Raw genomic sequence first — 288,358 nt, 5'->3', positions numbered from 1 at the left:
GATTCCAACATTATGAATTTCAGAAAGGACAAAATTATGATGAAGTTATGATCAGTAGTTGCCAGGAGCTTGTGGGAAGTAGAAAGGAATAAGTAGGTGACACATCGGGGATTCTTGGCTATTCTGTATGATACTATAAATGGTGGTTTTATGACATTGTACATTTGTCAAAACCAAAGAGAGTGTTGGGAATACATACGTGTGTGTGTGTGTGTGTGTGTGTGTGTGTGTGTGTGTTTATTTGGTCTTTGTCCCCAATTTCTAGCACAGACCTTCAAAAACTATTGCAGTTTCCTGAGTGATAAGAATGCTAGGGCTGGGGATGTGGCTCAAGCGGTAGCGCACTCACCTGTCATGCGTGCGGCCCGGGTTCGATCCTCAGCACCACATACAAAAGATGTTGTGTCTGCTGAAAACTAAAAAATAAATATTAAAAATTCTCTCTCTCTCTCTAAAAAAAAAAAAATGCTATATGAATGAGCTTATTCATGGCAGGCAATTAAGGTAGAGGAGCTCTAGAAAGCATCAAGGTGGAAGCCAGTCTCCAGTATGTGATTAGGGCTAAAACTCTTAGCACCATCACTGATTTCTGGTAGGGGAGATCTCTGAGTTTATATACTTTGAGTTTTATATATCTCTGAGTTTTTTATCTTTGAGTTTATATACTTGGAAAATGATTCAATCAATCATGCCCCTCTAAGGAAACCTCACCAAAAAAAAAAAAAAAAAAAATCTGGATGCCAAAGCTCGAGGAACTTTCTGGTTGGTGGATGTAACAGTATATTATAAAGAGAGTGATAGAACTTTTCAAACCATTGCCTAGGTACCTTTTCTTCTATTTGTTTCCTTTACAATAAAACTGTAATCATATGTATATGCTTTCAGTAGAATCAGTGAGTCATTAAGCTAACTGTTGAACTTGAAAATGGGGGTTGTGGGAACCTTCAAATTTGTAGCCAAATTGGACTGCAGTGTGGGCAGCATGAGGACCGCCCCCTTGTAGCTGGAAGAGAGGGCAGTTTTGTGGGAGACCGTCTTCTATCTTGTGGGATCTGATGTGAACTCTTGTTAGTGTCAGGATTAAACTGAATTCTAGGACACTCAGTTGGTGTGTCAGAGAGTTGTTCACAGAACAGAACACACTGTACAAAACACAGACTGAATTATGATGTAAACTACGAGCTTTATTAAGTATTATATAAATATTGGTTCATCAATTATAACAAATGTACCTCATTAATATATACTTATAATAGGAGAAATCGTGTTGAGTACAGGGAGTGTATGGAAATTCATCGTACTATATGGTCAACTTTTCTGTAAATCTAAATCTAAGTCCCTAATAAAATTGTCCTCACTTCCAGCTGCAAGTGGCATCCTCATGCTGTCCACACCGTGGTTCTACTTGACTATAAATTTGAAGGTTCTCAAAACCCTCCTTCAAGTTCAACCTAAAGCTATTTTTAAAAATAAAGATAATAAACATTTAAAAGAAGTAATTAGGGCTCGGGTTGTGGCTCAGTGGCAGAGTGCTTGTCTGGCATGTGTGAGGCACTGGGTTCAATTCTCAGCACTGCAAATAAATAAATAAAATAAAGACCCATTGACAACTAAAAAAAGAAGAAGAAATAATTAAGTGGGCCTCGTAGAAAATGCCTGTAATCCCTGTGGCTCCAGAGGCTGAGGCAAGCAGATCCCAAGTTCCAGAATAGCCTCAGCAATTTAGCAAGACTGAAGGCAACTTACTGAGACCCTGTCTCAAAATAAAAAATGAAAAGAGTTGGGGATGTAGCTCAGTGGCAAAGCACCCCTGGGTCCAGTTCCCAGTACTATAAGAAAAAATAAATAAAAAGCGCACGGGGGGTGGGGGGTGGGGGGGGGTGAGGGGAGAAATGACTAAAAGAAGATGAGGCAATTAAACAAAGTAGTGGATATTTGAATTAAAGGTTAAAGTCCAAAGCAGAAGGCTGCACCTGCTAAGCCTCTGGGGAGACTTCCTTTGCCTGGGCTATAAGAATGGTGTAAAAATAGAAAAGGAACCACGATTGAAGTGGGGAGATCACAGGTGAGACATAAAGCCAGACAGGGAATGAAAGGCTTGCTCTTTTATATCACCTTGCTCTTGCGAGAACTCATGAATTCTATAAAACCAATATGAGTATCTTCTGATGGAAGTGCCATCAATGACCTAACCACCTTCACCCAGCCGCCTCCTTTTAAAGGTTCTACCACCTCTTAATATCAACACACTTAGGGATGAAGGCATCCAAACCATGACATAGACTTGTCTTCATATCCAATCCATCCTCTAGGTAGTAACCAGAGTAATAACTCTAAATGCAAATCTAATCATGTTACTCTTTTCTTTAGTAGCTTCAAGACAGTCCCCTCCCCCTACTTTCCCAGCTTCAATTTAAGCCACTCCTTCTCCTCCCAGGTCTTCTAGCCACAGTGGCCTTTCAGCTCCTGGAATGCACCAAGGGTCAATTCAACTCCAGTGCTTTTACTTTTGCTGTTCTCTTTGCCTGGGGCATTTTTCCTCCATCCATCCCTTGGCTAATTCTACTCTTCAGCTTAAAAGCTACATTAGGGAACTATGAAAAGACATTATAATGGAATCAAAATTATTCTAGCAGATCAAAGAATGCTTCCCGGAAGATGTAGCTTTTAAGCTGAAGAGTAGAATTAGCCAAGTGTTGGTGGAAAAGTGCTCCAGACAAAGAAAACAGCAAAGGCCTAAGCAAGGGTGTTGAATTGACCCTTGGTTCATTCCAAGAGCTGAAAGGCCATTGTGGCTGGAAGACCTGGGAGGAGAAGTTGTGGCTTAAATTGAAGCTGGGGGAGTGGGAGTGTTATTGTGATGGCAAAACCAGACTGGTTGTGAAATAAAATTATTAAAATGTTATGGTGAAAAACCAATGTCTGGGGAAAGTGTCAGTCGTCCTGAAGTGGGCACCCCCTTTCTCCACAGAAAAGCCCTCTTCACCATGGCTGATTTGGGGGCTATCAGCAAAGGAGTCTCTGCAAAAGAGACCAATGTAGATAAACTTCCTATTTTCGTGTCACCCTGTTTACTTGGCCACTGGCCGAAAAAATACCAGCATTCCAGTTGCTGGACACCCCCTTACTAGTTTTCACAAACATATCAAGTATAGTACTTTGAAAAAATGTGCAAACAAGGCCTCTGGCCTTGAGCTGAGCTTCACAGAGATGTCTACATTTTTAAGATAAGTTACAATTGGGTTCCATGGTAACAGTTGGCAGGGGGAGGAAAGAAAGGGGAGAAGAAGCTCTCCCCTTCTCAGGTGTTGTCCTTGAAGAGTTAACTTGCCCAGAACAGAGAAAGAAAAAGCTGCTTTTATGTGAACTTCTGCAGACTGTGAACTTCTGAGCCCCTCCCCTTACATGCTGGATATAAAACTCTGAAACTCTCTGAACTTGGGGCTCAGGGGATTAATTAATTACAGCAAAGGCTGTACCCTCTGGACTTGGCTGCAGCCAAATAAAACTGTTTCCTGCTATCTTCAATGCCTTGCCTCGTTTGTCCCTACAACAGTCCATTTTCCGCCCCCGCCTCAGCCTTTCTCCAGGAAGCCTAATTAACCATGGTTCTCTACCTTTTGGATTATAAATAACTGCCCTAGGAGTCTGATCACTCCCTCTTATCTGTTTCTGGAAGCATGCTTTATGTTAGATATGCTGCCTACACAAGGTCTTCAGCCACACAGATTGGAAAAAAAAAATTTTTTTTTAAAGAGGAAAAAAGCCCCAATGATAGGATGGGTCTAAGATGACGCCAAATAATCTGTAAATGTTGTGAGAAACTGTGGATCAGGGCTCAGAATTTCGAGTTTGGTTTTCCTCTGAGCCTACCAATGATAAATAAAGTTTGGAGTTCTCGTCCTCTCTAAGCACTGCTTGCTACTTCTCCACCTTTCTGTTTCCCGCAAAACTTACCATCTACAGGTGCTGGTTCATTGTTTCCATTTGGCAAAGAATTGAAGAACAGGACACAGAGATAGCAAGCAAGTAGCAGGTTTATTGCAAAAGCGATAGAGAGATTTCTCAGAAGAGAAAGGTCTGCAGAGCTGGGAATCTGGTGGAGGAGTTTGGGCTTTTTCTTTTTCTGGCCTCTGGAATTTCCTCCTTATCTCCTTCCCTGTTCACACTTTCCTCACTATTATTGATTGGTGCCCCCTCTGTCCTGTGATTTTTGCTTTTTCTATTGGATTCCCCATTTTAGGAGCACAAGTGCTGAGTGTCTGTCTGATTGGGTCTCCCGCTTATGTCCAACTCTAACCAGAAGTTGACCTCTTTAGAAGACCCTCTCCATGCTCCTTTGTTCTGGACCTGCCCCCCACCTCCTCATACTTGCCATCTTGCCCTGGCTGCCTAGGCCATTCTACATCTCCCTCAGGGAGGCTGTACGGAAGCCACTGAAAAAGAGTAACATGATGAGATTTGCATTTAGAATTATTACTGCCTAGAGAAAAGAAGTCTGCATCATGGTTTAGATTTGTTGGTATTAAGAGGTGGTAGTAAAGCTGGAAGACCTAGTGTGTTGTATTAAGAGGTGGTAGTAAAGCTGGGGGACAAAAAGGCAGTCAATATAAATAATTTTAAAAAATGGGTTGTGTTGGGAAGGTGGGGGCTAGTTGGAAAGAAAATCAAATGCTGTCCTTTTCTTGTCGTCCTTCCCAAGCCCTTTCCCCAATTCCTGCTCTAACCTGCTGCTAACTTAAGCTGCCCCAGGAATTATTCCTCTCTGCAAGGAGTTGTAAAAGTTGTTAATTAATGCCTCCCTCAGTGTCCTATCTTTGGCCTAGTCACCTGTGCAGGATGGGGAGAGATAAGGTGGGGAAAGGGCAGAACAAGGAAAACCTAAAATAAAAGGGCCTGGACACTCCCACTTCTTGGAATACCAGGATGTCAGCTATGGCCCCTTCTCCCTCCCAGGAGAAGTCTGTGTTACTTTTTTTTTTTTTTTTTAAATAAAACTTGTTTCTACGCTTGCCTAGCCACTTCTCCAGCGTTTAATCTTCACATCTGGGAAGCAGATGTGAAGGTAACTGGTGATGTCAGTAGAATCTTTAAAAGGTGGCAGCTAGGAGAAGGTGTTAAGGTCATTAGTGGCACTGCCATCAGAAGATATTAATGTTGGTCTTGTAAAGTTCATGAGTTCTTGCAAGAGCAAGGTGATAGAGAAGAGCAAGCCTCTCGTTCCCTTCTGGCTTTCTGTCTCACCTGTGATCTCCCCACTTCCATAGTAGTTCCCTTTCCATTTTTATGCCATTCTTATAGCCTACGCAAAGGAAGTCTCACCAGAGGCTTAGCAGGTGAGGACTTTCTGCTGTTGGACTTTCAGCCTCCAAAACTGTGAGCTAAATTAAGCTCTTTATGTTATAAAGTATCCATCCTCAGATACTTTGTAATAGAAACAGAAAAATGGACTAATATAGTCTGGAATGTGATGATACATAAACTAGGAAACTACTGCATAATCATGATGTGTCCATTATAGTGAAGATGAAGAGAATTTAAAGATTTAAAAATATTAGAATAACAAATCAGGAAGACTTTGTGGCTGTTCAGATATGGACTAATTATAGGAAGTTATCTAAAATGAGCATCAGGTTTCTGACATGAACAAGGAGGTAGAGGGCTATGGGTGTGGTGGCTCCGTGGTAGACTGTTTGCCTGGAATGCCTGAGGACTGACCTGCTGGGGACTGACCAAAAATACCAAAAAAAAAAAAAAAAAACAAGGAACATGTATATGTCCTGAGGTGGTACGCTAAAATATAGAAGATTAGAAGACTGTTTTGGGATTTATTACATTTGAAGTTGCATGTAACAGAATAGTAGTGGTAGGCTCAAAGACAGAAATATTAAAGATAGAAGTCAAAAGAAACAGAAAAAAGTGGGATAAAGATAAAAAATTATTAAAAATCCATCATTAATCTTTTCTAACAAGATATTGAATTCATAAAAGAGGATCAGAAAGATATTTTGAAAGTACGGCCAAAATGCTATGAAATTAAGAAGTACTATTATACTTATAAAATTATAAAATGTAAAAAATTTATAGACCATTTGAAAGATAAAGTCAATGAAATCTTTCACAAATGAGAACTAAAATTTAAAACATGGAATGTAGTAGAGAAAAAAATAAGATCATGAATGGATCCAGGAAGTACATCATCCAAATACTAACATTTGAATTAGAAATAAAGAGGAGGAAATTATCAAACTATCGCAAGAACAGTATCAAAGCTGGAGAATAGGTATCTCCATCTTGACAGAATGCATTGATTGCCCAGAATAATTAAAGAAAGACTGTACTATATATAATACATTATTGCAACATTTTAGGTCATTATAGGGAAAAAAAAAAGTAGAAAGTTCACAGACAGAGAGGTCACATGAGTGGAAATCAAAATGACATTGGACTTCTTTTTTAAAAAAATATATTTTTAAAGATAGAGAGAGGAGAGAGAATTTTAATATTTATTTTTTAGTTTTCAGCGGACACATCATCTTTGTTTGTATGTGGTGCTGAGGATCAAACCCAGGCCGCACGCATGCCAGGTGAGCGCGCTACTGCTTGAGCCACATCCCCAACCCCACATTGGACTTCTTAACAGAAAAGTTATAATAGAGTTAAATAGAGGACAATGGTGTGACACATTCAAAATTATAGGGGAATGTGATTTCTAATCTACAAGTCTATACTGAGCCAATCCATATGATTCAAGAACAATAGAATGAAAATACCTAATCCAGGTAAGGAATTAAAAAGTTTCAGTCTCATACTCCCTTTGTCAGGAAGTTAATGAAGCGTTTGCTCTACAAAAATGAAACTACAACAAGAAAAAGGAAAAGAGGGTGCAAAAGTTCTTACAACACAGGGGCTCCATGGACAGGCATAGGGTTTTGTTGAAGGGAGAGAGCACGGGTGACAATTGTACTGGAGGCATCAAAATAAAAAATCCTAGTTGGAATTGAATGGTAGATGGCTCTAGGCAGAATGTCTTCAAGAAAAGCAATATGTTTGAACAAACTGGGGGATTCTTTTTTTCTAGTACAAAGTAGGAAGATAAATTAATTCTGAGAGAACTTAGAATTCAAAACAGCAAAAAAATTAGCTATGCAAATAAATCAATAAAAGTAATCATATCACTCTATATAACTTATCTTCAAATAATATTTGTGTAAGTATAAAGAAATCAGCATGTTATCAGTGTGGGCCCAAACCATGATTGTAAGTTAACTACAGATACTAATTTAAGCTATAATCCAGAACATGTTTCTTTCTCAGGATTTTCAGGAGTGTAATACAAAAATAAATATACAAACATGAATATACTCTAACAATTATCACGGTAGAGTAGGACTATTGAATGATATTATTGCATATAAAATCTCTTTAATTTCCATACCATGCTTAAAGTATAGAACTCTAAATTCAAAAGGATGGCACTAGTCTCTTCCTGCTTCATAATGGTGCTCATGGATAGGAGTAAAGATGAAAATAATTATCATAAATTTTTATTTAATTTTCAGAACTGGGAATATGATCTTCTTAAGATCCCTGAAATATGGGCTGGGGTTATAGCTGAGTAGCAGAGCACTTGCCTAGCATGTGTGAGGCCCTGCATTCAATCCCCAGCATCATGTAAAACTAAATAAACATCTACAACTAAGAATATTAAAAAGGTAAAAAAAAGACCCCTGAAATATTAGTATAATACTATGGAAATCAAAATTGTTGCTCTTTCTAAAGCTTTTATTTCTCCATAAACCTCAAGAGAGTCAATCATGTAAGGTCACTTGGTGAATTACACAACTTCCTCTTCATTTGAAAAATCTCAGCCACATGACCAACCAGCCAGCCCCAAACTCCTTGTGTAAGCCTTTGTTCCAGAACACATTTCCCCCTTAGAGTTTACGTAATATCAGCAAGACTACAAACAATGTTTTGTTTAACAGTGAAACCACCACTTTAAACACTCCTCAGCTGATGCTCTTGGAACAAATTTATTTATGTATATCCTAGAGAATCCCACTTGAAAAAGAATATGTTCCTGAAAAGATGTTAAGTCATACTGTCTATTCAATCACCTTCTAAATGCTCCCTATTTTAAAAGAACATTGAAACAAATTATCGTATAAAACCCAGACATTGTGAAAGATGAATAATTATTCCTTAAATTAATGTGATTTTTTAATTCATTTTGGACTTGGGGATTGAACCCAGGGACACTGAACCCCCAAACCACATTCCTAGCCCTTTTCATTTTCTATTTTGAGACAGGGTGTCACTAAGTTATATAGGACTTCACTGGCTTTGAACTTGCAATCCTCCTGCCTCAGCCTCTCAAACACTGGGATTACAGGTATGTACCACCACACCCAGCTCAGTTAATATGATTTTTAAATTTGGGTTTAGTAGAGAACATTCCTGTGTGAATTATAATAATCTCTTTGGTAAAATGAACACTTTTCTAAGTAGTGTTGTTTTGAGGTCATTTCAAAAATTCTTCCCTCCGATTATTATGCCATAGTGAAAATCTTCTAGATTTTCAGACTTCATACTCCAAGACAGTCCTGATTTATACTTTTTTTGTGTGGGGCGGTGGGAGGGCAGTGCCAGGGATTGAACTCTGGGGCACTTGACCATTGAGCCACATCCCCGGTCCTATCTTGTATTTTATTTAGAGACAGGGTCCCACTGAGTTGCTTAGCACCTTGCTTTTTCTGAGGCTGGCTTTGAATTCATGATCTCCTTGTCTCAGCCTCCCAAGCTACTTGGATTACAGGTGTGCACCACTGCACCCAGCTATGACCTATAGTTTTTATCTGCCGTAAAAATATTTTTGGTTGACATGATAATAGATTAAACATAATTTATAAATATAGGTTAAATCAACTTATACAACAGCTGAATCCTCAGACATTTTACAGGTGGTAAAAATACTATTACTTAATATGAGAATAGGTCCATAATTTATAAATGTAAGTTGAATCATTTTATACAACATTTGGATCTCCAGACTTTTTTACCGGTGATAAAAACATTGTTAGTGGACATATCAGTAAGTTAAACACAACTTATAAATATAAGAACTTTTAGGCCAGGTACAGTGGCATTTGCCTGTAATCCCAGCACTTCAAGAGGCTGAGGCAGGAGAATCATGAGTTCAAAGCCAGCCTCAGCAAAAGCGAGGCACCTAAGCAACTCAGAGAGACCCTGACTCTAAATAAAATACAAAATAAGGCTGGGGATGTAGTTCAGTGGTCGAGTGCCCCTGAGTTCAATCCCCGGTACGCCCACCCCCCCAAAAAAAAAGAACTTTCAGGACATTCGGATCCCCTTTCAAAGACATATGTTGAATTATGTTTCCTAAAGACTTAAAATAAATTTAACTGTATTTAGGAATCCATCCCCTTTGCAAATAGATATATTTAAGTCTTTTCACATTTTAAAACAGTTAGTGACTTGTAACTTCTTTTTTTTCTCCCCAAAGGTGTTTCACTTGCTTTGGTTATTTGTTTTGTTTCAAGGTCCTATTTTTTACTTTCTCAAACCAGCTGCAATGAATAATATTTTCATGAAGAGAAATTCAAAACTCCATTAACCCAATTGATACCAGATTCCTATAATGAATATATAAAGAGGTGATCAGTGATGTGCAAGAATATGCTACGGTAGGTTTGAAATAGCCATATGTTGGTAAAAGGATGAAGCTCTTTCTACATTAGTGTTCAAGATGATTTTTATAGGGTCACCAACTTACAATATTTTGTGGCCATTCACATGCAGTTTAGACTTTTAAATATCTGGAATATTTAAGGACCTCTGAATTCAGTTAAGGGGGTAAAATCATTAATGTCTCTGAGTGCATGCACACTCTGCAGCTGATGTACCACCTTGACATTTGAATTGCCCTGGGTGCCATTACATATTGGCTGGTTTTTTACTACCACACTGAGCAGCGTTCAATGTGTAAAAACTTGTTTTTGCCATTAACTGTGGAATTTGCTATGGGATTCCTCCCTCAGTTGTGAATACACACACCCTTAAAAGGGATGCTAAATTCTTAGTTCCAAGTTACATGTAGCCAAAAGTGTTCCAGATGTTCAGCATCAACCACACTAGGAGAATAAATGATTTGTGAACTGTATTCATATGGAAAATCACTAGAGTTTCTTTCATTCATTTTGTTTCCTGTATATGGATAATCAATCAATTGGGTTAATTCGACTTTTGGATCTCACCCTTATGCCTCAACTCTTGTTATAATCCCTACTGTATAATTTTACATGTGATCAGAAGTGGTCTTACTTGACTTTTCTTTCCCTTTGTTTCTCGAGTATTAATCATTCCTTCATCTGATGGGAATTTCCTGAGGGCTGGGGCTGGCTAGACTTTAAGTGGTCCTTGATCCTGGCACAATGCCTGAGGAACGAAAAGCGAATTGGTTCTGGAATTACCGTATTTTCTCATTTCTAAGAGCCACATTATTTCTTCACATTTTAACAACTCATAATTTAAGGTTTCTTTCCATGTGTCAGCCTGAAAAGTAAGTTGAAACTGTTTTCTTTCCTTGACTTTTATCCATGCTCCAACGTATCTCTTCAACTGACTCTCACCTCATTTTTATTATTCATATTCATAGCACAGGTAAATTTTAAACTCAAAGTGGGTGTTATGGTTTGGATATGAGGTATCCACCAAAAGATTCTGTGTTGATGCAGGAATGTTCTGAGGTGAGATGATTGGATTGTGAGAGATGTGACATAATGAGACCATCCTAGTTTGAATGGACTGTGACTTGGTGGTAACCCCTATATAGGTGGGCATGACTGGAGGAGGTGGGTCCACTGGGGCAGTGCCCTGGAAGGGTTCATCTGCCCTACATCCTGTCCCCTTCCTGGCTGCCATAAATGAAACAGCTTTCCCCTGCCATGCCCTTCTACCACTATGTGCTACATCATGCTGCAATGGAGTCTGCTGACCACGGACTAAAATTCTGGAATCATGAACCAAAATAAATGTTTCCTCCTCTTAAGTTGTTCTTGTCAAGTATTTTAGTCACAGCAGTGAAAAGCTGACTAACACAGTGGGGTCCCTCATTGCCACCAAAAATGTCTTCTAAAAGATCACACAATGAAGTAACACAAGATTACTAGCTAAAAGGATTACCCCTGCAATTATAGGCATGAAACTAAAGCCAGGAGGAGATGGAATTTCACTATGTCATCCTGTACACATTTAAGGAGTTAAAGTCTGGGGGTTAAAGTCTTCTCCAACAATTGATCCTATGAAGCCCCAACCTTGACATTGGAATGTACAAAGTACATCCCAATAAACCCAACGTCTGCATAAGAGGCATAGAAAATGAGCAGGTGAATCTTTCAGGGGGCGGATCTGGCTGAACATAATGAACTCAGGGGAAGAATGTTCCATCATTATTTAAAGCCACAGTTCTGCATAAAGATACTTAAGAGTAGCAATTGGACAATCATAGAGTTGGTCTTGTGTTTTATGCCTATGAAGAAAGCACAGAGATGGGGTCCTGACTATGGTTCGGGAGATAGATCAACCCTTCAAGCTAGGCCACTGGCACAGAAGTGGGATAGTACTCCATTTACTTAGCATAGTAAATATCCTATTAAAAATATAAAGCTGTTACTTGGTCTATCTAGACTTAACAAGATGATATTTATTATTTAAAACCTGAAAGCCAATTGAGGACCATTCTATGCAGTGGGGGATACAAGAACTGTCATATGTCTTTTTCACAAGTTAGAGTTGGATCTTCATAGTCTCAGGTAGTTTTTCTCAGTGTCCCCAGGAGATCTGTAAAACACCTTACACCTTACTTTTCCATATGTTCAAACCTATCAGATAGAATAGTCTTCTATTTTCTATGGTTTTGCTTCCTGTGTTAGCTGTGGTCAATTGCAGTCCAAAAATATTAATGGATAATTCCAGAAATAAACTAGTCACATTTTAAATTTCTGTTCTGAGCATGAGGTAAAATCTCACACCATTTGTGCCATCCCATTCTATCCCGCTGAAGACATGAATCATCCCTTTGTCCAGAGTATCCATGCTCTATATGCTATTTACCTTCTAGTCACTTAGTAGCCATTTCAGTTATCAGATTGACTGTCTAGGTATTGTAGTGTTTGTTTTCAAGTAACCCTTTCATAGCAACCTAATGCTACATCACAATGCCTACATCATTCATTTCATTGCATGTCATCACGCAAGCATTGTATCATCGCATGTCATCTCAAGAAGAAGAGTGAGTACAGCACAACAAGATATTTTGAGACAGGTAGAAGAGAGAAAAACTATATTCCCATAACTTTTATTAGAGTATATTTTTATGGTTGTTCTACTTAATTATTAGTTATTGCTGTTAATTTCTTTCTTTCTTTCTTTCTTTCTCTCTCTCTCTCTCTTTCTTTCTTTCTTTCTTTCTTTCTTTCTTTCTTTCTTTCTTTCTTTCTTTCTTTCTTTCTTTCTTTCTTTCTTTCTTTCTTGTACTGGAGATTAAACCCAGCAGTGCTTTACCATTGAGTCACATCCCCAGCCCTTTTGATGTTTTTATTTTGAGAAAGATCTCCCTCAGTTGCCTAGGGCCTTGCTAAATTGCCGAAGCTGGTCTTGAACTTATGATCCTCCGGCTTCAGCCTCCTAAGTCTCTGGGATTACAAACATGCACTACCATGCTCAGCTGCTGTTAATTCTCACTTTGCCTAATTTATAAATTAAACTTTATTATAAGTATGTGTGTATATGTTATATATAAACATATATATGAAAAAAATAGTATACATAAGGGTCCATACTATCCATGGTTTCAGATATCAGTCTTAGAATATATCCTATGGATAAGCGGGAGTTTGGTTCTAGTTCCCCTGGAAATTCCCTTTTCCAACAGGGCCTAGTCTGAGAAGTTTGCTTTGTAGATAGTCACACATAATCCTTTACCTATTCACATACACCAGAATCTCTTTTGCCATGTAAATTAACATATTCAAAAATTTGGGGGGATTATTGTATGGAGATCTTTGGAATACCACTATTTTGTCTACTACACCATCCTACCACCTATTGTCCACTATGAAAATGGTAGACTGCTGAGCTTCTCTGCTTTGGATATAATCTACCCAAACTACACCCTACTCCACTGGTAGCCCCATTGCTTCTGTGAGCACACTGAGGTAGGGACCTGTTAAACAGACTCCCCTGAGAACCTCAGAAGCACTCAGGTGATGGGAAGAGTGCTAAAATGGCTTCTCTCCCTCCCAGAAAAATAATGCTGTGGGAAATTTTCCCCCTAAACCTGCAGAGAAGCTCTAACTTGATGAGATATATTTTACAGCAATTCTAAGCTCAAATAAGTCAATAAAAGATAGTCATCAGAGTATTCCAATAGTCATTCATGAGGAACTAGATGCAGAGTAGGTACCCTTACTCACCCTTCCCTCTTCCTCCCTCCCATGTAAACAAAGGGCAATAGAAACCACTGCACAGATAAAACACCCAGTGTGGAAACTGGAGCCAGAGAAGCCAGACTTTCCATCACGTGACTGATTTCTGAAAAAATTGAAGAGCACTAAAAAACAAGCCACTTAAAGGTTTAACCACATATTCTTTTTTTTTTTTTACATTCTTTTATGAAATAATTACTTGAGGATACATGCTAGCAAATTAAACAATAGCTCTAAGAAAGGGGTGTGTATGTGGGATACAACACATAGTTGTGAGTAATAATGAGAAAAATAATATAGTTAAGTCTAATTGTTGGTATATGGTATGAAAAGACACAAAGCTTTAAAATAATAATCTAGAATTTAAATTGCAAAATTTCTCTCCATAGGTTCTGGGAATGAAGAATAAGAAAAATCAAATTCTGCTCATTTTTTCTCATGTGAGAGAAGACAAAGGGACACTGAATATTTCTTGTTGCTGTTGGAAGAATATAGTTAAATGAATGTTAAAAATATGAGTGTAATCTCTAAAAAAATTAAACTAAGATGTATAACTCCTATATCATAAGAAAGAAAGAATGAAAATGAAATATGAGGATGGAGAATTCTCCATTCAACAAAAGCTGGAATAAGAATGAATGATTATTGGTAAATAAAAATTAGATGGACAGATTCCAACTTTTTGCTACTTAAAAATGACAGACTTTAAAAGTTAAAAAAAAAGAGAATATAAAAGATATTTAGGGCAAACACTAATAAAAACATGTAAGTGTGACAGTACAAAAATAAAGCTAATTCAGCTCTATGGCAAGAAGCATTATTATTGATAAAGAGGATAATTCCCTAAGAACCTATATGCACCTATCTATACAACTTCAAATACAAAGAGAGCAAAAACTGGCTACATGACTAGGAGAAATTGACAAATCCTCAACAATAATAGAAAAGTTTATTATAACTCAGAAATCAAAATATCAAACCAATACTATTAAAGATATCAAAAGCTTAAATGTAAGTAATAACTGATATAACAAAATAAAGTAGAATTTTATACAGGTAGAAATGTAGACTTCTACATGGAACATTTTGAAATCTACATGGAACATTCACCAAACATGATGGTGTATTAGGTCATATTGAAGAATTATTTTTCAAAAAAGCACAATCACATGAGGCCTCATTCTCTGGTCACAATATTGTAACTGTGGAAATTCATAATAAAATAATTAAAAATCAAAACAAAACAAGAACATGCTACTTGGAAGTTTATAATTACTTTTTAAAATAGCATCTGGTTAAAGATAAAATAGAAACAAAGTTCTAAATTCTTAGAGTGAAATTTTTCCTATATTACATTTAAAAACAGAATATATACCAAATATCCTGTGTTTATAATGATTTCTAATATAATCGATGGGCTTGAATTTTTTCCCCACTAGTGGGGATTGACCCAGGGTGCTCTACCACTGAGCTATATCATTTCATGTGTGCCTGCACATGAGACTTCAAATAATGTCATGATGACTGCTGTGTGGACAGAGGGAACAAGTATCCCAGAAAACGTCCAACAATATTCAAATATATATATTTTTACCAGCAGGGCATAGATTTCATTAAGCATTACCAATAGCATTCCAAGTGATGGACTTCTTATGATTCTGAGAGAAACCCCCAAAACCTTCTAGCCAATCAGCAAATATTGTCAGCTCAGTACAGACAACCAGTGGAAAATGAAACAACTTCAGAAAAATTGAAAAGTACTAGTCCTGAATTACGCTGTACTATCTATCTATCTATATGTCACCCAGGAGGCAAAATAATAAAAGCAGTTCAGTTAAGAAGAGATCAAAATATGCTTCAATTCTGAATGTTACAGAGGAGTCCTAGGCAGTTTCCACACCTGCACAAGAATCAATTCTGTTTTTCTTCCAACCAGCTATTCAATGTTTACCTTTTCCTGGAGATTCATTTTCTATCTTTCTATGCTGACAATTCTTTTTTTTTAAATTTTTTTTAGTTGTCGATGGACATTTATTTTATTTATTTATGTGTGGTGCTGAGAATCGAACCTAGTGCCTCGTACATGCTAAACAAGCACTCTACCACTAAGCCACAACTCCAGCCCCTTTTTAAAAAAAATATATATTTATTTTTTAGTTGTAGTTGGACACCATACTTTTATTTTATTTATTTATATGTGGTGCTGAGGATCGAACCCAGGGCCTCACACGTGCCAGGCGAACTCACTGCCACTGAGTCACAATCCCAGCCCCTGCTGGTAATTCTTTAGGGGATTTTATCAGCTTGCTTTGGAAACTCTAGAATGGTGCCATGACAGCTCCTGAAAAAATATCTGTTTTTGTCTAAGCCTAGGGACAGTGAAAGCATACCACTACTGTGGGGAAAATACTGTGCAGTTCTTACATCGGTTCAAAGAACAATGAATATTACTTTAATGAAATCAATTATTGTCATTATCAATACGGCTAAGAAGCCCACATAGGCTAAAAGATAATAGAGAACCTCAAAAGGAGAATATGATGTTTGATTCAAACCTTATAAGAGCCAGATATAACATACTTGAGTCCACAGAATTAAAACTTAGATATCCTTATCAGTGTAAAGCAAAAAAAAAAATTATCTAACACTATATAAAAAGCCTATAAAATATAAAGAGGGAATACAGGTAGTCACTAAACAAACTGAACAACAGAATAGACATGGTGCATAAATTAGTAACTAATTCAGAACCTGCAATGGTGCTATCTAGGCAGCTAGGTGAAGCCACTCCTTGTATGACTGCTTTGTCTTTTAAGTCATTCTTGTATTTACTTATTTTTTGGTACGGGCGATTGAACTCAGGGGCACTCAACCACTGAGTCACATCCCCAGCCCTATTTTGTATTTTATTTAGAGACAGGGTCTCACTGAGTTGCTTAGTGCCTCACAGTTGCTGAGGCTGGCTTTGAACTCCTGATCCTCCTGCCTCAGCCTCCCAAACCACTGGGATTACAGGTGTGCACCACTGAGCCTGGCTCATTATTGTATTTTTTTGTTTGTTTCAGCAGAGGCAGGCAACAGTTATCTGCTGTCATTTTGTTTTGAATAAAGCCCATATGCAAGGTTTTATCATGCTCTAACCAACAGAAATGCTGGAGGGTAGAATGTGGTCCAGAGAAACACGCAAAATTAGAATAAGTATAAAAATTGTGTCTTGAAAGCTAAGGTTTCTTATTTAGCATGTCAGAAAAAGGAAAACTAATCTTTCACTTAGAAGAGCACAGATCCTCAAAATTTGAGGCCATCCCATTCCCAAGATGAAATTTATATAAATTATCAGAAGGGAGGAAAGGAAATATGAGATGTGATAAATTATTATAGCTTGCTCTAATTGTGAGAATTTATGCACACTAATTGACTTGGACCATATCTTTTAGAAAATCAATGAAACCTTTCAGTGCTCCTCATGAAAAAAATGAAGTTATATGACAAGCATATGGCTGTCATCTCTGGATGCAGTGAGCAGGCTTTGTCCACAGGACTCATCTGTGTCAAACCTCTCTTTTTACTGATTCCCTCCCAAGACATAAAAAGGGGAGTTTCTTTACGGTCCAGAGCTCTGTGAGTATGTAGCAAAGCTTAAGTGGAAAATGGTTGAAAGATCAGAGCAGGGAATACCCAATTACTTACGTGATCTTAAAGTAGAAATACAGGACTAGTTTCAAAGTTTCACTTGAGGCATGTTTTGGTGTTCTGACTCTTACTGCCTTATGATTTGTTAAGAAAATAACAAATCTGGGTACTGTGAAAGAAAACAGTGTCCCTTCAATATTTGGTCAAAAATGAATTTAAATTAGGATTAAAATTGTATTCAAGTGTGCCAGGCGCAGTGATACACGTCAGTGATCCCAGCAGCTCAGGAGGCTGAGACAGGAGGATCATGAGTTCAAAACCAGCCTCAACAAAAAGCAAGGCACTGAGCAATTCATTGAGACCCTGTCTCTAAATGAAATACAAAATAGAGCTAGGGATGTGGCTCAGTGGTTGAGTGTCCTTGAGTTCAAACCCCAGTACACCCCACCCCCCAAAAAACTCCCAGAAAGATTAGGTACAAATAAGGCATAGAATTAAGGAACATATGCAAAAGAAACCTAGAGAAAATCCGAGAAATGATCCTATCAAATAAATCCAAAGTCTTGATTAATGGAAAACTCTCTAAAATAGATACTCTGACCAAGAAGAAAGAGAAGCATCAAATAAACACCAGGAAGAAGCAAGAAAAGGATTTAACCATAGGTAGAGAGATTTTTAATCTTAAAAACTCTGTAAACCTCTATCCACACACTGGGAAATGTGAATAAAATGATTACCCAGCAAAATGTATCGAATCTGTTTACTGAATAAGTTCTGCTCATTCAGGGTGATATGTAAAGTAGCTCATTTTTCTTTTTCTGAATAGCCGCTGTTGCAGGCAGATCTTGTTGCCAAAAGCTCGGTGCTTGTCCCTGATGCCAATAACAAGGACACAGTTTTGAGGAAAAGGAAAAAGAAGGTTTGCTTTGCTATTGCTTTGCTAGCAAAAGAGAAACACAGGGGACGAATCCTATCCCAAAGGCTGTGATTCTGCCCATCAGTAGGAACAGGGGGCATTTAAAGAGGTGATTCAAAGGCTACATCCCATGTGTTCTCTGTCTGGAGTTGTAATTCGCTTGTTAATTTGGGAGATAGTCAATTCTGAGATCTTCTGGTATCATCCCCAAAGTCTGGATTACTTCATTCCTATAGAGGGTGTGTACTCAGGGATAGATAAATCTGCCTAGGATGGGGAAGAAAGGTAATTCTGTTTCCCCTGATATTAGAATGGGGTAGAGGTTAGGGAGGAACAGGAGAGAGGAAGAGAAAGAAACATGTCCATTTTAAAAATAAGTTGCAGTGGCAGAGCAGCTAGCGCTATATTCAAAGCATAAAGTAGACCAAGGTTACAATCTCATACATTTTTTTCATCTTAGCCCTAATCTGATCTCTTCTTTTTATTTAAAAATATTTAATTGTCAAATAAAGATTAAATTTTGTAAGGTCCTGGCTAAGTATCTGGGCAGCCATCTTAAGTGACAACCTCCATTTTCCCACCCAGGACCTTTCTGGGAAAGGCTCACCCTCCTTCATACCAACCCCACCCTTGAACCCCCTGCATTAGGACCCACCTAGCCCTGATCCATGAGTTTGGCCCATAAAAACCCCCAAACCTAAGCCTGTCTTGCCTCTCTCTGTCTGTTGAGATATGTGCCTTTGTCAGCTCTGACAAATAAACTCTCATGCATATCTCTGCCTGGTCTCCCACCTTTCATTTCTCGCTCTCCCGTCTCCTGGTTCCTTGCTTTCCTTTCAAATATACCCAACATATCTAACATATTTTTTTAATATTTATTTATTTTTATATTTTATCGGCGGACACAACATCTTTGTTTGTATGTGGTGCTGAGGATCGAACCCAGGCCGCACACACGCCAGGTGAGCGCGCTACTGCTTGAACCACATCCCCAGCCCCCATATCTAACATATTGATTTCATATACATAAACGTTATGTAATGGTGACCACAATATTCAAATCTTTCAAGCTGACTCAACACCAAAGATTTTCTCCTAGGATTAGTTCTCTGACCTAATCCAGAGGCAATGGCTGTGTTGTATGAAGTCTTTCTCTCTTTTGTTACCCTTGTGACAACAGTAGGCCTCTTAGCTGTGCCATCCAAATGCCAAGAGGTCATATAACAAACTCCTAGAATTATTTGAAAACTCTTCATTTGGTCTGAAATGAGGGGAGAAAGCTTGTTGCCCTGTTACTGCTGACTGTCATGAGGAACTGCTAACCTCTTAGGAAGAATTTCCTCCATTCTGCTTACAAACCCACAGTCCTCTATGAGCTGAGATTTCACAGTCTCTTGGAATGTCTTTCATAGAAGGTCTGGTGCCTGTATTTTTTGGACTTAAAGTTCTCTGCAGGAAATCTGAGACAACAGGAATAATTTCACTTAGCATTTTCTTACATTCAAATTATTAGGTAGAACTTGACCTAGGCCATGCCATTTTGAAACATGTCCTCCATCTTAGAACCAGAGTTGCCTCGATGTCACTGACTCAGCCTGACCTAAATCCCAGGAAGTACTCCATCATCATGCAAAGAAACCCCCAAACACTCCGTCATCATACGAAAGGAAATTGTTACCTGAGACTGAAATCCTGAAAACATCAAGTTCCTCATGAAGGTGACCCCATAAGGACCTTTCTCGGACTACCCCCTAGCAATAGTCTAATAACTCTCTTCCTCATTTCTCCTACATCTATCCCCAGGCAGTAAGGGGAAGATAGTCTCAGTCTCCACTGGATCCCCTTCTCAGTGTGTCTGGAATAAACCTGTGTTACTGTTTATAAGGTCCTTGCTTAGCATCTGGACATCCATCTTAAGTGACAGCCAACATTTTAAGGAAAAAGTTTCGATTTCCTGCCCAAGGGCGTTTCTGAGAAAGACTCACCACTTCCTCATACCAACCCAAACCCTAACCACTTCATTAGGACCTGTCTGGCTCTGATTCCTGAGCCTTATGAAAGTCCCAGAACCCAAGCCTACTTTGCCTCTGTCCACTCTAGAGAGATGGCCTTTGTCAGCTCTGACCATAAACTCTTGTATGTATCTCTGCCTGGTCTCTGTCTCTCATTCCTTGCTTTCCTTTTACTGTTGGGCTGCCTTTAGTCTCTTTTTATTTCCTACATTCACTTTTTTCTTTATACAAATAAACCAAAATTGATTCAAAACTTGAAAACCAAAAAGACTAAGTTGAAAAGATAAAGATTTATTCCTAAAAAAGAAAAAAAACAGAGAGTTTTTGTGTAAGATTTATAAATATTTAAGAGATAATTCTATATTATAATTTCCAAGGGCTGGGGTTGTGACTCAGTGGTAGAGGGCTTGCTTAGCATGTGTGAGGCACCAGGTTCAATTCTCAGCACTGCATATGAACAAATGAATAAAATAAAGGTTTATCAACATCTAAAACAAAATTTTTAAAAAACTTTATTATAAAATAAAACAAAATAAAAAACTAACAAATCAGTGGCTCAGGAGGCTGAGACGGGAGAATCACAAGTTCAATGTCAGCCTCAGCAAAAAGCAAGGTGCTAAGCAACTCAGTGAGACCCTGTCTCTAAATAAAATACAAAATAGGCTGGGGATGTGGCTCAATGGCTGCAGCCCCTGAGTTCAATCCCTTGTTATCGCTGCTCCCCCGTCCTCCAATTTTTTTTTTTCCTACACAAAGAGAAAGCACAAGTCAAAAATTAGGTCATATGCAATTCACAGGACACTCACTATGTCACAGTGGTCCATTTTATGCTTTGAATATAGCCCCTGCTGCTCTGCCACTGCAACTTATTTTTTAAATGGACACGTTTCTTTCTCTTCCTCTCTCCCTGCTTCTCCCTAATCTCTCCCCCTCTCTAATATCAGGGAAAACAGGATAACCTTTGTTCCCCATTCTAGGCAGATTTATCTGTCCCTGAGTACACACCCACCAGAGGAATGAAGTAATCCAGACTTTGGGGCGGGTACCAGAAGATCTTAGAATTGACTATCTCCCAAATTAACAAGTGAATTACAACTCCAATAGAGATTTTGTGGAACATAGCCTTTGAATCACCTCTTTAAATGCCCCCTGTTGCTGCTGATGGGTAAAATCACAGCCTTTGGGGCAGGAGTCCCCTGTATTTCTCCTTTGCTAGCAAAGCAATAAAACTTTTTTCTCAAAATTGTGTCTTGGTTATTGGAGTGGCTTTAGGGACACTGACCTAGTTTTCGGCAACAAATCTGGTGATTCAGATGGGACCCAAGAGTGGGATCCCACTTCAGCTTGGGTAGACCTGGAACTCCAAACGACCCCCACTTCCATGCTGAGGATAGAAGGTGGTTGGTGAGTTTGTTGAGAACCAACTGAAGGAGAGTTAGGAGACAGGTGAGTTTGCCTCAGGTCGAACCAGAGGAGCTATTTCTGTGAGTAAAGGGAGGGACTAAGAGACCATCCCAGCAGCTGCTGAAGATCCTTTTGCTTTGGGGGAACTCCCACCTTCTCTCCCTGAATAGTACAGATTGCTTCATCATGGTCCACTTTGAGGAAAAAAAGAACTCACAAAAGCCACAACATCCCTGGCCATTAGTTAAGTCCCCTGGTGTGCATGCCAAGACCTTTGATTCAATACGCCTGGTTCCTCTTTGCAGGAACTGGTGTAGGAATCATGATTAAGCAGAACAAGAGAACCTGGGGATTTGTACCTCTCTTCTGATCTCTTCTTGGTTCTCATCTTCTCATCTGTTTGTTGCCCTTGGGCTTGGGAATTCTCTCTGGTTGTCTGTCCTATTTTATTTGTAATTGCCACCACCCCTTTTAAGACATGGCATTGATTGACTGCATTGATTCTATAGGTAGTCTCTTGAGAAAGACCTTGGCTGGTCAATTTAAAGGTTTCCATCTGTCAGCCATGGTTATGGGGCTCCTCTCTGGTTGTCTCTCTTTGTGTTTCTTTTTTGTACAATCTTACAACTGGAGTTGGTCTGTCAGAGGTAATGTGAGTGGAAGGAAGGGCCACTTATCAGTCTGTCTAAGATAATGTTTTACTTTAGTGATCTGGCTTTTGAAAAGCTTTCCAGATCATTGTACAATCTTGCCATTGGAACTGGTCTGTTAAGGGCAAAGTAAGTGGAAGAAATTTGCATGTGCAGGTCTGTTTTAAAGGTTCTCATTTGTCAGTCCTGGTTTTGGTTCTCTAAATAAAATACAAAATGGGGCTGGGGATGTGGCTCAGTGGATGTCTGAATATTTAGGTTATAACAATATAATTGGGAAAAAAACCAAAATAATTGATACCCAAAATAGGCTAGACTTCAGCTCATCTAAAGTTGTGTGTAAAAGACTGATTTTTGTTGTGAAGATTACTGTGATTTCAAACAGGGGTATAATGTATAACTAAGTAAAATTTCAAGATTATAAAAGTCATTTTTCTTTGTTCATAGCTATTATACAAACAATATTGCCAAGGCCAATGTCTCGGCTTGGCACCAGAATCACGAGCCACCACACACCTTCGTAGGTTCAAACAGCAATTCTTTATTCCCGCTCTCACACCGCCTCCACACAGGTCCAGGGACAATCCCGTTCTGCCGTCTCCCGCACAATTCACCTACTCCACGAGGCTATCTCCAAATCCCATTTTAATCTCACGAGAACTCAACGGGAACAAGCAGCAGGAACACCCTAATCCCAGCAATAATCTTCAATCTCTAACTTCCCTAAAACCCATTATCTTAAACTGGCAACGCCTTAAACTCAAGGAGCTGGTTACTTCCTCAAACCTGATCAGCTCTAATCCCGGATCCGCCTTGGTCCTTGAGCAAGGTCACCTTATTAAAGCATGCATGCAATGTCCCATCAAATGTCCTCTAAGCAGCATGGGGTACGCTTGGCAAGGAAATTTCGATGCGTCATTCCTACTTGGTAATGGCCCTCAGCACAATATGGTTTTTTTTCTCTGTTAATTTCATTTTTTATTTTCCTTGTAAACTTTATAACTGTTGCCTGTGTTTGTATAGGTACTGCTTCTTAAAAACAAAAAACAAACCTGGGTTAATTTGAAATAATAAGCCATCACCTAGTATATAATGCCGACTTCCAGTACTAACACTAACCCCAATTAAATGAAAGAGGTATCTGTAAAATTATAGATGTTAAAGTCATAACCTGTTATTCCCTCTTTAAGATTGATGAAACTGGATTGCTGGGTGCTTAAAACCAAAAATATGGAGACCAAAGTCAAGGAAGTAAAGGAGCCAAAGAAAAAGCAACTATCATTTTGACCCTTGCCCTCTAAGGTCAGCCAGGATGCAGAGAATGATGGAACCCCTCTCTGGGGTTTTGCAACTCTGGTGAGTCACCTGATCTGCTGATCATGAAGATCAAGAGGACCCTAAAGAACGGGAAGCTAACCAGTGTACATTTTGCAAAGAGGAGATAGAAACGTCCTGATGCTTCCAGGAAAAGCCACATATGGCCACCCAGACACGGACCCATCCTGGCAAGTGGCACCACTGGTAGAGGAAAGCTAAAGGAGCCAGGTAGCTTTACACATGTCCCCAAGAATGATCTCTGAGGAATCTCAGCTGACTCTTAAGAGTACATAGAAAACAAGGTCAGTTTTGACCAACTTGATCTTAAACACCTTGCAGGAGATTATAGCTTAAGAAACCACAGTTTTACATAGACATTTTTTTTAATGTAACTTAAGATGTACAGTTGTGTCAGCCCATGGAAAGTAAATAAAGTTGGAGGCTATAAAGGAAGAGTTCTTGTGTGCATAATAATAATGATTACAAGAGTCGAAAATTTGTCTTCAGTTAATTTGAGTCTGATTTCACAGACCTACAAATCTTCCTAACCTTCTACATCAAAGAACTTATTCTGTTTTTCACTGATAAGATTATTAGCTACTGTCCTCATAGTTTTCAGAGATTGGCTGAAATACTAATTGTTTTATGCTAGTTATTTACAAGAATAGTAATTCTTTGCTGTCTTGCTTATTGTTATCTTAGCATGATCCCTGCCCTATGTATGCCTTGTCACCTGCCATCTGCCCCTGTAGACCTCTGGACTGCTCTGATGCTGGATGTCCTTAACTGCCCACACCCCACCTGATAGAGAACAAGGACTTTGGGTTATTTTCCCCAACTTCACCCCCTTTCAGCAGGAAGAAGTTTGGAGAAGTCATTGCCCATTTTCCCTTAAAAATGAAATTGCCAAGTGGGGAAATGTCCCAGTGGTCCACTTTATGCTTTGAATGTAGCCCTTGCTGCTCTGCCACTGCCACTTATTTTTAAAATGGACATGTTTCTTTCTCTTCCTCTCTCCCTGTTCGGCCCTAATCTTTCTCCCTCTCTAATATCAGGGGAAACTGGATTACCTTTCTTCCCCATCGTAGGCAGAGTTATCTATCCCTGACTACACACCCACCAGAGGAACAAGAAATTCTTTCTTTGGGGATGATACTAGAAGATCTCAAAACTGACTATCTTCCAAATTAACAACTGAATTACAACTCCAACAGAGAACATGGGGAATGTGGCCTTTTGAGTCATCTCTTTAAAAGTCTTCTGTTCCTGCTGATAGGTGAAATCACAGCCTTTGGGACAGGAGTCCCCTGTGTTTCTCCTTTGCTAGCAAAGCAACAGAGTGGCTTGGGGAACAAGGACCCAGATTTTGGCAACAACATACACACATCCCTCACACACATATATACTCATTACGCTGCACAACCACACCAACCTTTGAACATTATTGAAACTTTTTTGTGTCTCATTATATAGTCATTGTTTGGAAAGTTCTTTGCACATGGGTCCCTGTGTCGTCACTACAGATTAGGTTTCTCTGGTGTGTGGGGTGGCCACTGGGGATCTTGGGCCCTGGAGGAGGGGCTTGCATTCTCCTAAGGCTTGCCTCCATCGGCCATGCTGAGTCTCCTCCACCACAACTGCTTCTGGTCATAATATACCTAGGAATCAGGGCCCAGTTCTCATGCTGCCCCTCATCCCAGGACAGACCTGAGTGCTCACAGGATAGCAGTCACACCACATAACTCAGCGACCCCTGACCCTAGAGCGATGGGCTCCCACACCACCCTCACCCACATGCCTTTCCATCTGCTGGCCCGGATGCCAGGGTCTTCCCACCTGAGTAATCTGCCCCTTGTCCTTCACATTTCTCCAGTGAGCTGGACTCCAGCTGCTGCTTCCCAGAATGCAGAAATGGGGAAGGGAGATTAACCATGGAGTGGGCCTCTCTGGACTCTTCCTCCAGCCCTGACTGTGCCCCAGGGATCTGTCCTGAAGCCCAGGAGAAGCTTGAGGTGGTTTGGGCAGGTGAGAGTTCCATTCCCTTAGGACTTGCTGTGAGGGCCTGGCATAGGGGGAAAAAGGAAGAATGGTGGTAAGTCCAGGAGGGGACTGAGGAGACCTGGAAGCTGGGACTACCCAGGCCCAGGATGCTCATGGCCACCAATTGTGCGGGGACATGGATAGCACCTCAGTGAGGGGTCCAGGATCAGCAGGTTGGGGACCCTTGGGAGTCCCAGCAGGGGAGCAGGCATGGGGTATAAATTTTGTATTTCTGAGGCCCCAGGATCTGGAGTCCCTGATGACTGAATTGGGGCCTTCACTAGCATCAGAAATAAAGAGAAGACAATTTAAAAAGGCAATATGTATTTAACTGCGACTTGGCCAAAGCAAGGAAGAAGCTGATCTGTCCCTACTATCCCACAGAAGCACTGTGAATGACGCCAGAAGTCAGAGATGTGTAGACCTAGTGGGCCCTGCTAGGGACCATGGTAAGTTCCTTCCACCCTGCATTCCTTCCTGGGCCAGGGCTTTGGCCTAGGCATGGGACCTTGGCAGGAAATGGCAGGGACTGAGGAAAAAGCTATTTTTAGCTTCTTTGAAATTTTCTGCTTTTAATCAGGCCCTGTCATAGTCCCCCTGTCTTGTCCATCCTGCAGTCTTGAAGGATGTGGGGCTCCATGTGGTCTGACCCTTTATTACCGGGTTGAAGCAGGAATCCCCTCAAGGGCAGCCAGAGCTTTTGAGGGTAAGGAGCCGACATGCAAAGATGCCCACCGGCTCCACCTAGTGGACGACCTGGGAACCCAGCTCCAAAGCCTCTGCAGAGCCTGGTTTGTCTAGGGTCCTGGACACATGACCAGCTTCATTCTGACAATTCCCCCATTTCTGAATGACTTTTTTTGAAGATATTACTAATTGTCCACCAAGTGGTCTGGGCCCATGTCACCAGGATGGACTTGTTCTGTCCTTTGATCTGATCTGGTCTTTCATCAGAGGAGAAGAGTCAGTTTAAAAGATCATTTTTAACCAAATTTGAGCAAGAACACTGGCTTAGAAAGAGTGGTTCATAGGCTAAGTTTTTACCTGGAGTCCTGAAGCATGTGCCTGGGGTCTGCTGGGTGCAGCAGCGGGTGAGCTTGCTGTGGAGGAGTGGCCCTGGTCAGCACCTGCCTTCTTGCCCAGCTCCTACGCTCATACTCTAGGTCTCCTGGATGCAGTCACTGCCCTGTCCAAGTTCCCAGGACCTCCTTTTCACCTCTTGGGGCTGCACTTCTCTCCAGGGCTCTGTGGGTGTCCACCCTGAAGGGAACTGGGGACATCTTTGACGATGTGGGGCTCACAGCAGGTCCTCAGACCTACCTCCCATCTCACTCCCCATCTTCCCAACCTCAGGTGTGAGAACTTAGCTATCTGAGCCACCATCTTCTCATCAAACCTGGGGGTACACGTACCTGGGTACAGACCCAAAACCCAGACCTTTTCATCACTAATGATAGAGCTAAGAGCTTTGGCATCTCCTCTTCCTCATCCTCCCCCTTCAAAAGTGTGGATCCTGCAGTTCTAGCTGGGAGTCCGTCCATGATGGGGCAGGCTCCTGGAGGGCCCAACTCTAGGGTCGGTGAAGCATCAGCACAGTGTCCAGGTGACCCTGGCAAAGTCTTTGAAAAAACATTCTACCTTCAATTAATTAATTTATTTTTATTATGTTACAAAAACATACATTGCTGTGGAAGACTTGGGGAAGACGGAGAAAATCAGAGCAGGAGGAACCAATGGCCTGCATGGAGGAGCACCTGAGACCTTTGTCCCCAAGCCACATGGGCTTCTCTGAGGTCTGAGCAGGGAGACAGAGGCCAGCAAAGCCTTGTATATGCCACTGCCCAAGCTGACCAGGAATACACTTGGCAGATGCAGCCACTCCACCTCTGACCAGGGCTGGATTGGCCCAAGGCTCCTCTCCACTCTGTAGGACTGAAGAGGCCATCATCGTGGAGGGTAGGGGACATCTGTGGCCTGGATGCCTTTGAAACGCTTCCTGTGCATCTGGAGGATGGCACATTTTTATTAACCTTTCACTGCCACCACTTCTTCCCTGCAGGGGCAGAAGCACCTCAAGTCAGTGTCATTCCTCAAACCACAGGGCTCAGATCCTCTTTTCTATCTGTCCCTTTCATCTTATCAACTGGACCCGTCCTCTCAGCCCTGGTAAGGACCACAATGTAAAGCCACATTCCTAGCCAAAGACAAAAACTACCCTAGCCATCACTGTCCTCTAAAGACTCAGGAGACTCCCAGAACTCAGAATTCATCCCACAGTGGGCACACGTCTTTCACTGAGTGTGGTCACTGGGTTAAAACATCCAAAGAGCCTAGAGCAGTGGCCATGCCCGTCTGCCAGCTCCTGGGAGGCTGAGGCAGGAGGTTCACATGTTTGAGGCCAGCCTAGTGACTTTGTGAGACCCTGTGTTGAAATTAAAAAAAAAAAAGGTTGTGGCTCAGCCGCAGAGAGATTGCTTTGCACCTAGGAGGCTCTGGGTTTGATCCTCAGCACCACATAAAAATAAATAAAATAGAAGTATTGTGTCCAACTACAACTGAAAAATATTAAAAAGAAAAAAAAATCTGGCAGAGTGCCCCTGGGTTCCATACCTGATACCACAAATCAATAAATTCATGTATGTTTTTTAAACATCCATAGATGATATGCCAAGAGCCAGCATTAGGGCTGAGGATGATCCCAGACCTGCCTGTGGAGGAAGCAAGTCCTCAGTGCCATGCTTGTCCTGCTTCAGCATGTCTGGTCCTGCTGCCTGTCTTGAGACAGGTGTTCCATGACATCAGATGTGAGGAGCATCCTGCAGGACTCAGGGCAGAAAAGGAGCTCTCAACAAATGAAAGCCTGCCCTCCCTCGCCTGACGAGCAGGGTGGAGCAGGGAGCTTCTCCTGTCTTAGTGCCCTCAAATCAGTGCCCACACTGGGTGTTGTCCATCCTAGTGCCCAGCTCCAGCCCCCATACCCCTCACTTGCTCTTTGTTCACATTCTCCCCCTCTCCCCCTCCAACTTCCACTGCTGGCTCCCTCTGTAGTTTCTAGAACACCCAAAGGAGACTCATTCCCACTCCTAGGCTGGTCCTGGGGCTGAGTCCAGTCCCATAGCTGTGGAGGACCCAGCCTGGCCAGCTCTGTGGCCATGCCCTGCTTGAGGTTGACAGGTAGGCCTGGCCAGGGCACTGCTGAGGGATGGAACCTTGCAGAAGAATGTTACAGGGCTGCTGGGAGGACTGGCAGGTAGCAGTGCAGGCCTCTCAAGGCACAAGGCAAGTGGCCAGAGCAGAGTCCCGTGTGGGTGAGACTGGTGTCTAGCATCTAGCAAACAGATGTTCCCCCAAAACCCGGCTAATGAATGTACACAGTCTCCCATCAACACTTACCTCTGAACAAATGCACATAACCCCATGGTCAAAACTGCAGAACCTGAAATTCACAGAGCCAGGTGTGCCTCAGCCTGAGTCCATCTCACAGATGGTCTGCCCTGTGGCGTAATGTCCCGTCCGGCAGGACACATCAACGTGGGCAGCGAACCTAGATGGGGAGGAATGAAGGGACAAGAGACACGAAAGGTGACAGCAAGACAAAAGTTCTGATCAAGCTGCAAACTTTTATTGTTCACACAGGGGTATTTATATGCTGGGGAATGGGGAAGCTCTCTATAATCAACAATTGCTGGATGTGGGTGGTAAAACTGCCAGCTGCAAGATGTCTGATGATCCTGATAACTGCAGGATGTTCCAGGGAGATAGGTAGCTGCAGGATGCCTTCCAGGCAGGATGTCTCCCAGGGGGCTGTCAGGCTAATCTTTGAAGGAGGATGTCCTTCTAGTCCCCGACATTTCCCCCTTTCTTATATAAAATATTTGACCATACCTTACCGGCCATGTTTTTAGGGGGGATAGAGGCTCTGTTCCTCTAGAAGGCCTTAGAATATCTCCTGATCCAAGATATTCTAAGGCGTGGTGGCCTTGGCATGTTTTTGGAGGAGACAGCTTTGAGGGGGGAGCATGCCAACTGCCATCACCAGAGCGTGTCACTCAGAGGTCTTGGGTTTTGGGATCCGTGGATTCATCCTCCTGCAGTCCTTCCTGCACCCTACATTATTATGGCCTAACGTCTTCACTCCATGGGTGCGTCCTCCCCCAAGCGGAGGGGCCCATGGAGGAGCGAACCCTTATGGCAAGGGCAGAAGATGGTTGGTCAGAGCTGTTACTTATACTTTTATATAAGAAAGAGAGATCTGTGGGGATGTAAACTTAAGAAATAAGCCTGAGAGAAGGGTAGAACATCCTTTTAAATGTTGGCAGCATGGTCTTCCATCTCCAGATGATGATAGTGGACCTGTATGGGCGACAGTGCCTTGGCATCCAGCTGACTATAACTTGGTGTATATGCCTTCTCCTCGAAGACATGGGGGACATGAGTTCCCTTTTAGAAGTCAGTTCCATTTGAAGTCTGGCTGGAGAAAAACAGGTTGTCATCTGGGGATGGGTGCTTTCATGAGGGAAACAAAAACCATGAGTACTGAATAAGTGTTGTAGCAGCTGGAACATGTCACTGTACATAAGTTCCCTCACCAGGCTTTAACATTTCCAGTTACCAGGACTGTACACATGACATTTAACTTTTAGGGTTACAGATGTCCTTTCCCTTAAGACACAGTTTAATAATTTAATGTCATCTGATTTTGCAAAATCCTTTTATTAGTATGACCTCTGTGTCTAATAGAGAAATCTTTAACTCTATTACTTAGGGCTAGATAACCATACTAGCAAACATTAAGCCTACCTGTGTAGGTTAGAAATAAAGGCCTTAAACTAAAAACTACTCTGGCAGTCCCTTTTGATAGTTATCATGCATTCCTGTCTGAGAATCTCTTTTGTAGCCTCCAGTTTACTTATTCTTGGAAGTTACATTTAACTATTATTATTATTTTAAATGCCCAGGAATAGCTGTGTTTTGGCTTTGACTGTCTTTGCTAATATTGTTAACAGTCAGCTGAGTTACTCTGGGAGTCCTCGGGAACTTCACAGCAGCTTCTCAGTTCTGCTAGTGCCATTTGCGCTGGGATGGGTCCAGGCCTTGCTTGACCATACGGCTTCCCTCAGAAGCATCAGGGATGTCTCCCCCCCTTTTTTTTTTTAAAGAGAGAGTGAGAGAGGAGAGAGAGGGGAGAGAGAGAGAGAGAGAGAGAGAGAGAGAGAGAGAGAGAGAGAGAGAGAATTTTTAATATTTATTTTTTAGTTCTCGGCGGACACAACATCTTTGTTGGTATGTGGTGCTGAGGATCGAACCTGGGTGGCACGCATGCCAGGCGAGGGGGCTACTGCTTGAGCCACATCCCCAGCCCTAGAGATGTCTCCCTTTTTGATGACCCTCCTCTTCACAGCAAATGCACTGATTGGCTTTCTGTCCTCCACTGGTCTCATTAATCTCCCTGATCAGGAGGTTATGTGGCCTAGAGTTGCAAAGCTCTTTGGAGAAGACCCTATTCCCTGATTCAGACTGACTCAGAGGGCAAGAGCCAAATATTGGTTTTCTTGGCCCTTTTATTTAACTTTAATTTTAAAACTTAATCTTAAACATCCAGCAAATAAGTTTCAACAGCCTTATACTAAGAGTACTGGGCTTTAATGTCTATCTCTCTATCCTGTAGGTGATAACTCATTATCTTAAATTAACCCAGGTTGTGAGTTCTTAAATCAGTACCTCTGCAAAACATTAACAGGTAATCTTTAAGCCATTTATAAGAAAACTACAAAATAAAATTATCAAGAGTAAAAACATTCAGTTCATATAATAGCTACCTTGAATTTTGGTGGAGTATATCCCCTGTTTGAGATCCTGGCAATCATGACAAAAACCATCTTTTGGACACAACTTTAAATGTACTGAAATTTGGTGTACTTCTTTCATATTCATTCTCACATGAGATGGGACATAGAGCCTTATCTCAAGTAAGTTGGGGTTCTTCATAAATCTTAAATACTATAGTTCTGAAGCTGATCTTTGCTTTTTAGACATCATTTTACAAAGCCTACATAAATTGTTGCTCAAGCTTACATGAATATTAGCTAACACAATATAATATCACATCTAAAATATGAATTTAAGAAAGGCTGAAAGCTTTTAACCTTTTGTAGAAAAGTAGCAAAGTACTTTTGTGTTTTGCAATAAAACCTTTACATAGATTAGGCTCTCATTAACTAAAAATACATTTAAATTGTATCTCAGTGTAAAAAGTAACATGGAACTTTACATAACTTATTGATAACAAGTCCAGTTATAGAACACAAATGATATAAATAAATCTCCAACATGTTTTTCTTTTAAGCCTAAAATTACCATACAATCTTAGAACACCAGCTTGATATAAGGCTCTTTTGAAGCTTCTACCTTACAGACTTGTATACCTGGAAGATATGAACACATTAATAGCACCATAATTACATTGATGTTTTTATATTAACCAAGTTTAGCTTTTAAACAAATAATATTACAACATTGAAAAATAACAGTTGTTGTTTAACCATAGTTGTATAATTTTTAATTTCTTTAAGATTACTTGCTCAAAAACTTACATATATAACCAATTTACACAGACCTTTTTTATCACTTAGTTAAACCCTTTTATTAACTTAATCACATAGACTTTCTTATCAAGAAACACATTTTCCCTCTATTAAATCCATATGTAGAACCTTTTAGTTTTTCTTTTACATCTGTTAACCTTCTTTTTTGTTCACATTTTGAAACAATACTTGTAAATTTCTGAATTTAAGCAATTATTTCATAGACATCAACATTTTATTAGGTTTTTTTTGAACAACTAGAAAAACTTATAAGCTTAATTTTAAAGATATCTTTACTTTTATCTGTTTACCCAATTTAAATTGAACCATTTGAATCACATGAATCAAAGATATTTGGATCCATTTTTTAAATTTTTTATGAGCGCTCCTCATATATCTGCCAATTGTCATATAACTGCATGATATATAGACATACACACATACAGACATACCGACATACAACACATAACACAAGTGTGCACACATATACAAGGCCTTGTAGCTGTTTTTTCAGGTGAAATCTCCATTGCAATGTTTAAAAACTCCACAGTTGATCAAAAGTAGAACTGATTAGAAAACAGTAACTTGTCTGTAGGATGAAAATCATGAGCTCAAAAAACAATACAGAATCTAAGAAAAAGCAAGAGTCCTAAAAAAGATGACCGGCCAGTAATTAGTAAATACCATACAATTTACTTTTTGGTTTGGTCTAGTTTGAGTTCAGGTAAAAAGACACTTTTACTCTATCTCCTACTGAGTGGACTCCAGGCTTCTTCTATTTGCATATCAACTTAAGTCCTGGCTGAGGTCTGGAAGGAACTGGGAAAACTGACTAAGCAGGGTCATTCTTCCCCTTCATTTTTTTTTGGTCCCAGGGATTGAACTCAGGGACACTTGACCACTGAGCCACATTCCCAGACCCATTTTGTGTTTTATTTAGAGACAGAGTCTCACTGAGTTGCTTAGCACCTCACTTTTGCTGAGGCTGGCTTTGAACTCACGATTCTCCTGCCTCAGCCTCTGGAGCCTCTGGGATTACAGGCCATGTGCCACCACACCCAGCCCCTTCATTCATGTCACACATATCATGGGCACATCCTGCCTTACTGGATAAACACCCTTCCCTTTCAAGTGTTTTTCAATTTCTAGAAGTGGTCAAGCAGCTTCTTCCGATTGCTCTGTATTAGTCAGCCCAAGTCATGTGAGCTTGAGGCTGGGTCGTGTGTTTGTCCTGTTTTCCAAGTTCTTCCTACTGGGTTATTTGGCTTGTGGTATATTTGGCCTTGTCCATGTCAACTCATTTTCACTGGCACTTGCTATTTTCATTTTATGAAAGGTTTTGGCCACTCAGGAGGATGAGATCTGATCTCCCAGCTTGGCTTGTATTTATATTTCTGTGGGCCCTGTCCTAAGGCCTCACAAGGGTGGATGCATTTGCCCAACTTCTTAGCTTTTGGTGGGTTATTTTTCTCCTGAAAGTCCCTATGAGTTGCTCTGAATGAAGGTGAGTATGATTTCCTTAGGCTCTGACTTCAGGTTCAGAGGAGTCATGTAGAGCCAAGCCCAGTTCTGTCCACAGGTTTGGATTTAGGAGGAAGGCAAGAGACCAACCAAGGAGAAGAGCAATGGGAAGGGGATGGACAGTGGGAGGAGCCTGGGGAGGAGAGAAACCCTGGATGCTGGAGGGGAGCAAGGGAGGCAGTGGGATGGAGGAGCCCCAACAGTTGTGCTATGGAACAGAGCCGTCACTGTGCCTCAAACCCTGCCACTCTGCTGTACCCTCCCTCGGCACCATGTGCACGTGTCTGTGTGCACAGGAACATGTGTAGAAGCCAGGCGTCACCATAGGCAGGGCTTGCCTCTTGGACCTGTCAGCCCACCCTGAGCCACCAGGAGCCAGGGACTGACCTGTGGCCTGAGGATCTCTCTGCCAAGTTTTGCTATCATCCTTTCGGGATTATCCTGAGTCACAATCTGATGCAAACATGGCTGTTCTATTCTAGGTCCCTTCCTGACCATGCACAGCATGAGTCCCATGAGGCATCTACAACACACAGCTGGTTTGTTGTTTTGTGCATTATCTCCATTTAATGGATCCATGGGGAAAAGGTTAATAATGCAGGAATGTTTATGTGTAAACATTGTGAATAGCTACAGAAAGGTGTGGATCTACACTTTCAATACTGGAAACTAGCATCCATTCCACCAAGGACACCCGCTTGTCCTGAACTATAGAGGGCCACCTCTGAGCTATTTGCATAGCCTCTACTTGGCCTTGAAGCCAAGGAGATGTTGGTCTGGCATTGCAAGTCATTTTGTGTCTTATTATGCAAAGCATGTGACATCAGTCTGTGTTGAACTAGGAGGCTGCTCTGTAGCTCAGGGAGTTGGGTGTTATCCACTGGGCTTGGACAGCCCACCCCCTGCTTTATTTGGCCACGGGCAGGGGGTGGGCTTGTTTGGTGAAGAATATTCTATGGAAAAGCCTTTGTGTATCCCCCATATAAAAATAAACAACATGGGGGGCTAGAGATGTGGCTCAAGTGGTAGCGCACTTGCCTAGCATGCGCGAGGCACTGGGTTCGATTCTCAGCACCACATAAAAACAAAATGAAGATATTGTGTCCACCAAAAAAAAAAAAAAAAAAACTAAAAAATAAATATTAAAAAAAAATAAACAACATGGGCTAACTTTCTCTCTCCTTCCATTGTGGAAGCAGGACCTTAAGGTCGCAGCTATCCCGCCCTCGCTTTTCAAAATTATTTCTGTGTCGTGTGATTTTTTTCACTATATTTCGCAGCCAGCTCACTACACGTAGGAGAACTCAGCATATCTTGCCTACAAGGGCCACAAAGGAGCTGAATGCTCACAATTGTTCTCCCTGCTTTGTTTTTGTCTTATTTATAAAATAATATTATCAACAAACATTCTTGTCAGAACCATACTCAACTATGAGCCAGTGAATGCTGTGAGTGAACTCTGCGTTGAGGCAGAGAGCTACCAGACTGACTGATCTTGTCACTGGTGGTTCCATGGCAACCATCAGCTAGTACAGACCAGAGTGAGTCCAGAAAACATGGAAGCATTCAGTGAGCAGCACTTGATCTGTGGAATCCACAATGGAGAGAAGTGTATTTTAAGATGATTTGTGAAGCATGTGTCACACATCCTCTGCACCAGTGAAATTAATAAGTTCATAAGTGATCTTTGGAGAGCTTGCTGATTGACATCTGCTGGCACCCCAGGTAGGGTGCAGGGCAAGAATCACCCTGAAGTGGTGCATGGTGCATCACTAGGGGAGGCCAAAGACCAAGGCAGGATCTTGGAACATCCTACACATATTCTTTATCCATATACAGTGGACCTAAAGATGGGAAAGAAGAACCCTCACAGGATGTAGTGTCCTTGGAACCATTTAGAGTATATTCTTCAGCTCGCATTCTCGGTAGCCACAGGGATGGTGAAACCATGTTGCTTTTGCACAGGTCTGAAGAAGTACTGAGAGGAGGGGAATGATAACCCAGAGAACACAGAGGAAACTGAGGATCCTAGTTAGAAGTACACAGCAGAGTACATCAGGAGACTGAGCACTGTTAGGTGAGGGGTGCTCATCTCTGTTCGCAGAGCGGACCCAGGACTGCTTGGCAAAGGGCATGCACTCAGGGGACACAGAGAAGCCTGAGCACTGCTGTGCAAGGGGCACTCACCAGAGAACAAGAATAGCCTCACACTGCTGGGCCAGAGGCAAAACCCCAGAGGACACAGAGGTCCCAGGGGAGACTGAGCACTGCTGGGCAAGTGGCAGTGCTCTGCAGGACCCAGGGACAGAGCACCAGAAGGCAAGGGGCTCTCACCCTCGTGTTTCAGTGGCGATGGAGAAGTGGTGGGAAATGGGTGATCACCCAGAGGACCCAGAGGAGACTGAGCACGGCTGGGTGAGGGACGCTCACTCACAGGACTCAGAGGACCCTGAGCAATGGTGGGAGAGGGGAGATAAGGAGAGAACATAGACAGAACACTGAGCACTGACTGGCGAGGGGGGCTCAGGCACAGGACCCAGAGGAGACTGAGCAATGGGTGGTGGGAGGAGATCTAGAAGAGGACAAGGAGAACACTGAGCACTGGTTGTTGATGGGACACTCATCTGTATACCCAGAGGAGACCGAGCTCTGCTGGGAGAGGGGCGCTCACCCACAGGCCTCAAACCCTTGGAACCTTTTGGAGACTATCACTCATCACAAGTTTTCAGTTACCGAGGTGATGTTGGGATAGTGGTGAGTGTTCCCAGGTTGGAGGAAGTCCTCATTAATGATTGGAAATTGTCCTTGGCCTGATTCACAGGTCCTGGAAGGATGCTTGTCCAGTGAAATGAGAGTTCCAAGTGGCATGTCCAGGAAGATCCTGAGCATCATTGGATATTTGTTGTTCATCCAGTGTTCCCAGAGACCTCAGAAATCATGGGGATATTAAATTATCCATAAAAACACAGCCACTTGAGCAAAGGGTGGTAATGTTGGACAATGCATGATCGATCCAGGTCCTCATGCTGTTGGAATAGAGATCCACTAACAATTACCTTATGTTTTCAGGCCCTGGATATGGGGACAAGTGCATGGAGTACTGCACACATGACATACGTTTAAGGGTGTGTGAGTGGCAAACCGCAAACCCTGTAGGCACAGCCCGGGTGTGAGGCCACATGTTGCAGTCCCTGTTCTTGCTCCATGGCCCACTACTCGATTGGTCGCTGCAAAGACAGCAGAAATTGCAGTGGTAGCTGCCTGTAATCAGCTTAGCTACTGCCTGGGTGTATATACACGGTAACTTCACAGTAAAATCAGATCTGCTTCCTGCTTGGTCTCCAGAAGTCTTGGTTGGCAACTCCGCAGCCACACTCACCTCTACCCTGTTCTGTGGACTTCCTTGCTGGTCAAGAGAGAGCCCACGCACCCAGAGAGAAGCCTGTGTGCATGGCAGCACCAAAGTCCCAGTGAGGAAGTTGGAACGTGGAATTGTCAATATTTCACCAAGATTCCACAATCGTGGATTCTAGGACACTCAGATATGGCCACAGTTGGTGTATTAATGGGAGCAGGAGTGAGGCTCACCTCCAGACTCTACCAAATGAGCCAGATGGCCTAGGGCTCAGAGGACACTGAGCAGTGTTGGCCTAAGGGAACCCTGTCCCAGTACTCAGAGAGGAAAGCTGATGGTTGGGTAATGGGCACACACCACAGAACTAAGAGGATCCTGAGCAATGGTAGCTGATGAGAGATTAAGGACAGGATCCAGAGAAAACTGAGCAGTGCTCGGTGAGGCATGCTCATTCAGAGGAGCCAGAAAAGGCTGGACACTTCTGGGTGATGGGCGCTCACCCAGAGGAGAAAGAGGACACTGAGATTTTTTGGCTAGGGCTACATAGCACATAACCCAGAGTAGACTGTAGAATATCAGCTGGATGGCACTACCCCCCATAGGACTGTGAAGAGACAGAGACCTGATGTGCAAGAGACACTTATCTGTAAGACCCAGAGAAATAGCACTAGAGGGCCAGGGGCACTCACCACCAAGATTCAGGAGAGAGTGAGCACAGGAGAACAAGAGGTGCTCAACAAGAGGAGCCAGATGAGATTGAGCAATGGTGAGAGAGGAGCGCTCACCTACAGACTCAGAACCCAGGGAAACTGTCAGAGAGCATCCCTAATGTCAAGTTTTCAGTTATCTCAGAGATGGTACACAGTGTTGCTTTTTCACAGGTCAGAAAAAGTCCTCCTCAATGAGGAGAAATTGTCCTTGGTCACACATCACATGGTCCTCTCCAGGAGAATTTCTTTTGATCCACAGTCCTAGATGGCTGCTTCTCAGGTGAAAAAAGTGTGCCCAGAGGCATGTCAGGGAAGATCCAGACCATACTTGGAAATTTAGTTTTCATGCACTGGTCCCCACAAGGACATTAGGAATACTGGCCAAGTTAAATCATTCATAAGAGTCAGCCACTTGAGCACAGTGTGGTGATGGTGGACCATGAGTACTTGAAGGAGGTCCTCAGCCCTATTGCAATTGAGAAGCACTTACAATCTTGTGGTTTCAGGCATTAGTGAGAAGCTCCTCTGTATTGTAGCACCAAAGGCCAAGCTAGGTTGTGGGAAAGAGACAGTATAAATACTTCTCAAGATTACAAGGTCGCGTTCATTGTGAAACTCAGGTGAGGCCACAGTTGGTGTATGAATCTTAGCAGGGAAGGTAGAAGGTATTCATCCACAAAGGTCAATAAAAAACCAGGTGGCCTAAGGCTCAGAGGAGACTGACCCCTGGAGGGTGAAAAGCACCCAACCCAAATAACCAGAGTATATTGAGAACTTCTGGGCAAGGGGAGCTCACCCACAAGCCTAAGGTACACTGAGCAATGGTGAATTCATTGAGCTTAAAGAGAGGACCCACAAAATAAGGGTCACCTTAGGCTAAGGGCACTCACCCACAGACCTGAGGCCATGAATAATGGTAGACAAAGAGAACATCGAACAGGACCCAGAGAACACTGGGGACTGTTAGGTGAGGGGCCCTCATTAACAAGACCCAGAGGAGACTGAGCACTGCTGGGTGAGGGGCGCTCACCCCCAGGACACAGAGAACCCTGAGCAATGGTGGGAGAGGAGAGATCAGAGGTTAGCACAGAGAGAGGAGCCTGAGCACTAACTGGCGAGGGGCGCTCAGCCTCAGGACCCAGAGGAGACTGAGCAATGGATGGTGGGAGGAGATCTTGAAGAGGACTCAGAGAACACTGAGTGTTGTTGATGGGACACTCATCCACATATTCAGAGGGGATTGAGCTCTGCTGGGAGAGGGGCGGCTCACCCACAGGACTCAAACCCTTGGAACCTTTTGGAGACTATCGCTCATCATTAGGGTAGTTTTCAGATACCCTAGTGATGGTGGGACAGTGGTGTGTGTTCCCAGGTTGGAAGAAGTCCTCAGAAATGATGGGAAATTGTCCTGGGCTTGATCCACAGGTCTTGGAAGGTTGCTTGTCCAGTGAACAAGACTGTCCAGTGGCGTATCCTGGAAGATCCTGGGCATATTTGGATATTTGGTGTTCATCTAGTGTTCCCAGAGACCTCAGCAATCATGGGCATGTCAAATTATCCATGAGAACACAGCCACTGGAGCAAAAGTGTGGTAATGGTGGACAAAGGGTGATCAAACCAGTCCTCAGTGCTGTTGGAATGGAGATCCACTAACAATTATCTTTTGGTTTCCGGCACTGGAGAGAAGCCTGTAAGTACATCACCATCAAAGACCCAGCCAGGTGGTTTGGAAAGTGTCAACATTTCGCCAAGATTCCACAACAGTGTATTCTTGGATACTCTGATACAGCAACAGTTGGTGTACTAACAGTAGCGGTAGAGAGGCTTACCCTCAGATTTCACCAAATGAGCCAGATGGCCTAGGGCTCAGAGGACACTGAGCAGTGTTGGGCTAAGGGCACCTAGCTGCAGTACTCAGAGGAGAAGCTGATGGCTCGGCAGAGGGTGCACACCACAGAAGTAGGAGAACCCTGAGCAATGGTGGGTGTTGGGAGATGGACTGGATCCAGAGACTGAGCAGTGCTCAGCAAGGTATGCTCATCCAGAGGACCCAGAGGAGGCTGGGAACTGCTGAGTTACAGGCTCTCACCCAGAGGACAAAGAGGATACTGAGGCATACTGATAGTTGGGGCTACATACCACAGATCCCAGAGTATTTTGTGTACTGTCAGCTGGATGGTGCTCCTCCATAGCACCCAGAGGATATAGAGACCTAATGTGCAAGGTACACTTACCTGCAAGACCTAGAAAACTTGCACTGGAGGGCCAGTGGCACTACCACTAAGATTTAGGAGAGAGTGATCACAAGAGAACAAGGGGTGATCAAGAAGAGGACCCAGATGAGATTGAGCAATTCTGGGGAAGGGGGCCTCACTCACAGGACCCAGAAGACCCTGAGCAATGGGGGGTGTGCAAACATGAAGTACAGGACTCAGAGAATACTGAGTGTTGTGAGGTGAGGAGCCCTCTCCTGGAGGACACAGAAGAAACAGAGGAATGTTTTGAGAGGAGAACATAGCACAGGTCCCAGAGAAGACTGAGGAGTGTTAGGCAATAGCGCTCAACCAGAAGACCCAGAGGAGACTGAGCACGCCTAGGTGAGGTACGTTCATGCACAGGACCTAGAGGAGACCAAGCAATGGTCTTTGAGGGGAGATTCAGAGTGAACTCAGAGGACCCTGAGCCCTGTGTGGTGATGTGGCAGTCCTTCACAGAACTCAGAGCAGATGAGCCCTGGTGGGAGAGGACCACTCACCCACACACTCAGAGCCCTGGGAAACTGTCTGAGAATAACCCTCACCTCAGTTTCTCATGTGCCTCAGGGATGCTGGATAGTGTTGCTTTGTCATTGATCAGAAGATGTCCTCCTGGAGAAATTGTCTTTGGCCACACATCAGATGGTCCTCTCCAGGAGAATTTCTTTTGGTCCACAGTCCTAGACAGCTGCTTTCAGGTTAGAAGAGTGTGCCTAGTGACATCAGGGAAGATCCAGACAATACTTGAAAATTTGGTTTTCATGCACTGGTCCCCAGAAGGACCTTAGGAATACTGGCCAGCTTAAATCATTCATAAGAGCTCAGCCACTTGAGCACAGGTGTGGTGATGGTGGACCACGAGTGATTGAAGGAGATCCTCAGTGCTGTTGCAATTGAGATGCACTTACATTTATCTTGTGGTTTCAGGCGATGGAGAAGAGGCATTGGTGAGAATCCCCCTGAATGTTAGCACCAAAGGCCAAGTGAGGTTGTGGGAAAGACTCAGTATGGACACTTCTTCAAGATTCCTCCATGATGTTCACTGTGAAACTCAGGTCAGGCCACACTTGGTGTATGAATCATAGCAGGAAAGGGATTCACCCACAAATGTCACTAAATGAACCACAAGGCCAAGAGCTCAGAGGAGCCTGAGGTCTGGTGGTTAAAGAGCACTCACCCCAAATATCCAGAAGAAATTGAGAACTTTTGGTTTTGGGCAAGGAGTACTCACCCACAAGGCTTAGGATACCCTGAGCAAGGGTGAATTCAGTGTGCTTAAAGAGAGGACCCACAAAATAAAGATCACTCTTAGGCAAAGGACACTCACCCACAAGTCCCGAGGCCACTGAGTAATGGTAGGCAAAGAGAACATCACACAGGACCCAGAGAACACTGGGGACTGTTAGGTGAGGGGCCCTCACCCCACAAGACCCAAAGGACACTGAGCACTGCTGGGGAAGGGGTGCTCACCAACAGGACTCAGAGGACACTGAGCAATGGTGGGTAAGGGTAGATTAAAAACAGGATTAGGAGAGAACTGAGTACTTTTAGTCCAGGGGTGCTCAGCCAAAGATTCTAAGGGGAGTGAGGAAGGATTGGCTAGGGGAACACAGCACAGGACACAGAGAAGACTGAGGACTGTTAGGACACCGAGGATCCTTGGCTACAGGAACACAGCAGAGGACAAGAGGAGACTGAGTACTGTTAGGTGAGGGGCGCTCACCCACATTTCGCAGAGCAGACCCAGAACTGCTTGGCAAAGGGCCTGCACCCAGGGGACACAGAGAAGCCTGAGCACTGCTGTGCAAGGGCACTCACCAGAGAACAAGAATAGCCTCACACTGCTGGGCCAGAGGCAAAACCCCAGAGGACACAGAGGTCCCAGGGGAGACTGAGCACTCCTGGGGAAGTAGCAGTGCCCTGCAGGACCCAGGGTCAGAGCACCAGATGGCGAGGGGCTCTCACCCCCATGTTTCAGTGGCGACGGAGAAGTGGTGGGAAATGGGTGATCACCCAGAGGACCCAGAGGAGACTGAGCATGGCTGGGTGAGGGGTGCTCACCCACAGGACTCAGAGGACCCTGAGCAAAGGTGGGAGCAGGGAGGTAAGATGATAGAACAGAGAGAGAAGCCTGAGCACTGACTGGCGAAGGGCACTCAGGCTCAGGACCCAGAGGAGACTCATCAAAGGATGGTGGGAGGAGATCTGGAAGAGAACACAGAGAACACTGAGCACTGGTTGTTGATGGGACACTCATCCATATACCCAGACGGGACTGAGCTCTGCTGAGAGAGGGGTGGTCACCCACTGGCCTCAAACCCATGGATCCTTTTGGAGACTATAACTCACCACAAGTTTTCAGTTACACAAGTGATTTTAGGACAGTGGTGTGTGTTCTCAGGTTGGGGGAAGTCCTTGGTAATGATGAGAAATTGTCCTGGGCCTTGATCCACTGTTCCTGGAAGGATGCTTGTTCAGTGAAACAAGAGTGCCCAGTGGCATGTCCAGGAAGATCCAGTATTCCCAGAGACTTCAGAAATTATGGGCATGTTAAATTAAGAATAAGAACACAGCCACTTGAGCAAAGGTGTGCTAATGGTGGACTATGTGTGATGGAACCAGGTCCTCAGTGGTGTTGGAATGGAGATCCACTAACAATTATCTTGTGGTTTCAGGCCCTGGAGAGAAGCCTGTGTGCATGGCAGCACCAAAGTCCCAGCGAGGTGGTTGGAAAGAAGAAGTGTCAACATTTTGCCAAGGTTCCACAGTAGTGTATTCTTGGAGACTCAGATACAGCCACAGTTGGTGTACTAATGGCAGTGGGAAAGAGGTCACCCACAGACTTCAGCAAATGAGTCAGAAGGCCCAGGGCTCAGAGGAAACTGAGCAGTATTGGCTGAGGTCTCCCAGTTCCAGTACTAAGTGAAGAGTAGTAATTGCTGGGCAGTGGGCACACACCACAAAACTCAGAGGACCCTGGGCAATAGTAGGTGACAGGAGATTCAGGACAGGACCTAGGAAGGAAGAGCAGTGCTAGGCAAGGTATACTTATCATCCAGAGGACCCAAGGGAGTTGGGCACTGCTTGGGGGATGGGTGCTCACCCAGAGGACAAAAAGGACACTGAGGCACTTTAGGCTAGGGCTATATAGCACAGAACACAGAGTAGACTGTGGATGGTCAGGAGGATGGCACTACCCCAAAAGACCCTGAGGAGACAGAGACCTGATAAGCAAAGGACTCTCACCTTGAAGACTGGAATGTTGACAGTCATAGCGGAAGTGGCCCCAGCAAACTTCTAGCTGATTGGCTCACAGCGGCCCAGCAAACTTCCAGCTGCCAGCTGATTGGCTCCTCTGCGGTGATGCTCATTGGGCTGTTTCCCTGCTCTTTCAGAGCACAGAGCTGCTCACTGGGGGATTCTTTTGGCTCCACCCACACGACCCAGCCAATCGGCATCAAGAGTGGGAGGAGTGGGGGTTGAGAGGCTCACCAGAAGCTAGTGGTGGCAGTTGGGCTCTGAGGGAATTCCTGAAGAGCTCATATGGTGCCACGTGTTTGTTCTAAAACTAAAGTTCGTTTCTGCTTTACAAGTGGCTCTCGTGTGCCCAGCCAGACTGCTGTCACCTGAAGAAATAGCTCTGGAGGACCAGTGGCACTCACCACCAAGATTGAGGAGACAGAGAGTACAGTAGAACAAGGGGTGCTCAACAAGAGGACCCAGATGAGATTGGGCTATGTTGATCAAGGGAGGCTCACTCACAAGACCCAGAAGACCCTGAGCAATGGTGGGTGTGCAAACATATAGGACAGGACCCAGAGCATACTGAGTTTTATGAGGCAGTAGCCCTCTCCTGGAGGACACAGAAGAGAATGAGGAATGTTTTGCAAGGAAAAGATAGCACAGGTCCCAGAGAAGACTGAGGAGTGTTTGGCAAGTAGCGCACGCAGAATACCCAGAGTAGACTGAGCAAGGCTGAGTGAGGTGCGTTTATGCACAGGACATAGAGGAGACCGAACAATTATTGTTGAGGGGACATTCAGACTGAACTCAGACAAGACTGAGCCCTATTTGTTGGTGCGAAGTCCTCCTCGATGAGGAGAAATTGTCCTTGGTCACATGGTCCTCTCAAGCAGAATTGCTTTTGATCCAAAGTCTTATATTGCTGCTTCTCTGGTGAAAAGAGTGTGCCCAGTGGCATGTCGGGGAGGATCCAGACTGTATTTGGAAATTTGGTTTTCAAGCACTGATCCTCACAGGGACCTTAGGAATATTGGCCAGATTAAATCATTCATAAGAGCTCAGCCATTTGAGCACAGGTGTGGTAATGGTGGACCACGAGTGATTGAAGTAGGTCCTCTGCACTATTGGAATTGAGATGCACTAACAGATATCTTGCGTTTTCAGGCATTGATGAGAAACCCCTAGTTACAGTAGCACCAAAGACCAAGCAAGGTTTGTGGGAAAGAAACAATAGGACACTTCTCCAAGATTCTATGGTCATGTTCGCCATAAAACTCAGGTAAGGCTACAGTTGGTGTATAAATCTTAGCAGGGAAGGGATTCACCCACAAAGGTCACTAAATGAACCAAGAGGCCAAGAGCTCAGAGGAGACTGAGCCCTGGTGGTAAAATGCGCCTACCCCAAATATCCAGAAGACATTGAGAATTTGTGCAAGGGTGCTCCCCTACAAGGCTCAGAGGATGTTAAACAGAGGACCCACAGAAGAATAAGCACTCTTAGGTGAAGGGCCCTTACCCACAAGACCCAGAGGAGACTGAGCACTATTGGGTGAAGGGCACTCACTCACAGGACTCAGAGGGCCCTGAGCAATGGTGGATGAGGGGAGATTAAGGCAGGATTCAGAGAGGTCTGAGTACTTTCAGGCGAGAGGTGCTCAAACAAAAATTCCAAGGAAGGATTGGCTCGAGGAACACAGCACAGGACACAGAGAAGACTGAGGACTGTTAGGCAAGGAATGCTCAACCACAACAGCCAGAGGATACTGAGCATTTATGGGCTGGGAACGCTAACCCAGAGAATCCAGAGGGGCCTAGGGATCCTTGGCTAGGGGAACATAACAAGGACAGGGGGAGACTGAGTTCTGTTAGTTGAGGAATGCTCACCCACAGGACTCAGAGGACCCTGAACAATGGTGGGAGAGGGGAGATAAGAGGATAGAACAGAGAGAGAAGCCTGAGCACTGATTGGTGAGGGGCGCTCACACACAGGACCCAGAGGAGACTGAGCAATGGATGGTGGGAGGAGATCTGGAGAGGACACAGAGAACACTGAGCGCTGGTTGTTGATGGGACATTCATCCATATACCCAAGGGAGACTGAGCTCTGCTGGGAGAAGGGCACTCACCCACAGGACTCAAACCCGTGGAACCTTTTGGGGACTACCACTCACCCCAAGTTTTCAGTTACCCACGTGATGGTGGGACAGTGATGTGTGTTCCCAGGTTGGAGGAAGTCCTCGGTAATGATGGGAAACTGTCCTGGGCCTGATCCCCAAGGTCTTGAAGGTTGCTTGTCCATTGAAACCAGAGTTCTATGTGGCTTCTCCAGGAAGATGAGCATAGTTGGATATTTGGTTTTCATCCAGAGTGCCCTGAGACCTCAGAAATCATGGGCATGTTAAATTATCCATAAGAACACAGCCACTTGAGCAAAGGTGTGCTAATGGTGGACCATGTGTGATAAGAACCAGTTCCTCAGTGCTGTTGGCATGGAGATCCACTAACAATTATCTTGTGGTTTTAGGCCCTGGAGAGAATCCTGTGTGCATGGCAGCACCAAAGTCCCAGCGAGGTGGTTGGAATGAAGTGTCAATATTTCACCAAGATTGCATAACAGTGTATTCTTGGACACTCAGATATGGCCACAGTTGTTGTGTTAATGGTAGCGGTAGAGAGGCTCATCCTCAGACTTCACCAAATGTGCCAGATGACCTAGGGCTCAGAGGACACTGAGAAGTGTTGGCCTAAGGGTAACCAGCCCTAGTATTTAGATGAGACAGCTTATGACAGGGCAGTAGGCACATACCACAGAACTCAGAGTAGCCTGAGCAATGGAGATTAGGGACAGAACTCAGAGAAGACTGAGCAGTGCTAGGTGAGTGTGCTCATCAAGAGGACCCTGAGGAGACAGAGACCTGATGTGCAAAGGGCACTCACCTGCAAGACCTGGAGAAATAGCACTGGAGGACCAGCAGCACTTTACCTCAAGATTCTAGGGAGAATGAGCACTGGAGAACAAGGGGTGCTCACCAAGAGGACCCAGATGAGATTGAGCAATAGTGGGAAAGGGACGTCACCCACAGGACCTAGAAGTGCCTGAGCAATGGGGGGTGTGCAAACATTAAGAACAGGACCCAGAAGGAACATGGTGGCGGGAAGGGAGTGAGCCACTCCGTGCCCCACAATGCCGTGCCCGCAGCAAGTGTTGCCGCATCTTAAAAGAAAAAGTAAAGATCATTAAAGGAGATCTGTCAATAAAGACTAAGCACCATATCAAGAAAGGGGCCTAGGTGGAGTGAGTCCGTCACGACTCCAACGCGAGCAGTAAGGCTGCAGTCTCTCAGCTGCCCGGCTCTCTCGGCCCCTTTTCCCTCTCCTCTCCGCCTTTCCGCCTTGCTTTTCTCCCGCCGTCTCTCCTCTAACGCTCACTCCCTGAATCTGGATCTCAATTTGTTTCCCCCACCCTGCCCGCTCTCTCGCGTGCCGCTGCCGCCACTTCCTGCAGAGCACGTTAGAGCAGACTCTTCACCAGGCAAGTGAGCCACCGACCCGCCGAGCAAAATGGAACAGCTGATAAGATGAGAGACAATTTAAAATCTAAGTGATCCAACATGCCGGCAGATGCAGAGAGATCAAGTCTCTAACCCCTTCAGCTGCGCAGGCATAGGGAGAAGTAAACTGTAAAAATGCTGTTTGCTCAGGACCACTAGGCAATGTTGAGCTGACATGGATCCGGGGCGAACTGTCTGGGCTTCTCAGAACACACCGAGCCCAGATCGGCTGCATTCAAGCTCTGGTTCACCTGCTTCTCGTGACTCAGCACTAACGATCCCGCTGAAATAACTAGTCGGCCCGCCTGAACTTACAGAGGTAAAAGCCAACCGAGCACAATAGCCAGACCGAGGGAATCAGAAGTGACGCGGGACTAGTGGCGCAGAACTTCCGACTACTGCTCCCACCAGTGCTGACAACTGAGGTCCCTTGCACCAGCTACCAGGGGAGTTGCTACCGGAGGGCAAACAAACTCGCTGGGGGTTCTCAGCCCCAAGCTCTACAAACGTAGGGTCTGAGGGAGGCAAACAGGGAGAGTGTGCCCAGGCATTCATGAAAACAGGGCTCCCAGGAGCAGCAGATCTGGCGTGTAGCCAGTATTGTGGAGAGCATCACAGGTGAGCGGGCCCTGGCTTGAGGAAACACAAGAGAAGGCCCTAGGCACTCAGGATTTGAGACCCGCACAGTCTGGGAGGAAGAGCTGCTGCACAGTGATTGGATCCCACCTATCGAGAAGAGAAGCGTGGCCCAGTGGGCACAGCTCCACCTACTGGAAGAGAAGTTATTCGAGCTCTATGACTGCATTTATTATTATTATTTTTTTATTATTATTTTTTTCTTTTATTTTATTTTCATATTTTTGTTGTTGTTCTTTAACTTTTTTATTCATGTTTTCAATTTTTAAAATTCTTTTTATTTTATTATTATTACTATTATTTTTTAAACTTTAATTTCCATTTTTTATTATCATTATACTTTTTTTGTTTTGTTTTAAATTTTTGTTTTTTCTCTCTTTCTTTCTTTTTTTATTTTCAATTTTTTTCTTTTGTCTTTTCATTTCTTTTCAATTTTCTTATTCCCCCTTCCTTGAATTCTACCTGCCTACACTCATTCTCTTTAGTGACTTCTTCCCTTCCCTTCCAATATCTTTCCTCCCAAGCATCAAATAAATTTATAAGAGTAAACAGTAACTCAGCAGTCAAGCAGAACAAGAACTAACATGGGCAGCATAAAAAAGCAAGGAAGAAAAGGAGTACAAACAATGAAGGACAGCCTAAATATTCAGGAGGACCTAGAGTCATCAGAAAAATGGCCATATAAAGAACTCAAGGAATACCTTAGACAGATGGAAAGGAACCTTAAAGAGGATACGAGACAGCAAATCCAAACAGCAAAAGATCACATTGAAAATGAATTACATAAACAGATAAAAGAAGAAGTTTTGCATCTTTATCAGGAGATAGAGATTATTAAAAAAATCAAACAATAATTATAGAAATGAAGGAAATGATAAACCAAATTAAAAACTCAATCGAGAGTATCACTAACAGAGTGGAGCAAGTAGAAGCCAGAACGTCAGATAATGAAGACAAAATATATCATCTTGAAAAGAGTCTAGCCAACTCAGATAGGCTGGTAAAAAAATCATGAGAAAAACATCCAAGAGATTTGGGATAACATAAAGAAACCAAACTTACGAGTCATAGGGATAGAAGAAGGTATAGAGATTCATACCAAGGGAATGTGTAACCTGCTGAATGAAATAATTACAGAAAACTTTCCAGAAATAAAAAAGGAAACAGATATACAAATTGTAGATGCATACAGGACATCGAGCACACAAAATCACAGTAGACCAATGCCAAGACACATTGTTATAAAGATATCCAATATACAGAACAAAGAGAAAATATTAAAAGCTACAACAGAAAGGAGGCAGATTACATTTAGGGGTAAACCAATAAGGTTAACAACGGATTTTTCATCACAGACGCTGAAAGCGAGAAGATCCTGGAACAACATATTTCAAACACTGAAAGACAATGGATGCCAACCAAGAATTCTGTATCCAGCAAAATTAAGCTTCAGGTATGACAATGAAATAAATATCTTTCATGATAAACAAAAGCTAAACGAATCTGTAGCCAGAAAACCAGCATTGCAAAGCGTCTTGAGCAAAACACTACACGAGGAAGAAATGAAAAACAATAACCAAAACCATCAGTGGGAAGTGCCTTGGTAAAGACAGAGGATGGGGGGAAAGCTAATCATGGAGAAACAAACTAAATTAGAAAAAAAAGATAAATAATCAAACATGGCAGGAAGTACAAACCATATATCAATAGTAACTCTAAACGTTAATGGCTTAAACTCTCCAATAAAGCGACATAGGCTGGTAACATGGATTAAAAAAACAAATCCAACAATATGCTGCCTCCAGGAGACACATCTGATTGGAAAAGACATACACAGGCTCAAGATGAAAGGTTGGGAAAAAATATACCACGAACATGGTCCTCGTAAGCAAGCAGGGGTGGCCATCCTCATATCAAATAAAATCGACTTCAAGACTAAGTTAATCAAAAGGGATAAGGAAAGACATTATATACTGTTAAAATGAACCATTCACCAAGAAGACATAACAATTATCAATATTTATGCACCAAATAATGTTGCTGCGACGTTCATAAAATGAACTCTCCTCAAGTTCAAGAATCAAATAGACCACAACACAATAATTATGGGTGACTTCAACACACCTCTTTCACCATTGGACAGATCCTCCAAACAAAAGTTGAATAAAGAAACTATTGACATCAATATCACAATCAATAACCTAGACTTAACTGACATATATAGAATATATCAACCATCATCAAGTGGATATACTTTTTTCTCAGCAGCACATGAATCCTTCTCAAAAATAGACCATATATTATGCCATAGGGCAACCCTCAGTAAATATAAAGGGGTGGAGATAATACCATGCATTTTATCTGATCATAATGGAATGAAACTGGAAATCAATGATAAAAGAAGGAAGGAAAAATCCTACATCACATGGAAAATGAACAATATGTTACTGAATGATCAATGGGCTACAGAAGACATAAAGGAGGAAATCAAAAAATTCTTAGAGATAAATGAAAATACAGACACAACATATTGGAATCTATGGGACACAATGAAAGCAGTTTTAAGAGAGAAATTCATCGCCTGGAGATCATTCCTCAAAAAAAGGAAAAACCAACAAATAAATGAGCTCACACTTCATCTCAAAGCCCTAGAAAAGGAAGAGCAAAACAACAGCAAATGTAGCAGAAGGCAAGAAATAATTAAAATCAGAGCAGAAATCAACAAAATTGAAACAAAAGAAACTATTGAAAAAATTAACAAAACTAAAAGTTGGTTCTTTGAAAAAAATAAATAAGATCGACAGACACTTAGCCTTGCTAACAAAGAGAAGAAGAGAGAGAACTCAAATTACTAACATACGGGATGAAAAAGGCAATATCACAACAGATGCTACAGAAATAAAGACAATTAGAAATTATTTTGAAAACCTATATTCCAATAAAATAGAAGATAGTGAAGACATTGATAAATTTCTTAGGTCATATGATTTGCCCAGACTGAGTCAGGAGGATACACACAATTTAAACAGACCAATATCAATGGATGAAATAAAAGAAGCAATCAAAAGACTACCAACCAAGAAAAGCCCAGGACCGGATGGGTACACAGCGGAGTTTTACAAAACCTTTAAAGAAGAATTAATACCAATACTTTTCAAGTTATTTCAGGAAATAGAAAAAGAGGGAGCTCTGCCAAATTCATTCTATGAGGCCAACATCACCCTGATTCTGAAACCAGACAAAGACACCTCAAAGAAAGAAAACTACAGACCGATATCTCTGATGAACCTAGATGCAAAAATCCTCAATAAAATTCTGGTGAATCGGATACAAAGGCACATCAAAAAACTTGTGCACCATGATCAAGTAGGATTCATCCCTGGGATGCAAGGATGGTTCAATATTTGAAAATCAATAAATGTTATTCACCACATCAATAGACTTAAAGATAAGAACCATATGATCATCTCAATAGACGCAGAAAAAGCATTCGACAAAGTACAGCATCTCTTTATGTTCAAAACATTAGAAAAACTAGGGATAACAGGAACTTACCTTGACATTGTAAAAGCTATCTATGCTAAGCCTCAGGCTAGCATCATTCTGAATGGAGAAAAATTGAAGGCATTCCCTCTAAAATCTGGAACAAGACAGGGATGCCCCCTATCACCACTTCTATTCAATATAGTTCTCGAAACACTGGCCAGAGCAATTAGATGAAAGAAATTAAAGGCATAAAAATAGGAAAAGAAGAACTTAAATTATCACTATTTGCGGATGATATGATCCTATACCTAGAAGACCCAAAAGGGTCTACAAAAAAACTACTAGAACTAATAAATGAATTCAGCAAAGTGGCAGGATATAAAATCAACACACATAAATCAAAGGCATTTCTGTATATCAGCAACAAAACTTCTGAAACGGAAATGAGGAAACACTCCATTCACAATATTCTCAAAAAAAGAAAATACTTGGGAATCAACCTAACAAAAGAGGTGAAAGACTTATACAATGAAAACTACAAAACCCTAAAGAGAGAAATAGAAGAAGATCTTAGAAGATGGAAAAATATACCCTGTTCATGGATAGGCAGAACTAACATTATCAAAATGGCGATATTACCAAAAGTTCTCTATAGGTTTAATGCAATGCCAATCAAAATCCCAATGGCATTTCTGTAGAAATAGAGAAAGCAATCATGAAATTCATATGGAAAAATAAAAGACCCAGAATAGCAAAAACAATTCTAAGCAGGAAGTGTGAATCAGGTGGTATAGCAATACCAGATTTCAAACTATATTACAGAGCAATAGTAACAAAAACAGCATGGTACTGGTACCAAAACAGGTGGGTGGACCAATGGTACAGAATAGAGGACACAGAGACTAATCCACAAAGCTACAACTATCTTATATTTGATAAAGGAGCTAAAAGCATGCAATGGAGGAAGGATAGCATCTTCAATAAATGGTGTTGGGAAAACTGGAAATCCATATGCAACAAAATAAAACTGAATCCCCTCCTCTCGCCATGCACAAAAGTTAACTCAAAGTGGATCAAGGAGCTAGATATCAAATCAGAGACTGCGTCTGATGAAGAAAAAGTTGGTTCCAATCTACATATTGTGGGGTCGGGCTCCAAATTCCTTAATAGGACACCCATAGCACAAGAGTTAAAAACAAGAATCAACAGATGGGACTTTCTTAAACTGAAAAGTTTTTTGTCAGCAAGAGAAACAATAAGAGAGGTAAATAGGGAGCCTACATCATGAGAACAAATTTTTACTCCTCACACTTCAGATAGAGCCCTAATATCCAGAATATACAAAGAACTCAAAAAATTAGACAATAAGAAAACAAATAACTCAATCAACAAATGGGCCAAGGACATGAACAAGCACTTCACAGAGGAGGACATACAATCAATCAATAAGTACATGAAAAAATGCTCACCATCTCTAGCAGTCAGAGAAATGCAAATCAAAACCACCCTAAGATACCATCTCACCCCAGTAAGATTGGCAGCCATTAGGAAGAAAAACAACAACAAGTGCTGGCAAGGATGTGGGGAAAAGGGTACTCTTGTACATTGCTGGTGGGACTGCAAACGGGTGCGGCCAATTTGGAAAGCAGTGTGGAGATTCCTGGGAAAGCTGGGAATGGAACCACCATTTGACCCAGCTATTGCCCTTCTCAGACTATTCCCTGAAAACCTTAAAAGAGCGCACTACAGGGATACTGCCACATCGATGTTCATAGCAGCACAATTCACAATTGCTAGACTGTGGAATCAACCCAGATGCCCTTCAATAGATGAATGGATAAAAAAAAATGTGGCATTTATACACCATGGAGTATTATGCAGCACTAAAAAATGACAAAATCATGGAATTTGCAGGGAAATGGATGGCACTAGAGCAGATTATGCTTAGTGAAGCTAGCCAATCCCTAAAAAACAAATACCAAATGTCTTCTTTGATATAACGAGAGCAACTAAGAACAGAGCAGGGAGGAAGAGCAGGAAGAAAAGATTAACATTAAACAGAGACATGAGGTGGTAGGGAAAGGGAGAAAAAAGGGAAATTGCATGGAAATGGAGGGAGACCCTCATTGTTACACAAAATTACATATAAGAGGTTGTGAGGGGAATGGGATAATAAACAAGGAGGGAAATGAATTACAGTAGATGGGGTAGAGAGAGAAGATGGGAGGGAAGGGGAGGGGGTATAGTAGAGGATAGGAAAGGTAGCAGAATACAATAGTCACTAATATGATATTATGTAAAAATGTGGATGTGTAACCGATGCGATTCTGCAATCTGTATTTGGGGTAAAAATGGGAGTTCATAACCCACTTGATTCTAATGTATGAAATATGATATGTCAAGAGCTTTGTAATGTTGTGAACAACCAATAAAAAAAAATGAACAGGACCCAGAGCATACTGTGTTTTGTGAGGTGAGGAGTGAGCAATGGGGGGTGTGCAAACATTAAGAACAGGACCCAGAAGGAAGATGGCGGCAGGAAGGGAGTGAGCCACTCCGTGCCCCGCAGTGCCGTGCCCGCAGCGAGTGTTGCCGCGTCTTAAAAGAAAAAGTAAAGATCACAGAGGACCCACAAAATAAGGATCACTCTTACGTGAAGGGCAGTCTCCCACAGGCCCGATGTCCCTGAGTAATGGTAGGCAAAAAGAACATCACATAGGACAGTTATGTGATGGACCCTCACCCACAAGACACAGAGGAGACTGAGCACTGCTGGGTGAGCGGCAGAGCACTGCTCTTCCTTCTTACGTCCTGTCCTGAATCTCCTCCCAGAGGACACAAAAGACACTGAGAAATGTTTGGTGAGGAAAACTTGTGCTCACCCAGAAGAACTAGAGGAGACTGAGCACACCTGAGGAGGTAAGGCCACATTGGTTTATGAATCTTAGCAGGGAAGAGAGTCACTCACTAAGGTCACTAAATGAACCAGGTGGCTCGGGGCTCAGAGAAGACTGAGCCCTGGTGGGTAAGGGCGCCTACCCCAAATATCCAGAGAACATTGAGATCTTCTGTGTAAGGGGCGCTCACCTAGAAGGCCCAGGGGACCCTGAGCAATGGCGAGTGCCACGAACTTAAAGAGAGGACCCTCAGAAGAATGAGCACTCTCCCAGGTGAAGGGCACTCACCCACAAGGTCCCAAGGCCACTGAGAAATGGTTGGCTAAGAGAACATTGCACAGGACCCAGAGAACACTGGGGACTTTTAGGCAAGGGGCCCTCACCCACAAGACCCAGAGGAGACTGAACACTGCTGGGTGAGGGTACACACCCACAGGACTCAGAGGAACCTGAGCAATGGTGGGAGAGGGAAGACAAGAGGTTAGAACAGAGAGAGAAGCCTGAGCACTGACTGGCGAGGGATGCTCAGGCTCAGGACCCAGAGGATACTCAGCAAAGGATGGTGGGAGGAGATCTGGAAGAGGACACAGAGAACTCTGAGCACTGGTTGTTGATGGGACACTCACCCATATACCCAGAGGAGACTGAGCTCTGCTGAGAGAGGGGTGGTCACCCACAGGCCTCAAACCCTCAGATCCTTTTGGAGACTATCACTCACCATGAGTTTTCAGTGTCTCACCAAGTGATGGTGGGACAGTGGTGTGTGTTCCCAGGTTGGAGGAAGTCCTCAGAAATGATGGGAAATTGTTCTGAGCCTGATCTGCAGGTCCTGGAAGGATGCTTGTTCGGTGAAACGAGATTGCCCAGTGGCATGTCCAGGAAGATCCTGAGCATGGTTGGATATTTGTTGTTCATCATCCAGTGTTCCCAGAGACCTCAGAAATCATGGACATGTTAAATTATCCATAAGAACACAGCCATTTGAGCACAGGTGTGGTAATGATGGAGAATGCACGATAAAACCAGGTCCTCAGTGTTATTGGAATGGAGATCCACTAATAATTATCTTGTGGTTTCAGGCTCTGGAGAGAAGCCTGTGTACATGGCAGCACCAAAGGCCCAGTGAGGTGGTTGGAAAGACAAAGTGTCAACATTTTGCCAAGATTCCACAGTAGTGTGGTTTTGGACACTCAGATACAGCCATAGTGGGTGTACAAATATTAGCAGGAGAGAGGCTCACCCAGACTTCACCAAATGATCCAGATGGCCTAGGGTTCAGAGGACACTGAGCAGTGTTGGCCTAAATGCACCCAGCCCCAGTACTCAGAGGAGAAGCTGTTGGCTGGGCAGTAGGTGCTCACCAGAACTCATAGAAGCCTGAGCAATGATGGAAGATGGGAGTTTAAGGACCAGAAAGATGTTCATCATCCAGAAAGACTGTGCAGTGCTAGGCCAGATGTGCTCATCCAGAGGACCCAGAAGAGGCTGGGCACTGCTTGGTTGACTGGTGCTCACCCAGAGGACAAAAAGGATACTGAGGCAATTTGGGGCTAGGGCTACATAGCAGAGATCCCAGAGTAGACTGTGTACTATCAGCTGGATGGCTCTACCTCAGAGGACCCTGAAGAGACAGAGACCTATGTGCAAGGGACACTCACTTGCAAGACCTGGAATAACACTGGAGGGCCAATGGCACTCACCATCAAGATTCAGGAGTAAGTCAGCACAGGAGAAAAAGAGGTGCTCATCAAGAGGACCCAAATGAGATTGAGCAATGGTGGGTGAGGGGGGCTCACACACAGGACCAAGAAGACTCTGAGCAATGGTGAATGTGCAAACATGAAGGTCAGGACCCAGAGTATACTGAGTGTTGTGAGGTTAGGAGCCCTCTCCTGGAGGACACAGAAGAGACTGAGGAATTTTTAAGAGGAAAACACAGCCCAGGACAAAACAGATCTCTTAAGCGAGTGGTGCTTACCTAGAAGAGCCAGAGGAGACTGAACATGGCTAGGTCAGGTGCCTTCATGCACAGGACCTAGAGGAGACTGAACAATGGTGGTTCAGGGGAGATTCAGAGTGAACTCAGACAAGACTGAGACCTGTGTGGTGATGCGGCAATCCTTCACAGAACTCAGAGCAGATGAGCCAGCACTGGTGGAAAAGGAGTGCTCACCCACAGACTCAGAGCCCTGGGAAATTGTTACAGAATATCCCTCACCTCAAGTTCTCAGGTACCTTAGGGATAGTGCAAAGTGTTGCTTTCTCACAGTTCATAGGAAGTCTTCCTATATCAGGAGAAATTGTCTTTGGCCACACTTAACAAGGTCCTCTCCATGTGAATTGCTTTTGATCCGCAGTCCTAGACAGCTGCCTCTCTGGTGAAGAGTGTGCCCAGGGGCATGTCAGGAAAGATCCGAAGCATAGTTTCAAATTTGATTTTCATGCACTAGTCCCCATAGGGACTTTAGGAATCATTCATAAGAGCTCAGCCACTTGAGCATAGGTGTGGTAATGGTGGACCCCATATATTTGAAGTAAGTTCTCAGGTGTTACAATTGAGATGCACTAACAGGTATCTTGTAGTTTTAGGCATTAATGTGAAGCCCCTCTGAATGGGAGCACCAAAGGCCAAGCGAAGTTGTGGGAAAGAGACAGTATGGACACTTCTCCAAAATTTCACCTTCATGTTTGCAGTGCAACTCAGGTAAGGCCACAGTTGGTGTATAAATCGTAGCAGGAAAGGGATTTCCCCCACAAATGCACTAAATGAACAAGAAGACTTGTTGGGTGAAGTGTTCCCACCTCAAATACCCAGAGAACATTGAGATCTTCTGTGTAAGGGGTGTTCACTCAGAAGGCTCAGGGGACCCTGAGCAATGGTGAATGTGGCCAGTTTAAGGAGAAGATCCACATAAGAATGGGCACTCTTAGGTGAAGGGCAATCACCCACAAGGCCTCAAGGCCACTAAGAAATATTTGGCTATGAGAACATCACACAGGACCCAGAGAACACTGGGAGTGTTAGGCAAGGGGCCCTCACCCAGAAGATCCAGAGGGGACTGAGCACTGCTGGGTGAGGACTCAGAGGGTCCTGAGCAATGGTGGGAGAGAGGAGAGAATAATAAGAACAGAAAGAGAAGCCTGAGCACTGACTGGCGAGGAGCACTCAGGAACAGGACCCAGAGGAGACTGAGCAATGGATGGTGGCAGGAGGCCTGGAAGAGGACACCGAGAACATTGAGCACTGGTTGTTGATGGGACACTCATGTGTATACCCAGAGAAGACTGAGCTCTGCTGGGAGAGGGGCGCTCACCCAGAGGACTCAAACCCATAGAACCTTTTGGAGACTATCATTCACCACGTGTTTTCAGTTACCCTAGTGATGGTGGGACAGTGGTGTGTGTTTCCAGGTTGGAGGAAGTCCTCAGTAATGATCAGAAATTGTCCTGGGCCTTGATCCATGGGTCCTGGAACGATGCTTGTTCAGTGAAATGTCCAGGAAGATCCTGAGGATAATTGAATATTTGGTGTTCATCCAGCGTTCCCAGAGCCCTCAGAAATCATGGGGATGTTAAATTATCCATAAGAACACAGCCACTGGAGCACAGGTGTGGTAATGATGGACAATGTGTGATTGAACCAGGTCCTCAATACTGTTGGAATGGAGATCCACTAACAATTATCTTATGTTTTCAGGTCCTGGATGTGGAAACAAGTGCATGGAGTACTGCACACATGACATACGTTAAGAGTGTGTGAGTGGCAAACCGCAAACCCCATAGGCACAGCCCGGGTGTGAGGCCACATGTTGCAGTCCCTGTGCTTGCTCCATGGCCCACTTCTCGATTGGTCGCTGCAAAGACAGCAGAAATTGCAGTGGTGGCTGCCTGTAATCAGCTTAACTACTGCCTGAGTGTGTGTGTGTGTGTGTGTACAGTAACTGTACAGTAAAATCAGACCTGCTTTGTTGAGAGCCACAGCCAAAGGGGCCCCAGGAAACTTCCAGCTGCCAGCAACCAGCTGCCAGCTGATGATTGGCTCACAGCGGCCCCAGCAAACTTCTAGCTGCCAACTGATTGGCTCCTCTGCGGTGATGCTCATTGGGTTGTTTCCCTGCCCTTTCAGACCATGGAGCTGCTCATTGGGGGACTTTTTTTGGCTCTGCCCATGTGACCCAGCCAATCAGCCTCAAGAGCAGGAGGAGTCGGGAGGTTGAGAGGCTTGTGGGAAGCCGGTGGTGGCAGTTGGGCTCTGAAGGTTTTTCCTGAGAAGCTGTTTTTTTTGGCATGTGTGGTTCTAAAAATAAAGTTCGTTTCTTTTGACAAGTGGCTCCTGAATTGTGCCCAGCCAGACTGCGGCATTTGGTGGGCCACACGGGGAACAGGGAATGACTGAGGGTAAGTGATAAGGTAAACTGCTCGCCCCTGAGGGCAGGGCGAGAGGATGAGTAGCCATTTTAAGATTATTCTTTTGTTTTGTTTCACTTTTTTTTTTAATTTTTTTTAAATTGAGAGTGAGAGAAGAGAGAGAGAGAGAGAGAGAGAGAGAGAGAGAATATTTTTTTTGATATTTTATTTTTTAGTTCTCGGTGGACACAACATCTTTGTTGGTATGTGGTGCTGAGGATCGAACCCAGGCTGCACGCATGCCAGGTGAGCACGCTACCGATTGAGCCACATCCCCAGCCCTCACTTTTGTTTTAAGTTGCCTGTCCCTGGAGATGTGTAAGATGGAAGAAAAACCGCTCACATCTGAGGAACAGATAGGGAGAAAGGACGGATGGACATTTCAGGAGGCTATTATAATGATTTTGTGTTGTTCAAATTTTGTTTCACTCTGTTTCGGTTTTGTTAGGCGTTATCTTGTTAGGTTGTATTATAGTAGAAATATGGGATCAGAAATTAGTAAAAAACAAACCGAAAGAGTGTTAAGTAAATTGTTAGAGGAAGGAGGCATCCCAGTAAAATCAAGAGCAGTCAAGGCATATGTTGATACAATACAAAAATGTAGCCCATGGCTTTTTAAGGAGGAGTTGTTAAATATATCACAATGGAACCATCATGGTGAAGATTTAAAAAGAATAGAAAAGAAAAGCCCAGGAACTCTGCCAGTTGGCACATTGACATTGTGGGCGTTGGTATCTTGTTTGCTTAGTCCAAAGCCTTCAGTTCAAACAAAGGTAGAGGAAGGAGAAGACATATTGATTCAAGTAAAAGAGAAGGTCTCTCAAGTTAGTCAGAAAGAGGAAAAGATTCAAGTAAAAGAGAAGGTCTTTCGAGCTAGTCAGAGGAAGAAAGCTTAGAGCAGAAAAAGCCATCAGGGGAAAAGTTACAACAGGAGACTGCTAATAACACCTTTCTAACACCAGAGGGCGTAAGTGTCCAACCAACAGCTCCACCTCTACAGGAGACTGCTACTAACACCTTTCTACCACCAGAGGGCGTAAGTGTCCAACCAACAGCGCCACCTCCATATGCTGGGAGGCCCCCAACCCCTGCAGTTGATAGTTGGGATCCTGAGACAGGATCTCAAGTATTAACATGCCCTGTATTTGAGGCAGGAGGGCAGCGAATTCACCATGCTTTAAATTTCAAAACAGTGAAGCAGCTAAAAGAGGCTGTAACAACCTATGGTCCTCAAGCACCCTTCACTGTAAGCATGGTCGAATCCATTAACAACTTGAACATGACGCCAGCAGATTGGGCTAATATGTGTAAAGCTGTGCTAAATGGAGGTCAATACCTGTTATGGAAGGTTGCCAATGAGGAATTTTGCAAGGAGACGGCTAGACGAAATGCAGCAGCTGGTTATCCTCAGAGAAATCTAGATATGTTGTTAGGAAAGGGACCTTACGAGGATCGGCAGCAACAAATTGCATATGATCCTGGTGTATATGCACAAATTGCTGTAGATGCAGTTAAGGCATGGAAGACTTTACAAGGACATGGAGGTTTACAAGGTCAATTATCTAAGGTAATACAAGGAGATAATGAACCTTTCACTGAATTTGTAGACAAGCTTATTCAAACAGCTACCAGAGTTTTGGGGAATACAGAACAAGCAATGCCATTACTAAAACAACTGGCTTATGAGCAAGCGAATCGTTGGTGCAGAGAAGTCATTAGACCATGGAAAGATGAAGATTTAAACACATATATTAAATTATGTAGAGACATTAATGAACAAGAGCAAGTCATGGCAGCTGCAGTAAAAAAGGCTTTAGATGCCAGGGCAAGAACATGCTACAGTTGTGAACAAATAGGACATTTTAAAAAGAATTGCCCCATAGGAGGAGGGTTTAACAAAACTAGGTATCAAAGGAGTAGAATACCGGGTATTTGCCCACAATGCTGTAGAGGGAGACATTGGGCTAGTGAATGCCGTTCTCAAACCACCATAGAGGGTACTCCATTATCAAAAAACGAACAAGGACCAGGTGTTTATCCACGATATCATGGAGAAAGGCATCGGGCTCCATTGCCAAAAAATGGACAGGGGGGCCCAATGCTCCAGGGCCCAAATCCACAAATATACGAAGTACTGGAGGAACCCAGCAACCCCATCAGGGTAGTGCCCAGGACACATTGTCCATCAGATCCCTCACCAGACAAACCAGAGGGAGTGCAGGATTGGACATCTGTGCCTCCGCCAGATCAATAATAACTCCAGAGATGGGAGTTCAAATCATTCCCACAGGGGTAAAAAGGACCTCTTCCCAAAGGAACAGTAGGCTTATTATTGGGATGCAGCTCTTCTACTCTAAAAGGACTGATGGTAAGTCCTGGGGTAATTGATCCCGATGATGAAGGTGAAATAAAAATTATAGCCAGTTCTCCAAAGGGTATATCAGTAATTTCACTAGGAGATAGAATAGCACAGTTACTAATAATACCCAGCCTACATGATAAATTTTCCAGTCATACTGTAGAAAAAGGTTCCAAGGGATTAGGCTCCACAGGTGTAGATTGGGTTATGCTTTCTTTAAATTTAGATTCTTACCCCATGCTAAAACTAAATATTCAAGGACATGAATTTAATGGGATACTGGATACAGGTGCAGACCCTAGCATCATCTCTCATCAAGAATGGCCAAAACATTGGGCATTACAAAAAGCCACTCAAACGCTTCAAGGCCTAGGAGCGGTAACTAATCCCCATAGAAGTGCAATGGTATTAGATTGGAAGGATCCTGAAGAATGTGAAGGAACTACACAGCCATATGTATTGGATCATCTTCACGTAAATTTATGGGGACAAGATGTCCTAGATTAATTAGGTTTGACATTAACAAATAACATCAACCAAAATGCACCCACTATTATGACTAGACAAGGTTTTAGGAAAGGAAAAAGATTAGAAAAACAAGAACAAGGTATAGCAGCACCAATACAAATAGATCAAGGAACGGAGAGACATGGGTTGGATTTTCAGAAAGGGCCACTGAGACAATAAAAATTACTTGGACATCAGAAAGACCAGTATGGGTTCCTCAGTGGCCCCTGACTAAAGAAAAGATACAAGCAACCCATGACGTGGTCAAACAACAATTAGCTGAAGGACATATACAACCTTCTGTATCTCCCCATAATACTCCCATTTTTGTCATCAAAAAGAAACCTGGTAAATGGAGATTATTGCAAGATTTAAGAGCCATTAATAATGAGATGGTTATTATGGGACCTGCTCAATCAGGGATTCCTCAAGTGTCTGCTTTGCCAAAAACTTGGTATATCTTAGTTATAGATATTAAAGATTGTTTTTTTTCAATTCCAATTCATCCTGAGGATAGTCCACATTTTGCATTTACTATCCCTGCACTGAATCATGAAGGTCCTGATCAGAGATATGAATGGAAAGTACTCCCTCAAGGGATGGCTAACAGCCCAACTATGTGTCAAATTTATGTTAACAAAGTAATCCAGCCACATAGAAATCAAAATCCTAAACTACAAATATTTCACTATATGGATGATGTATTATTAGCACACAAAGATAAAAATACATTGCTAGAATGTTATGCCACACTTACAAACTTATTAAAAAATTATAATCTAGAGATAGCAATAGATAAAGTACAACTAAATTTTCCAATTAATTATTTAGGCGTTCTATTATCCTCAACCATGGTCCGTCCACGAAAAATTCAAATATGAGTAGATCAACTCAAATCACTTAACGACTTTCAAAAGTTATTAGGAGACATAAATTGGATAAGGCCTTATCTAGGTATTCCAACAGGAGAATTGAGACCTTTATTTGATATCCTAAAAGGTCCATCAGATCCAAATTCACCCCGAATGTTAACACCTAAAGCAAGAAAGGCATTAAAAATCATTGAAACATATATGGAAAATATGCTTTTGGATAGAATTGATATAAGTTTGCCTTTATTATTTATTGTACTACCAACAAAAAATATTCCTACAGAAGTATTTTGGCAATAAAGTCCATTATTATGGATACATTTATCTTATTCTCCTAACACTATTCTTACTAGGTATCCTGAGGCTGTAGGACAATTAATACTCAAAGGAATAAAAGCAACAAAGGGAGTGTTTGGAATTTCTCCCAATAAAATTATTACTCCATATACTATGAATCAAATTGATGAGTTAGCTAATGAGTTAAATACTTGGGCAATAATCATGTGCAAATCTAATGTTTCATTACCATCTAATCCTTTATTGTCTTTTTGGTCATCGCATCCTGTAATTTTTCCAAAAATGGCAAGAAAAACACCTATCATGAATACTCCAAATATATTCACTGATGGGTCAAATAATGGTACAGCAGCAATAGTTATACCTGATCAAACTTTTACATTTTTAGTACCCAAACAATCAGCTCAAAAGGTAGAGCTTAATGCAGTATTACAAGCTTTTGTGATGTTTAAAGATTCTGTATTTAATTTATTTTCTGATAGTCAGTATATAGTTAATGCTATAGTATCCCTTGAAGATGCTGGTAGGATTTCCCCTTCTTCTACTGTTTTCTCTTTGCTTTCCACTATACAAAGTCTAATCTGGGACAGAAAAGATCCGTTCTTTATAGGACATATCAGGGCACATACAGGACTGCCTGGAGCCCTTAGTTTGGGCAATGATTTAGCAGATAAAACTACACATGACATACATATTTTCTCTACATAGATAGAAGAAGCTATAAATTTTCATAAAAAGTTCCATGTCAATGCTAATACTTTACAAAAGCATTTTAAAATAACTAAGGAACAAGCTAGACAAATAATAAAACAATGTCAAAATTGTATGACCTTTTTACTACAAGTTAATCTTGGAGTCAATCCTAGAGGACTGATACCTAACCATATTTGGCAGATGGACTTCACACACTTGCCAGAATTTGGAAAATTAAAATATTGCATGTTACAGTTGATACTTCTTCTGGATTTTTGATGGGCTCCCTTCATGCCGGAGAAAAGACTAAAGATATTATAGCTCATTGCTTAGAAAATTTTGCCACTGTGGGCGTTCCAAAACAGTTAAAAACAGATAATTCCCCTGGTTATACTTCTACCTCTTTTAAACAATTTTGCTCATCATTTGGCATTACTCATATAACAGGAATCCCATACTATCCACAGGGAGAAGGCATAGTTGAAAGAGCTCATCAAACTATTAAAATGTACTTATTAAAGCAAAAAGACGGAATTGAGAAGGGGTATATATTCCCCAAAGATAAACTTAAAATAACACTTTTTATTCTAAACTTTTTAAATTTGGATTCAAGAGGACTTAGTGCTGCAGAAAGGCATATGTGTCCAAAAAAATGTACATAAGCCCAAGGTACTTTGGAAGGATATTCTAACAGGACAATGGAAAGGTCCTGACTCAGTAATTGTCTGGAGTCAGGGGTCTGTTTGTGTGTTTCCACAGGGAGAACAGCAGCCAATTTGGATTCCAGAGAGATTAACTAAAGCGATTTTTACAGACCAAAAAGAAGATGATTTGGCTCAAATCCATAACAACTGATATTCAAAACTCCATTTTGGCTGTTCTTACGTCTGTGATAGAACCAGGATGGTTTTTTCAATATCTATTTTATTATTACCCTTTCCCACATCATGAAGTTCTATTTTGTTTTTTGAGCTCATACAGACCTATGTTAAATGTTTTGCTGATCAGTTCTATTTTTTGACTATAGAGTTTTTAAACAATGCAATGGAGATTTCACTTGTAAAAAGTTATAAGGCCTTTACTATTATGTTATGTGTTGTATGTATTGTGTTATGTGTGCACACTTGTGTTTTATGTTGTATGTTTGTATGTACGTATGTCCATATATCATATATGATGAGTGCTCATGAAAAAATGGATCCAAATATTTTTTTATTCACGTGATTTAAATGGTTTAATTTAAATTGGGTAAACAACTGTTGAGGATTGTTTTAATATGTGAACAAAAAAGGAGGTTAGCATATCTGTTTACTTTCACCTTTCCTTTTCATTATATAATAATTCTGTTCAAGATAATGTAAATTGTTAAGAAAATTGTTTTCTTTTAGTGCCTTCTGGAATGTTACATAATTTTTTCTTTAGCCATTATTGCCAGAATTCCTATCTTCATCCCAGTGACAAAGATAAAACCAATCTACAGCTTCTGCAATAGCCATCACTGAACTGCTTGCAGAACTTGCCTAGACTATGTATCACTTGTATGCATTGTGAACTCACTTGAATGCCTTGTGAACTATCTGTTGGTGCAGCGACTTGTGGTAGTGTTAGGGTATTTTTGCTAATGGTGTCATCGGTGGTACAATTTTTCCAAAAGGAGCTGTCAATTGGCTTGGTGTATCTTCCTCCCTTCTGCTTGTCATGGTCGTTCAGCTAAAATTTGGGGGCCAACAGAGGTGAGGCAAAGAACCTCACCCCCCCCCCTGCTAGTACAAAGACCTATCCACAGGTGTGGCTGTATGCTGGACCAGTAGTCAGTGACGGGTAAGATCCAATTGCAATGGTACCAACCTAAAACAGGAGGCTGACGGCTTGAGGTCAGCTCATCCCATAACGGGTAAGAACCATATGTAGTATTGGACAACCTAAGGCAGGCACGGTCCCTAAGCCACATGCTTGTTGTTTAAACAGACGGGGAGATGTTGAGAGCCACAGCTGAAGGGGCCCCAGGAAACTTCCAGCTGCCAGCAACCAACTGCCAGCTGATGATTGGCTCACAGCATTCCCAGCAAACTTCTAGCTGCCAACTGATTGGCTCCTCTGCAGCGATGCTCATTGGGCTGTTTCCCTGCCCTTTCAGACCACAGAGCTGCTCATTGGGGGACTTTTTTTGGCTCTACCCACGCTACCCAGCCAATCAGCCTCAAGAGCAGGAGGAGTCGGGGAGGTTGAGAGGCTTGTGGGAAGCCGGTGGTGGCAGTTGGGCTCTGAAGGTTTTTCCTGAGGAGCTGTTTTTTTTTTGGCATGTGTGGTTCTAAAAATAAAGTTTGTTTCTTTTGACAAGTGGCTCCTGAATTGTGCCCAGCCAGACTGCGGCATTCTTTCTGCTTGGTCTCTGGAAGTCTTGATTGGCGACTCCGCAGCCACACTCTCCTCTCTCCTGTTGCATGGACCTCCTCCCTGTTTGAGACAGAGCCCATGCACCTGGAGAGAAGCCTATGTGCATGGCAGCATCAAAGTCCCAGAAAGGTGTCTGGAAAGAGAAAGTGTCAACATTTCTCTAAGATTCCAGAGTAGTGTATTCTTGGACACTCAGATATGGCCACAGTTGGTGTACCAATGGTAGCAGGAGAGAGGCTCACCCACAAACTTCACCAAATGAGCGAGATGCCCTAGGGCTTAGAGGACACTGGGCAGTGTGGGTCTAAGGCATCCAGTCTCAGGACTCAGAGATAAAAGCTGATGGCTGGGCAGTGGGCGCACACCACAGAACTCAGATGACCCTGAGCAATGGTGGGTGACAGGAAATTAAAGACAGGACAAGAGAAGACTGAGCAGTGCTAGACGAGGTGTGCTCATCCAGAGGACCCAGAGGAGGCTGGGCACTTCTGGGTGATGGAAGTTCACCCAGAGGACAAAGAGGATACTGATGCATTTTTGGCTAGGGCTACACAGCACAGAACCCAGAGTAGACTGTGCAATGTCAACTGAATGGTGCTCCCTCACAGGACCCTGAGGAGACAGAGACCTAATGTGCAAGGGTCACTTATCTTCAAGACCCAGAGAAATAGCACTGGAGGGCCAGGGGCACTCACCACCAAGATTCAGGGGAGAGAGTGAGCACAGGAGAACAAGGAGTGTTCAACATGAGGAGCCAGATGAGATTGAACAATGGTGGGAGAGGAGAGCTCACCCCGACTCGGAGCCCAGGGAAACTGATGAAGAGCAGCCTTCACCTCAAGTTCTAAGGAACCTCAGGGATGGTGGACAATGTTGTTTTTCACAGGTCAGAGGGAATCTTTCTCTATGAGGAGAAATTGTCCTTGGCCACACATCATATGGTCCTCTCCAGGAGAATTTATTTTGATCCACAGTCCTAGACAGCTGCTTCTCTGGTGAAAAAAAATGTGCCCAGAGGCATGTCAGGGAAGATCCAGATCATATTTGGAAATTTGGTTTTCATGTACTGTCCCACAGGGACCTTAGGAATACTGGCCATGTTAAATCATTCATAAGAGCTCAGCCACTTAGCACAGGTGTGCTAATGGTGGACCATGATTGATTGAAGTAGGTCCTGTTGCAATTGAGATTCACTAACAGATATCTCATGGTTCCAGGCATCAGTGAGAAGCCCCTCTGTACTGTAGCATCCAAAGGCCAAAACGAGATTGTGGGAAAGAGATGGTATGGACACTTCTCCAAGATTCCACCTTCATGTTCACAGTGAAACTCAGGTAAGGCCACATTAGGTGTACGAATCTTAGCAGGGAAGGGATTCTCCCACAAAGGTCACTAATGAACCAAGTGGCCTGGAGCTCAGAGGAGACTGAGCCCTGGTGGGTGAACAGCATTCACCCCAAATATCCAGAGGACATTGGGATCTAGGCAAGGGGTACTCACCCACAAGGCTCAGTGAACTCTGAGCAATGGTGAGTGTGGCAAGCTTAAAGAGGGACCCAAAGAAGAATATGCACTATCAGGTGAAGGGCACTCACCCACAAGGCCCCAAGGCCACTGAGAAATGGATGGCTAAGAGAACTTTGCACAGGACCCAAAGAACACTGGGGAATTTTAGGCAAGGGGCCCTCACCCACAAGACCCAGAGGAGACTGAACACTGCTGGGTGAGGGGTGTGCACCCACAGGACTCAGAAGATCCTGACCAATGGTGACAGAGGGGATATCAGAGTTCGGCACAGAGAGAGAAGCCTGAGCACTGACTGGCAAAGGGCCCTCAGGCACAGGACCCAGAGGAGGCTGAGCAATGGATGGTGGGAGGAGGTCTGGAAGAGAACACTGAGTGCTATTTGTTGATGGGACACTCATTCATATACCCAGAGGAGACTGAGCTCTGCTCTCAGGACTCAAATCTCTCTCCACAGGACTCAAATCCTTGGAACTTTTTGGAACTATTACTCATCACGAGTTTTCAGTTACCCAAGTGATGGTGGGACACAGGTGTGTGCTCCCAGGTTGGAGGAAGTCCTCAGAAATGATGGGAAATTGTCCTGGGTCTGATCTACAGGTCCTGGGATGTTGCTTGTCCAGTGAAACAAGAGTGCCCAGTGGCATGTCCAGGAAGATCCTGGGCAAATTTGGATATTTGGTTTTCATCCAGTGTTCCCAGAGACCTCAGAAATCATGGGAATGTCAAATTATCCATAAGAATACAGCCATTGGAGCAAAGATGTGGTAATGGTGGATAAAGGGTGATCAAACCAGTCCTCAGTGCTGTTGGAATGGAGATCCACTAACAATTATCTTGAGGTTTCAGGAATTGGAGAGAAGCCTGTAGATATGACAGCGCCAAAGCCCAGCTAGTTGGTTGGAAAGAGGAAGTGTCAAAATTTCGCCAAAATTCCACAGTAGTGTGTTTTTGGACACTCATACATGGCGGGTGATGGGAGATAAAGGACTGGATCCAAAGAGACTGAGCAGTTCTAGGCAATATGTGCTCATCCAGAGGTCCCAGAGGAGGCGGAAACTGCTGGGTGATGGGTGCTCACCCAGAGGACAAAGAGGATACTGAGACACACTGATAATTGGGGCTACAAACTACAGAGCCCAGAGTAGACTCTGTACTGACAGCAGGATGTTGCTAACTCACAGGACCCTGAGTAGACAGAGACCTGATGTGTAAGGGACACTCACCTGCAAGACGTGGAGAAATAGCACTGGAGAGCCAGTAGTACTCACCACCAAGTTCAGGAAAGAGTGAGCACAGGAGAACAAGGGGTGATCAAAAGAGGACCCAGATGAGATTGAGCTATTCTGGGCAAGGGGGCCTCACCTACAGGACCAAAAAAACCCTGAGCAATGGGTTTTTTGGGGTGTACAAACATGAAGTACAGGACCAAGAATGTACTGAGTTTTGTGAGGTTAGGAGACGTCTCCTGGAGGACAACGAAGAGACAGAGGAATGTTTTGAGAGGAGAACATAGCACAGGTCCCAGAGAAAACTGAGGAGTATTAGGCAAGTAGGGCTACCCAGAAGAGCCAGAGGAGACTGAGCATGCCTAGGTGAGGTGCCTTCATGCACAGGACCTAGAGGAGATGGAGCAATGATCGTTGAGGGAAGATTCAGACTAAACTCAGAGAAGACTGACCTCTGTTTGGTGATGCGGCAGACCTTCACAGAACTCAGAGCAGATGAGCTCTGGTGGGAGAGGAGCATTCACCCACAGACCCAGAGCCCTGGGAAATGTAAGAGAGTAACCCTCACCTCAAGTTCTCAGGCACCTCAGTGATGCTGGACAGTGTTGCTTTTTCAGAGATTAGAGGAAGTCTTCCTCCATGTGTCCTTGGCCACAGGTCACATGGTCCTCTCAAGCAGAATTGCTGTTGATCCATAGTCCTAGATGGCTGCTTCTCCGGTAAAAAGAGTGTGCCCAGTGGCATGTCAGGGAAAATCCAGACCATATTTAGAAATCTGATTTTCATGCACTGGCCCCACAGAGACCTTAGGAATACTGGCCAGGTTTAAATTATTCATAAGAGCTCAGCCACTTGAGCACAGGTGTGGTAATGGTAGACCATGAATGCTTGAAGTAGGTCCTCAGTGCTAATGCGATTGAGATTCACTACCAGTTATCTTGTGGTTTCAGGAATTAGTTAGAAGCCCCCTGTAAAATAGCACCAAAGGCCAAGTGAGGCATGAGTACGAACAGTTCTACAAGATTCCACCATCGTGTTTGCTGTGAAAATCAGGTAAGGCCAAAGTTGGCCACTAAATAAACCACATGGCCTAGGGCTCAAAGGAGACTGAGCCCTGGTGGGTTAGACAACCCACCACAAATATCCATAAGATATTGAGAACTTTTGGGCAAGGAGCACTCACCGAGAAGCTGAGGGGACCCTGAGCAATGGTGAGTTCACTGAGCTTAAAGAGAGGACCTACAAAATAATGAACACTCTTAGGCAAAGAGCACTCACCCACAAGGCCCAAGGCCACTGAGAAATAGTTGGCTAAGGGAACATCGCACAGGACCCAGGGAACACCGGGGACTGTTAGGTAAGGGGCCCTCACCCACAAGACCCAGGGGAGACTGAGCACTGGTGGGTGATGGGCACTCACCCACAGGACTCAGAGGACCCTGAGAAATGGAGGGTGAGGGGAGATTAAGGACAGTATTCGGAGAAAACTGAGTACTTTTAGGTCAGGGGTGCTCAGCCACAGATTCCAAGAGGAGTGAGGAGGGATTGGCTAGGGGAACACAGCACAGGACACAGAGAAGCCTGAGCACTGTTAGGGGAGGGGTGCTCACTTGCAGGACCCAGAGGAGACTGAGCACTGAGGGGAGGGGAACACTAACCCAGAGAACCCAGAGAGGACTGAGGATCCTGGCTAGGGGAACACAGCAGGGGACAAGAGGAGACTGAGTACTGTTAGGTGAGGGGCGCTCACCCACAGTTCACAGAGCGGACCCAGAACTGCTTGGCAAAGGACCTCCACCCAGGGGACACAGAGAAGCCTGGGAACTGCTGTGCAAGGGCCAGTGGCAAAACCCCAAAGGACACAGAGGGCCCAGGGGAGACTGAGCACTGCTGGGCAAGTGGAAGTGCCCGGCAGGACCCAGAGACAGAGCACCAGACAGAAAGGGGCTCTCACCCCCATGTTTCAGTGGCGATGGAGAAGTGGTGGGAAATGGGTGATCACTCAGAGGACCCAGAGGAGCGTGAGCAATGGTGGGAGAGGGGAGATAGAGGAGAGAATAGAGAGAGAAGACTGAGCACTGACTGGCGAGGGGCACTCATGCACAGGACCCAGAGGAGACCAAGCAATGGGTGGTTGGAGGAGATCTGGAAGAGAACACAGAGAACACTGAGCGCTGGTTGTTGATGGGACACTCATTCGTATACCCAGAGGAGACTGAGCTCTGCTGGGAGAGAGGTGCTCATCCATAGGACTCAAAACATTGGAACTTTTTGGAGATTATCACTCACCACAAGTTTTCAGTTACCCAAGTGATGGTGGCACTGTGGTGTGTGTTCCCAGATTGGAGGAAGTCCTCTGTAATGATGGGAAATTGTCCTGGGTCTTAATCCACAGGTCCTGGAAGGATGCTTGTTTGATGAAACGAGAATGCCCAGTGGCATGTCCAAGAAGATCCTGAGCATCGTCAAATATTTGGTGTTCATCCAGTGTTCCCAGAGACCTCAGAAATCATGGAGATGTTAAATTATAAGAACAAAGTTCCTTGAGCAAAATGTGCTAATGGTGGACAATGCATGATGGAACCCGGTCCTCGGTGCTGTTGGAATCAAGATCCACTAACAATTATCTTGTGGTTTTAGGCTCTGGAGAGAAGCCTGTGTGCATGGCAGCACCAAAAGCCTAGTGAAGTGGTTGGAAAGAGGAAGTGCAACATTTTGCCAAAATTCTAAACTAGTGTGTTCTTAGAAACTCAGATATGGCAACAGTTGGTGTACTAATGGTAGCGGGAGAGAGGCTCACCCACAGACTTCACCAAATGAACCCATTGGCCTAGGGCTCAGAGGACACCGAGCAGTGTCGGGCTAAGGGTAGCCAGCCCCAGTACTCAGAGGAGAAGCTAATGGCTGGGCAATGAGCATGCACCACAGAACTCAGAGGACCCTGAGCAATGGTAGGTAATGAGAGATTCAGGACAACCCAACAAGAGCAGTGTTAGACGAGGTGTACTCATCTATAGGACTCAAGGGGGTGGGCACTGATGGGTGATGGGCTCTCACTCAGAGGACAAAAAGGATACTGAGGCATTTTTGGCTAGGACTATATAGCAGAGAACCCTGAGTAGACTGTGGACTGTCAGGTGCAGGGCGCTACCCCACAGGACCCAGAGGAAATGGAGACCTGATGTGCAAAGGACAATCACCTTCATGACCAGAGAGATACCTCTGGAGGGCCAGGGGCACTCACCACCAAGATTCAGGTGAGAGTGAGCACAGAACAACAAGGGATGCTCAACATGAGGACCCAGATGAGATTGAGCAATGGTGGGCAAGGGGGCCTCACCCACAGGACCCAGAAAGACTCTGAGCAATGGTGAATGTATAAACATAAAGGAAAGGACCCAGAGCATACTGAGTTTTACGAGGAGAGAGCCCTCTCCTGGAGGACACAGAGGAGACTGAGGAATGTTTTGTGAGGAGAACATAGCACAGGTTCCAGGGGCAAGTAGCACTCCACAGAAGACCCAGAGGAGACTGAACAAGGCTGAGAGAGGTACGTTCATGCACAGGACGTAGAGGAGGCTGAGCAATGATTGTTGAGGGGAGATTCAGAGTGAACTAAGAGAAGACTGAGCCCTGTGTGGTGATGCGGCAGTCCTTCACAGAACTCAGAGCAGATGAACCACAGTAGGAGAGGAGCGCTCATGCACAGACTCAGAGCCCTGGGAAACTGTAGGAGAGTAGCCCTCACCTCAAGTTTTCAAGTACCTCAGGGATGGTGCACAATGTTGCTTTTTCACAGGTCAGAGGAAGTCCTCTTTGATGAAAAGAAATTGTCCTTGGCCACAGGTCACATGATCCTCTCGAGCAGAATTGTTTTTGATCCATAGTCCTAGATGGCTGGTGAAAAGAGTGTGCCCAGTGGCATGTCAGGGAAGATCCAGACCATATTTGGAAATTTAGTTTTCATGCTCTGGTCCCCACATTAGGAATACTGGCCAAGTTAAATCATTCATAAGAACTCAGCCACTTGAGCACAGTGTGGTGATGGTGGACCATGAGAGACTGAAGTAGGTCCTGTTGCAATTGAGATGCACTAACAGATACTTTGTGGTTTCAGGAATCGGAGAGAAGCCCCTCTGTACAGAAGCACCAATGGCCAAGCAAGGTTGTGGGAAAGAGACAGTATGACAATTCTACAAGATTTCACCTTTATGTTCGCAGTGAAACTCAGGTGAGGCCACAGTTGGTGTATGAATCTCATCAGGGAAGGGATTCACCCAAAAGGTCACTAAATGAACCAAGAGGCCAAGAGCTCAGGGGAGACTGAACCCTGGTGGTTAAAATGTGCCCACCCCAAATATCCAGAAGACATTGAGAATTCGTGCAAGGGGCGCTCACCCACAAGGCTCAGAGGATACTGAGCAGAGGTGAGTGCGGTGAGCTTAAAGAGAGGACCCACAGAAGAATAAGCACTCTTAGGTGAAGGGCAGTCACCCACAAGACCCAGAGGAGACTGAGCACGGCTGGGTGAGGGGCACTCAGCTACAGGACTCAGAGGGCCCTGAGCAATGGTGGGTGAGGGGAGATTAAGACAGGATTCAGAGAGGTCTGAGTACTTTCAGGTAAGAAGTGCTTCGACCCAAATTCTAAGAAGACTGAGGAAGGATTGGCTAGGGGAACTTGACAGAGGACAAGGGGAGACTGAGTACTGCTAAGTGAGGAGCACTCACCCACAGATCGCAGAGCAGACCAAGAACTTTTTTTTTTGAGCTGTCAAGAGAACTTTATTCACTGGAAAATGGGCAACAGGCCCCTCAGGGAGCTGCATGCCCCTAAGCCCTGGCCCCTTCTGATTGGACCCTAGTGAAATGTGCACAGTTGCTCTCCCTAATGTCAGGGAGAGACAAAGAGGAATGCCATTTTTCTATGTAAAGGGAGGAATAAAAGGGGAATTAGTAGAAATCTGGTTATCCCTCCTGAGGCTCCCTGTGGAGCTGGGGTGCCTGAGGTTACATGGTCCCCAGATCAGGTGCAGATGCACACCCCTCCCAGAGGTAAACTGATCCCAGCTTTTGTATCGGGTTGGGAGAGAGCCTCTTCCGATCATGACAGGAAAAGAAGTGGCTCTAAGGGCACCTGAGAGATTCCACCCCCAAACCTACCAGGGCACAGGGGCTCTGGATGAACACAAAGGTTCAAGATCATTCCAAGGACCATGAGTTGCCAAAATATCCAAGTGACACTGATGTTTTGTGCTACAGAAGCTGGGGGAAAAGTGGGAAGGAGGCAGGGGAGTACCTACAAATCTCCAACAGGAAAACCAGAAGCAGATAGGTAGCCCCAGAGGCTGGTATGTGGGTGCGCCTGGGCAGGTTGGAGGAGAACCCACAGCACACAGTCTCAGAACCTTTGCATAGTGACATACTCACCACCCTCAGCATCAAAGGAACCCAACTGGGTACAGAGAAGCTATGTTGCCCTGCCCCCCAGATCAAAGACTTCCAGAGTGTCCCATCTCCATGTTCTGAATGTATGGCTTGAGGCTTAGCAGGACAACCAAAGGGCAGAGGATTTCAGGCCAGGACCCAGCAGTGAGGTGTTAATTCTGTCCCAGAGCAGGTGCCTGTGTGGAGCGTGGAGAGTAGACAGGCAGGGAGGGAGTCTTCAGAGGTAGACATTGAGGGTCCTCAGGATACCCCGGCGGCAAAGCGGGCAGTTGCGGTGGTAGATGGGGTGGCGCATCAGGATTTCAGTGCAGGCCTGGCACAAGCACAGGTGCCTGCAGGGCAGAAGCAGCACAGTCTTTCTCTGGTCCTGGCAGATGACGCACTTCTTCCGCTCCTCTTGCTCCTTTAGCAACTTCCACGGGTCTTGCCCAGCTGTAGACTCTTCCTCATTGAGCCTCTCCTGGCCCCAGGCAGGTGCCACTCTTATGGTACTGACCTCCTCCTCTTCTGCCTCTGATCTGGGCCCTGCTTCAGGAAGAGTGTCCTGTTCCTGGGTCCTGGTTGAGAATACCCTTCTAGGGCCACCCTGAGGGGCCCCTGGTGCCCCTCCCCGGTATGGCCAGCTCGCCAACCTTAGGCTGCGGCTCCACACTTGGTGCCAGGCCTCCAAGCCCAGGGCTAGGCGAGTCAGCCTCACAACCTCCTCTCGCAATCGACGGTAGGATGGCCGGGTATGAAGCTGACTGAGTGCTCGGGTGGCCAGTCTCAGGGTGAAGTCTGGGTGCAACACAGTCACCGTCACTGCCAGCACACAAGCCAGTAACACTAGGCCAGTGAGATTGACAAGTACAAAGCTGGCCAGGAATCGGGCAGCTGAGGCCAGCAGTTCCAATACTAGTTGGCAGAGGGTCCAAAGGAGGATGGCCATGGCCACAGCACTGCTGGAAATATGGGCCAGGAAGGCAGCCACTACATCCATCATCCTCCACAGAGGGCCCGTAACTGTATCCCAGAGGGCCAGCACCAGGGAGAAGAGGTTCTGAGTGCCAATGAGACAGATGTTGACCAGGCTGTTGATCACATAGGCCACCAGGCTCATAGCAATAGTACAGATGTCACAGGCCTGGCGCAGCAAAGAATGGCCATTGGAGACCACATTGAGGATACCCCTGTGCAGTATTTCCCGGCTCCATAGTTTCCCATGAGATGCCAGGTGCCCCAGGAGCTTCAGGCTCTTAAGGCCAGAGCAGCAGCTATACAGCAGAGTACACAAGGCCTGCAAGCCCCCAAAGGTGAACGGGACCAAGGCTTCCATCAAGGCCAGCAGCGAAAGCAGGACACCTCGGCCCAAGTGCAGAAGACTAGGCAGTACCGTGTGCGGCAGGTTGTAGATGAAGGCCAGGAGCCAGGCCAAGGAAGCCAGGAGGGAGGATGCCAGCAAGAAGTTGAGATCCAACACCAAGGTCAGCACGTCCAGCACCAGGCCCACCAAATTCACTACCAGATACTCAGCCTCCATGATTGGGATATGGAGGTCAGTCCAAAAGAAAGGCTGGCTCCTCAGTTCAGGGTGCTGTCAAGGTTGTCAATATTTTGGGTGATCAGGAATTAATTTGGAAGGGAAGTGAACAGTCTCCAACTCAGGGAAACGAAGATCTAAGGAAAAAGTGGGCTAGAGAGAAGGGGGTCTTAATAGAGGGAAAGGGGGTCAGATGCTGCTCCAGGAGTCCCGGTTTTGAAGGCGGGCTGGTTGGGAGGGAAGAAGCCAAACATCTCTGAAGTGAAGGTGAGGACAGTCTGGAGGAGAGACCTCGGTTTTGGAGGCCTGGTGTGGCATACCACCACCTGGCAGTGGGTCAGACAGGGAGGAGACCGGGAACCAATGGGATGGGATCGGGTTGGGCCTGGCCGTGGGGGCGGCGCTGGCTGGGCGCCCTCTAGCGGTCCAGCTACGCAGGTGCCCCTGTCCCCGCCCGGCCCCCGTCCTCCCGCTCGCGGCGCTGGACGCCCAAAGAGGGAATGGGAGAGGGGAATGGCCTCAGCAAACCCCCAGCGCGGCCTCTACTTCGCTGGGCGCAGCCATTTTGTGTCCAGAACTTCTTGACAAAGGGCACGCGCCCAGGGGACACAGAGAAACCTCAGCATTGCTGGGTCAGCAGTAAAACCCCAAAGGGCACACACAGGTCCCTGGGGAGACAGAGCACTTCTGGGTGAGGGATGCTCACCCACAGGACTCAGAGGACCCTGAGCAATAGAACACTGAGCACTGCTAGGTGAGGGGCGCTCAGGCACAGGACCCAGAGGAGACTGAGCAATGGATGGTGGGAGGAGATCTGGAAGAGGACACAGAGAACACTGAGCACTGGTTGTTGATGGGACACTCACCCATATACCCAGAGGAGACTGAGCTCTGCTGGGAGAGGGGCGCTCACCCAGGCCGCAAACCCTCGGATCCTTTTAGAGACTATCACTCACCTCAAGTGTTCAGTTACCCAAGTGATGGTGGGACAGTGGTATGTGTTCCAGGTTGGAGGGTGTCCCCCGTAATGATGAGAAATTGTCCTGGGCCTGATTCCCAGGTCCTGAAGGTTGCTTGTCCAGTGAAACCAGAGTTCCATATGGCTTGTCCAGGAAGATCCTGAGTATAGTTGGATATTTGGTTTTCATCCAGAGTTCCCAGAGACCTCAGAAATCATTGGCATGTTAAATTATCCATAACAACACAGCCACTTGAGTTAAGGTGTGCTAATGGTGGATAATGCGTGATGGACCCAGGTCCTCGGTGCTGTTGAAATGGACATCCACTAACAATTATCTTGTGGTTTTATGTCCTGCAGAGAAGCCTGTGTGCATGGCAGCACCAAAGGCCCAGCAAGGTGGTTGGAAAGAGGAAGTGTCAACATTTTGCCAAGATTCCACAGTAGTGTATTCTTGGAGACACAGATATGGCCACACTGGGTGTACTAACAATAGGGAGAAAGAGGCTCACCCCCAGACTTCACCAAATGAGCAAATGGCCTAGTGCTTAGTTGGATATTTGGTTTTTATCCAATGTTCCCAGAGACCTCAGAAATCATGGGCACATTAAATTATCCATAAGAAAACAGCCACTTGAGCAAAGGTGTGGTAATGGTGGACAATGTGTGATCGAACCACATCGTCATGTTGGAATGGAGATCCACTAACAACTATCTTGTGGTTACAGGCCCTGGGTGAGGGGAGATCAGATAATAGAACAGAGAGAAAAGCCTGAGCACTGACTGGCGAGGGGCGCTCAGGCACAGGACCCAGAGGAGACTGAGCAATGGGTGGTGGGAGGAGATCTGGAAGAGGTCACGGAGAACACTGAGCACTGGTTGTTGATGGGACACTCATCTGTATACCCAGAGGAGACCGAGCTCTGCTGGGAGAGAGGTGCTCATCCATAACACTCAAAACATTGGAACCTTTTGGAGACTATAACTCACCATGAGTTTTCAGTTACCCAAGTGATAGTGGGACTGTGGTGTGTGTTCTCAGGTTGGAGGAAGTCCTCTGTAATGATGGGAAATTGTCCTGGGTCTTGATCCGCATGGCCTGGAAGGATGCTTGTTCTGTGAAATGAGAGTGCCCAGTGGCATGTCCAGGAAGATGCTGAGCATAGTCGAATATTTGGTGTTCATCCAGTGTTCCCAGAGACCTCAGAAATCATGAGGATGTTAAATTATTCATAAGAACAAAGCCACTTAAACAAAATGTGCTAATGGCGGACAATGCGTGATGGAATCAGGTCCTCAGTACTGCTGGAATGGAGATCCACTAACAATTATATTGTGGTTTTAGGCCCTGGAGAGAAGCCTGTGTGCCTGGCAGCACCAAAGACTCAGTGAGTTGGTTAGAAAGAGGAAGTGCAACACTTTGCCAAAATTCCAAACTAGTGTATTCTTGGAGACTCAGATATGGCCACAGTTTACTAATAGTAACGGGAGAGAGGCTCACCCACAGACTTCACCAAATTAACCCATTGGCCTAGGGCTCAGAGGACACTGAGCAGTGTTGGGCTAAGGGCACCCAGCGCCAGTACACAGAGGAGACGGCTGATGGCTGGGCAGTGAACGCACCACAGAACTCAGAGGACCATGAGCAATGGTAGGTAATGGGAGATTCAGGGTAGAATTTAACAAGAAAGAGCAATGCTAGACGAGGTGTACTCATCTATAGGACCCAAGGAGGCTGGGCACTGCTGGGTGACAGGCACTCACACAGAGGACAAAAAGGATATGAGGCATTTTTGGCTAGGGCTACATAGCACAGAACCCAGAGTAGACTGTGGACTGTCAGGTGCATGATGCTCTCTCAAAGGACCCAGAGGAGATAGAGACCTGATGTGCAAAGGACACTCACCTCCATGACCTGGAGAAATAGCACTAGAGGGCCAGGGGCACTCACTACCAAGATTCAGGAGAGAGTGAGCACAGGAGAACAAGGAGTGCTCAACAAGAGGAGCCAGATGAGATTGAGCAATGCTGGGCCTCACCCACAGGACCCAGAAGACCCTGAGCAATGGTGAATGTGCAAACAAAGGAAAGGACCCAGAGCAACTGAGTTTTATGAGGAGAGTAACCCTCTCCCGGAAGACACAGACGAGACTGAGAAATGTCCCAGAGAAGATGGAGGACTGTTTGGCAAGTAGCACTCACCCAGAATACCCAGAGGGGACTGAGCAAGGCTGAGTGAGGTATGTTCATGCACAGGACCTAGAGGAGGCTGAACAATGATCATTGAGGGGAGATTCAGAATGAACTCATAGAAGACTGAGCCCTGTGTGCTGATGCAGCAGTCCTTCACAGAAGTCAGAGCAGATGAGCCCTGGTGAGATAGGAACGCTCACGCACAGATGCAGAGCCCTGGGAAACTGTCAGAGAGTTGCCTTCACCTCATGTTCTCAGGTAACTTAGGGATGGTGGACAGGGTTGCTTTTTCAAAAATCAGAGGAAGTCCTCCTGGATCAGGAGAAATTGTCCATGGCCACACATCATATGGTCTGCTCCAGCAGAATTGCATTTGATCCATAGTCCTAGACAGCTGCTTCTCTGGTGAAAAGAGTATGCCCCGTGACATGTCGGGAAGATCCAGGCCATATTTGGAAATTTGGTTTTCATGCTCTGGTCCCCACAGGGACCTTAGGAATACTGGCCAGGTTAAATCATTCATAAGAGCTCAGCCACTTGAGCACAGGTGTGGTAATGGTGGACCACAAGTGATTGAAGCAGGTCCTTAGCACTGTTGCAAGTGGGATGCACTAACAGTTATCTTGTGGTTTCAGGCATTGATGAGAAGCCCCTCTGTACAGTAGCACCAAAGGCCAAGCAAGGTTGTGGGAGAGCGACAGTATGGACACTTCTCCAATATTCCATGGTTGTGTTTGCTTTGAAACTCAGGTGAGGCCACAGTTGGTGTATGAATCTTAGCAGGGAAGGGATTCACCCACAAAGGTCACTAAATAAACCATGAGGCCAAGAGCTCAGAGGAGACTGAGCCCTGGTGGGTAAAATGTGCTCACCCCAAACATCCAGAAGACATTGAGAATTCATGCAAGGAGCGCTCACCCACAAGGCTCAGGGGATCCTGAGCAATGGTGTGTGTAGTGAGCTTAAAGAGAGGACCCACAGAAGAATAAACTCTCTTAGGCAAAGGACACTCACCACAAGAACCAGAGGAGACAGCACTTCGGGGTGAAGGGTGCTCCCCCACAGAACTCAGAGGGCCAAAAATGGTACGTGAGGGGAGATTACGACAGGATTTAGAGAGGTCTGAATACTTTCAGGCGAGAGGTGCTTCGACACAAATTACAAGAAGACTGAGGCAGGATTGGCTAGGGGAACACAGCACAGGACACAGAGAAGCCTGAGGACTGTTAGAGGAGGGGTGCTCACCCGCAGGACCCAGAGGAGACTGAGCTGTGAGGGGAGGGAACACTAACCCAGAAAAACCAGAGGAGACTGAGGATCCTGGCTAGGGGAAACACAGCAGAGGACAAGAGGAGACTGAGTACTGTTAGGTAAGGGGCACTCACTCACCCACAGAGCAGACCCAGAACTGCTTGACAAAGGATCTGCATCCAGGGGACACAGAGAAACCTGAGCACTGCTGGGTCAGCGGCAAAACCCAAAAGGACAGAGGTCCCAGGGGAGACTGAGCACTGCTGGGTGAGGGACATTCACCCACAGGACTCAGAGGACCCTGAGTAATGGTGGGAGAGTGGAGATAAGATAGAACAGAGAGAGAAGCCTGAGCACTGACTAGTGAGTGGGGCTCAGGCTCAGGACCCAGAGGAGATTGCATAATGGATGGTGGGAGGAGATCTGGAAGAGGACAAGGAGAACACTGAGCACTGGTTGTTGATGGGACACTCATCCATATACCCAGAGGAGACTGAGCTCTCCAGGGAGAGGGGTGGTCCTCCCACAGAACTCAAACCCTTGGAACCTTTTGAGGACTATTATTCATCCATAGTTTTCAGTTACCCAACCGATGGTGGGACAGTGGTGTGTGTTCCCAGGTTGGAGGAAGTCCTCAGTAATGATGAGAATTTGTCCTGGACCTTGATCCTCTGATCCTGGAAGGATGCTTGTTCAGTGAAACGAGATTGCCCAGTGGCATGTCCAGGAAGATCCTGGGCATAGTTGGATATTTGGTTTTCATCCAGTGTTTCCAGAGACCTCAGAAATCATGGGCATGTTAAATTATCCATAAGAACACAGCCACTGGAGCAAAGGTGTGCTAATGGTGGACATTGCATGATCGAACCACATCCTCATGTTGGGATGGAGATCCACTAACAACTATCTTGTGGTTACAGGCCCTTGAGAGAAGCCTGTGGGCATGTAGCACCAAAGTCCCAACAAAAAAGGTTGGAAAGTGGTAGGGTCAATATTTCACCTTGATTCCACAGGAGTGTATTCTTGGACACTCAGATATGGCCACAGTGTGTGTACTAATGCTAACGGGAGTGAGGCTCACCCACAGACTTCACCAAATGAGCCAGATAGACTACGGCTCAGAGGACACTGAGCAGTGTTGGGCTGAGAGCACCTAGCCCTGGTACACAGTGAAGACGGCTGATGACTGGGTAGTGGACGCACATCACAGAACTCAGAAGACCCTGAGCAATGGTGGGTGATGGTAGATTAAGGATGGGACCCAGAGAAGACTGAGCAGTGGTAGGTGAGGTGTGCTTACCCAGAGGATCCAGAGGAGGATAAGCACTGCTGGTTGATGGGCGCTCACCCAGAGGACAAAAAGGATACTGAGGCATTTTTGGCTGGGGCTACAGAACACCCAGAGTAGACTGTGTACTGTCAGCTGGATGGTGCTCACCCACAGCACCCTGAGGAGACAGAGCCCTATTGTGAAAGGGATGCTCACCTGCAAGACCCCAAGAAATAGCACTGGAGGGCCAATGGCACTCAACACCAAGATTCAGGAGAAAGTGAGTACAGGAGAACAAGGGGTGCTCAACAAGAGGACCCAGATGAGATTGAGCAATGCTGGGTAAGGAGCACTCACCCACAGATTCAGAGTCTTGGGAAACTGTCAGAGAGTAGCCCTCACCTCAAGTTCTCAGGTACCTCAGTGATGCTGGACAGTGTTGCTTGGTCACTGGTCAGATGAAGATCTCCTCAATGAGGAGAAAATGTCCTTGGCCACAAGTCTCATGGTCCTCTCCAGGAGAGTTGCTTTTGATTCATATTCTTAGACAGCTGCTTCTCTGGTGAAAAGAGTGTGCCCACTTGCATGTCCAGGGAGATCCTTGGCCTTAGATGGATATTTGGTTTTCATCCAATGTTCCCAGAGACCTCAGAAATCATGGGCACATTAAATTATCCATAAGGACACAGCCACTGGAGCAAGGTGTGCTAATGGTGGACAATGCTTGATGGAACCAGTTTCTCAGTGCTGTTGGAATGAAGATCCACTAACAATTATCTTGTGGTTTCAAACCCTGGAGAGAAGGCTGTGTGCATGGCAGCACCAAAGGCCCAGTGAGGTGGTTGGAAAGAGGAAGTGTCAACATTTTGCCAAGATTCTACAGTAGTGTATTCTTGGACACTCAGAGGTCACTGAGCAGTGTTGGGCTCAAGGCACCCAGTCCCAGTACTCAGTGGAGACTATTGATGGCTGGGCAGTGGGCACACATCACAGAACTCAGAGGACCCTGAGCAATGGTGGGTGACAGGAGATTTAGGACCTAACCCAAGAAGACAGAGCAGTGCTATAGGTGAGATGTGCTCATCCAGAGGACCCAAAGGAGGCTTAGCACTGCTGGGTGATGGGTGCTCACCCAGAGGACAAAGAGGATACTGAGGAATTTTTGGCTAGTGCTACATAGCACAGAACCCAAAGTAGACTGTGCACTGTCAGCTGGATGGAGCTACCCCACAGGACCCTGAGAAGACAGAGACCTGATGTGCAAGGAACACTCACCTGCAAGATATAGAGAAATAGTACTGGAGGGCCAGTGGCACTCACCACCAAATTCAGAAGAGACCGAGCACAGGAGAACAATGGGTTCTCAACAAGAGAACCCAGATGAGATTCAGGAATGTTGGACAGGGGGCTGCCCAATAGGACCCAGAAGATCCTAAGCAAACAAAGACCCTGAGCAAACACTGGTGAGTGTGCAAACATAAAGAACAGGACCCAGAGCATACTGAGTTTTATGAGGAGAGAAACCCTCTCCTGGAAGACACAGGAGAGACTGAGAAATGTTTTGAGGAGAACATAGCACAGGTCCCAGAGAAGACTGGCAAGTAGCCCTCCCCCAGAAGACGCAGGTGAGACTGAGCACAGCTGGGTTCATGCACAGGACGTAGAGGAGACTGAGCAATGTTTGTTGAGGAGAGATTCAGAGTGAACTCAGAGAAGACTGAGCCCTGTTTGGTGATGCGGCAGTCCTTCACAGAACTTAGCAGAGGAGCCCTGGTGGGAGACGTGCGTTCAGCCACACACACTCCGAGCTCTGGAAAACTGTCAGAGGGTAGCCCTCACCTGAAGTTCTCAGGAACCTCAGGGATGGTGCACAATGTTGCTTTTTCACAGGTCAGAGGAAGTCCTCAATGAGGAGAAATTGTATTCCTTGGCCACACACAGGTCACATGGTCCTCTTGAGCAGAATCACTTTTGATCCACAGTCCTGGACCACTGCTTCTTTGGTAAAAAGAGTGTGCCCAGTGGCATGTCAGGGAATTCCAGACCCATACTTCAAAATTTGATTTTCATGCACTTGTCCCCACAGGGACCTTAGAAATATTGGCCAGGTTAAATCATTCATAAGAGCTCAGTCACTTGAGCACAGGTGTGGTAACGGCGGACCACGAGTGATTGAAGTAGGTTCTGTTGCAATTGAGATGCACTAACAGTTATTTTGTGGTTTCAGGCATTGGTGAGAGGCACCTCTGTAGGGTAGCACCAAAGGCCAAGTGAGGTTGTGGGAAAAAGAAATATGGACACTTCTCCGTGATTCCACCATCATGTTCTCTGTGAATCTCAGAGTAAGGTGACAATGAATATCAGCAGGAAAGGGATTCATCCACAAAGGTCACTAAATGAACCAGGTGGCCTAGGGCTCACAGGACTCTGAGGCCTCATGGGTCAAGAGTGACCACCCCAAATACCAATAGGACATTGAGAACTCCTAGAACGGAGCACTCACCCAGAAGGCTCAAGGGACCCTGAGCAATGGTGAGTGCGGCAAGCATAAGGAGAGGACCCACATGAGAATGAGCAATCTTAGGTGAAGTGCACTTGCCTGCAAGGTTTGAGGCTACTGAGAAATGGTTGGCTAAACATTGCACAGCACCCAGAGAACCTGGGGACTGTTAGGTGAGAGGCCCTCACCCACAAGACCCAGAGGAGGCTGAGCACTGCTAGGTGAGGGGCGCTCAGGCACAGGACCCAGAGGAGACTGAGCAATGGATGGTGGGAGGAGATCTGGAAGAGGACACAGAGAACACTGAGCACTGGTTGTTGATGGGACACTCACCCATATACCCTGAGGAGACTGAGCTCTACTGAGAGAGTGGCGCTCACCTATGGGACTCAAACCCTTGGAACCTTTTGGGGACTATCACTCACCCCAAATTTTCAGTTACCCAAGTGACAGTGGGACAGCGGTGTGTATTCTTAGATTGGAGGAAGTCCTCGGTAATGATGAGAAATTGTCCTGGGCCTGATCCCCAGGTCCTGGAAGATTGACTGTACAGTGAAAACAAGCGTGCCCAGTGGCATGTCTAGGAAGATGCTGAGCATAGTTGGATATTTGGATATTTCTTCTAGTGTTCCCAGAGACCTCAGAAATCATGGGGATATTAAATTATCCATAAAAACACAGCCACTTGAGCAAAGGGTGGTAATAGTGGACAATGCATGATCAAACCAGGTCCTCAGTGCTGTTGGAATAGAGATCCACTAACAATTATCTTGTGGTTTCAGTCCCTGCAGAGAAGCCTGTGTTCATGGCAGCACCAAAGGCCCAGCGAGGCCGTTGGAAAGAGGAAGTGTCAACTTTTCGCCAAGATTTCACAGTAGTGTGTTTTGGATACTCAGATACAGCCCCAGTGGGTGTACTAATGGTAGCGGAGAGAGGCTCACCCTCAGACTTCACCAAATGAGCCTGATGGCCTAGGGCTCAGAGGACACTGAGCAGTGTTGGCCTAAGAGCAACCAGCCCTAGTACTCAGCGGAGATGGCTGATGCCTGGGCAGTGGGCACACACCACAGAACTCAGAGGACCCTGAGCCATGGTGGGTTATAGATTAAGGACAGGACCCAGAGAAGACTGAGCAGTTCTACATGAGGTGTGCTCTCCCACTGGACCCAGAGGTTGCTGGGCACTGTAGGTCATGGCCGCTCATCCAGAGGACAAAGAGGATACTGAGGCATTTTTGGCTAGCGCTACATAGCACAGAACCCAGAGTAGACTGTGCACTGTCAGCTGGATGGAGCTACCCCACAGGACCCTGAGGATCAGAGACCTGATGTACGAGGAGTATTCACTTGGAAGATACCAAGAAAAAGCCCTGGATCCTAAGTGGTGCTCACCACCATGATTCTAGGGAGACTGAGCACTGGTGAACAAAGGGTGTTTGTGAAGAGGTCCCAGGTGTGATTGAGGAATGATAGGCGAGCAGTGGTCACCCATGAGATCCAGAGGTCTCTGAGCAATACTGGATGAGGCAACTTTAAGGACAGGACCCAGAGAATACTGAGTTTTGTAGTGAGGAGCCCTCACCGCAGAGCTGAGAAGATAGGAATGTTTTGCTAGGAAAACATAGCACAGGACCGAGGGATATTTGAGGACTCTTAGGATGCAGTGTTCCCCACAGTCCCAGGAGGAGACTGAGACCATCTCTATTAGGGGAAGTTTCTCTCAGAACAGAATGGAGAGTTAATAGGGTGGTTCATGGGCTCTCATTCATTAGACTCAGTGAAGACTGTGCTCTGTTGGTGGCCCACAGTATAGTTAACATCTCTAGTACTCACATTTTTCCTTTCCCCATGTTCTTAGGTGAGGTTGGTGCTCATCTCTTGGTCTCCTTCCATCTTCCCTGGTCTCTGCCTCACAGTGTCCTCTCCCCCTGGTGGTCTGGCAACAGTCTCCAAGCAGTTTGTTGGGCTCTGCCCACCCTCTCTCCTTTCTACCTATGACACTATGATGTCATAATGGCCTTGGAGGAGGGTCAGGCTCAGTTGCTGATGCTACTGTGGGCTTGGAGAGGGTATGGAGGCCCTCAGGACCAGCTGTGTCGCTCAGTCTAACCTTTCCTTGGACTTAATGTCCTCTGCTTCCACTGGTTATATCAGTAGGCCTGAAGAATCTGTGCCAAAGTCTATTACTGGTTGTCCCTTGATTTCTGTGAATGACTTTGGAGGGGGTGCTGTCCTGGACATCAGTGATTTGGAGTCACAATGTGACTTGGAGATTGGGTATGAGAGCCTCAGTTTCCCAACCAGCCCCTGCTAAATCCAGGGGCCTCCTTGTCTCTGGCTTTCTCAATTGGGTTCCTGGGCCTGCTCTGTAAATCTTGTTTCTTCTGGGCTCAGACCTGGGACCCTACTGTGTGTCCCTCCTCTTCCCTCTACTTCCAGCTGTTATCTCGCCCTTGCATATACCACTTGGTGCCTGGCCCTTCTTGAACTCCACCCAGCCATCCTGTTCTGGGTCTTCTGACCCTGACAGTAGGAATCCCACAGGCTCCTATGTGGTCCTCATTGAAGGGTGGGAATAAAGTCCCACCACAGGGTCAGGATCTGTCCTAGTTCCTGGGCTGCTCAGCCCAGGGCATTTGTGACAAGGCAGAGCCTACACCTCTGCCACAGACTCTGCCAGTGTCCCCAGTGCTACACAGTTGGAGCTTGTTCTTGTTAACCCCATGCCTCCCCACACAGATTTCCCCAGAGTGCTGTGGTTTTAGAGGAGACTGAGATGTCTGGACCCCCTGGAGACAGAAAGGACCCTGGTGTGGCTTTAGGACAGTAGCACCAGCTGGGGTGGGGAGGGTGTCGCCTGGGTGCAGAGGGGCCCAGGTGGTCTCTCCTCCTCACCTTCCTTTTCCTCCTCCCTCAGAGTTTCTGGGGTTTACCAAGAACTTCAAGGAGCCTGACGATGATTCAGAGGCCAGTGTTCCCAAACCTCAGTGTCCTCAAAAGATGGAGAATGGTGTGTTCACGTCACAGAAGCAGCCTCAGAACCTGGACCCTGCCCTGAGTCCCTCTGCCCTTCAGCTCATCTCCTTTGTCAGGATGGGGAGGGGCCTTGGGGATCTTTGTTTTTTTGTTCTGAGACATTCTCCAAGTTGCCCAGGGTGGCTTTAAACTTGATCCTTCTGCCTCAGCCTCCTGAGTAGGTGGAATTATAGGTGTGGGCCACCGTGCCCAGCCTCAGCCCCCTTCTTGTTAAAGACCTTCTTGTTAAAGACCTTTACAATGGCCTGGTGTTGGAGAAGCTGTAAGAGTCAGACCCACACTGATGATAGCCAGGAAGCACAGTGGCTCTAAAGTCACACACACACACACACACACACACACACACACACTCGTGCTGAAGAGGCTGCCCACATCTTTCAGGGCTCCAGCGTCTCATGTGGCTGCCACCCCACCTTCTAGCCTCCACATGAGGGAGCTCCAGGCTGGGGTGGCCCCATCAGGCTTGTCACACAAAACTCCCCACAGTAGTCTCTGGGCCCCAGAAAGGAGGGAGGCCCACCATGTCCCAGTGAGAGCTCCCCTGACGTGGGTCCCCACAGTGTCTCCCACTGGTGGTCCCTATCTGTAGCTGGGGAACTTGATAATAAATGGTTTCCTGTCCGCGTTCTCAGGCCATCCCTTTTCTCTCTGTCCTACCCGCAACACCAACTAGGCTTCTGGCATCAGGTGGCCTGGCTGGAGGCTGATGCTACAACCTCTGTTCCTCATGCTCACCATCTACAAGATTTCCTTTCAAAGAAGAGTTTACATCCCAAATGTGTGCCTCATGCCAATCACAAAGCCCACTCTGTGGCCTGCCTTCCTGCTGAGAGCCATAGCCAAGTAGGAATGACGCATGGCAATTTCTTTGTCAGCCTACCCAATGTTGCTTAGAGGGAGGACTCTCCATTGTGGAAATGGGCTTGTCTTGGACCCAGGTCATTTGCAGTGACATTGCATGAATGTTTGAGAAAGGTGACCCTGCTCAAGGACCAGGGCGGTTCCAGGTTTAGGATGTGGATCCTGCTGGGAATAGGGAGGTTCCAGGTTTAAGGTGGATCCTGCTGGGAATAGGGCGTATCCTGCTGCCTCAGGCGCCCACTCCTTGAGTTCCCGTTGAGTTCTCACGGGATTCAGAGGGTTTTGGGGATGCACAGCCCGGTGGAGGTAGTGGATTTTCCCCAGAACATGCATGTAGAGTGCCGGTGTGAGTTCGGGAATAAAGAATTGCTGTTTGAATCTACAAGGCTGTGAGTGGCTCGTGATTTTGTGCCCAGCCAGACTGCGGCACCTTCCTGAATAAATCTCTGCCTGTGTCTCTATTGACAGGTCCTGAATCCCTTTCTGCAGCAATTCAAGAATCTGCTGAGGCTGAGTGAAGTCCCCTTCTCCCTCCCGGAGGCCTCCTCAGACCCCATCTGGTGATAACAGGATTTCATTTCAGAAACACACAGCCTGCTCCTCAATGGGCCTACGGGTGTGGTGGCCCTGACCTTACACTCCCTGGTGTTCTGGGATTCCTGAGACATGTGCCAGGGGGTTTCTGGTCCTTGGGCTACAGGAACCCATTCAGCAGCACACTCACTGCCCCAAGCTCTGTGAGAGCTGGGACCTGGGCTCTGTTCCCAGACCAGCCCCTGCCAGGAACCACAGCACTTCATCAGAACTCACCTGAGCAGACTGCCCAGAACTCCAGACCCACTTTAGCTAGGATGTACCCACCTGCCTTGGTTTGTCCTTTGTGCTTATGGATTTGGGGGGTTTGACTGGTAAATTCACTCACTTTTTGCTTTTGCACACCTAAATTATACATGTTTTTGTTTGAAAGCAGACTTTTGGCTCTCAGGCCCTCTCTGCTGGTATTCAAGGTTACTTAGGGGACTGTCCACCAATCTGCAAGTTAACTCCCCTGCGCCCTTGAATGTGAATCTGCTTTCCTAAATAAACCGCCTCTCTAAAAACAAAGAAAGGAAAACATAAAATTAACTCAGACTGTTTGGGCATTGAAGATTTCTATAAAAACTTGTGCTCAGGATCCTAAATTTAAGTCATGTGACCTCAGCTTGTTTCAGCTGGTCACAGCATGACTTGAATCTAACTGTCCCATTCTAGACTTGGTACTTACATTATCATGTTGCTTTGTCTCATAGCTTAAATCTTAACATAGGAGGATCTCTGACAAATGGAATAATTTAGATTTGTTAGAGAAAATAAAGTTATCTTCAAAACTGTAATACATGTTCATTTTGTTTTGTTTTTGTTTGCTTGGGGCTGGGGTTGCCTGCCAATCAGGAGCCTACATGAGTTACCCTACCGTGTGCAGATCCAGGAGCCATGAGGGATTCTGCATCCTCCTGCTGGTGTCCCTGATGTGCTACAGGCATGATGAGTGAGCCAGGCATCCAGGGGGCCTTCCAGGGGCAAGGGGCCTCATCCCAGAACTGTACGTCTGTACTTCTGTGGGGTCACTCCTCCAGGATCCTAGACAGTGGGCAGAGGCCAAGGTCTGGCTGTGGTTCTGTCTGAGGTGCCTAAGGTACCTGCCTGTGTCACTGCCAGGCAGCCCTGGCCTGCAGTTCTGCTCTTGCTCTGGCATCCAGAAACCCCAAATCCTCCCAAAGTCTTACGTTCCTCCTCCTCAAGGGTGCCCTAAAATGTCTCTGTGGAAAGTAGCCTCCAGGGATCCAGGTGGCCAGAACACTGGTCCTGTGTGGAGGCAGTTGCTGGGGACCAAGGACCAGAGCGACCTGCAGACTAATGGACCCACTACCAGCTCACAGCTGTTGATCCAGGATGGCCATCCTCCCAAGAGCTCCACGTACTGCTTGGCCCACCCGTAGTCCCAGGCAGTCAGCAGCCATCTGTGAGAATCCCTTGGGGTCCCCAGACATATATATGATTCCTCTGTAATCCATGCAACAGGGGAGTCTTGGTTGGCATATTGAAAGGACCCACTGGAGAGGTCGAGCAAACCTTTGGCCAGGATGCCAGGAGTTGAGGCTGAGCTGGCACAGCCTGGGACGGGGCCTAAGGAAGGAGGCGAGAGCTCACAGTGCTCGCACTGTCCTGGCGCCGACAGTTCTCCGAAGGGGCTCGCCATTATTCCAAACACCACGATGAGCCAGAATACAGTTTGTAAATTTGAGGCTGAGCGTGGGTCCCAGCAACTGAGGCATGTTTTTCTCATCAGATGTGGTGATATTTCTCATAGGGGCTTTGCTTGCATCTTTGTGTTCGATTAACCCTGTTGTGAAGCTGTTCATCTGTTTGCAGTTGGTGCTTACATCCAAAGGCTCCTCTGGGGCGGGCCAACTGGTCATGAATGGAAAATGTCTGGGGGAAATACATCCGTTCCCACCGCACACAGACTTTCTTCCTTATCCTCATTCCCTAGGCAGCACAGTGTAGCAGCAACTTCCACAGAGAGGGATTGTTTTAGGTGCTGCCTGTCATCCAGAGAGGGGTCAGACTCTGTAGGCACTGCTCCCTTTCAAACTGTGAGGTCCTGGAACCAGGACCCATGACCACTGATGTCCACTGTGCTGTTAAACAAACCAGTACAAGAAGTGGCCTTGGCCCTCAGGATGGACCACGCCGTCTCTGTGTGCAAGTCCTATGCAGACCCTAACACCGTCATCTCAGTGGTGAGCCCAGGACCTTGCTTTGTTGTGTAGGGTCTCTCCCTGCTCTGTGATCACTGATGCTGTGGAGGTACTGATCTTGAACAAGTCTTCGTGCATAGGTTGGCAGACACAGATGAAGCCCACCTACACCCTTTTGCTCATGAGCAGCCATTGCAAAAACACACTTCATCCTTCCACAGCAGCGAAGGGCAGATGGAAAAGAGTGATCTGGTGTGAGGAAAGGGAGAAGACACCCAGGGAGGTCACCAGGCCTCTCTTCTGGGTAGAACCAGGCCCTTGGGTGGGAGAATGAAGTTCTAGATGATAGGTTTCCAGTTTTGAGTTTTGGCTGGCAGACATGGCCCTTCCTTGTGACCCATGCCTCTGCTCCAAGACTATCTGTCACTGCCACGTCCTCCACTGACCTGCTGGCTCTGGTCCACAGGCATGGGCCAGTTTCCCCAGGAGAACACTCATCAAGCACCTCCCAGCGAGTCTCCCCAGTACCCATGCTGATTTCATTTTGAGATCGGTTCATACTTGCACAGAAGTTGCAGCAATAACTCTGGGTCCCTATCTTTGCTTCTGTGGCTGTGGGAGGCCAACCTTATGGGTGACTGAGTTACACTCCCCAGCTGAGTGCTGAGGCGCTCAGTCACAGAAATGGGTGTGTCTTGCTACAGCCCCATGGGTGAAGCTATGCTCACCTGTTCCTTTGTAATATAACCCCTTGCCCTGTTTAGGATAGAATCTTCCATGGAAATGCCTTGTGTGTGTCCCCTCTTACTGTGCCCTTGGGTGTGGCCTACCCAGGTGTCAGTCAACCTGCTGACAGTGGCCATCATGAAGATAGACTCAGCCCCTGAAACCTGACCCCTTGCCTCATTTGAATAGCTTCTCCTTGATAAAAGGGGTCAGCGCGTGCTCTCGCTCTCTCTCTTTCTGCGGACCCTTAAGGTCAGAGGAGCTGTCACAGCAACCCCAAAGAAAAAGGTATTTGTGTCTCTTGTGTGGTTATTTCGTGCAGCCCAGTTAGCCCAGTTTAACTAGAGTGACCCCTGAGCCTTTTAGTCGCGAGAACAGAAACCCGGCATGTGGCTTCTTAAATACCAGCATGTTCTGTAACTGGATGGTGCCAATCAGCATAGGGAATGAGGTACCAATGCTGAGCTCCACCAGCCCTACAAAGATGGAGTTTGATGTCCCTATCTGGGAGGCCGGGAGGCATCACCTGCCCATCTCCTGGTGTCTCCCAGCCAAGAAGGCCCTCCGCCTGGCCCTGTCCTTCATGGCCCCTGCACTGCCCATGGCTCACATCCTAGGGGTCAGCCTCCTCCGATTTAAGACTCCCAGGTTAAGCAGCAGCAGCATCCTTCTTCTTCTTCTTCTTCTTCTTCTTCTTCTTCTTCTTCTTCTTCTTCTTCTTCTTCTTCTTCTTCTTTATAAAAAAGGTCTTTTTCTAGGTGTAGATGGACACAACACAATGCCTTTATTTTTATGTGGTGCTGAGGATCGAACCTGGGTCCTGCCCGGGCTAGGCGAGCGCTCTACCACTGAGCCACAATCCCAGCCCATCATTAGTATTCTTGACAAAGGAGGTGTCCATGGGTTTACCCATCTGTATGAATTGGAAATGCCTGGGCTCCTGGGCACTGCACAGGAAAGTCCTGAAGTTAGGCCCATTGCCCACTCCAGCTCCCGTGGTGTTCATTAAAACACTCAACTGAGGGGGTCTCAGGCCACCTGCCACTCAGCAGCGAGTGGCCTCAATAAAGTGGGTAGACTTGAGTTGCAATGGTTTCCATTCTCCTTGGATTCCAGTGTCTATCACTCCTGGAACTGTGGTACAACCAGGCATGAGTGCTCTCCTGTCAACACCCAGTCCTTTTCTGTAGGGCAGGTGGTGACCTGGCTTGCCTCTGGGCCCATTTGTGGGTCACACTTGGCTGGGAGGCCTCCTAACACATAGATTGGGGGGGAGCAGCATGTCTGTGCTGTGTGTGTACACATTGTGGTGACTGTGTGAGATGGGGTGTGTGCATGTGGGGGTGTGCATGAGGAGTGAGAATGCACATGGAGTGGGTGTGCATGTGTGCTAAGAGCCATAGCCGAATAGGAATGATGCATGGCATTTTTGGTTGAAAGGTGACGCCAGCAAGCCATTGAGATGATAATGGTTATGTTAAGATGTGTATTCAATTGGATATATTAGACCCCTGCTGTCCGCCTCAGCCTGCTATTTTGGAGCTCTCGAGGGGTTTCCAGGAGAGTTCCCATTGGTTGGGGAATTGCGCGGTAGGAGGGATTTCCGGAGGAGGGATTTCTGGTTGGTGTGGTGTGTCCCGGGAGAAGGCCGCGTGCGTGGCGTTCGGCGGGAGTTTTGGAAATAAAGTTTGTTCCTGCTTGAGTGGCTCGTGATTTTGTGACCAGCCAGACTGCGGCACATATGGGGGTGTGTATGAGGAGTGATAGTGCATGTGAGGTGGCTATGCATGAAATGTTCATGTGCTTGTGCATGTGGGTTTGGTGTAGGGTATGCATGAGAAGGGGGTACAGGTGTGCACAAGGATGAGTGTGCATGTAGGGTGTGTAGGAGGAGTGGGTGTGAGGTGTGCAGAAGGAGTGGGTGTGGGTGTGCACAAAGAGTGGGTGGGGTGTGCAAAATGTGTGCCTGTGCACCTAGGCTGTGCAGGAGGAGTGAGTGAGCATAGTGGCAGGAAAGGGCCTGGGGCCTGCAGCCTGATGGAAGAGTGTGTAGCCCTGGTCACCCTCCACTCTGGTTTGACCCAGAACTGCTCTTTTGTTCTTGGGACCTCTGTACCTCCCCACCCTCCCCTACTGGCTCCTCTTCCATCCTGTGCCCAGAGGCCAGCCCTAGCAGGAGAAAGAAAGGCAGGGGTCCAGCCAGTGTCTGGCCAAAGTCCCAGGGTGGGTGGGGGCAGAGAGGGCAGGCTGGCAGCCTCTGGACCTTGTCTGAGGAGCCAGGCCAGGGCAAGGTGGGTAGGGAGGGGCTACCCCCAGCCCCACAAATCAGAGGTTCTGCCAGGACCCAGGCCTCCCACTTTTCCATGGGAGCCCACTGGCCCAAGCTGCAGAGAGAGGCTTCCTAGGAAAAGGAGAATCTCTCTGGGAAGGGGGAAGAGGTTTCTGGAAAACAATATCTAGCTCAACCCAGTCAGCAGGGGCCTGGGTATCTACCCTCTGGGCTGTCCGTCCCCTCTGTAGTAAGTCAGCCCCAGGACTCTGGGCATTCCAGGAGGTTGGTGGTGGGGCAGGGGGCGGGATGCTGAGAAGAGGCTCCAGACTTGGGGAATTTACCTCGCAGGGGCTCCAGGCTCAGCTGAAGCAGGATGAAGGGGAAGAGAAAGCTGGTCTGGGCTGTCGGGACGTGGGGCACAGGGTCCAGGAAGGAGTGGAGGAGTCTGAAGGAGTCTGGGCAGTGGGGAGGCAGCCAGGGCCCTTCCTAGCCCTCCTCCAGGCTGGCAGCAAACAGCTCTGTTGGGAAATAGAGTTAAAACAAGATTTCCTGCCAGCCCAGAAACACTCTCCACAAAGAAAGGGAAAGAAGACGTTTTAGCCTTGAACAAGCATTAAACAATAGTGGGCTACTAGGTGGTCACTATAGGCAGGGGTTGGCTGGAGGAAGTAGGTCACTGGAGGTGACCCTTTGGGGACTACATTTTGCCCCTTGGTTTGCCCCCTGTCCCTCTCCCTCCTTCCTGGCTGCCGTGAGCTAAGGAGCTTTCCCCCAGCATATGCTTCTGCTATAATGTTCTCAGCTTGGGCCCAGAGCAATGGAGTCGGCCAGCTATGGACGGAACCTCCGAAACAGTGGGACAAGATAAACTCTTTCTCCTCTACATTGTTCTTGTCGGACATTTTGGTCACAGCAATGAGAAGCTGACAACAACCAGGAAATACCAGGAATGGGGGGGACTCCTACTAAACTGACCCAACAGGAGTCCCACCAAAGGCAGGCCAGGGTGAGCAGACATCACCTGGGAGTCCTGGGGGACAAGGGACTCCATCAAGTAACCAGGGTGATCAGGTATTGGAGGGTGGGGTTCTTCTAAACTGACTTGGCAGTTGAGTCTTGCTAAAACCAGACTCAAAAAAAAAAGAAGAAGCACATTCTTGAGCACAGGACAAAGGTCTGGAGCCTGACTACAGTGGGGTCCATCAAAACATCTTGTCACCTGCAAGGTGACTCTGTGCACACCAGAAAGAGAAGACTTGCAGAAAGCCTCAGCCTGCTGCAGGCTGCCTATGTGGTCATGAAATATGGGCAGTGAGGTCACTCTGGTAGGTCTCAGATGGGAATGAGGAATGTGACAGGGTGCAGGGGGACAGGCCAGCCTTGCTACAGGACAGCTATGAACTGACATAACTGCTCTGCCCAGTGTTTCATGGCAGGTAGGACCTGGGAGCAAAGAGAGGCATTTCTGAGCAGAGGGCTGAGGGTGGGGCTTGGCACTGCTGGATGCTTCTCTTAAAAAGGGATAAGAGAAAGGGTTAATGGTGATAGGATTTTCATCAACAAAGAAGCATGATTTAAAAATTTGGAAATTTCCCAGTGAGAACGAGTTTGGAAGAGGAGAGTGTGGCGTGAGAGACTATTAGTTAAGGAGATGAGGACAGTTCTGGGCTGAGAAAAAGCAAAAATGTCCCCAAGGCACTGGAGAGATGTGGTCTGCCCCTCTCATTACAGGCCTGGAGGACAGTGAGCCCAAGGAGGGGCTGCTGCCTGGTCCCCCTCACATGGCGGCTCCACCCCACACTCCTTCCTCAGTTCTCTGCACATGGCCACCCCACCTGGACTACAAGCTGTGAGGCCCAGGCAGAGAACTCTGTGGGCAAGGCTACCATAGAGCCATGGAGGCAGTGCCATCCCCAACTCCCCAAACTAGTGTGGACACTGGCATAAAAGTCCAGCCTGAGGTGGGACTGCTCCTGGCTCAGCACAGAGGTGCTGCAGAACACCCACAGGGCATGGCCCAGGCACCTAACAATAGGGCCAGTTGCCACTTCTGCCAACAGGACACTTGACACCCACTGAGTCTGGAAAGTGACTCCATCCCTGAAGGCTTATGGGTAGAGCATCAGGCCAGAAGGTTCTGGGGTTCTGGTTTGTTGTTTTTGTTACTGGGGATTAAATCCAAAGATGCTTTGCCACTCAGCTACATCCCCAGCACTTTTTATGTTTTTATTTTGTGACAGGGTCTCACTAAGTTGCCAATGCTGGCCTCCTTGCAATCCTCCTGCTTCAGTCTTCCAACTCACTGGAATTGCATGTGGGTTCCACCATGCCCAGAAGAAAAGATTATCCTTGAGCCTTAGGCTTCAGTGCCCGGTTGGGCTGTGGGCTTGCTTGGGACATTATGCCTCCTGCTTTCCCACTTTCCCCTCTGGAATGGGAATGACTGTCTATGCCTGTCCCCCACTGGCTTTGGAAACACATACCTTTTGGAAACCTGACTCAGGATGAGTTGTGACTGACCTCACCCTGCTGTGATGAACATGAGACTCTGGACTTAGACATACCAAATTGGACTTAGGGGGCTACTGGGAGGGAATGAATGTATTCAACATGTCTGAGAAGGAGGTGTATTTTGGGAGAAACGACATGGCCTTAATGCTTAGTGACATCTCACCCAAGTTTAATATCGAAATCTGTGGAGTACTGGACAGGGGATTAGGTCAGGAGGGCAGAGCCCCTATGGGTGGCATTAGTGCTCTCATAAAAAAGGTCCAAGGAACACAGTTTCTACCATGTGAAAGCACAGCCAGAGGTGATGTCCACGAACCAGAAAGTGGCCGTCTCCAGACACCAGGGCCACCATTGCCGTGATCTTTGGCCATGAGCCTGCAGTACTGGGCATGCATGTTGGCTGTGTATGGGTCAGTCTGACAGCACTGCAAGGAAATGCCCAAGGCAGCTAATTTTATAAAGAGAAGAGGCTGATATATCTTAATTTTGGCATTTCAAAGCCGTAGCACCTGCCCAGTTCTGGTGAGGGCCATGTGACATGGTTATGCTGTCCCCCAGAGCAGGCTGTGATGGAGCAAATATCACATCTGTGTGTGTATGGGGGGGGCGGTGGCGGTGGAGCTCTGGCCTCCATAACAACCCTCCCTGAGAACCACCCAGATGTCCCCAGAGAACCATCTTCCTGGGGTTTGCTGCACTGACCCAGGCACTGCCCACTAGTATAAGCTCCAAAGATTCCCCCTCTTCCACACAGTGGCACCCTGCAGAGAAAGCCTTCACTCACAGTGGACCCCTGCAGGACACCCCAACCACACCCAAACCACAGCACACTGCCTGTGAGCCCCCAGCTACCCCCAGGAACCACATGCCCTCCTTCCCTTCCCTTCCCAGCCTAGCTCCAGGAGGAGTGGGGGAAGCTGCCTTTTTGATGGACAGAGAAAGTGCTGAATGGTCAGTCTGAAGACCCACCTCCTGCTCTCTGCTGCTCAAGGTTCTGTTGACTTCACCCAAACCTCCCGGTCCTTAAACTGGAGCCTTGTTAGGGCAGCTTGCTTTCAGCTACTCTTTAGTCTCCAGATTCCTAAGGCTGTCCCCAGCTCAACCCTCCCCAGCTCTCTACCTCTAGTCCTGTGGGCCAGCTCTGCTGTCCTGAGCCTGTCCACCTGGCTCCCCAGGGACTGCTTCTTGCTGCTGCTTTCAGCCCAGCGCCCTGTAGCAGGGGCCCAGGCAGCCTCTGGCCTCCATCCTGGGGAGCCCTTTTGCATGGCCAGGCTCTGGTGAGGTTCTGAAGCAGGGTCGGTGTCCATCAGGCCTGCCCAAAGGCCTGGGCTTCCTTCCTGTAGTGTCAGCTTGCCCCTGAGGACCTTCTGGGCCCCACTCCTGCAGCCACCTGTGGGGCTCAACATCCTCTTTGTTTTGGCAGCACTGCCACCAACAAAGCTCCAGAAAATCTCCCCCTGTATTTTGATTTAATTCATTCATTAATTTATTAGTACTCAGAATTAAACCCAGGGGGCAATTTACCGCTGAGTTAAACCCTACTTTTATTTTATTGTGAGACAGGGTCAAACTTGTGATCCTTCCGTCTCAGCCTTCGGGGGAGGGAATACAGGCCTGTGCCACCTGCCCTGTTGATGGCTTTTTAAAGAATTCTCACCTGAATTACAGCTCACAGGTTCCCAAAACCCAGGGTCTCTTAAAATTCTCTTATTTTCCATTTAAAATTATACTAAAAAAATATCAGTAACTTAAACCCAGAACTTGCCTTGGCAACGCCTCCCTGGCCTGTGAGGTTTCCTTTCTGAACCGTTCGGTTGGTGGCACGCACATGTAGTTCTCTGCGCAGTGACCTGGCTCCCGTCAGGAGGCCCTGGAGAGGTGTGTGAGAGCACCCCCGCAGCCTTAGCAACCAGGCTGGGGTGCAAAAGGCCCTGTGCCACCCGCGAGGGCTGCAGACAGGGCAGCTTGAGGCTCCCTCCCCCAGAGTCCCCACCCAGCAGGTCCTGAGTTTGAGGGAACACCTGCTCTTGAGAATCTTCCTCCAGGCCACAACTCGGACCCCAGCCAAGCAGGAGGCTGAGGCAAGAGGATCTCAAGTTCAGGCCAGGCCCAGCAATTCATTGTGACTGGGGTGTCGCTCAGTGCTTAAGTGCCCCTGTAGGGGGATGCTCTCCATGCCTCGTGGCACACCTGGCAAGCCCATTTCCATATGGAACCTGTCTTCCCCCAGGCCAACGGTGGGTGGTGCATGGGGTTTGAGATTGGTCAGCCCCCAGAGCCTGGCGACAGAAGTGAGGAATGGGAACAGAGACTGCCCCACTAAGAAGCACTGGTGGTTGCCAGCCTACCATTGGCGGTCACCCCAGCAAGCAGCCTAAAGTGGCACATCTTTGTCCACGTGAAAGTTCAGAAACTTGAAAAGTGGGGTGCAGTGCCAACAAGGATAGCCACCTGGCCAGTGGTGGCTAAGTTGCACTACCCTCGAAGGGACAGTGAGACTCTGCAAGGGTTGATAGGCAGGTGGGATGAGTTTGAAGGTGGGAGAATCAAAAAGTCCGGGGTTCCATTATTTAGAACATAGTATTTAGGTAGCCTCATGTAAGAGCCAGTTGCATCCTTTTAAACTATAGACCTTCCCTTTTTCTGCCCCAGTTTTGAAATTTCAAATTTCAAATTCACCAATCCTGTAGACTGTGGCTCTCCCCCACTGCAGCACTTCCTATCAGAGCTCAGGGCAGTGCTGCCTCAGGGATAAAAAGAGGCAGCTTGTAGTATAGTTTAAGGTCTGGTATAGCCATGCCACCTGCTTCACTCTCCTGCTAAGGATTGCTTTAGCTATTCTGGATCTCTTGTTTTTCCAGATGAATTTCATGATGGGTTTTTCTATTTCTCTGAGGAATGTCATTGGATTTTGATTGGAATTGCATTAAATCTGTATAGTGCTTTTGGTAGTATGGTCATTTTGATAACATTAATTCTGCCTATAAGAGCAAGAGCAAGGTAGATCTTTCCATCTTGTAAGGTCTTCTTTAATTTCTTTCTTTTTTTTTAAAGAGAGAGTGAGAGAGGAGAGAGAGTGAGAGAAAGAGAGAATTTTTAATATTTATTTTTTAGTTCACCGCAGATACAACATCTTTGTTGTTATGTGGTGCTGAGGATCGAACCCGGGCCGCACGCATGCCAGGCGAGCGCGCTACCGCTTGAGCCACATCCCCAGCCCATCTTCTTTAATTTCTTTCATTAGCAGTCTATAGTTTTCATTGTAGAGGATTTTTTTAGTATTTTTTTTAGTTTTTTATTTGAGTTGTTTTTTTTTTTTTTTGAGGCTATTGTAAATGGGGTAGTTTTACTCATTTTCCTTTCAGAGGATTTGTCACTGATATACAGAAATGCCCTTGATTTATGGGTGTTGATTTTGTATCCTGCTACTTTGCTGAGCTCCTTTACTAGTTTCACAAGTTTTCTGGTGGAATTTTTTGGGTCTTTTCAGTATAGAATCACATCATTGGCAAATAGTGCTAATTTGAGTTCTTCTTTTCTTATCTGTATCCCTTCGTTTTATTTCGACTGTCAGCATGGTATTGGTACCAAAATAGACTGGTAGATCAATGGTACAGAATAGAGGACACAGAGACTAACCCACATTATTACAGTTACCTTATATTAGACAAAGGTGCCAATAATACATTGGATAAAAGATAGCCTCTTCAACAAATGGTGCTGGGAAAACTGGAAATCCATATGCAACAAAATGAAATTAAACCCCTGTCTCTCACCATGCACAAAAAGTGGATCAAGGACGTAGGAATTAAGCCAGAGACCCTGTGTCTAATAGAAGAAAAAGTAGGCCCTAATCTCCATCATGTGAGATTAATCCCCTACTTCCTTAAAAAGACTCCTATAGCACAAGAATTGAAGTCAAGAATTAATAAATGGGATGATGATGATGAACCCAGCCTAATTCCATCTTAAGATTGGGAGCCATCTCATCACAAATCATGAAAAGTTAATTTCTATTTTACTATAAATTCCTGAGATTTCTAAACTTGTTTGGAATTCCTGTCCATGCTCTGAACTCACCCATGCCTGGCTCTTCCTGACCATATAACAACTATCTCTGAATTTCAGGGAAGCTTCATAAATTCTGATGTTGGGATATGAATTTATCCCTACCTTGAAATATCATGCCATGTGGATCATTAACCTACTCTCTGCCTTTGATTATGCTTGTCTAAATCCTGTTAGCTGGAAGTTCCCAAGACACCCCCTTTGAAACTTTTTGTACTATAAAACCTTTTTCCTGGAGAGCTGGGGTGCTGATCTCTAGCCTGGCTTAGGGACAGACAGTCCTGGCCAGCTTTGTTTGTGTAAACAATGGAAGCTTGCTTTAATTTGATTTACAATTGGAATTGGTGGTCTTTTCTTTGTGTCATTGCTCAACAATGGATTCAAACTAAAAAGCTTCTTCTCAGCAAAAGAAACAATCAGTGAGGTAAATAGAGAGCCTACAGCTTGGAAGCCAATTTTTACCCCTCACACATCAGATAGAGCACTAATCTCTAGGGTATATAAAGAACTCAAAAAGCTAAACACCAAAATAACAAATAACCCAATCCATAAATGGGCCAAGGAACTGAGCAGACACTTCTCAGAAGGTGATATGCAACCAATCAACAAATATAAAAAATGTTCAACATCTCTAGTTCTCAGAGAAATGCAAATCAAAATTACTCTAAGATTTCATCTCACTCCAGTCAGAATGGCAGCAATTAAGAATACAAACAACAGTAAGTGTTGGCAAGGATGTGGGGAAAAAGGCACCCTCATACTTGCTGGTATAGAGGAGCTCCTATACTGACACAGCCAGGGATGAGGGGACTCCCCCCTCCAAGCGGGAGACCTCTTCCACCTGGGTGTCTGGGATGCTTGTATACTACCACAGCCAGGGTAGAGGGGATTTGCCTCTCCAGGCAGGAGACCCCTCCCACCTGGGTTTCCGGGAAAGCTGGTATCCTGCCTGCATCCAGGGTAGAGAAAACTCGCCCCTTTAGGCGGGAGACCCCACCAATCTGGGTATGGGCGGGAGGAGCTCCTATACAGCTGCAGCCAGGGTAGAGGGGCCTCACCCCTCCATGCGGGAGACCCCTCACTCCTGGGTGTCTTTGGGAACTCCTACACCACTTCAGCCAAGGTAGAAGGGACTCGCCCCTCCAAGAAGGAGACCGCTCCCACCTGGGTGTGGCGGGAGCTTGTATATCCCCTTAGCCAGGATAGAGGGAACTCGTCCCTTCAGGCGGGGTCCCCTCCCATCTGGGCATGGGGAGGGATCTTGTATACCGCCTTAGCCAGGTTAGAGGGAACTCGCCCTTCCAGGCGGGAGACCCCTCTCAACTAGGTGTTTGGGGGAGCTTGTATACCGCTACAGCCTGTTGTAGAGTGAACTCTCCCCTGCAGGTGGGAGATCCTTCACACCTGGGTGTGTGTGTGGGGGGGAGCACGGGGAGCACGTATACCGCTGCAGCCAGGGAGAGAAGACTTGACCCTTCTATAAAAGGAGAGACTCCCTCCCACCTGGGTGTCTTGGGTAGCAAGCTCTTATACAGCTGCAGCCAGGGTAGCAGGGACTCACCCTCCAGGCAAGAGACCCCTCCCACCTGAGTGTAGGGGGCAGCTCTTATACCTCCACAGCCAGGGTAGAGGGGGACTTGCCTCTCCAGGAGGGGGACCCCTCCCACCTGGGTGTCTGCAGGACTCCTATACCCCCCCCACTCCCCCACCCCGCAACCAGGGTAGAGGAGACTCACCCCTCCAGGCGGGAGACTCCTCCCACCTGGGTGTCCAGGAAAGCTTGTATACCGTCTTAGTCAGGAAGAGGGGACTCGCCCCACTAGGCGGGAGATCCCTCACACCTGGATATCAGGGGGAGCTCCTATACCACCTCAGTCATGGTAGAGGGGATTCGCCCCTTTAGGCGGGGGACCCCTCCCATCTTGGTGTCTGGAGGAGATTGTATACCGCCACAGACAGGGTAGAGGTGACTTGCCCCTCCAGGCGGGAGACTCTTCCCACTTGTATGTCAGGGGGAGCTCATATAACTCCGCAGCCAGATTAGAGGGGACTTGCTGCTCCAGGCGGGACAACCCTCCCATCTGGGTGTTGGGGCTGGGGGGGAGCTTCTATACTTCCGAAGCCAGGGTAGAGGGGAGTCGGCCCTTCATGTGGGAGACCCCGCCCACCTGTATGTGTGTGTGTGGGGGGGAGTTTGTATACTGCTAAAGCCAGGGTAGTGGGGACATGCCTCTCCAAGCAGGAGACCCCTCCCACCTGGGTGTCCTGGAAAGCTAGTATACCACCGCAGCCAGGGTAGAGGGGACTCGCACTTCCATGCGGGAGACCCCTCCCACCTGGGTGTCTGGGGGAGCTCATACACTGTTGCAGACAAGGTAGAGGGGACTCGCCCCTCCAGGCGGGAGACCCCTTCCAACCTGGATGTCGGAGGGAGCTTCTATTCCCCCGCTTAGGGTAGAGGGGACTCGCCCCTACAGGTGGGAGACCTCTCCCACCTGGGTGTGTGGGGTGGGGAGCTCCTCCGCAGTCAGGGTAGAGGGGACTTGCCCCTCTAGTGGGGTCACTCCTCCCACCTGAGTATCAGGAGGAGCTCCTATACTGCCACTGCCAGGGTAGAAGTGTCGGCCCCTACAGGCGGGAAACCCTCCAACCTGGGTGTCCCAGGAGCTTTGATAGGGCACCAGCCAAAATAGAGGGGACTCCTCCCTTCAGGCTCGAGACCCCTCCACCTGGGTGTCAGGGGAGCTCATATACTGCCTCACCACAGGGTAGAGGGGACTCCCAACTCCAGGTGAGAGACCCTCCCCAACTTGGTGTAGGGGGGGGGAGCTCCTATACTGCTCCAACCAGGTAGAGGTACTCGCCCGGCCAAAAGGGAGACTCCTCCCTCCTGAGTGTCAGAAGAGCTCATAAGCTGCTGCAGCCAGGAGAGAGGGGACTCACCTCTCCAGGCGGGAGACCCTTTCCACCTGGGTGTGTGTGGGGGCGCTCTTATACCTCCTCAGCACAGGGTAGAAGGAACTCACACCTCCAGGCGGGAGAACTCTCCCACCTGGGTGTCTGGGGGGAGGGGAGCTCTTATACTGCCTTAGCCAGGGGAGAGGGGACTCGCCCCTCCATGCTGGAGAACCCTCTCACCTGGATGTCAGGGAAAGCTAGTGTACGCCTGCAGCCTGGGTAGAGGGGACTCGCCACTCCACGCAGGAGACCTCTTTCACCTGGGTGTCAGGGAGAGGTCATATACCGCTGCAGCCAAAGTAGAGGGGACTCCCCCCCTGCAGGAGGGAGACCGCTCCCACCTGGGTGTCAGGGGGAGCTTGTATACCCCAGCAGCCAGGGGAGAGGGGACTCGCCCCTTCCGGCTAGAGATCCATCCCATCTGAGTGTCAGGGGGAGCTCTTATACCGCAGCAGCCAGGCGGTAGATACCTTCCACCTGGGTGTCCTGGCGAGCTCCTATACAAACAAAGGCAGGGTAGAGGGGACCCTTTCCTCCACGGGGGAGACTCCTCCCACCTGGGTGTCAGGGGAGCTCCTATACCGCAGCAGCCAGAGTAGAGGGGACTCGCCCCTCCAGGAGGAAGACCCCTCCCACCTTAGTGTGTGTGTGGGGCCTCGTATATCGCCCCAGCCAGGGTGGAGGGGACTTGCCCCTCTAAACAAGAGACCCCTCCCACCTGTATGTATGGGGAGCTTGTACACCGCCACAGCCAGGTTAGAGGGGACTCTCCCCTCCAGGCAGGAGACCTCTCCCACCTGGATATCAAGGAAAGCTAGTATACCACCACAGCCAGGGTAGACGGGATTCGCCCCTTCAAGAGGGAGATCCCTCCCATATGGTTATGGGGAGGGGGGGCTCGTGTACCTTAGCAGCCAGGGTAGAGAAGATTAGCTCCTCCGTGCGGGACACCCCTACCACCTGGGTGTCTGTGGGAGCTTGTACACAACTGCAGTCAGGGTAGAGGGGACTTGCCCCTCCAGGTGGGAGACCCTTCCCACCTGGGTGTTGGGGGGAGCTTGTATACCTCCACAGCCAGGATAGAGGGGACTCACCCCTCCATGCTGGAGAACTCTCCCACCTGGGTGTCAGGGAAAAGTAGTATACCACTGCAGCCCGCTTAGAGGGGAATCGCCTCTCCAGGAAGGAGACCCCTCCCACCTGGATGGGGGGGCGAGAGCTCGTATACCGCTGCAGCCTGGGTATTGGGGACTCGCCCCTCCAGGCAGGACACCCCTCCCACCTTGGTGTCACAGGGAGCCTGTATACCACCTTATCCAGGGTAGAGGGGACTCGCCCCTCCAGGCGGGAGACCTCTCTTATCTGAGTGTCGGGGGTAGCTCATATACCACTGCAGCCAGGGTAGAGGGTACTTGCCGGTCCAGGCGAGAGACCCCTCCCACCTGGGTTTCGAGGGGAGATCCTATACTGCTGTAGCCAGGGTAGAGAGGACTCAACCCTCCAGGCTGGAGACCCCTCCCACAGGGTGTTGGGTGGGTGGGGGCTCCTATACTGCCCTAACCAGGGTAGAAGGGACTCGCATTTCCAGGTGGGTGGCCCTCCCACCTGGGTATGAGGGGAGCTCTTATACCTCTGCAGCCAGAATAGAGGTAACTCGCACCTCCAGGCGAGAGAACCCTCCCACCTGGCTGTCTGGGGGAACTCATATACCTCCACAGCCAGGCTAGAATGGACTCCATGCTGGAAACCCTTCCCACTTGGGTGTCGTGCATAGCTCTTTTAGAGCCACAGCAAGGGTATAGGCGACTCGCCTCTCCAGGCGGGGGACCCCTCCCACCTGGGTGTCTTCTGGAGCTCCTATATCACTGCAGCCATGCTAGAGGGGCCTCGCCCTTCCAGGCGGGGTACCTCTTCCACCTGGGTGTCAGGGGGTGCTCCTTTACCGCCGCAGCCAGTGTAGACAGGACTCGCTCCTCCAGGCGGGAGACTGGTGTCGGGGAGCTTGTATATGGCCTTACCCAGGGAGGAAAGGACTCGCCCCTCCAGGTGGGAGACCCCTCCCACCTGTGTTTGGGGGGTGCTTGTATACTGTCTTAGCCAGAGTAGAGGGAAATTGCCCCTTTAGGCAGGAGACCCCTTTCACCTGTGTGTCCCGGGGAGCACCTTTACTCCCTCAGGCAGGGTCCAGGGGACTCTATCTTCCAGGCGGGAGACTCCTCCCACCTGGATGTCAGGGGAGCTTGTATACCGCTGCAGCCAGGGTAGAGGGTACTCGCCCATCCAAGCGGGAGACCCCTCCTATCTGGGTGTCGGTGGGGAGCTCCTATACCCCTGCAGCCAGGGTATAGGGGACTCTCCCCTTCTGGCTGGAGACCCATGCCACCTGAGTGTCAGGGGGAGCTATTATACCACCGCAGCCAGAGTAGAGGGGACTCACCCCTCTGGTAAAGGAGCTCCCTCTCCCACTTGGGTGTCTGGGAGACCTCCTATACCGCTGAAGCCAGGGTAGTAGGGACTCGCCCCTCCAGGCGGGAGACACATCCCACTGGGTGTCAGGGGGAGTACTTATATCGCCACAGGCAGGGTAGAGGGTACTCTCCACTCCAGGCAGAAGTCCCCTCCCTCCTGGGTGTCCAGGAGAACTTGTAAACCCCCTTAGCCAGGGTGGAGGGGACTAGCCCCTCTAGGTGAGAGATCTCTCCCACCTGGGTGTCGGAGGGAGCTCATATACCCCTGCAGCCAGGTTACAGCGGACTCCCTCCTCCATATGGGAGACCCGTTCTACCTGGGTGTCAGAGGGAGCTTGTATACTGCCACAACCAGTGTAGAGGGGACTCTCCTCTCTTGCAGGAGACTCCTCCCAGCTGGGTGTCAGGGAAAGCAAGTATACCAGGGCAGCCAGTGTAGAGGAAATTTGCCCCTTCAGGCGGGAGACACCTCCCATCTGGGTGGGGGGGGGGAGCACGTATACCGCGGCAGCAAGGGTAAAGAAAACTCGCACCTCCAGGCAAGAGACCCCTCCCACCTGGGTATGGAGGGAAAGTTCTTATACCGACACAGCCAGGGTAGAGGTGACTCGCCCCTCCAGGCGGGAGACTCCTCCCGTTTGGCTATGGGGGGGGAGAGAGTTCGTATACAGCTGCAGCCAGGTTAGAGGGGACTAGGCCGGAGACCTCTCGCACCTCCTTGTCAGGGGAGCTCACATACCCCGCAGGCAGGGTAGAGGGTACTCGCCACCCCAGGCGGGAGACCCCTTTCACCTAGGTGTAGGTGGGAGCTAGTATACCGCCCCAGCTATGGTAGAGCCAGGTTTTCTGGGGAGAGCTAGTATACCACAGCAGCCAGGCTAGAAGTGACTCGCCCCTCCAGGCCGGAGACCCTTCCCACCTGGGTGTCATGGGGAGCTCATATACCTCTGCTGCCAGGGTAGTGGGGACTTGCCCCTCCAGGCGGAGGACCCCACCCACCTGGGTGTCTGCCAGAACTCTTACATTGCTGTAGACAGGGTAGAAAGGACTCGCCCCCTCATGTGGGAGACCCCGCCCACCTGGGTGTAGGGGCACCCCAGCTGTGGTAGAGGATACTCGAACATCGCCACCATGCGGGGGACCCCTCCCAGCAGGCTAGAGGGTACTCGCCCATTCAGGCGGAGGGGAGGAAGAGGGAGCTTGTATGTGGCCGCAGGCAGGGTAGAGGTGACTCGCCCCTGTTGGGGGGAGCTCCTACACCGCTGAAGTCAAGGTAGTGGAGACTCGCCCCTCCCACCGGGGTTTCAGGGGGAGTTCTTACACGCCCCAGCCAGGGTAGAGATGACTCAGCCCATCTGGGTATGGGAGGGGGAGCTCCTATACTGCAGCAGCCAGGGTACTGGGGGCTTGCCCTTCCATGCGGGATATTCCTCCCACCTGGGTGTCTGGGTGGAGCTCGTACACAGCCAAAGCAAGGGTACTGGGGACTCGGCCCTCCAGACCGGAGACCCCTCCCATCTGGCTGGGGGGAGGTGGAGCTCGTATACAGCTGCAGCCAGGATAGAGAGAACTCGCCCCACTAGGCGGGAGATCCCTCACACTTGGTTGTCTGAGGAGCTCTTATAAGGCCGCAGGCAGGGTAGAGGGGACTCGCCACTCCAGGCGGAAGACCCCTCTCACCTCAAATACCTGCAGCCAGGGTAGAGGGGACTCGTTCCTCCAGGCAGGAGATCCCTTTCACCTGGGTGTCAGAGGGGGCTGGCATACCCCCTCAGCCTAGGTAAAGAAATTCGCCCCTCCAGGCAGGAGAACCCTCCGATCTGGGTGTGTGTGGAGGTCTCTGATACCGCAGTAGCCAGGGTAGTGGGGACTCGCCCCTCCAAGCAGGAGACTCCTTCCAACCGTGTTTCATCGGGGGCAACTTGAATACTGCTGCAGCCTGGCTACTGGGGACTCGCCACTCCAGGCAGGAGACCCCTTTCACCTGGGTGTCGCAGGGAGCTCCTAGACCACCTTAGCCAGGGTAGAGGCGACTCGCACCTCCAGGCAAGAACCCCTCCCACCTGAATGTCTGGGGGAGCTTATGGACCACTGCAACCAGAGTAGAGATTACTTGCCTCTCCAGTCGAAAGACCCCTCCCGCCAGGGTGTCAAGGGGAGCTCGAATACCTCCACAGCCAGGATAGAGGGGACTATCCCCTTCAGGCGGGAGACCACTTCCACCTGGGTATCCGGGGAAGCTCTTTTACTGCCACCGCCAGTGTAGAGGGCTTCACCCCTGCATGAGGAAGACGCCTTCCACCTAGGTGTCCCAAGAGCTGTTATAGGGCGCCAGCCAAAGTCGAGGGGATTCGCCCCTTCAGGCGGGACATATCTCCCACCTCTGTGTCGGGGAGCGCTTGTATACCGCTGCAGCCAGGGTAGAGCGGAACCGCCCCTCCAGGTGGGAGACCCCTCCCCCCCCCCGGGTTTCAAGGGGAGCTGGTATACCGCCTCAGCAATGGTAGAGGGGACTCTCCCCTCTCGGCAAGAGAAGCCTCCCACCTGGGTGTTGGGGGGGGGGCTCATATACCTCTGCAGCCAGGGTAGAGAAAACTTGCCCCTCCAGATGGGAGAACCCTTCCAATTCGATGTCAGGGGAGATCCTTAACCGCTACAGCCGCGGTAGAGGGAACTCGCCCCTCCAGGCGGGAGACTCCCTCCCACCTGGGTGTCTGAGGAGCTTCTATACCTCTGCAGCCAGGAGATAGGGGACTCTCCCTTCCAGGCGGGAGACCCTCCAAACTGGGTGTTGGGGGAGGCAGAACTCCTATACCACAGCAGCTAGGGTAGATTAGACTCGCCCCTCAAGCGGGAGACCCCTCCCACCTGGAAGTCTGGGAGGGAGCTCCTGTACTGCAGCAGCCAGGTAGAGGGGACTCGCCCCTCCAGGCGAAAGACCCCCTCTTACCTGAGTGTGTGCGTTGGGGGGTGGTAGCTCGTATACCACCGCAGCCAGGGTAGAGGGTACTTGCCCATCTAAGCGGGAGAACACTCCTGTCTGGGCATAAAAGGGAACCTGTCCCTACAGGCTGAAGACCTCTCCCACCTGGGTGTCAGCTAAGGTAGAGGGGACACGCTCCTCCAGGCAAGAGACCCCTCCCATCTTGGTGTCTGGGTGAGCTTGTATTCCGCCTTAAGCAGGGTAGAGGGGACACGCTCCTACAGGTGGGAGACCCCTCCTCCCTGGGTGTCGGAGAAGCTCATATACCACCACACCCAAGCTAGAGGAGACTCGCCCCTCTAGGCTGGAGAACCCTCCCACCTGGGTGTGTGTAGTGGAGCTCCTATACCACTGCAGCCAGGATTGTGGGGATTCGCCCCTCCAGGCAGGAGATCCCTCCCACCTGGGTGTCTCAGGGAGCTTGTATAACACCTTAGCTAGGGTAGAGGGACTCGCCCTCCAAGCAGGAGAAGTCAGGAGCTCCAATACTTCTGCAGCCAGGAGACCCCTCCCTACGCAGCCAGGGTAGAGGGGACTCCCCCCATTAGGGGGAAGACCCCACTAACCTGGTGCCAGGGGGAGCTCCCACCGGAGCCAGAATAGAGGGGACTCCCCCTTCTGGGGGGGGAGGAGAGCCCGCTAACCTGGGTGTCAGGGTTAGCTACCACTAGCAGCTAGTGTAGAGGAGACTCCCCCCTCTTGAGGGGGAGAGCACCCTAACCTGGATGTCAGGGGGAGCTGCCACCAGCACCAAGGTAGAGGGGACTCCCCCCTCCGGGGGGAGACCCCCCAAATCTGGGTGTGGGGGGAGCTCCCATCGCCACCCAGGGTAGGGGGGACACTCCCTCTGGGAGGGGAGACCTCTTTCACCTGGGTGCCAGAGGGAGCTCCCACCGGCACCCAGGACAGAGGATACTCCCCACTCCGGGGGACAGACTCCTCTAACCTAGGTGTCGGGGGGAGCTCATATACCACCACACCCAGGGTAGAGGGGACCCCCCCTCCAGGGGAGAGACCCCTCTAACCTGGGTGTGTGTGGGGAAGCTCCCATACCATGGCACCTAGGGTAGAAGGTACCCCCAGGGGAAAGACCCCTCTAACCTGGGTGTCGGGGGAAACTCCCATGGTCACCAAGAATAGAGGGGGTACTCCCCACTCCAGGAGGAGAGACCCCCCTCGAATCTGGGCGTCGGGGGAACTCCCACTGCCGCCCAGGGTAGAAGGGACTCCCCCCTCCAGGAGGAACTCCCCCTGGACATGGGGGGGGGGAGCTCCCACCACACCCAGGGTAGAGAGGACTCCCCTCTCCTGGGAGGAGGCTTCTTTAACCTGGGCATCCAGAAGATCTCCGACCACACCCACGGTATTGGGGACTCCTTCCCTCCAGGGAGGAGGCCCCTCTAAACTGGGCGACTGGGGAGCTCATATGCCATCGCATCAAGGGTAGAGGGTTATCCCCCCTCTAGGAAAAAAAACCTCAAACCTGGGTGTGGGGGGGTGCGGGGGGGAGCTCCCACAGCACCCAGGGTAGAGGGAACTCCCACCTCCAGGGGGATGTCCCCTCTACCCTGGGTGTGGTGGGAGCTCCCCCAAACGTCCAGGTTAGAAGGGCCTCCTCCCTGGATGGGGGGTGTCCCATCTACCCTGGGTGGGGAGGAAGCTCCCCCCAAGTCCAGGTTAGAGGGGCCTCTCCCGTGGAGGGGAAAGTCCCCCTATCCTGCGTGTGTTGAAAGCTTTTCCCAACACCTAAGTTAGAGGGGATTTTTCTTCCTTCTGGCGGGAGACCCCTCTAACCTGGGTGTCTGCTGAGGGCCATTACCAAGTAGGAATGACGCATTGAAATTTCCTTGCCAAGCGTACCCCATGCTGCTTAGAGGACATTCGATGGGACATTGCATGCATGCTTTAATAAGGTGACCTTGCTCAAGGACCAAGGCGGATCCGGGTTTAGAGCTGATCAGGTTTGAGGAAGTAACCGGCTCCTTGAGTTTAAGGCGTTGCCAGTTTAAGATAATGGGTTTTAGGGAAGTTGGAAGTTGAAGATTATTGCTGGGATTAGGGTGTTCCTGCTGCTTGTTCCCGTTGAGTTCTCCTGAGATTAAAATGGGATTTGGAGAGAGCCTCGTGGAGTAGGTGAATTGTGCGGGAGACGGCAGAACGCGTTGGCCCCTGGACCTGTGTGGAGGCGGTGTGAGAGCGGGAATAAAGAATTGCTGTTTGAACCTACGAAGGTGTGGGTGCCTCGTGATTCTGGTGCCAAGCCGAGACATTGGCCTTTGGCAGGTGTCAGGGGGAGTTCACATACCATGGCACCCAGTGTAGAGGGGACTTAACCCTCCAGGAGGGAGACCCCTCTAACCTGGGCATCTGGGGAGCTCTTACCGCATCTAGGGTAGAGGGCATTCCCCCTCTAGGTGGGAGGCCCCTCTAACTTGGGAGTTGAGAAGAGCTCCCCCGGGTGAAAGGGATTCCCCCCTACAGGGGCGAAACCCCTCTCACCTGGGTGTTGGGCAGGAGCTCGGATAACTTTGCACCCTGGTGGAGGAGACTCCTAACGTGGGAGTTGCGGCGGGGGAGCTCATATACCACCGTACTCTGAGTGGGCGAGACCCCTGAACCTGGGTGTGTGTGGGGGTGCTCATATACAAAAGCACCTGGGTGGAGGGGACTCCCTCCTAAAGGGCAAGACCCTTCTAACTTGGGTGTCACGGGGGAGCTCATATACTACTGCACCCCGGGAAGAGGGGACTCTTCCCTCCAGGGGGGAGACCCCTCTAACCTGAATATCATGGGGATCTCCTATACCACCGCATCCTGGGCAGAGGACACTTGCTCTTTCTGGGGGAGACCTCTCTAACCTGAGTGTCTCAGCGAGCTCCTATACCACCGTTCACTGGGTATAGGGGACTCCCCTGTCCAGGAGGGGACCCTCTAACCTGGGAGTTGGGGAAAGCCTGTATATTACTGCACTCCTAACCTGGGTGTTGAGGGGAGCTCCCACCTCATCCCTGGTAGAGGGGACTCTCCCATCCAGGGAAGAGACCCCTCTAACCTGGATGTCAGGGGGAGCTCATATACTGCACCCCTTACTTGGATGTCAGGGGGAGCTCCTACTGCACCACATATGGAGAGGACCTCTCCCTCCAGGAGGGAGACCCCTCTAACCTGGGTGTTGTGTGGAGCACCCACCGCGCCCCAGGTAGAGGGGACCCTCCTTCAGGGGGGATACCCCTCTAACCTGAGTGTTGAGGGCGCTCTCACCGCGCTCCAGTTAGAAGGGAACCCACCTCCAAGAAGGAGACCTCTGTAACCTGGGTGTCCTGCAGAGCCCCACGGAACCCCGGGTAATGGGGACCTTCCATCCAGGGGAGAGACTCCTCTAACCTGGGTGTCGCAGGAGCTCCCAACTCACCCCGGGTAGAGGGGACCGCCCCCTCCAGGCTGGAGATCCCGCTAACCTGAGTTTCGGCTAGAGCTCCCACCCCTCCCTAGGTAGAGGGGACCCCCTTTTCAAGGAGGGAGACCCCTCTAACCTGGGTGTCGGAGGGAGCTCCACACCATCGACCCAGGGTAGAAGGTATTGCCCCTCCAGGGGGGAGACCCCTCTAACCTGGGTGTTGGGGGAGATTTCACACCGTCGCACCCAGAGTAGAGGGGACTCCACCTTTAGGGGGAGACCCCTCTAAACTGGGTGTCCGGGGGAGCTCCCAAACCATTGCACTTATGGTAGAGGGGACTCCACCCTCCAAGGGGGGACATCCCTCTAACTTGGGTGTCGGGGGCTATTTGAATACCATCCGACCAATACCAAGGAGGATTGGTCTCCGCCCTCCAAGGGGAAGACCCCTCCTACCTGGGTGTCAAGGAGAGCTCCCACACCATCGCACCCAGGGTGGGGGGGACTCCCTCTGCCCCCCGCCTCCAGGAGGGAGGCACCTCTAACCTGGGTGTGGGGGAGGGGAGCTCCCAACACACCCAGAGTAGAGGGAACTTCCCCCTCCCGGGGGCAGACCCCTCTAATCTGGGTCTCGAAGGAGCTCCTGCCGCCACACACGATAAAAGGTACAGGGGACTACCCCTCCTGGGGGCAGACCCCTCTAACCTCGGTGTTGAGCTGAGCTTGTATACCATCGCACCCATGGTAGAAGGGACTCACCCTACATGGGGGAGACCCCTCTAACCTGTGTGTCAGGGGGAGCCTCTATACCATTACACCCAGAGTAGAGGGGACTCCACCCTTCAGGGGGGAGACCCCTCTAACTTGTGCTTTGGGGGTTAGCTCATACCACACCAGGGTAGAGGGGACCCCCTCCAGGGGTGACTTCCCTCTACCTGGGTGTTGGGGGAGCTCACACCACACCCAGGGTAAAGAGGACTCTTCTCTAGGACAGAGACCCCTATAACCTGGGCATCTGCGGGGGCTCCCCTGGATGCCCAGGATAGTGGGTACTCCCCCGAAAGGGCAAGGACCCTTCTAACCTGGGTGTTGGGAGGGGGATACCCCCGACGCCCAGGGTAGAGGGGACTCCCCCTCCAGAGGGGAGACCCCTCTAACCTGGATGTCTGGGGGGCTCCTATACCACTGCAACCAGGGTAGAGTGGATTCCCCCCTCCCAAAGGGACCCCCCTCTAACCTGGGTGTTGGGGGTGGGCTCCTATACCATAACACCCAGGGTAGAGGGGACTCCCTTCTTTAGGGGGAAGATCCTTGTATCCTGGGTGTTGGGGGGGGTTCATATATCTCCGCACCGGGTAGAGGGGACTCCCCTCTCCAGGGAGGAGACCCCTCTAACCTTGGTGTCATGGGGGACCGTATACCACCACAACCAGGGTAAAGGGGACTCCCCCCTCCAAAAGGGAGACCCCTCTAACCTGGGTGTCGGGAGTGGGCGCCTGTAGCACAACACCCAGGGTAGAGGGGACTCCCTTCTTTACGGGGGAGACCTTTCTATCCTGGGTGTCGGGTGGGGGGCTCATATACCTCTGCACCTAGGGTAGAGGGGACTCCCCTCTCCAGGTGGGAGACCCCCTTAACCTGGGTGTTGGGGGGGGCGGAGCTCGTATACCACTGCATCCATGGTACAGAAGACTCCCCCCTCCTTGTGGGAGACTACCTGGGTATCAAAAGAGGGGAGCTCATACACCATTGCACCCAGGGTATAGGGGACTCCCCCTCCAGGTGGGATTCCCCTCTAACCTGGGTGCAGGGCTGGGGCTCATATACCACCGCATCCTGGGTCTTCCCTCCAGGGGGGAGACCCCTCTAACCTGAATGTTGGGAGGAGTTCGTATACCACCGCACCCCAGGAAGAGGGGACTTTCCTCACAAGAAGGGAGACTCCCCCAAACCTGGTGTCCTGAGGAGCTCATATACCACCACACCCCCGGGTAGAGGGGACTTTCCCTTCCAGGACACTCTAACCTGAGTGTCCTGGAGAGCTCATATTCCTCTGCACACTGGGTAGAGGGGAGTCCTTCTTCCGCGGGAACCTTCTAACATGTAAATCTCCCACCGCACCCCTGGTAGTGGGGACCCCTCTATCGAGGGTGGAGTTTTGTATGGGTTTCATAAATTGACTTCCAGACCACTCACTTATACTCGAATCAAGCCTTTATGAAGCACACTAGAGGCGACTGACCAGAACATAAAGCTGTTCTCTTGATCAGCCCCGCACAATTGCAACTATGCTCCTTATAAGCCTGAAAACCGCAAAAGGGATATTCGTGGGTCTAGCCAATGCAAGCAAGCCAGGTTACAGAAGCGGGATAGTGGAGTCAAGAGGTGGGATGCCTAACCAATCACAGTTAGCCCAATCCCCCCAGTTACAGAAACAGAGCCCTCTTACCCTAGTTACAGGAACAGTGCCCCATTAGGTAGTTCTGTGTTCTCAAAGGTTTCTATAGCAAAAGGAAAAGAACATCTTGCCCCAGTCAAGACCCTTCTACTTGGCATGTTTTACATGTTTTACAAAATGTAGTCACAAAACAAAATGGAGTCACATTTGCTTTTATTATCACATTGTGTTGCCTACAATTTAGAAATGTGTGCATTTAAAATATCAATACATAGTGGCACATAGGTGATACTCATAACTAGAAAGGGGAAAAAAGATAAAAGTTTGATAAACGCTCCATTTGTCAGTACTTTCAACAACTTTGGTCAACTTCCAGTTAAGGCCTATATTCTTCCTGACTCCCAAGTAAATACATGAGGGAGGAGAAGGGGTGGGGGTGCAAGTAAAAAGTAGTTATTAAGTCCTTCCCCCACCACCACCACCCAATACTGGGAATTGAACCCAGGGGTGCTTAACCACTAAGCCACATTCTTTTTTATATTTTATTTGGAGACAGTCTAGGTGAGTTGTTTAGGGCCTCCCCAAGTTGCTGAGGCTGGATTTGAACTTGCAATCCTCTTGCCTCAGCCTCCCAAGCTGCTGGGTTTATAGGTATGCCCACTGAAAGAAAAGTGACCACACACTCAGAGCGACCAAGAGATCTTTATTGCAGCAGTGCAAAAGAGGAGAAAGAGAGAGAGAGAGAGAGAGAGAGAGAGAGAGAGAGAGAGAGAGAGAAGAAAGAGAGAGCAAGAAAGAGCAAAAGCAAGAGAGAGGGGCCCGGCAGGAGGGAGTTTTTATAGCCAAAATCTAATGGGGTCTCTGGGTCTGCATGCTACCATTTTGGCATACAATGATTGGATCATACAGTAGCTGCTAAGGGTGTCATCTTCTGCCTTCAGGCAGATAGGGCAGGGGTCAGATGTGGGTTTTGGTTGCACCAGATGGGTGGGAGTCAAGTGTTCAGCCTTGAGTGGGGTTGAGTGTTCAGACTTGACACAAACAGGTGATAAAGGTGGGCTATCTTGCAGCTAATGTTTGTTCAGCCTGTCCTGCAGACAACTTAGTTCAGCCTACCCTGCACCTAACACCCACCATGCCCAGTTTAAGTCTTTAAATGTAGAGAATCCCATGAAATGACCTCCCCCACCCCGAGGGTGAAGGGCTAGTTTTTCAACCAGTTACTCAGGAAGTTCTGGAGACACTGAGCCCTGAAGCAGTGTCATACTTATTTAGAAATGAACCTATAGCATCTGCAGCAGGCTTGATAAGTGGTTCCAAGTAGAAACCCAGGGCAAGTTCCCATGTGTACCCGTTTCTCCTAGCAGCATCCCACAGGGTGTGCAGGGTTTGCAGTAAGATAAGAAAAGATGAAAGGAAACCTGGCCAGTTTGCCAGCACCTGGGATGGACTCTGATTAAACTGGTTTCTGTCTTCCTCATGAGCCACCCTTCCCTGTCTAGTGTTAGAAATTCAGGGGCAGAGAACAAAGCAGCCAGGTTTGTTTTTCCAGAGCAAGAGAGGTCTGGCAAAAAACAGCTCTGACAGCTGTGCCTGTGTCTTGGTGAAGGAAGGGCTTTCACATGTTTCTTCCAAGACTGTTTAGTCTGCATGCTGAGGATTCATATATCAGTTTTGGGCTCTCGTGTCATTGGGGTAGTTCTGATTTCCATTGATTTCATCGTCATCTGTATTTGCCTACAATGAAAGCAGTAGAGCTGAGAACGGAGTTATTGCAGGGTCACTTAAAACTTGGCTTTCTTCATTCATTCTCACAGCATTGACAGTGATTCTTTAAAAGGGGGCGAGGTGCACTCCTAAGGCTGCAGTCCTTAATAAATAACACTTGGATCCGAATCCTCAACTCCTCTCCCGTTGGCTTTTGCAGAAATGGCAGTGCATTGAGGACACATCTGAGAAGCTTCGAATTCACAGTGTAAAGGGCCCAGTGACCTGCTCCTCGTCTGGTAGAGCATGTGGAACCTCTTGCAGCTTCCATGATAAGGACAAAGAGTGCAGTTGCAGGGAGTCTGGTTACCTCACCAGCAGAAGCCAGAGGAAGAGTCAGAGGCAGTTCCTGAGAAACCAGGGGACTCCAAGTAAGACAAACGTTTGTGACCACCGCAATGGCGGGCCACGGCCTTAGATAAAAGTTCCCCTTTCCACATTTCAGATATTATCAATGCACAATTCTCAAACCAAAAGAAAATCATTGTTCTGTTTAAAATAAGAAAGCTAATATTAAATTGAAATTTCACTCTCTAAATGTTCCCACATAAGCATAGAATGAAAATAGTTTTAGTAAAAACACCAAATGCAAGACTTATGTACAAATAAAAACTATAAAATGGTTATTCCAAAGGGTAAGTATAAGGTTTAGATCCATTTTATTTTATTTTCATGCTAATGTCCTTGTTTGTCTGCCTTAAGTTGCTTTAGACAATAATCCAAGGCATCAATGCATATGCATTTCAGAGGAAAAGCATAAATACCTTTTTTTAGGGCATACAGTTTAATCTGTTATGGGACAATATGTATATTTTTTATATTTTGTGAACTTATTGGATATTGTTAACTGGCAGGGTCAAATTAGTTGAATTCAGTGTGAAATGTACCACCTGGAATTCTGTTTATAAAAATTATCAGGCCACTTTGAGATACCTATCATTATATAAATATGAAACCTAGCAGGCCCACACTTTCAGTAGAAGAATGAGAGTCTGGCGCCATCTAGTGGAATAATGTGAAAAGTGGCTCACTTCTGTGATGGTTTTCTATACTCCTTTGGAAATAAGAAACATTAATTCTGTGGCCAAGATCTGGAAATCCAGTCACTCGTGAGAAAAATATATGCCCTTAAAATGGTTTTTTTACTTGGACGAGAGGTTTTAGGGTTATGAATCCTAGACCATTCATCCAAAATCACGAGTATATTCTTTATATATGTACACATTTTTCTCATAGTCGATTAACTTTCAACAAATTCTTAAACGAATACACAACCCAAAAAGCTAAGAAGATTTTCCTTCTTCCTAAGGGAATATTCCAGTCTCAAATCATTCACATAATGCTATCAAATTCAAAATCAGAACTGGATGTGTAGCTTAGTGGCAGTGCATTTTTTTTGATAGATAGAAAGCCCCTCTTCCAATCCCCAGCACCAAAAAAAAAAAAAAAAAAAAAAAGAAAGAAAGAAAGGAAAGAAAGAAAAAGAAAAAGAAAGAAAAGAAATTAAAAACCAACAAGGGACAAGGTCTCCTGACACTCTCCTTGGGGAACAAAATTGAATCACAAAAGTTTATCTTAGAAGAACAAAAGTTTATCTTAGAAGCAGAGTCGTTCCTTCTCTTTAGAAAGTTAGAGATCACACAGATTTTTCCACATTTGACACAAGCTGTTTTCAATTGCATGGACTATTGTGTGTTTGAGAGCAGAAGTAGTTTTTTTTTTTTAATTTTTTCTACAATAGTAGAACTTGTGGGCATGCCCCGTGACCCGCTGTCATGGAGGCCCACCACTCAACTGCACAGGGCAAGGTCCTACAAGACTGTCTCAGAGCATAGAGATTCTGATTCCTCATCCCAATCTGCCCCCTTCTTTTTATTTTAGCATCAGATTGGAGAGATAAGGCCAGAGGAGTGTACCCACAGAGTCTAAGTGCATCTGGTAAACAGGGGACAATGTTTGCACATTAAAGTTCTTAGCTAGCCTATGCCTTGACTTACCTTCAATTTGCCAGATATGAAAAGTCACTTGGCTGACACAAGCAAAATTTAATTATTTCTTAAACATATCTTTTCCTATTTGTGCAAATACAAGATATCTAGAACATTCAGCTTTTTAAAAAAGCAGCCCAAAGTAATAGTAAAACCGTAGCCTGAGAGGTTCTAGTCCTAACTCCCACTGCCTTGCAGAATGTATGTGATGGTCAAAGCTTCAGTTCTCTCATTCATAAAATAAGGATGATAACACCAAATCCATGAGCTTGTTTTGATAATCTTAATAAAGATTATATATTCAAGATAAATAAAAAGTGTACAAGACATAGCAAAAGCTCAGTATATATTTGGGATGAGAGTAACTGGAAATTGAACCCAGAGGTACTTTACCACTATATACAACACTATTCCTTTTTTTTTTTTTATTTTTTTTTTAATTTTGAGTCAAGGTCTCTCTAAATTGCTGAGGCAGCCCTGAACTTCCAATCCTCTGCCTCAGGCTCCTGAGTCTCAGATTACAGGCAAGCGCCACCACACCCAGCTAAGGATTATGAATACCATAATTGGTAATATAGTTTTATCCAAACATCTTAGTGGTTTATGTTGAGAACTAAGTGTAAAAGTGCACAACCTGCCATCAGTGGCAAGGACCTTGGAGATCACCTAGATTCGTCCCCTCAGTTGAGACTCCCATGAGATGACCATGAGGTGGCACTGCCAGGACAAGAGCCCCACTTCCCAAGGTGAATCCCGGAGCCCCGCGATGCCCCAGAGCAGAGCAGCCTGTACTCCATGTCCCTCTCCAAGGCCCTCACTGTGCCGGTGATCATTTTCTTCCTTCCTAAACTGCATCAGATCATCCACATTAACCTCTCTTCCATCAATCGCAGAGTACAAGCCCCGATTTGTCTGTACCCGGCAGACACGATCCTTGTCTGTTGAATTTGAAGGAGAAATATGACATATATATGTAAGAGGAAGAATTGCAAGTGTTGCAGCCAAGGAGCATTGCCAAGCATCACGACAAAGGCCACAGGGGTTTGGGAGGTCGCCAGGTTGCCGGTGGTGGCAACGGGGATGAGCTGCTGGCAGACAGCAACAATGCCGTGGGCCTACCAACCACCGTCCGCGTGACACACAAATAAGAAGGTTTAGGTGTTCTCTAAGTTTCAGATCAAAGTGGCTCCCTGCCCCAGATCATCACCGCTGGCACTTTGTAAAAGGTATCAACTTGGCTTTGGAGAGGTGGGCCAAGGCCTGGCCTCCAGGACACCTGGGGGTTAAGGAAGCCACAAGGGGTGTGCTTTGTGCTCAATTTCTCATTAAGGCTAATCAACTGGGAATCCAGCCAGGGCGATTCTGTCACATCTTGACTTAGCAGGCCTGGGGTTCCTGTCCCTAAGCACTTACCCTTTAGTAGGCAGCAAGAAGCACATGGAAACGGTTATAGGAGCTGGTAGAGGCTCTTCCACATGCATGGTCACTGTCCCTTACAGCATTGCACAGTCATGGCCTCAGAAACAAAACACAGGGGTCACAAAGAAGCTCTAGAAACTGGTGTCGTTTGGGGATGGGTGTAAGTTGCAGAAAACGCCTGACCTGACTCAGATCGTGAGAGCAGGGAGATCCTTGAAGTCTAGCAGACAGGCAAGCGAAATGAATCTCCTGCGGCTTTCAAGGACTCAAGAGATCTTTGGTTCCTCCCCAGATCAACTTACTTTCTTGATAAAGAAATGTTTTCTTTCTGACATTATTAGCAAGACATATGTTTTTTTCCTAATGTCATCACTTTGGGAACATGGGGTACTGTGAGTTCTGCCACGGTTTTATGTCTGGGACTGGTCTCCAGGCTCTCCTAGTTTTTAGAATTACACACTAAGAGATTTAGGCCAGGGTTTATTTCTCTGACAGCAGAGATTGACCCATATCCCACCTACTTTCTCTCTCTCCCTAACACTTTTTTTTTGCTTCAAAGTTAATGGAGAAAAAAGGGTTCCCCAATACTGGGGGCAGGGGGAAGCAAACTTGACAGAGTATTTAAGACAAGCTCTTTTTTTAGCCAAATGAATGAAACAGAATGATTATTCCCATTTTAATTCTGCATTTCTTCAAATAAGCCATCTGCATTATGGTTGTGGATACCTCCTTTACTTTTCTACGTGTATTTGCTCAGGTTTTCAAAGCTTGAATTTAGGGTGGAAACAATTCATGGTTCATAATGCAAGCTGCCTCCCCAGGTGATCTCAAGGATGATCTCAGTCACAGAGAGGAGACACTCTCCTTTGCCGGAGCAGTAGCTTGTCTAGGGATCAGCTCCAATCTCACTGCTTCTACCTACTAGTAAAGGGTTTTGAGGATAATAAGTTCTCTTTGCTATCTATCTCTTGTGTTTTTTAATAATGGAATATGAACTTATTTCTCACGTCTTTATTTTTGTTGTTGTTATTGGATTTTGCAGGTGTTTTATTCTTCCAAATGATACAATCCATTGTGAGAGAGAACTGTATCAGTCAGCCAAAGCCTGGAAGGATCATAAGGCATACATTGATAAAGAGGTCAGCATGATGTCCTTGTAAGGTTATTCCAAGTCCAGACCATGCATGGTGGTGCACACCTGTAATCTCAGCAACTCTCGAGGCTGAGGCAGGAATATCGCCAGTTCAAGACTAGCCTGGGCAATGTAAAGAGACTATCTCAAAATGTAAAAATTTAAAAGAAAATCTGGAGATATAGCTCAGTGGTCAAGCACCCTTGAGTTCTATCCCCTTACCAGAAAAGTAAATAAAATATATACAGATTCAGTTTGCCAGAATCTGGCAGGATGGGACTGCTGAGAGCCATAGCCAAGTAGGACGCATGGCATTTTTGGTTGAAAGGTGATGCCAGCAAACCATTGAGATGATGTGATTATGTTAAGATCTGCATTCAATTGGATATTAGACCCCTGCTGTCCGCCTAGGCCTGCTACTTTGGAGCTCTAGCGGGGAATCCCGGAGAGTTCCCTTTGTATGGGGAAATGCGGTAGGAGGGATTTCCCTGTTGGTGTAGTGTGGCCCAGGAGAAAGCCGAGTGTGTGGTGCGTGGCATTGGCGGGAGTTTCAGAAATAAAGTTTGTTCCTGCTTGAGTGGCTCGTGATTTTGTGCCCAGCCAGACTGCGGCATGGGACATAACCACTCTATGCATTACCTTTTAAAAAACTGAATAGAAAACTGATCAAAGTATTTATCATTCTCCTGTGGTTTAGTGATAGTCCTGCTGAACCCAAAACAGGGTGTGAGAAGAGAATGTGATTGGCTCAGTGATATTTTGACCATCTGTATAGGGCACGTCACATCAGAGGAAGAGAAACCTATGATCGAGGAAAGGAAACCTAACTTGCAGACTGGTGCTCACTTCCTGGTCTTGGGGCCGCACATGGCTAAGATGGTGCCTGGCGATCAGCCAGAAGGCATTACTGTGGGTTATGATGAAAATTCGGACCACCTCTAGGATAGGCTCAGAACACTTCCGCCCTCATGGACAGCTCGTGTCTCCCCTTACTTCCTGTAGAATGGGTGTACACATGAACTCTCCTCACCCTGCTGACCTTTGTCCTAATTGGCTCCTGTGCCTTATATTAGTTGTGTGTGCTTCCTCAATAAAAGAGCTCCAGCCTTGACTGGTCTCCCTGACACGTCTGATTGTCCCCCAGGGAGGGAGGGTTGAGTGTGGGCGGTCAGTCGGGTCCTCTCCTTTCTTGTCTCGTCCTGGCCGGGGCATGTTCTCCCTATCTCTCCGGAAGGTCAGGAGAAAACGAGGACTAAAAACCCCGACACACCTGTTCAACAAAAGGATTCAGTTGTGAAAGCAGCACCTGTTAATGTTTATCCAATACACTTCAGCTAGAATACAGAGATAGATGTATTCTATGCCTTGTTTGTTTTTAAATTAATTGCCATCTTGAATAGTTATAATTAAGGAACACAGTAAACAGGGTGAAAAGAAAAAGTATTTTATAAAGAAAATCCAGAGGTTGCCAGGCACGGTTGCACATGTCTGCAATCCCAGCAGCCCAAGAGGCTAAGGTGGGAAGATAATAAGTTCAAAGCCAGCCTCAGCAACTTAGTGAGATCCTGTCTCTAAACAAAAAATTAAAAGGGCAGGGGATATGGCTCATTGTTTAAGCACCCCTGAGTTCAAACCCTGGTACAAAAGAGAGAGCGAGGTGGGGTGGGTGCAGAAAGAAAGATCCTGATGTTAAAGTGTAATGATTTGAATACATGTTTTCCAGATTGAAGTTCTGCAAGATAAAATTAAGAATTTGAGAGAAGTGAGGGAACACTAAAGAGAATAAAGCCTGAGGAATGTAGCTGCAGTAAGCAGAGGTGAGCATGTACCCATCCCTCAGTCTGCTTTCTGTACCCATTTTTACACAGCTAGAGTGGTAAGCACGAGGCTCATTTCTCTTTTCCCAACACCAAGTTTCATATGAATGCATTAACATAGTATTATGACCTCACCTATTTAAGTCAAGTATGCCATGAATTTTAAGCAAAATATTTTTTTAAAGTCCTAATAAGCCACAATAGTGACAACAGAGTAACTGCCTGCCATCTATGTTGCTTCTTTTTTTAAAAAATGAACTCTTTGATGAAATGCAAGGTTATGAAGACTCATTTTGTAACCCTTTGGCCTGCAGCTAATACAATAAAGAAAAAGATGTAAAAAGAGCCATCTTCACCCCTTCAAGTAAGTGACTCCTTTTTCCGTGTTTGCTGGGAGTTGAGAACCATCCGCTGGCCCCTTGAAAAATAGCAAGGGATCCTGAGGTTTCACATGGTGCTATTTTGGCAGAGATAGATCCACGTAGATCCCTGACACATAGTTCAAGCCTCACCAAGGGACCATGAAAGGCTTCTGTAATCCTTTGAAGGACAGCCATGTGGAGCTTCCCCTGTAACCCTGCATGCACACTCTGCTCCTCTAGGAGACTAGGAATGGATTTTTCTGCATACACTGCCATCTGTGGAAAGTGGTTAAGAGTTACAGACCCTCTTAATTAGGTCAGTGTGTTCTAAAGAGCAGCCTGTTATAGCGTTGAATTCTGAAACTGCAAAGAAACACATGGATATTTTAAAATAATCCAGAATTTGCACATAAAAGAGATTTAGCATTTGAACTGCAATGAAGTTTAATCCTTGTGTGGGAAAAGCAATAAATAGCTGGGCATGGTGGTGTACGCTTGTAATCCAGTGGCTCAGGAGGCTGACTGAGCAGGAGATTCTCAAGTTTAAAGCCAGACTCTTAGGCCTCAGAGGCCCGAAGCAACTCAGTGAGACCCTGTCTCTAGGGAAAAAAAGAAGAAGAAGAAGGCTGAGGATGTGGTTCAGTGGTTAAGCACCCCTGGGTTCAATCCTGGTACCAAAAAAAAAAAAAAAAAAGCAAGATAATAAAGATTTTTTTTAAATCAGCTTTCCAAACCTATTTTTAAAACTGTCTAATGTAAGCCATCTGGTTCAACTAACCATTGATTCTATGGGTACTGAGCTACCAGAAATTTAAGCCCCTTGTCCAAAGGGTGTGGCTAGCAGGTTCCATTGATTTAATTGGATTTTTATCTCAATTGATGCTTACATGTAAATAAGAAAAAAAGTGTTGATGCTATTAAGGTTTAATAAGTTCTAAGCCCATTCTCACTTATTGAGTTTGCCCTCACTATTGCTGATTATATTTTGAAGTTCTCTGTAAAAAGTAAAGGTCATCTATTATTGGATGTATCTAAATGTTGGTGCAAGACTCACAACAACAATCCTAGTTTTCATCAAGAAAGTACCTTTTCATCATTTAAAAAAAATCCCTTCTATTGGAACAGGGAGGCTATTCAAGAAGTTGACAGCAAACTGCAACTTTTCAAGGAGAACCGCCGGAGGAAGAAGGAGAGGAAGGAGAAGAAACGCCAGAGGAAGTGGGAGGAGTGCAGTCTACCTGGCCTCACCTGCTTCACCCACGACAACAACCACAGGCAGACGGCCCCGTTCTGGAACTGTAAGTTGCTGCTTCTAAATGCCACTTCCCGCCACCCTGCAGAGAAAGGGTATGGCCCATACCATAGTTACTCAGTCTAGGGATTCAGCAGCACAGTTCCAAGAATCCAGGGAGATTCAAGAGGAAAGCATCACATTATATTTTATATTTGAATTATTTTTTTTTAAAACCCAGATTTTTTTCTTTAGAAAAATTTTTGGCATTTTTGACCTGATGCATTATAGTTTCACATAGGGGTGGGATTTGTTTTACATATTCATACATGCCCCCAGTGGTATTTTTTTTTTTTAATATCAAGCTTCTCTCAGGGTTCTTCTTCCTGATGATGTTTCACAGAGTAGCCAGCACCTGGCAGAGTTACTACCCTGTACGTAAGACTGCTCTATAAGAAAATAATAATGAATGCAGGGACAATTTCACCCCCAAATTTTGTTTCTACTTTATTTCACATGCATACTGCAAGTGTAATATAGGAAAATAAAAGAGCGGTGGGGGTGCCTTAAACTCTGAGCCAATACCCACCTCATCTCATCCTACTTCAGTGTCAGCATCCTTCTTGTAAAATAGTAAAGGTATATAGTAAAGGGTGTGGCTAGCAGGATCCATTGATTTAACCTGACATTTATCTCAACTTGATGCTTACATGTAAATAAGAAAAAAGGTGTTGATGGTATTAAGGTTTAATAAGTTCTGAGTCTGTTCTCACTTATTGAGTTTGCCCTCACTATTGCTGATAAAATTATTTGGCTTTGCATTGATTCCTTAGGATACAGAATTATCGTGCACTTTTTAAATTAACGTTTTTATTTTCCTTAATGATCTATGGACAATATTTACCTAGGACATGTAGAAATAATACCTTAGAATTTTGTGGTATGTTCTCCCAGTTGAAGACTTGCCAGCCATGGAGTAGATCAAAGCTCCCATCTTCCGATTGAGATGATCTCTGGAGTCCAGGGGGGCCTGTTTCTCAAACTGGGATTTGGAAATCCCAAGGAAATCCACAGACCATCCTTGAGACGGTTGAAGTCCCAGGCAGCAGGATTTTTGTTTTACCATTTTGTTTTGATGTTTCTCGAATTGCATTTACATGTTTGCATTTACATTCACATTCACATCAAGACCAGATGACTCTTAAAGTTATTGCATTTATCTTAGATAGAGTTACTAAAATGGAGCTAGAGACTCTCTTGAGGATTATTCATATTGCTGAAGGTCTGTTCTCTGCCCGGCTCTGAGATAGATATCAACAATACAATAACGAACAGGACACCTTGTTCTGTACCTTCTTAACACATTCCAGTGGGGGAGAGGGAGAGCAAAGAAAGTAAATGAAATAAATAAACTAATTACAAGTTGTAATCATGTGATATGGGGAATTGATCAAAAATTTTAAGGGGACTCAGGGTGGGGATGATGGGTATGTTGGTCAGCTTTTCATTGCTATGACAAAATTCCTGAGATAATCAACTTTTAAAAGGAAAGGTCTATTTTGAATCACACTTTGGGAGGTTTCAGTCCTTAGCTGGCCTCTGTGATTGGAGGCCTGTGGAAAGACAAGTCGTCATAGTGGGAACACATCGTGGAAGAAGCTGCTTGCCTTACTACAGCCAGGAAGCAAAGAGAGAAAAAGGAAGGGGCCAGGGTCCCAGTCCCCTTCAAGGGTTTCAATGTCCCCAATGACAAAAGACCTCCCAGCTGCCCCCACTCTTAAAGTTTTATCACCTCCCAATAACGCCCATCTGGGGAAGGAGCATTTAATCCTTGAGCCTTTGGGAAACATCCCAGATCCAAGCTGCAGCAGTGGGGTGACACTGGAGCTGAAACCTAAAGAGTGGAGAAAAGTCACCCCAATGGAAGGGAGCCACATCCCACAGAGGGAACCCAGGAGCAGGGGTTCTGAGGAAGTGACAAACTTGGTGCATTCCAGGTTGGAAAGCCCCTCAAAAGAGGGGACATTCAAAACAGGGAGCTAGAGTTGGCTCCTGCCAGAAGCAGGTCCTTGTACCTCTCTATGCTTTCTTGCCTGAGCTGAGGTACCCTGCCCAAACCTCTATTTCCTCACCTGCACCCCTGCCCGGCCTCCTATTTGATCTCCCAGACTCTTCTTGCTCTCACCGATCCATTCCGCACAGAGTCAGAATGAGCTCCTAATAACATCCCCTTTTTTCTTAGACTAAAATGCAAAATCCTTAACATATCCCATGAAGCCTTGCACGCTCCAGTTTAGTCCTACTCTGAAACCTTTTTCTCCCTCCCACCCTGGCCTACTTCTCTCTTCCTCAGTCATCCGGAGCCCTCTCCCTACACCTGTCAAACATCGACTGGTCCTTTCAGACCTCAATTACAAAGTCTCTTCTCACAGACATCATCCCTGGGCCTCAGACCAGGTTAATCCCCTATCACACACCTAGCCCCCCTTATCCATGGGTTCTGCACCCACATATTTAACTAACCACTCTTGGAATATATTCAGAAAAAATACTATCTGTATGAACAGGCACAGACCTGTTTTTTTTTTTTTTTTGGTTGTTGTTATTTTCTGAACAATAGAGTATGACAACTACTTACACAGTTGTATTAGGTATTCCAAGTAATCTAGTGATTTTAAGTATATCCCAGGATGTGCACTGTGTGTATGCAAATACTCAGACATTTTCTGTAAGGGATTTGAGCATCTGAAGATTTTGGTATCCTTGGAGGATTCTGGAATCAATCCCACACGGAGACTGAAGAACAGCTGCACACTCTGGAGTGAGCTCTACTGTGTCTCCATTGGACTTATCATAATTGTAATTATACATTAATATTGTTGTTTTTAGATTTTAAACATTTGTCTTCCCATTGGACTTCCAGATTCTCAGATAGGATACCGTGTCTATGACACAAAGGAAATGCAGAACCAGTATTAGGTAAATAAATAAGCATACAAGCAAACTATCCCATCCAAGATCAACTCAGTTTATGTCAATTTAACTAAGTTTTCAGTGCCTGCCACTGGATGTCACCACTAGTTAACATAAGGCTTTCAGGAGCAAAGTGGAGAATAAGTCTCATTTAAACTAAACTTGTGTTTTTTCCAGTGGACAACATTCTTAATATTGATTTTCTGGAACAACTAGATTTTGTTTTTCCCACAGCAAACCACAGTTTAAAAAAATACATTTTATATTAGAATCCTATGTACACATATGTAAACACATATGTATATCTATGTGTATGTGTTATATAAATGGTATATATGTGATGTAAATATTGAAATTTAAAATTTGAAGAGTAATATATGTGATACGCTTTGATATATTTTATCTCCTATTTCATATTTTAATGTTCTTATTCCCCTATTCCTTCTATTAGCAGTGCCAACTTGAATCCTTGACATTGTAGTAGGTACTCAACAGTAACAGCAAAAAAAAAAAAAAAAAAATATATATATATATATATATATATGGAGAGAGAGAGAGAGAGAGAGAGAGAGAGAGAGAGAGAGAGAAGGGGGGGAATCAGGTGCCTGCGTGGCAATGGTCTCTAAACATTTTTGACTATGCACCACTATCAGTTTTTAAAATGAACACACAGTCTATAATTATACCATACTAAATTGTCCTGTGCACTATGAGAATTCACAAAATAAAAAATTTAAAAGAGACAAAAGTAAAGAATCTTTAAAAATTGTTTTCAATTGAACCTTTAGGGGTCCCAAAATATGTAGTTTACACTTATTAAGTATGCTTTTGTTCTTTTTTCAATCTCGATGTCATTCTTTACAATGCAGTGAGCCAAAAGATCATTTTGGAAATGTGGTCTTAGTGACTGCCTTGATTTGAAAAATAACTTGGAAAGATCTGCTTATTTAATAGATGTGCATTATTAGCATGCCGAGTCAATTGGAGTATTTGTTTTTTTAAAGTACTACTGTTAACTAAACAGTCTTTATGTCATTTCATTTCATTTTATTTATTTGTGAGTGTGTGTATGTGTTGCTGGGGATTGAACCCAGGGCCTTATGTGTGTGAGGCAAACATTCTACTAATTTTGAGCTATATCCCCAACCCTTATACAGTCATTTTTATTGAAATTTCACTTATAAATTCTCATCACTCCTGAGATTCATCAATTATTCTTTCAAAATAATCAGAAAGTATTATATTAGTATATTTTATAAAATCAAGCTCAAATCCTATTTAAAATATTGATTTGGATGATTTATGCACAGATTAGAAAGTTCTGGTTCCAGGTTTTTAATTTATTTAGATGTGAGCTAAATGCTTAACTAAAAATAATATAAATTATGAATAACATAGCACTTGCTTTCAATGAAAAAAATCATATAACAATGAAATCATTCTCAATCATCCATTTCTAAGATGTCTCTTTTTCTTCTGTAAAAACATGTCAAGATTGAGTGAGGAGAGCATAGAACACAGGAATTTTAGGTCAATGTCACTATTGTGTATGAAAATATAATGGCAGATGGTTGCCATTATATATGGTCCAAACCCGTAGAGTGTGCAATCACAATAGTGCTGATGTTTCAAAGTAGGTTCATCATTTCTAACAAATGAGTCTGTTGTGGGATGTCAGTACTGGGGGAGGTTGTATATCCATGGGGAAATATGGGAACACTCTGACATTCCTCTCAAATTTTCTGTGAACCTGCTACACCAAAAATAAAATCTACTGATTTTTTTTTTAGAACAATCAGTTTTCACTCATTGTTTAAAATATCCCTTTTCACTTAAATGGACAGATTTAGTGCATCTTATACTGCAAAGGACAATAGAGTCTAGCAGTTAAGAATAAGCCTGTAGTCAGATCCCCACATTGCCAATTGTCAACTATTCAACCAGGACAAATTACTTAACTTCTCTGTGCCTTGGTTTTCTCATGGGCAAAATGAAGATGATAATAATAAACTACCTCTAAAGGCTAATTTGCGGATTCAATGAGCTAATACCTGCAAAATGTATACTGTACAAGGAATATTTGCTTATTCTAATAAGTATGACTATCCTAATTGTTTTGAAAATATTTGCTAGGCACTATGTTCCTAAAACTCGATTACCACTGACAGGAAGGTCAGCAAAGTTGTACCCTTTGCCTTTTTGGAAATAAAAGAGTGGATGATTTGTTTTTAAATTTGATAATCTCTTTTCAATACTCTGTACCAGGCAATTTCTGCCTGGTACAGAAGATGTTCAGGTCAAAGCCAATCACATATTAAAATGATTTCAAATGACATCACCCCAGAATCCACCAACCTGGGTTCAAGCCTTCTCCAAAACCTTGCACACTGCAGAACCCTGTCTTTCCATTGACCATTTTTTTTCCCCCACTGGCCACGTGACCTAGAGAACAGGTAATAGCACCAGTTCCATTTCTTTCCTTTTTCAAACAAGGTAAAACAACCACCAGGAGATGTTCTGATATTTTTTTCCCCCAATCTCCATTCACCCCAGTTTGGAGACTTCTAACTGAACTAAGGGGAGAATCAGGCTCAAACTCCACTTGACCTTCACCCTCTACAAACCACCACCTTGTTTTCCACTTTCATAGAGTTTCACAGCAAATTTGCATAGAATGGGAGGAAGTATAGTCATCCTTAACATTAAACACAGGATTCCTAAGAAAGAACACTTGACGCTTCCAGTGTAGAGAATGGAGGTGACTGATTTTTAATTTTTTTGTTTTGTTTTCCTTTCCTATCCAACAGTAGGATCTTTCTGCGCTTACACCAGTTCTAACAATAACATCTACTGGTGTTTGCGGACAGTAAATGAGACACATAATTTTCTTTTCTGTGAGTTTGCCACTGGCTTTCTGGAGTACTTCAATATGAATACAGATCCTTATCAGGTAGGATATATGTCTTCAGTTTAGAAAGATTGTTGGAAAGAGAACAACCAGGACATGAACTTCAACCTGTCCTCCTACCTCTTCCTCCCCAGCTCACAAACACCGTGCACACAGTAGAACGGAGCATTTTTTTTCTTTTTTTTTTATTGGTTGTTCAAAACATTACAAAGCTCTTGACATATCATATTTCATACATTTGATTCAAGTGGGTTATGAACTCCCATTTTTACCCCTATACAGATTGCAGGATCACATCGGTTACACATCCACGTTTTTACATATTGCCATACTAGTGTGTGTTGTATTCTGCTGCCTTTCCTATCCTCTACTATCCCCCCTCCCCTCCCCTCTTTTCTCTCTACCCCCATCTACTGTAATTCATTTCTCTCCCTTGATTTTTTCCCTTTCCCCTCACATCTTCTTATATGTAATTTTGTATAACAATGAGGGTCTCCTTCCATTTCCATGCAATTTCCCTTCTCTCTCCCTTTCCCTCCCACCTCTCGTCCCTGTTTAATGTTAATCTTTTTCTCATGCTCTTCCTCCCTGCTCTGTTTTTAGTTGCTCTCCTTATATCAAAGAAGACATTTGTCATTTGTTTTTTAGGGATTGGCTAGCTTCACTTAGCAAAATCTGCTCTAGTGTCATCCATTTCCCTGCAAATTCCATGATTTTGTCATTTTTTAGTGCTGAGTAATACTCCATTGTGTATAAATGCCACATTTTTAATCCATTCATCTATTGAAGGGCATCTAAGTTGGTTCCACAGTCTAGCTATTGTGAATTGTGCTGCTATGAACATTGATGTGGCAGTATCCCTATAGTACGCTCTTTTAAGGTCTTCAGGGAATAGTCTGAGAAGGGCAATAACTGGGTCAAATGGTGGTTCTATTCCCAGCTTTCCCAGGAATCTCCATACTGCTTTCCAAATTGGCCGCACCAATTTGCAGTCCCACCAGCAATGTACAAGTGTACCCTTTTCCCTGCATCCTCGCCAGCACTTGTTGTTTGATTTCATAATGGCTGCCAATCTTACTGGAGTGAGATGGTATCTTAGGGTGGTTTTGATTTGCATTTCTCTGTCTGCTAGAGATGGTGAGCATTTTTTCATGTACTTGTTGATTGATTGTAAATCCTCCTCTGAGAAGTGTCTGTTCAGATCCTTGGCCCATTTGTTGATTGGGTTATTTGTTTTCTTATTGATTAATTTTTTGAGTTCTTTGTATACTCTGGATATGAGCTCTATCTGAAGTGTGAGGAGTAAATATTTGTTCCCAGGATGTAGGCTCCCTATTTACCTCTCTTATTGTTTCTCTTGCTGAGAAAAAACTTTTTAGTTTGAGTAAATCCCATTTGTTGATTCTTGTTATTAACTCTTGTGCTATGGGTGTCCTATTAAGGAATTTGGAGCCGGACCCCACAATATGTAGATCGGAGCCAACTTTTTCTTCTATCAGATGCAGAGTCTCTGATTTGATATCAAGCTCCTTGATCCATTTAGAGTTAACTTTTGTGCATGGTGAGAGAAAGGGATTCAGTTTCATTTTGTTGCATATGGATTTCCAGTTTTCCCAGCACCATTTGTTGAAGATGCTATCCTTCCTCCATTGCATGCTTTTAGCCCCTTTGTGGAATATAAGTTAGTTGTAATTTTGTGGATTGGTTTCTGTGTCCTCTATTCTGTACCATTGGTTCACCTGCCTGTTTTGGTACCAATACCATGCTCTTTTTGTTACTATTGCTCTGTAGTTTAGTTTGAAATCTGCTATTGCTACACCTCCTGATTCACACTTCCTGCTTAGAATTTCTTTTACTATTCTGGGTCTTTTATTTTTCCATATGAATTTCATGATTGCTTTATCTATTTCTACAAGAAATGCCATTGGGATTTTGATTGGCATTGCATTGAACCTATAGAGAACTTTTGGTAATATCGCCATTTTGATGATGTTAGTTCTGCCTATCCACGAACAGGATATATTTTTCCATCTTCTAAGATCTTCTTCTATTTCTCTCTTTAGGGTTCTGTAGTTTTCATTGTATAAATCTTTCACCTCTTTTGTTAGGTTGATTCCCAAGTATTTTTTTTTTGAGGATATTGTGAATGGGGTGGTTTTCCTCATTTCTAGTTCAGAAGATTTGTTGCTGATATACAGGAATGCCTTTGATTTATGCGTGTTGATTTTATATCCTGCTACTTTGCTGAATTCATTTATTAGCTCTAATAGTTTCTTTGTAGACCCTTTTGTGTCTTCTAGGTATAGGATCATATCATCCGCAAATAGTGATAATTTAAGTTCTTCTTTTTCTATCTTAATGCCTTTAATTTCTTTTGTCTGTCTAATTGCTCTGGCCAGTATTTCGAGAACTATATTGAATAGAAGTGGTGAGAGAGGGCATCCCTGTCTTGTTCCAGATTTTAGAGGGAATGCCTTCAGTTTTTCTCCATTTAGAATGATGCTAGCCTGAGGCTTAGCATAGATAGCTTTTACAATGTTGAGGTAAGTTCCTGTTATCCCTAGTTTTTCTAATGTTTTGAACATAAAGGGATGCTGTACTTTGTCGAATGCTTTTCCTGTGTCTATCGAGATGATCATATGGTTCTTATCTTTAAGTCTATTGATGTGGTGAATAAAGTTTATTGATTTCCGTATATTGAACCAGCCTTGCATCCCAGGGATGAATCCTACTTGATCATGGTTCACAATCTTTTTGATATGTTTTTGTATCTGATTTGCCAGAATTTTATTGAGGATTTTTGCATCTAAATTCATTAGGGATATTGGTCTGTAGTTTTCTTTCTTTGAGATGTCTTTATCTGGTTTGGGAATCAGAGTGATATTGGCCTCATAGAATGAATTTGGAAGTTCTCCCTCTTTTTCTATCTCCTGAAATAGATTGTAGAGTATTGATATTAGTTCTTCTTTAAAGTTCTTGTAAAACTCTGCTGTATATCCATCCATTCCTGGGCTTTTCTTGGTTGGTAGTCTTTTGATGGCTTCTTCTATTTCCTCACTTGATATTGGTCTGTTTAGGTTGTTTATATCATCCTGACTCAATCTGGGTAGTTCATATGTCTTAAGGAATTTATTGATGCTTTCACTATCTTCTATTTTATTAGAGTATAGGGTTTCAAAATAATTTCTAATTATCTTCTGTATTTCTGAATTGTCTGTTGTAATGTTGCCTTTTTCATCCCATAAGCTAGTAATTTGGGTTCTCTCTCTTCTTCTCTTTGTTAGCGTGGCTAGTGGTCCATCAATCTTATTTATTTTTTCAAAGAACCAACTTTTAGTTTTGTCAATGTTTTCGATTGTTTCTTTTGTTTTGATTTCATTGATTTCAGTTCTAATTTTAATTATTTCTTGCCTTCTACTGTATTTGCTGCTGATTTGTTCTTCTTTTTCTAAGGCTTCGAGGTGTAGTGTGAGGTCATTTATTTGTTGGCTTTTCCTTTTAAGAAATGAACTCCATGAAATGAATTTTCCTCTTAGTACTGCTTTCATAGTGCCCCAGAGATTTCAATATGTTGTGTCTGAGTTTTCATTTATCTCTAAGAATTTTTTAATTTCCTCTTTGATGTCTTCTGTAACCCTTTGTTCATTCAGTAGCATATTGTTTAATCTCCATGTGATGTAGGCTTTTTCCTTTCTCATTTTATTATTGATTTCCAATTTCATTCCATTATGATCAGATAAAATGCATAGTAGTATCTCTACTCCTTTGTAATTGCTAAGATTTGCCCTGTGACATAATATATGGTCTATTTTTGAGAAGGATCCATGTGTTGCTGAGAAGAAAGTGTATCCACTTGATGTTGGGTGGTATATTCTGTATATATCAATTAAGTCTAAATTATTAATTATATTATTGAGCTCTATGGTTTATTTATTCAAATTTTGTTTGGAAGATCTGTCCAGTGGTGAGAGAGGTGTGTTAAAATCTCCCATGATTATTGTGTTGTGGTCTATTTGACTCTTGAACTTGAGAAGAGTTTGTTTGATGAACGTAGCTGCACAATTGTTTGGGGCATATATATTAATGATCATCAAGTCTTGGTGTGTGGTTCCCTTGAGCAGTATGTAGTGTCCTTGTTTATCCCTTTTGATTAACTTTGGCTTGAAGTCTATTTTATTTGATTCAAGTATGGACATCCCTGCTTGCTTCCGGGGTCTGTATGAGTGATATGATTTTTCCCAACCTTTCACCTTCAGTCTGTGTATGTCTTTTTCTATCAGATGAGTCTCCTGTAGGCAGCATATTGTTGGATCTTTTTTTTTGTAATCCAGTCTACTAGCCTATGTCTTTTGATTGGTGCATTTAAGCCATTAACATTTAGGGTTACTGTTGAGATATAGTTTGTATTTCCATCCATATTTGATTATGTATGTTACTTAACATGGTTTGTTTTTCCTCTATGATTAGTTTTTCCTTTACTGTACTACCTCCCACTGTTGGTTTTCATTGTTATTTTTCATTTCCTCTTCCTGTAATAGAACGGGGCATTTTTTAACCAGCTACATGTACAGCTAATGGAGCTCTGCAGCTGTCAAGGATACAAACAGTGCAACCCAAGACCAAAGGGACTGGAAATTGGCAAGGACAAGAATCATGTGTTTTTCTGTATTGCCTAGAGATCTCTTTGAGTTATCAAGTTTTCTGTCTTTGAAACATCTACATGCATGAAATATCAACATAGCTCTGGATATGTATAGGAAAATTTCCAGGCAATTCCAAACATAATTTGGTCTCTAAGTTTAGCTCTGGGTGCACAGTCAAAAAACCAGCCATCAAAAAAATTTGGTGAAGCTGGGCGCAGTTGCACACACCTGTAATCCCAGCAGCTCGGGAGACTGAGGCAGGGGGATCATGAGTTCAAAGCCAGCCTCAGCAACAGTGAGGCCCTAAGCAACTCAGTGAAACCCTGTCTCTAAATAAAATATACAATAGGGCTGGGGATGTGGCTCAGTGGTTGAGTGCCCCTGAGTTCAATCCCTAGGACACCCCCGGACACACACAAAAAATGATTGGGTGATTTGGTGAGTGTTTTCTTCCAATCTCTCCTTCAAGTCTATGTGATTAGTAAACTCCAATTCCTGAAAAAGCATCCATTAGAAGACAAGACAAAACTGAGGATTTCTTTGCTATTGCTGTCAGCAGTTATAAAATACTGTCTAAGAAAATCAGAAGACCCTCTTTTGTTAAGGGAACTTGGATGGAAACACATAATGCCCTATTTCTGTTTGTCACAGTTTGGGTTCCTCCCCCAGTTGAACCCTTGTCTGTAATACAATGAATTAGATTTCTTTTTGCCAAGAGTTCCCATCTGAAAATAGAGATATCTGAGCAGTGTATTCCCTTGGGATCTGAAAGTATAAGAGGGTCTGTATGGAATCAGCCAAGTGTTCCGTCCCTGCTCTGCAGTGTTGAACTGATTTTTCCTCTGGCTCATGGAGATGCAGTTCTCTTTCAAAATCAGCAGTGTATTCCCTTGGGATCTGAAAGTATAAGAGGGTCTGTATGGAATCAGCCAAGTGTTCCGTCCCTGCTCTGCAGTGTTGAACTGATTTTTCCTCTGGCTCATGGAGATGCAGTTCTCTTTCAAAATCAGCCCCAGCTTTTTACCAATTAATGAGAATACACACTGCTTCTCAATATTTATGTAAAAATTTAAAATCAGCTATCCAGAGAAGGAGAGAGAAAGAACTGAAGCTGGTAAGGACATTGGTATAGAAGAGTCTGACAACCCCAAAAGAGTAAAGAACTGGACTCACAGGCATTTGGGAGCAGTTTGCAGGAGCCCTTTGTATGCAGCTGAGTTTTAAACTGTGTCTTGTGGGTCCCATACAGAGCCAGCATCCTCAGAGTAAAAGTGGGCAGCTCTCTGGGTCGTAGGACTTGAAGGGAGAAAGGGGGTCCCCTCCATCCTTCCTGCCTGTAATGTCCACCACTATAAGATGCTAAATTTTTTTGAGCTGTGAGCATCCTATAAGAAAATATAAATCCTGTGAGAGAGATCACAGTTCTCAATCAGCACTTATCAGTTAACACTTAGTTAAAATTAGTCACTAAGCCAAGAGAGGGCGGGGCTTGCAGAATAGGTCCCTTGGTCACTAACCCCTCTCAGCTCAAATCTTTTCAAATATCCTGCTTATCTCATGACCTTTTCCTGAAATCTTATAAAAAGAAGAAAGGAAAGAAAGAAACAACCCACAAAGGCCTGGAATCTAAGCCAACTAATGAGGCACTAGAAATATTATACCCAGATACCTCTCCCCAAAAGAACATGACACTCTAACTCACTGGTGATGACAGTGCAGCTCTACTTGGTGACATCTGATAAAGTCCTTAATGATGAATGACGTGCCAGGTGGAGTCTGGTATTGCTGCTCCACTTCAAGTCATCCACCTTCTAGACTATTCCGAAGGGAGATCATTATGGGTCCATTTTTCAAGTGTTTTGTCTGAAAAAGAGCCCAAATTTAACTTCTACTGAGAATTATGTGAACTTCTGGAAGTACTTATTTCACTGCTTTTAAATGAACTCAACTCTTATTTTTTCATGGGAACTTCAACTTTTTTATTTTTTAACCTTAAGCCTTTTTATTTGTAGCTTTCAGTCCTCAGTTTGAGCCCCTCTAATAGAAAATCTCTGGATTTCAGCACTCTGTATTTAACCCAATATGCTTCTTTCTAGGGTTTAGATGTGGTGTATGAAAAACTACATAGTGAATGGTTTTATGAGTTCTCAAGATAATATAAATCACTCTTGTATTTTCCTATATCAGGAACTAAAGATGAAGGAATCTATGACCCACACAGGTATTCACATTTTTTTTTTATTCTTGGAAACTTCTTTCCAATAATTGCATGTTCTCACCATTCAAACTAATTTCTGCTTCTTACCATGTCTCAGAACATAGCTTGGAGTGCATGCTTTTTCTAACTGTGTTCTTCATCACATTTGGTCCCTGGTTATAGATCTTTAGCTTTGCTTTTACATCAGTTCATTGACCCAGCAAGCTGCATCTCCAAGCACTTACTCACCCTCATGCTTGTGTGCTTGTTGGGTGATGCTTTGGAGCATGGAATGATGTGAAAGGGGAGAAACACAGACTGGCCTTTCAGAGCCCTGGGAGAGGATGGGAGATCTCTTCTCTTTGAAGTGCCAATTAATTTGGTGGGACGTTTCATGGAAACCATTAAAGATTTTTATTAATATAACACCGGTAACACGAAAGGACTAATGAGAAATTTAAGGACATTCTAAGGCTGAACTTGGAGTAAACCAAAGGAATTTCCTCATTAATGGTCATTCAGTGGCAAAGGCAGCTATAATTAGGAGAATGTGGAAGGCTCTGCAGGGTGGTGGTGAATTCAGAGAAGGTGCCAGAGCTAAGGGCAGGATATCTAGAGTCAAAACTCAGTCAAGTCTCAACATAGCACTGAGAACCATGAACCTCATAAGCATCCAGCCTTGACATCTTCTCCCCCTTCAGCCACATCTATCCCTTCCTACTTCACTGTGCTCTGGAGGGGGGACCCACATATGGAATGTGTGCCTTGGTCGCCAGGAATATCAGCCATTGCACAGACCTCAGGAGGGTCTATAAAAGGCATGCCATGTGAAGAAGATGGGGACTGTCCTTGCCACCTCTTCTGAGGGGACTTAGGCATGGATATGCCAGAATCTTTATTAATGAATCCTCTTAGGAGAAAAATTTCTGACAAAGAAACATGGATCCAATCAGCGCCAGGCATATGGATATCTTCTCAGAAAAATAAAAGAATATTGCCATTTCAGGGGACCCTGTTCATCCTGCCACCTCTCCCTTCATCCTTCTGATCTAGAGTCTCAGATTCCTCCTTTTAGAAGTAACTGGTTTGTCTAACAAGAAGCTAAATGACAATAGGAAGGTGTTGAAGAAGATGGAAACAAACCAAAGAAACTATTTTGAGGATATTTGATAGCCATTATGCATCTCTTCTATTTTCTCTCCCATTTTTCTTCTTTCTTTTACTCCATCTGTCCCCACATCGACCCTGAGTCACCTCCCCCCTCCAAGTACATTTAAAAGATTCATACACTCGGACTATTTTCCCTGCTCCCTGCAGTCGCATTCAGACATTTCTGAAGTGTAACGTTATAAAAGAACCTAACACTAAATATTGACTTCACAGTTATGTTTTAATGCACTCTGTTTTACAGCTGAGGGATTTTCAGTCTAGCATCCTCTCACTTCTGTCATTGAAAGAGGTGAAAGGGTATTATTAGCAGGTAACTTAAGATACACACCAGTCAAAGCTGAGTCAGTTATCTCCATGAAGTCCTTCCTGGACAACTGAAATGAAGGAGGTTTAACTGTACTTGGGGTGCAGTTAAGTGACAGGCATCTGGGACAGGATGCTCCCCTTTCCTGATCCCTGCCACCACCACCCAAGGAGCTAAATAATCAATTGCTTCTGTGGTCATTCTGACACAGCTTTGGCAACTTCAGATTTGGGAAGCACATGAACAAGGGTGACAGGATGTTACTTGTTACTTTTCTTTTTCTTTTGAAGCTCCTTACAAAAGGGCAACTCTAAGGATACTCTATAATTCAAAATAACTGGAATTTCCAGACTCTACCTTTTCATAATCCATAAGGTGAACCATCTTACAGCAGATGTTCACCATGGCAGACACATCTTAACAGGGGAGTTGCTAAGAGGACATTTGACTTGTCAATCAAACCTGGGGACTCACCGGACCCTACCTGCATGATGAATGTGGCCTTGCCTGTTCATTGTGTCTTGCTGGAACAGATGCAAAACAAGCCACTATATATGTGGAGCTAGCAGAAAACTTGTATGTCTGGGTGGCGTTTACCAGTACAGGGCCCTCCATCCATGGCACACCACTTAAACCCACTCAAAAGCCTTAGTTCCTTAAGACTTTGTTAAAAAAAGACTAATTAAAATGTATCTTAATCTTAAATTAATGAGAAAAATGATAACTATCAGATCTGAAAGATTTGGAATTGAAAAGTTCAACAGAGCATTGTAGAAAATTTATCATATACAATGTGGATTATAAGTGTTTTAAAACTATCTTCTTATAGATTTTCAAAATTTAATCTTCTGATTTATTTAGAGGTTTTTCAAAAAACTGTTCCCTCTTTTTGTTTTTGTTTATTGACTTGTTCATAGTTATAAAGTGTAAGAGGCAAAGGGAGCCGAAATGCTTTTCTTATGCAGTCTTTTTCCAGTAAGAAAAAGTCACCCACAACTTAGGAAATAATTTTTAGTTTGATTTGAAAGCAATAACTTCTGTCTTGCAAAATAGAGTAGGATCAACAGGTTGATAGGGTATTTATTTTTCTTTTTGAATTTGAAAGTCACCATTTCTGCTCTTCGATGTCTTAGAAGAGTTCCTGGCAGTCATGGCTGTGGGCTTACTTGCTGTAAGGGGAAGTTTCTCTCTCTTTTTTTTTTTCTCTCTCTCTCTCTCTTTCTCTCTATCCCCATCTCTCCCCTCGCCTCCAGGATGAACTACCAGTTGTCCTTTTCCAAAAAGCTGAGGTCAACTAGTTGTCCTGTCCTGAGCTGATCAGTGTATGACTATTAGGTCTAGAGGGCCTCTTCTCCTCTCTTTCTCTCTCCCTGGGTGGTCAATCAGAAGTCCTTTCCCAAAATCTGAGGTCGACCAGTTGTCTTGTCCTGAACCGGTCAGTGTGGGACTATGGTGAGTAGTTTTGGGCAGCCTGGCTCTGGTAAGACTGCCTCCAGAACCTTTGCACCAGGTCCTCCTGGCCAGGTGACCACATAATCTCCACCCTCAACAACCAGACCATCCACCTTGCTTTGGTTTGTATTGATTCATCTCTCCATAGAGCAATAGTTGGTTCTGATGATGGCTGTGGGTGACATGGCTATACTGCACTGTGGTTATAAGCACAGGTGCTGGAGACAGTCACCCTTGGGTTCAAGTCCCAGCCTTGCTGGTGAGCATGCTGAAAACAGCATGGCACGGAGCAAGCTTCCACAAAAGAAACAGTGTGCTGAAGAGCGCAGAGACACTAGCTCATAGGACATTAGCATATTTTGTGTCATTAAGGAAGAAGTAAAACTCAGTTTGAGAACCACGCGTGTTCTTGAATCTTTCTTAACGGATTCACAACGTTTCTGTTTCGAGGGTTGGAGAACAATTACCACAACTTGAAATCATCTAGAATTAGCCTAGAGATGCTCTCTCCAGAACAACCCTACTCAGACCTTTGCTCTCTGAATAAAGAACCTCAGAATGGCCCAAGACAAAGACTTCCTTTTGTGAGCTGAAGGCTGGCAGAACCCAGGACAAGGACATGGGGGTTTTAGGTCTTAAAGTCTAATATTTCTTCAACATGCTGTTTTGATTTAACTTTGCATTTACAGAAAGCTTGCAAGAATAGTTCCAAGAAATTTTACCCTACTTGCTTCATCATTTCCCCTTATTCTCTCTGCCCCTCCCCCATATTACACACTTTTCTTTTTCTAAATCAGTTTCAAGTAATTTGCAGACATCATACCTCTTTATATAAAAATGATTTAATATATATTTCCTAAGAGCATTTTTTACATAACTGCCATAATTTATGGAAATCAGATGCTGCCATTTATGGAAATCAGATAATTCAGTGTTGATAGGTATCCTCTAATCCACATTCTATATTCAAATGTCACCAATTATCCCAATAATCTCATAATTATAGCTTTTTGGCTTTTCTTTGTCTGATCTGGAATCCAATACAGAACCATACATTGTGGTAAATTGTCACCTCTTTTCAGTATCACTTCTTCTAGAACAGTTCCTCCACATCTTGAAGAGTACAGGCCAGTTGTTTTGCAGAGCGTCCTTCAGTTTGAGGTTTCTCTGATGTTCCCTCATCATGGGCCTGGAGTTTTGCATTTGGGGCAGGAATATGCCTAAAACAATGTCGTACCCTCAGGGTATCTCATCAGGAGCTGCATGACATCTGTTTGGTGGTGCAACCTTTGATAATTTTGCTAAAGTGTGGGTTGCTAGGTATAATTGCTATTCTTCCTTTTCAATTAATAAGTAATTCACCGACTAGCTTTTTCCAGACAGTCTTGATTCTTGCCTGAATCACTCAATGTTAACATGATGACTGCAATTGTTGATTTTCCACCCCAATTGTTCCTCCCTTTTTTTTTTTTTTGGTACTGAGGACTGAACCCAGAGGCACTTAACCACTGAGCCACATCCCCAGCCTTATTTTGCATTTTATTTTGAGACAGGCTCTCACTAAGTTGCTCAGGTCCTTGCTAGGTTATTGAGGCTGGCTTTGAACTAGCAATCCTCCTGCCTCAGCCTCCCAAGATGCTGGGTGTCCCTTCCATTTCTTAGGTAGTGTTCCATGGTAAAGAAGTAATGTCCCTTCTTACTGCTTTATTTGTATCCATATGGAATGGTAAGCCTTCCTTTTATTCCATGGATATTCTTTTGCTATCATTATATCTTTTAAGGATCCAAGTGTTCCAAGTTCAGCCACTGGTGCCTTCTATTGGCTTCAGTGTGCTGCTGGGTCATCCCCATCATTCTTGAGCACTGCATTGCTTTCTAGCCCAGCAGTGTGTTCCAGATTATCTTGTGTTTTTGCCCCCCAACATCTGGAATCAGTTGTGTCTCCAAAGTCTCCAGTTCCTCTTAGAGAGGAGTGGTACTTGACCAAGACTCACACAGTCTCACATGCTCTCCTGGTGACAGAGTGACAGTAAAACTCAAGTCTTCTGATGGGTAGGACGGTGCCAATTCTAACACCAACCATGCCAACATGGAGAAGCTTTTATTTGTTTGATTTTTATTCTTTCCCTTTTTTCCTCTCTTTTTCTGTACTGAGAATTGAACCCAGGGATGCTTTACTACATCTCGCAGCCCCTTTTTATTCTGTGAGACAGGGTCTTGCTAGTTGCCCAAGCTACCCTCAAGCTTATGATCCTCGAACCTGGGCCTCCTTAGTTGCTAGGATTACAGGCATTCACCACCACACCTGGCTTTTTTTTTTTTTTCAATTTTTAGTTGTCATGCAATTATTTTTGTAATTAAAGTCACTCCTTGATTAGGAAAAAATACCTTTTACTGTTCTATTTTGAATTGATTTGCAGGGTCAGTTGCTTGTCCAGTTAAGTAGGAAACATGTTTTGCACTAATGAGACACCTTTACCTCTCTCTCCACAGAGAACAGTTATGGGACGGATGGGAAGGTTAATCTGCCCAGTCTCACGGCAGCCATGAGCTGGCAAGGCCTGGAGGAACTATACAGTGTGAACGAAAACATCTATAGGTACAGACTCAGCTACAGACTTAGTCTGGTTGACTGGACTAATGACTTGAAGGGTATAGATGGAGTATTTGCACTGCTGAGCAGTCACTCTGAGCAGAAAACTGAACAGTCACTCTGAGCATACGAAAACTGCTCAAGGTAATGGGTTCCTGATTGTCTCTGCTGAGCTCTCTACGCCAGTGGATACGGCCTCTGCAGAGTCAGATGAAGGCCTAAGTCACACAGTTGGGGAAGAACCTCGTTTGACCTTGCCAAACCTTCAGACCCTGCATTTGAACCAACCAACATTAAGTCTAGAGAGTAAACTTGAACAGAATAATGACATTCTAGAAGTGAATTGTTTGAATTCTGATCACTGGAGAAATGGTAAAACTGAAAAATGGATGGGGATTGAAGAGGTCACTCCTTTCTGAAAGTGATTTCAGTAGCAATGGTGTGAGAGTTGGTGCACCAGCCCTACCCCCAGGCTGCAGCCCATATCAGCAGGCATCAGAAAGAACTTCCCCAGGATGCTGGTCCAGGAGAAGAAGTTTTGAAGATCAGTTTTATCTTCCTGTGCATTCTGAGGGAGCCTCTGTTCATCAGACCTTCAACATGTCCATCATGGACCAGTCTATTCATTCCAGCAGAGCAGAGAGGATGGAGAAGAATCACACAAAGGAGAGCTTACAATCTAGAAGGCAGTGCCTGCTTTCCACTCTCCCAGTTAGATAAAATTATTACCTCATCCTACACACAGTATTTTTTTAACTTTTTATTAGTAAACTAATAAGCATAATCATAGCTACCAACATTCCAAGCAGCCCTGGGTACCTTTGTGCAGAAAGAGTTAGTGTGTAAGTGTTGTGCACACAGGGACGTATCAGAATTCATTATTTGACAAGAATAGAAAGAAAGGTTGAGGTTTTTTTTTTTTTTTCTGTTTGGTTTTCGTTTTGGTACTAAGCCAGTATTATCTTTTGAGCATTATAGGGTCGTGCATATGTAAATGTTACCCAGTCAAAATGGCTAAAACTGTGCCTTTCCAAGCTTCTAAAATCAACACCCTTGGCCACATTGTGCTGCCAGCATAAGGAAGTTTTGATTCATTTTGAGCCACTGGAATTTTTCAGTGCCATCATTGTGGATTCAATTATCTTGCACTTTGAGATTGGAATGCCATGTGTATTTGGTGCATATAATTTGTTTTACAGATGTATCACAGACACCCTGTTTGCTCTCAGTGTGACACAGTCAAATAGATCCCCCAGGATGACACACAGTATGGATCACATATTGTTTAACATATGCTTTTGCCATAAAATATTGCACGCGTTTTACCTCAACTTGCTAAAATTGAGTAGCAGAAAGACGTGGCTAATAATGCTGGTGGTGAAAATAAATAAATAAATAGGTAGACAGATAAACAAAACCAAGATTGACTGCTCTGTCTGCACCTGGCTCAAGCTGTCCACTGTATGCTTAATAAGGTTGCTAAATTGTGCTTATTTTCTTGACAGGAAAAAAAAGGGGCTAAAGACTTTTTATTTCCATCTGCATTTTGTTTTCTTGGCCTGGTTAATAAGCTTAAGCATTGAAAACTTATGTGTAGTATTGAACTTATGTAACGAATTTTCTCCAATAAATGAAAATCATCAATGTCTCATAATTTAAATAGACCATAAGGGAGGTTAACTTTATAGCATTGTGTTATATAACTTTTTAAGACCATCGCCAAGTTCTGGTTTTGTTTAAGGATATAGTTCAAAATTGCTATTGAAGAACTCTGTATTCTGGCAAATATTCTTGTTTCATATTAGATTTTTAAATTCCAGCAAAAGGATTACCTCATCAGAGTCATCAGAGCCCATTCAACTTTCCAAGAAGGTTTTGTTTGTTTATTTGTTTGTTTAGCTTAACAGTAATTTTCTTTTTATTTTTTAGATAATTCAAGCACTTAGGTAAATTATGTTTCCTTTAAGTGTTCAAGATAAACTTTTTAAAAATTTTAACATGTTATAGTTGAATCTTTGGTAACTTTAACTCTTAATCATAGACTCTGTACATATGTTAAAATTAACTAGCTGTTTATCAGATGTGTGTCATTGGCCAAATGATAGAATAAACATATATATGGTCATGAATGCTGTGCTTTGTAAAAAAGATTCCAAGATATTAGGAAGCATACTGTGTTTTTTTTTTAATCCTGTATAATACTCTGTGATATTTTTATAGAGCAATTCTGGCTTCAGGAAAGTCTAGAAGCAATATTCTCGAATAAAAGGGGTTTGAACTTTACCTGCTTCAGAGAAATGAACTTAACCAAGTTTTTGTGGTGCACCTGTTCCCTGCAAGTTAACTTGAGTCCTATCTCAGCTTAAATGATGGAACATTAACCATACTTGTGAAGTCCCACCTGCCCCCACTAAGTCCACACATTCTAGAACATTATCAGATCAAAGATTCCTCACTGCCACCAGGAAGGATGTGGCAGAGGCAGCACCAGGTGGCTTCCTGTTACACAGCCTGGGAAGTTGCAAAGGGCCTGTGCTTGCTTGAATGTTCTGTCCTTACATCTTGAAGGACTTAGCAATGTTTGAACAAAGGGCCTCACGTTGACATTTTCCATTGGTCCCTGAGAATTATATGGCTGATCCTGGGCAGCACAAATGGAGTTTTGCAAAAGCAAGAAGACTCACCTAACAAAAGCAGTTTGTGTTCTTTGGGGATCATGAAGCTCTATGGAAACCTAACCCCTCTCCAAGACTTCATGTTTTCTGATTGACAATTCCTGTATACTTTCTGTTCCAACTCCCCTTAAGGAGAGTTAGCATTTAGGTAGAGGGGCTAAGAATCTGTGAAATGTCCAGAGATCAGAAGGTTAAAAATGAAGGACAAAAAAAAAAAAAAAAAAAAGCAAAGGATTTAAGGACTTTTCAACTAAACTTAGGATGATTGAGGAAACCATAGTATCATCAGAAGAGTTTATGATAACATTATTGTCTAAAGTTGCATCTCTGTACCTTATTGTTTTTAATCGACATGCTCTTGTACATACTAATGGGATTTGGTGTGATATTTCCATATGTGCATGCAGCACACACTGATCATGTCCACCCACCCTTCCACCGTCACCCCGCCCCAGCACCCTTCCCAATGTCCCTAATCAGTCTTCTACCTTCAGGTCAATGTTTGTTTTCATTTCCACATACAAGAGAGAGTATGCAATATGTGCTTGGCTTCTTGTTCCTTTCCTGTAAAAAGTATCTAAGCCAAGTTTTTGTTATCCCAGAGAACCTGTTTTAGTACAATTCCATATTTATGTTGTACTTGTCATGTGTAAAGAGCATGAGAAGACTGGGCCTCTCAGGCAGGGCTGTGTTTCAGACTGTACTTCAGAAACTGAAGGGCCCTTCAAGGTTGACTGACCAAGGAGCCTGGTTCAATCCATGACAAATAATACTCCAAAGGACTGAGCTAACTTCCCAACTGTGCATTCCCCTGCCCCCACAAAGTGAGTCTCTGTGTCTCTCCTTTCTCCATTTAAACACGCACGCGCACGTGCAGGTACACATACACAAGGTCAGTGAAAAGAAAAGCCTCAGAGGGGCCCCAGTTGATAATGAGACCCCATTCAGCCAGGAAGGAACAATGAGCATGACATTCAAACTCTTAATTTTTTACTGTGTGAGCTTAAGTCACATAAACCTCTCTTAAAACAACTCTAGAATTTATTAAAAAAAATAAATAAACTGTAAAAGAAGTTTGGATCAAGGATGGCAAGTCCATAACATTTGTACTTTCTTGTCCTAAAAATGTGCTGGGGATTCATGAGGACACATCCTCATGAAGCTGGAGCAGCTGTGCCCCAGAGTCCTTCTCAACAGAGCCAGATACTTCTCCAGCCAGCTCTGACCACGGCTGAATTGGTGTTGGCACGTGAGACACGAACCTATTTGCCATCCTCAAATTAAATGATTTCTGAGGCCCCTCCTGACCTTCAGTTAAAAAATAAAATAAAAAAATTTTAAAACATAAAAAATAAATCCAAAAGGCATTCGCATCTGCAGGGGTTTTGGAGTTAAGAACAAAGGACTGAAAACTTAATATTCCAACCCCATGTCAACATATCTAAACATGTGGACGTAAATTTAAAAGATCTTTAAATGCTTAACTTTGAGGTCCTGCCTAAGGTCTTCGATTCCCCAATTTATTCCAATTCTGCTTTATGTTTCCAAGTATAAAGGACAATTAATATCTCCATGTGCTTCACCCCGATGGGTCTCTGAGGCCCTTCTGACTCACAGAGGCTGCTGCTGTAAAAGATGCAATAGTCCCCAAGTCCCCATTCCTACCTCCAGCCCCAGCCCCCTTCCTACACCCAGCACATCCCACAGTCTACCAGATGTGTCCTTCATTGCTTCATCTCTGATCCCACTTCCTGCTCAGGAATCTTTTAGTGTTTCTCCTGCTCTCCATGTGAGCAGGAGGATTCTGAGCCTTCTAGCTGCCTCCTGTTCCTCCTTGACCTCTCCTGCCACCTTAGGTTCTTCTGAATTAGCACCACTTTCCAAGGCCCCAATTTTTCCCTATCTTTGCATCTACCCCCCACCCCGGTTTACACCTACCCCCAACCCCATCTCAGCCTGCAGAAATCTCGTCCATCCTTCAGTTCCCACATTAGTTGGTGTTGTTTGGTACCAGGGGTTGAACCCAGGGGTGCTTTACCACTGAGCCACATCCCAGTCCTTTTTATGTCTTATTTTGAGACAGGGCCTTGCTAAGTTGCTTAGGGTCTTGCTAAATTTCGAGGCTGGCCTTAAACTTGCTGTCCTCCTGCCTTAGTCCCTGGGGTTACAGGCCCACATCACCTCACCCGGCCCCATATTGATTTAAACGTACCTTTTCTTTTCATGTATACTTTTCTGGATTCCTTTGCCCACCCCTGGACAATAACACCTCTTCTATTTTACACTCTTTCTCTAGTAAACTGATGACATACCAACTCTGGGGTCAATGGAATGAGCATAGCTCATAATCTGGCTCTCTATCTACTTCTGAGCAGGCAATGCTGATGTGACCACTGTTCACATTGGTCTAGTGAACTCGCCTTTCTTTAAGTTGTGTTGTTGATGTAGATGACTTTGCCCACAGATACCTTCAGAGATCCCACTGTAAGAAGGAAGTAAAGTGTCGAAAATCAGATTATTCCTCAGCCATAAAGAAGAATGACTTTATGACCTTCACTGCTAAATGGATGGATCTGGAGACTATCATGCCTAGGGAAATAAACCAATCTCAAAAAAACCAAAGCTCTAAAGTTTTTTCTGCTATGTGGGTGTAACTCACAACAATAGGGAGGAAAGAATAGAAGTTCAGTGGATTAGACAAGGGGGATGAAGGGAAGGGAGGGCAGGATAGGAATAGGAATGCTAGTGGAATGAACTTGACCTAACTTTCCTATGTACACGTATGCACATACCACAGTGAATCTCAGCATCTCAAATATCCACAAGACCGGGGTCTTAATGGAAATAAGACATATTCCATGCTTGAATGAATATATCAAAATCGATCCTACTGTCATGTATAACTAAAAAGAATAAATAAATAAATACCAGCTTATTCTTATTGGGATTAGGGAGAGCCCCTGGCAACTTTTGGCAACATGTGGGAGGCAATGGAAGCCATGCATGTCAGAGTCTTCTGTGCTGAGCACTGCCTCGTTCTTCAGCAGGTGAACAGAAGCATCCAGCAGAGGTGTTGCCTTCGGTCTGAATTTTCTAGCACCCACACCAGGGCCATCTACGACTCTGGGATCCAGAATCTGTATTATCCCTACCTTCCTTGCTTCCCCCACATCCCCTACTTCCCAAGTCCAACAGGGCAGGTGACTCAGAGATTGAGGCAAACCAATTCAACCTCCAGTAGGTTTCAGTGGAATAAGAGAAGTCGTGGACCTTGCCACTCATAATGAGTTACCCCAGTAACCCCTTTCTCTCAAGGCAGGAATAAGGTCTATTAGCAGAGCATGTGTTTTCCATAAGGACCACTAGGTGACACTCTGGCTCAACTAAAGACATCTTTGCTTGGAGGTGGGGCAAAGCCACCACTTAGCAGGATTTATGAAGGGGCATCTCTCCCTCCTCTCAGTATTACCATTTGACAGGAACACATCTAGAACAATTTGATCCATGGCAAGTTTGCTTTTTCTTCAGTGCTTAGGATCTTAGCCATCACAGCAAACCAAAGAACACTTTCAGATTTCTACTGATTTATGTTGGTATTATGAGTTGGAATACGTCAGACTTTGACATTTAAATTCAAAAGTGAACATTGAATATCGATCTCCTTGCTTTCCAGTGACTTGATGCAATTAAAAATGTTTTTTGGCTCTCATGGGCTGAAGCCACAAAGGCTCTCTCTGCCCAGCTGGCAATTTTAAAAATAAGAAAGGAACTGGATGCTTTTTAACAGCTCTTTAAAACCCTGAGGTTATACTAAGTCTGGTGCTAAAGCAAGAAAGAGAACTGACCACATTCTGTAACCTTCCCTCACTGATCATTTCTTAAAGTGAAACATATTCTGATGTGTCTGTTTCAAAAAACCTAATATCAAAAATGTCGCTGCTTATATCCCAAAGGTGTAGCAAATTTAAGAAATTAGAGAGAATCCTTTTACCAAAATTATGCACACATAATTGAAGAGACTTTGGCAGTTTTGAAGAGTTCCCTTGAATGTACAAAACCAGAAGAGAAATTGGGGTTCACCAGTCAGCACATGTACATACTGCCCCCACCCCCAATAACCCATGCACCTTGGACCACTCTAACCCTTCATCTTCAGTGTGCACAGGAGACAAGGAGTGAGAAGTGGAAATCAATTGCCCTGTTTTCCACCTACAGAGTGCTCAGGGCAAGGTCTAAATTTAACCACTTTGCACTTCAGCCCATGAGTCATGCTGTTATTTCCACGTCTCTTTTACCTCCTTCCGCCTCTCACCCGAAAGTTTTAGATGCCAGTTTATTTAGAAAATGGTGCTGTTGGTCATGAGAGACCACCAAATCCAGTGCTTTGGATGGAACTGGAGGACATTATGTTAAGTGAAATAAATCAGACATAGAAAGACAAATAGTGCATGCACTAACTTACATGTATAGCTGAAAAAGAAATGTTCTCATAGAATTAGAGTCAAATAAGACATATTCCACGCTTGTATAAATATATCAGAACCTGGGAAGGATGTCAGGAAAGGAGAGAAGGAGAGAGTGATAGGTAATAGACTTGAGTGGTGGGAACATGAGGTTAAGGGAATAATTCTATAAACTGGGCCCAGTGTGTGACCCCACATGCTTTCTTTCAAAAAGCAATTTACTGGCAGCCTGGCCCTGCTTAAGTCAATAGGATGTTACCTTCCTCAGCAACCAATCTGTTGTCTGCAGGAGAAATCCAGACCAGAAATGCCCATAGGGAGAACATAAGTTACCCTGAAGGGGAGGGGCGCCTTTTATGACCCTTACACAGACCAGGTTTCAGAACTCAAAGAGAGATAATTCCTGCTAACCACAAAATCTGTAAAAACAGGTTCCAATTAGAACTGATTGACATGGGCCCAAGTGACCTAGAGTTGTCCTAAACCTTTACCAAGCATAGTGGGGACTTGAAAATCTGATGTCATCCTGTTGTCAGTCAAAAGTCAAGAGGTGGACGGGCAGGACTCTCTGGAAATGTCCCTGGAACTCCCCATCAAACTGGAGGGCAGGAAAGGACAAACGTCCCTCTGCTCTGTGAGGACCCGCTCTCTCCCTTTAGAGTACCCCCTTTCCTATCGCGTCTAGTAATCGCACGCCTGCTACTCTGAGCCACATGGCTGAAATCTTTCTGGAGTAATCACAAGAATGGGTGAGAGAGAGGATTGCTGTGGCTGCCTCAGCTCCAAGGCAGGCGTTTGCCCGGTAATAAGAGGATGGTGAACAGGCATGGGGTTGCAGTTGTATAGAAAAAATGATTTTTGTTTGTTTTATTTTCCACCAAGTGCTGGGGATTCAATCCAGGGTCTCACACATTGCTGAGCAGAAGGAATGATTCTAATGTTCCACAGCACAATAGGGCGGCTATTATTGACATTGAGTTGTGTATTTCAAAATAGATAGTACAGAGGAGTTTTAATGTTCCCAACACAAAGAAATGATAAATGTTTATATGTTTATATATATATACATATTTTTTTTGTGTGTGTGTGTTCACAAATCCAGTGCTTTTCTCTCCCCAGGTGGAGTCTGAACACCAGTCCTTACTCCAGTCCCACAGCACTGGCTTCTGGGCCATTTCAGCAAACAATGATTAATCTGTCATTTGGTAGAGGTGGGATGAAGGGGGCTTCTAACTGCTTTGTTGACCAAGTTTTGATAGTCCCTCCTTTGAAAATCATTCTTTTTTACACTCAAGACTTTCTCTTTATATATCAATTTTTGCTTATGTTTTAAAATTTACTCTTTGGTTGTTTTTGTAATACTAGGGATTGAACTCAGGACCTTACACATGCTAGTCAAGCTCTGTTTCCTTGAGTGACACCCCCAGCCCCATGTGCCAATTTTTAGAGTACTGAATTGGGCTCCTTTGAAGATTTTTCTTCACCTCTGACAGTCAAGTGTGCAGCAAAAAATAGTTACCCACCAAGTGCTCATAATTCATCCTTTCTTTTGGGGACCCCAGGCAGTTAGGCAAAACCATGAAACTAGTTCAGGTCAGTGAAATGGGAACAGAAATGCTGTGTGTTATTTACAAGCTGGGAAAGAGAAAAGCCCGCTGGCTGTCTTCTGGAATCTTCCTTTCCTTGCTCCAGCAACCAAGACCAACCCTGGAAGTTCCAGATGGCACAGCGACAAGATGGTGGAGCCTCTGCCCCTGGGCTTCTGAGGGACTACAGAGAACAGACCCATAATGGACATACAGTGTGAGTGAGAAATAGACCTGTGTGCTGTGAAGCCACTGAGATTTGGGGATTAGCATATTATTTAAGCATAGCCTGACAAACCACACTAATATGCACATAGTTCATAATGCACAGAGTTCTGCAGCCAAAAAATCTGTTGTGAATTTAAATAAGTGATAGATGACATAAAAGGATTCTCTTTGGTGACTCAATGGAAAACTTGCTTTAGCAGGCTCTTAAAACTGTAATCCTAACAGTTTACATATAAAACATTCTGCTTCAAGACAAAGTTATCAGTTGGATAAGAAGCTGATTTTTTGGAAGAGATGGGAGATCATACTGGCATTCTTGCTACAATTCTCAAAAAAAAATTCAAAGACAAATTAATTTCAATCCAACACACTTTATTCTTTTCTTTTTTAAAATTTTTTACCTTAATTTTCAATGATCAAGTATTCAAGATGTTGTAAACCAAGGTTTATTAGTACATTGACAATCGGTTTCATCGAGCACAAGAAAATCGAACATCTTTTAAATTACCCTAACAGGTCTCCAAATAAATATTAATCCTAAAAATCACAAAATCAAACTTTTTATTTAACAAACTAAAAACAGCCTTTCGTCACAAGCACACCTCTACACAGAAAAGTCACGCACACAGATCACACGCTCCACTGAGATCCTAACGCCAGTTTACCTGACAGGGTATTTATTGGACACAATATTACGTTTCCTTAAACTAAAATGTTAGAGGTTGATCTTCCCACTTCATGCTTCTAAATTAACAGTTGGTGTTTTGGGTAGAGGTATATATCTTAAGTAAAATGCCCACTATCAAGTTTTACCAATAATTCTTATTTTTAATTTCTAGATACAAACTTGAAGCTTCTTTCATTCACCACTTTGGTTTAATATGACCTTACAATTACTTTAGCCTTCATAACCATTTCTCCTTCAATTTTGACATGTAGAATAGACTACCAGGAAAAGACGACACCCTCAAAACCCCACTGCTAAAAGCTGTAGGGTTTTCAGAGGAGAACTAAGAAAAGATCATGTGAAACAGTTTTATTTTACCTTTCTCTGAAATTATTTTTAGCAGCTGATTATGCTGGCTGGCTAAACTAAATATCAAAAGCACTGAGTTTTCCATAGAAAAGTATCCCCTCCTGAACTCTTCATTTTTGCAGCATAGAGTTCATACATTAACTGTTGAAATGAGAGTAATGGGTGCTTGTTTTCTGGGTATTTTTCCAGACTTCCAAATGCAAAGCACATGCAACCCTTTATCAGTGAAATACTGTGAATTCAGTAGTGAACATGCATCATTTTTAGCACCAAGGCATTTTTTTTTTTCAAGATTGCAGAAGCAAACAGCTAAGGAAGGTTTTGGTCACATTAGAACCCTCCCTTAGGGCTGAGTTAAAATGAAGTGCTTAAAGTGAAACCTCTTTAAACATACACACATCTGATTCCAACACAACAAGAAGTCTGAGACAGATGTAGTCAGCAGCAATCCTGGAAGATGAAGGAGAGAAGACAGAAAAGATAAAGTGCACAAGGAAACTAATCTCGCCTGCCAGCCACACATTCCCTTTATTATGGAAGAGGAAACACACTGATGTGTAAAGGCTACCTACTAGTCTGTCAAACAGAGCATTTGTAAGCTGTCCTCTAGGCAATTCTGGGGTTACACAGTATTTTGATATCTGCTACTTAGAATACTCAGTATGCACCTATTTATCAATGGTTAAGAGTCTTGTTCTCTATCATCTATGATATTTTAAGCACACACACATAGGCCACCACCCTAGGGTTGGACTAACTTCCTGTTCCCTGGTACAATACAGAATTCCCACAAAGATTTCAGGTCTATCCAAACTGTGAAGCTTCTCCCTTGTGCACAAAGGGTTTCTACAAAACAAGCTAAAAAAAAAAAAAAAAAAAAAAAAAAAAAAGAAGAAGAAGAAGAAGAAAGAAAAGAAAAAACATTCTGGCTCCAAGTCCACCAAAGAATGCAAGCTGGGGTTGTGGACTGAAGAAACATTTTCTTAATGGTTAGTGAACATATAGGATGGCCATGACCTACACAAGCCCTACAGGGCGGGGGAAGGGAGGAAGCAGCTCCCTAGCTCCCTTCTCTGAAGCCTGATTCTTCCAAGTCATGTGTGTGAGAAATAAAAAGTCTGGCGGTACATTTTCAAAATACTTATTTATACCAATTCAGCCTTAATTAAGTCCAACTGTAGCCATTCTAACTGTAGCCCTTCCCCTTTGTCTGCCCCAATTTTAAAATTAACCAATCAGGTAAGATGTAACCCTGAGCTCTCCAATCAGGGCAAAGGGCAGCGCTAAGACTTAGAAATGCACGGACTGACTGCGGGGTAAGCCTGCAGGCCAGGTTCTGATAGCATGTGGTTCTGGCATAAGTAAAGCTTTGCCTTGCCCACCCCTTTTGGAGCACGAGTTTGATTTCTGGCGGCACCTCTTTATTTCTACCATGTGCTACAGTGCACTGTCACAGCACTAAAAGTAACAATCAGGGTCAGTGGTTTGGTTTGTATTTTTGTATATACTCATTTTTTATAAATTTTTTTAATATTTATTTATTAGTTTTAGGTGGACACAAAATCTTTATTTATTTATTTATTTATTTTTTGAGAGAGAGCGAGAGAGAATGTCAATATTTATTTTCCAGTTTTCGTGGGACACAACATCTTTGTTTTTTTTATATGTGGTGCTGAGGATGGAACCGGGCCCCACGCATGCCAAGCGAGCGCGCTACCGCTTTGAGCCACATCCCCAGCCCCACAAAATCTTTATTTTACATTTATGTGGTGCTAAGGATGGAACCCAATGCCTCGTGCATGCTAGGTGACGCTCTACCACTGAGCCACAACCCCAGCCCTTCATTTTTAAGTCTTTACTAGGAATCTTAAAACTCATGTTTGCCAATAATAGTAACAGAAAGGTTAATATTCTGAAGGAAAGAAAAAAAAAAATACATGTGAAATCCCAAAGCTCCCATTCAACAAATCTGAACTCTTCAGAAGTTCTGCTGAAACTAGATGTTAACACCCAAATTGGATTTGTTCTATGTTAAATATGAACTATAAAAATATTTGAGGTATTGTTTTGACAAGTGATTTTTAATATTACACTTGGCTAAACAAATGAAATTTACTTTGAAAAATCTAGTTAAACATCAAATGCTGATGGTTCCTACAGGTGTTTTCTACGATCTACACAAAGAAATAATAATGTCTTTATTCTTCAGAAACAGTAATACATAAAATAATGAAATAACCTCACTATTTTACAATCACATCTTGCTTTATTAACCAAAAGCTATTTTCAACATTAGGTAGCATAAAAAGTGAACAGTGGAGTGAGAGAAACCTATATCTGAATTTGCCCCTCTGTACAATCCTAAATAAGTTACTTTACTTTTCACATTCACATCTATTTTTTAAAATTAACAAAAACAAGGTTGGGGGTGTAGCTCCTTGGTGGAGTCTGTGCTTAGCACATGTGAGGCCCTGAGTTCAATCCCAGCACCACCAAAAAAACAACAAAAACAATAAACTCCTTGCAAGTTATTAAAAGGATGAAGATGAATGATGTACATTTAAGTGTTTGATAAAATAGCACTAAAAATAGTCAACACTCCACAAATGATCATTTGTGTCCTCTCTGCTCCTCCTTTCCTCTCACTCCCCAAACCATGATTCTGAGTGACTGTTAACTGTTTTCAAGAAATAAATTTACCTACCAGGAATAAGGATTTTATACCAATGAACCTAACCAAGAAGGTGTTCCAACCACCCACCCACTCTTTGGGTGTTTCTAAATTAATGGACTCAAGGATTATATTTGCATATTAAAGGCAAATAATACAGTAATTTACAGAGTTGATAAAGGAACAAGATGACCTTTTGCCAGAACAAGTAATTTGAAGCCTACGTGCATGAGGAGTAGCAATTAAAACTTCTAATAGGAGTGTGACTATAAAGTAACATGACCAATTTATTAACAAACACATAAGACCTTATATACACAGTTAGATGGTATCATCTACAAAATAGTCGCTCAGTTGGCTAGGTCACATTCCAATTACGCTACCAGAGCTCAAAGCATTTGGGGAACAATTCTGAATTGGTATTATTATTATTATTCCAAAATAATCACTCCTTCAAGACTTATACTACTTATTCTACATTTTTACCAACAACACTGCAATGATACACCTAATATAAATATATAAGTATCAGGAAGTACAATATTAACATGTGGTGCACATTTCTGGTCAATTTCTTTGAGCTCTGGCCCAATCACCCCAAAAGATTCCATGGATTTCAGAGGCTAATTGGTTAATAGTACCTGACAAGTAGCTGGTGCCCAGTCCATGATTGCTGAATTGGTGGCCTTTTGAGGAAGAACAATAATTACTCATGGTGAGTCCAACAATCTTAATACCAAAAAACAGTGCCAACTCCACCAGAAGTCTCTTAGTGTGGTATCTTAATGATCAGAGAAAAATTAAGAAACCACCACCCCTCCCCACTCTACACATCTACAGCTCCAACACTAAAGGAAAGTTTCCATTCTAAAAAGAATCAAGGTCTTCCACAGAGGTAAAGAGGAACCCTGAGTCCCCAGAGAAGACACTGGGTTCATCAGCAACGTGTTCCAAACCGTCGGTGTGCACCACATTGACCAAAGTTTGACAGATACCAGTGGAACTACAGTCTTAGCCCAGCAAGAGAGCCAAGCCCAGGCAGGGGATGAATGGAAGTCCCTGTCACCTGAGACACTTGCAGACTTTGTTTAATGTAACAGTAATGACCCTCTCTGCAAACTGCTTGCCACCAAGAGAACCATTTGAACAATGTCATTCCTAAGTGAAGAGGAAAATACTCTGTACCAAGGAACAGACACATGATTTCACCTGTGAAGCCACACAAGGATGATTCAGCCAAAAAGCCTGACCACTGTTGTATGGAAGAGGGCCAACCAGACAAGCACACGTTTCCCAAGTTAGCTCTGTACCTGCGTAGGCTTATGTAGAAAGACTACACAATTCTATTTGTGTTTGGACCTTTCAGTCTCTCACAGTTAAAGCTCATGAGTAACTTTCTTTCAGTCTATTAGTGCTGTCAGGAGGCCCCTATCTTAAGAAGCGCATAAAAAGCATCCTATGCAGTGCCTAAGTCTAAATGATATGCTGGGAGGTTCTGGAAAGAATGATGGATAAGGAACCCAAAGTGCATTTAAAAACAGAAAAATCCTCTCTCAAAATCACAGCAGGCATTCCACTGGAAGGAAGGAAAGGTAAATCAAACTGATTCTAACTCTGATAAAGTCGAATTCATGTCTACTTTAAGACTGGCGTAGTTTAAATCATTTTCTCTACTTAGGATCATATTTCAGGTCCAGCCCACAGATCTCCCTCCTCCTGTATTCAAAGTGACTTTCATATCCCAGGTTTAGCTTTCCTGATTTAATTACTCATTTCCAGCAGCAGCCACAGCAATTTTCTGTACAGAAAGAAAGAAAACAATACAGATTTCTCCAGTGCTTTAAGCATATAACTAAAATGCTCAGGTGGGACTCAATCTTACCTCTGGAGTTTCTTCTTCGCCTATTTTGAATGTCAAGGTTGCAATTCTTAACTAATCTTATGTCAGTCCTTACGAGCTAAAGGGATTTCTGCAGCAATTTCCTTGGATGAGAAAGCCATCAGTTTCTTTCTTCATGATGCATCTCAAATTAATTTCTAGCCATGTTATGTAGCATACTAGTTTTAAAGCCCCTTATAAAGAATTCTGGAGTTTGTATTCGAGCCTTCAGATTTATGATTCAGCAGCCTCTAACTACCTTATGATGGGGAAGACAAACTGAAAGAGAATGTGTCCTATGAAACGGCATAGCTGTTCCTCTCACTGTGCTCTGCATGTGGTTCCTTTGAAGCATCTGAAAAAGTCTACCTGATTGACAGCTCCGCTATGGCTTAAAACGCTATTAACAGTACTTTAAGGAACCTCAGCTTCTTCCTCTTTTCAAAATCATATCTGCTTTATTCTCTATAAGCAAAAGTAACATGCTGCACTGAACATTTTTCCAATTAAATTGCATAGTTGAGGCAGATTCATTTGTGCTTTGTAGCAGAACTCACAGTAGGTGTTCATGTCTAAAAACTTGGATTTGCAAGGTCATGGTCAGGTTCACCTTTGTTGGGAGTGTATGCTAATGATATGCAGGGCCATTGCCTTTCCCACGATTTGGGTTAACCGGGGTCCTCAGCCTTATGCCATATTGGAGCATGAGCATTAAATTAACATAGCAAAAGTGGTAACAAATGTATCTAAACTCCTCCTTGGAGAAAAGAGGGGAAAGGCTCTCAGTCTAGTTGAGGTATCCAGCCCTCAATCGACAGTGGCTGTGTATACGGAGTTTTGTTGGTTTGAGGATTGCATCTGTTGAGGTTAAAAAAAGAGAGAAGGCACAGGTGTTTCTCAAGCCACCATATTCAACTCAACCAACAAAACAAGTCTTCCATGTTCAAGCTTCGGGAGTGAGGCTACATGGCAGCAGGGCTCTCTTCCAGCCCTGGGTCTGGAGAATTTATTGCTTCTGGGAAGGGCCCCGGGTAGGTCTGTGCTGTGTATGGGATCCCTTTTTGTAGAGCAGTTTCTTCGTGGAATTCTCCCTGGGTGCTGAAGGCTGGACATGATCTAGTCCGGGCATTCTTCTCGGCTTTGTGGGGCTGGCCCACGAGCTCACTCACGGTGCTCAGAGGGAATTCTCTGCACCTCTGCCTCTGCAGTTCGTCCTCTTTGTACTTTATGGAGTACCAGGCCAGAAAAATAAAAATAAAGCCAACAAATTTGAGGCCAGCCGCCAAACCAAAGTAGACAAAACGAAATGATGTCACGTTGTACTCCCAGCAAGAGCCCTGTACCCCACATTCCTGTTGCCAGAGCATGCAGGTGGTGTCAATAACTGCTCCAAAGTAGATCGGAGTAGGAATGTATGCTAGGGTTGGGGAGAGAAAGAAAACCATAAAGATTCAGTACATCTTATACAAGAAATCTGACTTGTAAATTAGCAAGGTACTCGTTTGCTCAAAAACCGGCTAAAGGGAGTGAATCTCTTGTGTTACTTGATTTTTTTAAAGATATATCACAATTCATTTTAAAAACATTCACTAAATGGTGAACACTTAAAATCTTCCATGTTGCAACTCAGAATGTGTTAATGGTTTTTAGGATCGTTAAAAAGTGTCTATTGTGTGTGTGTGTGTGTGTGTGTGTGTGTGTGTATACACACACATATATAATCATCACATTGTACACTTCAGATACATTTTTTATTTGTCAGTTATAATTCAATAAAGCTGGAAAATGTCTATTGTTAAGGATGCAGCTACAAAATCCTTTTAAACTTCTAAAAAATGGATTTTGTCATTAAATACTTAAGAGGCTAGAACACTTCATTGCTCACCAAAATTCAGTACACCTAATTCTTGTGGGCTGAGTCCCAGTCCTTGGATGTAGAAAGAGGAGGGGGCAAGTCTTGTCCCTCTTTAGTCAGACACCACATCAGATGGCAATTTTAGTATAAGGGCGCTGAGGGTATGGAAATAATTATGGCATAAAATTCATCTTTGAAGCTTATAAAACATCCAGATGAGTAGCAGCTTTGTTGTTTGGGACACGGTAGAGACATTGCTTTGATCCCGGCAGACAAAGCCTACCCAGTAGATGTCCTTCATCACATGCTTTGTCAAATGTGCCCGACCCCCAACTGGTTCATCTGACAAATATCTACCCCTCCTTTAAATTCCAGACTCAGAAACCACTCTGTGCCCATTGTGAGTTGTTTATTAACTATCACATACTGTTTTATTAAATCACTGGTCAATTTGTCACCCCAATGGCACAGCCACACCTTTTATGCTTTCCTGCCCAGGGATATATCAGGACAGCCAGAGAGCATCAGCAAGAGGGCACAGAGGAGGCACTGGCTTAACTTTACCTCCAAATCCATCCCAAATAACCCCAACTCCATGGCATCAGAGAGAAGCCGAGCAAAAGGAAGGAACTTTTTTTTTTTCTTTTTCTATTCAGCCACCCCTTTGGTTAACAAATTTCCTTTTGGAAAATAATACTTTTTAGTTTTCAATGCAAAGTATAACTATGTGTACACATGTCCAAGTTTCCTTTAACCAGCATTCTTTTTAAAACCAGTACTTTCAAAGACACCAGTAACAAAAGTCAAGCCACTCGTTAAATGCAACTAGAAGCATTTTCCTTCTGGGCTTATTGGAAAGTGCCCATTAATGGAGTAGGCCATGAACCCCAACATTCACAAAGTGAGAATTCAGAGAGGATTAATGCTTCAGATGGGGAAGACGATCCCATTTTGAAATGTTTTATTCTTCAAAACTGAAATTTGAATCAAAAACCCTTCCCCCCACCCCTGTGGAAAATAATAATGATTACTAGGGGGAAAATAGCAGCTGAAGAAAATGATAGGCTGACACTAAAGAAGGAAAAGATAAGCTTGATGAGGACGTCAGTCAGCAACACACGGAGGCAACAGGCTTCTCTTCACAGGTCATTTCCCATTCGCTGTCCCAAGACCTCACTGTGGGGCATCACCTTTGAGAAATTATTCTTCCTATGCACTAAGGAATGCACATGTGTTCTCTCTCTTTACCAAGATTTGAACCCACACTTGACAGTAATCTCTGGGTGTTGCTTTGGGGATTGATTATTCTTTTTAGAGTTTCTTTACCTCAAAAAACTTGGTATGTATATTCTTTGCTCAGTCCAAGTAAATTATTAAGAACAAGAAATTGAAATTTTCACAAGTAAAACGAGCACCAATTTGTCTCCTCTCTAGATTAAAAAAGGAGTAAAGGGACCAAAATGCTAAGATAATAAACCGATTAAAAAATGTCTTCATTGAATATTTCCTACTGTGCAAAACTGTCTGGGGAATTTTGCCCAAGTTTATGTTCACAGTCAAAAAGAAACTGACCTAAAATTAGTTTTGTTGAAGTATTTTTTTTCATCAAATAAACTTGTCAGCTTTTAGTTCAAATGGAAAAAAAAAAAGGAAATGTACCCTCACCACAAACCTGTAAAACTCCTAGCTACGAATGGTAACAAATGACTTGACTTGCCATTTTTAAAGGACAGTGAGTATTTGCCAGTTGCAAGGAGGAACTAAGAGGCACGCTTGGAAATTCAGGGACGTACCAAGTGTTCGCAACAACACAAACTGCATTCCCAGGGCAAAAGGTCTCTCCTCATCTTCCACAGACCTACAGTGAAGGAAGAAAGAAATGTTTTAAAATGGTGGTCCCAAGAAAAGACATCAAATCAAGCCTGTTCTGTGCGGGGCGAGGGATCAACTGGATGCTGGGCAAACATACTCAATCCACTAGAATTTAGTAACAAAAGCCAAGAAGACTGCTGTTGGGAGCTCACAGAATAAAGGTCTCCCCAAAATGACTCAAAGGAAAGTCTGATTAACTCTAACTGTTTCTTTGTAAGCCCTGGTCGAGGATCAAAGGACCTCAGCTGAAGGGGCAGAAGCCTTTCTGATTGGGCTTCCAAAATCAGTTCTTTTTAAAAATTTCATAAAATTTTAAACATACCATTCACTGTCTCTGTTCACCTAAATATTGCATTCCCTGTTTCTGTTCACCTGTAATTTCCTGAATGGTAGAAGTGTCCAATGAAAACCACTCCCATAATTCTCCCAGAGGAGGAAAAAGGTAAAAGAAAGAAAGAATAAATGACCAAAAAATGGATATTAAAAAAAAACAAGTCAAAAACCATAGAAAGCCAGTGCCATGGGATATGCCTGTAATCCCAACAGCTCAGAGGCTGAGGCAGGAGGATCGCAAGTTCAAAGCCAGTCTCAGCAGTAGTGAGGTACTAAGCAACTCTGTGAGACCCTGTCTCTAAATAAAAAAGACACAATAGGGCTGGAGATTTGGCTCAGTGGTTGAATGCCCCCGAGTTCAATCCCTGGTACCCCATCCCCCCAAAAAAGAAAGACTAAGCTCCTCCCAGCCACATTTTCTGTTTTTTTAATTAAACAAAGTGAAAAATGATATTACTTAAGTAAGCAAATATATTAATGATTCTTATGGTTTGTTAAATGATGGATGGGCATGGTGGTTCCAGCTAACTGGAAAGCTGGGGTGGGAGAGGTGATTGAGACCAGAGGCTCTCAACCCACCTGGACAACCTAGAAGACCCTGTCTCAAGCAAAACAATGACATACCTTATCCTTTCTATCCCTTAAACAATGGAAATTTTCTGAGGACCAGTATCTTTGTTGTCTTTTCTCTAAATTCTTTATGCCTCATAACGAATTGCCCCGTTCTGCCCATGTGGTTGTTGCTGTATAAATATCTGCCAGGGGGGGACGGGGTGACTAAACCAGGGGGCCTTTCCTGTGCTGTTATCAGACTCCCAAGGAACAGCTTTTCTGGGAAATGTCTCCCTCACTATCCCACAGGCATGAAGTCAGAACATGAAGGTGCAACCTGCTCACTCTCAGTAAGGGTGACATATCAGCAGGTTCGTCCTGCCAGGTACCCAGCACGGTGGGTTCCAAGGAGCCAGAGGAAGAAGGAGGACTCCCTTCTTCACATCCTCATTGCGCTGCATCTCTAGTCCCCCTAAAACCACCAACAGTTTACTCTTCTTGCTCATCATGCTGCCCTTCCTTGCCCAGTGCAGCCCTTACTGTAAATACCAACACATTAATTCAAATGTACCAGCATCAACATTTTTAATAGAACAAAATTAGCTTTCATATCTTCTTATAAACAGCAACAACAACAACAAAAAAACCAACAGGATATATAATACAGCAAAGAAAACAAGATCCTGAATAAGTGGAAAATCACATTTCCCAGTCTCAACTCTCTTTGATTCCATTCCAAAATTTTATATGATAGTAAAACTAATAAACTCAGCATTTCAAAATGCAGGCCCAGCATAAATCATCACTGACCCAGGAGGTACAGGACTGTCTACAAAGTTGGAGATAATAGCTTTTGTGATATGCATGATTTAGCAACTTTACCAAATTACTTCCTGCCCCCCTCCAGGGTCTGGCTTCCCTGCAGAGGTAACATGGGGGATGACTTTCAATTCCTGAAGTTGAGCCTCTGAGGTCAGAGACTTAAGGAACCAAAGAGACTAGAACCCAATCAAAGAAAGTTCTAGAATATGAAATGTTGCAACCATTCTTTCCCTTCCTGACATGGAAATACTCACCTCTCGAGCTCCCCAGGAGCACTCCCCTGCACCATGGAACCTCACTCTCCTCTCCACGGTGCCCCATCATCCCTTGTCCTGGGATATGTGCTCTGGCAATGCTATTTCACCTCCCACCCCTGGAGCCCAGTGCTGTTCTCACCTGAGTGTCACTATGATGGCTGACGGTTGGGCACATGCTGTGATGAAGGTGACTATGAAAAGAAAAACTAAGAATGGGATCAGGGTGTTGCAGGTCCGTTTGCACTTCCCTGACACAGCATAGCCATTCTCGTTGAGATACGTCTTGACGATGACCACTCGGAGCTGGCCTCGCTGTCCCACTGTGGGCGGGGTGATCACTTGTCTACTTTGGACGCAGGTGCATTCTGTATAATTCCGAATCTAAGTGAGCAAAATAAAGTTAGGTTGTGTGCCAATCAAAAGGAAAATGTGGCATAGGACTATTAAGACAAAGTGAACTAAAATATTCTACAATGGTTACTGCAGCATTTTAAAAATGCAAAATATTTCACTGAAAACACCTTCCTCGCTGATAATGGTAAGGAATCAAAGCATGTGTCTAACAATATCAGAATCTGCCAGTTAAAATTGTTTAAACCTAAACTTTTCTAAGAAGCTGTCAACAACAATTCTATGATGTTTACATTCTGTAAGTTCAACTTGAGTTGTAAACTAAGCTGCTCAGATTGTTTGAAGTCTTGGGCTTTCCAATTATAAAAGCCCCTTAGAAACAGGAACCCAGCCTGATCTTTACGCATGCTTACCAGAGTACCTAGCACAACCCTGATCACCTACCACAATGCTGAGCACATAGTGGACCCAGGTCTAAAGTAAATATCTGCTAAATAAATGGAAAACAATTCGTAACACAATCATGATGGCTTCAGTACAAATAATAGTGAGCTTCTCATTAGTTGTTCTAGTTTAAACACCTTTTGAATCTCCTTTAGTTATCTGATGAACTTCAAGCTATGGATGAATAACCCAATCCATGAATGTAACTTAGGTCTGGTGACCATGGCCCCAGCTCAGTGCTGTTCCTAGACTTTATCTAGAAGCACTGCTGCACCCAAAATCACTTGTCCATTTTTTTCCAACAAATATCTGTGAGTCCATTCTGACAGGCTAGATGCATTCAAGGGACTGACGCTACAGAAGAGTGAAAGAGACAAAATTCTCTGTTAACTACCAAAGTTTTCTCAGTGAAGTGAAAAGTGAAACTTCATTGGGTATTACTTATACAAAACCAAAATAAACCAACAAATGTTTACTCAGTCAATTAACCTTCCTTGCTTATTATGTTCCTTTTTACTGAATGAAAATGTGAACTGGTCCCTGTGGTGAACACTTGGAACAACAGTAAGAACGGGAGTAAAGGGGGTGCTGTTTGGCCAAGGACCTCCAGTCTTCTTAAAAGAAAGAGAGGAACCTGAGGAAGAACTTGGTCACTGAGGGGGCAGATCTCACCCTCCCTCTCAGCACACACACTGGAGCTCACCAATTGCATATAGGGAATCAGAAACAGGATTCTCAATTTATCACTCTAGTTCTAAACTCGGAAATAAAAAAAAAATGGCATCTTCAAAACATCCAGTCAATGTTAAATAGGTTTAATTAAATAGGTTTAATCCCTATCACCTGTGCAGAACAAGCAAATGCATATTAACCTTTCAATTAAAGAAGTGCCCTCCAATCTGTTCTTATGCAAAGAATCAAGCCAGACTCCATAAAGAATGGAGTAGAATCCGCAAAACTTCTCCCACAGTATTACAGCCTATTTATAACTCACAGAGGAGGGGATTCTCAAAATAGCCTCTTCTTGAACAGACAGAAATATCTTTACTCTGAAAGTTAAAAAAAAAAAAAAAGAAAAAGAAGTCTGAACCAACCAGTGGAACTCCATATCATGTACAATAACAAAACTGGGAAGTTACACTCCGTGTATGTACAACGTGTCAAAATACGTTCTGTCCTCATGTATAAATAAAAAGAACAAATGAAAAATTATTTAAAAGAGTCTGAACCAAACTGATAGTTTGTGAAAAGTTGCCATTGCCCATCTTCCCAGAACCAGGGGAGGTGCCTTCCTGTCTCTTCCACCAGCACAAACTGTGGTCTTCGTGACCTTCAAGTCCATTCCAGGGGCCCTGTCAGAAAACAAATGGAAGGCCAGGAGCCCAACCTTATCAAGTTTCCCTGAGTTGACATGGAATGTAAAGTAGAGAGGGCTGACATGGAACCAAATCTCTACACTTAAACACTCCCATCCTCCCCAGCAAAACCACGAGAGCAACGCACGACTCCCTTTCCACAAGGTGTTTACCCGAAGTACTTTGTAGGTTAGTTGGAGCCTCTTGAAAAAGGAGACTGAAGTCATCATGGTTGCATATGAATTCTATCACGTCCTTGTCACAAGACGCTGGATTAACAATAAAAGAGGAATTTAGGAAATCTACTCACCCCAGTGCTAAGATTACCACTGTTAACACAGCCAGCCAGACAGGGGTTAAAGTACGTGATTCCATCTGATCCACACACTGGCTCATATTCATGTATCTTACAACCACAATTCACATTGCAGCTTCCTGTCAGGTTCCTATGAGGCATGGTCAGAGAAGGTCTGAGAGAAAGGAAACAAGCCAGGAGCAGAATTAAAATGAAAGCAAGAGGAAACACCTTGATATTTAGTGATTTGTCCACATTAGCAAGGATGTTCCCATTCATCAAAGCCACAGCATCATGAAACAGCTGCCCTCCATCATGACAGGAATTTACAACACAACATAAAAAGTTTCAGCTTTCTAATATTGCAGATTCAGTAGTTTTTTTTTTTGATCGAATTATCTGTCCTAACTCGATTTTATCCTTCACCTTCATGCTACAGAACTAGTCCTATGTGTAGGCTCAATAATTTGAATTTTTATATAACTCCTCATTTACTGTAAGCCCTTGGCTCTATGTTTTAACATATTTGGGCTGAAACTCCTTTTTAAATTTTTAAATTTATTACTGTTATTGTTATTATTATTACTATTATTATTAGTGTGCTGGGGATTGAGTCCAAGCCTTATGCATGCTAAGCAAACATTCTACCTTTCAGTCCTAGTGTTTTGTTTTGTTTGGTTTGGTTTGGTACCAGAGATTGAACCCAGGGGCGCTTAACCACTGAGCCACATACCCAGCCCGTTTTATTTTTTATTTTGAGACAGGGTCTCACTAAGTTGCTTAGGGCCTCACTAAGTTACTGAGGCTGGCTTTGAACTTGCAATCCTCCTGCCTCAGCCTCTGAGCCTCTGGGATTACAGGTGTGCACCCACTGTGCCCAACTTTATATCACTTTTAATTAACATATAAGAATTGCACAAATTTACAGAGTACAATATGATGTTTCAATACATGTATACATTGTGTGATAATCAAATCAGGGTAATTAGCATATCCTTCATCTCAAACATTTATCAATTTCTTAAACTGTAAAATAGAGAAAATACTTTTCAGTATTGAACCAACAATATCATTGTGAGCATATAAATACGTCAATCAGAGTTATCAATATTGGTTCCTTTAAACGAAAACTTTAGTGGTTCTTGAATAACTTCTCAAAGAAAGAGATGGAACCTGGGAAATCAAAAGGAAGGATTTGCAAAGATGATTGGTTAGAAATCACATCACCAGTTGGATTCAAACAAGAATGATTAAACAGTTCTTTACTCAGGAATACCCAAATGAAGATGCACAATCAAATGTGGTGGGAATTTTTTTCCATAATATCATGGAGTCAGATAGAAAGAAATGGTACGCTGTGAAAGCTCTCAGAAAGTCAATTCTGGCAATCGGTATAAAGGGAGCAGGGAACCAGTGGAATACAGGGCAGGGGAGAGAAGTGTGAAACGTCAGTGAGGAGCAGAGGCAGGCTGGTCCCCAGAGGAGACCACAGAGGAATGGAAGCAATCACAGTGCTCATAATCATGATTCTGTGCTTCTGTCATCATGCCACCCTCCATGAATCACGGATGAAATATTGTTCCTAAAGCTAAGTGACTTAGCAAAAGCATATCCTTCACTCATCCATCCATCACACATCCATTCAAAAAATATTTTGGAATGTCTGTTATGTGCCACAGCCTATCTTTAATGACTATGTTAGTGCTATTTATCCAGTAGCATAGTCCATCCCAATCCTTATAGTGACCTATAAATTTAAAGTGTTGTTTGTTCCAAGGCTTCCCCCCACCCCGTAGCCTTTCACTGATAACTGAGTTCTCGGATGTCAGTGGGAGAAACAAATTCAAAGCAATATTGAAGTTCTATCAAGAAAGCCTTCTAACATGAAAGTGGTACCAATCCTTTTCTTCATTCATGTCATTCCACAGAAAACAATTTATCACAAGACTTTGGTAATCATTATGTTCATTACTCTTCATATCCAAACATTTTAAAGTTTGAATATACCTAAACAAAGTAACTCTAGACCAATGGTTCTCGACTGGGTCAATTTTGCCTCTCCCCACACCCCGCCATGAGAACACTTGGCAATGATAATTTTGGTTGTCACAACCAAGGAGACGCTATTGGTAACTAATAAGCAAAGACCAGGGATGCTGCCGAACATCATGCAATGCACAGCACATCCCCCTACCTCTCACAATAAAGAACAATCTGGACCAAATGTCAGTAATGCTAAGAATAAGACCTCAGACCAATGACCATATGCCAGGCCAACTACCTATCCCATCCCACTGAGGATGAAATGGCTTAGGACGCCATTAAGACATTCACCCTAAAGCTGAGTAGTGCATGTTAACTGTTATCATATGAAAAGTATTCAGTGGGCACTAATATTCTCTCTACCAGCTCTTTAAGAACCAAAATGCAAGCCAGGACCACATAAAATGGGTTTTACATGCCTGCATGCTTAGTCACGAAAAAATGGCAAGCTTCAATATTGTACCAAGGGTTACTAGTGTTGCTATATACTTGGTATTTCCTATTAACAAAGTGCTTTTACTTCATTTATGGCCACAGAGTTCAAAAACCTTATCCTTTAAGAATACGTCCCTCCAAGAGGAAGGAACCTGAAGAAAACATTAACATGCTCGAGACACACTGACCACAGGAAGACAAAACCTCCACGAGGTTAGGAGACAGAGGACAGTCTCAGGTCACCCTGGGTATGTTTGCTTTTCTCAGGGATCATGGGGATACAAAAAAATGGTACCATATGAAAAGCTCTAAGAAAATCAAATTAGGCAACAAATTTAAGTAGCAGTGAAAGGAAATGGGCCTTCGTGAAAAGTCACTAGGGGAAAAGACAGTTGTGGAACAAAAGCGAAAACTGCTGACGAGGTTCACCCTTTACACTATGCTGATTAAAATAGAAACTTTCTTCAGAAATAATGTCTTCCTTGATTTTAATTCACTCTCCAGAAAACAGCCTAGATTCTAATAATAGTGGAAGCCTTTAAACCTGAATAACAATATTTCACTAACAAGAAATGAACCCCGGATGGCAGCAGAAATGCACAAAGGGTACTTACTGTGGACTGCACTTATCCTTGGGCACAGGGTCCATGCGCCACCTTTCCAAAGAAATGAAAGCATGTCTGGCAACACAGTTGCTTTCCAAATGAAATATTCATTTTAACTCACAAATCAATATAAGTTTTGATTTCAAATAAGGCAAAGGGCCTTGCTAGCAAATGCCTCATAACTGCATGTTCCAAACTGCTGGCTTGAGAGTCACACATTTATATTACTACAAAAATCATGTAATTGTAGAGACAGAGAGATGGAAGGGGTCTCTGAGATTAGCTAGTACATTTGCTAATTTTAAAGAATAAGGAATTCTAAGAGATGGAGTGATGTGCCCCACAATCATTGAGGCCTCAAGAAAATCTAAGGAGACAAAAAAGAGGTAGAGGGAGTTAGAAGGAAAATATAACAGCAATATTGCCCCACTTCTATTAAATCAATATTTATTTAAAGTGATATATAGAAACAGAACAGATTTTAATATAAATTAAAAAAAAAATCTCTGCTGTAAGGCCATTACACCTGGGTATGTAAGAACACAGTTGCCCTAAACACACACACACACACACACACACACACACACACACACACACCAGCAGTTGTGTCCCATCACCCTACCCTAAGACCTAAAAACCACTTGAACTTCCCCAGCTAACACACTTCTTCTGGTGTCTATAATTCAATGAGGAGTTCCCTCATCTTTTTGTCCTCATTTCTCCCTATTAAAATCTGTACAAACTGTGTTCAAGTTTCATGGAGGAAAGGAATATGATCCACCCACTGAAATACACTAATCAGTTAGGGGGGAAATGTACACTTGTCATAATTTCTTAATCTTTATCAATTGATCTCAGCCCTCAAGAAAACTTCCATTAGAATGTCTCAACTCCACTTAAATTTTTGGCTTTGTATTAAAATTCTTTCTTGATTAAATAAAGCTTTGCAACTTCAGATTTATACTTATTATTATCCTGATACTCATCATTATCACTTAAAACTCACATTAACAGAGCTCTATTTTTCCTCTATACAGTGTGCACTGAGATCTCTACACATTAAGTTAGCTCATTCATTCCTCATGAGAATTACAATTGCTCTTGCTGATGAAGCAAAGAAATTGGATTTGAGAGGGCAGGTACTACCAAAATCACATATCTATCTAGAATGAGTCAGAAATGGACTTAAATCCAGTTTTATTTACCTCCATAGTGTGTCCTCTCAAGTCTCTATGCTAGCAGGGCAGTTTTATGTAATTGTCCACAGTTTTGCTTTCTCTAGTTCAAGTCTTCTGGTTGGCTTATCCTGCTTCCTTCTTCCTGGAGAAGGTTCTAATGTTGCTTTCGTGACACAGCTTTCAGTGATCCTGAGTACTAGGCTTGGAAAGACCTGGGTGCAATTCCATCTCCACAATTCACAAAGGCGATGAACTTTGGATTTTACATTTGTAAAATAGATATCCAAATATCTCCATCACACAGTTGTAAAAGGGATTTGGTAAATAAACATATGTCCAGTGTCTAGCAATGTGCCTCGAACATACAGGCTCTAAGGTGCTGATATTCTCTCCATCAACATGTGGCAGAAGTATTAATGGATAAAAGTTACAGAATCACAGGCTGGGATTGTGGCTCAGTGGTAGAGCACTTATTTGCCTGGCATATGTGAGGCCCTGTATTCGATCCGCAGCACCGCATATAAATAAGTAAATAAAATAAAAGATCTATTTACAACTAAAAAAATATATATTTTTAAAAAGTTACAGAATCACAAACATGAATTGTACTAAAGGTCTCCACTGTGTTTTTCTTTTCAAAAAACAAGAAGTATTTTTTTTTTCTCCTACAGAGAATAATGGGAAAAGAACTAGCGTGGACTCTAGTTTCAGGCCTGCCATTTGGTAGCTGCAGGACCTTGGGTCAGATCTTTTCACCTGTGCTATCATGGACCCTTCCTGCCTACACAGAGAGTAAGGATAATCAGTGAAAGGTAGTATATGATAACAGCACAGGTTCACTAGAGGGATGTGGTTGTAGAAGTTGTGATCACTGCATCCAGTTGTTATTTCTATTGTTAAAGCTTTCTTCTGCTTTTTAGCCAGCAAATTCAAACCAGGTAGAACGTGACACCTACATATAATAACTCATAATTTATACAAATCATCTCTGCAAATACAGAATTAGTATTAATAAAATGATGTCCCTTGTGTTTCAAAAGACCTTTTCTATTAAAATAATACTTATTTAATATAGAAATTAGGAAAATACAAAAGAACTAAAAAAAAATTTAAACTTATCCATAATAGTACTATTCAGGGTATCTACTGTCATGGTTTTTGTTATTCTTTCAGTGTGCAGCTAGATAACATTAACATACCGTTATCAAGATCATATATAGAATTCTAAATTCTATTTTATTTCCTGCTCACATTACATAGTGAACATTTTTCTATCAATTATGTTAATATAAGGCTATGGACTGGTAAATTTGGTCCTGAATATAATAGTCATGAATGTTTTTGCTACAAAAAGCCTTATTATGTTTTATAGAGATATTATGTATTCTTACAGACTTCAGTGTTGATTTGTTTAGATCCTAATTACAAAATTTAAAACAAAGTGGAAAGAATATTTGCTCATACTTCTTATCCTCTCCCTACTCCTAAAATGAAGTAAAAGCAAATTTTGTTTCTATCTCTAAACAGAGCTCAAAAATAGATGGTATCAGATACTTCCAGGTAGAAATATAACTTATTAAGCTAAGCCTGTTAATAAAATAGCTAGGATAATCCAAAAATAATATAAGTAAGATCCTTTAAGCAAACTTTCTTCCCTCTAATTTTCAGTAATGTCCTTTGAAATTAGTGATATTTGTAATAAAGAAATTAGTAATGACTATAATAAATAAAAGATTTTTAACCACGCAAAATATTTAAACAGTGAGGAAAATCTTCATAGATGAGGCAGTCTGTGAAACACAGATGAGGAGATGAATGGTGTAATTAGAGAATTTAGGAGTGATCTAGCCAGAAATGCCAGATACCTAGGAAGGCTGGTACGTTAAACACGCCGTATTGACCATCATAAGAACAGGTGTGGTGGGAAGGAAGATGAGAGGCCCCCATGGGAAGCTGAGGCAAAGGGATGGATTAGTAGACTATTTAATTTCTGTGGTATGAATACTGTGGGGGCAAACCTGCACTCAGAGAAGAAACTTACAACCTTTGAGATTTGGGAACTGAATGGGACTGGGTGCACCACCCTTTCCAACAGCCAATGCCCAGACAGAAAGTTATCATTCCCCACCAGGTGGCAGCTCAAGCAATCACCCCTGAGAACGTTTGGGCCCTGTAGCTGAAGTCACATAACCAGAAGATGATACAATAGATTCTAAGTTCAAAGAGATGACATTTGAAAAATGAAAGAATAATGCTAGAACTATTAAATGATTTATCAAGACATAGAACTCGTTAGAAATTTTGTACATCAGATTTAACTCAATTTTTAGAAATTATTTGACAAAAAGATAGAGTGAGGAGCGATAGCTCACAGTCCACAAAGTATAAGGATAAAGTCTTACTTCAGCCACAGCTATCATAGTAAAGGCCAGCTCTTTCGGCCACAGGATCATTAGGACATACCCGTGTGAGACACAATTCAGATGCACAGGGGAAAGTCATACACATGTTCTAACTAAAACCTCAGGGAAATTATGGGTGCTGGGAATGGAACTACTTGAGTTGGAGATGAGCCAGAATATTAGCCATAATTCCTGGGGTCTTTCAAAATGAAAACTCATTGGATTCTCAAATATAAAGTTTCTTCTTTAAAAATTTTTCATTTTATTATGTTCGAAACACTTAACGAGCAATTACCCACTTAACAGTGTTTTTTCTTTTGATGTTGAGGGGAACCCAGGCCCTTACACATGCTAAGCATGCTCTCCTGCTGTGCTGCACCCCAGGCCCACCACTGCACAGTTCTGTGTGTGCAGAACAGTACTTCTCTAGAGGTTATTCATCTCTTAACTCAAACTTTAAGCTTGTTGATTAGTAACTTCCCATTGCCCCTCCCCAGCACCTGACAACCAGCATTCCACTCTTTGAGTCTATGAATTTGTCTGTTTTAGATACCTCATGTGAATGGAGTCATGCAGTATTTGTCTATGACTGGCTTGTTTCACTTAGCTTAATGCCCTCTAGGTAGATCCATTTTGTAGCACATAACAGAATTTCCTTTTCTAAGGCTGAGTAGCTTTCTATTTTGTGTACACACACACATATATGTGACATACATGTACATATTATATATAAGATGTAGTTCCTATATCACATATAATATGTATATCACTTATTCTTTATTCATTATGTATCATGGACATTTAGGTCATTTCCACATCTTTGATATCAAATCTGAATTATATTAGGGAACCATTAATAACACCTCTTCTACAAAGAGACTGTGACTCCCTTTTGGGTCCCCAGGAAAAGATCATTCTCCTAAAACTCCCCCAAGCCTGTCCAGACAGTTAGGTGGCTCAAGAGTACTTGATGCTAACACAAAGGAGGGTCAGTTATTAAGTCCTATAAGGTAAAAATCGCCATGCAAAACTTTGAGAAATGAAGTTAGCATCTATATTGTGCTCTCTTCTTTATGCTTTTCCCCTTCTTTCAGAAACGTTTAATAATCAGAAATATTGCATTCAAAATCAGTGAACTCTGTATGACTGCAAGCATATTTCTCTTCATATTAAAGATGATAAAATATCATTAAATAGTTATTAGTTGCTGACTCTTTATGTGTCTTATCCCATTCTAGCTTTTCTATGATTCTAAGGGAGAGGTCCTATTACCAAGTTCAGATTAATGCTGAAGAAACTGAGGTACAGTCAGGTGAAGTAAGGCAGACTCAGGAGGCTGAGACAGGAGGTTCACGAGTTCAATCAGCCTCGCCACTTAGCAAGGCCCTGAGCAACTCGGCAAGACCCTGTCTCTAAATAAAATATGAGAAAGGGCCAGGGATGCGGTTCACTGGTTAAGCGGCCCTGAGTTCAATCCTCGGTACCAAAAAAAAAAAAAAAAAAAGAAAGAAATTAAGGCACAGTGTGAGGCTCTAGGGTTGATCCCCAATGGAATCAAGCAACAACTTGGTACCTTGAATAGGTACCAAGTACCTATTCAACCGTCACATCAATTCAACAAGATAAATACTATCTGCTTCCTCACCTTAAAAAGATAGACACCAAGCACAGAGAAGTCCAATAATTCTCCTGTGCCCATGCAGCTAGTGTGGAGCAAGGCCAAGCTAAAAACCTCTACCGCATGACTTCAGAGCTGCAGGGCAGATGCAGCAGATGAGCAGAGCTATAGCACTGCGCATGTGCCTCAGCTGCCCTGGAATACCAGGGAGCAGTGCAGAAGTGAGGAAGGCGCAGGCCAGCTCTACCGCCCAATCAGTAAGAAGGTGGCGTGGACACACAGGTGTGCGCCTGTGTGAAATAGGTAATGTCAACACACCTCTGTGTGGTGTTCAGAAAGAACACAAGCTCTGAAATAGGTCATCAGGGTGTGATTTTGTTCCACTCCTTATTAACTGAGGCCCTTGAGTAAATCACTTAATCTCAAAGCCTTGGTTTCTTACATTGAAATGTGGGTAATAATATATACGTTACAGCGATGCTGTAAGTGCTATAAGCATTATACATAAAAGACACCCGTAAGTGCCAATCACTGTTCCTGAGCCAAACAGCTGCCTAACAAAGATTCCACTCTTTAGTGCCATTTTTCTCTTTATTGACTTTATAGGAGGAAAAAGAATACCGAAGTACAAGCCTTAAAAATATTTCAGAGCACAATATAATTTTTACCAGGCTGGCAGTCACATACTGTCGAGCAGGTTGGACACTGCAGAAGAGAACTCAGCCAAATGGGTGAAGCTGAACTGTAGCTCACACCCTACATAAAGAACAGATCCACCCCACACACACCTTTTTCCACATTCTAAAAGTGGCATGCCTCTACTGCTGCACCACTCAAAATTGTTTATTCTTATTCATTCTATCTCCCTAAAAGTAGTTAGGAAGCCAGAGAAATTCTCCATGGAAACTAGGTTTTTCCTTGGATAATTCATAAACTTTACTGAAATCAGTTTGCAAAGACCAGAACAATTAGGTTCTGCACTCCTCATGAGGTTGCTTTTCCTTGGATGATTTCAGTCAACAGAGAAGAGGTGTGCCATTAATCATGAATTTACATAACTAAGATGCACTGAGTTCTTACCAAGTTCAGCAACACTATATACTTAACACCCCTGAGCAGAGGTAGAGGTCTGACATTCATTCACATTTTAAAGAAGAAGAAAAAAATAGCTGAGTTCTATTGCGTGATCACAAGGGAAAGGAATAAAGACAAGAAAATAATTTTTCAGCACATTCTAAATGCTGGATTCTTTTTTAGTAAGTATAAGAACCTTCCCTTAAATAATCCTTCAAATCAAAACCATAAGTATTGTTTAAAATATCTGAATGATTCAAGCTGGATGTTGAAGATAAGGGAAGGAGATACTGGCTTCTCATTTTTTAGCCTTCTGCATTATTTTAATTTTTTCACCCATATGTATTTTATTTTAATTATGCTGGGAGAGATAGACATGATCACCAATTCTACACAGGAGGAAACAGAATACATCAATATTAGGTAACTTTTTTGGCTAGAAAACGATGGAGTCAGCATTTAAAAATAATACTTTCTTAGAAAAAAGAGTTTGAGGGAAGTTCAGAGTTCATTCTTGGGAACTCTGTTTTCTCACTAATATGGAATTGGTTGGCCACTAAGAAAAATAAAACTAGGCCAAGATGAAGGACTTGAAGAAGGGATTTTAAAAAAAGAAAGAAAAAGAAAAAGGATCATCATCGTGAGCTTGGGGCAGGGAGTTGACTGGGGCTAAGCAAATGGATGGCTCAGCACAGGAGGGCCTGCTAAGACTGGAACTCATAAATCTGTAATGGAGCCAATCAGCACAATTATATAATTTTTTCCCAGTGGACCTGGGAGAGTCCAGAAGTGGTTGATTCAGGATTGGCAGGATATACGTGGTGTTAAGCAAGGGCTTTAGAAGTCTTGAGGGGACCTGTAGTTTCAAAGCGGGTAAGATACTGAGCCTGTCTTCCATCCCTTCTGAGAACAAACATAAAAGTAGAGTAAGATTAAAAGGAATTGAAAAGACAGACACCAGACCTCGTGAAAACAGGGAGCAGATCTGCAAGGGTTTATGTGCAAAGGGCAGGTGCCACTTTAGAGGGGGAGGAGCCAACCTAACCAAAGGAACCTCCACAAGGTTTTGAGCTCAAAGGAAGCAGAAGCATCAGCAGGCACACGTGAGATGTGGAAAGGAACCCAGAGGAACTCCCCAGGCATCTGAGGAAGAGACACCATATCAGTGGACCCTGCCATTGGCATCCGTACACCCACCCCAAGGTTCAATTCAGGAACCAGAGGTTCATCAGAAAGCTCTTCTTTAAAGAAACTGCAAGACATCCAAAAAGCTAAGCCTCTACACTAGATGTTGGCCCGCTACCCTCTCATTCTTGTATTTGGAATGGAGGAGGAGAAGAGCAATAGATGCTAGACTGAGTGCTATCAGACTGCAAAGTCCAGAAAAAAAACAAACAGAAAAATTGTCCCTTAAAACAAAATGATAAAATGTAAGGAACAGAAACAAAGTTGAAAAATTCTAATTATATGCCCAGAGGGATCTGAGAAGGTAAGACAACTTCAGGATGCTATGAAAAAGGGACACTCAGAATTCCACAAAGAAAAAGATTATCCTCAAAGTAAATATATATATATATAAGAGAGAGAGAGAGAGAGAGAGAGAGAGAGAGAGAGAGAGAGAGAGAGAGAGAGAGAGAGAGAGAAAGAAAATTAAGTTTGGAAAAAACACCCATAGCAGAAGACAACAGCATATGAAATACAAGAGAAGAAATTCAACACACAGGCATCCAGTCCATAAGTTGCAACATCTGATTAACAGGAATCCTGCAGAACACAAGTAAAATGAAGAGGCAAGAATGAGAAAAACTACAGTATAAGAAAATTTCCCCAAGGCAAAAAGAAAACAGACATAAGTATTAAATTTAAAGTATTTAGAAAGGACTATGTACAATGAATGAATAAAGTCCAATGGAGACCTCCATCATCAATCCATCCATCCACCCATTCACCCACACATCCATGCAACAATTGTCACTCATTGTTTAAGATGGCAGGGAGGCAACCATTATCCAGACAGATATAGTAACTGGTCTCAAAGAGCTTATATTTTAGAGCCAGAGACAAGAACAAAGAAATTAATTAAACAAGATCATTTCAGATAATGTTCAGTGCTATTGCGAAGAGGGAATTAAAGGAGGGGCAAGAAGATCAAGAATGAAGAGTGAGCTCCTTGGACTGTGGAGAGCAAGAGAGTCTCTGAGAAGGTGGCACTGCTAAATGTTGAACCAATGACCCGTGTGGTCTGTACCTCAGTTTTGTCACCTGTAAAATCAGGATGATAACAGCACCAACCTAATAGGGTTGTTGTGAGGATTCACAAGTTAATATGTACAAAGCACTTAGAAGAATGATGCACAGAAGGGTCAGCGTAAGGGTCACCTATGCTTCACGTTCTTATATTACAGTACAAAAAGAGCTCCAAGCTATATTGTTACGTGAGAACAAAGCTCAGAGGAGTGTGTGTAGAATGCCGTATGTGGCATATAAAACAAGGAAAACTGAAAAGACATATTTATACTTTTGCATAAAAGAGCTCTGGAAGGATATTTTAAAAATGAATAAATGTGTTTACCTGGTTTATCTTTGGATGGAGAAATGGGGAGAAGTAGGAGATGGAGGCATAGATAAAAGCATGACTTTTCAGTGTACATTGTATTTTCATTGAATTTGAGGCTTTTAAGTTAGGTGGATATATTACCCATTCAAAACATTATGTTAGCTGGGTGCGGTGGTGCACACCTGTCATCCCACAGCTCAGAAGGCTGAGGCAGGAAGATCAGGAATTCAAAGTCAGCCTCAGCAAAGACGAGGTGCTAAACAACTCAATGAGACCCTGTCTCTAAATAAAATACAGAACAGGGCTGGGGATGTGGCTCAGTGGTTAAGCGACCCTGGGTTCAGTCCTGGTGCAAAAAAAAAAAAAAAAAAAAAAAAAAAAAAACAAGAAATAAACATTATGTTAAAAACAACAGTATTCATTAATCCAACTAGCATTTTTCTCATCTTCTGTCATCAAAGTGGTATGAAGGACACTCTGTAGGATTAAAAAGGACATGGACAAAGGCAAGGTCCTGGCCTCTGCCTGCCAGAAGAGTGGGCTCCACCTGGAGAGACAGAGCATGCACAGGAGGGACAGCCAGGAGGAAGGGCATCCTACCCGGGTACATAAAACACTATGGTCATGCTGACAGGGGATGGCTCTTCAGAGGTACTTACCCCGTTGTATAAGGGATGTTGATGCCCCCTAGATTGATGCTTTCACATCCAACAATAAATAGGGTTGAAAAACACAATAAAGACACACCGCTGCAGATCATTGCTAATTTTGCAGATTCTCTTGCACCAAGTTTCAATTTTTTTATAATGTAGCCTCCGAGGACAATACCAACACCAGCACTGGGGACAATAATAACACCTGGAAAAAAGAGAAGGGGAGGGTTAATTTGAACTAACATACATGGTTGTTTGTCTTTTACAATTATTCTGTTTCTGTTTGCTCATTAGTACTAGGGTAAAGAATTTTAAAATTGTTGTAATCAATAAATAAGAGGGTGTGTGATTCTATAGTATAATATCACTGTCAACACTTAGTGATCAACAAAGGACTCACATCCTGATGTTATGAAGAACTTTAATAAAGCAATAAGATAAACAACCCCTTAGAAAAGTAGGCAAAACTTGAATCCAACCTTCACCAAAGAGAAAATACAGATGACCAGTGAGCACATGAAAGGCACCCACTTCATTGCTAAGAGGGAAATACAGATTAAAACCACAGAGAAACACCACTATCTGCACCAATGGTAAAAATTTAAGTCACAATACCACATGTTGGCAAAGATAGAGTGTTGGGAACTCTCCACCTTGGTGGGATGTTAATACTGACACTACTTTGAAATATAAATTGGCATTATTAGAGTGGAAAATATACACCTCTGTAACAGGCAATTCCATTTCTGGATCCATATTTTAGAGAAATTCATGCACCCAGGCAACAAAAGAGATTACAAGATATTTGAAACACTCTAAGAGCCAAAAACTGGCAATAAACCAAGTGTCCATTAACAGATGCATTATATGTAATATATTCATATAATGCAGTATATGAATATACATTCATATATTGCAATTAAAAGGAATATACTATACAGCAATTAAAAGGAAGAAATATAGACACATATAATATGTGGCTGAATTCTACCAAGACAATGTCCAATGAAAGAAAGAAATTGCAACAGAATACTATACATGACATGTTTACACTTGCATCAAGTACTAGGAATACAGGTACATACACAGGTAATACAACTGGAAAAAACCCCAAAAGGTAACTGTCATAAGAGCCAAGATAGTAGGGGAATCAGTGATACAAAAGAAGGGGTTCCTCTGGTGTTGAAAACATGCCATTCCATAATCTGGGTAATAGCTACTGCTATGGCCTGAATGGTCTGTATGTCCCCCCAAAAATTCATATGTTGACATCCTAACCCCTGACATGATGACATTAGGAGGTGATATGCTTGTGGGATTCGGGTATGATTGGATCGTCAAGGTGGAGGCCAAATGAATGGGATAAGTATTCTAATAAAGATACCCAAAAGCCAGGCTCAATGGCACACACCCGTAATGCCCGCAGCTTGGGAGGCTGAGGCAATAGGATCATGAGTTCAAAGCTATCCTCAGCAACTTAATGAGACCCTGTCTCTAATTAAACATAAAAATGGAGTGGGGATGTGGTTCAGAGGCTAAGTGCCCCTCAGTTCAATCCCTGGTACCAAAAACAAAACAAAACACAAACAAATCCTGAGAGTTCCTCACCCCTCTTGCTGTGTGAGCACATGATAAGGCACCATCTAAGAGAAAGACACCAGACACCAAACCTTCTCATGTCTTCATCTTGGACTTCCCGTCTCTAGAACTGAGAAATAAATTCCCCTTGTTTATAAACCATCCTGTCTATGGTTATCTTGTTGCAGCAACCCAAACAGACGAAACAAATGTTTCCTTTATATTTATTCCTTATCTCTATACTTTAGTCAATGCATTTATTTCACAGTAAAAAATAATAATATAGAAATAATTTTATAATCTAAAGAGGTTACACGAAGGTGATAGATAATTAGAATGTAATGCAATTGTTCTACCAAGGGCACGAAGAATACAGGAGAAGAGGCACTTTTTTCTTCCCTGGGAGAAGTCAGCAAGGCCTTCTCACAGAGGCAGTATATAAGTTGATACCACAGATGAGACAGAATTTGTCCAATGGCCCAGCGCAGAGAGAACATCCTATACAAAGGAAATACATGCCGAGAAGCAGGAGATAATGGAATTGAGAATTCAGAGCAGTCCACAATATTGGGAGGGTGGAAGGCAAGTTGTTGGGAGGTGGTAGGACATGGGGATAAGAGGTTAGGAAGAGTGAGACCATGAGAGACAAGGAAAGATGCTCAGACTGTATGTCTGGACAGGTCACTGGAGAATCCCGAGCTGGGTCAGACGGGATGGGAGTGGTACATGGTGAAGACTCCTCTAAGTGAGATGCCAGGGAGCTTAGCTGGGGTGAAAACATGAGTCAGAGAAGTGGTCCGGAGGGTAACTGCAAAGGTCCTGTGAGCCACCATAAGGCTCTGCCCTGGTAGCACAATAAACTAGATAATGAGGCTGGGGGAGAAGGAAGACCAGTGCACGACACCCAGGCAGGGGGACCCAGAATAAGAGGGTAAGGTATCGGGGGCTATTCCATGGTCTCCACGGTGCACACACTGAGTTGAAGGCCTGTGGAACTACCAAACAGAAATGCCTCCCACTGTCCTACCTGGGGGCTGTAAGCTCCAGGAAGAGCCAGGCTGGGGGTGTAACCTGTAGTTGAATTCATGGCAGCCCTGGGATGTTACAAGATGGCACAGATTGAGAAAGGAAAAGAGCCAAAACCCAAAGAAAGCTGAAAAGAAGCAGCCACAGAAGCAAAAGAAAATCCAGAAAAGAGAAATGTCACAGGGAGTATAAAACTTGGGATTTGTAGCCATGTCATCACAGACTAGCTTCCTAAACTTTCTAAGCCAGACATCTTTACTAAGGAGCTGTGCACCTTTCATGTGAGAACCAAGATGGCACACACTCTCTGTGGGTAGATACAGCACACAGCATATGGTACACGATATAAACTGAAGGAACCAGTCGGAGCAACTGTGCCATAGGAAACTAAAGAGAGAGAGTGAGTTTCAAGGAGAGAATGGAAAGTGGTGTCAAATGCCTCAGAAATCCAGTAAGGAAGACTGAAACGAAACCGTCATGTGCCTGGAAACCTTGGCAAGAGCAATTTTAAGGGTGTCATAAAAGAAGAAGCCAGACTGCAATGGCTTGAGAAGTCAGTCTTAAGACTGTGGAGACTGGGACTTGATTGATCTTTCTAGAACTCTGGCTATTAAAGGAAGGAGGGGTAGAAGTCTACAGTTAGAGTGAAGCCAGAGTAAACCTGAGGTTCAGGGAGGGAGTCGTCTGTTTGCTAAGATGCAGAGGGGACTTGTGTCTGTTTACATACTGAGGAAAATACACTACAACAGAGTGAGAGGTTGAATGCAGTGGAGAAAGATAGCTAACGACAATGCAAGATCCTTGAAAAGTCAACACAGATCATCTGTTTAGCCTGGGAGAGGGCTTCACCTAGACCAGAACAGGGGACAAGTCTGCAAGGTGGTGGCAGCTGCATAAATGTTAACTCTCCCTTTTGGCTATGTTTCCATTACTTTGGAAACAATGTAATATGTGTTGCAATAAAATATTTGAAAAACATAGAAAAGTATGAAAGAACATGATTGAATGCTTTCATATTTAACTGCTTACATTCTGGCATAGTTTGTTTCCTTAGGAAAAACAATGATGACATGATATATATTCATATTTTATAGCTTCATTTTGGGTGTTATGTACAATTGGAAACAAAACCAACTCTTAGAAGAGATACTGAGAACTTTGCATGTGACCCAGAGTTGGCATAACTCTAGTAGCACTCAATAGGAACTTGTATTGGTCTTGGCACATGGAGGGACCTGGGATCCAGACAACATCTGATACCAGAAATCTGCAGCTGAGTGGATGGACATGGCTGGTGGCTTGTCCTAACATGTCAACAGTCCCCATAAAGAGCAGAAGAGGATGGTTAGATTAATCTGAAATCATGGTTTTGCCCGGCAACCATTTTGTCATCTTCATCAGAGTCCCATAAAATAGCTAATGGCCCTTTTATGGATGAGGAAATTGAAGGTTCAGAGCAGTAACTTGCCTAATAGTGCAGAGAGAGAGGAAGAGAAAGGGGTGAAAGAGACTAAAAATTGACTTCTTGTGTTCCCAGCCCAGCATGCCAGATCCACATTACCATATCAGCCACTTAGAGCCAAGAGGAACCTGAAATCTTACAGGTAAATTGGGAGCTTCATGATGAGAGAAGCTGATTAATAAAGCATCCTCCTCATTAAGGAAAAGCACGCAGGCTGTGAATGTGATCAGAGAGGCAGAATTTTACCCTCAGAATGAAAATGGTCCATTGACAAAAGTTCTATTTCCATTGAACAATTTATGGAGTGCCAGTTACCATGCAAAGCTCAGGATAACAAAACAAAAGTCCTCCTGTTCAGAACTAAGTCATAATTTTAAAACAGGATAATTTGACTATGCGTCTTAGTGTTCAGTCTTAAAAATAGAAAATTTGTCATCAGTAAATATTAGGGTGCATCAAATGGGATGAAGACTCACTAACATTTTCTCCTTATATCCCAAAGGTCTTCTAAATCTCACCACTCTGTTGAAACGGGAAGCCTGTTAATCTTCTTCTTTTTTTTTTTTTTTGTTTGTTTTTTTGTTTTTTTAGGATTGAACCCAGGGCCTTGTGCATGCAAAGCAAGCACTCTACCAACTGAGCTATGTCCCCAGCCCCAAGTCTGTTAATCTTTAAAACTCTCAGAAAGACGCTCAAATGTTTGGTTTGGGGAATTTCAGTCATCCTGAGATAGACAGGCAAGATTTGGCGCTGGGGAACAGTGGGAACTGGGTTAGGGCAGGAGAGCCTCACGGTGCTCTCTCAAAGCCAGCTCTGGGTAAACCAGCTGGAGTTTGGGGTTAGCTCCTGCAGGGAACTAGGGTTCCCCTATGGTCTTAACTCCCTTTGTGAGGATGGGGATCATACAAAAGACAGCGCTTTCAGCAGAAGTTACTGTCCTGCCTCTAACCTAGTCTGAGTTTAATTTCACTTCCTTGGCTGGTTCCTGCCTTCCCTCCCCTTGGTCCCCAGACCCCAAAGATCCGCAGGCGTCCCCAGCCTCTGCTCCTCTGAGCCTACCACGCCTGCCCTTTTCCCAGTCTCAGGAGGACCACGCTGTGGCCCCCTGAGTTCCTTCTCCGCGCGCCCCCTAGTGGCCAGGACAAGGCGAGCGCGGGGACAGGTGAACCGGGAAACCACATTAATTGGTTTAGCAGGTTTGAGGGGAGAGTTTGAGGTGGATAGAGTTGGAAAGATGGGGATGCTGCACCAAGACCAGGACTCATGGCCTGAGGGACCAATAGCAGAAGACAGAGGTCAATGCAACTCCAGATGTGGGTTCTGTAGCCAGACTCTCAGAGTTCAAAACTCGGCTCAGCCACCTACAATCTGCATGTCTTTGGGCAAGTTACTGAACATTTCCAGGATTCATATTCTCTATTTTGTAAAATGTTGGTAATAGTAGTACCACCCTCAAAGGATTGTTGGGATTAAGATCTTATGCTTAAGATCCGACCCACAATTTATATCCAATGAACATTGGTAATCATCACCACCACCATTTATAAATTGCTATCATCTGTCTAAAATTAACAAGTTTAACTTTTGCACACATACTGGAATTATAATTAGGCTAGATTGTACATGTTACTTACAAGCAATAAAATTTTTATTTAATCTATGGGATTGAATTTAAGCAATCTATTAGTGACCCAATATAAACTTCTGTGTGTTCCTTAATATATATATAGAACTTTTATATTTAACTATTATATGTGCCTAAACACAAAACAGTTATATATTTATCGACATTTGCATATCTCTGAATATAAAGAACTCACCACAACATTAAGTGGTAGCAAAGCAGAAGATTCTTCTTTGTTAATAAATGGTCTGGAAATACCCTGATACTTTTCAGTTGGAATACCTGTGACTCTGTTATCTTCTCATTGATCCAAGGAAGTTGGCATAATAATTGTTCCTTCTCCTAATGTCAAGCACTGTTATCCCATAACATTAGATTTTGAAACTTTTGTTCTGGGTCACAATATTACTTGTCCTTGTTTGCATGGAACTGAAGTGTCTTCATGGAAAGTGATAGTTATTTAATTTCTAAGTATTTAAGCTACTGGATGAACTTTTCCTCTTTACTCCAGTTTTCTCAACATATAGACATCACCTGTATTATAAGTAGACACATAAAACATACCTAAACTTAACATATGACTGGGAGCACAAGAAGTCCTTGTACTGAAGGAGAGGACAAAAAATAGGCAGCCCAATCATTATTGAGAATGATTGGGGAACTTCAGTTGTCTGTTGTTAAGGACAACAGTTTGCATTTATGGTACACAGAGCTAGCGCCTGTCATCATACTGCCACCATCTACTGTGTTTACTTTTCCATCTTTCTACCAGGTTCATGAACACCAGAGGGTCTATATCCTCCTTATCTGCCTCATTGTCTAGTACTTACCAGGCTTGATTTGAATATATGAATGAATAAACAAATTTCATTATGTAGAATTTATCATATAAAATCTTTGAGTGATTTATTCATTCATTTCCATTTTCAATTATTCTTTTCCCTAGGCTACATCCCTTTTCACAAATATAAAATCGGATACCTAATTTGGGACTAATAAAACTTGCTAAAATCATTTTAAAACTGACAGGTAGTAAATATCTAGATTGATGCCTGGAAAACCTCTCTTTAACTAAAATTAGAAATTGAAAACTAGTAAAAGCTTATGGTGGCAAGCCACCAAAGATAACAGATCAAGTGATGTCAGTCTCACATATCTCTTTTCTATTGGGAAGTCACAGTGGTGTGGAATGTCCCACCGTGGTGTACTAAGTGAACGTAGATGGGTTCTAAGAATTTTCACCACCCTTATGCTCTTGGATCCAGATTCACTGTTCTTGTCTGGTTTTGCACAGCCAAAATTTTCTTTAGTTACATTGAAAATAAATGGCTTGCAAATGTAACTGTAAGTAAATAAGGAATATTATTTTGTTACATTTACTTTTTGTTTAATAAAGAATATCACTGTAAACCATTAATGATGTCCAGATTCTGTTGTTACCTTTGGGGAAGAGCTAGTGCAGGGAAGAGGAGAGAAAACAGGATGAGTGTCTGAAAAAGAATGAAATACAAATCATTTATTTACTCATTCATTTTCCCTCTCCCTTCCCACACGTGTGTGCATATGCCTGCACGCACACACACACACAAACACACACACATGAGGGAGGGGTGGGGATGTGGCCTATTGGCCAGGTAGTATGGTAATCTACTTTTAGTGTAGTCATTCATTTAATGCTCAGCATTTTATGGATTTTAATATTCTGAAATCAAAAAATGCCTTACAACAAGAGTATCTTAGCCTTATGTAAGGATCTAACTAGCGTTTTTCTTTCACAGTGACTCAAAATTATGGGGCATCTTACCATCAGAGGTGTCTTAGATAGGAAGGAGTACAATGTTCTCCCCACATCATATCTACTGATTGGGAGAGCACATAAGTCAACCCAAATATGCTTAACTTTTCTAAATCCTATTCTTCCAACCTTGTGACTCAAAATAAATTCTCCTCTTGCCTTATTTTACCTTTTTAAATTTCCATTCTTGCAAACATTTCCTTGACGAAAACAATTATCAGTTACTGTCAGTGGAGAACAACTAAAGAGAATGTTTGAAAAATCCCAAACCTTGAAGCTCACAAATTTTAAATTGCCTGAGAATAGAAAGCACAGTAAGTATACATTCTCAAAACTCTACATAAATCTGTGAAGAAGAAAAAAAGCACAATCCCAATTGTACATATCCCATATCCCAATCTTACTGTTTTGAAAAATTAGGAATCCCTTCACAACAATGAACTGGGTGTATCATTAGAATTAAGTTGATTTTTTTAAAAAAAGAATTTGGGGCTGTTTTAAGACACACAGCAAACTATTTCTTTAAGCCCATGATATTTCATACTATGACTTCAAGCCAAATTGGATTTTGGATTAAGAGAAGCAGCCTGAGGATGTAGAGCTAAACTATATATGTCACAAAGGTTATCAGTACTGAAAAGATGTCTGTAAGTGAAGTGGAGGAAGTTCATGGATTCATTTTAAAACTTCTCCTGAGACAGGCAGGCCAGCAGAGTAGCCAGGGCTGAAGACCATCTGTCTCAAGTTTTCCCCTCTAAAGCTTCAGAACACTGAGGCCAGCAGGTCTGCTCCAAACTCTTGTCTCCTTTAACTTATTAATAAAGGCTTTTTACTAATGAAGGAATTACACTCTTCTAAAAACCTGAGTCTCGATGTCTTCAGCATGAAGATATCCATACAAAGCCCATATTTTTCTTCTCTTAGGCCCAGTGGATCTCATTAGCCTGTAATAACACCGTCTTCAACTCTTTGCCAACTCAGGGAATCGTTGTGCAGCAGCAGAGAAATATGAGAACCCCAATCTTGGGAATTCAAAGTTTTGGGAGCACTGAAGGAAAGGTAATGAAAAGAACATTCAACAGAGAAAAACAACCAGGCTTTTCATTTCAGGTTTCTGCCAAGCTGTGGCTGAAATAATGCACAAACACCAATGCCAAGCTGTGTCATGAAAGGGACTCTAAAATCAAATTAAATTAATATTTCATCTTTTATGGCTCACCAGCCTAAAAGCATTTTCTGAATCCAGGCAATAAAACCACAGAGGGCAAAACAACTTGAAATGATGAAATGCAAAAATCAGTGTTTACTTCCGTTTCTCTTTCCCCCTTGAAGGTGAAAAGTTTTAAGCCATCACCTCAGGCGAGGAGGGGTGGCAGAAGGCAGGAAAGGCCTTTTGTAGAGGAAATCAGTACCTTATTAGAGGTACTAGAGGAATAATAGTACCTTACTAACTTTTTCAGTTATCAAAATAAGCCTCAAATGAAGACCCTAGCATCAAGTTATGATGCTGAAGTTTCCATTGATAGAGGCCAAGCCTGCAGATGTGGGCTCCAGCCAAATGCAAAGCCCTCTTTGGAGGCCCTTCCGGCCAGATCCATTTTCTTTTTTGGGGGGTGGGGTAGGGGAGGAGTACTGAGGATTGAACTCAGGGGCACTCAACCACTAAGCCACATCCCGGCCCTATTTTTTTGTATTTTATTCAGAGATAGGGTCTCACTGAGTTGCTTAGTGCCTTGCTTTTGTCGAGGCTGGCTTTGAATTTGCAATCCTCCTGCCTCAGCCTCCTGAGCTGTTGGCATTGCAGGCAATGTGCCACCACACCCGGCCCCAGATCCAATTTCTGTCAGCAGTTTTCAACTTCTCGGTCCACTGTTGTCCAAATCCAGTAGCTCTCAGAGCTCTCCCATGGAGAAGGTTAAGCATCATATGGACACCAACAGCTGACCTGCAAAAACCTGACAAAGCTATCCCTCCCCTGGAGAAGCAAGCAGATTTTTAAAACTCTATTTGTCTGAAAAAAAAAAATTTTTTTTTTTGAGACAAACTCCTGCACACCTAAACGATACCTGTTACAGGGCCCTTGTCCCAAAAAAGGCCAGGTGGGAATTTTGCTCTTTAGAAACCATATTAATTCTGCCAGGCAAATGGGGGGAACCAAAGCAGTCATTTCATAGTAGAGTCAAATCACTAATTTGAACACATTGTGTTTTTCTTTTCTTTTTTCAAATTGAAGCTTCATTGACTATAATTTATATCCTATATAATTTGCCTAGTTTAAATGCACAGCTCAATGTTTTATCGTATATTCAGAGATACATAAGCATCACCAAAACCTTAGAATATTTTCATCACCCCGCAAAAAAACCCTACTAGCTATGACATACTTCCTCCCAATTCCACCTTACTCACTCCCAGCCCTGTTGCTTTAAGTTTGCCTGTTTTATATAAATGGAGTCATATAACATGTATGTCTGACTTCTGTCACTTAGCATAATATTTTAAGGGTTTGTCCATGTTGAAATGTGTCATTACTCATTTCTAGGTATGGTCAAATAATATTCCTTGGTATTCATACATGACATTTTATTTACGCATGCATCATTTGATGGACTGTTATTTCCATTTGGGGGCTATTTTGAATAATGCTACTATGAACATTCATGTACTAGTTTTGTGTGGGCATATGTTTTCATTTCTCTTGGATACATGCCTGGAAATGAAATTTTCAGATCATATGTTTGAGGAAATGTCAAACAATTTTCCTAAGTGGCTGCATCGCTTGACAAAACCCACCAACAGTGTCTAAGGATTCCAATTTCTCCTCATCTTCACCAACACTTGTTACTGTAACAGAAAATATTTGATTATAGCCATTTGAGTGAGTGTGAAGTACTGTCTCATTATGGTTTCGATTGGCTTTTCCTTGATAGCTAATTAAATCAGGCAAATTTTCATGTGCTTATTATCAGCCATTTGTATATCTGCTTTGGAGAAATGCCTATTCAGATTGCCCATTTTGACAAATGAGTTTGTCATTTTCTTTTTTTTCATTTTATTTTTAATACATAAAAATCATTTATATGTTCTGGATAAAACTGCTCTAGAAGATACACAATTTGCAAAGGTTTTCTTCCATCGTGTGAGTTGTTTTTGTTTGTTTGTTTTTGTTTTGGGGTTTTTTGTTTTTGTTTTTTTTTTACTTTATTGATGATGTCCTTTGATATACAAAAATTTTCAATTGTTATCAAATCCAATCCAATTCATCTGGGTTTTTTCCCCCTAAAAACCTAAAATCACAAAGATATATGCTTATGTTTAATTCTAACATTATAATATTACATCAGAGACTTTGACCCATTTTAAGTTGATCTTAAAAATGGTGTGAGGTAGGGAAGAAACCATACTTTTGCATATGACTATCTAGTTGTCCCAGCATTGCTGTTGAAAAGACTAATCACTGCCCATTGAATGGTCTTAGTATCTCTGTCAAAAATTAGTTGATCATCAATGTGTAAACTTATTTCCAGACTTTTAATTCTATTCCATGGATGTTTATGTCTGCTGTAAGCTAGTATCATACTGTCTTGATTACTTTTACTGTTTAGTAAGTTTTGAAACCAGGGATTATAAGTCCTCTGACTTGGTTCTTTGTCAAGATTGTTTGGACTATAGTGGGCTTCCTAATTTCCATATGAATTTTAGGAACAGTTCGCCAATTTCTACAAAGAAGTCTGATGAAATTTTGATGGGAATTATGTTGAATCTGTAGATCAATTTGAGGAGTATTAAAATCTTAATAACATTACACCTTCCAATCCATGAGCATGAGATGTCTTTCCATGTACTTATATTTTCTTTAATTTTTTAACATTTATGTTTAATTGACAAAAATTACATGTATTTATCATGTATACATATTGTTTTGTTAGTATGTATATACTGTAGAATGGTTAAATCAAGCTAATTAACATGAATTGTTACACATACTTATTTTTGTGGTGAGAACACTTAAAATTTATTCTTTAAGCAAATTTCAAGAATAATGTACATTGTTGTTAACTATAATCACCATGTTATACAATAGCTCTCTTAATTTATTCCTCCTATCTAACTGCAATTTTATTTCCTCTAATAAACATCTTTAATTTTTCAATATTTTTTAGATTTCAAAATACAAGTTTTACCCTTCTTTTATTCAATACTATTCCTAAGTATTTAGTTCTTTTGATACTAGTGTCAATGGAAATATTTCCTTAATTTCTTTTTTTTCCATTTTTTTATTAATTGTTCAAAACATTACAGAGCTCATGATATATCATCTTTCATACATTTGACTCAATTGGGTTTTGAACTCCCCAAATACATATTGCAGACTCACTTCTGTTACATACTCACATTTTTACATAATGGCATATTAGTGACTGTTGTATTCTGCTACCTTTCCTATCCCCTACTATCCCCCTCCCCTCATATTTCCTTAATTTCATGAAGCTTTCATTTAGTTTTAGTCGTTTTTAATAGTGGATTCCTTAGGATTTTCTCCATTCAAGATCACAGAATCTGTGAATTAAAATTGTTTTACTTCTTCCTTTTCAACATAAATTCCTTTTATTTCAATATCTTGTGTAATTTCCCTCATTAGAGTTTTTAGTAAGATGGTGAAGAAATAAGACTAGATAAGAGTCTTCAATGAGATGGTGAAGAGAAGTAGCTAAGCCAGATTTCCTTGTCTTGGGCAATTCCTGATTGTGGAAGAAAGCCTCTAGTCTCTCACCATTAAGTGGAACATTAGTTACAGGTTTTTCATAGATTTCCCTTATCATCTTGTACTTTTAATCTTCAACCATTTAAACACAGCTGGATTAAAATTCATTTTTGTGTTTTTAACAAACATGTTAAGTATAGCCCTAGAAAAATTATAAAAATAAGAACTCTAAGATGCATATTAAATTTAATAGAAAAGTTTTATTGATCATCAACTGTGAAGCAGGACCTGTACTAAACTATAAACACAAAAATTCTTGCCCATATTGAATATACAATCTAATGTGGGCAAATTACAGACTGATAACTAAGCAAATTATCCCATTGTTAGAAGGTGAGAAATATTATGCAGAAAAGTGTTTAGTAAAGAGAAACAACAGTTGGGAGAGAAGTTGTGTTTTTAAGTGGGGCATACTGGGTAAAGTCTCAGTAACAAAGGGTCATTTGAGCAACAACCTAAAGGAGGAAAGGGAGTACAATAATCATGGGGATTAAATTATACTCCAATTATACAGTGTTCTCATCTATCCATCAAGGGAAGTCTGCTTGGAGCCTGAAGTAATAAAATGCAAAATATTTTATAATTACTATAAACTTCAAAATTATTCAGTCCTCCTTACTCTCTGAATTAAATAGCCTAAACCAGGAAAAAAAAAAGAATTCTGGGCAAGGCAATGACAGTTAAGGTGGAAATCTTAACCATTATGCTACATTCTGCACTTTTAACCTGAAGATGTAGTTTTGTTTCAAGAGACATGCATAATTCCACCAGATAATAAAATCTACAACATAAATTTTATGGTGATAAAACTGTTCTATGAATACAAATTTACTCTAGTAATCTAACGGTCTGAGCATCTAAGGGCGTCAACCCTAGTGTCTATGAGAACCTAGGTTTCAAAATTAATGGATTAATCAATTTTGCAAAACAGTAACCATTGGGTAGAAAGCATTAGAAAGGAAAGAGATTACACGGCTCCTGTGTGCCTTTATAAACTGATTCATTTCTAAATCCCTGAGCAAAACACCTAATAGTCCCCTTCCATTATTGTTCAGACCTTATCTATTCTTGATTTTGAATAATAAAATCACATATTTCAGGTAAACCTTCTCTTGGAAGATAATAATATAACTTGAATATTTAAGAAATAAGTAAATGCAATGAAAATTTTAAATGTAACCCCAAAGATATACATGAACCAGCAAAGGAAGAAAATACAGTGTAGCAACCATCAATATATGTACCTTCTAACTAATGACTTCTCATGATGTGATGGTCACTGGTTCAATGACAATCCCAGATATTACACTGGGTTGGGGGAGGCTTTAGCAGGATCAAATGTAACCCTGACTGTTTTCACATTTTCATAATTTTCATTTTGACCACAATGAAGACCATCCAAAGTACATACCAAATAAAGTATTTTTATACTCAGAGATAGAGATGAGTAGCTGACATCTTAGATCATTGGAATGGAACTAAAAAGTGCCAATATATAAAGGAGAATGAACAAAACAAAAAGAAGCCACTTACTAGGTGCAACTCAAGTTTCAGCTAGCTAAAGCAAGCAAGAACTTCATGTTTTAGTATTTATTAACATTTGCAAAATCATTCCTAAGTCATATAAACTTGCTTAGGATTTAACTTATTTATTATTGCTTCATATTAGTAATTATTACATATTATTATTCATCTTATTTGTTCATTTTAATAGAATCATAGGATTTAGAAGGAGTTATGGTAGATATTGCTAGTTATCATCCAATGTCTACTCACCTTCTACAACAGGTGTCAGAAATCTTTTTCATAAAGGGATAGATAATACATATTCTCTAGTTTGTAGGCTAGGCAGTATCTGTTAAAACTATTAGCCACTGCTGTTGTAAAGCAAAGGTTGTTATGGACATGTGTGAAAAGTGGGCATGACTGTGTTCTAATAAAGCTTTATTTACAAAAACAGGCAGGAAGCCGAATTTAGTTCAAACTCTTATTCTAGAGTAATAGCTTGATTTAGGCTGTCTGCCATATAGACTGCATTTCCCAGCCTCCTTGCAATTGGAGGTAGCCTTGTGATAAGTTCTGACCAAACTGATGTGAACAAAGGTAGTCAGTCCATCCATGCCCCTTCCCCACTCCCTTCCATTCTGCTGCTTGGAAACCAAATATAGTAGCTGGACCTCCACTTTGGACCACAAGGATAAGAATCCAATATTGGAAGCAATTTGGGGACAGTTCCTATACCATACCTGAGCTGCCTGTGTCCAGAATTTTATGTAACAAAGAAATAAACACCTTCAGTTTCTTTAGTTTAAATCTTTCTTGGTTTAAGTCTCTGATATTCTCAAAAAAAAAAAAAAAAAAAAAAAACAAATACCCAAACCAGCATAATTCTAACTTAACACAGGAGCTCACAGATCATCTCTTCAACTGACAAAATAAAAGTGAGGCTGAGAAGATGAGTGACTTAACTTAAGTCAGTGGCTTCTTAATGCCAGAGTGAGGCCTAGACTGGCAAGGGTCCCTGATCTAAATCCATTGTGTTTTCTACATTTATGAGACCAACACTCCCACAGACACACATTGAAATTATAAATGTTAATTTCTTTGTGTGATTTTTTTTTCCCCAATCACTTAAGCCACTGTTTTTCCTAGGAATAGGTGCTTGGTTTTATTACTAAAAGGAATAAAGGAAAAATAATTTTATTTACAGGAACTTGAGTATCAGTTTCAAATTTTATTTATTTCAAGAAGGAAAGTGTTTCGGACTAATTCACCACCTAACACTCAAAATTTCTTTCAAAGTGTCTTATACATTATTGTCTTCAATCTTAAAGTAAAAACCAAAAAAAAAAAATGAATGCTATGATAAAAAGATTAAGTGTGGCAGGGTGCAGTGGAACACACCCGTGATCTCATCGAATCAGGAGGCTGAGACAGGAGGATCGCAAGTTCAAGGGCAGTCTTAGAGCAACTTAAGGAGGACCTTAGCAACAGAGTGCAACCCTGTCTTAAATTAAAAATAAATAAATAAAAGAAAGCTGGGAATGTAGCTCAGTGGTAAAGTGCCCAGGGTTCAATTCCCAGTACAAGAAAGAAAGAAAGAAGAAAAGAAAAAGGTTAAATGTGTTTACATTAGAGTGAGATAACTTCAGCAACATTAGCAGTAAGTCTGGACTTCAACTTCATGAAGCAAACTTTCATAGCTTTCTCAAAGCCCATTCATATCAATTATTAAACTGATCAATACAATAGTCCTGTGAACAGGTATTATCTGCTTAAACAGATAAGGAACTAGACTTTGGGAAAATGAAATGACTATGTAGTAATCCTGATAAATTTGTAGAGTACTTTCAGTCTTAAAATACTTACACTTAATCTTATGTAAACTTATGCCAAGAGATTAATTGCTGTTTATCCTCATTTTATGCACAAGGAAACTGGAACAGATGTTAGGTATCAGAGAGAAAACAGAACAAAGACAGAACACAAATCTGATTTTAAGTCAGAGCTCTTTCACATATAAATTAAGAAATCCATTACCTGAATTCCAAATGTATTGCTCCTTTTAAATCTGGTGGCATAGGCCTGTAATCCCAGCAGTTTGGGAGGTTAAGGCAGGAGAATTTCAAGTTCAAAGCCAGCCTCAGCAATTTAGCAAGGACGTAAGTAACTTAAGGAGAACTTGTATCAAAAATAAATAAAAAAGGTCTGGTGATGTATGTAACTCAGTGGTAGAGTGCCCCACGGGCTCAGTCCCTGGTACCAAAAATAAAATAAAATAAAAACTGAAACCTAGTCTCTCAACTCCTACTTGTTTGTCCAATAGTGGCATGTTTCCTAAAACAAACTCAAACCTTCAAGACAAAAAAACAAAAATGCTAACATTTGTTAACATATGTATGGTGTGTGTGTGTGTGTGTGTGTGTGTGTGTGTGTGAATATAAGTTTATGTAGACATGTGTTATGTGTGAATGGGGGCATATATTAACAAATTCAGCAGATTTGAATAGACTAGGCAATTAGTGATATGTTTTTAACCATAATTTAGCCATAATATATGAGACTATATTAAATACATACTCTTAGAAAAATTTGTCATTTGAAATTCAATCATGCCAATACAAGAAACAAGAAAATAAACTCATGGGAAAAATTCCACCCATTATTTTAGCCACACACAAAAAGTATAACACAAGACCAGAGCTCTGATTTTCAGCTCTCTTGATGTTTGTAAAGGTATATTTGTTTTATGTTACATTAAAATCATTTTTTGTTCTACCTCCAAGGCAATTTTCATTAACAAATTTATTGTTGTTCATAAAAAAAAATTTGAAAACAAATTAAACATTTGGAAGTACTTCTGATAATCAACAGTTTATTCACTTATTCCTTATATCTCTCAAAAAAGAAAAAGGTAAGAAGAGGGTGCTATTTTAAAAAATATGAACTACTAAGGAAATCACATGCACTTTTTGATTCCCCCAAATTTATACTTTTTCATTTGTTTACAGTTTCAATATGTTTTTTAGAAACAGTGTATACCAGGTGACTAAAAAGATACCACATCATGTATTTGCTTAATTTTTACATTTAATTTGTAAGTTTCTGGATTAACTTTCTGTTGCTGTGAGAAAATCAACTTATAAAAGGAGGGAAGGTTTATTTTGGCTTACAGTTTTTAAAGGCTTCAATCCATGGTCCTTGGCCCTGTTGCTTTGGGCCTTCGGTGAGAATGTGTGGTAGAGAATGCTGGTCACCTCATGGGAGCCAGGAAGGAAAAGAGAGAGACAGGAAGGGACCGGGGACCCAATATTCCCCTCAAGGGAATCCCTAATGACTAACTTCCTTCTACTAGGCCCCACTCTTGAAGGTTCCACCACCTCCCAATAGCACCACAGGCTGGTGACCAAGCCTTCAACAAATGGGCCTTTGAGGGACATTCAGGATCCAAGCTATAGTATGAGCTGTTTAATATTCTGAATCCCTCAAAGAGTTTGATACTTATATAGTGTATAATTTAAATAAACTTAAGAAAGAAGTTACTAAATAATATGAATCTATATAAAACAAATATACACAAATTGTCCCATAAGAGAAATATTTACCTATAATGTTTCTAAAGGTCTACCTTAATCAAAACATCAATATAAATTATATTCTTCTTTTTTGCAAATAGAGATATGAAAAAACTTTCAATACAATGGCTTGAAAAAATTAACTATTGGCTGGGTTTAGTGGCAGACACGTGTAATTCCAACAACCTGGGAGGCCGAGGCAGGAGAATCGAAAGTTCAAGATTAGTCTAAGAAATTTAGTGAGACCTTAAGCAATTTAGTAAGACCCTGTATTAAAATTAAAAAAATAAAAATAAATTAAAGGGCAGGGGATGTGGTTCAGTGGTTATATATAAAAAAAAAAACAACTCTTAGCCTAAAATTGAATCAGTCCAACAGTAACAGACCCAAATAATTCCATCTTCTACCTCTGCCCAATATAAAAAAAATGCCACAACAGGAAATTGTGTCTGACAACAAAGTGAATTTTCTGCTGTCCATCATGAGAGGGCCCAGGTTACAAAAAGACCTTACTTCAGCTACAAGCACATGTTTCATTATTTAGATGAAAAGAGTACGGTATTTCCTGCTTATGTGGTGAGAACCATACCCTGCTATACTTAGAGCCAAGATATTCATTAACTCTGGATGTGATTTTTATGAGTTAACAGAAAGCACTTCTGAGGAAATGAGAGACGTTGGAATGAGCTGAGGGTGAGGACAGTTTGTCTCTGCCCTAGTATGCCTATACTTGTGAGTCCACGAATACTCGAGTTAGCACCTCTTCCTTTACTTGCTTATCCATAAAACTGGCAAGTTATACACCACCCACTTTCTCCTCCTATCACCTCCTTCTATAATAATCCTGATTCTCCTGTCTTTTCATGAGAGACTGATAATTTGATGAATACAGAGGCAAGCCAGGGTCCCTTAAACTTTTTAAAACTTCAACAGCTCTCTAAAATAGATACAATTATACCATTTCACAGCTATGAAAACCATGGCCAGAGAAATTGGTTAAGCCACCCAAGGTCATGCAGCTAATAAATGGCAGAAGCAGATCTTGGACCCAGATCTTCTGCCTCAAAAATTCATAATTTTTCTCTTATAGCAGGTTGGCTCACTGCAAAGAAATCACCTCACTTGAACACAGCATGGGTCTTTCTAAAACATGACCATGCCCAGTAAGAAGTTTCTGGGTTCTCAAAAGTAAAAATTTAACTATCAAGCTATTTTACTTCTTGATTGTCTGTCCCACCCTATAAAGAGCCCAGAAATTTAACCTCATTTCTGTCTAATGTGTCAAGGGAGAAAAAGAAAACACATACACACACACACATTTTCCCAGCTGTGTGTGTGGGTGTGTATAATACAATATTGCATATATCCAGAGTAAAGTGGCAAGACATTGACCAACTTGAATTAATTCAAATGCCTAGAAAAAGAGTTGGCTCACAAAGTTCAGGGGATTTTGAGGATTTGTGAGGAGAGTGGGATGTCTGCTAGGTGGCATTTGATAAAGGGTCAGCTAAGTCAATCTGACACTCTATAGAGTTGTGAAAAAATGCTTTCATTTCTTCCTAAATCTCATCTACTGGGCAGGTCCTAGATGCTGATTTAATCAAAGACATGATGCACTTAGTGGCAGGAATGTTCTTACATCTGCTCTTGAGACTTCACTCTTTCCCCTGAGTTTTTAGTCCTTCTGGAAAGCTCTCTAATCTTTCTCAACCCACCTTTTATTCATAAGTGAATCCTGTCCTATGAACAAAATATAATATTTTTGAGGGCTGAGGCTCTCAAGGACCTCCAAGCCATTCTGAACAGCAGTGGTCAACAGGGGGCTGTGAATGTGGAGGCAGAAATCTGGAGAACACGGGCTGATGTTCTCTAAACCCAGAATATCCCTCATAAGTAGGTAACGTGAGTGTGTAGAGAGTGGGGGTGGAGAGATTATGCACATGTGCATGGAAAACATACATGAGAAATAAATCCCAGACATAAAGACTGTGAGATTAATCACTCAAGATAAGCTAAATGAAGCATTTCACTTCACCATGCTCAAATACATGAATGGAAAACACATTTTCTTTATACCCACTAAGAGTTGTGAAAAGTAGTCATTTGAAGTGGAGAAATAAATGGAGAGTAAAAAACTCAGACAAAGATTTAACCTTAGCTTCATACTGATTCAGGTGAAGTCAGTTGCATTTATAATATACTACACTTTTAGGAAAATTATAATCTTATCATGTACATTATGTTTCTGAGCCTCTGTCTGTTGAGATGGGCTAACCCCTCAGCTCTTCACTTTAGTATCTAGTCTCTTACCTTCTCTTCCATTTTCCACCTCCTAATAGCCTCACCTTTCCCTCTTCTCACTCTTAAAATCCATTCCTTCCAGACAATCTTGCCTGTGAATGTTTTCCACAAGTCTTGCACTCTGGTTACTCTTCTGCCTTAGATTTCTTTTCCTGAGCATATCTCATGATGTGGATATGACAGATATTTCTAACAACTACTTCTCGGGCTGTGCTAAGTCTACATCATACTATCTCACTTGATCCTCGGAACCTCTGATATTCATGTATGTTTATGGACATGTGCAGGGTAACAGGTTTACTACAGGTTTGCTAAACTGTAGTAAGGTCCTTGAGGGTGGGATCACTCTGTGTTCTCATATTGCACAGTGCCTAGCTCTTGGCAGTGTTTTATAAATATTTGTGCATGGATGGGAGGGTAGGGTGGAGGATGAGTACAAGGGAATGGTTCATGAATGGATGGATGGATGGATGGATGGATGGATGGATAGATGGATAGATGGATAAAGAGACAGAGCACAGATTTCAACAAGATCTGTTTGCCTCCAACATTGACCTTTCTTAACTACTATGCTACATGTCTTATCTAATACATTAAAAATTAGAGGAGAATTAGCACGATAAGAACTCTAAAACATAAAAGTCTCTGAGGACCAGATTAATCTGTATACCATGGACTCATATTATAGTATTATTATCTGTACAATATGGACTCATATTATGGATTTTTAGGTCTAGAGCTTATAAAAACTGCTCTAGGTACCTCACTTTCTTTTTTTAAAAATATTTATTTTTGGGTGTAGATGGACACAGCACAATGCATTTTATTTTTATGTGGTGCTGAGGATTGAACCCGGGTCCCGCCCATGCTAGGCGAGCACTCTACCGCTGAGCCACAATCCCAGCCCCTATGTACCTCAATTTCATCAGTTCTGTACTGGAGAGAGTAGTGCCTCCACTGTAGTATTGTTGAAGGAATAGTGTCTAGAAAGCACCTAACACCTTGCCTGGCTCAGAGTGGAAATCTACTACACTTTTTGCCAGCATGGCACAGGCTCATATTGAAGAAAAGATTCTAATTGGCTGTAGATTCCCAAAAGCTATGTAGATTTTTTAAAGTGATTTTTTAAAAAGGGTCACTCTTTTGATATTTATAACAATCTGAGGGTCAATGCTAAAGCTTGGGCAAGAGTAGGGTGAGAGATAGGATGAGTGGCAAATATATGTCAAATATATTGATGACTTCTCAGTCCCCTTACCCTCTCAGCCAGGGTGCTATGATTTGGATATGATCTAAATGTGTTCCTTAAGCATCCAGGTGTTGGAAGCTTGATCAGTAGGGTAACAGTGGAAGGTCATTGGGGGCAAGTTCTCAAAAGGGATTAAGTATTTCTCTTGGGACACTGAGCTAGTTCTTACAAAAGGATTATTATTTTTAAAATAAATAAATACAAGGAAAGCAAACATAGCCCCCCACCCTATCCCCACACACACCCCAACCCCACACCCCTGCTTCCTGGCTAGAGATGTGATCTTTCCTCTGCATGCACTCCACCATCAGTCATCAACCACTGAGCCAAAGCCTGCACCATGCCATGTGAACTTTAATTTTCCAAAACTGTGAGATAAATAAAGCTTTCTTATAAAGTTATCCCACTCAAGTGCTTCATTATGCTAATGAAAAACCGACTATTATATAAGTTAAAAGCAAATTGAAAGCTGCTCGATTAAACTAAGTAGTTAAAAAGAAACAAGCATGTTAGACAAGAGAGTTATTTTTATGAATTTACTTACACACATCACTATATGTGCCATTATAACAAAAAAATTGGAAACAATCAAATGTCTCTCAATAGGGACTGGATTACATGATCCTTCCCTGTAATTGAATGTTTTATGGCTACAAAAGGAAATGAACAACATCTCTGTTCTGCTGTAGTGCAGAGCAGAGTGTATGATTTGTCACCCTTAGGATATGAAAGGGGGAAATACTAATATGAAATACTGCTGTGTATTACATACAGTGCATACATAAAAACACACTTACTTATATGTTCAAAAACAAAAGAAGGAGGATAAAGTAATAAAATAGAAAGCTTCCTACAGAGGGAAGGAGACAATGGGAGGAAGTCAAGATGGAAACCAATTACTGCTTAATGGTTTTGATTTTCATATCCTCTTAAAGTTTCATATAACTTACAATACAACTTTAACTTACAATATAAAAATAGCTGGGCATAGTGGTGCATGTCTGTAATCCCAGAGGCTGGGGGTGGGGCGGGCTGAGGCAAGAGGATCGCAAGTTCAAAGCCATTTGCAACAGCAAAGCACTAAGCAACTGAGTGAGACCCTGTCTCTAAATAAAATACAAAATAGGGCTGAGGATGTGGATGAGTGTCCCTAATTCAATCCCAAGTACCCTCTCCCAATCCCTAAAAACTGAAAACAAATTAAAACAAGTAACTTTACAGTTTATCAGACATAACCAAAAGAGGAGAATTATTTGAAATAGCATGAGGACAGAGTATTTTGCATATTCACAGTAAGATATAGGCTTCAAGACAAAAAGAAGTTCAAATCTGCATTTAGTATTTCATTGTTAGTAATAATACTGAGAATTGGCTTGAAACTATTACACACACACACACACACACACACACGGATAAAGTGATTATGTTAAAGTCATTAGGAAAAATTATTTTCAGTGTTAGAGGAAAGAGATTATAATATACTCAAGAAGTTCGGTAGCAATGTAAAATTTTTAAAGTTGAAGTACAAATATTAGTGTAAACTCACTTTTTCTCTTTTGTTTTTTAAAAAAATAGCCCAGAAAAAAAGACACCTTGGAACAATGAGCACTGCTAGTGTCCTAATGGTGGTCTCCGGATACCATTTTCCTTTCAAAGGAACCAGGATCCTTGTGGACATATGGCTGATCCAGGTGGAGGGTAGGAAATGTGTACAAACAGCAAGGCATCTATTGTCATGTCAAAAACCTCAAAGATTGCTTAGGAAGTGTCAAATGAACTAATTCAAAGGGGATCCCAGGGGCCAAAGATGGGATATTTGGAACATCAAAAGGAATAATGGCTGCAATGGATTAAAGCCCATAAAACTTATTAAAAGAAAAACATAAGTTTTCATAATAATATTTTTTTAAAAAATATACTGGCCACTATAAAGATTTGCTAGACTATAATTTTTTACTCTGAAAATTGGTAAATGAAGAGAGAGAATTTTAAAAAAATATTGCTTTTCTTATTCTCTGGCCAAATAAGAAACTGGGCATTGATTCTTGGTGAATTGATTTAGAGCAATTCAAAGAGACGGAGAGAAAGATTTGCAATTTACTTTGAACATGAACACAGCTCCACAATACCTTATTACTGTCCCCTACCCCAGAACATTTCTGCTACTTCACTCTTATGATTAAGACTAAAATAGCTCCCTCTTAAATTTTCATTTGCATGTATTTTTTCTCTTAGCAGGTGGAGTTTTTAAAAATGACTTCAAGTTGCCACTCTAAATTAGGTTCAACGCAGTTTATTTTAAACGAGACAACCTAATGAGACATTTCAACACAGATGTCAAAACAGACAAGGGAGAAAAGGTAACTTTTACTGAGCATTTACTATAGACCAAATGCTTTAAGATACAATTATCTCTCTTATTTATTTATTTACTTATTTGTAGTAGTTCTGGGAAATAAGCATTCATTTTACAAATGAGAAACTAAGACTTAGTGTGGTTTACATCCAGTTAAGTGACAGGCCTGGGATTCAAAGAGGAGTTTGTGGACCATATTGGGCCACTCCCAGCAAAAGAAAACAAACAATGTCAATAATGATCCCAGCCTATAAGTGCCAAAGTGATGAAGTGGTTAATAACACCCCCCTGTAAGAAAGTAATATAATTCTACAGGGGATGTGAGAAAAATGTTTATTTGGTACATGTAGCCTTGAAAAAAATTATTGAATCTATGATTTTAGAGCAAGAAGAAATTATGGAATTCATTTGTTATTGTTTTCTTAGATTAGAAAACAGACCTAGAGAGAAAAACTAAAAAGCCTGAAGTTCCAAAGTGGATTAGTGTCATGAAGGCAGAGACCTATGGGCTGCTGTAGCCCCAGGAATTGCTGTGGCTGTGACTCTAGCAGGCCTGGAATTAGCCTGAGCTGTCCTGCTGATTAAGACAATGTATCTGAAAGACACTGTCGAGTTGATTAATAGTGTTTGTTACAGTTTGGATCCTGACTGTCCCCCATCAGCCCAGTGTTGAAGGTTTGGTCCCCTGCTGTGGTGCTATTGGAAGCCCACAGGACCTCTGAGAGGTGGGCTCTGGTGGAAAGAAGTTAGGTCATGGAGAGTATGACCTTGCACTGGAGTAAGAGTCCCTGGCCCTTTTCTGTCTCTCTCTCTGTGTATCCTGACAACCACAAGGTGCACAGACCCCCTCCACCCACATACTCTTGCTATAATGTACTACCTGGCCACAGTCCCTAAAGGCATAGAGTCAACTCACCGTGGACTGAAACTCTGAAACCATGAGCCAAAATAATCCTTTTCTCCTTATAAGTTAATCATCTCAAGGTATTTTGTCAGAAGAAATAGAAAGTCGACTAACACAGTGTTGCTCTCTAACCAGGGGTCAGACAGTGTTTGGATGATTGGTACCAGCTGGTTGATACTGGTTATTAATAGAAATGAGCATGATGATTTGTTCCTGAGCTCACTAAGTCCCCTGAAGAATTCTACTATTGAGGCTCATTGCATAGCAAGAACCAAAGCGACACAGAAAATATTTTAAAATATAAACAGAAGTTTTAAAATATGAAAGACTCCATCCAAGACACCATTTTGGACTAAGTGAGTCCAGGGTGCTCCATGCTTCACGGTGCCTGATAGAAGACAGAAAGTGGTGCTGTCACTCAAACCCTTCTGAGGGGAACTGAAGCCTGCCTCTTGATAAGCCATAGCTGTGGCTGCCAAGTGCATCCTCACTTTAATGCCATCACCATATAGTAGTAACCCATCCTTCAATGTCTTCATGTCATTATGGGTCCTCTGAATCTTCTTTAGTAATTGAACCCTGTTTCACTACCATCTTTCATGTACTGGCTAAGAACCTGCCACATGATGAGCCCTCAAACATTTCTTAAATTAATTGATGAATAACAAAGAAAAGAGAATCTGAGTATCCTGACACTGTCCACTATAACCTTTATAAAAGTTCTCATTAGCATTGAAGAAAAACAAATGTAATTCAGTGTGATAAATATCTCTCTGCCCAAAAGACAAAGAGCCTATAATTGTCACTTTTACTTCCTAACAGCCTCTTTTCCCATCAAGACTGATTAAAGTTATGTAAGTGAGACGATTCCAGCAGCTGCTACAGAATGTGGGTTTGCAAGGACTGTCCCCTTCTCTTGCAGAGCACTCTGGATTTCAGTGTGGTACTAGCAAAGGTGTCAGAGTCAAAGGTCATCATCTGACCTTGGAAATGGCTAGTGATGCTAAAGCACATCCATAACTACAAGGAAAGCTTAAGTTCAATGTTAAAAAAGAAAATTTAGGGGTAGAGATATAGCTCAATAGTACAGCACTTGCCTAGCATACGTGACCCCTTGGGTTCAATTTCCAGCACTGGAAAAAAAAACTGCATATATTTATAAAAATTAGTACAAAATCAATTTTTAAAACTTCCCTTATAAAATGGAAGAACTAGCATAGAAAAGATGTTGATGCACTCAGAAGAATGAAAGCACATTCACAGATCTCTTGCATCTAAAGATAGAGGGATTCCCAAAGTCTGCAATTTGAGCTGCACAGAGCCGGCTCGAATATCATTGACAAAACCAGAAATCAGTAGCTGAAGACAGATGGCAAATATTTGGTTATTTAGGCAATAATAAAAAGGACAGTCATTTTCTAAAAAAAAATTACACCCTGTATATAAAAAAATAATCACTGTAGCACAGAAATAATTATCTTGATTACTCTATCATGGAAAAGCAAAACAGAATTTTCCAAGGCTACATTAAGACACACTAAAATCTAACTCTATGATTCTACACGCCAAACTAGGAGATCCCAAGCAAAGGTATGCTGAAAAATCACAGGCTATGAAAACTAAGGTTGTTGACCATGACTCAGCAGCAGGGGCAGCTGGAGAATTAAATGGAAGGACAATATTAAAACCACCAGAATATTGTTTCTTGGAAATAATGAAAAAAATGAATGAAATGATAATACATCTGTTATAATACTACAAGTAAAATCATGAATTGATATATTAATACTCCAAGGAATACAGAATTCTAACATCCATGGCTCTACCACTTACTATTTTGCCTTCAAGCAAGCAACTCAAACCTCTCTGGACCTTGGTTCCCCATCTGGAAATGGGCATAATTAATAATATTTACTGCATAGGCATTAAGTATATCAATTAAATCATGTTATCCGTATAAAAATGCTTAGTGTCTTAGTAAATAATAAGCATAAGCAGTTATTTTATTATCACCATTATTATTACAGAAGTTTCATTCTCAGACCTACTAAAGCTGCCTGACTTTAAAAGTAAGGTATCATCCACATAAATAATAAACAATAATTTTCTCTCCTATAATTTATTATTGTTATATTTTCCCATTTATATTGCTGAATCTAGTTGAGGTTAGGTAAGCTTTAGAGCCAATTAGTATCCATGACTTTATTTGTTCCTTACATCAACATTGACAGGGGAGAGCTTATCCCCATTGGACTGAGTGTATGGAGTAAGTAAAGTGTCCAAAGCCATGAAGCTAGTAACCGGTAGCAACAGGATTCAGGGCCACACTGTCCAATCCCTACTTGAAGACTTTTCCCATCATTACAGTCTTTTCCAAAATATCAACTTCATAATATTTCATTCCAAGCTATAAATGTGACCCTAAGTAGATCAGCAGGAAGACCATGAATGGGAAGTCTACTGTGGCACAGATCCACTGTCATATAGACACATACGCAGGAAGATGGACATGGGCTTGACTGTGTTTGCAGTGATGACCTCATCAAACATTAGTATCATCATTTCCCACTAGGGCAAAGGTGTCCCCCAAAGGGATTTCAGTGTGTGTGGTCAAGTGACATGGAAGGTCCCTGAGAGATTTCCCACCCCAAAATGTCAGAAAGCAACTCCCACCCCACACCATCCCCTTGCCTTCCCAGTCCCCTGCATTTATGACCTAGGGATGAACTGCTCATCTTTCTCTCTCTGGCCAGAGCAAGTCTTATTTTATCCTCCCCTGTTGCTTTGACTTGGCCTAAGCTGTCCTCCACAGGTAATAAACGCCTTTCCTCCCAACACCAAATGGGAAAATCTGACTTTTAAAAAAAAATCCTGATTAAAAGGCATTTGATCCATGAAAAGCACCTCAAGCACACCACCCCAACATCCAAAATCATCTTTGCAGCCCAAATCTTCTATTTGTTTATTTAATCAGCTTTCCCTGGCACATTTCTCGAACTTTCTCTCTCCTCTCAGTTATATCAGCAGCTCAATGCCCTGATTCAAGTCTTTGCAGTTATTCAGCCATACACAAGGTCTAGGGCTGGTGCTGGATGACCAAATGAATGACAGTGATCAATGTCCTGTCTTGTGTCTGGGGCTTCCTCTCTATTGTTCATGAGCAAATCACTATGGAGGATTGAGGTATTTATCCAGATAATTTTAAAAAATGAAATGAGAGGCTCAGGATGTGGCTCAGTGATGGAACATTATCTAGCATGGCTAGGCCCTGGGTTCAAACCCCAGTGCTACAAGAAATATGAAAAGTGGCTTGGACTCAAAAACCTTATCGGATAAGAAATTAAAACTATTGTCAAGTCTTTTCAGATAAATTTCTTAATTTTCTATTTCACCCTACATACATAGGAAAGGATTCCGAGAACAAAAGATCACAACTTAAATAAGTCCTTAAAAAAGAAAAAAATCTATATTCAGAGAAAAGTAAGAAGGATTCACCTGATAAAAATTCAGAAAGAAATAACAGGAACTTTAAAAAGAACTATCATCCCTGTTGGATCTTACTATAACAGGCCACCTGCTGCTTTTGATCAATCTGATATCTTTTGCTGTTATTATTTGTTGTCTGTCTGGAAAGGAAGGAGAGAGTGTGTGAGCTGGGATGGAGAAGACTTAAAGAAAGCACAGTAAACTACCACACGTTTCACAAACTGCATTGGCAAGAATGAAGGAAGGAAAGAAGAGAGGGAGGAACAGAGGGAGGAAAAAAACTGCTGACTACAAAACGAGAATGGAATTGTCACTTTGTGATATCGCTCCTGTCACCCTGAAGTTGTATCAGGGTATGAACAGTTAGCCTCATTCAATCCTGCTCGCTCCTGACCAGGTAGTTGATTGCTGCCTTGAACATATCACCACTGGGAACTCTGTGGCCAAACACCCCAGTTCCAGCTGAACACTATTCCATTATTCTACAATGAACTATCTTTCTAGCCTTTGTCTCTGCCAATAATTAAGACATGGCTTTGGACAACGTACACCCAAGAGGCTTCAATTCCTGTCTGGCTCAGCATAGGACCCATGCCCCAGTAGCCCTGGAGGTCAAAATAGCACCTTAGGAGGGAAGTGGGATCATCTAGACGGCTCTGCTCCTTAGTGTGGTTGGAATAGGGCATGAAGGATGGCTTCCCCATGTGCGTCCTGATACAGACTGATCATAAGAAAGATGCCTATGAATAAAGTCTCAGGGTCAAATAAATCTGGAAAGAGTCTGGTCTGAATCTTCCTCTGAGAGCTTCACAATGCCTACAGGCATAATAAGGGGGACAAAAAGACTTGCAGCAAAGAACTCTGTAATATGTCACTTAACCCAGCAAATCCCAAATTTATTTTACTCCAAAACTTCTTTCCAGTAACATCTTTTAACGTTGAAATTTAATTTGGGAAATGCTTGAAACTACACTTAACAGATAGTGGCTTAGAGTCTAAGTTGTAAGGCTTTGAGTGCAGAATCTGACCAAGAATTCTGGCAAAATTTTGTTGCTCAGCTGAAGAGTTAAACTAGAAACAGGTGGTTTCAACTTTTTGAAAACAAAACTGGAAAATCATCTGGAAATTTTACTTTATTATTATAGGAGAACTATATTTTTGAAACCAAGATAGAGAAAATGAGAATGAGATACATACTTTGTGATATTGCTTCATATTTACAACAGTAAATATGCTTCACACTTGCAATGATCCATAGCAGTATATTCTATTTAAAATGATTTTCAATCAGGGACCTACAACCCAATTTTATGTCTTTATGTGGGAAAAATGAAGCAGAGAGCAAAGCAATTACCCAAATATTCCAAATCAACTTCTCTTTCTACAACGATAAAATTGTGCCTGTTCGTTTTCAAATAATTTAAGCTTACTATGTTTGGGAGCCCAAGTTATCTGGAAAGTTATCATTATTTCATACTGTTTAAATATACTTTATTAATATATTGAGCCTTTAGGAAGATACAGTCAAGGACTATCTTTAATATGACTAAGGAAATATCTAGAATATTATATAACATAGTACAATGAAAATTCCCCAATACCTGAGAATTAATGTTCCCATATTTGTAGTTCTAATATATTCTAGGAAAAGATTTGAATACTCAGTATCATGAGTACCTGTATCAGAGATTCCTAAAAACTCAATCCACCCAAAAATAAATCAAATAACATAAAATTTATAAATTTACTGTTTAACTTCAAGTATTTCCAGTAACTCAATTAAAATCTGTCCACATTTATGAAGGGAAAATCCCAATCGCATGGAACTAATCTGTATTTCAGATTACCAATTTTTTAACTTAACACTTACCAAATTTTTCAAAATACTTTTTAAGACCCAGGCCAACCCATAAAAAGATTTATTCAAATTAAAATTTGGGTGCTGTTGCCTATTTCATTTTTTTAAATTGAGGACCATAAACACATAAATATGTTAAATTCTCCCTTTTCCAGAATACAGCTGGTAAATATGTCACACAGTAATACAATAGGAATCACAGAAAACACATTCCAAAGGATTTCCTCTGGCTAAAATCTTGGAGGACAGGAAGCTGATAATGAACTTGTTAGATTGAACTTTTCTCTTGACTCATCCCATTTCAGTCTAGTGGTCAAAATGACCATGTTTTCAAGTTGCCCTCACGGCAGTGCCTTACCAGTGTAGATGCTGGCATTGGAAGCTGGGATACCAAACTGTGACTCGATGAACTTGGGAATGAAGGTAATGAAAGCAGTTACAATGGCACTCTCAGCTGTGTATGACAAACTCACAAAAAGGAATGTCATGTTGCTTAAGATCCTGACAGCTGCTCTTGGTAGGTCTACAAAATGACAAAAATGACAAATGAATGTTATAAACAATGGATGGAAAACAAAATAAAACTGAATTGTTTTTGAAATGAACTGCAAGTAGCTGTTCAGCAATATTTGCCACACAAGAGAATAAAAACAGAAAGATCTGATGACGACTCGAAAACAACCCCTTGGTTCAATAGAGTTGGTTTTGGTTTGATGTTTTAATTATCAACCAGAATAAGGAAATAACACACCTACCACCATATTCATACACAGATATCCTTACAAGCAATACCCAACCTGTGACTCCTATTTCAAAATCTGTTTAAATTACTTGTGTTTTTTTATTGATTGAAGACAGTTATTTTCCATGAAGACCTCAGAGTCCATTAAATGTGGGAATTACCTGCAGATCAGTCCTAAATTAGGGTTACCAGTTCCCCCAACTATCATGCCCCTTACAACATGCATTTCTAAGTCGCCATATTGTTGACCTCACATTGAAGATGCCCACAGCTGAGGAACAGGAAGGTGATGTCAGGCACCTGGTTCTCCAGCCTCACTTAGGAAATAATCATAGCTAAAGAAGCTCAAAAGGACAAGGCCATCAGATCAGATACTTCCAGGTACTTTGCACTGGAAAACAAAGAACCATGATCTCCCCCAGGGGAAGGAGAGCCCAGAGATGGTGGCTTAGCACCTACTGGACCACCCCTCACGAAGGAGGAAAAAAAGCCTCATCCTTAAGTCTAGACATTTATTTCACAGAACTTGCTCCAGCTACATAAGCAAGTATTTTTATTGCAGCATTGTTTACAATAGAAAAAACTAAGGGGGTCAAAGGTGCATCAATGGGAAACGTTTAAGTAAATTAGTTATATAATGGAGTACTACAGAGTAGTTTAAAAGGACACAGAGCTGCATGTACTAGCACAAAAGAATTTCAAGAAATGTTGTTATTAATGATTAAAGCAAGCTGCAGAAAATGTACATACATATATAGTGTCACAAAAATCAAACAAATCAAACTAATGTATTTATATGTGGCCAAATATATACTTCTCCAATGCGTCAAAATGCATTCTCCTGTCACATATAACTAATTAGAATAAATTTTTTTAAATTAAATATATATATAAATATATATATAAATATATATATATATTTCTCAATATATATCATACAAAACTCTTAAGGGCTTAACTTGTATGAACAGGACTGAATTGGGAAAGATAAGAATGAAATGAAATTCTGTGTATATGTTTTGTATTTTTTGCATGTTTATAATGTGAATTAATGCACATTTAGGTAATTTTTACATTTCTTCATGGAAAAAATAAGTTGCACTATTTTTGACAAAGTCATCTCAGAGAATAGTTATCCCCTTATGCTCCAACACAATACAGTGATTTCATTAAAAATGGACAACTTTCATTGAAACTGTAATCCATAGCCTCTTTTTCATCAGAATCTAAAATTAAAAAGCCAAGACTATTTGCTATAATCGTTTACAAATTTAACATTCTAAATCTTAATTCAATTTTTAAAAGTTTAGCATTTTGAAAGAACAATGAAGCTGCATACTTTATTTTTTAACATGGACAAACACACCAGAGAATAAAGCCTTTCATATTACTAGCCAATACTTTCTTGCAAACACTAGATTAAAATATCATATCCAAAATTTTAAAATTAGAAAGTTTAGAAATTAGAAAAAAATTGAAAAATTACCTGTCTACATTTAAAGATTAACATTAAGTTTAGTTGATATATTTAAAGCCAATGTGTTGAATCGAAAACATCTGGGAGAAATATAAAATAAAAAAATTTAATACAAAAAATATGTATCCCATACATATTCTGAAAGATACCAGTTATACTAAACTGGTTTTCCATTTAGACCCACCTGATACAATAAAAATGTAGTTTCAAACATAATTCAATAGAAATAGGCTTTGGTTCTCTTCTCTTTCATTAAAAAACAAGGTCTGCTTTTTATTTAAGTAGAATTTAGAAAAGTTCAGACTTCCAAAAACTCTACGTTAGCAGTGCTGGGGATTGAAGCCAGGGCCTGGTGCATGCTGGTGCTCTACTCAGCTACCTCCCCAGCCCAGATTCCTTCTTTCTTCCACCTTCCTCGACCAATTTATTGGGGCTGGAGCTTTCAGCCTGCATGCCCTGCAGGAATGGAGGGCGCAGGTCCAGGGTTGTACCTTCAAGTGGTGGCGCTGAGTGTTTTCTTACATACAGAGAGACTGAGCAAATAATTACAGAGTAATGGGAGTCTGCTTTCCAACTGCTAGAAGAAGGAGTTACAAATACTAAAGAGTAGACAGTTCAATATCAGTTTGGAGCTGGAGATATTGTTATGAAGCAATTAGGCAGATAAATAAATAAATAAGATGATTAGATAGATAAGACAGATTATATAGATAGGCTAGATAGATACATAGAATAAATTGATTGACAGGTGATAGATGATAGATATGTGTGCACTTCCCAACTCTGTGTGCTAACAGGTCTTAGAAGTAATCACACTCTGATAGAAATGAGTTCATCCTGTACTAATTTCTTGGTTTCTAACAATCATTTTCCACTAACAGGAACCAGAGAAATATCTAACTTCAGAATTGAAGCAGAGAACAAGCAAGCTGAGCTTGGGAAATCTTCAACAAGAAGTAAAGAAGCCAGGCACAGTGATTCACACCTGTAATCCCAGGGACTCTGGAGGCTGATGTGGAAGGATCATAAGTTCAAAGCCCAGTTTCAGCTACTGAGCAAGGCCCTAAGTGATTTAGCAAGACCTTGTCTCAAAATAAAAAAATAACAAGGGCTTGGGATGTGGCTCAGTGATTAAGCACCCCTGGGTTTAATCCCCAGTGGCAACCTGGGAGAATCTGAACTCAGTAGATGATAAAAGCAATCAGTGAAAATCTAATAGGAACAAGATACAGTCAATCCTCATTATTTGTAGATTTCATATTTGCAAATTCACCCACTATTAAAATTTCATTGTAGCCCCAAAATTAATACTTAAAAGCACTTTTACAGTCATGCTCAGGGTGGCAAAAACTTGAGTTGTCCGACCTATCCGTTGGGCTGGGCTGAAACATACTTTTCCACCTTATTGTTTTAGCTTTCATCTAGTAAGTGAGGATCCTTTTCACAGTACAGCATCCCATCTTTCTTTTGCTTTCTGTTGGTGACTTGCTTTTTAAATGTTACCAAGGGTAGTGCTGCCATGCTGTCTCACGTTCCTAAGCACAGTGTCTGCAAGGAGGAGAAACTGCATTTGTTAGAGAGACTTCCTTTAGGCAAGAGTTACAGTGCTGTCAGTGGTGAGCTCAATGCTAATGAACTGACATATATATATATATATGTAGTGACAGGAACCCACTCGTGTCTCCCTGGGAATGATGTTTCAGTATTCACTAATTGGGGTTCATTGTTAACTTGGTAGAACAAAATTGTTGCAAATAATCAACTCACTTTATAAAGCTTCAAAATAGTTCCTAACAAAGTATTCATAGATTATTTTTTGACTAATAATTACCTGGTACTTATTAACTTAAGCAGGGAGAAAACAAGCAAATGCAATTCTATCCGGTGATCAAAGTTAACCTGATTATGGGGTGAATTAATACCTTCTGCCTCTGTTACGATGCATTAAGAATGGCATCATTTGGGTGGTAGGCCTATAAAACTACAAAAATCAAGAAAGGACATCAAACCTAAACTTCATTCTATGAAGTTAATGGTTTTTACATTTTAAAAAGATCAAGGTTATGCAAGACAAGGAAAGATGAGAAACTGATATAGACCAAAGGAGAATAAAAGACACAAAAACTAGAAGCCAGGTGCACCAGCACACACCTGTAATCCCAACTACTCAGGAAGCTGAGGCAAGAGATTCACAAGTTCAAGGCCAGGCTTGAACTCAGCAAGACCCTGTCTCAATTTTTAAAAAAAAAAAAAATTTAAAAGGCTGGGGATATAGCTCAATGCATGAGGCCCTAGGTTTAATCCCCAGTACTGCAAGAAGGAAGGAAGGAAGGAAGGAAGGAAGGAAGGAAGGAAGGAAGGAAGGAAGGAAGGAAGGAAGGAAGGAAGGAAGGAAGGAAGGAAGGAAGGAAGGAAGGAAGGAAGGAAGGGGAGGGGAGGGGAGGGGAGGGGAGGGGAGGGGAGGGGAGGGGAGGGGAGGGGAGGGGAGGGGAGGGGAGAGGAGAGGAGAGGAGAGGAGAGGAGAGGAGAGGAGAGGAGAGAGAAGAGAAGAGAAAAAAACTAACACACATGGCCCTGGACTGGATCTTGGAAATAAAGAACGTTATTGGAAGCAATCAGCAAAATTTGAGTGGGGCCTATAGTTTGGATGTCAGCATTGGTTCGATGTTAATTTCCCACTTTTTGTTGCCCAGTGATACAGGAAAGTATCCTTATACTTAGGAAACACAGGAAAGTATTGGGAGCAGGAAAACATTGTTCTGTGACTTCTCAGAAGTGTTAATGGTTAAGAAATCATTATAGGGTATAGGATAACTGGAGCTCAATGGGCTATTATTCTTCAGCCTCTATGTAAATTTAAAGTTATTTCAAAACATCAAGTTTAAAAAATTAAGTTAGCAAATTATTTGCTAAATCTACAACTCTACAACCAAATACCTAATTTTTATGCTGCAGGATATATTTTAGATCAGTTTCTCGGTGTCATTTATAATTGTGTCCTTATAAAATCAAAGACGTAATAAAAAGCATGGTGAAGGAGAGGTGATGAGATAATGATGGTGAATATCATTTTTGATCATTTAATGCTAAGAAATCTTATAAATTCAATGATGAGGGCAGACTGACAGACCAAGAAATGCCTTTAAACAGTTGTACGCAGGAATAAAATTCCATTCAAAGCACCAAATTCAAGAGAATATAGTATAAAGAGGATTATACTTAGAAATTGCTTTTAAAATAAGTGTTAATTGCATTGGCAGATCCTTTGCTCCTTCAGCACAGACATCAGCAGCAGTGCCAGCGACCCCATCATCCTGTGCACCTGGACCAAGTGTTAACATTGTACTTCAATCACAACAGGGCTTTGTGGAGACACATTTGGTGTGATCCCTCCCAGTAACCTTGCAAACCTTTATTAAAGTTTCAGAAAATCTGGTTTGCATGGTGTGACAGCAATTCTTGATAAGGGACGGTATTGACAAGAGACTGAATCTGTCATATGAGGGCAGCAACCACAATTAATTCTTCTCCAAAGCGATGGAAATCACACTGTGATAGGAAGCAGCAGATATTTGTGTCTGTTATTTTTTGACCCCTAGGCCAACATGCACCAGCATACGTGAAAGTTTTTATGCTCATTCATAAAAAATAAATCTACATTTAAGGTATCTATTAGTCCAAAGTCTTTGGAAGAATAACATTTTAAACAAGCATCCTTTCCAGCAAATCAGAGAGATTCAGCCATTTTCAAGGGGGCAGAGAGATAAACTTACTGAGAGGTTATTTAGTGAGAAATGCATCCCATGGCGGAGAGGAATCTTATAAGAACCCATCACGTGAATGCCTCTCACCTGTGGTTCCTTATATAGAAGTTGCAAGGCTTTAATGATGTGCCCTGATACCCCACAGTGAGCTGACTGGACCAGGGGAGGGGGCTGGACTCAAAGGTGCATGCAGCCAGCAGGCAGGGAAGGCCAGGAGAGGGCTGGGCACCCCACATGAGCAGACAGGCCAAGCCCTTCACTTGCTTCCCTTAGAGTGTCTGCACTTAGGACATGCAGAGGAAGGATTGGGACAGCATGAATGTCTTGAATGAGAGACAAAAAACAAAAAACAAACAAACAACAACAAAAAAAAAAACTAGCAACAACCACAACAAAAGATATATTTGAAAAAGACTTTCCCACAAGGGGACTAACCACACATAAGAGAGAAAGGACCAGCTAACTATCAACTCCACCACATGCTGCAGGCCACGAGGAATGGGGCTCCCAGCTGGCCTTCCAGACTAATGTCCTGTGATTATCTGACCATGGGCTCTGTCCATGGCAGAAATCCTCGTCTCTGTGCTGTTTTCAGTCTCCCCCACCAGTGTCCTTGGCAAATGTCAGATTCATCCATATGGTTCCAGATTAGCATCCCCTCTTTTAGGGAGCTGTCCACAGCCCCTCCAGACATACCCCTTCTCTCCCACTTCCACTTTCAGGACACTTGGTCCAGTCATCCAGTCCAGTGTCACTGTGTGTGTGTTTACCTGCCTGTTCCCTTTAAGAGACAATAAGTGCTTCGAAGGCAGAACCTTGGTATATCTGTACGTATTTAGCTCCTGGCCTATGGTGGGCACTCAGAAAATAGACTTCAAAGGGTTTAGGGGCATAGCTCAAGGGAGAGCATTTGCCTCTTATGCTCAAGGCTCTTAGTTTAATTCCCAGCACCATACACACACACACACACACACACACACACACACACACATTTATACTTGGAATGCATTCATTCACTAATATTCTTTAGTACATCACAACAATAATTTGTACTAAAACAATCTATCTGTATATTTGTGAGAAAATGAAGTCGATTCCACAGATGAGCTATTTGATCCTGGGGACCAGATGGAGTATTTACAAAGTAAGAGTCACAAGATGAAGGGTGGTCCACAGTGGTAGACATACCGAAAAGCTGAAGGACATGATACATGATTCTTTTCAAAGTAAGGCTCTTTAAAGCTAAAGAATCCTTACCATTAAGGATTTCAGACAAAGAAAAATTAAAATTTAACAGGAGGAGGAATATAATATTCATTTATACAATATTTCATCTATTCAGGATGTCTGGGAAAGAGGCATTTCATGTGCTTAAATTTTTACATAACTGAAAAACTGCCTCTTGAAAGCATCCACATCTTAAAGTAGCTGATGCATTAACAGATATTACTAGACAATCCACAGCCCAATTTGACATCTTCTTTGGGATTCAAAATTGTAATTATGAAAACCAATTTCCCTATACTAATTAATTTTAGCATATTTTTAGCTTTCATTTATTTTCTGATTTTTTTTTTCCTGGTGGCTAGAAGATTCTTTCCCCATGGCTGTTGTTTGTGTGATGGTTTTTACCTGCTGATAGTCTCTTTCCCCATCAACTTATCTCTGTTATGTTCTTCTAGCATAAGCTATCACTTTTGTTCTTTTTATATTTTTTCCTAATCCAGATGGGGTAGAGTGTAACTTGTTTTATTGTTATGCCCAAAACATAAATTATTACTATGAAGGAGTTGACTAAATTGTATTACCTGGGAACTTATATTCCTTCCCAGGTATAAATTATATAAACATTAAATACCAAACAACATACTGAGCCCTCTTAATATTTTTTGTAATTTTCTGACACAGATGTCTTTAGATGTACTATCTCTTGTAGAGAAAAATTTTTTTTTCAAGGTTAGCAGCCCATGAAGTTTATTCACATAAAATACAGACCTTTCTAAGACAACTAACTGAGGTAAGAAGGAATAACATAAAATGAACTATTGTGTCTGTTTTGGGGGGGGTTGGTGGGGAGGGTAACTAAGAATTGAATCCAGGGGCCCTTTACCACTCTGCTACATCCCCAGCCCTCCTCGCCCCCTAGATATTTTTATTTTTTATTTTGAGACAGGGTCTCACTCCGTTGCTGAGGCTGGCCTTGAACTTGAGATCCTCCTGTCACACTGCTATGATTACAGGCATGTGCCACGTGCCTGGCACAATAAACTGTTTCAAAGTGAATAATCCAGTGGTGTTCAGTAGAGTCCCATGTGGAACCACCACCTCTCACTAGTTTCAAAATGCAAATGCTTTCCTACAATAAAAATTTAACTGTTTCATTTTCAGGAATAGGATTGGAATTTGCTTTTGTTTTAGTCTTTACATATTTAGTACTTTCTAAATTTTCTACCATGAACATATTTAACTTTTATGATCTTAAAAAAAAAGGAAAAACTTCAATTTTAAAAAGATATGGAAATGTGTCATTCCCCAGGAGAAATCTTCCCTGACTCAAGCAGCCAACCTATGAATTCTTCCTCTCCTTCCTCACCTTCCTTAGAATGTACATATCTCAGTTTTAAGAGTTAACATATTATTTGTATCTTTTTGAGATCTTTTATTTTCTTTTTGTCTCCCTTCCAGAGCTAGGACCATAACTTTTCATATATGTATCTTAAGTTCTTAGTCCTGTGATTTTTACTCAACAAAGATATTTCACAGAGAGAGGACAAAAAAAGAAAAAGAGAAACTTTCCTAAGATAGATACTGTCAGCCATCTACTCAACACTTAAAATGATATTTGGGGACCAATCTAGACCTTTCCTAAAAATCTTAGATTCTGTCATACCAGTGGCCAGTGGCTCAGGTGGCTGAGGCAGGAGGATTACAAGTTCAAAGTCAGCCTCAACACTTTAGTGAGGCCCTAAGCAACTTAGTGAGAACTTGCCTCAAAATATAAGAAAAAAAAAATAACAGGCTTGGTATTTGGCTTAGTGGTTAAGCACCCCTGGATTCAATCCCTGGTACAAAAAAAAAAAACTTAGATAATGCCAATTTCTCACATAAAAGAGCAATTGAACAAACAGATAAAAGGCAGCTTAAACGAATTAAAGTAAAACAAGGTATAAAATTCACATTGGACACAAAGAGACCAAAAGTGAAAGATGGAAACAACCCGTGTGGAAAATTGGTGCTATGTAAACAGTTGGTATTTTTATTGATATGTTATGAAATAATGCAATACCACCAAAATACAGGGTGCTTTTTTTTTTTAAGTGATTAAAAATTTTTTCCCCTTTTTTACTGGTGCCCTATAGATGTCCTAATGGTGGGGTTTGTTGTTCTGTATTTCTACATTCACACAATATAAAATGGCAATGTGGCCAATGTCTCTGCACAGTACTTCCCCTGTCCCTCTCCCCCTCCCTCCCCCACTCCCTTTCCTCTATTCTACTGCTCTCCCTTTGATTTTCAAGAGACCCCAACACACCTTTCTTTTCCTTCTTCCTCTCTAGCTACCACATGTCAGAGAAAACACAGCACCAAGGGGGCCTCTCTAAGGCGCAGAAAGCCCTCTCCAAGCAGGGGTAGGGAAGGTGGTGGGAACATGGCAGAAGCAGCTTCGGGTCATGGTGACAGTTGATTGAGGCCAGCGAAGGGATCCTCTGGCCACACAACCTAAGGTTCTACATTCATTGTGTCTTAAAGTCCTGCTGGCCTCAGAGAAGGCCCTTTCCAGGGACAGACAATTCTCAGAAGCAGCAAAGGGCTTTGTTGACAAGACAGCATCTGACATAAGCAAACCTACCAATCCCAAGTCGGTGGCGCCCACCACCACCTGGTCCAACTCTCACCCACCAAGCCATCACGCAGGGCCAGCTACCAGATCCCATATGTACCCCACTGTACCCCACTATACCCCCACCCTCACGGACATTACTCGAAGCAGCCAACCGCAAACAGCTTCCCAAGGAAACCCCATAAAGGATCTGGCCTCACTCCAACTTCCTCTCCTGACCAAACCTGGCGCTCCCCCTAGGGCCCTGGCATGGCATGGCCTGGCCCTTCTCTTGACCTTTTAGTCATGTTGACCTCTTAAGTCACCTCTCAGGTCTCTCTACAAATTAAAATCACCTGGGTATGACTACAGACCCGCTTCCTTTAACACCTCTCCATAAAAGTCCTTGATTCCCTTCTTTTAAAGTATTTAATTTTAACTCAAGTATTTAAAGTATGTAAAAATATTTCCCCTTAGGGCTAATCTTTTAAGCCAGTCTGATACATCAAAAGGCTGGTGGGACTATCACCCCATACCATAAAAACCTTAAGAACACCCTTGTGGCCAGCACCTGTGTTTTAGAGCAGGTAAACACTCCTGCCTGTGACTCAGGAGCATCAGACTATTTTTTAACCAGACCTTCTGGCAAAACCAGTCTCTCAGGGTGTTCAACCTGGCCAACACAGGACCCACACTGCACTCCCTTCCTGCTTGTTTATTATGAAACTAATTATGCCATGGGATATCCCAGATCCCAAGCCTCCACAAAAGTATTCCAAGTCCTTCCTGAACTTCAGAAGGCTCTGGTAAACAGTATCCCTGCTTGCCTGGAGAAGAGCAGAAGGAACTAGATGGCACTGATACATCACAGTCACCTTCCAGCTTAGTCGAGAGAGCCCTGAGCCACTTACCTACAGACAGGCGGGCAGAAAGGGCAGCAGTAGGGCCGAAATGCATCCTTAGTGGCTACTGGCCACAATACTTCCTGCTTATTTAAATCCAGCACTAGTGAGTATTTTCATGCATCTTTCTAAATGGCTACGACTTGATGAGTAACCCCACCGCTATTCTGTACTGATTCTGAAAAAAGATCTTTGCGGGGGATCTGGGGGGCAGGCCTGTTATCATTTACCTTGTGCCTCATAAGCTATATGTTCAAATGTAAAAGTTTGGCCTATCACAAGAAAACACACAGTGAAATAAAAGTAAAACAGAAATGAAATAAAGAATAGGAAACAGAGAAAACATAAACAGAGTAGGCCATGAAAACTGGAGAAAGGAATTAGTCTGACCCTAAGACTCTTCCTGAGCTTCAAATTTGACTGAGTTTCCTGGCCCCAAAGCAAAAAGTTCTATAATCATCGTGATCATAAATACAGAAACTTTCTAATTTCTTCACAGAAAACAAAGCTTTTCCTAACTCTCTGCTCTAAAGCAATGGCTGACACAGTGTAGTCCCTGGACCAACAGCATCAGTATCACCTGGAACCTGTTAAAATGCTAATTCTCAGGCCCCAGTCCCAATCCAGATCTCCTGATTCACAAGACTGTGGACTAAGGCCAGCAACCTGGGTCTTAAGAAGCCGTCCTGGTAGGGCTAACGTAGACTAAGTTTGAACCACTGTTATTAAGAGATGAAAGTTTATATGAAAGACACTGAGGAATGATCCTCTGATAGATATGGAGAATTCAAACATCAGCCTTCATTGAAAGCTGCAAACCTAAAACTGAAATGCAATTCAGAAAAGACAATATGCAAGAAGGCTAAGATAATGTGGGGCCCAGGCTTGTGGCTTTTGGTGGTCCCACTTTGCTGAGTCAAAAATTAGCCTTCATACAGCCCATGATATACTTGTTTTAAAACACCTAGCAAAGGGACATGTGCACTGGTGCTTAATATTCTTGGGAAACTCAAATTCAGAATTTATTCCTTCTGCCTCTCTCAAATATTGTCTGAAACCCTAAGACCATCTTCAGTACCTCCCCTTTTCTGTCATTCCCTGGCCAGTTGTCACAACCTACAGAAATGACCTCTTTCACAGATCACAGTGGCATGGCACACGCCTGTAATCCCAGCAACTCAGGAGGCTGAGGCCAAAGGACCACAAATTTGAGGCCAGCCTCAGCAACTTAGAGAAAGCTTAAGCCACTTAACAAGACCCTGTGTCAAAATAAAAAAATTAAAGAGGCTGAGGCTATAACGAAGGGTGGGGTTCAATCCCCAGTGCCACAAAAGAAAAATAAAGAAACAACCTCTGGGGTTGAGGTTGTGGCCCAGTGGTACAATAGTTGTCCGGCATGTGTGAGGCCCTGGGTTCAATCCTCAGCACCACATATAAATAAATAAATAAAATAAAGATCCATTTACAACTAAAAAAAGTAATTTAAAAAAAATGACTTTTATTAAAAAAAATAAAATAAATTTAAAAAAATAAATAAATAAATGGCTTTTTTCTTCCCTCCTCTCATTCAAGAATTCATTCATTAAATATTTATTGAATACTGGATTTTGGTATCCTAGAGGGGGTCCTGGGCCCAATGCCCCAGAGACACCAAGTGACAACTGTACATCATAGGTTATTGATGAGTGCTTAGGAGAAAAATAAAGGAGGGGAGGAGATAAGAACCATTGAAAGGGAGGTTGAAGGTTTTTTTTTTTTTTTCTTTTAATAGGGTGGCTAAGGAAGTCCTCACTGAAAAGTCCTCTTTGAATAATATATCAAAGAAAGTAAAGGGCTATAGGGAAAACATTGGCAGCATAGGAGTGGCAGGTGCAAAGGCCCTGAGATACAGACATGCCTGACACATTTGAGGACCAGCAATGAGCTCATCATGGTTGCAGCTGAGTAAACAAATTGACTGACAGGCGATGAGGTGAAAGAGATAATCAGCGTTAGGTCAGGTAGGTCCTGTAGGGAGGAGATTTTCTATAAATGAAAGAGGAGACCCGGAAGCTCTGAGCAATAGATCCCCCTTGCCACTGTGTGGAAATCCCCAGAAGTAGGCAGGGAAGATACAGGAAGACCAGGAGAGCAGGACTTTCCTACTCTTCAGGTCAAACCTCACTTGGGCTCTGTCCCAGCTTTCTTCAGGGGCCCCCTTCTTCCATTCTCCTCCTTACCTCCCCCCCTCATCTACCTCATCTACCTCTTGGAGTGCTTCCAAATGCCTGCCCACACTTTTCCTTCCAAAAAGGGAACCATCCTAGCAGGACATGGTAGTTCACAACTGTCATCCCAACTACGTGGGAGGCTGAGGCAGGAGGATCGATGGAGTCCAGGAATTTGAGGTCAGCCTAGGTGGCACAGCAAGATCCAAGGGTCATCTGAAGCCCCTCCTGCTCCAGGTAACCTTTCCTGATTCCTCAGTGAGTCCTCCACACCGTGTTTCTATCCTTTTTATGACCCTTAAAATATTTCCACCTGTATCGTCCTGTCGCCCTCGGTGGACTTCAAGCTCTCTGAAGACAAACATGGCTCCCTCATTTCATAATGGCCATGGCATGGAGAATGGAACCCTCCAGAAGAATGACTACACTCTTGAGTTTAGTGATGCTGACGTTATCCTGTCATGGACAAAAAATCTGTAACTTTCCATGATTTCTTTAATTTCAGTTCATGGCCTCAAGCTATCTTATCTAGTTAGGCTGTAAATATATCGCACTCTAACACCGACAAAACTCTAGCAGAAACGCACAATCTGTTATATTTTGTGCCAAATTAATAACACTAAGCAATTAAGCTTAAAAGATTTTTTTAAAAAAAGACAAAAAAGGAAAATTTTTCTTATGGTTCACTGTCACCAGAAGATGTCTATATAGAAAGATGCCCAGTTAAATTTGGAAGGCTTTAAAACACTGGACCTCAAACCACAGGAACACTGATCCGCTTAAATATTTTAAGTGTTTATTTTTATTGGTAGAATTTCGATAGAATCAATGTTAAGCTCTTTTTGGAAAGGTAATGCAGACACACTGAGAATTCAACTTCACCCTTTGTGGTGTATACACAGCCTTACTCCTGCATAATTTATAGTAAGAATCTGCAAACACTGAGTCAGATTTTCCCATCATCTGTCACGAAAATGTGGAAGCAGGAAGTGGAAAGTACAGGGTGTTTTCTTCCAGCATCTCAACAAAAGAACTTCCAAAAAGGGAACCATCCTAGCAGGCCATGGTGGTTCACGACTGTCATCCCAACTACTTGGGAGGCTGAAGCAGGAGGATCGATGGAGTCCAGGAATTGGAGGTCAGCCTGGGTGGCCCGGCAAGATCCCAAAATAGAACAAGCAAAAAGACAAAGGCATCTTTCTGTATAGCCCAAATAATTTTCTTCTTACAGAAGTGTATGTCACTAACCCAGCTAGCGTTCCACATCCTCTTTAAAATAGTTTGAATTGATGTCCAAATTTCACACACACAAAAAAAAACATGAAGACCAAAAGAAGCTCTGTTCCAGAAAACAGAAGGAAAAAGAGGATCTGAAACTCAAACTCAGATTGAACTCAAAATGAAACTTAGCAATCATTCTTTAATGTAAGATCTCAGCCATGTAATACAAATTATATCAATAGTGGAATAATCCCCAAGGATTTAATTTGTCCTTTTGAAAGTCAGATTCAATATTAGACTGTTACTTGGGGATGATATGCATTCCATACTCTAAAAGAAATCAATGTGTACAAGATAAATATGAATTAATTTTAAATAATGTAAATTGAATATTCCAAAATCGTCAGTATGTTTGAAGCATTGTTAGCAAAAGATTTTCGGCATAACCTCATTAAAGCAGTATTTCTTTCTAATGAGATAAAATGACGATTGAAGTTCCAGTCTAGATCTGATTAGAGAATCCAGCACAGACGGAAGTAATAAAATAGATCAGCTCTGAGTCCCAACCAGGAATTTTAGCCACAGAAGGGGGATCTATTGTCATAATCCAGGGACAGGGTGAAAAGGAGAATTTACCAGAAATACTAACTAGAAACTGATTTTACAAACCAGTAAGCCATTACCGTTCAAAGACTTCTCTTATTCTCTCCTGTATCAGAAAATATCCTGAACCATCAAATTCAGTGTAGAAAGGACTAGAATAAGAATCATTAGCAGGACAAGAAGCTGCCCCCCCCCAAAGAAGAGCACCATACAGATTAAATTTCCAAAAAATCACTTCTGAATTCTGTAAGGTCTTTTCACCATTGATAACCTTGCGTATCTAAATATGGGTCCGGCAGAAATATGCTCCCAGACAAGGATTCAAGGCCAAGCGATTGGTTGGGGAGGTTCAGGGAGCACCAGGCAGGGAATGTGGTGGCCATAAGTGCTTGAGAAGTGAGCAGCCTTGAAGGATATCAAAAACACCTCAAAATCGCCTCATCCAAGAGCTGGGTGTTTACTGCCATGTGTTTAAGACTTTCTTGTCTAAAGTGCATCCTCCAAAAGAGTTTCCACTCCATTGACGCTTCTGGTATCTGACATCAAATACCTTTTTTTTCCACAATCCATTCATATATTTCACATTCGAGTCATCTACTCCTAAACTACAAAGCATACCATTTTATCTTACCTATGCCTTTATGTCTCCCTTGAGTTCTATTTTATATTCTCAATAAATTAAGGTTCTAGAGACATTTTAAATTCTTTAACATCAACTTTGTATCAATTAAGTTGTTTAAATTAAAAAAAAATGCCTGTGAGAGTAGCCATAATGGTCCATGATACATCCATGAAAAATCATGAGCTGGTCTACGCGGAAAGAGCTCAGACCCTACTAGCATCCAGAGAATGCTTTATGTGATTAGAGTATAAGAGGTAATTTTGGCAGTTCCAAAAGTACTGTCACAGAATGGGGAGAGAGAGGGCCAAATTAAAAATTAACCAGCAAGAAGCTTTTTCAATGAAATGTCACTTGACTTATTTTCAGCAAATAAACAGTCTTTAAAAATGGTCCAATCTAACCATCTTTCCTCTTGGCCTGCATGGACAGGTCTATAATAAATTAGTAGCTTTGTTCTATGCCTGAAAGTTTCCTCTTCAGCCTTACTGAATACATAGTAAAAAGGAAATGATAGAAGCCTAGGTAAATTTTATCAATCTTACTAACATACACACTTGTTAAATATTATGCTTTATAATTTATACAAAAAAATTAATTCAGAGAATTCAGAAAATAGGCCAAAATGAATGGAAGGGTAACATCATAAGTTTCTTGGATTAAAGGGACTCACTGCCCTTCAACAGATACACTAAATACTGAGCAAAGATTGCCTGGTTAGTATCAATTTGAATTAGTTAGGTTTTAGATTGGCTAATTTAACTTTTATTAACTCATTATTTTTAAAAGAAATAAAAATGAAAGTAAAAACAAAAACAAAAAAAAACCCAGATCAGTGATTTTTTCCATCACTGAAAATTTCTGGATGGTTTTTCACTGGGTTTGGAGGCCCAGCTATCCTTCTCCAAGGATTATTATATATGGACATTTGACAGAGCCATTTTGAAATGAGAATACTTTTTAGTGCTGGTTCTTATCCTTAGGTAAGAATCAGGCCACATTACCAAACTACCATACCCCTGAAACAGACCATCTATTTCACAGTGCATTCAGTATTTTAAAAATCAGACATCTCTACTTACGGTAGATGGTACATTTAAACATCTGTATCTTTATGAACTAAATCAGTGCTTCCCAAGCTATCTGAGAGAAAGGATCTTTCCATTATCACTATTTCCAATCTGTCATCTACAGATACTTTTGCAATATGCATTCATGATAAATTATTATAAAATTGATCTTTTAAAAATGCAACACATAAGCCCAACTGTTTTAAGTATTATTAGATGCAACAGACGTAAAATTATCTTGCCAAATTTCTAAAAACATTTTGCAGCTCTTTCTCTTCATTTCAATACTTAACTGGCCATAAGCCAGAAACAGATACTGTGGGCAGTACTGGGACCACACTTTGAGGAGCACTGATCTGAAATACCATGCATGTATTTATTCAAAAGATATACTTTACCTCTGACATTCTTTCCAAATCCCATTGAAGACACTTTTTTGTCCACTTGTTCACTATTGTTTGATTTCTCCTTCATAACATCATCATCGCTAGCGACATCAACAGAATATTTTTTCTTTTTCTTTTTCTTGTGCCGAGGTGGAAGCTTTTTTGGAAAAGTAAACATTGGGAATATCACAAGAAACATTGCAATGGCACAAAGGAGGAATCCACTCCACCTAAAAAATCGGGAAATGTGAATAGCATTTATGGGTTTTGCTTTATGAGAATAAGTTACCAAAGTAGAAGTTTGTGGTGATAAAAATTCTCCAGAAATTTTTCATTTACCTTCATCAGTTGTAAAGCAATAAAAAAAATGGACAAACTGAAGAAATAAAGGGATTTTCCCTTTCTGTGGTATATGGGAACTCCACTCAATAATTACAATAGTATGATATAAATAAATACTATAATCAACAGCCTGGTTGGAATTTCACTCAATTTAAGTATTTTTGTGGAGCTATGTATTAGTCCTGCCAACATTGTTAGTCCTGATATAATGTGTATTTTAAATAAAACACTAAATCATAAATTTAATAGAAAAATTATAGAGACTCTATTGCATATTTTGTAGACCTTAGCAGAAAAGCATTAATAACTTGTTCTAAATGTATTTTTTGCTTGTTTGGTACTAGGAAGCGACCCCAGGGCCTTGTGCATGCTAAGTACTCGCTCTAACACTGAGCTACCCACCCTCCCGCAGCCCAAGACACAAGGGTATTTTAAATTGCTGATGGTATTCAAATATTTTCTGCAGTACTTAAGAATGTATAAAACCCCATTTAGCTGTTCCACATAATATTTAGCCAAGCATGAGGGCTACCAATTCATGTAAACTTGATTCTTTTCTTGAAGAACTTACAACTTAGGTATAAGCAAGCCAAAATAATAAGAATCTCCAAGATATGCAAGAATGCATACAATTAAGTGTTCATCATAAGGTTTAAATTATGAATCCTATAAAAGTGCACAGAGGGAAAATAAATGTGTGATGGAAAATTTCCCGGGAGATGTAGAACTTGAGCTACATAGAATTCCATCTAGAAATTCATCTGAAGTTGCCACATTGCAGAGAGCTCATGGAATTCCATGTATAAAACCCAAATTCTAGTCCTGTATTAGAACCAAGTGTTACCACCTGGGGTTTCTTACCTGCACAATTCCCCAAGGGACAATTTCTCAGTCCCCTTCAGTCTTTCCTTAGCAAGCAAAAGTCCCTGGTCCTACCTAACAGGGTTGCCACCTCTAACCAGAATTCCTCCACTCTAAACTCTGCTCATAAAGCTTCCAAGTTTATAAATTCTCAGACCTTGTCCTCTGTTTTAACCTGTACCCATCAAAATGCAAGCAGGATTCTAAGCACTAATGATGTGTTCAACCCAGTAAAAATACAGATTAATTGCAAGGTGAAACTCGTCTTTTAAAGAAGTTTCTATTAAAGAGCTATTATCAGTTGGCAAAGGTCATTAGTTGGGAGAATGCTAGAATCTGTTGTTAATCCAGTGTATTAGTTTCAAATAAAAAAGTATATCAAGCCAGGTGCAGTGATGAAGGCCTGTAATCCCAGTGACTCAGGAGACTAAGGCAGAAGGATCACAAATTCAAAGCCAGCCTCAGCAACGGTGAAGCGTTGAGCAAGTGAGACCCTGTGAGACCCTATCTCTAAATAAAATACAAAACAGGGCTAGGGATGTGGTTCAGAGGTTGAGTGCCCCTGAGTTCAACCCTCAGTACCCTCCCCCCACACCACCAAAAAAATCAAATAAAAACTTTAAGATAATCAGAAAAAGATTTAATTTTGAGAAGATGGCTCAGAACAGACTTCTAGCAATCTCAATTACTCAAAATATTATCACCAACCTAGTGCCTGAAACAGATTAGTTACTCAAAAAATTGTTAAATAAATATATTGAGAGAGGTTTTTAAAAAGAAGAAGGTCATTTGTCTTAAGAGAACACAGCTATGACAACATCTGGCCTCTGAACACTTGGCCACTTAGAGGCCCTTACCAACCAGCACCTCACCTTTTACATGTACCCTTCTGGAATCTGTCTCCACAAACTCCACATTGAAGTTCCCTAAACCCCTTTGATCACTAGGCCTCTCAAGCTCTCTACCCAAGATGGCAGGCAGAGGAGCAGAGGCCACAGTTTATGAGCTTTGGTTTCAGACAGACCTGGATTTCCATTTTTATCAATTACTAACTATGAAATCTTGAGGAAATTTCTTTGCTTTTCTCAGGGCCTTATGCATGATAAGCTCTAGGGTAATAAGTGGTTTTGAGAGTCATAAAATTTTAATAAGAGGTATATTTAAATAAGGTATATGATGGAACTAACAAAATATCTGCTTCCAGAGCTAGGGTTGTGGCTCAGTGATAGTGCATTTGCCTAGAATGTGTGAGGCACTAGGTTCGATTCTCAGCACCACATATAAATAAATGAATAAAATAAAAGTCCATCAACAACTATATATATATATATATATATATTTTTTTTTTTTAATGCCTCCTTCCAAACCAGCAACCAATTCATGGTGGCTGGTTTTGTTTGGTTTTGTATTCATGTGGATCAGTCTTACTGCCCACTCCCTCCCAGTCATTGATCTAAAATTACATGCAAACAGTGAAGCTTCACTCTGAATAGCCCAAACGGAGAGCATATAACAGAAGAAGGGGCAGAATCATAGCAAACAAATAAAAATGACATAAAAGTCTGAGGTCATACTGAAGCAGAGCAAACCAACCCACATCCTTCAACAGTCTCCAGAAACATCAGTATGACACATGATATAATGATGGACACTAAGGACATCACTAAAGAGGACACTGAGAAAAGCTGAGTAGGACAAGATAGTGTGTGTCATATATATGGGAAAGTCACATCAATAATAGCTGATACTGAAAGGCCAGGGTGTCTAAATCCCTTTCATAAAGCATTACACAGACCATTCACTAACGGGAGTCACCAGTGTATTAGCTGAGAACTCTGCCCTAGAACCAGTTTCTTATCTCAACACTCTCTAATTCTGAAGTTAGAACAAATAATTCAAATCTGTGAGCATCCATTTCATCACCTGCAAAATAGGCATAATATTGGTGACTACATATATTTGCTAAGCACTTGGTATAATGCTTGATGCACAGTAAGTACCCAATAAATATCAGCATTATCCCTTCATTCATTCCTTCCCTCACTCTTTCTTTTAAATATTTTATTATTAGTTGTTGGTGGACCTTTATTTATTTTTATATATTTATTAAATACCTATTGTTGCTGCTAAGCATTGTGCCAAACAACTATGACTTTATTCAAAATAGAAGTCTGTTTCAAACAGGATTACACAACTTAAAAAAATTCAAATTCATTTTCAAGTAGATCTTTATTATATAGTTCTAAGTTGATAATCTTAACATTTTCTAAATATTTATTTTTTAGTTATATGTGGACACAATATCTTTATTTATGCAGCGTTAAGGATTCAACCCAGTGCCTCACACCTGCTAGACGAGAGCTCTACCTCTGGGCCACAACCCCAGCAATCTTTATCATTTATATAACTAATACTGAGTTATTGAAATGATATAATTGCTTGAAAATTGATTTAAGGACTGAATATCTAGCACATATGGGGTGCCCAGGGCAGGAACCATTAAGAGCCCTCCGTATACAAACTCATTTGTTCCTCACAGCCCTATGAAGTAGGTACTGTAACTATCTCCTTTTATGAATTAAAAAAAAAATTGAGGCACAAAGAATTAATTTCCTCAAGATGACACAGCTTCGCCTCATTCAAAGTTGAAGTTCTCCTCCTGAATCCTGGACATATTTGGCAGGACAGTTAAGGTCCCTCAAGCGCACACAAGATTTCAATCCAGGCGAGTACGCCTTTCAGATCTTCAAATCACTCCAATCTGCTCCCTCTGGACTAAACGTCTCCTAGAAAACTTTCAATTGACAGCATAAAGCACTAGTATGACTGAAGCCCCTGCTCCCTCCTTCTGCCCCTGAGTTGGTGGTCCTCGTCTTTCCCTCTCACTGTTTCCTTACCACCAAGCCCTTCTCAGGACATCTAAATAGAACACAGATTATACATTGGATATTCATATGTATATTTTAACAATCTAGTTTTATAAAAATTAAAAAAAAAATCCCTACTCTGATTTATTTCACAACTGCAAAGAAAACAGCCGAAATCAAAATTTTCACTTTCAGTCAAAAACTTAAAAGCCCTGTGTGATGTTCCTTTCAATGACAGGGGAACTCCTCTCTAGGATTTGAAAAATTCTAGCAGGCCAAGTTTGTCTGTATCTTAGCACTTGCAGTTCCACTGAGGATTACTAATGAAATTAGAAGCAGCATAGAAATTAATGTTTGTTAACTTCTTTGAAAATAGTGGTAAACATTATTGCCACCAATCTCAGAGTTATGAGCTATTATTCTATGAAACAGAGAGAACAAAGTATACAACTCTCTAGAAAGTGATTTCTTGACACTGATAATTTCTAATAATGCAGTATTCTCTTTGCCATAAAATAAAAATTTCTTATCAATGTGTACCTATTGCTAACCTATGTGAAATGAATTCAGGACACCAATATTTTCAGTCAGTGCTTTTGTATTTACAAAGAAATAACTGATTATGTCCAAATGAAGGACTGTGAAGAACTCAAACATAACCCTGGTCATTTAGATAAATCACAGAACATTCAAAGTTGAAGCTCTCCCCCTGAGCAGAACAGAAGAAGGTCCACCTGGTGAGAAAGCAGCTAAATCTCCAGGATATATAAGGAAACCAAATACCACCAAAGAGAAAAGATCTGATGGGCACAGAAACAAGATTGAAATTCTGGGGAGTGGGGAAGGGTTATAAAACAAAAATACAAATACAATGAGGAAGCATAGAAGAAGTCATTTTTCAGAGGCACAGAGAAGATAATGAAAGATACGATTAAACAGTAAAGTCCCTTCACAGCTACAGCAGCCCTTCAAGTACACTCTGCTCTAAAGGAAACAGCCCAATCCTGGAGAATGCAGGAGAATGACACTGAAGTGTCTGTATGAGTTTCCTGTTGCTGCTATAACAAGTTACCACACCCTTAGTGGATCGAAAAACCCAGGTGGATTATCTCATGGTTCTGGAGGTCAGAAGTCTATGGGGGGGGGGATTGGTAGGATTTTATTCCTTCTAAAGGTTCTAGCTAGAGAAGAACCTATTTACTTACCCTTCTAGATTCTGGAGTCCACATGTTTCTCTGGCTCACAAAAACTTTCTCCATCCAAAGCACATCACTTCAACCTCTACTTCAGTCATCCTCTCTCCTTCTCTGACTCTGCTCCTGCTACCTCCCTCTTTCCTTTGATTAATAATGGGCCCACCCAGAACACTGAAGATAATCTCCCAATTTTAAGATCCTGAACTTGATCACCTCCGCAAGGTACCTTCTGCCACATAATGTAACATATTCACTGTTCTGGGGATTAGGAAATGGCTCTCTTTGAGGAGTTATCATTCTGTCTACCATCTATTCTCAGGTGGCTTAGGCTATATTTTTCATCTCTTCGATGGGGAAATTTTAAATACGAGAGTTTTACAACTAAATCATTAGTAAAAAGTGAAATACAAAATTTAGAAAACAATCTTACCAGTTTCCAATGAAACGAGGGTCATTCTGGTCAAGGTGAACAGGATTTCTGGGATCAACATAAAAACCAATAAGAAGTCCACCTAATAAATATCCCACTGCAGGGCCAAGTGCTCCCATGACATACATGATGGCTGAGAAGACAGAAAGGGAAATATGAAATATAGCAACATTCCATTGAAGTGCTAAAAGTTCTCTGATGTCCAAAACATACTGCAGATACATCACAGTTAAATCCAGTGAACAACTTCCAAAATGTCTACATTGACATTAGAGTTTCAAACTGTGTAGCTTTATCTCACTATTACCTGTGGTCCTCAGAGAGTCAGAATCACCTGGAATGCTTTCAGGCTGCTTGTGCTTTGCTTGTTTAATATAAACGTTCTGGTCTCACCTCCAAACCACTAAATTCGAATTTAGAGACCCAGGCTAGTTAAGGAGGCAAATGAGGCAGTCACTGAATAACCAAGAGAAAGTTTAAAAAAAAAAAAAGTTTCAAGATAAAAGGGAAAAAAAGTAGTGTCACTTGTCTTAACAGGATGAAGAAGGAACTTAGAAAGCTAGGTTGAATTGGGGAAGCTGTTCAAGTACCTTCCAATTGATAATGTTTTTGAGCCACCATTGTAAAATCAAAAAAGACCTTGAAATGCATTTGGTTTATTGTTAATTGAGGAATCTTACATAAGAATGAGTCCTTCTACATGGCCTGGGTCAGGAGGTCTGAATGGAAAGCACTGACCACAGATGGACCAGAAAATAATATTTTTAAACACATGTCCAAGGAGTCTGGTGGATACATGTTTTACTGCCAGTGGATCAGAAATTTGGTATTTTATCAACAACAAAAAAAAGTATATGCGTGTGTGTGTGTGTGTGTGTGTGTGTGTGTGTGTGATCAAAATGAGCATATAGCGGGCTGGGGATGTGGCTCAAGCGGTAGCGCGCTTGCCTGGCATGCGTGACGCCTGGGTTCGATCCTCAGCACCACATACAAACAAAGATATTGTGCCCGCCGAAAAACTAAAAAATAAATATTAAAAAAAAATTCTCTCTCTCTCTCTCTCTCACTCTCTCTTTAAAAAAAAATGAGCATATAGCAAACAACAGCAGGTCATTAATTAGAATTAGTTTATATTTTATATGCCTATTTTCACTTGTGTAATTTAATATTCTAAAATGCCAATCTTGAGGCTGGCAATATAGCTCAGTTGGTAGAGTGCTTGCCTCGCATGTACCAAGTCCCTGGTTCAATCCCCAGCATCACAGGGGGAAAAAAAAAATATATATATATATATATATATATATATATATATATATATATATATATGGCAATTTTTAAAAATTAAGTGACACTTAAAAATTTTTTAAAAGAGAATACCAATTTTATAAGTTTGAGATAATACAGGGAATTCCTTGAGAGTCATAGAAAAATATAGCCACACTACACGCTCATTTTTTTCACTCTGCTCAGCCACAGTTATTTAGGGGAATATCCATAAACAGTTTTAAGGCTGTGTGCAAGGTATAATAACAAACTCAGGTGTTAAGTGTTTCTCATTTCCATTGCCATCATGTGCTTTTAACTGCTGAACAAATAAAAAAGTTTTGCCGTATCCTTTAAATAGCTATATATTTACCAGAAGGCAAATTGGGATAATCAGAATGGTTTTACCCCACTTTATCATCCACCTCTAAATCAACTTTAAATAATCTTGTACCTCCTGTTACTTATAACTACAGACAAGACAGTAATTTAACACCTGCTCTCACTTTTCACACCATTACAAAAGAGAAAGCACAATGTTTATTTTACAGAATCATCTGCTGGTAACTGTAAGACATTAGGTTCTCAGACTCCCCCATCTGTATTGGAAATGGAGAAGGGAGGCACACCCACAAGTATCTGGTGCTCTTTTGGAAGCATGTTTTTAATAAATGAAATTAGAATTTTGTTAATTTTATTAATCTCTTCGTTCATAACCTAAACTGTAACTCAAGAATAGAAAGTACTTTTTCAGGTGCAGGTATTCCCATATGCATAGGAAGATCAAATTTATGTTTACACCTCCAGGCCTGCCAGCACCATTTACAACTTAAAACTGTAATGAGGCCAAAATGTGACATGAATCATCCTCCCAAAATAATTCTTGTGGCATGAAAGAGGCTGTCTTACAAACACACACAGGGAAAAGGGTACTTCCACAATACTGTTTATGCCTATGGCATTTGAGTGCAAATCTTGGAGTGATAAGCAAGACTGTGTAAGCATGTGTACTAGCAAGCCCCTGCAATCATCCAGTGAGAAGAAAATTTATTCAATAACACTCACCAAAACACCTTAAGCTTTTTCAAAGTTAACAATGTAATCAGAAATTTAATTTTATTATATAACAAGCACTTGAAGATCAACAAAATTGCACAAACACACATCCATGCCTTCTTTTAAAAATATTTTTTTAGTTGTTGATGGACCTTCATTTTATTTATTTATATGTGGTGCTGAGAATCGAACCCAGGGCCTGACACATGCTAAGCAAGTGTTCTACCACTGAGCTACAACCCCAGCCCCAGGCACATTCTTTTAACCCAGCTCCAATTAGTAAGCAAATCATTTTCTGGTAAGAAATTAAGCCTTTCTGGCCACTGAGTTAACATTTACTGAAGGATTAACAAATGGCACTCAGAGAAAGCTTTAGGAGACAACGTTGAGGCAAATTCATTTCACACACCCTCCCTGTCAAAATCTTCCCCTCACTGCCCACAAACTAAAGAGAAGGGTCTAAACTGCTCTACCTGGAGTTCAGGGGTATAACAAACAGACCAGCCTCTTTCCAGGGTTCCCATCTTAAAATCAGAAGCCTGTATTCAGGGTAAGACCTCAACACACCCTTCCCTGGGCCTTGCTACCTGCCTGCATCCTGACCATCAAGGCCCGAGCCCAGCCATGCTGTCCTCCCCTGAATGTTTCTCTCTTCTCTGAATCCCTGTAGGCTATATACTATTATTCCTGGGGCTTACAGACTTCATCACGGATCCCTAGTGGAATGAATCCAAAATAATTTTCCTATATACACATAAATATACCATAGTGAATCCCACCATCATGCACATCCATAAGAATAGGGTCCTAATTAGAATAAGATGCATTCCATGCTTGTATAATTATATCAAAATGAATTCCACTGTCATATATAACTAAAAAGAACCAATAAAATAGAATAAGTAAAAGGTTTTAAGCACTTATCCCCAATGGATTTATTTTCTGTACAAATAAGGTGTGTACTATTAGTGTCCCTCACACAGTTCACATCTAATCATCAGAAAATCCTGTTGGTTCTACCACCCAATCATATCCAGTATCCAACTCCTCTTCACCTCTATTTCTAACACTCTGGTCCAAGCCACCATCATTGCTCATTTGGGAAATTGCTCTAGGCTTTCCAACTGGTATCCCTGTTTCTGCCCTTACTTCTGCATGGTGTATTCTCAACACAGCAGCCTTAATAATCCTCCAGAAACATGAGCTGGATGTTGGTTCTTCCTTGTTTACACCCTCTGATGGCTTCCCATCTCATTCACAGTAAAAACCAAAGTCCTTGCATGGTTACCAGGACCTACCCACACATTTATTTGCATGGCCTCCCCATTATCTCACAGATTATCAACTGTCATTCTCCTTGTTTCTTGGGCTCCTGTCTTACTGACCTTCTTGCTCATTCATCTTCAATTTTCCAGGAATATCCTCACCTGAGGGCCTTACCTCTTGCTATGTGGGTGTGCACACACACATGAATGTGTGTGTAATGGATGCTCCTCCTCCACAGCCACATGGTTCATTTCCTTACTTCCTCCAGCTAGTTACACAATCATTTCCTTTGCTGAGGTCTTATTTGGCTACCCTAACCATAAACTGAAAACTCTTTCCCCAATTCTTCCCATCCCTTTCCCTGCTTCAATTTTCTTCCTAGCATACATTACCACCTAACACACTATGTATTTCCTTTTTCATCTTGTTTATCATCTGTGCTCCCCATCTGGAATATAAGCTCCTCAAGAGCAAGGATTCTTGCCAGTGTTCACTGCTGTGTCTCTAGTTCCCAGATGGTGTAGGAGGCACACAACACAGAATGACTCAGTACTCAGTACTTATTTCTCCCATTGAGTTTATGCTATGAGTGACTATCTCCTCCAAAAGTGTATGTGGAAGCTTAGTCCCCACTGTGGCAGTATTGAGACATTAGGTATTTGGAAGCATTTGCAAGGTTGGGTCATGAGGGCTCTGTCCTCAGAAGTGGATTAACTCGTATATGGGAGTTTTAAAAGTAAGTGTTCTCTCCCCACCACCTCTCTCCTGCCCTGCCTCTCTGTATGATACTCTTCACTCTTCACCATGTTATAATGCAACAAGAGTGTTCTCACCAATTCCTAAAATAAAATTAGGAATAGAACCACCACATGACCCAGCTATCCCATTGCTTGGTATTTATCCAAAAGAACTAAAATGAGCATACTTTAACAATACAATATTTATAGCAGCACAATTCACAATAGCCAAATTATGGAATCAGCCCAGATGTCCATCTAAATGAATGCATCAAGAAAAAGTGGTACATAAACACAATGGAGTTTTACTCAACCATGAAGAAAAATGAAATAATGGCATTTGCCAGTAAATGGATGGAAATGGAGAACATCATGCTAAGTGAAGTAAGCTAGACTCAGAAAATTAAGAATCGAATGTTTTCTCTTATATGTGGAAGCTAGGGCAAAGTAAGGGAAAGAAGGTGGCTGGGGTGGAGAGGATTGGATATCATAAATACATAGGGAAGATTGGTGGAGTAGAAGGCTGAGAACGAGAGGGATGTAGAACAGATGGGAAAGAGAAGGAAATATGGAAAGAATTTAACAAAATCAAGCTACATGCATATATAAATGTACCAAAGGAAATTTCACTTTTATTCATATGTAGAACCTACCAATTAAAAAATAAATAAAGGAATGAAAGAAAGATCAGTGGAAAAAAGGAAGGAGAATAGGAGGAGGAAAGAAGGAAGGAAAAGGGAGAAATTGGGATTGAAGTCAAATTTCTTGCTGTTATGATTTTGTCAAAATGAGCCCAACTGCTATGTATAATTATGCAATAATAATAATAATAATAATAATAATAATAATAGAATGCACTCACCAGATGCCAACTACACACCATGCTCTTGGATTTTCCAGCCTCCAGAACCATGAGCTAAATCATCCTCTATTCTTTATTAACTACCTGGTCTCCAATATTTTGTTACAGCATCAGAAAATAGACTGAGACAATCAGTGAACATTCTACTATCACAGATGTCAGTGATGAAATTCTTCCTCGGTGTACATCATTTCTTGAGATCTCGGCTAATAACAGTAGACATCAATTCCTAGTTCACATAGTGAACTTGACATTCCATGTTTTTTGACTATGTCTCATAAGATGATTATACATACTATCCTTGGTTTTCTCTCATGACATAGAGCTTGTACTGAAAGTTTGGAGTATTCAATGAACTAGTAATATAAATATAAATTGAAGTTCTAATCTTTTCTTCCTGTACCCATATGGATTATCTCATATGACCCCATCAGTATACACACTCCCCTTTGAGAGGACACTGAATTGTTCCATTTATTTGCAATTCAATATGACCTGCTTTTTACTTCTACTTAGCTTTTCAAATGTTTGTGTCCTATGTTTTCAAGTAACTCTTATTCTTCAACAACAAAAACCATATCCTATATATATACCATCTAATGGTTAAAGCACACCCTCCAAAACCATGTCTTCAAATCCCAGCTCAAATTTTCAGTCTTTAGCAAGTTGCTTAACATCTCTGAGCCTTGGTTTTCCTCATCTGTGAAGCTGAGATGAAAAAGTACTTGCTCACAGAATAATCACAAGCACTGAATGAGCTAACACTTAAGAGCATATGGAATATCTGGCATTTCGTATATTTAAGAATAAGGGCCATATAAGAATAAGCTGTTTGTTCTAACTATTTTATATTACCTAATGCAGTTTACTGCTTGGGCATGGGAGGCATTCAGTAAATGTTTATGGATTGACTACACCATCAAAAAAAAATAACTGTGCCCCCTATTTTCTATCTGATGCCTCTGGTTCCTCCTTTGTCTGGATCTGCTTCCTCCCAACCCTGGCAAGACCTATAAGTTCCACTTCAAAGGAATGCCCCATCACTTGCCATTCATCACAGACTTAGATAACCATATTTGTCTGCTTAGGCTGCCACAACAAAACACACTGCCTAGGTGGCCTAAACAACATTTTGTTTCTTGCTGTTCTAGAGGGTAAAAGTCCAAGATCAAGGCATAATCAGAGTTCATTTCTCATGAGGCCTCTCTTTCTGGCTTGTCAATGGCCGCCATCTTGTTGGGCCCTCACATGACCTCTTCTCTGTGTTCCCAGGGAGAGAAAGTGAGCTCTGCGTCTCCTCTTCTTATAAGGACTCCAATCCTATCAGATTAGAGCCCCATCTTTGTGACTTTAGTTCATTTTAATGACTTCCTTAAAGGTCCTATCTCCATCTATAGTTAACATTGGGTGTTCAGGCTTCAACAAATGAGTTCTAGGGGGGACACATCAATCCATAACAGATATCAAATGAATTGAGGTCATCCCATTCTTCACTCTTTTCTCTTGCCATCACTTGACTGCTCATCCAACTTTCCCCTCCCCATGTTGACACTGCCCCTCCGCCATCCCTGGCCTCCCTTAACCTTGGGCATTATTTCTTTCCCGACTTTTCTTCCATCTCATTTGCCCAGTCAATAAGTCAATGGCTTCTAGTAGTCTCACTTCAGGCTTGACCCTGTCCCGAGTCTCTACTTTCTGAGTGCTGAAAACATGGTCATTCTTTTGTTAGTCAATTTTTCCTCACTGTGACCAAAATATCTGATAAAAAACAACTTAGAGAAGGGGGCTGGGGTTGGAACCCAGTAGAGAGCACTTGCCTAGCAGAGGTGAGGCACTGAGTTTGATCCCCAGCACCATCATAAAGATAAATAAATAAAAGTATTGTGTCTATCTACCACTAAGAAATATTTTTTTTTCCAAAAACAACTGAGAGGAGAAAAATTTTTATTTCTGGCTCACTATTTCAGTTCATGATCAGCCAATTGGATTGCTGTGGGCCCAAGACGAGATAGAACAACATGGCAGAAGGGTGTGACAGAGGAGCACAGCTCCATTTATGTTGGGGTTAGAAAGCAGGGCAGGAGGTGGGGGAGCAATCGCAGAGAAGATGAATGTTTCCAGGTCATGTTGCCAGTGACCTGCCTCCTCCGGCCACACTCTATTGCCTATAATTACCACCCAGTTAGTCCATTCAAACTAGGATGGACTGAGTAGGTCACAGCTCTCATCATCCAATAATTTCACCTATAAATATTTTTGCATTTACACAACAGCTTTTGAGGGATGCCTCAGATCCAAACCATAACAATTCCCTATTATTTCTTTCCAGAAATAAAAATTTTTTGTATTGCTTGGCCTATAGCTAGCTCAGTGACCCAAAATATGCTATCCATCCTTCAAACCCCAGGTTTTTAATAAGGCCTCCCCTGACCTATGAAGATCACTGAAATATTTGTCTTCAGAACTCACACCAATTATTATCTGCATTTTTTTTGGGGGGGGGGCGTACCAGGTACTGAACCCAGGGGCACTTAACCACTCAACCACATCCCCAGGATTCTTCATTTCTTCATTTTTTATACTGAGAGAGGATCTCACTAAGTTGCTGAAGGCCTTGCTAAGTTGCTGGAGCTGGCTTCAAACTTAAAATCCTCCTACCTCAGCCTCCCAAATCACTGGGATTACAGACATGTGCCACCACACCAGCCTCTATTTTTTGGCGGTGCTGGGGAACCAGGCTGTATTTTGCTACATACCCTGTGTTAATTATTTTCTCTTCCCAACTAGGCTAGAAACATCTTAAGGGCAAGCAACATGAACTGTACTTTTCTGAATCTCCCCAAAACCTAAAATGCAGAAATACAGACACAGGCAGCACTGAAGTCAGTGTAGTGCAGGGAATATGAGCAAAGGCCCAAGAGTCAAACTGCCTTATCAGATCCCCAATCCCCATATCTGGGCAATGGCAACAGGGAATTATTACGGTTTGGATCTGAGGCATCCCTCAAAAGCTGTTGTGTAAATGCAGAAATAGTCAGAGGTGAAATGATTGGATTATGAGACCTGAGACCGAATCAGTACCTCCTAGTTTGAATAGACTAACTGGGTGGTAACTATATAGGCAACTATACTTAACCTCTTGGAGCCCACACAGAATTATGTGCATACAGTTCTTAGCACATAGTAAATACTGAAGAAATATTAATTCGTATTTCATATACTCAGTGATTACCTATTTATTTTCTAATAATGTTATTGTATATTAATTTTGTAAAGACTGCATATATTATTTTACAGAATACATACTGAGCACCTTTAGATTATCTTTTGATAAAGATAAATTTAGAAATTATCCTTCCTGAAAAAAAATTAAAAACAAATTATCCTTCCTGGAGTCAATATTTTTGAGCTAGGAGTTAGTTATTATGCTAGACAGATGGGAGTGGGAAAAGAGAACAGGAAGCCCTTCCTTTCCTCACAGAAGGGTCAGTATGATGTCTCATTCTGAAGTTAAGCATGTACTGATACCTGTTATTTTCCTTTTAAAATATACTTCAGGATTTTTTCTAAACCCTACAAAATATAACCCGAATTATATTATAAACAGATTCCCAAGAACACAAAAATAGATCTCCTAGAAATCACCCACAGTCTCTACCACTCATATAATAACAGTAATCATAGTACAGGTTGAGCATCCTTAATTCAAAAATCTAAAGTCCAAAAAGCTCAAAATACAAAAAAAAAAAAAAATACTTCCAGTCCAAAGTATTTCAGATAAAAGACATTTGACTTGCAATAAATATCGTGCACTACTCCTATATCATATGAACTTTTCCATTAATTGGAATTATACAGCAACAAATAATCTATAATAATTTTCATATAAATATCTCACACTTTCCTAAGACAGTAAGTATTTGTTCATAACATTTGTTATGGCTATAGGTGTGTTCGCATGTGGCTATGTCATGCTCATTTAATAATCCCACTTGGAAAAAAAAATAATTCCCTTTGGAAGCTGGGAATTTTGCTACCATAAATGCATGTTTGAGATTATGCCTCTGAAGTTGGTATGAACCCACTTAAAGGTTTTGTCATGCTTACACTGCGTAGACCCAGGCTCCAGTATAAGGATGGAGGCCCCAGCTCCAAACCCATATGAAACTCTGCCATATACTTTGTGGAGATAAGTCATTGGTGGTAAAAGGACTGAAAAGGCCACCTTCAACGGGAGAGCCAGCTCTCCTCTGGCCTTCACCTTGGACGCCATGGCTCGTTCAGCAGAGAGACAGCTCTTGGGGAATCTCACCCACAAACAACTCTTCTCCTTGCCTGCTTCTTACCCATGTCCCTTGCGCTTCTCAGTTTCCAAGCTCTTTTACCTTCAGAACTTCCATTTTCATCTCTTTTTAAATTACTTTTCACCCTATTCTATAATCACTGCTGCTTTTTCACATTAAAGTGCATTAACTACTATTTTTGATCCCATTTACCATCTCATTTTTAATTTGCTCCTTTACATGCAAACTTTGGTGTAACCTATCCTTTTACAATATAAACTATCTTTTTAAAAACATTTTTTCATAAAAGGTTGAATTTTCAAAATTCATATTTAAGGTTTTTTTTAATTTATTTTAAATGGTTTCTCCTCTATTTCTCATTTCTCAACTAAGCTTGCAAATTTTTTTGGCCTATTTATATTAACTTAAATTTTTTATTTGTATAAATTCTCTTGACTTTAAAACTTCAAACTTTTGTTATACTCCTTAATTTTACTCTTTTTTTTTTTAACAAAGACTAACCACTTTTTTTAATATTTATTTTTTAGGTGTAGATGGACACAACACAATGCCTTTATTTTTATGTGGTGCTGAGGATCGAACCTGGGTCCTGCCCGTGCTAGGCAAGCGCTCTACCGCTGAGCCACAACCCCAGCCCCAATTTTACCTTATTTTTTAGTATTAAAAATTATCTTTGGAGCCAAGTGTTGTGGCACAACTTGGAGGCTGAGGCAAGAGGATGGCAAGTTTGAGGCCAGCCTCAGCAATTCTGTGAGACCCTCAGCAACTGAGCAAGACCCTACTGCAAAATAAAAAAAAAATTGAAAAGGATTATACATGCAGCTCAGTGGTAAAGTGCCCCTGGGTTCAACCACCAGCACCAAAACTAATAATAAAAATAATTTTTATTTTCATGTGGTTTCTCTTTCCTTTTATTATCCTTTTTACATTATATCTCTCTTTTTTTAAAGTTTTTGTCCTTACTCTTATATTTTTCTTATTTGTGATCAATTTTGGTAACAACTGATAAGAAGCTGGTCCCAGCATCACACCAGATCTGAGCCCATCTCCCCACAGTCTCTGTAGTCACTACCCAGCTGCCTGCCAGGGCTCTGGCTGGAAGTCTGAGAAACTCAGAGCTGATACTCCCCGAGACCCAGTCTTGCTTTGTACCTGGCGTATTGGTTAACTAGAATCCACGATTACTTGCTCACACTGTGCAGAAAGGAGAACATGCGAGTTCTGAATCCACGTCCTCTGATGAATAACAACTGACAGTGAGACAAGCCAGAGAGCTCTTCATTCACTCTAGCCTGGCCCTGGGAAGAGTCCTGTGGACTGACCTTCCCAATGGCTACTCAAGACAGGAGGCATGACAGCCCCCTGAAGCACTCTGCTCTGCCTCCTCGGCTCTTGTCAAGGCCACCACATCTATTCTTGGCAGAATCCAAAGATGCTCCTCCTCTTTCCTCATCACAGAAGTCCAACTGGGCTGCCTGGAGATGAGCTTAAACAAAGTTATTCCCAGGGTCAGTTCCAGCCCTAGGGCACAGCTTTCCGTCTACTTTGGATAACTCAAACCTACCTAGAAACTCAGGCTCTTGAATCACAAGAGATAATTCCAGAACTCCTAATAGTGATTAGAGGGGTCCAATCAAAACCAGCAAAAAGTTGGGCGCAGTGGTGCACGCCTGTAATCCCAGCAACTAGGGAGGCTGAGGCAGGAGGATCACGAGTTCAAAGCCAGCCTCAGCAAAAGTGAGGCACTAAGAAACTCAGTGAGACCCTGTCTCTAAATAAAACACAAAATAGGTCTGGGAATGTGGCTCAGTGACAGAGTGCCCCGAGTTCAGTCCCCAGTAACACCCCCCCAAAAAACTAGCAAAGATTCTAATATCATGAAGGGCTGCAGACTCACCTTCTTCCCAGCCTCAGTGCTGAGTAGAGCTCAGAAGTCAGTCTTTAGTCTATATACTCAGTGACACAAAGCACTGCCACAAGGAGGGGGCATTGCAGGGGCAAATAAAACTGATCCTCCCTCCAGGGAAGGAACACATAAAACTAATCATGGTTTAAAGCTCAGTGAACATGCACAATAAACACCAACAACACACCGTGGCCCATGAGGGAGGAATAATTCATTGCAATTAGTTGGAGCTGAGGGATAGCGATGGCTTGTGGCCAATGTGACTTTTGACATGATCCTCTAGGGATGAAGGAAAGGACAGTGGAGGATGGGCAGCCCACATAGGCAAAGGCTCACAAGTATGGAAGTATGCAGGATGTGTCCAGGGAATTGCAAGTGATCTTGCACCTGGAAAGAGATCCAGGAAAGTCACAGTCCTAGCCCCTATCCGAGTTCCATCCTGGGACCCTGATGCACATGTAGCTGTGTACAGGTTCCCAGTCCCTCTTCTCTGAGGATAGTGAGGACTGCTGGCAGCACTGTGCCAGCTTATCCAACCATTCAGTTCCATTTAGAAATGTCATTTCCACTGTGCTATGGAGGGCAGGCCCCAAAATCTAGAACAGGAAGTCAGGGCCCTGCAGGTCCTTGGGGTCTCCTGAGCACTTGCTTTCCCATCTCCCTCCCTCTCTTCTGTACCACTCAATGGAATTCAGTTGAGAGTCCAAAGTACCATGTCAGAGGCCCCTCTGCAGACCTCATCCCTGCTGTCCTGAACAATCCCCTTCTCATTCATTCTCTTTGTTCATCTGTCGAATTCAATGACAGAACACTACCTTCAACTGAGGTGGACATCTTTTCTTTCTGCCTTTCAGTTTCTTTACCCCCTTCTTATTATCATAAAAGCAATTCCATTTTCCTTTAGGACCCACTCACCCCTTCATGTACATAGACTTGACAGCCTGCTCTCCGTGGGGCCCTGACCTGCGTGATTCATTGAGAGTCTGGGTGACCAACCCAGACCAATTCCATGCTCTTCTCTTTGGAAGATCTCCCAGATGCCCATGTGGTTTGGTCCCTCCCTTCTTCCAGATTTCTGCTCAAATACCACTCCTCAAAGAATCCAGGGTTTCCCCTGTGCCAACACAGTATTTACCTGATGCCCATCCTGACGAAGCTTTTTGGTTTTTTTTTGTTTTTTTGGCTATACCATTTACATTTATTATGTTAACATTCTCTTGACAATATTGTGAGGTTACTATGTTATCTCTGGATATTTTCCAGATATGGAAATTGACTGATGAAGCTTTTTTTTTTAATTCTTTCTTAGTTGTCGATAGATCTTTGTTTTATTTATTTATTTATTTTTATGTGGTGCTGAGGATCAAACCCAGTGCCTCACACATGCTAGGCAAGCACTCTACCACTGAGCCACAGCCCCAAGCCCTCTGCTGGAGTTTTCATACAGCACGTGCTACAATATATGATACCCTCGTGTTTATTTGGTTATTTTCTGTCTCCGCCACTGGAACTGTTTTCTTCATGGATGCATTATCAACGTTGAGCAATACCGACCATAAGCACTAATTAGTATTCGTTGGATGGAGATAAGATGAAGACAAGGACTTTGAATCTTAAATAAAATAACAAAAGTTAAAGCTTCACTTCATCAGCAGAGCCTTGAAGGGTCATCCATGGACTCCTGCTCCCTAGATCCCTGGGGCTTCCTGTCCTCATAAGTCATATGTACCTCTCTGGTTGATGGAGTTGCTTCCTGTGGTTTACAGCCACAGGACCCTGACTCTTACATTTTTCAGGTTCTGTATAGGCCACTGCATACCCAGTGGGGTTTCCTGGGTCCTCAGATCCTCCTTGTAACTGGCCTGGATTTGCAGCACCCTCACTTGAACTTGATCTCTAATTGATCAGCCTCTATTTCCAACTTGCTTCCCATCCCTGGCTTCTTAGTGCTCACTGGGATGGCTTCCCCATCTTCCCACTGGGCCAGATCCTATTTCCTCAGTCACCCCACATGGCAGTGACCAATCTGGAGAACTGATGCTGACAAGGGGTTTGAGTTATGAGTGTAATTAAGGTCCTGATTCAGGGTCTTGGCTTGTGCCCAGGACGGTGCCACAGGATAACATTATGTCTACATTCCTCCAGGGCTCAAATGACCACTATAGCTGGTCTGAGACAGTGATAGGAGGCTGCTCTCTTGCATAAGTTGGTGACACAGCTACCACAGATAAAGGATATGAACAGCAAACCACATCTCACTGTGGTATCACAGTAGTGGCACCAACTCTCATTCAACTTGCATCATTCCCTGAAAAATAGCCAGAGTACTTCATTGTACCAGAACATCATATTAAAAAAATAAATAAATAAATTCCTTTGCTCATCCCTTCCACTCATAAGCATGGGCAGATAAGAGGTCTTTGATCTTGGTTATTTCGAGCAGTGATATTTTTTTTTTCTTTTAAATGATTCAGTTACTTAGACAGGAGCCTGACAGACAAAGGCCAGCTGCCACAGCAGTCAAAGAATAATGTATCACTTTAATAAAACACAAGGGAGTATCTCAGGTCACAAATCAGAGGGAGAAGGGGCTTATGTAGGTTCAGATGCTTCTTCCTCACCCCCATAAGTGAGAAATTGTTGGTTGAAATTCATTATCTTTCTTTAGAAATATTTTCAAAGTAATTTGATAATTATTTAGGGTCTAGTTTGATCCCTAAAAGGGAACATACACGTGCATCACAGGCAGGCAATTGCACTCAATTAGTATCTGGGGCAGGGAAGCGGAAGCCCTTAATGTGCCATGACTTTAAAGCAGCAAATTAGCCACCTGTGAGCGATCCTCAGGAAGGATCACAAGGATGGCTGTCAGGAAGGCACAAAAACATTAGGCCAAAATTTTAAAGTTACATTTTGGAGCAAAAAAATACAAAGTTTTATGAAAAGATAAGAATGGATTCTCTGAGTCAGACATGGTGGTACATGCCTGTATTTCCCAGAGAATCCATTCTCTTGGGAGGCTGGGGAAGGAGAGTCGCAAGTTCAAGGCCAGCATCAACAACTCAGTGAGACCCTGCCTCAAAACAACAAATAAAAAGGGCAGGGGATGTAGCTCAGTGGTAAAATGCCCCCAGGCTCAATCTCTGGTCCTAAAAAAAGAAGGAGAAGGAGAAGGAGAAGGAGGAGAAGGAGGAGAAGGAGGAGAAGAAGGAGAAGAAGGAGAAGAAAAAGAAAAGAAAGAAAAAAGAAGAGAAAGTAGAAGAATTGATTTTCTGATGACACAAAGAAAATGAAGGAAAGAATGATTTATAGTAACTCAAACATTAATGAACCCATAAAAACTTTACCCTCACTAGGTATCAAGAAATAGAAGCTGCAAGCACTAAGATATGACGCTAGTCTATAACTAGTCAAGACACACATGATAGTACTCAATGCTAATACAAGCTCAGAGAATCAGTTATCCTTACCCTTTGTTAGTGCTGAGTTAGACAATCAAGCTTTTGGACAGTAATCCACATGTATATCATGATGACGTTTATTGGTACATTATGAATATGAGAAAGATAGAGACAACATGAGTAGGATTTTTAACTAAGTCTTGAGACCTAGTTGAGGCCATTAATTTGAATATTTAGGAATAATTTTTATATCTTCAGGAAATACTTGTCAAAGATAAGTGAAAATAAAGGATACAAAATTCTTTGACAACATGATTATGATTATGTCAAAAAGACAAACTTCAAGAAAAAATGCTTTAAAAACTACTAGAACTAATAAGCAAGCTTAGCAAAGTTGTAGAATAAAAGATCAATATCAAAAATCAACTGTATTTCCACATACTAGCAATGAACAAAAAATAAAACAATACCATTTATGATAGCATCAAAAATATAAAATACTTAGAGTAAATGACAAAATATGTACAACCTCTACACACTGAAATTCTAAGATATCACTGAAAAAAAATTAAATAAGGTCAAAATGAATGAAGAATGCAACTTATTTGTGTTTTAAATGTTGGAGAGGGTTAGATTGTCTGTTCTCCCAAAATTGATCTACAAATGCAATGCAATTCCAATCAAAATTCCAATAGGCTTTTTTGGTAGAAATTGACAAACTCATTCTGAAATTCATATTGAAATGTAAAGAACATAGAATGTCCAAAACAATGTTCATAAAGAAAAACAAAGTTGAGGGACTAGAAGTACCTGCTTTTAAGACTTAGAAAGATATTTTTATCAGAAGAATGTAGTATTGGCTTAAAGAGAAAAATAAATCAATGGAATGGAAAAGAAAATACAAAAACACGTACTTATGCACAATTGTCTTTTAACCAACAGGTTAAAGTGATTCTCTGGAAAAAGTCTTTTCAACAAATGATGCTGGAACCATTAGACAGCACAGGTAAAAATGAACTCAAAATGAATCATAGATCTAAATATAAGAGCTAAGATATAAAAATCCTAGGAAAAACAATTAAGGAAAATATTTTTCGAACAGACAGTTAACCAAAGAAGATAACATGGATGTCAAATAAGTACATTAAAGAAGTTCAATTATCACTGGTCAGGAAATTACAAATTAAAATCCCAATGAGATATCACTAAACTCCTAGTCAAATGGTTAAAATTAAAAAGACAGACCATATCAAATGTTATCAAGGTTGTGAAGTGTTATGGTATGAATGTAAAGTGTCCCCTAAAGGACATTGTCCCTAAAGCTCACCTATGAGACAAGGCAAGAAGGTTCCAAGGAAAAATGACTGGGTTGTAAGAGTCTTAATCCAATCTGTGGTTTAATCCCCTGATTGGAATTAAGTGAGTGCTAAATGAAGTGGTAGGGTGTGACTGGAGGAGGTGAGCGTTGGGGCGTGACTTTGGTGTATATATTTGTGTATGGAGAGTGAAGTCTCTCTCTGCCTCCTGATCATGGTAACGTGAGCTGCTTCCTTCCACCACACTTTCCAGCCATGATGTCCTACCTCACCTCACCTGCCCAGAAGAATGCAGTCCTCTGTCGACCTCTGAAACCGTGAGCTGTCAAATAAACTTTTCCTCCTCTACAATTGTGCTGGTTGGGTCCTTAAGTCACAGCAGTGAGAAAGCTTGGTTAAAAAATGAAGCAACGAGAACTCTCCTACACACACTACTAGTGGGAATGTAAATGGGTACAGACACTTTGAAGAACAGTTTGATAGAATCTTAATAGGTTGAATATATATATATATATATATATATATATATATATATATTACGATTCAACTATTCTACTTCTTGTATGATAATAAATGACAACACACAACTGCACAAAGACTGAAATACGCATGTCCATAGCAACTTTATTTGTAGTCACTGTAACTGGATACAACCAAAATGACTATCCAGGGGTGGTGGGCAAAGAAGTATATTCATATAATGGAATACTACTTCTATTATAAAGGAACAATCTACAGATACACACTAAAATATGAATAAATATCAAGATAATTATGCTGAGCTAAAGAATGCTTCCATAAAAGAGGACATACTGGATAATTCAATTTATGGATATCTAGAAGATGCAAACTCAACTCTAGTAATAAAAACAGAACCATGGTTACCTGGGGACTAAGGAGGCCATGCAGAAGGGAGGGATTACAGATGCATGGGAAGTTTTTGATAATGTTAAATGTGGTCACAATCTGATTATGGTGATGGTTTCAGGGGTGTGTATATGTGTTGGTATGAGAGAGAGAAATCCTTTCAAACTGTGTATGTAATTATGTGCAGTTTATTTTATGTCTCTTTTACCTCAGAAAAAAATAAGACTAGTGTTCTAAAAGTGAATTCTGGTGGGTGGTCACACAATTCTATAAATTCAGTAAAAATCACTGAATTATACACTTACAGTGGATGAATTTTATGGTATGTAAAATACACCCCAAAAGTCATTTAAAAAACCAAACTAAATGGAAACATACCCATATGTTAAAAATTGTTAGCTTAGGGTAGTAAAATTGCAGTGCAGGGATTTTTTTTAGTGTGTTCTTTATAACTTTCCATACTTTCAGGTCTAATTGAGTATAAATTAAAATAAGCAAAAAAAAAAAAGTATTTAAACATGTCTTCTGCAATTAGTACCTTTTATCTCTTTGAACTACGAATACCCGAGCTATCATATGTATCGGTTTTGAGTACACTCAGAATAATTTTTTTTTTAACTTGAAGGAAACTTTTGCAGGCTAATGACCTTGTTTAATTTGTCCTTCTATCCATAGCACCTCCTCCAGGCACCTCTTCTGGGCAGCCAGTGAACATTAGCAAATGTCTAAGCAATGAACATAAGGGTTCGTAAAAATCCTCCAATTTTACTTAAGATTAATCTGCCTAATACTGCATGATGACTTCTTGCAGGTCAAGCTATTATAATAAACCAAGGGTAGCAAACTACCACTTAGGTCCAGTAAATTGAATTTTATTGGAACATGGCTGCACAAATTCATTTATGTACTATGTACATATGGCTGATTTCCAACCACAAGCACAGAATCGGGTAGTTGTAACAGAAATGGTATAGCCCACAAAGCCTAAAGTATTTACTGTTACTTTATGAAAATAAGTTTACTGACCATTATAATAAAAATGGCAGTCCTTTATTGAGCATTTACTCCATTCCAAGTGTCAGCTATATGTTTGCACACATTTCTTTTAATTTTACCTCTAAGGTAGTTATAACTATCTGACCTATGGATATAAATCACAGAGGTCTGGGTACATTTTCATTTAAATGCACATTTGAAAAACTCACTTCTTTAAAATAACAGTTTATCTGTTTAATAGAAAAAAAGAGTTTAATAGTCTATCTATAGAAAGTTATAAATGAAAGGAAGGACTATTTGTACACAGGAAATTAATTTTAAAAGTTAAATTTTTCCAAGGTTAGCAATTTCTCAAAGATCAACTTATGAGATTGTAAACCCCAAGCAATATTTGAGTTGAATTATAATTCATGCTGAATTAAAATGATTTCATTACTTATTGTTAATGACTGCCTTCCAGAAACTACATTAGGTACTTTACATCATTTATGCAATTCAACATTCAACAACAACTATGGGGGAAAAATTATTTCCCAATTTATAGATGAGAAAACTGAGTCCCAGGGAAATCAAAATCAGCCATCAATAAGTGATAAAGCCAATATTTGAACATGGCTTTATCTGAAACCAAAGGCTATTCTCTTTCAATTTACATGCATGTGTCCCCAAACTACAAAAAGGTACCAAAAGTTTAGTAATAAGAGTTACATAGGTCTCTACTACTGAAGAAATTAACCTTTTTTTAAAAAAAATTTAATTATAGATGGACACAATACCTTTATTTCATTTGTTTATTTGTTTGTTTGTTTGTTTGTTTTTATGTGGTGCTGAAGATAGAACCCAATGCCTCACATATGTTAGTGCTCTACCACTGAGCCACAACCCCCACCCCAGATATTAATCTTGAGATGAAAACTCTTAAAATATTTTTGGAACTGCTAGTAGCAGGAATCTTAAAAGCATTTTCAATAAAAAGGAAGCTCATTATTTAGACTTCCATCTTCAATTTCATCAGTAATTGGCTGCCATAAGGATGGCAGGAAAATGTACATTATCTGAAAAATACATTCCAAATGTGTTGCGTGACATTTTCTTCAGTAATTATGGTGAAGACTCAGAAGAGCATATCAGCTGTTTAAATTTATCTCCTGGGAAGTGTAAGTCACTGCCAGGAAGCACCTTCCTGGTGAACAGGCACAGTGTGACACAGCTATGCTGTTCAGGCACTTAAAGAAGCATGATTTCCATAAACAAGCTCCAAGTACAGAAGAACTTCTGAGCTCAAGTAGAATAATATCACATGTGAATGTCCCTGGTGTTCTTGGCACCACCATGACTATCCATTGGATTCTTTTTCTTTCTTTCTTTTTTTTCCAGTACTGCAGATTGAATCCAGGGGTACTACCACTGAGCTACATCCCCAGTTCATTTTCTTTTTTATGTTGAGACAAGGTCTCACTAAGTTGCTGAGGCTGGCCTCCAAGTTGCAATCTTTCTGCCTCAAACTCCCAAATCACTGGGCACCATGCCCAGTTTAATCACTGGATTTTTTTTTTTTTTTTTTTTTTTTTTTTGCAGAGGGTAGGTACTAGGATTGCTGGGGATTGAACTCAGGGGCACTCGACCACTGAGCCACATTCCCAATTCTGTTTTGTATTTTATTTAGAGACTGAGTTGCATAGCATCTCATTTTGTGCTGAGGTTGTCTTTGAACACGCAATCCTTCTGCCTCAGCCTCTGGAGCCGCTGGGATTACAAGTATGCGCCACCTCACCTAGTTTAACCATTGGATTTTATAGACAGTCAGGTGATATAAACTTCCAGGACACCTTTAATAAAAATATTATCCTTCATATTAGCTTCCCTTAATTCAATTAATCATATTAGCTTTCATTAATCCAATAAGACTGCTTGCACTCATGTTCATTGTAAAGCTTATTCTTATATTTAGAGAAGTGTTAGTAGTCAAAGTCTAAACTCACTGAGAGAACTATTACAAAAAGATAATAGTGGGCATTTATTATATGTGAGATACTGTACTAAGGCCCTTACATGTGTTTTCTCATTTAATCTTTTCAGAAAGCTTATGTGGAAGATGCTATTGTCTCAAAGCACTCTCCTCTTAATCACTTCATCAATGAAAGGATAAATTCTTCTGAGTAATCTAAATAATTCCTGACTCTGTTATTTAACTATATAAGAAAGATTATTTTACATACAGCTTTACTGAGTTAACGTGCCTAAGCTGTGGAGTTTCTTCTATTACACAACACTTTAACTTACAGTAGTAAATTCTCCATTGGAAAGCAGGAGTAGTCTATAAACAACTATTATGAAAAAGAAATGGGACAAGTGGCCAAGCTTATAGAAGGCATTTTGTTTTAAAATAAGAAGTAATGTTTGGGGTCCCAGGGGCAATAATGATTCAATTCAAAATATTCAAGTGGTCCTTAAGCACATCAGATGTCTATGTAACTCTTATCAGGGCCTGGCTCTCAAGTTGCTCAATCCCACTGGATATTCTTTCTCCTCTATAAATAGGAAGTAGATGATTTATCTACTTCCAAGAGTTATTGAGGGAAATAAATGAGATAATGCACTAAGTGCTCTATCAATGTCAACTATAACAATTATAAAGATTATTCTTCTATTAATATATCTAGCTTCATAGTTAAAGTTACGATTCTGAGACAGTACAGAATTTAAAGGATCTTCAGAGCCACCAAAGGATGATGATGGTGTTATATGCAGTGTCATTTTAATGTTAAGTATATTTTATAGTGTCCAAAGTCTTTGAAGATGGAATTTGCATATCTGGTTTTCCAATACCCAGAATATTCATTTACCCCAAACACTCTATTCCTTAATCATAAATCAATCAACAGTCATATGTTGAAATTATACCACATGAAGTACTTTGCATTAAACACTCTGAGTGATAAAGAGAGTCATGCCTCTTCCTAAAAAGAGCAAGTGGTCACGTGTGGAGTAAAACCCACATGAAAAGATAATTGGGGTGGATGGACGTCATTACGCATTTGTCCAAATTCATAAATGTATACCAAAATAAACCCTAATGTAAACTATCAACTCTGGATGATAAGGATGTGTTAGTGTAGGCTCATCACTCATAATAAATCTACCATGCTGGTGGAGGGTGTTATACAGGCAAAGGAGATGCATGTGTGGTAGCAAGGGATATGTGGGAAATCTCTATTCCTTTCTCTCAATTTTTCTATGAATCTGAAACACTAAAAACTAAAGCCTACTTTAAAAAAAAAAAAAGGCCAGACAACAGTTTGGGAGAATATACTTGCAAAACATGTATCTGACAAAAGACTTTTATTCAGGATATGGATTTTAAAAAATTCATACAACTCAATGATAAGATTAAAAAGCTAATATGCAAATGGGCAAAATTTTTTAATATTTTTATCAATGAAGTTATCAAGATAGCAAATAATCCATGAAAAAATGCTCAACACCATTAATCATTAAATAAATGCACATGAGAGCAATGAGAAACTACTATCACCAGAAGGGCTAAATTAGAAGATTGCCCATATCAACTAGAACTCTCATGCCTGCTGGTGGGAGTACAAAATGGGAGAGCCACAATAGAGAACAGTTTGGCAGTATCTTACAATTAAACAGGCACTTACCATATGACCCAGCACTTCCATCCTTATGTTATCCAAGAGGAATTAAAATGTATGTTCACACCACTAGTGATGGAGAGCTTTTCAAGAGGTTTCCAGGGACAGGGCAGGGTGAGGGAAGGGTGGATTTCATAGTGACATAAACATTTGGTGATGGAAATGTTCCATATCTTGACAGTGGAAATAACTACATGACTATCACATCCATCAAAACACTCACTGTGTCCTTAAAATTAATAAAATTTATTGTACGATAAAAGTATTTGTCGGGGCTGGGGCTGGGGCTCAGTGGCAGAGTGCTTGCCTAACATGTGTGAGGCACTGGGTTCAATCCTCAGCACCACATAAATAACTAAAATAATTCATTTTTTAGTTCTAGACGTTCTGGTGGAATTTTTGGATCTTCAAGATATAGAATAATGTCAACAGAAAGTAGTGATAGTTTGAGTTCTTCTTTACCTATTTGTATTCCTTTAATTTCTTTATTCTGTCTAATTGCTCTGGCTAGAGTTTCAAGGATGATGTTGAATAGAAGTGGTGAAAGAGGACATCCTTGCCTAGTTCCAGTTTTTAGAGAAAATGCTGGTCTTGGGTTTAGCTTATATAGCTTTTACAATGTTGAGGTATGTTTCTACTGTCCCTAGTTTTTCTGGTGTTTTGAACATGAAGGGGTGCTATATTTTGTCAAATGCTTTTTCTGCATCTATTGAGATGATCATATGATTCTTGTTTTTAAGTCTGTTAGTATGATGAATTTCTTAATTTCCATATGTTGAACCAACCCTACATCCCTGATATGAAACCCACTTGATTGTGGTACACTATCTTTTTAATATGTTTTTGTATGCAATTTGCCAGAATGAGAATTTTTTCATCTATGTTCATCAGGGATATTGGTCTGAAGTTTTCTTTCCTTAAAGTGTCTTTGTCTGGTTTTGGGATCAGGGTGATATTAGCCTCATATAATGAGTTTGGAAGGGTTCTCTCCTTTTCTATTTCATGGAATACTTTGAGGAATATTGGTGTTAATTCTTCTTTGAAAGTCTTGTAGAACTTGGCTTAGAATCCATCTGGTCCTAGGCTTTTCTTGGTTGGTAAGCTTTTGATGGCATTTTCTATTTCATTACTTGCAATTGATCTGTTTAAATCATGTATGACCTCCTCATTCAGGTTGGGTAGGTCATATGTCTCTAAAAATTTGTTGATGTCTTCTATTTTTTCTATTTTATTGGAGTATAAATTTTCAAAATAGTTTCTAATTATCTTCTGTATTTCAGACATGTCCGTTGTGATATTTTTATTTTAGTAATTTGAGTTTTCTCTCTTTTTCTCTTCATTAGCATGGCCAAGGGCTTATCTATTTCATTTATTTTTTCAAAGAACCAACTTTTTCTTTTCAACTGTTTCTTTTGGTTTGATTTCATTGATTTCAGCTCTGATCTTAATTATTTCCTGTCTTCTATTGTTTTGGATGTTAATTTGTTCTTCTTTTTCTAGAGCTTTGAGATGTAGTTTTAGGTCATTTATTTATTAACTTTTTATTCTTTTTTTAATATTTTTTAGGTGTAGATGGACACAACACAATGCCTTTATTTTTAATGTGGTGCTGAGGATCGAACCCAGGTCCCGTCCGTGCTAGGCAAGCACTCTACCGCTGAGCCACAATCCCAGCTCCAACTTTTTATTCTTTTAATGAAGGTGCTCATTTATAAAGGAAATAAACTTTCCTCTTAGTGCTGCCTTCACAATGTCCCAGAGATTTAGATATGTTGTTATCAGTGTTCTCATTTACCTCTAAGAATTTTTTCATTTCATTCTTGATTTCTTCTACTATCCATTCATCATTCAATAGTGTATTATTTAGTCTCCAATTGTTAGAGTAGCTTCTATTTTTTACTTTATTGTTGATTTCTAATTTCATTCCATTGTGATATGAAGGAATGCAGCAAGTAGCAGGATATAAAATCAATACCCATAAATCAAATGCATTTCTATACATCAGCAATAATCCACTGAAAGAGAAATTAGAAAAACTGCCTTATTCACAATAGCCTCAAATAAAATAAAATATATTGGAATCAATCTAAAAAAAGAGATGAAAGACCTCTACAAGGAAAACCACAGAAACTAAAGAAATTGAAGAAAACCTCAGAAGACAAAAAGATCTCCCATGCTTCTGGATATGCAGAATTAATACTGTCAAAATGGCCAAACTACCAAAAGTGTTATACAGATTTAATGCAATTCCTATTAAAATTCCAATGACATTCTTCATAGAAATAGAAAAGGCAATCATGAAATTTATTTGGAAAAATAAGAGACCTAGAATAGCCAAAGCAATCCTTAGCAAGAAAAGTGAAGCAGGAGGCATCACAATACCAGAACTTAATCTATACTACAGAGCTATAGAACAAAAATTGTATTGGCACCAAAGTAGACATGTAGACAATGGTACAGAATAGAGGACACAGAGACAAACCCACATAAATATGGTTATCTCATACTAGACAAGGATGCCAAAAACATTCATTGGAGAAAAGGTAGCCTCTTCAACAAATGGTGCTGGCAAAACTGGGAATCCATATGTAGCAAAATGAAATTAAACCTCTATCTCTCACCCTGCACAAAAATCAACTCAAAGTGGATCAAAGACTAAGAAACTAGAACAGAGACCCTGCACCTAATAGAAGAAAAAGTAGGCCCAAATCTTCATCATGTCAGCCTAGGATCTGACTTCCTTAATAAGACTCCTAAAGTGCAAGAAGTAAAATCAAAGATTGATAAATGGGATGCATTAAAACTAAAAAGCTTCTTCTCAGCAAAAGAAACAATTTGTGAGGTGAATAGAGAGCCTACAGCTTGGGAGTAAATTTTACCACACGCACATCAGATAGAGCACTAATCTCTAGGGTATATAAAGAATTCAAAAAGCTAAACTCCAAAAAAATAAATGGACCCAATTAATAAATGGGCCAAGGAACTGAACAGACACTTCTCAAAAGGTGATATACAATCAATCAACAAATATATGAAAGAATGTCCATCATCACTAGCAATTAGAGAAATGCAAATCAAAACTACTCTAAGATACCATGTCACTCCAGTCAGAATGGAGTACAAACAACAATAAGTGTTGGCAAGGATGTAGGGGAAAAGGCACACTCATGCATTGCTGGTGAGACTGAAAATTGGAACAACCAATCTAGAAAGCAGTGTGGAGATTTCTTGGAAAACTGGGAATAGAACCACCATTTGACCCAGCTATCCCACTTTTTGGTCTATACCCAAAGGACTTAAAAACAGCATACTACAGGGACACAGCCACATCAATGTTTATTGCAGCATAATTCACAATAGCTTAACTGTGGAACCAACCAAGATGTCCTTCAATAGATGAGTGGATAAATAAAATGTGGTATATATACACAATGGAATATTACTCAGCAATAAAAGATAATAAAATGATGGTATTTGTAGGTAAATAAATAAAGTTGGAGAATATAATGCTAAGTGAAGTTAGCCAATCCCAAAAAAATGCCAAATGTTTTATCTGATATAAAGAGGCTAATTATATAAAAGGGTTGGGAGGGGGAGCATAGGAAGATTAGACAAACTCTAGATGGTCAAAGAGGAGGGAGGGGGAGAGAGGGGAAGGGAGGGAGCAAGAGGGTAAAAAAAAGATGGTGGAATGAAATGAACATCACTACCCTAAGCACATGTATGAAGAAGACACAAATGGTGGGAGTATACTTTGTATACAAGCAGAAATATGAAAAATTGTGCTCTATATATAATATGAATTGTAATGCATTAAAAATATTTTTAAAAGATATGCTATGATAATTGCTAAATAGTGGTTGAAATAGGAACTAAAAGGTAACTTAGAAAGAAAAGGAAGAGAACTAGTACTTATTAACTTCTCTGTGCTTTTTAAACACAATAGCTAATCCTCCCACCAAAATATCTGAAAGATAAGTTTAACCAGTTTGCACTTTACAGAAGGAGTCTTGACTCTTGAAATGCTACCAAATATATACCCAGGTCACAAACTAGTAACTGGTAAACTCAAGCCCAAGTTATCTCACTGTGAAGTCCAAAAACTCACATGTGACTAAATAAAGACACAAATGAGATAATGCTTAAAACTCAACAAATGTCAAAATTAAACCATTAAAAAATCAGAACACCATTAAAGCTCTAGCAGAAAGATATTAATTTGTGCAACATTGAACTACTACATAAGAAATCTCAATATTAAGTCTTAATCTTTTAAAAAGAAAATCCTGAATTGTCATAGGAGCAATTTTTATTTTCATAGCAAATTTACTTTTTTTTTTTGAGATGGGGGTCTCACTATGTTGTCTGGGCTCATGTGATTTTCCCACCTCAGCATCCCAAGTAGCTGTGATTACAGGCAAGTACCACCACACCCAGCTACAGCAAAGTATCTTAGAGATGTTGTCATAAATTTGCCATGCTAAATTTTCAAATTTACTCATACACTTTAATCAAGTCCTCAAGGACATTTCTAAAGTAATCTCATCACTAACAGAGCATTAATTCTGAGACCTGACTAGAGATAATACAGCTATTATGTAATATTTAATAGTCCAAAATGGGAAGTTAATATGACTCTAAAAATACCAAAGAAACTAGTACATAAAAATGTAAACTGTGATCATCAAAAAAAATTGCTTTTAGTTATGTCTAATTACCTCATACTCTTTGAAAAAAAGAGTTGTGCATTTTGTATCAGATATGTCCTGATGACAAAAATAAGCATCATTTGGTATTTGAGAGCTCTTCATGTTTTAACCCATTCTCTTTTTTTTTTTTAAAGAGAGAGTGATAGAAGGAGGGAGAGAGAGAGAGAGAGAGAGAGAGAGAGAGAGAGAGAGAGAGAGAGAGAGAATTTTTTAATATTTATTTTTAGTTATTGGCAGACACAACATCGTTGTTTTTGTATGTGGTGCTGAGGATCGAACCAGGGCCGCACGCATGCCAGACGAGCGGGCTATGGCTTGAGCCACATCCCCAGCCCCTTAACCCATTCTCAATGATGCAGATTTATCATCTTTTAAACTCCATCACTCATCCCATGACTGATCCAATCACTTAATTTTCAACTACTTTCAGGAAGTTTCACCAATAAGTAAATATTCTGAGGAGAGGGGGAACAGATACTTACAAGAGCATTTCACAAATAATTCTATGCTCCACCTAGCAGCCTAAGGTACTTAAACTACAACATTTACATAACATATGCACCAAGGTTTCATAACTGCCATATGTCTATGCAGCTCAGTTAACGGAGTTTGTGTAATGTATTCATCAGGAAGAAATCCTGGAAGCAATTTATTGTTTCTCTTCAAGAGAGTGATCTTTACATTATCTAGCAAATGTGCACACATATACATACAACAACAGCAAAGAAATTGAAAACTTGTGGAAAAAAGAGAACACTTGCATGTTTTTGGTGGGAATGGAAATTAGTACAGCCATTGTGGGAAACAGTATGTGAAGGTTCCCCAGAAAACTAAAAATATGATCCAGTAATCACAATTCCAGATATAGATCCAAAGGAATTAAAATTAGCATGCCAAAAATATATCTGAACTCCTGTGTTCATTGAAACATTACTCACAATAGCCAAGACATGGAATCAACTGAAGTGTCCATCAAAGGATGAATGGATAAAGAAAATGTGGCATGTATGTGTGTATACAATGGAATATATATTGATCTTTTAAACAGAAGGGAATTCTATCAGCTCTGTCATCTGCGTCAATATGGATAAGCCTGGAGGACATTAAGTGAAATGAACCAGGAACAAAAAGACAAATACTAAAAGATTTCACTTCTATGTGGAATTTAAAGCATTTGAGCTCATAGAAGTAGAGTATAGGATGATGGGTGCCAGAGGCTGGGGGAAGGTGGGGTGGACAGGGGAAAGGAAAATGTTGATCAAAGAATGAGGGAGAAATATGCTACAGTGATCTGTTTTGAAACAGCCAAAAGATTAGATTTTAAATGTTTTTATCACAAAAATAATGAGTATGTGAGGTGACAGACTTGCTAGACTGAATCATTCTACTTTGCAAACATATATCAAAATATCTCATTGTATATGTTAATGGTAACATACACAATTATTATTTGTCAATTAAAATTAAATTTCAAAAAAATTAAAACATTGTTGCAAGCACTAGGTAAAAAGAAGAAACGAAGAGCTAAGGTGTGTAATTGATAATCTAGGACTCCTCAAAAAATCATCTTACCTAGAACTATCTAGATAATTGAGGAAAAATATGCTTATGTCAAATATTTGTTAAAAGATTTTACTTAATGAATACTTTGATTACTTAAACACTTTGTAACATTTTTAAATACTTTGACAACACAGGAAAGGTAGATAAAAGTCTTGACATCATGTAAGGAGTACTCAACCCAAGAAAACATCAGCTAAGGATCCATTCTTTGGACTACCCGTGCCTTGGGAAGAAAGAGTGACGATTCATTTAAAATGTTAGTAGGATGCATTTGCAAAGCTGCCACCATGGGAGAAGTCCCTTCATGAATCAGGATTGAGTGACACCTGATTTGTCCTCATCCCATCCCATTCCTATTAATGCAGCTAGAGTCCCATACCTGAAGTGTGAATGACATCAGGAATTTTATGTCATTTCAACTTGTGGCATCTCACTCGAGGACACATTAACTTCTTCTTATAAAGAATAACTTTATCCTTTTAAATTCTGATGCATTTCTGATCAATCAAAATGCAAACTTAAACATTGTATGTCAGTATTAATTGACATGTCATTTTCATCCAGAAAGTACTTCTAATAAATGACTTTTTCTTTATAAGACATGATCATCATTGTACTGGTCACTTTTCTGTCACTGTGATAAAATACCTGAAAACACCAATTTATAAGGAAGAAAGGTCTATTTTGGCTCACAGTTTTAGAGGCTTCAGTCCATGTCATCCGGCGCCCTTAACTTTAGGACTGTAGTGAGGCAGAACATCCCAGGGGAGCACAAGATAGAATAAAGCTGCTCACACCATGGTGGCCAGAAGCATAGAGAAAGAGGGTAGGCTAGGGTCCCAGATGCCAGGCATCAGCAAGCACCATCTCAGTTAATCTCCCCTACCACCTTGAGGTTGAAATTACTATCACAAAGATGTTTTATCCAAGTTAATTTAAAAATACACTTCTAAATGATGGATCAAGCCCAATATCATTATTAGCCTACTCTCTCATTGAACTTATTTTGAACAATATTTTTAAATTTCTTTGATCATAAGATTTTAATATCATGAGAAGCTTACACACCACATCTAGAGATAGATTTAAAAGAGAAGGAAGAAAAATCACACAATTTCAAATTATTTCACAGGAGATTTAGGCAGCCACAGGGTCAACCCTTTGGTTACTTAGTCATTATGTTCCTTGGACCAAAATTATTTTGACTATCATTCCACTGAGGCAATTTTGCTTTTTTAGGAAATGTCGACATCTCTTCTCAAAATTTTGAAATTTATGGCTACTCTGACTAGCAATACAAGGAAAAATTTGATTTGATAAAAATAAAACACCGTGAAAGGGTTCAGTGTTGATTTTGAATTGCACAGTAATTTGCTGGGTATAGAATTATGATACAGAGATCTTTACAAATCTCATTACCTATCCGGGTCCACGATCCCCATCAGCAGCTTAAATGAACAGTTTCTCACGGTTTTATCTGCATTTACCCTCATCAGTTGAATTTGTTCTCATACAAACCATGCCAACACAATTGAAAATTGCCAACCCAAATTATATCTGGTGAGGTTTTTATAAACATACAACCAAGAGTCACAAACATTATAATACATGAATGAGGCTAGAATGATACAATAACAAGGCCCTATATCCCCCGTGAACAATTCTTTCTAACACCTTGGTATAAACTAATTACACATATAATTGTCATTTTTAATATTCATTTAGTTCAAACAATGAATTAGATATTATGATAATATAATGCATGAGCATTTTATTCTTTAAGTAAGATGCTTTCCTACTGTGCATCTTAATTGCAGAACAAGGGAAGCATTCTAACTAGATTCGTTGTTTTAGTATAATCTAAAATTATCTTTTCACAAAAATGAACGTCCTGGCTATGGGAAAACCCTAATTGTTCCCCAGAAGCAGAGCCTAAAGCAAGGATTTGAGGGCAAATCGTTTGTTAAGGTTCCAGGCTACATGCCTACTGTGTTTTGGAATGCCACACACCATATTGATTCATCCAAATACTATCTGTCTCCGAAATCGTCCCAAATATATTTATTTATTTGCACACACATAATAATCTATTTCAGAACTCCATATGTAAGTCCATCCCCCAAGAAATATTGTTTGTTCTCAAACAGTAGAAATTGACCTGAGCCAGGCGCTGTGGTGCATGGCTGTAATACCAGCAGCTCAGGAGGCTGAGGCAGGAGGATTGCAAGTTCAAAGCCAGCTTCAGCAAGAGCAAGGCGCTAAGCAACTCAGTGAGACCTTGTCTCTAAATAAAATACAAAATAGTGCTGGGGATGTGGCTCAGTGATCAAGTGCCCCTGAGTTCAATCCCCAGTACCCAAAAAGAAAGAAATTGGCCTAAGACATAATAGAGCACCTCAGCCCCAGAGCCTTGGCCACCATACAGCAGAGTTGCCCTCTGCCAATGTACAGAAGCAAGTGTGTCTGCATATTGTTGGCTTCTCTTTTGTCCTTTTATTTAATGATCTGCGAATAATTATGACCAGACTGTTCAATAAAAAAAAAAAAAAGTATGAGGGCCGGGGTTGTGGCTCAGTGGTAGAGCACTTGCCTAGCATGTGTGAGATACTGGGTTTGATCCCCAGCACCACATAAAAATAAAACAAATAAAATAAAGGTATTGTGTCCATCTACAACTAAAAAAAAAATTAAAAAGCAGTGTAACAGAAGAGATTTTAAATGCCATTTACAAAAAATAAAAATGTAGTGCTAAGCATGTGACAAAAAAAAAAAAAAAAGCAAGCCATTGGGGAATCATCCTGGAAGTTGAAAGACAATTAAGTTTATGTCCCTGGAGGTATCATCAGGAGGTGCTCAAGGACACTGAGGATGAAGATCTGCTGGCCAGGGGACAAGTGAAAGAAGCCCTTTGACTTCTGAGGCATGGTACACACGACTGCAGCCCAGGAAGCCTGAGCAGCAACTGCCAAGTAGAAACCGAGAGAAGGAGGCTGAGGCAGGACTTCAGGGGAGTCAAAGAGAACACGGTTGATGGCACGTCTGCCATTGTAAGCCAGGGTGCTCCCTTCCACTGTCACTTCTTAAATCATGTAAGAAAGAACGAAGGGATGGGACGTCCCTGTTCTTCCCTGTTCTGCCGTCCATCACAGGGTACAGAGGTGAGGCTTTCTCTGCCCTTCCCACCAGCCCCTCACCCCGAAGGTCCTTGGATTTCATCAACTTGCCAATTGTTCCTCTCCTGCTGGGCCCCATCACCCTGTGGAGAGGGCCAGCCTTGGGTGTCCCAGGGTAAGTTTCAAGGATGCAGAAACTGGGGACAAGAACCTGCACATAGCCAGCCCAGCATGATCGCTCTGCAGGGACAGAGAAAAGGAAACGGGAAACCTCTGCCAAACCAGAATGGCAGCAGACACTTTAGCACCAGTAGATGCTACAAAGCCAACGCATGCATGTGCTGAGTCAGGATGTGAGAGGTCTTTTTTTTTTATTATATTATTAAATTACAGCCATTAACTATTGTCCTATGTTCACTTATAAGAAAAAAATATTTCAAATTATGATATGTCAAGATCATTGTCATGTGTAACTAATTAAAATAAATTTTAAAAATAAAATTAAGAAAAAGAAGAAAAAAATATTTCACTAATGACATTTATTCAATACATTAAAAATTATCTGAGATGTTGTGTCCTCGTCCTTCTAAACCTGTGGCTCTGCTCATTTTCCTTTGACATATGCAGAGCACCCCAAGTGCAGAGTATCTGTTAGGGACAGGAATTATGGCAATGACTGAGAAAGAGCAACTTCCCTCAAGGAGCTCACAGCCCCGTGTGACGGCATCTGAGTCATTAACAACAGAAGAATTGTATCTGTCACTGGGCATTTCCTAGATGAGTTTATTTCATTTTAAAAATTCAATAAACAACCATTTAATGACCTTCTCTAATAAGTGAATTACCAAAGGCTTACTTTAAGAGATATTCAAGCAAATATCGATCTGACTATTAAAGGAAGCTCAGACGATCAGGATAAACAACATTATAAATAGTAAAGTCAAAAATAAAGTCAACAAGGAAAATGTCTAAACTGAAATTCTATCTTTACCTTTTTTTAAAAAATGGAAGTCTTGTGAGTCTAGGATCTATTTTTATCAATATTATAAATACCCCATCTATTACCCATCTTCTTCCACAGAGCACAGGGGTATTAGGAATGTAAACACCCTAAGCACAGCACAGTGGGCACATCTGTAATCCCAGCTAGTGAGGAGGCAGAAGCAGGAAGATTACAAGTTCAAGACCAGCCTCAGAAACTTAGCAAGAACCTATCTCAAAATAAAATAAAAGGGCTGGGGATACAGCTCAGTGGTGGAGTGCTTGCCTAGAATATGTAAGGCCCTGAATTCAATCCCAGTATAGAAAAAAAAGCAAATTGAAGGAAGAAAAACATGTAAACACCCTCAGAAACATTACAATTTAGTTAAGGAAAGGAGATATGCACATAAAATGTTTAAAGACATGGATTAATGCCATTTCAATACCAGAAAAATCACAAGCCAGTGCTGATTCATGGCCAAATGAATAAGGATAGTATTGCATTTTACCAAGAAAAAATCATGAGCACTTCAGATAAGAGTATATTTAAGCAAGATCTTGAGGAGGAGTAAAATTTGGACACAAATGGATCAGGAAGGCAAAGGCACTCTTATACAAAACTGGAGGGAAAGACCAGAAATAAGATAAAGAGTGGATTATTTGGAATAGAAGAGAAAGAGTAAATGTGGACAACCTTCAATGTCAAGGCAGGAAATTGGATTTTATCCTTAATAAGGAGGAATCTGAGGAGCCCCAGGAAGTGTTTGAGCAAAGATATACAAACTGCTATTTTAAAAGTTTGGCATCACTATGGAAAAGATTTAAAAGAAGCCAGTGAACAAGAAGACCCAGCAATCCTCCCAGGTAGAAGGATCCCAAGTTCAAGGCCAGCCTCAGTAACTTAGCAAGGCCCTAAGCAACTTAATAAGACCCTGTCTCAAAAAAGAAAAATAAAGAAAGAAAGTTAAGTAAAAAGGCCAGGGATGTGGCTCGGTGGTTAAGCAACCCTGTGTCCTAATACCTGATACAAAAAAAAAAAAGACTAAATCCCAAGAGGTTTTTTTATTATTATTACTATTCCATCAACAATTCCTTAGACAGCACACTTGAAAAAGAAATTTCACTTGTTCTGAGATGTACTGTTTGTATTTTAATCAACTATGCACTTCATGAAAATGGAAATCTATGTTAAAATATTTTGCTGCAAAGTACATTACCATAGATCCTAGTCTTTATACATTTCTTATTTTCTTTACCAACATTTTATGATTTAGAGTTTTACATTTCTGACAGATTTTATTTTAATTACTTGTCTAGGAAGTGTATGCATTTGCAAGCAACAAATAACCTAGATGGTGGTATCTGATGAATATATTTATGCACATCTTTCAACATTTTCTTCTAGTTAGCTAACACAGACTCCACAGTCAAAAAAAAAATGACAAAATCAGTAGTCATTCATCCAGAGTCACTCTCTCCCTTAGAGAGCAGGGAATGCAACCCCCTCATTTTAGTTCAGGCAATGTGGCCAAGGTCCCACATAAACAAACCATTAGAGCAAAGCCACAAACCTAGTCTTCCACCTTCAAACCCAGTGTACTTTCTATCGCCTGTGTCACCTCAAGTCTGAACACTTTGGACAAATCAATAATTTCTCTCGTCTTCAGTTTCTTCGGTTAGCAAGTCGAGGAGTAAGTCCCACTACGTCAATTTCCCAAGTGGGTTTCAAAGAATACTAATTTCTGAGATGATTGTGGGTTTAAAAGCGTTGTGGTCATGTAAATTTGAGAAAACTAAGTATTTTATTCCTCTCCTGAAGTTTAACAATGGAGATCAGCACACACACACACACACAAAAAAAAAAAAAAAAAAAGCTGTAATTTGGGTATACTCTGTCCCCTCAGATTCCTGTGATGGAAACGTGGACCTCAGTGTGGCGACAGGGAGGTTGTTATGTCAATGGAGGCACTGCCCTTGGAAGGGATTAAATGGTTCTCACTGAACCCCAGCAGGGCTCCGGTTTTCTGTCTCATCATGTGACCTCTCCCTCTCACACACGCCCACCATGCCATCTGCCATGAGGTGATGCAGCCAAGAGGGGCCCTGGCCAGAGCTGGAGCATGTAGTTTGAGTTTTCAGCTTCCAAAACTGTCAGCTAAATAAATCTCTTTTCTTTATGTTACCCAAGTATTTGTGATAGCAATAGAAAACAGACTAATACAAAAGGCTAAAGAAAAAGTTTAATGTTGAGACCAGCATTTCCTGATTGTTCAGAGGAACATTTTTGTCTGTGACTCTTATTAATGTTCTGTACCTTCTCTGACCACTCTCCCTCCTCTTTTCCTTCTACTTCCAGTAAAATGAGATTCCTTCCTCCAGAGCTCAAACACACCCCGGAACCTTCCCACTCCAGGCTCTTAGACCTGCCGTCTCTCCCTAAGGGGCTTGACTCCTCAAAGCAATCTTCCCTGACCACCACTCTCCTACAAGGGGTTCTACTTTTTCTTTTTCTTCATAGCCCTCACCCAACATCACATGATGTACTGTCTGCCTCTTGCAGACAAAAATAGAGGCTCCTGGAGACAAGAACTTTGTCCTGTGCATCACTATAAACCCAGCTCCTGAAACACTGGCAATAGGAGTGCACTAAATGTTTGTTCAGTCAATGAACGAATAGACCAATGAATGCAGTCCATGAAACCAGTGTTCTGTAGAACATGGAGCATTGCTGCCATACCAAGACAGCAGAAATGCACTCATTAGAAATGCCACTCCCCAGGCCCCACCCTGGACCTACTGAACAGACCCACAGGACTGAGCCCAGCAATGTGGGTTGGAACCTCCAGGTGATTCTGGTGCTCACCAGTGTTTCAGAACCACTGGTATAAATCATCTTTAAGATAAATCCAGCCCACAAAAGTCTAGAGTTCTGTTATTAATGAGCAATTCTCTTAAGGTGCTTTGAGCATTTCACAGGGAGATGGACTAATTTCTCAAGTTTCCTTAGGGTCTTAAGATTATATTATATGACAACATACCACTTGCCCCTCCAGTATCAACAAAGCTCTAATTAACACACAATGTCCCACTGAGAATTAATCAGCTTAACAGCTACCCCAACACACTTGAGAGCCATTTTACCATCTGCTATGACTAAGAAAACTCAGTTACCCTCAAATTAAAATTCTCTAATGAAGGTTACATTCATCCAAAATAAGAAACAGTCACACACACACACACACACACACACACACACACACACACACATCTTTCTCAACATGATTAATCACTTGATTATATTCCCAATAATACTGCAGAAAACTCAGTTAATTTTAATATTGGGGAATGATCTGGAGGATATTTTGTATGCACCCGTTTTTATCTATTTTTACTTTCTGTTGACTGAAAATGGACAATGAGATAATTTTTTGATTAAAAGAAATTACTGGAAAATGTCAAGCAAGCAAGCACATGAAATACCAAAAGCCTGGGGCATAAGGATCGTTTACAAGTCACAGTGCCTTGTAAGGCTTTCGACATCCTGGCCCAAGCACACTGCCATGTTCGTACAGAAAGATGCTCTGCTCTGTTTTTCACACTTCCCCATAATCTCCATTTCCATCATACCCCTCTCTGCCTTTCTGGCCCAGCCCACTCCTGCCCCTCAAACAAGGGGGAGTCAAGGCAGCAGCAACTACCATGCCAGGCTGGGTCCCTCTTAGGAGTATGACACATCAATGACAGGACTGGCCACCAGCAACAGAAGCAGCACTAGCTGTGCTGCTGTCATCGTATTTGTGTGTATTTCATCTCCTGAGATAATCTCTAGTTTTAATAAAAGAATAAGACTGGGACTTCAACATTGAAGCATCCTTCCTGACCAAACCTCTAGAATCTGCCATCTCTCATCTTTGCTTTGTCCCTGGGTTTCAGTGATATCCAAAACTCAAGTTGAAAGATCATCCTTTTGGTTCTCAAGGAATTCCACTAGTCAGCTAGAACCCAAGCTCACCTCCTGATCTTTCTATTGAGAAGAGAGGTGAGAGGTAGAAATTTGCATGAGCAGCCAAGAGGGAATTTGAGGAGCTGGAATCTTGACTGGAGAAAAGGGGGGTAATCAGGAGACTCTGCAGTGCCTTCCTTGCAGAAGCAAATCAGAAACCCGGTGAAAGTTAAGTCTGGCCAGGAATACGTAAGACTCTCACAGTCCTCTGGGACTAGACGTTAAAATTCCCAAGAAAGAAACTGGGCACAGGGGCTCATACCTGTAATCACAGCAACTCAGAGCTTGAAACAAGAGGATTGCGATTTGAGGCTGGCCTCAGCTTCATAGCAAGACCTTATCTCAAGAAAAAGAAAATTCCTAAGAAAGGATGAAAGACGCAATCAGGTTTGGAAGCAAAACATTTCTGATAGGTTCCAAGATCCACACCTTAAATATCAAGCAAGCCATGGGTTTCTTGTATTTTCTGAGTTTATTTCCTGATGTTCTGTCTCAGTATTCGTGAATGTCTTTTGCAAGGTGCACCTCTTCACATGCCAAAGCAAAGCAAGGGAAATGGATGATCTGCTCCATGGTCACCAGCACCCCAGATAGGAGGCTACATCTCACCCTTCCTCAGGGAGAAATGTGATGTTAGTGCTGTGTTATGATTTGGATGCAAAGTGTCTCCCAAAAGCTCACAATTGAGACAATGTAAGAGGGTTCAGAGGGGAAATGATTGGGTTATGAGAGCCTTAATTCAATCAGGGAATTAATAACCTGGTGGGATTAATTGAGTGGTAACCAAAAGTAGGTAGGATGTGAATAGAGGAGGTGGGGCATTGGGCGCATGGCTTTGGGGTATTTCTTGCAAGTGGAGCGCTCTCTCTTCTCTCTGATCATCATGTGAGCTGCTTCCCTCTGCCACACTCTTCAGCCATGATGTTCTGCCTCAGCGGGAGCCCTGAGGAATGGAGCTGGCTGTCTATAGACTAAGATCTCGGAAACCATGAGCCTTCAAATAAACTTTCTCCTCAACAATTGTTCTGGTTAGATCTTTTAGTAGGAGCAGTGAAAAAGCTGGCTAAAACATGCTGGAATAAAATTGAGGCATCTCAGGCAGAAGGAAGGTGAGCCTGTCTGTCAGAGTCCTCTCCGTGAGGTCCTCACCCCTCCTGCATAGAAACCTTGACACTTTTGACTTTAAGGTGAGCCTTCCCGGTCACTCATGGCTTTGCTAAGAGAAATGTGTTCATTTCTGGATGCTAACTTCTCCTCACCAGAGAATAACGGTTGTCACTCAAGCTCTGGTCCAACCACAGGGATCAATCATCGGGCAGAAAAGGTGACAACCAAACCGTGGAGTTTGGTTGAGTGCACAAGCCAAACCTAAGAGCCACTACTCAGGATCCTGTCCTGGTTCCCAGTCGTGGCCATTGGGTTTTCATGCCATTGTGCAAGATGTTCCTCCCTGAAACCCTGATATAAAGTCAGCAGCACATCAGCCTTCTGATGTGGAGGTGGGGTGGCTACAAGAATCAATATTCAGGACATTATCTATTGAAGCACAAATTGACAAGTTGTGTTCCAAAAGATTACTTGTCACTAGCCACAGCCTATACTGCTGGACTGCTCGCAACCAACCTTTCTAAAATACAACGTGGAACAAGAGGATTTCTAAAGCAAACAAAAGAAAGAAAGAAAAAAAATAAAACTCTCACTGGTAAATCCCAGTAACTACTCCATGTTCTCAAATATACTGCCACCAGCTTCCCAGAAACTCCCAAGAGAAAGCACCTCCTGGTTCCTTTTCCCCAAGACACAAATTGGCTTTTGATAGAGCCCCATGACCCCCAAGAAAAGAGCTATTTCTAGTTCCATAGCTCAAATCACTCAAATATATTAATTATATGCTAAATATATTTAAATTATATTACAACTAGGCAGAAGGCAGAGACACTATAAATTCTAGTGTGAAGAATATTGGTGCTCATTTTCATGAAATTTCCCATAGACATAAAGTTACAAAATGCCTTTAGATTTTGAACCCAACCCACAACAATCAAACTTAGCAGGTGGGCACAGGGGTGCACTCCTATAATCCTAGTGGCTCAGGAGGCTGAGGCAGGAGGATTGCAAGTTCAAAGCCAGCCTCAGCAACTTAGTGAGGACCTGTCTCTAAATAAAATACCAAAAGGGGCTGGGGATGTGGCTCAGGGGTTAAGTATCCCTGGGTTCAATCTCTGATAAAAAAAAAAAAATCAATGTAGCATGCAGTGTTATACACCCATTTCCCTCATTTAATACACCTGCTGAGAAATGGGAACCAGTTCCAGAGCAGAACTGAGAGGCTCTATATCACAGAAGTTTGAGAAATGTAGAGGAGCTACTCATGGCAGATGAGAAGCAAAATAAAAGAAGCCACAGTCCCTCCTTTGAACAGAAACTTATCTCTGGCTAGGATTTCTGCAGGACAGTCATTTCCAAATCTGACAGATCAATGAGATCATCTATGAAGCTTTTATAAAGTACACATTGTAGGACTTGGTCACAATCTATCCAATTAGACCTCCCAGAGTGGGCCCAGGAATCTGCATTTTGAAAGATGCATCTAAGGGTGACTCTGATGTTCCACTCTGGGGCTTGCTACATCAGGATCATGGACCAGCATACCCAGTTCTCAAAGGTCCTTTCAGCCTTGGCTCACGCATTGTTTCCTCTTAAGGATCTTCCTGTCTAAGCATCCCTTCCCCAAAGGCAACGCTACATGATTTCATTTGTAGCACTGTTCCTGTTGTGTAATTATTTATTGGTTACTTATCTGTGGTTTGTCCATCCCTGCAAGTCTGTAATTTCCATGAAGCCCATCCTGTTCCTGCCACACCCCAGCATACAGCTCAGAGCAAGCATGCATCACCCTTGATAAATGAAAACACATGGTCACCATGAATCTCATTTCATCTTATTGCCACATGTATAATACAGGTGGAGCACAAGTCATTATTCCCAAGTTGATGAAATAAACCAGAATATGAGTGTCTCAAGGTCCCAAGGAAGCAAGTGGCAGAAGCAAGTCTAATACCCAGGCTGAGGCTTCAGGCTCCACCTCCACTCCCTTTCCACTGTTTCATACTACCCTCCCCCTTTCAGAGAATATCAAAACTTGGCTTTAGTTTATTAATATCAAACTCGCAGAAGAGTCAGCACCTGTGTCTCCAAGTCATGTTTATTTGCGTGAGAAGCAACTGTGCAATTCGGAAACATAAGCCCCTGAGGACAGAAAAAAACCTCTGAACACATTCTATTCCTTTAACAAAGAAACAAGTAACTCACGGAGGGTGGGCAAATGGAAATGCGGTAGAAAATTCTAACATCGTGAATTCTAGTAAAAAGAAGACGCATGATACAAAGGGAAGACTATTTAGTTATGAAGCAACTTCTCAAATAAAACTGCTAGTAAAAGCATCTTTAGCCAGAAAGAAAAGAAAAGCACATTCAATTGAAACTTGGAGTACAGAGGGAAGGCTAATGAATTAAATATCAGGAGTTTGCTCTAACCTAAATAATCTGTAAGAAACTAAAAGGGATATCTAAAAAGAAGAAATTCTGCAATTAAATGGATAAAAACATAATAATCACATTAAAATGACTGAACGCCAGTCATTAAAAATCTGATTTTAACAATAATGAAATTAGGGGCTGGAGATATAGCTCAGTTGGTAGAGTGCTTGCCTCACATGCACAAGGCCTTGGGTTCAATTCCCTGCACCCCCCCCCCCAAAAAAAAGGCAGGAGAACAATAATGAAATTAGAAAGTCATCCATTAGGGAGTAGCAATACTTTGTTAACACAGCCTTTGATATAATTGCTCGATACCCGGAAAAATTATGTTATCACAACAGTAGGTTTGTGTTGTACAAAGGCACAAGGGGAATTGGTTGCTACCTATTAGCACACTGGCAATTAATTTTTTTTAAAGAAACCAGTGAATTTTCCTAATTATATTGATACCAAAAAAAGTACGTCTAATGAAAATCTCACAAAAGAAAGGATCGTAACAAATTAGGTAATAAAACCAGCAATAAAATATCTGGCCATTTTAGAAGGGGAAAAAATGGGGTTTTATTGAGTAAATTAGCAGACATAGTAACCTCAGAAAGCATTTGGCTGTAGGCCTCCCAGGGTCTTCTCTGAAACATTAATTCAGATTGAATCACATTAGAGCAGTCAAAAGTCTTTAAATCAGTAGGAGTAAATTAAAGCAAAGGGTAATAATCAACCAATAATGTTCTAAGAGGTAGGGAAAGTCCCAGTGGGAGCCCACAGATTCGGTAGTAAGCTTGAAGTGTGACACTGATGAAAGGATTAATAGCCCTCAAATTAAAATCCCAGATGATGCCAAGTTAAAAAAAAAAAAAAAAGAGAGAAGTAAAAGCAAAAAGGAGAAAGTCATTTATTGGCCCAATTTTGTGATCAGTGAGAATAAATACCCAGAATTTAAATATACATTAACAGATGGGTAATCCTTTAAGAGCTCATACAAAGTATAAATTTTACTTGTCTTACCTAAAAGAATTCAGAGTAAAGCAAACAACTTTATTGCAATATTGGAAATTCACTTTTCAAGCTTGCCCTAGCTGCTCAAGAGGCTGAGGCTGGAGGATTCCTTCAGCCCAGAAATTCCATTCCAGCCTAGGCAACATAGTAAGACCCCATCTCAAAAGAAAGAATTCACCTTTATCTTCCCACCCTCAAAAAGTAACAGATTCTGGGACTGGGGTTGTGGCTCAGTGGTAGAGCACTTGCCTGGCATGTGTGAGGCCCTGGGTTTGATCCTCAGCACCACATATAAATAACTAAATAAAGTAAAAAATACATTGGCAACTAAAAAACAACTTTTTAAAAAAAATATGGATTCCAAGTTTTTATGTTTGCCTTATCCATTTTTCTTAAAACAAGGCAAACTTACAGATTCAAAAATGAGTCAACATCATCTGAAATCAGCTGATTAAATAAAATGTGCAATAATCAACCTGTACTTTTTAGGTCAATAACTCATACAGATTGACAATTTATCTTTTAAATATCTAAAAGGACATCAACACTTTTTTAATCCTAAATATAATTGCCACTAATACAAGTGTGAACATTTTGTTTGGCATATACATTTTTTAAAAAAGAAAAAGGGATAGAGCTGGGCATAGTGGTGCACACTTGTAATCCCAGCACTCAAGAGAATGAAACAGTAGGACTGAAAGCTTAAGGCCAGCCTGGGGAACTTTGTAAGACCCTGTCTCAACATTTTTAAAAATAAAAAAAGAACAAGCCATCTATCAGAATGTAGTCAGATTTGCCAAAAGAAAATGTGAAAAGACATAGAAACATGTGAGTTGCTTAATATCAACTTGGTCAGAATACTCAAACACACTGCCTTCCCAGAGTTATATTTATAAGATGTTAATTATAATTACCATACCATCATTATTATGCCATGTTATTTATTATTATCACTATTATTGGTATGCTACCTTTCACATATTGAGATATATGGAAGGTTGGGGAATGAGAGTGCAGATTTGTCTTTGCAAAGAGAAGGTTGAGCATTGCTCCTATTCCCCTTCTTCTGGCAATCAGCAGCATCATCTGCAAGCTGACAGGACAAGCGCAGAGCAGCACAATGTGGGATATCACTCCAGTGACTGACTCACAGATAACTCATGCCCATGATCACAAGTCTCATTAATATCGGGCTATGCCAGAACAGGAGGGTTCACCAACTACAAACACAAGATGACCCCCACCACGGATTACGCTGTGTACAGTGAAGTATGTGAGTGTGGTTTACCTGTCTGAACTCCACACCAGGACAGGGGCGTTCCAGGGCTGTACACCCAGGAGGGGGTCTGAGAGCTTGAGAAGCCACTGCACATAGTGGTACCAGCCAAGCTGCAGGTCAAGGCAACAGAAAGCAACATTCATCAGCCTAGAAAAGTCACAGTTAAGATCCAAGGAAGCAGCCCAATAGAATCCACAGGGACTGGGCAGGGAACAGGAAGTGAGGCTCTAGGCGGTGAGCATAACTGTGGGGAGATAGACTAGGACAGAGCCAGCCATGGACAATTGAGATAGGCAGTGGCGTCTCCAGAGATTATATGAGTCCCTTGAAAGGGTTACCTGTAGCCTTAACCATGACTAGGAAGTGAGCTGGTGGGGTCCTGTACCAGACAGAAGAAAGCCAAATCATTACAAACACTGAGAACTTGCTGATAAAGAGACATCATGGAGCTGGTACGGTGGCACAGGCCTGCAATCCCTGGCTTGGGAGGCTGAGAAAGGAGGATCCTGAATTCAAAGCCAGCCTCAGCAAAAGCGAGGCGCTAATATCATGGCATGAATCATAAGGGTCATTGATAGGAATCCAAACTCTATTTCAGGCATCACTTTCAAACCCTTTAAGCAAACCCTTTTATAAGAGTAATTAAATAGAAAAAAAAATGATTACTTAGACTTGAGTTCTTTTCTCTGTCCATGTAAAGTCTGAACGGATCACCAGTGAATGGGCAATAAACTGACTAAAGTTAGACAAAGAAGGAGTAACAAGAGGCTTTCATGATAATCTATAAATTATTAGTTGACCCTGAAACATATAAGAACTAGAAGAAATTTAAAAATTACTACTCCAGCTATGGTGAGATTGAGTCATATTTCTAGAGGACAGTTCAAAAATGTTTTACAGCTATTTCTTCCACTCATTTTATTTCACCTTCTATACCCTCAACTCTAATACACACAGAAGCTCAAGTGACCAAACTCGGACCATGCACCCTCTAAGAGAGACATGAAGCAAGAAGGCTCATTCTGTTTGTAGACCCTTGACCCTCTGCTTCTTTATATAATCCCATTCATAATAAGCCAAACGAAGCAACATATCAGGGGGTGGATTACCCATGAAGTCGCAGACAGATCCCAGGAACCACAAAGGTTCTGGAATTACCCTCATGCAATCAGATTTTGCTGATTAGAGACCTAGTCCAAGAATTGTAAGTCTTGCATAGGATAGAAAAGGCATACAAACAGCCCAGGAGCTTATGTGTTTAGGGCTAACTCTCTATGCTCCTTAGCAATTAAACTTGATTATAGCCAACAACTCCCATCATAATTATCAGAAGCCCATAGCAAGAGCATCTCGTTAGGAAGCTATTTATAACCTGAAAGCTTTGGCTTCTTTCTCCGCAGGAAAACTCTTCATTTGGAGTGAGGATATCATCAGATACCCCAGGCCCAATGAAGAACAGACTCCGTGCATCACTGGGGATAGGGGTGACGGATGCCTGCAGAAGAGGGGCCACCCAGGCAAGAACACCCTAATGCAATGAGATCCACAAGGCTTGTACCTTCTGGCTCAGAGTCAGCTGGACACACAGCATCCTGAGCAGGTGTGGTCAACACAGGTACATGAAACTCAGCTTGTGAGTCAGCCAACCCATTCAGAAAAGCCACAAGAAGAGTTGTACCTGCCAGCTGCAACGAAAGCTAACACCCCTCTCTTCCTCGACAGGATTAATGGAGGGGGTGTGGGGGGGGAGGGGGAAGTGGCCACTTGGGACTGAACCCAAGACCTCCCACATGCTAGGAAAGTGTTCTATCCCTGAGTTACATCCCCAGCTTTTTTTTCTTTTTCTTTTATTTTACTTTGAGACACAGTCTCATTAAATTGCAGAGCCTAGCCTCAAACTTGTGATTCTCCTGCCTCAGCCTCCCAAGTAGCTGGGAATAATGATGAGCCACCTGGCTCTACGATTAAAGTAATGACAGCCCACATTTTTGAGTGTTTAATCATATGGTAAGCCAAGCACTGCCTTAAAAACATTGCACACCTTAACTCACAATGGCTCACTTTGATCTCTGTGCCAATAAAGTCATAGAGAGGTCACAGAACCTGCCCTGGTTTATACCACTGGCCAGGGCAGAGCTGGGATCCAAGCTCTGGGTTAGCCACAAGATTTAACTACCTCACATATGGTATAATCCACATTTATAACTCAGGAGGTCTAGAAGAAGTCACATAGAGTTCTAAGAAAACCTTTGAGACCCTCTAATTCAGTTCCATCTGTTCACAAATGCAAAACCTGAAATCCGGACATGTCCCATGACATTGTCCCATGAAGGTCACTCAGCTGAATATCATCTCAAGACATCAGAAATCAATGGTGCTAAAGAAATCATCAAATTAGTGTGTGTGCACAAATATATAACACTGAATCCCACTATTAATTATAATGCACCAATAAAACCATGAATGAAAAAGAAATCATCAAACCAGATTTTAATATCTTGAGGATCAGGAGCTGTTTCTTAGGGTTAGTTTTAGAAACACAGTATTATAGTGACTGCCTTCTCTCACTGTTCCAGTTCCTTATCAAGTTTTTACAAACCAGGGATTCCATTAGAAGACATCTTTTACAGAAAAGGAAACTAAGGATCTGAAAAGTTATATGATTTGGTCAAAGTCATGTTAGAAATTACACTGGAGTTTGTGTCAAATTACAAATTAGCAGTCAGGCGTGATGGTAGATGCCTGTAATCCCTGCTACTTAGGCGGCCAAGGCAGAAGGATCAAAAACTCTAGGCCAGACTGGGCAACGAAGCAAGACACTGTCTCAAAATAAAAAACAAAAAGGGCTGGGGATGTAGCTCAGTGGTAGAACACTCCTGGGTTCAGTTCCCAATATTGAAAAAATTTAAAACCCAATAATTTGGGTTTTAAAAAATAAAAATAAATGTGTATTATGTGTTTCATATATAATATACATATATACACATATATGTGTATGTGTGTATATATGTGTGTGTATGTGTGTGTGTATCCATCTCTACGAAACTGGATGACCTGCCAAGTTTAAGTCCTAATAAATTATTTCCAAGGCCCTATGAGTCTCATATAAATGAATAAATAAGTGCCCCATCAGAATCCATATAATCCATATGAGGGTATTAAAGACCTCTCTCTGACAACAATGACTCTAGGACCTAAGAGACTTTGCAAATGGGGATTATTAGTCCAATCACTACACATTGATCGGAAATTGATTGAAAGCCAGGAAGTTTTAAGATCTGAGATAGTCCATATAGTCTTCTTCATTTAAATTTCTCCCCTCTCCTTACTGAAAACAAAAGCATCTTAAAACTTGTATGCCTTTCATAAGAACTTAGGACAGGTTATATAGAGGAGAACATTGCACACCCAAGACAGTGGACCCAGGAAATGCCATCCATCGCTCCCCATCTTGCATTTACCATTGCCCACCACCAGTTCTAAGTAAAGAAACTAAGGCAAATCTCTTTTGAGCATTTCACAATCATGAAATAACTGAGGACATCTTAAAGAGCTGCAAGACCAAATTTTAGAATCATCATTCTAAGATTTATATATCTTTTGTTTACATAAGTCTTTCTCACAGATAATTTTTCAGACTTTTCTCAGGAAGATTTTTGCATCTTGTTAAACACTGCTGCTGTCCTGCACCTAAAGAGAAGGCATTAAAATGCAGTGCAAATCAGGACACGTTCTTCTTTCAGCGGAGATTAAACACCAGAGACATAAGCATATTTCTAGGCAAATATCTTTCACTCTATAACATAAAGAGACTTTGCAAATGCGGATTGTTGGACTCTCAATATGCATTGATCAGAGATTGGTTAAAAGCCAGGCTGTTCAAGATCTGTGATTCATTCCACCTAGTTTTGTTCATTTCAGTTTCTCCCTTCTTCTTACTAAAAACAAAGGCATCTTAAAACTTCTATGACCTTCATGAGAATTCAAGACCAAAAACACATTAGGAAAAACACCTGACACGACCAAATATTATTATTAAAGTAATAACTAAGAATATAACTGAGAATTCAAACATGTTTGGAAGTCAGGAACTGTATAATTCAATTTCAGACACTTGCAAATTATGTAATTTCATTCCACTGAGAATATTAATTTCATGAATATGCTTTTTACTTTTACACGAGAGTAACCTACACCTGCCTTTCTCAGTTATATTCGGTAACAGGGATTAGCGTTTTTTGCAGGGTGACAGTTTCACAAGCAATCAAAACTCCCAGAAGGGGAAACAGACTCCAATTTACCATCAGGTGATATGCAGCTGCTGGGAAAAGGAGCAAAAGGAATGTCTGATTCCCCAGGGACACCTGTCACTCAGCAACAGGGCTCAAATCACCAAGGGCTGGAGAAAGTACTCCAGCGACAGGCTTCTGACAGCTCCAAGAAGAGTAAAACAGGCTGCAAATCCTCTTCAGAACTGAGTCCCACATTACAGAAAAAGACTACATCAAGTCAGGACAGAAAACCATCGAACTAAAAAACTAGGAAGTTTAAAAGGCCACAGGGTCTAAGAAAACTCCTTCCTTTATAGAGACTGAAATTTTAACCTTCAGCCAAAGTCACAGCAGAAGTTGATGAACTTTTTTTTCCTGTCCTCTCCTCTCCATAAGGTCCATGTTTGAAGCTTCTTCAGTTTTGCATAAAGACTTGAGTCCTGCTTTCACTGCTTTTTAGATGACCTTGAGCACATCACTTAACCTTCACTTCATCTATAACATAGGGGAGGGGAATAGCTGGGGCTTGGAGTTGTACAATGCATAAAATAAAAATGAAGTATTTAGCACAATGTCATATTTCAAACACTAAAAATATTTTCTGTAAAAGCAATTCTTGTTAGACTTCCCCTTTGAAACCCATTTGATCTTTTTTAAATTAAGCTCTCATCTATTTTTAAGAGAAAGTAGGTCTTATGACCGTGCCTTAAATCCACTCCACATCTCCTCTGGAGGGCCAATTATTTGACTGGTGAGCTCTGTTTAGAATGCTGATTAATTGCTGTATAGTTTTCCAGAATTTCTTGCCTCCGTGTTTTCTTTTACTGAAGTCACCACCACCAAAAGAGAGTTCATATATGGGGGGAACATTCCACTTTCCTTAGTTCACATACACACACACACACACACACACACACACATACACACACTTACATCAGGATTATAATATTCCCAACTCCAAGAAGATGATCCAGAAGATTTCTACAATTAAACTCATCTTAAGTTGTTGGGAACTAAGTCACCATAGAAACCAAGAAGCCTTGAAAATCTTTTCACCCTCTAAAAATAATACACTATAGCACATTATACTATCGCCTATAATCTTCTAATAGCACACTATAGTATAGCCACTACAGTACCTACTAAGCAAAGATGCAGAAATGAGTAATACATAAATAATTTCTGTTCCCTATCTCTTGCTCGCTAGAAAACCTTTCTATTTACAAAGAACTCCCCCCCCCGCCCCCCGCATCTCCTCCATTCGCATGTTCAATACTTTTCTGATTCTACAATCTGGAGAAGTTTCAAGATACAAGGAACTCAAGATATAGAGTAATTTGAAAGCTAATTATAAAGAAGTTTAGAGCATCACTATTAATAGATCTTTGTTGGATAATTATTTGACAGGGGTGGAAGTTCTCCTGGGCACTGTAAGATATTTATCAGCATCTCTGGCCTAACCATCACTAAATGCCAGTGGGCCCTCTCCAAGTTGTGATGATCAAAAATTACTCTAACGCTGCCAAAAGTTCCCAGGGGAGAAGGGCAAAATTCACCCCGAGAACCACTGGTTTGGAATGACAAGAAATGCAGTGTCCCATGGGAACTGAGGTTCAGAACCTGCAGTACCTAAAAATTGCAAAGTTTTGGAAAAGGACCACCAGGCAGAAGTGGAATCCCCATCTCTTTTACTGTGTGGAATCCCCGTCTCTTTTTCTCCAGCAAAGAGGAAGTGAAAACACAAGGCACACGCACAAACTACTTGCAGGAGCAACCAACACAGCAGAACACGCTGATTCCCCACAGTCTCTCCTCCAAAGAGGCCAAACTCTTTCCCCAAATACCCATGTACCATTCTTCACCATTAGTTCTCTCCCAGAAGGCTTCAGTCCTAAACATCTGCTCTAAAATCCACATTGTCTCCTTCTTTCCAAATCCCTCTTTCTCCTTTTTAAAAACACACTCAAAAGCAATGAAAAATCCCACACTTGATAAGAAAATTCTCACAGTTGAAACACACACACACATTATGAGCCAGAAGGTTTCCTGAGCTAAAGTATCTCTACTGTCCTAGGTCTTGGTTTTCTTCAGAATTTCCATCTATATAGTAAGGATTTTTTTAAATACACATGGGTTACAGTCACAACAGTACAGACTCAAAGCACTTAAGCTGTATGACCTCAACAAATCCTTTAATTTTTTTAATCATCTTAACCATGGTTTGGTGTATAATTCAGTAGAGTTAAGTATATTCACATCACTGGGCAATTGATCTCCAGAACTTTGTCATCTTGCAGAGCTGAACTCTATACCCATTAAACAGTAACGTACCGTTTCCCTCCTCTCAGCACCTGGCAACCACCATTTTATTTTCTGCTTATATGAATTTGACTACTTCAAACATCTTACAGGTAAAAATCATACAGCGTTGGTCTTTTTGCGATTGGCTTATTTCACTTAGCTGAGTGTCCTCAAAGCTACTAATGTGATAGTATATACCAGAATTTCTTTCCTATTTTTTTAAATTTTTATTGATTTACTTATTTGTTTATTGGCACTAGGGATGAAACCGGGGAACTTAACCTGTGTGTATTTTTTTTAAGAGACAGGGTCTCACTGAATTACTCAGGGTCTTGCTAACTTGCTGAGGCTGGCTTTGAATTCACGATCCTCCTGCCTCAGGCTCCCAAGATGCTGGGATTATAAGTCTGCTCCACAGCACCAGGCTAATTCCCTTCCTTTTTAAGGCAGAATAATATCCCATGGTACCTATATACCACCTTTTGATCATCCATTCACCTGCTGATGGACAGTTTGCTTGCTTCTGCCTCTAAGTTATTATGAATAATATTGCTGTGACCCAGAAGGTCCAAATATTTCAAGGCCCTTTTTTCAGTTTCTTCAGACACAACTGAAAAGTGCATTTTTCAATCATGTGATAACTCTATTCTTATTTTTAGTTAATTTTTAAAATTGGCTCATTATAATTATAAGCAAGAGTGGAATACATTATGATATGTTTAATTTTTTGTGGAAACACCATTCTGTTTTTCATAGCACCAATTCTTTAATCTTTTGCAATCCGGGTTTCCTTTCTTGTCCAATTATCATTTCTACAATTGGGGCTGAGTGAGAGCATCTCAGGAGACATCTTGGCTTGAACCCTACTGCGGGAAAGAACCTCAGCCCACTGGGCCAGCACATCCCTTTTCTGTCTGAATCATTCTTTACAATTGAAAAACTTTTGATCCTCATCCTCCAGAACTATTTCCAATACAGCTATCACATTTGTCTAACACCAAATTCAAATTCACTGCTGACATTTCTAGATTGTCAAGAAAGAGAAGAAGCATGGTGTGTGGGTTTGGTTGTATTTCCCCTTCCAAGGATCACACAGCTTGTAGACTCAACTCTGACACACAAGCTCCACTCACAGCGGGAAAACCAACAACACAGAGTCTCCACAGCGTTGGGAGGAAGATGGAGAAAGTGGTGCTTCCTTTGGTTCATATCCAAATGGACACCGTTTGCTCCAGGTCATTTCTGTCACTGATCTCATTAGTGATTCACAATATCACACAACTGTGGGATTCTAAGAAGTAGCCAAAGTTTAAGTTTAGCCAGAAGTAGCAAGTGACATCTTGCTTTTGCAAACGCAGTAAGAACCAGTGGTGTTCTCTGGACAGATCTGCAATCAGCAGCTGGTTTTATCAGAGGTGGTTCGGCCCTGGCAAAGAATGAATATCTATGGTCTTTGGAATCTTCATGCTCAAAATGTGGTCGTTAGGCCAACAGAAATGGCCTCACCTAAAAGTATATTAGAAATGCAGAATTTCAGGCCCAACCCAGACTTAACAGAATATACATTTTGACAAGACTCCCTGGTGATTGACAGGCACATTGAAGATTCAGAAGGACAACTTCAGATGACAGAAATAATAAAATTCATAGTAAAATGAGAGGAGATATCAATAAACTCATGCTTAAAAATTGTATGACACGTATATATCTATATATGCATTTATATATTTAATGCTTATATTACTATAAAATTTTGGTGAAATAGAACTTAAGTAATTTCAAACCCATTCTATCTCTGAGTAAATGTTTAAAAAAATGGAGTTACCAAATGGGATAAGTAGGATTTACTTTGAAAACAATAATCCATCCAGACCTCTGTATCCAAGTGTCCCTCATCCACAGATAAATGTATTTGTAGTTTAATATGTACAGAATCGTCAGATTCTGTATCCATGAATTGAACCAACCACTGTTTGAAAAATTTTTAAAAAAAAATTTGTGTCTGTACTGAACATATTCAGACTTATTTTTCTGGTCATTATTTCTAATACAGTACAACAGCTGTTTACATAGCATTAACATTGCATTAGGTGTTACATGCAAATCTAGAAGTGATTTAAAATATATGGAACAAAATAATTTTTAAATAAAATATGTGGGATGTATGGGTGGAGGTTATGTGTAAACCCTATGCCATTTTATATGAGACTTGAGCATCCGGGGATTTGAGTATCCATAGGAGTCCTGGAACCAATGTCCCCAGATAGCAAAGCAAGTCTGCAGTTACTTCGGAGCATATCCTGGAGTAGTCTTTATTCACCAAAAGTCTCACCACAGTCTATGTGGACAAAAGAAGATGAATTGTAGTGAAACCAAAATACCACAAGCCCCTTCGTGTCCAAAAAGAGCTCTTTCTATGGTACAAAAGGTGCAAATGTACACTTCATTTAAATGTTCATGAGTAAAGAAAGATAGTCATCAAAGATTGAATGCAGAAAATTCTGATAACAAAATCTTGGGTCCTCAGAAAATATAATGAATCAGAGTATCATATTAAGATTTTCCTGTACGTTTCCAAGTTATGATTTCCTATACAATGTTTTGATTTCCTGTACAATGTTACTTTCCTTTATTCCAATCATAAAAATGGATTCATTTAAAGAGCAAAGCACTCTCACTCCCCTCTCTGCCCACTCTCTAGGATGAGTATGAATTCTGCTTTGACAACGAAGTTGCATTCCTTAAGGTTTGCAGAACATTTTCACATATGGAATCCCACTTAGTCCTCAAAATATGACAGTAAAGGAAAAAAATATATATTCCCAGTGGAAACAGAGACTGAAAGAAGCAAAGGGGCTTGTCTAAAGACCCAGGAGCAATCCTTTGTAGAGCAAAACTGAACTACAGATTTCCTTCTTCCTTCTCTGCTGCCCTTTCTAAGTCAACTCTAACCCTTTCCTGTGGTGTAAGTTAGAGCTGACAGTTAGGAGTCACCCAAGGAGGTAGAATAGCTGACATCCACCCTGCTTGACTGATGGCTAACCCATGCCAATCATCACTCATCCTGAATATCACCCAATTAGAGCTGTAGTTGTTTATTTTAGAACATTCTTTTTCTCCTTTTCCCACCTGGGTAGCCATTCTTTCTCCTTTCGATGTTGGTTCATGAATTTCTTACCTCCAAAGGATCACATTTTCTCTCTCCCTCTGAGGAATGACTACGAATCATGGTCTAATTGCTGATACTACTTCTTATTAATACCTACAAAGCCTTCTCTATGCTCCAGGTCAATATCAAGGCTCTGTCCTTGCAGAAGACTTAGGGCACTTAGTGGGTATAAACCCTCCTATCTATCATCTATGACCACGTCTCTTCTAGAGTTAAAGCTGCCAGAACGTTAACATAGGCCTTTCAAAAGATTAAGATATACAATTACATTCCATTTCAATGGTTTTAATGTTACTTTAGATATTTGCTCCTGCCTGTAATTACTAATGTGCTGATTTTTCTTCCTTTGTTTCTTTTGTGGTTGTAATGAAAAGTTAGAAAAACTGACAGGAAGGTTAGAAAATGGGTGGGTGGTAGAAAAGTTAATATAGAAGAGCAGTTTTATTTTTAAAAAAAAAAAAGGAATAAAGAAATTCTAACCCTATTTTTACAATCCCACATCATAATTGATTAACTCTGCTCATGTTCTTAGAAAACAGTAGTCTCTCTGTTCTTAATACGTACAGAGGTAGCCTGTAAAGCCTACTTTAAAAGGTTTCGTGAACAATCTTGCTTTGATCATGTCTTGAGACCCCCAGGCCAGTTCTGCATTCTTCTGCACTGTACTCAAACTGTTGAATGTGGCTCATCCTTCAGTTCCCATTAGCTCTCAGGGCCTCTCGCCTGAAAGCCACAGAGCGTGCAGGGGAAGCTTGGGACTCTGGGTCAGAGGACATGGACTTCAGACCCTTACGCAAGTCACTTTAACTCTCTCTGAACCTCAGTTTCTTCATCCATGAAACAAAAAAAAACAAAAAACAAAAAAAAACCCATCTCATAAGGCCTTTGAGAACATTTAACAAAATAATACATGTAAGATTATTGATACTCCAACTATCATAACTTTTACTGAGATTTGTGTAATATAAAGGAGAATTATGGGTTTCCTTAAGAATATGTTCTAAGGGGCTGGGGATATGGATTGGATCTCCAGTACCATGCCAAAAAAAAAAAAAATTCACAGGATTTTTTTCCAAAAATCAATTTAGTCAATGTCTTTTTTAAAATGAAGAGGAAACCAGGCATGGTCATACATGCCTGTAATCCCAATTACTGGGGAGGCTGAGGCAGGAAGGTCTCAAGTTCAAAGCCAGTCTGGGACTCTGTCTCAAAATAAAATGAGCTGGGGATGTAGCTCAGTGGGAGAGCATCCCAGGGTTCAAACCCCAGTAACAGAAAGAAATCTTTCCTCCCCTTAACATCCACACTTTGAATTAGCAATGTTTCCTAATTACACTGAAAACTCCTCAAATGCTGGGACTGTTTCACTTTTGGTCTTCTCAAAATTAGCATTGGGCTGGGAGTATAGCTCAGTGGTAAAGCACTTGCCTAGTATATATAAGATCCCAGATTTGATTCCCAGAATTACAAAACAAACAAACTAGCAGTGCCTAGTGCCTAGCATAAGATACATATTTAATATATTCTTACTGTTTTTCTTCTTGGCAAATGACACTACCAAAAGAGTTAATTCTCAGGATTCTTATTAATGGATATTCACCCTTTGCATAATACTTGTGATTTTGATGCAGAAAGTTTCTATCAATGGTACCCAGAAGCAGAATGAAAGGGAGATTCAAGTTTTCAAAGTAAGTGGAGACAAATATCAGCAAGAATATGAACACTAATTGAGTTTGCATAGAGTTAATTATCACCCTAAAGATAATTTATTATTTTCAAATGGAGAAAAATATCCTGACAATGAAACATCCAACAATCAATCTCTCAGCAAACTCATTAAAATTAACATCACTAAGGAATGGCCAAATGCCATTGCCTATGAAGCAGTCTAACAAAAATGTTTTGTCTGAATTTAATCAAGCCTTTAGACTGAAATACCAGGATACAGGAAATACAGCAAGTGGAGGAACACAGTAAGTGATACCACATGGAAATGCTCAGGAATCTAGAATGCAGAAGGAGCATTCTACAAATCAACTAGCTTTCCCTTTTCAAAAAGTCTTTGTCGGGCTGGGGATGTGGCTCAAGCGGTAGCATGCGTGCGGCCGGGTTCGATCCTCAGCACCACATACCAACAAAGATGTTGTGTCTGCCGAGAACTAAAAAAATAAATATTAAAAATTCTCTCTCTCTCTCCCCTCTCTCACCCTCTCTTTAAAAAAAAAAAAAGTCTTTGTCATAGAAAAAGAGGAAAAAAGAAAGCTGAGGCACTATTCTGGATTATAAAAGACTTCCAAGGTGAGCAGCTAAATAAGGCAATGTCTGTGTAATCCTTGGTCAGTTCCTAGTTTAAAAATTAATAATTATTATAAAAGACTTTCGGGGGATAATTGAGAAAATTTGAATTTGGATTGGATATTTGATGATATTAAGGAATGATTACTAACTTTCTTAGGATGCTAATGCTTCTGCAATTGTGTAAAAGAATGCCTTTTTTTTCATATTATTTTACCAGTGCTAGACATCAAACCCAAAGCCCACCCACATAATGAGTGCTCTTCCACTGAGCTATATCTTCAGCCCCCGGAATGCCCTTATATTTTGTAAGGTGCATACTGAAAGTTAGTGTTTGAAAGTAAGCACTTACTTTCAAAGAGTTTAGCTCCCTTCCCCAAAGATTATATTTCCATACACATATATACAGAGGTTTATAAACTTGACAAAATGAGCAATTATTAAATCTAGGTGATGGATATATTGATGTTCATTATACTGTTATTTTAGCTTCTGTGTATATTTTTTAAATGTATAATGATAGATAACACAGAGACAAGGTAACAAGCAAACTATTCCTCTCTGCCTAAAAAGAATTTCCTTCTCTTACATTTAATAAAAATAAGTTCTAAAACTCTGTCCTGATGATCAGGCTGGTTATTAGGAACTACTGGGACTTACATACCAAACAATGACAGTTTCTGGGAATGGCGACTATACTGAGGACAAATCATAGCCTTCTAACACTACGTATCTTTTTCACTGTCCTTTGAAAACCTTATTATTCATTCCCACACCAAGGATCCTATCAGCACAAGGCAAATAAGTTACTAAATGTAGCTACTACTTACTTATTTACCTGTTTAATTTTTTTTATAAAGTAGAACCCTTTACCTTGTTTAGTTGGAAACTGAAACAGAGAAACCAAGTAGAGAAACAGAATAACCAAGATCTCATCTGCTGTAACAGCTATTCATCCTTTCACAGGTTCAAATCTAGCCCTTAAAAGTGCAGATTTGAAGGAGCAGCTACTACAAGGAGGAACTGACAACCACATAGATTCAGTTCTAGGAAGTAAATTAACTCTACCTTTAACTACCTGGTCTCACCTTATACTTTAACCCAAACACCCAAGACCCCTGTCCACTGGTGCAGATTTATGCAAATTAATATACCAAGTCCCAGAGTCTCTGCTCTTCATCTGGTAATAAATTCTTCTCCCAAGTTCAGGTCACTGAGGGTCTTCAATTCACAATAAAAAAAAATAGCTTTGAATAAACTTTACAACTTGTGTTGTTGTTTCTGCATGAAGAAGTCAACTGATATCTTGCAGGCTTTTGTTGGTGATTTTTTTTTTCTTTTGAGGATACAGAGGATTTAACTCAGGGGCACTTGACCATGAAGCCACATCCCCAGCCCTAGTTTGTATTTTATTTAGAGACATAGTCTCACTGAGTTGCTTAGTGCCTCACTTTTGTCGAGGCTGGCTTTGAACTGGTGATTCTCCTGCCTCAGCCTGCAGAGCCACTGGGATTACATATGTACACCACCAGGCCCAGCGAATTTTTTTTTTTTAATAATGATGCAAGTGATGTGTAAGGTATAGGGATGTGGGTAATATAGCATGTTCTATGTAGTCTGGCTTCTCTGTTATATGCTGCAGACAGGAATAAGAGGCAGCAATAGATAAAAGCAATAATTCAAAACTTGACATGCTATCATTACTTCCCTTTCTTCCTGAATCCAAGAAGGACAGTTACTAAAGGATAAACTTCACAAATGAAGACTTTTTCCAAAGGTAGGCAACAAGAGAGAGAAACACTACCCTGAAATACAAATGTGAAGTGTAAGCCTGAGATCAGTTCCAAGATTTCTCAAGTAATTGATTCTCCTCCAAGTCAAAAACTCACCACACCAAGCCCAAAATCTAAAATAAAGTGAATCTTAATGCTTAAAATATTTGAAAATGTGAAAGACATGTTTCCTTCTGATTTCTTGGAAGGAAAGTAAGTTTCAGAAGTCTTACCTAGGTACAAGGATGCATTTTCTTTCTTAACATTGTCATCCAAGTAGGTTGGTCCCAGGGTATAAATAGGCGTGGAGCCCATTCCAATGAGAATCTGTGCACAGATGAATAAAGCCACATAGACCCAGTGGCTATTACCTCCCGAGTCCTTGGGACAGGGGGCAGGCTCCGAAGCGGTCGTGGAGTTGCCATTCTGGCACAAGCCATCGTTGGACGCCGAGGCGTTCAACTCCTGGATCTGGTAGGGAGGCGAGATGAAGTGAGGTAAGGCGAAGAGGACAGCTCCGATGGCAATGAAAAGTCCACCTACCGCCAGCCACAGGGGCCGCCGACCCCGGCCCCCAAAATAGCTGACGAACACCACCACCACCAGGTTCCCGATGTCAAAGCAGCTGACCAGCAGCCCCGACTCAGAACTCTTTAAACTGTAGCGTCTTTCAATGGTGGTGATGACACTGCTCAGGTACCCAGAGACCATTAACGCTTGGATGAAGGTCAGAAAGCACATACAAACCAGGAAGCAGCGGGAATCAGTGAGGACCACATGCAGGCACCGTCTCTCCTGGAGTGTGGCCAGGGTGGAGGACACCGAGACGGTTTTGCTCACGTCCTTCCTGTGGGTACAGTCCACGAGTCCTGCCATCCCAGCCGAAGTGGATGGGGCAGAAGGACTGGGGGCCAACGGGTTCCGGCCTTGCTTGGACTTCTGGTGGCTTAAAGAATCCTTACAGCCAAAGGCCGCCTTGCAGTCTACACTCTCAGGACTGAGGTTCGGCCGGCAGGAGGCGCTGTTCAGGACCGGTAAACTCTTGGACCTGAAGGTCTCTGGCTCAAACTTCTCTTGGACAGCTCCTTCTGGGACTGGTGCCTCCAGCTGCTCTTTCCCCGGGGGCTGCTGCGGCCCAGGACTTTCGTCCATGGCTCTTAGAATTCAGATTCGATCGCTGATCGCACACGAGGACTCCAGCTCTTTTCATCCACCGGCGCAAGGGGCTAAAGCCCGGCCAGCTCAGTCGCGCCCGCTTGAGACCAGGAATAGGGATGGCAGAACCTCACAGCAGGGCATCCTCACCAATAGGGAGGCGCCCAGGGCATCCTGACAGCAGGCGCGGCCCGGAGCTCCGCAGCCGCGTGCCCCGGCGGGAAAGGGTTCGCGCTGTCCAGCGAGGAACCCTGCTTGGCGTCCACCTCGGGGCGGTAGCTCGCGGCAGGCGCCTGGGGCGTCCGGGGCTCATCCCCGCCGCCGCCGCCGCCGCTCCGCCGGTGGCCAGGAGCCAGTGCGCCTGGCTCCCAGCGTGGAGGCACTTAGTTAGCACCGCTGTCCACACGACATCCCGTCTGGCTGCCCCAGGGGCACCGGATCCGGGCCTCCTGGGCTTGGGACACCTCGGGCGTGAAGGTGCCAATCTGGAAAATAGAGAAGAGACTGTCAGTGAAAGGCGGCTGAGGCTGGCATTCGGCGCCCCAGCGACCAGCGTTAGGTGACCCCGATGATCCCGAATGCAAATCACAGCAAATCCAGGAGCTAAACTCTGCAGGAGGGGGCAGCTGCCGGCCTCATTCTCAGGTCCCGGAACAATAAACAGCAGGCGGTCGGCAGAGACTCCCTCATTGTCTGCCGCAGACCTGCCCCCGCCCCGCCCCTTTTGCCTTAAACTGTGCATTGCTATTATATGTTAATAATTATCAACCTGGCAGCTCTGACTCAGAGGCAGTGTCTTTTATTCGAGTGAACTAATTGCAACCTTTTCGCACTCCTACTCCATTACTCAAAATAGAAAAATCCCCAAAAGAACAAAGGAAAGTTGTTTTTTTTTAAAACTCACAATGCATTCCCAGTCCCAATTTAAAAAGAAAAAAAAAAGAAAGAAAGAAAGAGGGAGAAACTACATGCGTAGAAATGTGTGTGCACACTTGTGCGCTGGCACGTGTGTGCAAGTAGATAGGCATCTGTCTGCTCCATCACCTACTGAAAGCCAAAGGTAGTAGCAAAAAGGTCAACGTGCTTGTGTCTAATCCCAACACTAAAAATAACCTCCTGACAGAAAGAACTATTCAATTACAAATACCAGGGGCACTGGAGACTGGGGCTGACATTAAGTCCCAGCGCGCAAGCGAAACTGAAAATCAATTTGCTTTGCAGATGGCTGGGGAAGCCACAACCAAACAAAGAGATGCTTGGCACGCTGTCACAGCGCGCGCAAGGAGCCCACCGGCTATGCAAGCGCAGGCAGACAGGGAGTTGAGCTATTTATCGATTGCACTCCGTGAACGTGGGCTCTGCGGTGCGTGCGCGCGTGCGCGGACACACACACACACACACACACACACACACACACACACCGGTGTGTAAGTGTTGGAACGACTCGCGCGATCCAACATCCAGCTTAAATTCAGAGAGAGTGGAACAAGGGTGTGCCTCTGGGGTAAGCCCCTGTTTCTAATCTTGGGGAGCCCTATTTGGTCTCTCCCTCCCGGGGGCGATGTGCACCAGGTGGAAGACAGTCGAGCTTCGCCGCATTGGATTTCATTCTGCTACCCGCTTTTGTGATGCTGCTGTGAGAAGAAAGGAGAAAGAAGGGAGAAAGAGAGGCTAGGCGGCCAAGGGGTGGCCGCTCTGCCGTCTCTATCGGCCGGGCTGGGCCGGACTTGCTCCCAGATTCCCGGCCTGCTAGCAGCTCACAAGCACGGGCTTCCCCACCGCCTGCTCTCCCAGGCGCCTTCCGGGGGAACCCCACCAGCCGCTGCGCAGGGAGCCGGGGAATCCCGGCGTCCGAGTCCCTGCCTGCGAGAGCACCCGCACCGAAGCGCAGACTCGGATGGACACACGGATCCCGGCGGGGAGCTTTCCGAGCAGGCGTGGAATCCCTGGGACACCCCCTGTGCGCGCGCGCGCGCGTACACACACACACACACACACACACACACACACACAATCCGTGGGAAGACAGAACTGCCGGGAACAGCTCCGGCGCACAAGCTGCCGCTACTCACTAGAGAGTCTGTCGGTCAGTCTGCCTGGCTGAAAATGGAGCAGAGGAAGGTGGGGACTATGTAGGTGCAGGAGTAGTTGGAAGCTGCTTGGCGAGGCGGCCTCCGTCCAGCCGCTGAGAAATCGGTGAATGAGCCGGCGACTAAGACTAAACTCTTCGCCCTACCCCTTGCCTGTCACCCAAGCCTCTCCTCTCCAAACAGACACACGCGCACAGAGACGCGCCCGGAGTGGAGCTGCAGAGGGCGCAGGCGCGCGGGCAGTCACCCAGCCCCGCCGGCAGGCAGCCAGCCACCGGGCTGCCCTTCACCTGCACAGCGCGGGAGGGCTGGGAACACTGAAGCCCAGAAGGAACGTGTCTCTTAAAAAGTCAGCAGCTGAGGCAGAGTGCACTGTGAATAAAAATTAAATATTTCTGTTCGTTTACCCTGAGCGTTGGGCATCTATCTTGTCTCACCTACCAGAGTAGATTCTGGAAACCAAAGAACAAGACAGAATGTTTTTGGTATGAGGGAACCTCTTGTCTTGTGGGAGAAATACCCATGTGAATGGCTTAAAACAACCGATACATTCTATACAAAATGCTACTACAGAACCAAATATCCATTAAACTTCATCTCCAGGACCCAGAAAAGACCTGTGGGAAAGCACAGGCGCACATCGCTACAAGTGAATAGAGGAATTGCTGGGAAATCGCAGAGATGGGGCAGAGGACTGGACTACAAGAATAGAAAAGAACACCAAGAGCCCAGCACAGTGGCACTCACCTAT

General features: G+C 42.3%; 2 protein-coding genes, 1 non-coding gene and 1 pseudogene across 5 annotated transcripts; 2 read left to right on the top strand and 2 right to left on the bottom strand.

Annotated features, from left to right (window-relative positions):
- Positions 1 to 73,509: 73,509 nt before the first annotated feature.
- On the bottom strand, positions 73,510 to 74,969 carry LOC101960762 (E3 ubiquitin-protein ligase RNF26). Its single transcript, XM_005322984.5, has one exon. It carries the CDS (start codon positions 74,967 to 74,969, stop codon positions 73,668 to 73,670), a length of 1,302 nt encoding a protein of 433 aa, XP_005323041.1. The 3' UTR covers positions 73,510 to 73,667.
- A 14,737-nt stretch (positions 74,970 to 89,706) lies between these two features.
- On the top strand, positions 89,707 to 142,356 carry LOC144365702 (extracellular sulfatase Sulf-1-like; annotated as a pseudogene).
- An 11,065-nt stretch (positions 142,357 to 153,421) lies between these two features.
- Slco5a1 (solute carrier organic anion transporter family member 5A1) lies at positions 153,422 to 287,803 on the bottom strand. Of its 3 annotated transcripts, XR_005737841.2 has the most exons (11): positions 287,590 to 287,803; positions 284,596 to 286,002; positions 228,741 to 228,873; positions 223,057 to 223,274; positions 206,592 to 206,756; positions 176,761 to 176,959; positions 164,205 to 164,364; positions 161,884 to 162,125; positions 159,702 to 159,766; positions 156,057 to 157,470; positions 153,422 to 155,972 (listed from the first exon to the last, which is right to left on the bottom strand). XR_005737841.2 is itself a non-coding variant. In XM_040293968.2 (10 exons), exons 2-10 carry the CDS (start codon positions 285,512 to 285,514, stop codon positions 157,016 to 157,018), a joined length of 2,556 nt encoding a protein of 851 aa, XP_040149902.2. In that variant the 5' UTR covers positions 285,515 to 286,002; positions 287,590 to 287,803; the 3' UTR covers positions 153,422 to 157,015. The 3 variants fall into 3 exon arrangements, 2 of the variants coding, with proteins under 2 accessions (XP_040149902.2, XP_040149903.2); XM_040293968.2 differs by having other exon boundaries at positions 153,422 to 157,470; XM_040293969.2 differs by lacking the exon at positions 206,592 to 206,756 and having other exon boundaries at positions 153,422 to 157,470.
- On the top strand, positions 266,127 to 266,233 carry LOC120883846 (small nucleolar RNA U13). Its single transcript, XR_005726032.1, has one exon. It is a non-coding gene; the product is annotated as a small nucleolar RNA U13 (small nucleolar RNA).
- Positions 287,804 to 288,358: the final 555 nt, after the last annotated feature.

Source organism: Ictidomys tridecemlineatus, chromosome 7 (assembly GCF_052094955.1).
Source record: "Ictidomys tridecemlineatus isolate mIctTri1 chromosome 7, mIctTri1.hap1, whole genome shotgun sequence".
Taxonomy (NCBI): Eukaryota; Metazoa; Chordata; class Mammalia; order Rodentia; family Sciuridae; genus Ictidomys; species Ictidomys tridecemlineatus.
The sequence above is the reverse complement of the archived record's forward strand: the minus strand, read 5'-3'. Positions and strand labels throughout refer to the sequence as shown.

What these genes read in the sequence shown, in the direction of transcription:
- LOC101960762 (XM_005322984.5), bottom strand. Translation starts at nt 74,969, where the DNA reads ATGGAGGCTGAGTATCTGGTAGTGAATTTGGTGGGCCTGGTGCTGGAC.
- Slco5a1 (XM_040293968.2), bottom strand. Translation starts at nt 285,514, where the DNA reads ATGGACGAAAGTCCTGGGCCGCAGCAGCCCCCGGGGAAAGAGCAGCTG. An exon ending in ATTTGGAAAGAATGTCAGAG is followed by an intron (nt 206,757 to 223,056) that starts GTAAAGTATATC and finishes GTCATTTTGTAG; the next exon opens with ACCTACCAAGAGCAGCTGTC. An exon ending in CAATGCCAGCATCTACACTG is followed by an intron (nt 176,960 to 206,591) that starts GTAAGGCACTGC and finishes TCTTTTTTCCAG; the next exon opens with GTGTTATTATTGTCCCCAGT.